General features: G+C 41.1%; 2 protein-coding genes across 3 annotated transcripts in view; one reads left to right on the plus strand and one right to left on the minus strand.

The window, feature by feature from the left end:
* Positions 1–10,651: 10,651 nt before the first annotated feature.
* On the plus strand, positions 10,652–173,750 carry LHFPL2 (LHFPL tetraspan subfamily member 2). 2 transcript variants are annotated; one of them, XM_063700672.1, is made up of 4 exons: positions 10,652–10,745; positions 94,023–94,081; positions 148,445–149,059; positions 169,751–173,750. In XM_063700672.1, exons 3-4 carry the CDS (start codon positions 148,630–148,632, stop codon positions 170,005–170,007), a joined length of 687 nt encoding a protein of 228 aa, XP_063556742.1. In that variant the 5' UTR covers positions 10,652–10,745; positions 94,023–94,081; positions 148,445–148,629; the 3' UTR covers positions 170,008–173,750. The 2 variants fall into 2 exon arrangements, with proteins under 2 accessions (XP_063556742.1, XP_030859066.1); XM_031003206.3 differs by lacking the exon at positions 10,652–10,745 and adding an exon at positions 26,874–26,978.
* Positions 173,751–180,702: 6,952 nt separating this feature from the next.
* Positions 180,703–288,358, minus strand: part of SCAMP1 (secretory carrier membrane protein 1) — a 121,042-nt gene continuing 13,386 nt past the window's right edge. The window contains exons 2-9 of the mRNA XM_004058654.4: positions 268,555–268,632; positions 243,339–243,437; positions 242,304–242,412; positions 240,055–240,183; positions 236,988–237,147; positions 208,917–209,018; positions 199,583–199,700; positions 180,703–183,479 (exon numbers count right to left, since the gene is read on the minus strand). Of these exons, the coding sequence (XP_004058702.1) occupies positions 183,315–183,479; positions 199,583–199,700; positions 208,917–209,018; positions 236,988–237,147; positions 240,055–240,183; positions 242,304–242,412; positions 243,339–243,437; positions 268,555–268,632 (960 nt within the window). The 3' untranslated portion in view covers positions 180,703–183,314. The remainder of the gene's footprint in view (positions 183,480–199,582; positions 199,701–208,916; positions 209,019–236,987; positions 237,148–240,054; positions 240,184–242,303; positions 242,413–243,338; positions 243,438–268,554; positions 268,633–288,358) is intronic.

Consider the following 288,358-nt stretch of genomic DNA (forward strand, 5'->3'; position numbering starts at 1 on the left):
TAGCTGATATTTTTCATTAAGCTAAGCTGAAAAGCATTCAGTAAGATTTATCGGCACAATTTAATGTTGGTGTAGTCTGAGTTTTTGAGACAGAAGTTGGCCAAGGAAAGTATAGCTGAACCCAATTACACAATCTGGTGGCAAAGGAAAGGATTTGACACTGGTGTTTAAAGTTCCAGGAGGGAAGCTCCAATTTTGCCTATTCCATTGCCTGTGGTCTTTTCCACTCATATGAAGAATATGTCCCATTTACCATGGCCCCCACCAGAATCCAGCCCCTTATCCATGTTTGCTGCTTCCATGGCCTGGACAACCTGCCATGCATCACTCAGCCTCAAAACCTGGACATCATCCTTGACGTCTTTTCCTCTCAATGACTGCCCAATCAGTACTGCAAGCTCACTGCCACCACTGCTCCTAATCCTATCCCCACTCTCCTGGAAGACCAGTCTTTCCATTCTTGGTCTTGCCCTCATTTAATGCATCTCTTCACAGAGCAGCCAGAGAGATCTTTCTAAAACAAGATCAGATCATTCCTGGGATTTAAAACCCTCAATGGCTCCTCAGGCCCTCAGTTTAAACTTTGTAATGTGACTCCTAGGACCCTTGGTGGCCCCACTAACATCAACCTTACCCCTGAGTTAATATCTTCTCATTTTCCCTCTATTTGTGTCTTCTGCCATTCTCTCTGATGCTTCAGGGCTTTTGTGTACTGCCTTCTACCTCTCACCTTGTTAACTCTTACTCCCTACAGAACCTTCTCTAATTCCATTCCCCACCCAGCATCTGTTTCTAGTGTGGATGGACCCCCCTGGCACCTGCTGTTATCTTTAGTGTAGAGCTTTTGCCTAGTTCCTTCTCTCTCACCCAAAAGCCTGGGTGACTCTAGTGGACCAGGACATGCAAACTCTACCCCTAGATGTAGCATAGTCCTTAAAGGCATTGAGTGTTAAGCAAATACTATGTATTACAGCTCTTTATTTAATTCTGGTCACACTGGCAATTAAAATATTCATTGACCTTCACTGAACCACATAAATACACTGGATTTTAAACTCCTCGAACATGGAGGCCTTGCTTAGTTGCCTTTGTATCCCTCTCACACACATAGTAAGTGTTCAGCAAATGTTCACTGAAGTTGCTCCTGGTTGTTGAGAACACAACTGTTTCTATCATTTTTACCTTGATTTCATTTTTTTTAAATTGAGATATATTTTACATATCATAAAATTCACCCACTTGAAGTCTACAGTTCAGTGGATTTTAGCATACTCACAGAGTTCTGCAACCATCACTACAATCTGATTTCAGAACATTTTTATCACCCTAGAAAGAAATGGGTACCCATCAGCAATCACTCCACACTGCCCTCTACCTCCCACCCCCACCCTAGCCCTAGGCAAACACTAATCTGTTTTTTGTCTCTTTAGATTTGCTTTTTCGGGACATTTCATATAAACAAAATTGTACCATAGGTAGACTTTTGTGACTGGCTTCTTTCACTTGGCATAATGTTTTCAAAGTCCATCCATGTTGTAACATGTTTAAATACTTCGTTTTTTTATGGCTGAATAATATTCCATTCTATGTATTTACCACATTTTGTTTGTCCACTCATCAGCTGATGAACATTTGGGTTGTTTCTACTTTTTGGCTATTATGAATAATGCTGCTGTGAATATCTGTGTTTAAGTTTTTGTATGGACATATTTTTCTTTCTCTTGGATATTTACCTAGGAGAGGAATTTCTGAGTCATATAGTACAATAATCCTAAGTTTCATCTTTTGAGACATTATCAAAATGTTTCTCAGACTGGTTGCACCATTCACAGTCCCACCAGCAAACAAAGTTTGACAATTTCAATTTCTCTACATCCTCACCAACACTTGTTATCATATGTCTTTTCTGTTTTAGCCATCCTAGTGTGTATCACGTGGTACCTCATTGTGGTTTTGGTTTGCATTTCCCTGATGATGAATGATGCTGAGTATCTTTTCATGTGCATATTGGCCATTTGAATATCTTTTTTGGAGAAATATTTATTTATGTGCTTTGCCATTTTAAAAATTGGTTTGTCTTTTTATTGTTGCTTTGTAAGAGTTCTTTATATATTGTAGAAACAAGTCCCTTATGAGATACAGATACACATTTTGCAAATATTTTCACCCATTCTGTGGGTTGCCTTTTCACTTTCTTGATGATGTCCCCTTGTCACACACAAGTTTTTAGTTTTAATGAAGTCCAGTTTATATATATATTTTCTTTTGGCATTTATCCTTCTGGTGTCATAGCCAAGAAATTATTGCCTAACCCAACATCATGAAGATTTACTCCTATGTATTCTTCATACTTTCATAGTTTTAGCTCTTATGTTTAGGTCTATGATCATTTTGAGCTAATTTTTTTAATTGTACAAAGTAGGAGTTTATATTCATTCTTTTGCATATGTTATCCTGTTGTGTCAGCACCACTTATTGAAAAGACTCTTCTTTTCCCATAGAAATGTTTTGGCATCCTTGTTGAAAATCATTGACCATAAATGTGAGGGTTTGTTTCTGGGCTCTCTATTCCATTGATCTCTATATCTATCCTTATGCCAGTACCACATTGTTTAGACTCTTGTATCATTTTTGAAAAGCAGTATAAGAAAGCTATGTAACTGGCTGGGAAGGATAGTGTCCTTGACTAGTAGAAAATTCTGTTTGCAAGAGTATGGGTGTCAGTGGGAGGGAACAAACATCTATTGAGCACCTATTTTTATGTTAGGCATTGTAGTAGATACTTTTACATACATTGTAATAATAATAATAATAATAGTCAGAACAACCCCATGCAGTAGGTAATATTATCCCAATTTAAAGGTGAAGAAACTAAGATTTGTAGAGGTTAAGTAACTTGCCTAAAATCATGTAGTAACTGGTGGAGGAAATGCAATTTGTACACAGTCCTAGGATTCTAAGGCCCATAATCTTTTCCTATCAAGAAGATTTTCTCACTACATACACATCTAGAAAACATAAACATCTGTGAAGCATATCTGAATGTAGTGGAGAGAGCTGAATTAATAGCAAATATTTTTCTCATGACACTGGAAAAACGCATTTATAACTATTTTGAGACAGTTGTCTTAGAGCAAAATTTCATGGGATATTTAAAGAAATCACTTCTGAACTATAAAACTAGTTTTATGGTTCATTTTAATTTCACAGCTTATGTTGTTCTCATTTATATGACCTCAAAAGTGATTGAACATTATTTTGTATAATTAGCATAGCACATGCTATTCTGTTGGAAGAGAACTAGAACTAATCTCAGCTGTGTGGATTGGCCTTGTCCCTAATTCTTGTTTTCATTGAAAACCTTCCCAAAGTTGTTCTGAAATGAACACAGGTCATAGTTGTCAAATGGGTTCTATGTGGAATAGTAGAAGATTTAAAATTGGGAAGGATTTGTGAAGTTAATGAAGAAGTGGAATTATCTTTGCATAATTCTCTTAACACAAGGCTCATTTATTTTTCTTATTTATTTATTTTACTTATTTATTTATTTTTTGAGACAGAGTCTCACTCTGTCACCAAGGCTGGAGTGCAGTGGCATGATCTCAGCTCACTGAAACCTCCACCTTCCGGGTTCAAGTGATTCTCGTGCCTCAGCCTCCCAAGTAGCTGGGATTATAAGCGTGCACCACCACACCTCGCTGATTTTTGTATTTTTAGTAGAGACAGCGTTTCACCATGTTGGCCAGGCTCATCTCAAACTCCTGCCCTCAGGTGATCTACCTGCCTTGGCCTCCCAAAGTGTTGGGATTATAGGCATGAGCCATGGCTCCCAGCTCTATGTTTCTTTTTTAAATTGAGGGCACAGAGGGTACACTATGCATTCTAGAGTTTGGGTAGAAGTTAAGTTTAGATAATGCAATTTCAGCCACAGCAGAAACATAGTCTAGAGCAGTCTCTCTTCTCTTGTTAATTTCCACATTCACTGTTTCTCTGAGGCAAAGTCTATTGCTTCCTCTGAGTGAAGTTTCTGCACCTACATGTTTAGATTGTCCAGTGTCTCTTATGTGAGGCCCATGATTCAATTCCTTTTGGAAGTTTGTGCCAGGAAAATGTTTGCCTGACTTGAAGAACAACTATGATTCCTTTACCAGACCATGAGAACTATATCATTAATTGTATGTCATTCTTGTCTTGGCTCTGGGAAGCCCAGAGCTAAATTTAATGCTTGACTGTGGTAAACCAGAACCCTGGCAAGAGAGTCTCTTACCACCTTCTGTTATTTCTAATAAGAAGTTCCTCAGATCCATTTTGAAGTATGCAGAATACATACTATAATCAGTGATATCCAATATTTTTATTATCAATAGAAAATAATATATCTTCTAACTCTAGCATTAAGTGAAAATAGAATGCCCAAACCAGCAATTGCTAGTATTACAGATATACATTTTTGTGCTTCTTGTTTCCAGGAAAGGGACTGGAAGAGTTTTAAAAAAAAAAGTTCCTTGCAGGCAGGTTTTTAGATTGGAAATTAGTTTTTCAGTCTGGGCTAGATTAAGGACAAGCATCCTCTTCATGATGCAAAAAAATAGCAATGGTTTCTTCAAGTTCTCATTTTAAGCATTGCTACTGAATCATGCTGAGTGGGTATTTTCTGAATTTCATTATAGGTACCAGTGGGGAGGGTAACAGTAAAACCTTACCTCTTAGAGGTTTTGAGAGCTGCACATAATTCATAATAGAAAAGATGAAGCTCTTGAAAGCCCAAGTCACAGACCAGATGCACAGCATTATTGTTAAAAAGGGCCAAAGCATGCTTTCCCTGGGTGGTTTTATGCCTGTCATGAACACCGTAAGACAGCTAATCCCCCTAGATTCTTTGTACTTTATACCTCTTCTGAGAAAGGTTTGTAATCCAGGAAAATGCCTGCAGGTGAAGATTCCGAATGAATAAGATTCATTTAATTGAATTTGTCAGTTACATGTTATTGAGCATTTAAGAATGTTGCAGAATTTGCATGCAACTTATAAAGTAATATTGCAGTAAAAAATTCTCACCATATGGAAATTTCCACCTCACTTCAAGGATAAGCTCAACTGGATGAGGGCCAAATGGATTTGTTTATGGTAGTGGTGACATAATAGGAGGAAATGAACGGAGTACCTTCTTAGGTTGAAATTTGCCAAAATCACGTGGAGTCTAGTTTTGGAACTAGAGGTAGGAAAACAGACTATTTTTTAAGGAAAAGTCAGTGGGCAAGTTAAAGCTACTGCTTCACATATAGAAGAAAGGAAGGCCAGGAGGTAGAAACTGTAAGTGGAAGATAAAAGTTGCCAAGAGTCTTTAGTTTTTCCAGGAAGAGCACAAGTGCCCAAAGTTCTGTGTGTTTATTTCTTTTATGACTTAGCCACAGTGAGTATTTTGAGGTTCATGTTTTTCTTTGGCTGGACTGGAACGTGGACTGTTCAGATCCTTTAACAGATCTGTGAGGGAAAAAGGAGTCTTTTCTACAGATCATAGAGATTTTCCTTATTTTCCTTATTGGGATCCTATGCCCCTCGTGTCTGATTTAGTGCTATTGCTCTCTCTGTTATGTGGTACTAGAATATCCTACATCTCTATTTGCACCTGTAATCCTTGTTCTTAGTTGGAGATATTTTGTTACCTTCATTCAAGAGACAGCCGAGCACCTTGATATAATGAGATTTCAATAAAAATAGAGAAATTTCGTTTATATTTACAGGCTTCATTTTGTCACCAACTTAAAAACTGCCAACTGGAAGCAGAAATAAATATATGACATTTCTAAGTCCATTGGAGACTTTGGCCAGACCTTTTCTGTGGCCAAAAAGTGGCTTCTGTCTCATGCAGGTCAGACTTCTGCTTTTCATCAGTAAAGCCCTGCAAGTGTTTGTGCTCAAAATTACCTTTTCTCAACCCTTATTTGTAGAGAAAAATGGATTCTTAGAATTTCAGATGGTTTCTTTGTATAATTACATCCACGGAACAAAAAAAGCTGAATAACCATGTTTAAGTTAGTGACTTTTCACAAGACCTTGTGGGTGGGAACTGCAATCTGCTAGTTTCCTTGAAGAGACTCTCAGCTTAAATTGTCTAGTATTTTATGTGATCTTCAAAAGGCATTGAATTCTAAGTTTGCACCTAGCACTGATATTCTATGATCATTTGCAGTTTTAGGAAATATAGGGCTGGGCGTGGTGGCTCACGCCTGTAATCCCAGCACTTTGGGTGGCTGAGATGGGTGGATCACTTGAGGTCAGGAGTTCGAGACCAGCCTACTGAAACCTCATCTCTACTAAAAATACAAAAATTAGCAGGACATGGTGGTGTGCGCCTGTAATCCCAGCTACTAGGGAGGCTGAGGCAGGAGAATCACTTGAATCCGGGAGGTGGAGATTGCGCCACTGCACTCCAGCCTGGCAGCAGAGCAAGACTCTGTCTCCAAAAAAAAAAAAAAAAAAAAAGAGAGAGAGAAAGAAAGAAAAAGGAAATATCAATTAATCTCTTAAAGTGGGTGGTGGTGGATTTGGGAAGTAGGTTTTAATGAAGATGAATAGGCAAACTTAAAGTTAATCAATAGTCAGTATGCTGACAATCATGAAAATATATCAGTGCTTTCCTGTCTGTTATAAATGCATATTTTATTTAACTCCAAGCAGATTCTTACTCAGAAAAAAATAGGATGCAAAGTGTTCACATATGAAAAATTGCTAGCCGTGTTGAAACAAGGTACTCTAGGTGGAGTACAGTGTTCAGACATTCAAAGAATAGAGTGATTTGCACAGGCAAGTAAGTTCAGTACCATACATTTTAGCCAGACATCACTGTAATTTCACCGCATGACCTATCCAACTGGCTCAATAATCGTCTTCCAAGGCCTCCTTGTCATTTGACCAAAATGTGCAGACACCCTTTAATTTCTCCTAATTTCCTCTTCGTTTATGCCTTGTAGTGAGTGCTTCTTGAAAATGTGGCTGAAGCACATGATAAAAGCAGGATTCACGATATCCCAAAGTTCCTGCTGTTCTCTTTCTTTCCACAGAACTTAGAATGTACTTTCTTCATGAACTACACTTTTTAGCATCTGTCTCCTTCTCTATTCTTCCCTACTTTGCCATCCCTAACTTCTTGCTTCATATTAAGTGTAATTTATCTGCTCTTTGGACCCAAGTTATCCCATCTGGGGATACATGTCTTGATTTTTGCCCAAAAAGCTGCAAACATAGTTTTGAGAAAAATTAGTTTTATATTTTACAGGTAGTTCTCCTGTGAATTCCATAACACAGAGTATTAAATGGCTATAATTGCCCTAATTTACATGTCCCAATAGTAATTTACTGTGTCAGACACTGGGGAAGATACAAAGACATAAGTAAGGCTCGACCCTAGTCTTCAAAGAGATTAAAATATACATGCATCAATTCAAGCTACACACATATGAAACATATATCCTGAATAATACAAACCATCTGGTGATGTGTGTTCAAGTCTCCACAACCCATGAGGGCAGACATTTTTAAATTTCTTTTTGTTCACTGATGTATCCCCAGTACCTAGAACAGCCAGTCCCTGGCACATAGTAAGTGCTCAGTAAATGTGTGGGATGAAGTATAGTCTACTTTTTTTTTTTTTTTTTTTTGCCGGACTCTCTCTCTGTTACCCAGGCTGGAATACAGTAGTATGATCTCAGCTCACTGCAACCTCCACCTCCTGGGTTCAAGCAATTCTCCTGCCTCAGCCTCCCAAGTAGCTGGGATTGCAGGTGCCCACCACCATGCCCAGCTAATTTTTGTATTTTTTTTTTTTGAGGTCGTGTCTTGCTCTGTCGCCAGGCTGGAGTGCAGTGGCGCGATCTCTGCTCACTGCAACTTTTACCTCCTGAGTTCAAGCGATTCTCCTGCCTCAGCCTCCCGAATAGCTGGAACTACAGGTGTGCGTCACTATGCCCAGCTAATTTTTGTATTTTTAGTAGAGATGGGATTTTACCATGTTGGCCAGGATGGTCTTGATCTCTTGACCTCATGACCCACCTGCCTCGGCCTCCCAAAGTGCTGGGATTACAGGCGTGAGCCACTGTGCCTGGCCTAATTTTTGTATTTTTAGTAGAGACAGGGTTTTACCATGTTGGCCAGGCTGGTCTTGAACTCCTGACCTCAGGTGATCCGCCTGTCTCGGCCTCCCAAAGTGCTGGGATTACAGGCGTGAGCCACCATGTCCAGCCTTAGTCTACTTTTTAAACATAGAATTCAGTACAGTGTACTCTGTTACCAAGGGTGTTTCTGTAATGAGAGCATGGATAACACAAACTAACTCATTAGTTATTAGATATTAGTAAAATGGGTGGAGTTGTGTTGGTTCATATTCAAGGGTTCCCAGCACTTTAATGTTTCTGCACCACCAAGTAACTACAGCTGCAAAACACAGCAGGGTGCATCTAGTTACAGAGAACACAGGGTGCTGTAGGCCCATTCACCCTACATTCTTTCTCTTGGATTGATTTGGCCTTGACCTGTCAACCTTGGAAGGGTTTGTGGGATGTGGGTTGGGGGACAGGACAGAGAGTTCTCCTCTTATTTGTACATTTTGTGTTTATCTCAAGTCAGCAGCCTCAAACAACTCCCCTTCAACAGTTATCTTCATCTTTTTATAAAAGTAAAGTCGTATATTTATATGTACTATAGTATTTATTAGGAATTTAACACAGTTCATTAGCTCTACTGGTATGTTTTTTTGGAATGGTTAGTTTTTGTTAGTGCTCTGGTTACAATGTTACATAGTTTCTGAGTCATTTTCTAACCCTACTTTCCCCACAAGCCCTGTTATTTCTAGTGTGTGATTTCACAAAATGGAAAGAGCACATATATCCTTTTAGAGCAAAAATGTGGTACTGCAAACTTCATTTTCAATGAAGATAAGTGGAATTTGGCTGCGGGAGAAGATGAAAGAGAGCATTCCAGCTCTGGGAAGAGCATCAGCAACTCTCGTGTAGATACAGGCATGGATCTTTCTCGGGGGGAGGGGAGGATCCCCATCTAAAGAGAGTGCCAGGTTCTGAGAAGTGCGTATGGAGGTGCAGTTGTTGTATGGTTTTGAACTGATGATTTTTAAGGAATTCAGAATGTTCTCTGGCAAAGTGCCTCAGAAAGCTTCTAGAACAGGAAGTGGCCTGCCTGAGGGGTATTCTAGAGCCATTCACCTGTAGGCCTGCGCATATGGATGCAAGTGTAGAGAGGACCCCAGCAGAGAACCGGTAGGAGGCCGCTCACGCCATCCAGTGCCAGATAGCGAGAACCAGAAAGGCGGCAGTGGGCTTGAAAGGACATGGCAACTGGAAAGGCATTAAAAATGAAGAACTAATGGGACTGGCTACCGGGAGTGGAGGAGCGAGGCCCAAAATTGACTGCTAATCTGAATCTGGGCGACTGGTGGATAGAGGTGTCCCAGACAAGGGGCTGAGAAACTGGGAATGGGAGCATTTGACTGGGCGGGGAGCGGGGGGAGGGGCGAGGGGTGGAATACAAGATGGTTTGCCTAGAGAGGTGCCACGTCCTAACAGTTCAGTCACAAACAATACTGGCACCTGAATTCATGGCCATTTAACTCTGTTCTTTGCTCCCAGCCCTGGGGGCGGGGGTGGGGAGTTAAAGCATCCCTCTCTGGACAAGAATGCCTTTTCAGGCTGTTCCTAAAGCGCCTCCGAAAATCATCCTGAAACCGTAATTTTGAGGGCAGGGAAGCTGAGGACACCAAGCATTCTATTTAGGAATAATCTTTGTGACTGTTGGAATTGAGTTTCCACACCTAGATATTCAGAGGGCACGGGAACTTATGTCCGGAGCCTCCTCTCCGGAAGAGGGCGGCGAGGATGGGGGTCCAGGCGCCCCTTGGCCCCTTTCCCGTTTCGGACTCTCCGGGGCCACTAGACGGCCGTTCTTTCCGCTTGGGCCCGGGTCTGGGGAACTGCTCCTAGCGCCCCGGGGCCCGCTCTCCGCCGGAGCAGCCTGGCCTCTCTCCCCCGGCTCCGTCAGCGCCGCTCTCCGCCTCCGGCCCTCCCGGCAGGGCTGCTCGAAGCTGCTCCGGGAGCTTCCCCGGTGCGGCCCGGAGGAACCTCGCAGGACCCCGGGAGACGCCGCCGCCGCCGCTGCCCGGCGGGCTCAGGGACCGGCTCCCAGGCCCCCACACTCCCTCTCGGGGATCCCCTGTCGCCGACTCCCTCCCGGACCCGCAGGACACTCCCCTCCGGAGGCCGGGCCTGGTCCGCCCGCCCGCCGCCCCCGTCCCGCCCCGCGCGCCGCGCCGGGAGCCCCGAGCCCGACCCCTCCCCCGGACGCCCGGCCCGCTCGCGGGACGGAGGCGGCGATGGTGAGTGGGCAGCGGCGCGGGGCCGGGGCCTGGGCAGGGCGGCTCGGCCGCCTCTTTCTCTCGCTGCCCCCGCCCCTCCTCCTCCTCCTCCCTCTCCCCGAGTGCTAGCCCGGGCGGCCGCCGAGCTTGGCGCTCTCTCGCCTCGCCGCCTCCTCCCCCGCGCCGCGGACCCTCTCCCCTCCCTTGCGTCGCCCCCCGCTCCCGCCGCCTCCTCCCGCTCTCCTCCCGCTCTCCTCCCGCCTCCTTCTTCCAGGCGCGGCCAGCGGGGGCAAGAGCGAGGTGGCTGCGAGGAGGCGTCACTGAAAGCCCTGACTTGGGGAAGGCTGCGGGCTCGGAGCCGGAGACGCCGAGCTGGGGCCGGGTGAGTGGCAGGCGTCGGGCCCGCGCGCGCTGCGGGAGGGGAGAGCCGGTGGGCCCGGCCAGGTGGGCGCCCCGCGCGGGCGCATGCGGAGCCGTTGCGGCCGGCCGAGCCCGGGCTGCTTGAGCCGCGGCTGGCGCGGGAACTTCGCTTCGGCGCCCTGGGAGACCGCGCGGAGCGGTCGGAGGTGCTGCGGGATGGGCGTTGGGTGCTGGGAATGGGAAGGGAACAGCTGCTTCTCAGCGCCGCCGGCGGCCGCAGAAGTGGAAAAAAGTTGTGCCGGGAACAGCGTCTCCTCGGGAAGCCGGCGCGAGCCCTGCTCTCTGGGCGTCGCTGGCGGGCTTCGGACGGCGGCGCGTGGGTCCCAGGCGCAGCTGGGCGCCGGGTTCCAGCGCGCCTGGCACCGCTCCCTGGGGGCCGCCCAGTGGTCGCCTCTGCTGTCCCTGGTCCGTGGCGTGTGGGTCACTCTGGCCACAGACGTCAGCTGCTTCTTAAATCTGGACTGCATTTTTGTGGGCGGCTCAGTGATTTGGGGTGCGGGCTGGAAGAAGTGGGCGTGGAGTGGGGAAGACCGCATCTGGGATGGGCGGCTTGAGCCCACGGGATGGGCAAAGGACTGGGGAGACTCTGCGTGTGTTTCTGGATGTTTTTAGGCACACAGTTTTTTTTTTTTTTTCTTTTCCCTTCCATTCAGCGGCCCAGTGTTCTTCGAACTTAGAAAAGCAAAGGATTTTCTTCAATCCCGTTCGACTTTTCTGTTATTTCAGGATGGTCATGAGTTCCATGAAAGTCCATGTGCTTGTTTCAATGGGAGCAACACCAGAGTAAAGACAAAAGTCCTATCCCCACCCCCTGTCCTCGCCTCCACCCGGGCCATTTCCTGTATGTCCCATTTTCTCTGCTGTGATTGTGCGAGTGTGTTTGTGCATGTAGGTTACCATCGGTGGGTGACCTACGTGGAAAGGAGAACTCTTTGAAATAGCAACGCGGCCGCTATGGAAAGTGTGTGCTGGAGCCGAGGGAGGAAAGATTCGGGCGAGCCAGAACTGTTAGAGGCTCACCCCAGAGAGGTAAACCGGGGTAACTGAGCTTGAAGGGACATTTATAACCTGCACATTGCTTTTGCCTTACCTCTTGGCCAGAGAGCTCCACTCCTGCCAGGTTTAAGAGAGGATCAGATACTAACTTCTTTGATGTTGACTTTTGCTGGTATTCCTGATTCTTTCCTACTGGTTCTCTTTTAGAAACTACTCCTTTTTAAATTTCAGAGATAGAGAACACATGTTCGCGGGAAGAGGAAATGTTTTTTAAGATAGGAAAGAGAAATAAAATCCAAGAGTCTCATTTCTTTTTGCTGTCATACTGTGATAAGCTTATTGATCTGTTAGAAATCTGATTCTGATTTTGAAGTAATATCAGATAAAACACTATCTTATAATAGTATTTTTCTCTAAGTGGTCACATGGAGAGCAGACTGTGGCTTCTTGTGGTTTGCAAAGGGTGCAGCAAACATTTTATATCAGGAAAAAGACATTGTGTGTTGTAGGAGAGGGGGATGGGGAGGGGCAGTCATTTGTCTTCAGAGCAGCCTAATTAGGAAGAATAATTACACTGCAAATGAACATTGTTGAATATAAATTGAGTCATGATATGTGAACCAGTCATTTGTCTATAGGAAGGAAGAAGGATTTTTGTAGATGAGAACAAAGCAGTGCCTTCTGGAAGAAGTAATGTATGCTGTTCACCGTATGCATGGGCTCGGTGTTGATGGCACCCAGTGTTTGGGCAGGGAGGAAAAGTCCATAGTAGGAGATGATAGAAAAACAATATATAAAAAACTACATATTTATTTTTAATGAACACTATATACAGCTTCTCAACTTCTTTACTGCAAAGAATTGATGAAGTGGTAAACCCAAATATAGGAGACCCAAATTTGGGCTGTTGGGCTCCCAGATGTACCTAAACCTTGGGCATGTTATTTAATTTCTCTGTTTCTGTGTCTATAAAATGGTGATAATAATTCAGCTCTGATAATCCCCTTGAAGATTAACTGATTGCTTTTGTGCAGGACTTAGGATGGTTCCTCACGCTAAGTGCTCAGAAAGTGTTACTGATGATTATCAGGTATTCCAAATCCCTAGGAAAAAGTGGTGCCTGTTAAACAGCTATAATGCAGAGATACCTGGTTTTAGAGTGAGTGGCTCTGAGTTGAGTCTGGACCCATGCCCTGCCAGCCTACACTCAAAAACGCTGATCTTTCTGGAACTTGCAAGCTGCATCCTTTTGGCTCATTCTGATTAGCCTTTTCTGGGCCTCCATTTCCAGGGAGTTTGTAGTGCAGGCACTATTTGGGTCTAGAGGTGGAACCCAGATGTGGCTTGCAATTCCAAGCTACATGTCCCATTGCAATGGCAGCTTCAGGTATTAGGTCCCACCAAAGTGAATATCCAAATTTTATTTTAGGTAGAAAGAAAACTATACTAATGAACATGATAAGTGCCTCTCTTGGGACTCTTAAAAGCAACATTTTACCCAATGCTTACTGCTCTTAGATACAAACAAGAAGCAAATAGCTGATCTCTAGAATTTACTCCAAAAAGCTTTAATATATGCCTTGGGGGCTGGGCCTACAGTGGCTCACACCTGTAATCCCAGCACTTTGGGAGGCTGAGGTGGGTGGATCACGAGGTCAGGGGTTCGAGACCAGCCTGGCCAACATAGCGAAAGCCTGTCTCTACTAAAAAGATAAAAATTAGCCGGGTGTGGTGACATGCATCTGTAGTCCCAGCTACTCGGGAGGCTGAGGCAGGAGAGTCGCTTGAATCCGGGTGGCGGAGGTTACAGTGAGCTAAGACGGCACCATTGCACTCCAGCCTGGGTGACAGAGCAAGACGCTATCTCAAAAAAAATATGTGTGTGTGTGTGTGTGTGTGTGTGTGTGTATGTGTATGTGTATGCATCTGTCTGTCTATCTTGGGGTTAATGATGCAGTTCCCAGTTTTTGCTAAGATTGTGCCCAAGAGAAAAGTGAACCAAAGACATTCTTAGCACAATAGTACTTCTTGAGAAGAGGAACTCTGCTAATTTAGGGAGAGTGCCTGTTTGTTCCTTCATTTATCCAGTCATTCAGCAAATACCTAGGGAGCCACTCCCTTGGGCCAGGCTCTGTTCTGGGCTCTGGTAACACAGCAAGTACCAAGAGCAGGCCTCTCCTCTTACAGAGTACACATTAGAAGAAAAAAAAAAAAACGCATACACCTCTGTTTTCAAAGGACTTCCATAGACCCTGGAAGCTCCCTTTTTGACTCAGAAGAGCTGTACTGGAACGCAGCATGTTGGGTGTCCTTGCCTTCCACTCTCCAGCCTGGTCAGAGGGAAGTGATCTGGCTGGGGCTGGAGGTGGTAGCAGGGTATGGCTAGTCCTGTGGGTCTTCCAAAGGGAGAAGGGGAGGCCTATTTGTTTCTGTACTTTAGAAAGTATTCAGTTTTAGTGGCTGAGCACAACTACTGGCCAGTGAATCAAATTGTTTCGCATGCAATGAAAACAAACAGCTTGCAGTGTACCGAGCACCATAGAGACAGCGCTGGGGCAAGTGAGAGCCAGACGGGCACTGGGCGACTCTGTGGCTCACTGAGGAAAAAAAGAACTAAACATGGGCAAAGGAGATCCAAGGAAGCTGAGAGGTAAAATGTGATATGCATTCTTTGTCCACACTTGTTGGGAGGAGCACAAGAAGAAGCACCCAGATGCTCAGTCAACTCCTCAGAGTTTTCTAAGAAATGCTCAGAGAGGTGCAAGACCATGTCTGCTAAAGAGAAAGGGAGATTTGAAGACATGTCAAAGATGGACAAGACCCATTATGAAAGAGAAATGAAAACCTATATCCCTCCTAAATGGGAGACAAAAAAGAAGTTCGAGGATCCCAATGTACCCAAGAGGCCTCCTCTGGCCTTTTTCTTGTTCTATTCTGAGTGTCACCCAAAAATCAAAGGAGAACATCCCGGCCTACCATTGGTGAGTTGTAAAGAAATTGGAAGAGATGTGGAAGGGCACTGCCGCAGATGATAAGCAGCCTTATGAAAAGGCTGTGAAGCTGAAGGAAAAATATGAAAAGGATATTGCTGCATAGTGAGCTAACGGAAAGCCTGATGCAGCAAAAAAGCGAGTTGTCAAGGCTGAAAAAAGCAAGAAAAAGAAGGAAGAGGAGGAAGATGAAGATGATGATGAATAAGTTGGTTCTAGCACAGTTTTTTTTTTCTTATCTATAAAGCATTTCAACTCACTGTATACATTTCACTTCTTTTAAAGAAATTGAAATGGAAGACTATGTAACAATTGTTTTGAAATTGTACATTGTCTTTTTTGTATAGTTAACACACTACCAAATGTTATCTTTAGATACCCTGTGCTGGTGGTATTTTATTTTATTTTCCTTTTGAGATGAAGTCTCTCTCTGTCACCCAGGCTGGAGTACAATGGCACAATCTCAGCTCACTGCAACCTTGTCCTCCCGGGTTCAAGCGATTCTCCCATCTCAGCCTCCTGAGTAGCTGGGACAACAGGTGCACGCCACCACACCTGGCCAATTTTTTGTATTTTTAGTAGAGATGGGGTTTCACCATGTTGGCCAGGCTGGTCTCAAACTCCTGACCTCAAGGGATCTGCCTGCCTTGGCCTCCCAAAGTGCTGACATTACAGGCGTGAGCCACCATGCCCGACCCTGATATTTTCGATAGCCACTAACCTCTCCTGATACAGTATGGGGCTTGTAAACTGGCATGTAAATTTAAAGCAGGCTCTCGTTGGTGCACAGCACAAATTAGTCAATATATGGGGTTAGTAGTGTTTTCATCTTCAGTTGTCTCTGATGCAGCTTATATGAATGTTCTGCTAACTGAACACTTCTGTAATTGCAAAAAAAAAAAAAGTTGTGGCTGTTTTGTTGACATAATGAATGCTTCGAAGTAAATACAATCTTTTTTATTAAAAAAAAAACAGCAATTTTTCCTGCATGTGAGACATGTCAGCCTTAGAAAGGCAAAGAAGGAGTCAAAGGTAGGATCTGACCATCGACTTATAAAAACCAGATTGTGTCCAGAGAAGAGTCTTAGCTGGCATTTGAAATACTTGATTCTCTTTTGGTGTAGAAGATGTGGCTGAAAGAGGAAAGAAAAGAGTGAATACTTGGTTCATCATGCACCTTCAAGGTTTTGTTTTTTCTTTTTTTTCATTACTTTAAAAATTGCAATAATACATGATAAGATAACACGTAAGTTTGGAGTCTAGAAGGCTTGGAAAGGTATAGTGCAGCCAGGGCGCTGACAGTAGTTGTTGGACTAGAGTCAAGGTTGTGCTGGGAAGTACCTGAGGGTTTGGGGTCTTGAGCACTGAGCTAAGGGAGTCTGTATTTCGTCTCGAAAGCTGTGTGAAGGTTGGAGCATTTGTAGCAGGTGAATGCTGTGATCATATTGCACTTTAGAAAGAGCTCCATGGCCATAAGGTGGGCTAGGTAACAAGGAGGGTGGGGAACAAGGTGAGCTGGGAGGCTAGTACCAGAGTGCAGAAATCCTGGCAGGACTGGGTGGTGGAGAGAGGAGAGGCCTGCAGATATTGACCCTATTTCCTGTTCATCTAGGAGAGAGAGTGCACTTTGACTGTTATGGGTCATGGCACCTTTCATTGAGGTAAGCAGTTGTGGGAACCTCAGTTTGGAGAGAGATGGCAAGGAGTAATGAGTTCAGTTGAATCCAAAACTGAACTACAAGGCTTCCAAGAAGAGATGTCCAGCAAAAAGTTGGATTTAGAGGCAGGAGGCGAGGTCTGGAGCTAGAGATGATAGAGGGAGTTCTTTTTGCGGTAGTGGCAAGTGTTTGTAGGGAGGCCTCCCTCTCTTGCTTGGCGTGTCGAGGTTTACTAACTGATTAACTGATGCTAGGTGCAAGAGTAATTTGTGTCCCTGTAAGTGAAATTTTCTCTTTCATCCCTTTACCAGGCCTGACTGGCTTGATTGTCCATCAAGCCCTTGACTTTAGCCTCAAATGACCAGGCTTGTACTGATGTTATTTTGCAGACTTGGTGAGTTCTGCTTGTTGTTATTTTAAACTGAGCTAGTTAAGAGGGATGTACCTGGAATGGTTGTGAATGTGTTTGATAGCTAGGATGTGTAACTGATAAAATTGATACCATACACGTGTCTGTTGAGGACTGAATATTTGTGTCCCCCAGATTCATGTATATGTTGAAGCCCCAACCCCCTATGTGATGGTATTTGGAGGCAGGACCTTTGGGAGGTAATTAGGCTTAGATGAGATACTGAGGGTGGGACCTCCATAATAAGATCAGTGTCATTATGAGAAAAGGAAGAGAGACCAGAGCTCACTCTTCAGTGTGTGAGGATGCAGCAAAAAGGCGACTGTCTGTCTGCAAGCCAGGAAGAGGGCCCTCATCAGGAACCAAATCTCCTGGCACCTTAATCTTGGACTTCCCAGCCTTCAGAACTGTGAGAAATAAATGTTTGTCATTTAAGCTACCCAATCTATGGTATTTTATTATAGCAGCTTGAGTATATGTGTGTGTGTGTGTGTATACTGTACATTTTCTTAAGTACAATAAATATATTTAAGAAAATGTAAGATGAACTTCACTTGCTGAGAATGTAAACTAGTTTTGTGTATGTCTACAAAATATTGAATACGGTTAAAAAGATGTGTTATCTGCACATTTTCCTAAACTTTAATCAGCTAGATCAGGAGAAACACCCAACTTTGATTTTGACAGTTGGCAGGTCCAGAAAGGAGAATCTCAGTGTATTTGGATTTTTCTTCTGGGTTTGTTCTGACTTTGATTTAATAACACGTTCCAATGATTAAGTGGTTTTATGGAGACTATTTTACAAATATTTTTGTCAAACTTTATTTAAGACTTCCAAGGTATTTACTTGGGGGTGAACTTTGGAAGTTCAGTCAAACTAACTTTCACAACTCTTCACCTTAAAAAAAAATAAGCGAGGAAACCTGCACCCAGTTATAGTATTTGAAAGAAGAATATTTCAGCTGGTTAATAATGAACAATGTTTAACGCTGAGGTGACATCAGCAGTAGAAACAATTCTTTCCTTGTGCCTTAAGCACAGAGCATGGTTCAACTAGACGTAACCAGGTTGTCTGGCCTTTGACTGCACAAGGGAAATAGGTGGATGATTAGTAGCCCGGGTTGATGTATGGAAACTAGGGTGTTCTGACAGTTTTAAAGCTCTCCCTGTTTGTGGGACTAAGAACATTTCCCTTGTGGGCTGAATCTCTCTGGTCCTAAAAGCACACAGATTCCCAGGAACCCATGCATTGCTAATGGGCAGCTGCACATGTGTGCGGTTCCCAGGTCTTCATCTCCAACTGCTTTGCACACCCTTCCTCTTAAACATTTCCTTCTCTGCCTTAGAGAGGGTGGCCAGGCTCTCCTACTCTCTGTACTAGGATAACTAACTCTTGTTTTCATGTCCACCAGGGATGAGGTTTATCTGCCTTCTTTTTTGAGGTTACCAAATGGCCCTCAAGGGCTACTGGTGTTAATTTGCATTTCATTCATTTGTGGCATAAATGAGAGTGTGCCAAGCAGGCCCCAGTGAATGCTTGTTGAATTGCAGGCACAACCATTACTCCTCTTACTGCTGTGGATTTAGGGTAAGTCCAGTGGGGATGATTAATCATTGTTAGTCTGTGTAACCAGCAATAACACCTCACCTCATCCTTGCCTGCTTAACAGGGTTGGAAGGACAGAGACTAAAATTTTAACTGGTTATCTTAATGGGGCTATGAGTGACTAATTTTTTTTCTTTATTTTTCTGTTTCTCAGATTTTCTACAAGTAGTATGTTACTTTTTGAAATGAGAACTAAAGAGCTGGGGAAGTATTTTGGTTTTTGTACAAAACTGGATCAGTGGATTTGGTCACAACATCATACATCGCTTTACGTCCATGGTGCATCCTTTGTAAGGCAGTTCCTGTCTTTAAACAGAACTGACATTCCTACTCATTGTTGATATAGTTATAAATACTGGAAGGCTGCAGGAATGTAACTAGGACTGGGGGTTGCGACCCAAATCCAGAATGGGGCAGTTTCCTCTGAATGATAGGGAAGACCCCACCCCTTATAATGGGTATGTTTGGTATGTTTTCATAAACATTTTAAGTGTGATTTGAGAGGTGTTTCTGTTGTATTGATAAGAAGTACTGAAATAAACCTGATTGATAAGAAATACTGAATTAAATAAGTGCTGTACTGGCATGTTTGATTTTTTTTTTTAATTTCACTGTTCAGTTGAACCTTAACCAGCAGTGAGATCTTAAATATTTCTTTAGCAACAAGAAATATTGTTGCTAAATAATATTGCCTGGAAAATTAAGAGGGACTCTTTTTCCTCTCCTGATTCTATTGTTCAGCATTTTCTTTCTTTCCACACTGTGCTGTGTTGTCGGGGCACCTGGAGTTCAAGCTTCCTTTCTCCTGGGGCAGGCTGCAATTGGACTGAATTTCACATGTTTTCTAGTTTTAAGGCATTTAGCCAGTTGTTTAAGGAAGGCTGTAATTGCATTCACAGGAGCCTCATTCAATCTTCAGATAAGTGGTGCATGGCACACACTTATTAAGGGCAAAATAACTTCTTAAAAAATTAACTTTCTCTTGCTCATAGAGAACACATTTTCTGAATTAAAAATAACAGACTGGATAGTCTGGGAATTACAAACTTACCAGTAAGCAGTGTTTTTGTATTTGTAAATGACTAACACTTGTATATTAAATAGACACGTAAGAAAAACATGGCTCACAACTTTAAAAACAATCTAAAATCACATTTGTTTTTTTTTAAATGGCCAACTGTCCGTTCTTAGAAGATGATTCTACATTCTAGAGAGGTATGTCTAAACAGATACTCTTTCATTTGCTCCTTCTTACAGTGGGCCTTTCAGGGTTCTTCTGCAGTGAAAACTCATAATTACTGACTTAATTACTGACTCTGCATGGATTCATGCTGTAATTCGTAGCATAGTGTGCCGGCTTAAACTGGTGACTGTAAGTCCTTTTTGATCTGAATCTTTTTGGTAAGTGGGTGTGCTTAGGTTGTCTTGACTATTTATGCATTTTGTTTGTTTGTTTGTTTGTTTGTTTTTCCCAGCTTGTGCTTAAGTGTATTGTAAAGAAAGGGCAGCATGAGAGGGAACTAAGCTGATGTGTGAAATGTTTACACTATGTTACCAAGCCAAAAAGAGCTGTAGTCAGGGACAGTATGGGTGAAGAGGCCACACTGAATAATAAGAACCCAAATGGTGGTGGTGGTGGGAAGGTGTGAGAGTTTGTGTATACACCTGTGTGGACAGGTGGCTGGGGGGCCTTTTAGGATAGTCTGACCAGCCATGTTAGGCAAGAACCACTGCTCCTTTTGGTCTGGAAACTAGACTTCTGGTCCTAAGAGGCTTCTGGCTTTCTTAATATCCATATTGGTCAACAAAACTTGAATGTTTTAAAAAATTTTAAAAACTTAATAACTGCCATCCAATTAGATTTCCTCTAGTTTGGGATGTGTATATTTGATTTTTGAAACCTTGATCATGAGACTTTCATTTCTTCTTGTGAAATTTCAGCTTTCTCAGTTCTGGCATGTTTGGCCTGTCCAGATAGTTTTGAATTCTGACCCGGTCATCTGTCTTGTCAGCCTTCCCTCTGGGCCACAAGTCGTTCTTTGATACATGCAGCCCGTCAGCCACTCAGGTTCTTTGAGTCATTAACTGGTGCTGCTCTGTTAGCCCCCCCTTGTCATTCTCCTCCAGTCCTCTTAGTAACCAAGGGTGCGTCAGCCTTTGCAGGCGGCCGGAGGGCAGAGGGTTGGAGTCTGTGCCAAGATACAGAGGAAGCTAATCATACCCGTGACCTCGACCTCATTAACATTGTGCTGGAACCAAAGAGCCAGCATTCCATGGTATTGTTTGACTTTGGATTGTCTCTGCTGATTTACGATCACGAGGTCTGTAGTCCTGCCCTCGAAGGGAGGCAGATGTTAGAGCCAGATGAGAATGTGAGACACAATCAGAACTTACTGCCTCCTTTTTTATGTTTTTTAATTTATTATTTATTATTATTATTATTATTTGAGACGGTGTCTCGCTCTGTCACCCAGGCTGGAGTGCAGTGGTGCCATCTCGGCTCACTGCAAGCTCTGCCTCCCTGGTTACACCATTCTCCTGCCTCAGCCTCCCGAATAGCTGGGACTACAGGCGCCTGCCACCATGCCTGGCTAATTTTTTTGTATTTTTAGTAGAGATGGGGTTTCACCATGTTAGCCAGGATGGTCTCGATCTCCTGACCTCGTGATCCACCTGCCTGGGCCTCCCAAAATGCTGGGATTACAGGTGTAAGCCACCACGCCCGGCCCTTATTGCCTCCTTTTAACTTCCTAAAAACTGGGCTTTGGGTTGTCAGCTATTCATTGGGTCCTGCTGATGGTGATCTGGCCCCAAGACAAACCAGCACTGACAAGACTTGAGTGAACAGTGTGAGGGAGGAAGGCCTCTGAGAGGCTGGTGCCCGAGTGGGGAGGCTGATGTTCCAGAGTTGTGGGTAGAAGTCCCTACCCCATCAGGAGGGCTTCTCAAGCTTGACTGTGCCCAAGAATTGGCTGGAATCCTGTTAAAATACAGACTGATACAGCAGGGCTGGGTAGGGCCTAGGATTCTGCATCTCTAACAAGCTCTCTCCATGATGCTTCCCCTGCTACTCCCGTGGAGCTCACTTTGAATAGCAAGGCCTCACATTAAACTGGAGCATGAAAGAGACTATGGAATAGGCAGCTGGCGGCTGAGACCTGTCAGGGCTGAACCGTGCATGCCAGGAGGGCCTGTGAGGTCTGACTTGAAGTTGGTCACCTGCTACTTAGGGCTGGCCTCTATCAGGATGAGACTGCGAGCCCTCAGCCCTGGCACTTCCATTTGGGCCTTTAATAGCTGTTGGGAGCCACTGTGCAGGGATGCCCTTAATCCTTTAGGGCAGGGAGGTTATGAGCTCTTCCAGTTGAGATATGGTAAAGGTATAGGGGAAGGCTTCCCCCCCTCCCCCCAAGTAAGTTAAAATGATTTCCTCATTACATCTTGGTTATATTCCATAAGTTTAACTAGATTAGGAAGGCTCTAACTTCCTTCCATTAAACCTGCATTTTCCCACATACCCTATAACTTCAAGGTTATGTAATTACAAAGCTTTTAAAAGGTTGCCTGTTGTTTCATTTGGAGCATTATTTCTGAAACTTGCCTGACACTCTGCTAAGGTGCTAGCTAGACATATGTGACCAGACCCTACCTGGGGTTTTGGCTTCATAGGTCTGGAGTGGGTCCTGGGAATCTGTATCTTTTAAACAAAGCTTCTAGGTGGTTCTTATGATCAGGAAGGCTCTAGAAAAACCAATTTAGAGAAGTATCAGTTTAGAAACCTGTCTGTCTGAGCTTGTGATATTGGCCATGTCTGAGGGACACCCTTGCCTGTTTATTTCTTGGCCTCTTAGATACTTGCTTGTGAAGGGCTGTCTTCTGTCCCATTGGATCCACTTCACTTTTTGTCTTAACACATGCTTTTGCTTTTACAGAGAGGCTCTTATCTTGGATGGAGCCAAATCAGAGAGGCCTTTGTTAATGGTGTAAGAAGTCAGTTCTGTGAAGCCTTTATTTTTAGGAAGGTTTTACAGACACTGATTATTAAGTGCTCAAAGATACTGGACTATATAAGCTTTGGGCCTCTGTAGAGAAGTCTTTAAGAATGTCTTGATAGTGATTTTCCCACTCTTTCCTACTTTGGTTCAGACACTGGAGATAATGAGCGTTGTTAAGTAATGGATGACCAGAAATGGATGAAGAAGGGGCCCCATCCTCCACAGACCAGCTTGGTTCTGATCCAGGTGAATTGGAAGGTTAAGGAGTTTGCCCTTCCACAATTGTATGAAAATTAACCTCTATTCCTAAAGATGCAGGATCCATCTCAGCCTTACCTTAGGGGCAAAGTCAGCTTGTGAAACCAATGAAGTAGGAAATGGTCAGTGTGGGGGGATCAGCTGGATATAGAAGGAGCTCCTTAACCCAAAAGGTGGAATTCACTTACTGTTGTACTTATAATTCTACCATTAGAGAAATTGGGTGAAGTGTTTCCCTTTAAGCCTCTTGTTAGACGTGTAAGCACACAGAGGACAGGCAATGCATTTGTGATTTATACGTTAACAGGAATAACTTAATAGAATGCTTCTCAGGATCAGAGTATGCAGGAGTGGACTCTGATAGGGTGGAGTGTGGGGCACTCTTCAAGGAGGGCAGAGCAGGATGCAGGGCCACAGACGGCAGCCTCAGGCACCAGGTGTCCAGGCAGCTCAAGAAGAGCACAGGATGCCTGGGAGGGCACTAGGCAGAACTTGTTCCCATTCATTTAATTGGTGTTTGTGTGTGTGCGTGTGTGTGTGTGTGTGATGGGAACTTTAATATAATTTACGATGCATTTGGCACACTTCTAATGTGGCCATTTCACATACTAGTTGTAATGAAAAGCCAGGTGATCTATATATGAAAACTAAGACTAATCACCATAATTGTACCTAGGATTGTTTTGGTTGGTTGGTTGCTTTTTGTTGTTGTTTGTTTGTTTGTTTGTTTTTGAGACGGAGTCTCGCTCTGTCACCCAGGCTGGAGTGCAGTGGCGCGATCTTGGCTCACCGCAAGCTCTGCCTCCTGGGTTCATGCCATTCTCCTGCCTCAGCCTCCCAAGTAGCTGGGACTACAGGCGTCCACCACCACGCCTGGCTAATTTTTTGTATTTTTTAGTAGAGACGGGGTTTCACCGTGTTAGCCAGGATGGTCTCGATCTCCTGAACTCGTGGTCCGCCCGCCTGGGCCTCCCAAAGTGCTGGGATTACAGGCGTGAGCCACTGTGCCTGGCCAGTTTTGTTTTTTAAAGTCAGTTTGGTTGTGAGAGAGAAGCTAAATCCAAGACTCGGAAAATGATCCGTTTTCTGTACCTGCTTAGCAGGTGAGCTTGGCCAGCAGCAGAAACCGTCCCTTTTTCCTGGGGGAAGAGGGGGCGGTGGGAGTGTTGGGGGCGTCTTTCCCAGAGGACTTGAAGAGAAGGGCTTGACTCTCCTGAGATTGCATGCCACCTAGGTAATGTGCATTAGTGCATGCTTTCTCTGTCGTATCTGCAAAGAGTCATTACATTTGCAGAGTTCTCAGCCTCTGGCTGGCAAAAAGAAACTGAACTTGGGCATTCTGCTGCCAAAGCCAAAGCTTGCGTAAGTGGTGGAGTATGTTTTGAGAACAGAGTGGGGATGGGTTGGGAGATTCTCTTGTCTCTGCTGCCGGAGTAAACCAGAACCGACAGAGGACTTACACAGAAGCACTCCCGAGGGACCAGAACTCTGGGAATGTCTGTGAAGAACTGACCCACTCCACGGCTCACAGCCATTTCCCGACTCTTCTTCCCCTGGCGTCCCTGCTGTGTCCCTAGATTGGGCTTAGTGCCCCACATTCTAAGATTCATAAGATGTTCCTCCATGTTCTTGAAATGAAACACACAAAAAATGACTCCATTCTTATCACAAATAAAATGTCTTTGTCCTCAAGGGGGCATGGTACTCAGGAAAGATGGGAACACAGCCTGTGAAAGGCAGAAATTGATAAGAACTGTCTGTTCTGCCTCGCTGACCTTCCTGTGCCATTAGCTTGCTGTGCGGCCTTGGGCAAATCATTTTGCCTCTTTGGATTGGAAAGGGTGAGGGGATGGAATGCAGGCCTGAAACTCTTATTCCAGGTGAGTCCATATGGCTATGTATTCAGTCATTTATTCAACACATGCTTATTACACCCCTTGGAAAGCTCACAGTCTAGTGGGGAGAGACAGGTGGAAGAGCCATGATCGTTGAGGGCTAGCAGGTGTGGCAGTGTGTTTGGCCATGGAAGGCCTTTGGAGGCGTGGGACCATAGGCACAGGGGCAGGTGGGGAGGCCAGAGGGCTGCAGCATGCAAACACAGTGTGCTGCCCGAACCTGGGGAGGCAGTTGGGTTTTCTGCAGCACTACTTGAGGTGCACTGAGAATACAGCGTCCTCACTGCCCCCATACCACGCATGACTTCCTGTGAGTTCCTGCAGCACAGCCACCCTCACGGTGGCATTGGTGTTGGGGGCAGGCCCTGGGAGCTGAGTGGAGCATCATCTCCCTTCATGACCTGAGTGCTATTTTGATGCTTTGGCCTCCCCACCGCCCCCTAACCCCTTTTGTAAAGAAAGCAAGAGCTATAAAAACACAAACAAGAATGTGAGAACTTGTCTGCTGTTTACAGAAATATGCTTTTTTTGTGTGTGGGGGGTAATCTTTTTTCTTTTTGTAAGGAGAAGATAGATATTCAAAGAAAGAGGCAGATAAACTGGGCTCTTCTGAATCCTGAATTACTTTATGGCTCCTGGGCCTTGGTGTCTTTGTAACCACAGAGTTCATTTCACTCTCCAGGAAGAAACTTGACTCTCTAATAAAACCACATGGAGCCTTCCAGGGCGACCTCACTGTTTCATTTATGGAGTGGTCAGATTCTGTATCTAGGTGGGAGGAGAAATGTCTAAAAGGAGAAGCATGCATTCTCTTTCCTTGAAGCTCGAGTTCCCTTTGCCTGTCCTAAAACAGATGAGGGCCCAGGAGAAGAGGAAGGGCCTTGCCTGCACTCCCATCTCCACCTCCCTACCCTGAAGGTGGCTCAGTCCCCTACTCCATTGGTCCACAGGACTAGGAATGGTGCCATGCGTAAAAACCAGCTTTGTGTATTTTTTATAACAGAAATGGGCTTCAAAGCACTATGGAGTGTGAGGCCTTGAGCACAGAGTTGCTGCTGGGTTAGCAGGCTGGGCCATCTCTGTACTCTGTCCCCCAGGACTTGCCGTTAGCAAGCATCACCGTCACCCAGAGGACTTGTGAAAACACTGAATGTGGGTCCCACCCCAGAGATTCTGAGTCCCTAGGTCTGGGATGGTGGAGACTTTGTGTTTCTGACATGTTCCCAGGTGATGCTGCTGCACTACACGGTGCCACCCAGGCATTTGGTGGGGGTGTGTTGAGGCAGGCAGACTCTGCCCCTGAGGCAGTGGCACTGAGCTGGTGTCTGCCTGGCAGGAACCACCTCATGCTGGAGGAACCTGGGCTTCAGAAGCAGTGGTTCACTGGAGATGCTGGAGGGAGCTCAGCTTCACTTCTGACCATGAGGGTTGTCTTTCTGTCCTCTCACAACAGACCAGGATGTGGCATTTGGGGCAGCTCAGATGGGGTGTCGTTGCCTCCTTCCAGTTTATTCTCCTCTCTGGTGTTGCTGAAAGCTGTCTGAACCATCACAGTCTCCTCTCCTGTGTCAGAGCTTGCATTAGCCTTAAGGTAAAGTCCAAACTCTCCTAAAGCAGCTGCAAGAAGGCCTCTTGTGACCTGAAATGCTTCAGTGGGCACCAACTTCTTTCTTTTGTGAACTGTGTTCTTGCTTCCAGGACCCCCCCGTCTTGCTGTTCCTTTTGCCTGGCATGCTCTTTGCTTGCCCTCTAATTTGGCCACCTCCTCATTTTAGCCCTCACTTGCTCTGAGGAGCTTCCTTTGATGCCTCTGAAATCAGCTGGTGCCTCTGCAAAGGCTCATATATACCCTTGTATTTTCCTCCCTTCAGCTCCTATCAGCTGCATCAAAGTCGTGAATGCGACCTATTTATTTTTCTTTGTGGACTGTAAGCTCCCTGAGGGCAGGGAACCCATCACATGTTTATGCAGGCATTTCCAGGCATATAGAAGGTACCTGGCATATAGAAGACCTTCCTAATCATTCTGAGGTAGGTATTGCAGGGGAGGAAACTGAAGCACAGGTAGGTTAGCTACCTGGCTGCAGTTACCCTGTCACTGAGTTGTAAACTAGCATTGTCACCTAGGTCTGTTTGATCCAGCCCCTTGGCCAGGTAACACTAGCCTTCTTTTCTGCTCTGAGACCAAAGAGCTTAGCCATAGACTGCAGGTTTCTGTTGGAACCATCGAAAGACTGGCTACTCCTGTTAATAATAAAAATGACTTTTTCCAATTGTTTTTCAGGTGAGTTGGGAAGCAGACTCTTGAGTTGACAGCTGGCCTATGGTTTCTGCATTTTGTTAAGAAGCACCTCATGCAAGTGAGGGACCTGGGACTGCTCACAGCCAGGTGGGTTGTCCTTATACCTAGATATGACAATGCACTCTGATAACCACCCGATGTTCTCATTCAATAGAAAGAAAATCCTTAAATGTGGGGCAGCATCTTCTCTAAGAAAGGTGTAAATTGGTCCCTGTGGCTGTTGTGAGTGGCCTGATAAAGATGTTTACCTTGCTGGCTTGCTCCTGGGCATGGCTGGCTTTCTCATTACTCAGCCCTCTTTCCTTTGTTTCAACACCCTTTTCTCTTCTGTTTAGGTCGGTGCTTTAGAATTCCTTTTCCTCCTTTAAGATCCAGCCCAAATTTCTTTTTTTCTTTTTTCTTTTTTTTTTTTTTTTTGAGATGGAGTCTTGCTCTGTAGGCCAGGCTGGAGTGCAGTGGCATGATCTTGGCTCACTGCAACCTCCATCTCCCAGGATCAAGCCATTCTCCTGCCTCAGCCTCCTGAGTAGCTGGGACTGCAGGCACGTGCCACCACACACAGCTAATTTTTGTATTTTTAGTAGAGACAAGGTTTTGCCATATTGGCCAAGCTGGTCTTGAACTCCTGACCTCAAGTGATCTGCCTGCGTTGGCCTCCCAAAGTACTGGGATTACAGGCATAACCCACCACACCTGGCCCCAAATTTCACCTGTTTATCAACTGTCTGAATGAGAGGCTTTTCAGAGTGTAACCTTTTTTTGCTTCGCAGCAAAATGAATGGCCACTTCTCTGTGCTCACACAACACATTGGGCTTGTCATGGTGAGCTTTACGTACTTGTTTGTGCACATCTTTTTCCTCTTGTCTGTGAGTTCCTTTTGGTACCATCTCCCACCTAGCATGGTTTCTGGCGTGGAGCAGATTTTCAATAAGTGGAAGAATGTTCGTCCCAAGTAGCGTAAGTTGTGCTAGGTCACAGAGCAGTAATGCACTAAATGGCAACCTGTGGCCATGAGCAGCCAGACCCCTTGGCTTCCCTTGGAGAGACACAGAGTTGTCAACTAGACTCTGGAAGCCCCAGGCAACCCTGCCATTGGCATGCAGACCACCATAGGATTGAGCATTATCTAAACGTAAAGGCAATAGGGAACAAACAGTAGACTTTCCCAATGGGCAACCTGAAGGAGATTAAAATATGCCTCAGTGGCTTGAGCATTTGTTTTAAAGCACAGTTTAGGTTTAAATCATTTTGATACGACACTTTTAAATCAGTGCACTTGAGTTTTCCTTACTCTTCTTAGTAAGTTGGGTGCTTTGAGAGGTACCCGGATTGGCTTGAGTTGATCTCGCATTATCCCATGGGTTGGGAGTAGAAACCCTCAGGGCAGTGGATCACCTGAATGTTGGAGCCAAAATGAGAGTTGAGTCCTTTCAGGAGCTGCTGGGTGGCTGAATTCTCTGATGCCTGGGGTGGCACTTAAATCTAGCCAAAGACTACTGTCACTAGGAGAATGTGGTCTTGAGGTTTTGCCCCCGCCTTATTCTGCTTTTGCGTTAACACTACACATTGTTCAGCCTTCCAGTTGCCATCCTGGGTGTTTGCAGCACTAAAGCAAAAGAATTTGTCTTCTGGTTTCTGTGTGTGCTTTCCACAACCTAGTAGAGGTTCCCAGACAGTAAGTGCCATGTAAAAGTAGTCACTTCCCCATGGTTTCTTCTGCTTGGTGCTGAGTCCCAGCTGTACAGCTTCCTGAAGGAGAATTGAATGAAAGACAAGGCAGTAAAGGAACCTTGACTCCCAGCTGACCCTCTTCATGGTCTTCAAGTTTCCCAGGGGTTGGATAGAAGGAGGATTTCAGCTTTGCCCAAGAATGTCTAGTCTCCATGGAATCAGTTTGTCTATCATACTTGAAAAATAAGCTAAGAAAATACATTGAAATGAAAAAGCCCAGATGTTAAAATATGCATGGGTTTTAGCAGTCTTTGGAACTTGAGATGTTACTGAATGTTTGTGTCACACCATCCCTGAAGAAGCTGCTGCAGGGCATTTGTGGGGAGTCTGGTCTCCACACTGCCCCATGCAGGGAGAGTGCCGGCCACTTCATAGTGAGCTGCAGTTTACCGAGCTTCTAGGAGATATCTGATCCTCAGACCCCCTCTTGTTTTACAATGCAGTTCTGATCATGTTAGGAAAAGCAGCAACCATGATGAAGTAGGTCAAACCCTCAAGTTATTGAGCTGCCCAGCTCCATGTAGGGGCTCACGAGGTGTGTGTTCAGGCTCACTTCACAGAGGTCGCTAGTTGAATCTTGACTACCCCAAGTAGTCCAAGAAGTGGTTTAGTTCCTGAATCTCCTTAAAGCTTCTGAACTTGTCATACGTGTTTTGGACTTGTTAATAAGGTACTGCGTTTTCATTCAGTGAAATGTTTACTATTTCTGAAGATGGGACTGCTAGAGCCTTATCAGTTGAATTTGTATGTCAGGGTGTGCGTGTATTTTTAATACAGCTGCTTTTATAGATTGGCCTTGATCCAAAGACACTGTCCAACATGGGCCCCTTGTGTCCAGGGTTAACATTTGGGAGAAATCAGAGCAAAGGCAACTAGCAGACACAGCAGCTTGTCTCCTGATCTGGGACTCCAGTGCCATTAGCATACTGGGCTCTGCATCGCAGTTTCCTTTATTGCTGAAATGCCTGGGAACCAGGTATTAGTACAAAGATTAATACATGGCACATCCTCCCTCAGCCTTTGTGGATTTTTTTTTTCAGGTGAAGCCTTTATCTTTAGCTGTAGTTCCTTAAAGAGGAAGCAAAGTCTCTGAAACAGCCTTTCAAGTTTCATTGCAAAGCTGCATGCATATATTGACATCTCTGGGAAGAGTTTGCTCTATTCCATTTCCAGAGCACAATCAATGCATAATTTAGGAGCCATCATTTACTTGGACCAGGTAGCTTGTCAGCTGTGATTGGGTGACCAGTTTGTCTTACCTACTGTAGGGGTTTTGTTGTTGATTTCAGGAAAACGTACAGGTACTTGTTTCCAGGAAAAGTTGATTTTAAATTGAATATCTTAGACTTTTTCCCTTACAGAAAGATTGGAGGTATTGTTTTATCACTATCATGTCCCGTTTCAGTTAAGAAATGACTGTTTCCTGTTCCTTAGCATCTTTTTAACACTATGGGCCTTTTTAAGAAGGAAGTCCTTTGGATAAGTAGTTAATAGGAGTAATATTTCCAAATAGGCAAAAGACTGGAAAAAAGTCCTCATGCATCTTTTTTAATGTTAAAGAGTAAATATTCTGCGTTCTATGATTCCTTTTCCCCCTTTTCCCTATAAATCATTCTTATATTGAGCAATGTCTCAGGCTTCTGAAATCCTGTTTTCTCAGGTTTCTTCTTCAAATCTGGGGAAGACTTGGTTGGCTCCCTTCAGACCTCCTCCATTGATGCTTATCTTTCCTGACTTTATTTCCTAATGGCCAAGCTTCAGGGCTCACCTCGCCTGCATTTCATCTACTTGCTTGACATGACTGCAGAGAAGTCCTTCTTCCCTTTATGGCCACAATTTGAAAAAGAAAACAAACAGCTGAAGCTCTCCTTGCAGCCCAGCAGGCTGGGGAAAATAGTTCTCATTCTCCTTGTTCCTGGGTTCAAAGTGCACTTAACATTTTATGGGGGTGACCAGCCCTCCCAAGGTGCTGGTTTGAGTGGGCCTGTGTTTTAGGCTGGTGGACAATTAACCATGCTGACCTCCTCCTTTTTGCCATTGCCTTTCTGGCTGAGTTGACGCCAATACTCTGAGTGAGAAGGGGCTGCTGCTCCTTTGAGCGGAGCACCAGGGAGGGGTGGGGAAACATCTGATCTTGTTCAAAGGGGATGTCTCTGAAGCATGAAGATTGAACTGATTGTGACCCCACCCTGGGGGAAGGAGACATTCTCTCTGGAGAACAGGCCAGGAGGAAGAAGCCAGCAATTACTAATCCCATTGGCCTGTGGGTCTTCAGGGTCTCATATCCGTTTAAAAGAGAGAGAATTGGGGTAGAAGGTAATAAAGTAGGCCTTAAATTAGAGGAGCAGGGGGTCATTTTATCTAATTTTGTGGTTGTTACTGAGGAATGAAAGGCAGAGGAGATAATTTCATTAGCCCTTTTGAGATCTTTATCACAGCAAGATGGCATTTTGGGATCAGCAGAGCCACACAGGGCCTGTCCACGTCTCTCCTGGTAAAACGAGAGCTCAATTTCCAGTGTGCCAAGGGAGGGGCCGGGAGGCACAGTAACCCTTCAGGGCACTGTGGTCAGGAACAGGTGGTGTCTCCTGCCACAGTGAGAGGTTAGTTGCTATAAGTCCTGATGTAGGACTCGGCCAGCTACTCAGGAACATGGCATTCCATCTGAAAATGAAGAAATCCACCAGAGAAATGAGCTCCTGCAGAGTTGGGACTTTGTCTTTTGCTTCTGAGGAAGGCTTGTGGGTCCTCTGCTGTTGACTTGTTTTATTTGCAGCATAGTGGTCATCGGACAAATTCCTTTGAGTTGAGCATTATTCGGAGTGTCAAAGCACATGGTAGAGTTAGCAGAGAGTCAGTGAGAGCTGTGCCTTCTGTCAGGTGAATGCAGTTCTGTTCAGAGTGGAAGTAGCTATCCAGGGCTTCATAAATGCCCTGCTGAGTAGGCAGGTATTTCTGTTCATGTTTGCAGAGAGGGAGTGAGGCAAAGAGAGGTCCTGTGACTTGCCCGAGGTCTCCTTGTAGGGAAGTGGGGAATCTGGATTCTAACTTTGAAATTAAGCTTTCTGTGATCAAAATTAGTAGAAACAGAGGAAAAAGGATGAGGAGGAGAGCAATAAAGGTTTCTTTAAGAGAAAGGAGAGAGAAGTAGTGGTGAGAAACAGTTCTTTGTACTAGCCACCAGCTGGCACCATTTCCCAAAAGCAGCTTGGTTTCTTTCTGTGGGGAGGGAAGCAAAGTGACCAGGGGAGACAGGGAAAGTGAGGGAGGCTGGAGAGGGGAGGATAGGAAGGGCTTTTAGAGTGTCTGACACAGCCCTAGGCAGATGCTGGTTAACTTCGAGGGCCTGTGCATATCATCTGAAAGGACAAGGCATCCACTACCTCGTCAGGAGTCTTGCTGGGGCCCAGCCTTTCCCACGTCCGTCTTCATTCACACCCTTACTGTCTCATGTCTGATGGCTTTCTTGTCCTCATCTTCTCCCTCTCTACTGCATACATTTCTGCTTACTATATTTGTTTTTTGTTGTTGTTCTTTGTTTTTTTGAAATGGAGTTTCGCTCTCGTTGCCCAGGCTGGAGTGCAGTGGTGCGATCTCGGCTCACTGCAACCTCTGCCTCCCGGGTTCAAGCAGTTCTCCTGCCTCGGCCACCTGAGTCGCTGGGATTACAGGCGCATACCATCATGCCTGGCCAATTTTTGTATTTTTAGTAGAGATGGGGTTTCACCATGTTGGCCAGGCTGGTCTCGAACTCCTGACGTCGGGTGATCTTTCTGCCTCAGCCTCCCAAAGTGCTGGGATTACAGGCGTGAACCACTGCGCCAGGCCTGCTTACTGTATTTCAACCTAGCTCTGAAGAAAAAAAAACTTCTCTTGAGATGTGCTCATGAAGACCCTACCTACTGTTAAGTACATTTAATCATAGCTTAGGTTCGTATCGTGCTTATACAAATCTGTTCCCCTCATTGATTCAGGAGCTGGTATTTTCCCCTGCCAGTTGATGATGGAGACTGCAGACACCTCCCTTTCTGTTGGATGAGGTGCCCTCAGAAACTCCCAGAAGGCAAGACTCCAGCCAGGGGTTCTCCTGAAATGTCTAAAGGGAATTGCTGGGGGTGGGGCGTGGAGAGGGAAGAATGTGCACTTGATCCCTTAAGGCTTCTCCGTATCCTGTACGTGAATCTTCGCCCTTCTCTACGCGGATGCAAGAGTCCTCTTGCTTTGGCCACGTGCTGCTCCTTTCCTTCAGGACTGTGGCTAATCAGAAGTTGGCTGCACTTCAATGCCTCTTAAAAGCTTTTTTCCCTGGCTGTGTTCAGGATGTTGAAGTGCAGTGTCAGAAATGATGTGAGTTGATGAAGAAGAAATAAACAAACCCAGGCAGCATGTGAGGAAGGCTTGGCAGCCCTGCTCCTGTTTTTCTTTAGTTTGCATCTGAAGGAACCAGATTTCCTCATTGGAAGGAATGGGGCTATGAGGGTCCCTGTGCCATGGAGCCTGAGATGTGCATGCCAGTGGGCCTTCTGGACTAGGGCACCGATTAGTTTAATAACTCTGGGATGAAAATGTGTAGTTTATGGTTGGCAGAATGGAGAGAAGTCACATGGCCGCAACCCGACCTATATGTCTATATGTAAGTGGAGTTAAAATAGCATCTGTTCAGGGAGGCGGAACATTCCAGAATGCTTCAGTCCCCTCTTGGCGCCAATGCAGAGAGTGGAGAATAGGAAAGCTGGGAGAGACTTCACAGAGCTTCTTGTCTAAGCCCCTTAATTTCAGTTTAGGACACTGAATAACTTGGCTAAAGCCCCGTGAGGCCAGGGGCTCTTGTCTGTCTTGTTTGTTCACCTTCATACCTTGGGTGCCTGCATTGTATTAGGTACTTAACATGCATTTGTTTGGTGAATGAATGACATAAATGAAGATACGGCTTCCGACTCCTAATCCAGTGCTCTCTCTGAGATATTTGTAGGCAGAAAAGTCTGTAGAAGTGTTGCCAAATAACTTGTATGTAGTTGAGGCTATCTTGAGATTATATATAGGTTAGAAAATGGAGATGTAGCAAAATCAAACTGGCTCCTTAAAGTTGGTGGTGAAGACAGGCTTGTTCAGGTTTGGGGGTGGGTAGGAGGCAGGACTGCCACTTTGCTCAGCAGATGGGGCTCCTTTCACATTGGATTCTGTGTGAGTGGTGCCCTCTGAAGTTGGACGATGGCCCCAATAGCTCAGCTTCCCCAGAAGAATCAAGATGACTGTGGAAAAAATAGGCTTGAAGTTGCCCCTTTCCTTACCAGCAGCTAGGAGCCTACCCTCGTTTTGCAGCCCAGTCCCCGCCTTTTCAGAGGGATGTGTGACTTGGACCTCATCAGACTTACCCTCTGTTTGTAGAGGGGTGTGTGTGTGTGTGTGTACGTACGTATAGAATGCTGCAGGTGTGACTGGAAGGTCACGTTTGATCACTGTAGCAACAGGAGTAGGATGAAGTCCTGCACACAGGGTCTCTGCCACTGTCCAACTCCATTTGGAGAATTGCAACTCTGTTGCCATGGGCCCCAACCAAGGAAACCAGGTCTTACAGTGGGCTGCACTTAGAAAACCAGGGTAGTCCTGGCCAGCATGGTGAAACCCCATCTCTACTAAAAATACAATAATTAGCTGGGCGTGGTGGCAGGCACCTGTAATCCCAGCTACTTGGGAGGCTGAGGCAGGAGAATCGCTTGAACCCAGGAGACGAGGTTGCAGTGAGCCGAGACTGCGCCACTGTACTCCAGCCTGGGTGACGAGCGAAACTGTATCTCAAAAAGAAAAAAAAAAAAAGAAAAGAAAACCAGGATGGTAAGCCACACAGCCACTTCTAGGCTGGTAACTCAAAGCATTGCTGTTTGTTTATCTGTCTTATTTAACTTCTTGGTTAATTCACAAACAAGAAGAGATTTACAATTACAAGGGAGTTTTAAAATTTAGAATAGTTATAGGAGGTTAATTCAAGATTAAAAGTTGCCAAAGAGAATTTGCAAAATCAAGAAATGTTATTTAAATTCGCAAACTCTGATCTGCGGAGACTTTATTGCTTGCTGCTTGCTAGGTTTCATCCGCCCACTCTGGGCCCTCCTCCCAGCCTGGCTGAGGATGTGTCTCTTGAAATTGACCTTCAGGCTTTACCACTTGGCCTGCTATCTAGGGGAGAGTGTGCTTCCTCTGGAATCCTTGACAGCTGACCATTTTCGGGTGGAATTCGTGTGCCTCCTCTGGGACAGAGAACACAGTTCCTCCTGGAAATCCCTTTCACTGGTTTCCCTGACTTCTGCCGGTGCCTGCTTTATACAACCCTTCTCATTTCTCTCCAGGGGATGTGTGGCAGACAGCTCATCTCCCGGTGGGTCAAGAGATAAGCTGGAGTCAAACCCTGATTGATGACTACAGAAAGAATCAGTTGGGTTGTGGCTTCTGTTCTGTATTAAAGATCACAGGACTTATTGATCTAAAGCTGGCAGTCTCTCTGCAGGCCAGCAGTGAGTTGAGCCAGTTGCCAAAGCAGCAAGAAGAATGACTGTTGTCTAGGCTATTAGAGCTTGAATGAAAAGAGTGTATTTCATCTTGCACAGTGGCATTAATCGTTACTTTGTTATTCTGGGGAAAGCCAGGCCTTTAGGAAGTGATTTTGTGGTAGTGTCCTTATAGTCTGGTGTTTGAACTTCTCATGGGGGCTGTTTTTTGTCACTGATATAGTTATCTATGAGCTTGTCCTGTTGTGTGGTGCTAGCGTAGTGCTTTGGAGCAAATGGTAAATGTTTACTTGAACCCAAAATATACTGTGTGCAAAGCCATGCAAATTAGAAACAAATTAAGAATACATATGTGTTAATAAAAAATGGCTTATTTGGAAAATCTAGTTTCATTCATTCATTTACATGTGGGGACAACTTGATTATTCTCTTCAGGATTCTTGAAAGTATAAACAAAAGTGAGGTGGGAGTGCCCACCTTCCCCAGCTATGAGCCTTAAGCATTTATGGAGGGTATTTTAGAATGCACACTCTTTAGTGCAAAAGAGTTTCAGCATTGCCTCTGGATGAAGGCACACCTTTTGCTTATTTATATACTTATTGCATGTGACATAGTTTCAATGCAATAGTTCTCTCTCTCTTTCTTTCTCTTTTTAAAGCAGTCTATGGGGGTCTATAACCATAGTGGCAGAAAGAAAGTTAATGGAGACTAAACAATAGTGTTCATGTTTACAAAATTAAATGCTGAAACATGATGAAATTCTGTATTAATGGGGTTTCAACTTGCTATAAAATTAATGTTAATAATGTGATGGAGTTCTGTATTCATAAGATTCCAATCCGCTGTAAAAATTAATGTTAATAAGCAAGAAGATTGGTTCATATTCGTGGTTTTCTTCCTGCAAAGTCAAATAGTATACATACGTTTGTTAATGACTCCCTGAATAAGGTCTAAATCACTTAAGTACAGTTTTATATGGAGTGGAAGTATAAGAATCAAAGTTTGTGGTTATTTTGTAAGAATTTGCTTCCATTTTAACAACGCAAGTCAGAGAAATCTTGATGTGTTCCATCTTTTCTTCCATTTGTATCTTCTCTATTTTCCTCTAGATGATTTCCTCCCCATTACACATGCTGTTTTCCCACAGCCTGGATATGATCCCCAATCATCACCCCAGTTTCATCCCCCTTCTTTACAAGGCCTGACCCCGTAAGGGTCTCCAAGTTCTTCCTCCAGCTAGGCAGGCCTCAATGGTGTCTCAGTCTGTATCTTCTGGTCTTTTCTGGATCCCAGTTGTACCTCACAAGCAGCCCAGCTCACCCTGAATCTAAAGAGCATGCCTTTTCTGTAGCCTAAAAATGTTAATGATTAAATACACAAGGTTAGATTTTGTTTGGTGATAATGCAGCCCCTTTAAATATTTTACCAGTTAAGAAACATTAGAGAGACTTGTCAGGTTCCTTGGAGGAAGAGAATGCTTGGGAGACAGCCCCTCCCAGCCGCATTTTGCCACAGTAAGGAAGGACTGAATTCTGGGCAGAATGTGTGGTGTGTGATGGGAAGCCCCAGCCTTAAGAGTCAGGCAGGCTCAGGGTCCAGGCCCTGCTCCCCATTCCCAGGCTCTATGACCTCAGGCAAATTATTCTTCTCTCCAGGGCTTAGTCTTCTCATCTGCAAGATGGGGATAATCATGCCTACTTCATAAAATTGTTGGGAGGATTAAATGAGGGAACCTATGTAAGGCATACCTGGAATTTAGTAAGTAGTCATTGGCGCTGCTATTGTAATAGGAGGGAGTCTGCTTTGAGTAATCCAGTGCCTTCTGAAAGTTTCTCTCTAATTGTTGCCCCTCAGCTAAGGTGCTCAGAGCGTTTAGGTAGCTGATGTTGTTTTAGGCATGTAGTGCATGTAAGTGCTGGTGCCACCCTGTCGCTTTCGAAGCCTGCTCCTGAGTGTCCTGGAGCTCCTGTGTCATGTTTGCTCTTCTCCATAGCAGACAGGTGCTGGAAACTGGCATTTACCGGGGCTTCCTATGCTTTTAGAATCAAAGGACTTCTAGAGTGTGTATTTTGAGATGAGTTAAAATTAATAGTCATTTAAAGAATTAAATGAGCCCTGTGGTCAGATTTGTTAGAGAGTATGTGTTTCTCGGGAGGAACACTGATCAGTGAGGGCCATTCTTGGTGGCCAGCTGCTTTGTGGGGCAGTTAGATTCTACTTCCTGGACCAACAGCTTAGGGGGAAAGGGGAAGGCAAAACCAAAAAATTGTGTAAAACGTATTTATGTTTGTCCTGAGAGAATAGCAACGTATCACACACCATTAACAGGCCTGACCTGCTAACAGTTCTGCACTGCAGTTTGCACCAACCCAGCAATGCAGTAATTTATTTCACTGAGGGAATTGTGGTTTTACGTGCCATGTATTGGTGTCATTGAAACCACGTTTTAAGAGGAGAGTAGCAATTAATGTTTAGAAATGGGAAATAGCTTTACGAATTTGTGGTGGAAGAGACCCAATAAAAATGACTATCAGGAGTTTTCCAAAGGTGAACCCAACAGTTTCTAAATGGTGTTTTCTGTCTGGTAGCTTGACAGCTTTTGATTTGTAAGTGTTAACCAAAGCATGACTGCCACAAACAGAGCAGGGTGTGTGAGAGAGAGTATTACTGCAAGGAAGAAAGTAACTCCACCGAGATGCAGGCAGGCATCTGTGCTGACTTAGGAATGGGTGGAGAGATCTAGAGTGTGTTTGCTCAGATTACACCCTGTCTGTGTCATTGCTGCTGCTGTTCTCCCGCTGCCAGACGACAGCACTGAAAGAGTGGCTGCTACTCTCTAACTTGGGGTTTGCCTGCATCCATGCATAAACATTTCAGCTCATTATCTTAAGAAACGGAGGACCAGAGCATATGGGAACCACTGAATACTGAATCCTTTAAGGTTTGTTTTCTGTTTGTTTTTATTATGATTGATGAGATTGGGGATTCTAAATTAAAAGTGACTCCTAAGGATTCAGTTAAAGGATGGTGTCATAATGAGAATGATGGTTTTACCTGGGAGGCAGAGGTTGCAGTGAGCCGAGATCGAGCCACTACACTCCAGCCTGGGTGACAGAGCAAGACTCCATCTCCAAAAAAAAAAAAAAAAGAAAATGGAGTTTGAGAATGATGATTTTCTTTTAGTAGGAGAACTCTTTTTAAAAATGAGATATTTCATTGGAGCCACGGCATATGTGCATTTAACTCATAAAAATTAAACTGTACACACATGGTCCAAAAATAGAGAGAAATCACGTTGAGAATAATTTGGAGCTGCTTGGCAGTCGGCTCCATTAGAGCGGGCGCCCCAGCACAGGGTTTCTCAGCCTCGGTGCTCATAGCGTTCTGCGCTGATCATGTGGCATTGTGGGTGCTCTGCTGTCCTGTGCTTCCTATAGTGGATGCCTAGCGGTGTCCCTGGCCTCTGCTGACTAGATGCCAGTAGAACCTTGCTTCCCCATTCATGACCATGAAAAGTGTCTCTAGACCTTACCAAATAAATGTGCTCTGGAGGTGTGGAAGAGGGCAGAATTGTCTGGGTTGAGAACCACTGCCTTGGCGTGAGACTGATGGGAGGTGCTTTTCAATCTGTTGCTCCCTTAGATGATCTCTGTTTGAGGTCCTTGTTGATCATTGTAGATCATCATTCGTAGATCATCGTTGCCTTTCTATGATTGAATAAATTTAAAAAAATAAAAAGAACTCAAACAAATTTACGAGAAAAAAACAAACAACCCCACCAAAAAGTGGGCGAAGGACATGAACAGACACTTCTCAAAAGAAGACAGTTATGCAGCCAAAAAACACATGAAAAAATGCTCACCATCACTGGCCATCAGAGAAATGCAAATCAAAACCACAATGAGATACCATCTCACACCAGTTAGAATGGCAATCATTAAAAAGTCAGGAAACAACAGGTGCTGGAGAGGATGTGGAGAAATAGGAACACTTTTACACTGTTGGTGGGACTGTAAAGTAGTTCAACCATTGTGGAAGTCAGTGTGGCGATTCCTCAGGGATCTAGAACTAGAAATACCATTTGACCCAGCCATCCCATTACTGGGTATATACCCAAAGGACTATAAATCATGCTGCTATAAAGACACATGCACACGTATGTTTACTGCGGCACTATTCACAATAGCAAAGACGTGGAACCAACCCAAATGTCCACCAATGATAGACTGGATTAAGAAAATGTGGCCCATATACACCATGGAATACTATGCAGCCATAAAAAATGATGAGTTCATGTCCTTTGTAGGGACATGGATGAAATTGGAAATCATCATTCTCAGTAAACTATTGCAAGGACAAAAAACCAAACACCGCATGTTCTCACTCATAGGTGGGAATTGAACAATGAGAACACATGGACAGACACAGGAAGGGGATCATCACACTCTGGGGCCTGTTGTGGGGTGGGGGGAGGGGGGAGGGATAGCATTAGGAGATATACCTAATGCTAAATGACGAGTTAATGGGTGCAGCACACCAGCATGGCACATGTATACGTATGTAACAAACCTGCACATTGTGCACATGTACCCTAAAACTTAAAGTATGATAATAAAATAAAAAATATATATATATAAATAAAAACTCTGAGGCATAGCGAGTGTAAACTGTAAACTCTAAAGGATGAGTTGGAGATGATGAAAGCATTAGATTTGCTCCTCAAGGGAGAGCAGCCTCATTGAAATATCTTCTAGAAATTTCTAAAGGCCAAAGCCCTATAAAGAAAAGTGACTGGGGCCAGCACCATGGCTCACTCCTGTAATCCCAGCACTTTGGGAGGCCAAGGTGAGTGAATTCCTTGAGGCCTGGAGTTTTAGACCAGCCTGGGCAACATGGAGAAACCCCATTAATAACAAAAAAATACAAAAATTAGCCAGGTGTGGTGGCACACACTTCTAGTCCCAGCTACTTGGGAGACTGAGGTGGGAGGGTCTTTTGAGCCCAGGAGGCAGAGGTTGCAGTAAGCTGAGATTGCACCACTGCACTCCAACCTGGGTGACAGAGCCAGACCTTGCCTCAAAAAAAAAGAAAAGTGATTGGTCTATTGACACAAATCTTGGCCTTGTCAGTTCAGATATTTTTTTGGTGATAGTGGGGCTCATGGCCTATTTCTAAACTCCAAGTCTGTATAATACCATTCTGCTGTGTCCCGTCTGGTTTTGACCGATTTTCCGAAAGGCAGGCATTCTGGTTCTTTCTTCTCAGGCTCCGAGTCCCGAAGCAGGCCTTTTTCAATGTGTATGTTCAAGTCTCAGTGCATGTTACCTTTAGAGTGTTTGAATTTATATACGGTATGGCTGGAAAAGTTTTGGATTTTAAAACAGGGTCCCTCTCCTTGAATCTGGGTGGACTTGTCAATGCCCTGACCAATAGAGATGACGAAAGTACGTGTCACCGGACTGACTTCTAGGACCAGTCACAGAAAGCCATGCAGTTCCTGTCTTGTTGGAAGGAACACTGCTCTTCAAGCCCTGAGCTCCGCTTCGTAAGTCCAACTCCCCTAAGGCCATCATGGCAGGAGAGGCCATATCTGGGCGCTCCAGTGGATGGTCTTATCTGGACCCAGCCTTCCAGCTATCCCCACTGACATGCAAACCAAGCCTCTAGACCAGCCCGTCCACCGGCCGAGTGCTGCCTGTGACCGACCTCTGCCATTGCCACATGGAACAGAAGCACCTCCCAGCTGCTCCTTGCCCAAATTCTTCACCTACAAAATGTGAGACACCATTAAAACTTGTTTCAGATGACCCCTAAAAAATAAAATCAACCTCTTCATCTGGTGCTCTTATAAAAACTTACTACGGAAGCTTCTTGAGAGACAGTTCGTTGGTCTTCCTGAATAATTTTTTTTTTCTTTTTTGAGACAATGTCTTGCTCTGACACCCAGGCTGGAGTGCAGTGGTGCGATCTTGGCTCACTGCAACCTCTGCCTCCCGGGTTCAATCGATTCTCCTTCAGCCTCCCAAGTAGCTGGAATTACAGGCGCCTGCCACCACGCCTGGCTAATTTTTGTATTTTTTAGTAGAGATGGGGTCTCACCATGTTGGCCAGGCTGGTCTCAAACTTCCGAACTCAAATGATCCACCTGTCTCGGCCTCCCAAAGTGCTGGGATTACAGGTGTGAGCCACCGCGCCCGGCCCCTGAATTTTTTAAGGGTCATCATGCCTGGGAATAAGTTTTGCCCCACTCTGCAGATGTTAATGCCTCTTCGGCATAGTCTATCAAACTATTAACAAATATTTTAATTTTGATAAATATTGCTTATGACAACTATTTTTTAAAAAGTGGAGTTGTTCTCTGTAATCTGGAGAGTAGGGTCAGAGTCCTGCCTTCATCTGGCGCCCTCTCCTAAATTACTGCTCTCATACTCCAGGGCAACTCTGTGGATCCTCCCTGAAGTTCACAGCTTGAAAGAGCTTTGCAGTTATTCTTTCAAGATGAGATCGGCTTGTCCTAAATCCAGCCCTGGGGTTGGAAGCACCTTTTAGGGAAGCACCCTAAAAAGTGTGTCTCCTGGAGGTGAACAGTGTTAAAGTATAGGTTGAAAAATTGCACCCATGGGTGCACAGATGGATGTCTGTGTGCCTACAAGCAGGTAGAACAAACTATCCATTAGGCTGAGCTGGTGAGAGTGGAAAAATAAATAATTATTCAAACTTACCTCTTTCTTAGAGAAAACGAATAGCTTTCACATGAGTGTGGAGTTCCTGTTCCTTTTAAGGAACTCTAGGCTGGGCATGGTGGCTCATGCCTGTAATCCCTGCACTTTGGGAGTCCCAGGTGGGTGGATCACCTAAGGTCAGGAGTTTGAGACCAGCCTGGCCAACATGATGAAACCTGTCTCTACTAAAAATACAAAAAATTATCTGGGCGTGGTGACACACACCTGTAATCCCAGCTACTCAGGAGGCTGAGGCAGGAGAATCGCCTGAACCTGGGAGGCGGAGGTTGTAGTGAGCGGAGATTGAGCCACTGCACTCCAGCCTGGGCAACAAGAGTAAAACTCCATCTCAAAAAAAAGGAAAAAAAAAAAAAAGAGAAACTCTAGAAGTGTCATAATTACTGTCATTAAAAGGGACCTGTGACACTTCAGATTTTGAGGCCTACCTAATGAGTTCTTCCAGAAGCTAGGGTTTGCTTCAAGAAAGTCAGAATTAACAAACCATATGCAGGGATCTTTCTCCTTAATTAGGGCAGGTGGGCTGGATAAGCTGTCTTTTTGCAGATCTCTGCCGAAACGCAAACCTGTCCAGGTTGTCAGGGCTATGGACATCAGGCATGTCACTATTAGTGCTGGGGTCATTGAGAAGAGTCAGACTCATATCGGGAACTGTTGACTGAGGTGTTGCAAGGAGAGCGCAATAGTTCTCTCCTAGCAAAGGCTCTGAAGGGCTGCCAGTGACAATCGCATGTCCTTAGACTTCCTAAATCCCTTCTAGCATCCTTTTCCTTCTCCTCTGGGACACATCAGCACACTGAGCAAGGATTAGGGGAGATGAGCATTTATTGACATAGTGTTCTGAAATCTGGATATGACTGCCTTGGAATTCTTACTGTAACCTCTTTCGTGACTTTTATGAAAAATGTCTTCCAAAGCAATCCATAGTCGGGGTGGTCAAAAAGAAAACCTGGGAAGAGGCTGGACGCGGTGGTTCATGCCTGTAATCCCAGCACTTTGGGAGGGCGAGGCGGGTGGATCACGAGGTCAGCAGATCGAGATCATCCTGGCTAACACGGTGAAACCCCGTCTCTACTAAAAATACATAAAAATTAGCCAGGTGAGGTGGCGGGCACCTGTAGTCCCAGCTACTCAGGAGGTTGAGGCAGAAGAATGGCGTGAACCCGAAGGCAGAGCTTGCAGTGAGCCGAGATTGCGCCACTGCACTTCAGCCTGGGTGACAGAGTGAGACTTCATCTCAAAAAAAAAACCCAAAACAACAACAACAACAACAAAAACCTGGGAAAAGAGGTTGGATTGCCAAGAGAATGGGAGGATGGGGAGGAGAACAGAGGGCAGAAGGAAGGAGGACAAGAGGGAGGAGTGTGGGTGAGCAAGTTGCAGAAGAGAGTGCAACTGTTAGGTAAGCATTCCTGGTCCTGAGAACCTACCTAGCACCAGCTTTGCAAAGGTAACCTCTCTTCTGTGGAGTCATCTGGGTGAGTCACCTGTGACTGCTTTCCAGAACATTGCCCTATCAGATGGTCGAAAAGAGAGGACAGGCTGAGGAAGGAGTGTGGGTGTTGTATTTTTTGTGTATCCCTCAGTTTGACCTTCTTAGTCATTTATACTTATGGAGCCAAATGAGTGGCTCCCTTATGATAGTATAGGTTCTTACTAGTCCCAGCATGAGGTTTTTAATCAAATTTTGTTTTGCATTTTGGGACAATCTGAGTTCTTTTAGATTAGGCTGAATAAGGGAAAGGGCTTCTCACGATGCTTCTATCAAGAGGCTAGGTTTGTAGATGTCTGGCAGGTCATAAGTTAATTTGAAATCTTGTGCTTAGAGTTTATGAAAGAGCAGATGAAGAATGCCTACCATATATGGATTTGTTTTTAGAAAACAGTTTTCTGTTAGCTATTGAGCCCTGATGACTTTTTAAAAATTTGGATTGTTTTTAGTCTAATTACCAGTTTAAGATTATGTGGTTTGATGTAGGAAGAGGGAAGAAATATGTTATGCTGTTATGTATCTTCCCTGTGTTTCTCCTTCCTTTTTTTCATCTTCCTTTGCTTGATAAACAGGTACTTCTTGCATAAATTTTCTTGCTGCCTTTTGATTTCGTCTTCTGTTTACCATGATGGTTCTCAACTGGGACAGGAGTCTCGCTTCTCCCGTCTCCTCTCTCCCTTCCCCCCACTCCACACACCAGAGGCTTTTGGCTATGGGAGGGGGATTGGTTTGCCCAAAGGCTGTCAGGGAATAGAGACCACGGATCCTAAATGCTTGTACAGGCATCACTCCTGAAATGTTGATACTGCCCCCATTGTAGGTGGAAGTCAAAGTCTCTTCTGCAGTTTATGGTGGAGAGAGTCTTGAACTTTGATTTTAAAATGTGGCTAAGATAAAACAAGCTGGTAGAGTAGTAAAAAGCCCAGGCTTTGGAGCCAGACTGCCTGGGTTTGGAATCAGCCCTAACGATTACCAGCTAGGTGATCTTTGGGAAGTTACTTGAAGTTTCTTTGCTTCAGTTCCTCATCTGTAAATTGGAGCCAGTGATACCTCATGGGTTTTTGTGAAGATCAACTGGGTTATAACAGAACCTGCCATGTTTGAAGTGTTCAGTAGTTACTTCTTTTTGGTAAAATATAATTTGAAAGGGTCCGAAGTCACTTTCTATTTCTAAATTTTTTAGTCCTTTTTTCTTTTTCTAAACATGAGCTATATTGATGCTCATATTTTTATATTTGCAGAGTCAATATGGGTTCCACCATAAGTTTAAGTTCAAATGTAACAAAATGATTTTAGAATGTTTCCTAAAGACTTAACAATCAAATGGGTAGAGTCTGGCATGTAGTAATAGAAACAGTAGGTTTATGTGCCAGATAACTGTGAGAACCACTTGTATCAGTTTGATTTAACACTGCTTTTCTAATTCCAGAGGTGGAGCTTAGAAGTAGATTATTTTTTCTTAAAATGAGTGAGCTTTACCCAGAGGCTCATTGTACAGGTAAAGAACAAGCTTTCTTGCCATCTCCCACCCTTTGGGGACCTAGTGGAAATAAAAGGAGACTCCCAAGCCAGAGAAGGTGGATAGAGTTGTTCCAGTAGCATTTGTCTGTTGGACCTTGCTTGCTAAGGGGCCAGCTATAAATGCCCAGGCAGATCAGGCCAGGCTGCCCCTGGACGCTGAGGGTGACCACATCAGATTCAGGGCAAAGACTGTCTAGCCATATTTCACCCATGAAGCTTTTTAAAACTTGGAGCTAAACCCTTTCGTTAACTCATGTTTCTCATAGCATTGGCGCCAAATTTAACATCAGTGAGCAGGCATTATTTCTAGGGGCCTGTTCATCAGCTGCTGTAGGGTACTCTGGTGACCAAGACAAGACAGTATTGTGATGAAGTGGTATTTGCTTAGGGTGTCCTAAGCCCCAGGGAGTATGTTGACCAGGGCTCTCTTACAGAGATAGCTATTTATTCCTCCCCATTATCCTTCATATAATCAGTCCTTTGTTGGAGATATTAACCCCCTTCTGCCTTTTTGTACCTGATGAATCTGAGTCAGAAGTTCAACAACTTTACTAAGATCATACAACCAAGTAAGTGGTAGAGCTGGATTTTGGACTGCAGCTCTGCTTGATTGAAAGCCTGTTTTAAATCATCATCCTGGCTGGCTTTTCTTTTAGTATGAAATAGACATGGATAGTCCATTTCAAATGGATTTAAAAATTTGAACCTGAGAGTAATAAACAGTGAAAGTTACAGATAATAGGAGGAGGTTGACCTCATGCAAACAGGAGAGAGTGATAATTAGCATCTATTTTATTCCAGACACTGCCCATTCATTAATACATTTAATCTTCACAACCACCTTATGGGGTATTAGACCTGTTTTACAGATGAGGCAATAGAAGCTCAGTGTAAGTGACTTGTGTAAATGATGCAAAGTGACTTGTGTTAATAATGCACTCTACTAGTCGGTGGCAAAGCAGGGATGTGAATCCTTTTCTCACCATACAATGCTGTGAAAAGGCTGGGACGGTCTCCTTGCCTGGTCACTTCCGGTTGCCTCTAAGGTATGTGGGATAAGTCTGGATTTATGAACCAAGAAAAATGAGTGCATGTTCCAAGTTTGCCATGCTCTTATAGAACCAGCTGCATTTGTTTCTCATCCAAGAAACTTACCTATGTCTTGAGAGAAGCAAGCCCACAACAGAGGTAGAAAGCTGATAAGGGAAGTTGACCTCTAAGCAGTATATTCTGTGGCCTTGGCCTCATTCCTTGGCCTTGCCCCTGCCCCTCAGGAGGCACCTGGAAAAGGGCTTATTGGCATTCTTTGCACTAGCTTCTGTGTACAGCTGCCTGCTCCATGGAACCACCCATCTTCTTGGTGCTTTGTCTACCAGGAGAACTTCAAGATCACCAGCTGTGCACGTGGAAGAGCTGGGTGGGGAGGTGAGGCTGGATGAATCTCTGCCTTCAAACTATTAGGGGACCATCATTAATGCATTATGAAGCTTGGCTCAGCCTTAATTCATTAGGAAATCACTATCTCCCCAGTTCATTTGGTGCCAGCCTTAAGGGCACTTTAAATGCAGGATTAAGTGCTGCTGTAAAAGGGAGTCCAGCTCTTTGAAGACTGCGCCTGGCACCAGGCCTCTGGGTTGTCGCTGTTTACTGGAGCCGGTTTCATAGAAGTGATTCTGGGGATTGGGGCAAGGAAAAGCAGCCTTTATGTAGAGGAAGTGTGCCATGGGTAGGTAGTTGACTGCTTATTAGTTTACTCTTTCAGCCAAATTATTTTTGTTGCTGTTAAAAATTAGTTTTAATAATTGCTTTTGGATCAAGCTGTTGAATAACTGAGCCAAGTTTTCATGCCCAATGAACTTTTATAGCAAACTCTCCTCTCTTTATGGGGTTATTATGAGGATGATATTTGTAAAGCACTTTAAGTGCCTAGGGAAGGCTGTGGATAAATAGTAGTCATATTTTCAGAGTTCTGGAGGAATGACTATACAATGGCATTCCAGTTCTGAAAGATGCAAATCCTACTCTGCTACTACTGATTTGTTTTAATGGCTATTTTCCTATTTTTAATTTTTAAAGGGAAATTTATGCAAAGATCAGGATGATTTTTATATTTTCACTAAAATTTTCAACTAGATTAAAAAACCCTCTTTAATCGGATGGGAGAAGTCTTCACAAAGTCAGAGTTTGAATAGTAAGTAGGAGATAGTAGGAAAAATGCTCCATTGTCAGCCAACAGCTAACCAAATTAATGTGTAATGGAATGTCATAGTCCTTTTCTATAAAGTAATATATTGTTTCTCTCTTCCTATTCTCTTTTGTTTTGTCTTTTGGGAGAAGAAACACAAATAAATAAAAATAGTTGTTTCGTTGTTTCGGAGAGAAATACACTGTCTAGAAAGGACTGTCTTAAAATGCACTGTGGGTTTTTAACTCATGAAGCTCCTACCATGTGTGCATGCGTTCTCAGAACTCGTCTGTATCACATGTGGGAAAATGGAATTAGAAAGACTTCTCCCTTTGTGGCCTCAGTATATTCTGAGTTTTAACGATAGATTTTCTGTAAAAAAAGTTTGTGCTCCTACATGATCCGCGATACACACAGCAGCTTTCAGAATTCTTAAAAATGTAAATTAGGTGGCAAATTAGACCACTTTCACTCCCTTGCTTAAAATCTTCAGTCTTCTCCTGTCACAGGTACGATAAAATCCACATTCCTCCCAGACTCCCTAGGCTGGTGTCATCTGGTCCTGCCTGCTTCACCATCCCCCTTAGTAATTGCCTCTGGGCTCCTTCTGCCCCAGCCCTGAAGCCTTTCTGATCCTCAGCCCTCAGGCTTCTCCGGCGGGACTTCCCAGTCTTTTTCCCCAGGATTCTGGTGGGACTTCCTGGGGCCGGGGGCTGAGCTCAGCATCCTCTCCTTAAGCTCTGGAATGTGAATTACTGAGCAGGGAGCCCAGAAACCTCATAGGCCAGGGTCAGAAGGTGACACTGAGCCCTGCTGGAGTGCAGAAGCTGACAATGGACAGAGTTCAAAGCCCAGGCGGAGTTCTCCTTTGAGAGCCTTTCTCCTGTCCAGTCTCAGCCCACACTGGTCTTGCCCTGCCCTGGACTGGCCCTGCAGTTGGGCCACAGTTCACAGTGGCCTGTGCTCTGCCTGGGGACGCGTGCTGCACTGAGCTCAGCCTGCTGTCAGCTCTCCCACAGCAGGGCAAGAACTCTTAGCCCTTGCTTAGTGGACACTTATATCATGTTTTGTTTGGTTTTAAAGACTATTGTCCTAGAAGAAGAATTTATACCTCCTTCATCTGTCTGCTTATAGCAGTTAATGAACTTTTTTTTTCCCTTCTCAGTAACAAAGCAGTGAAAGCCTAACTGAATCAGAGCTGCACCACTCCCTGTGCCTGTGGCTCCTTGAGGAGGCACTTAAGTGTTGTGTTAACGCCCGTGCAATGCTTTTTTTTTTTTGCTTATGGTCTAATGACATCTCCTCTTTGCCACATGATATGTGTCAGAATATTGGTTCAGTCCATGCATGTGGCCATTTTTCAAATGGATCAGCAATGATTCAGTAATGCACAGGAGAGGAAGGTGGAGGGTGTGGGAGGGAGGGAGCAAGTGTGGGAGGGAGAGGGGACAGCAACAGCTAGTGTAACTCTTCTTAGCTGCTTTCATTGTTAGAGGCTGGATTTTGAGGAGAGTCTGTACCAGCGGGACTACTGATGGCACACTTTTCCCTGGAGTTTGTTTGGATTCATAGGCTTTTTGCTTCATATCGTATGTGCTGGTGTCCTGGGTTTTTGAAGCCCATGAAGAGGGCCTTCTGGCCTCTCCTGCTCACCAGGCCATCCTCCCATGCATACCACAGTTCTGGGTCCCCAGCAGGCCCTTGGCTTCCGAGTGGAATCTTGCCAGTATTTGGCTTACTCATTTCCATGGACTGAGTCTCTCCTGGGGGCCCAGTGGCTCCATCTATGGAAAAGTGGAACAAGCCCAAGGCATCCGGATCTTTTCTCTTCTCCCAGACCTTTTCGTGAAGACGTTTCCGTTTAGTAGCCCTTTCCTTCTCAGACAGGAACATGTGCTGAATGCAGAAGGTCCAGCTGGCAGTTCCTGAACGAGGACCCTGCATTCCTGCCTGCCCTTGGTGGGGCCCAGAGTCCACCCAAGGGCTCTTTTCCTACAGTGTGGCGTGGGTGTCAGCATTGCTGACTGGGAGGCTGGTGGTCTGCCTGGGGTGGGGTGACTTGAGTGGGGTCTGACTGGAGCTAGCTATGCCCAGCTTATCTCCTGGCAGGCTAGGTAAGTGACTCTGGTCCCCTGGCAGGCTAGGTAGGTGACTCTGATCCCCCGGCAGGTTTAGGTAGGTGACTCTGATCCCCCGGCAGGTTTAGGTAGGTGATTCCCATTAATGCTGGGAGCTGCTGCCCAGGGCAGGAGTTTCAGCAGCCTGAAGGTCAGGCTGTTTCCATTGGGAGCTTCTGATGTATGACAGAGAATTTTCATCCTATAAATAAAGGATGGCTATTATTCTGTCCACAAAAAGAATTTTTTTTTTTTTTTAGGTACACCAATGACTTTTTTTCTTTCAAAATAAAAGGAGCTTAATTTTCTAATTTCTTTTCTGTCCAAAAGAGAAAGTGCTTATTGTAGAAAATTCAAAGAATAGGTAAAAGTACAAGTAAATTGCAAACCATGTCAAATACCCATTTTCTAGAAATTGTTGTTGCCCATATTTTGATGATCATCATGCACATATATACCCTCAGAACCTCAGATATGAGATCATATCAGAAAACACTGTTTTCTTCACAATGGATTGTGGTAATCTTTATGTGGCATGAGTTTAGAGACACCTCATTTTTAATATCTGAAGAATATTCCATTGTATAGATGTGCTGTAATTTACTTAAGCAAGCTCTCTCTCTTTTTTTTTTGAGACTGAGTCTCGCTCTGTTTCCCAGGCTAAAGTGCAGTGGCTCGATCTCGGCTCACCTTAACCTCTGCCTCCCGGGTTCCAGTGATTCTCCTGCCTCAGCCTCCCAAATAGCTGGGATTACAGGCCTATGCCACCACACCCAGCTAATTTTTGTATTTTTAGTAGGGACAGGGTTTCACCATATTGAGCAGGCTGGTCTAGAACTCCTGACCTCAGGTGATCTGCCCACCTTGGCCTCCCAAAGTGTTGGGATTATAGGCATGAACCACTGTACCTGGCCACAATCTCTTATAGATGGATTTTTCTCCAGTTGTGAATAATGCTCCATTAAACATCTTTGTACCACACTTGTCTAATTATAGGAAGTGGATTAAAACTCCTGAGTCAGAGTATAAACATTTTGGATATTCATGCAGGTTGACAAATGCTTGCAGAAAGGTCATGCCATTTTTTATTATCCCATAAAGACGGAAAGTCTCTTGCTGACTTTAATGTTATTCTCTAATGTATTTTTTTTTTTTTTTTTTTTTTTTTTGAGACGGAGTCTTGCTCTGTCGCCTAGGCTGGAGTGCAGTGGCTCAGTCTCGGCTCACTGCAAGCTCCACCTCCCAGGTTCATGCCATTCTCCTGCTTCAGCCTCCCGAGTAGCTGGGACCACAGGCGCCCGCCACCACGCCCGGCTAATTTTTTGTATTTTTTGTAGAGATGGGATTTCACCATGTTAGCCAGGATGGTCTTGAACTCCTGACCTCATGATCCACCTGCCTCGGCCTCCCAAAGTGCTGGGATTACAGGCGTGAGCCACCGTGCCCAGCCTCTGTAATGTATTTTAAGTCACTAAATACCTGAGAGTTTTTAGGCACTTTTTTTTTTTTTGCAAATAGAATTTAGATCGCTAATTAGGGAGAAGTTTAATGATGAATGTTGTAGCTTCAGTAGTTAAAAACCAAAACTGTATAGCCTGATTGTATTTTCCCATATATTATTCTAGAATGCAGTTATGTCTTTGCTTGACTTGTATTTTAAATAATTGTCACATGGAGGTTGTGTAAGTAAAACAGTGCCCTTTATTAGTCTCCATTTTGGGCAATCTGTTATGTTCCATATTTTCATATTGCTCCTAAAACTTTGCTAAAGAGAGCTTTTGTCAGTGAAAGTAGCAAATACTGTTTTGTAATTTGATAAGCATTTTAAAAAATAATTCCTATTTGAAGGTATAATCTTCAGGTGAGTATTCTGGCATTCCTGCTAAGGAAGCACTGCTTTCATGACCATCTCTGGTTCCTTTTAGAGTGTTTCCTCTGCTCCTTTCAGTCTGTGAGAGTTTTCCCAGATCCATGTGATTAATGACCTGTTGTTCCACCTCTTTGAACTTTATCTCCTTGATCTCATTTGTCCATCCCCTGGTGTCACCTGAAACTTTTTACCAGTTCATTGTTTAATTGCTTATCTTTCTTTTACACTTTCTTGAGTTCATCTAATGGTAAGGATATCACATATCTTCTTAAAAAGCTTTTTAGTGTGTGTTCTTTTACTGCCTAGAGTGATTTCATATTTAACATTCACTTTGTGCTCCCTTTGGGCATTACATAGATCTACCAAAGATAGACTTTGCCTGTTCAGACTATTGCAACAACAAGCAAGATGCATAGGTACCTTCGGCTTAGGGAAAAAAAACCTACCACTTTTCTTTGTAAACTTACTTGGAAATTGAAGCCATATTTGAAAGATTTTTCAGTGTCTTGTCTTATCAGGTAAAGCCTTCTAGAGGAGATGGACTTTTCATGCTGACTTTTGATTGGAAAGATTGGGGTCAGTAACTACAGGGAAGAGCCAGCTAGTGAAGAGGCTAGTCTAGGATAAAACAGGAACGAGAGGTGGAACCAACTGGATGGGGGTAACTAAGATGCACAAAAAAGACATTTAGGAGGAGGTTCTCAGAGGAAATATGGCAAATTTTATTTGTAATTAGATCATAACTTATTTTTAAATGTCTTTTATTCATGTCAGAATGGCGAAATACAAACCTATGGTAGAAGATACACTACATTGGCTGGGCGCGGTGGCTCATGCCTGTAATCCCAGCACTTTGGGAGGCCGAGGGGGGTGGATCACTTGAGGTCAGGAGTTCAAGACCAGCCTGGCCAACATGGTGAAACCCCGTCTCTACTAAGAATACAAAAATTAGCCGGAGGTGGTGGCGGATGCCTGTAATCCCAGCTACTTGGGAGGCTGAGGCAGGAGAATTGCTTGAACCTGGGAGGCAGAGAGGTTGCAGTGAGCTGAGATCACGCCATTACACTCCAGCCTGGGCAACAGGAGGGAAACTCCATCTGAAAAATAAAAAAAGAAGATACACTACATCTTGGGATGTGATTAGTAAAAGAGACAGACTGTGATGGACCATGTTGGGGATGTTGTCTTGTTACACCCAGCACTTAGGCTGCAAGGCAAATCAGAATGCCAGGGACTTGCAATGGGGGATGGTGAATAAAATGCTTGCTCAGGCCGAGTGTATGGCTCATGCCTGTAATCCTAGTACTTTGGGAGGCCAAGGCGGGTGGATCACTTGAGGTCAGGAGTTCAAGACCAGCCTGGCCAACATGGTGAAACCCCGTCTCTACTAAAAATATTTAAAAAGTAGCTGAGCGTGGTGGTTGGCACATGTAATCCCAGCTACTTGGGAGGCTGAGGCAGGAGAATTGCTTGAACCTGGGAGGTGGAGGTTGCAGTGAACCAAGATCACACACCATTGCACTCCAGCCTGGGCGACAGAGCAAGACTCTGTTAAAAAAATAAAACAAATACATTCTTGCTCAGCTGTCCAGCCAAATGCCAGGGTTTCTGGCTGGAGTTGGCTACTATGTGATAATTCACATTTCCCCCCCACCCACCCTCGGCAAACAGCTGGATTTCCCCAGAGACTGTTTGATCATGGAGAGTTGTATGGAAATGACCCTTTGAGGACACTAAGGTACTGTTTAATGAACTGTTCCATTAGTGCCTTTTAATAACTCTCAGTCTTAAGTGGTATTTAATTACCGACTTTTTGAGCCACTAGGGAACCGTTTAGTAATTACTACTTCGTTGCCATTTAATAAATTTCTGTCTTGTACATTAAATAGCACTGAGCACAGTAACTCACTGCCTAATCCCTGGTGGCATAAAAAAGTGAAGGCTGCTTCTAGAGATGCTCATCTGAAACCGGATGGTCGCTTAGGCATTGGGAAAGTAAAGGTGCAATACAAAATTTCAAATATGGAGGCCCTAGACTTTTGGATTTCATGGACCAGTTTTTAAAAAACAAATGTTTAGGGACTGGCATAAGGTTATTTTGTTAAGTTTTGTTCCCCTCAAGAAACCTGACCCAGGAGCATGTTGCCTAAGGCAGAGTGGGCACTTGGTGAATATCAGTTGAATCAAATTGAGCTCTGCATAGGAGCACAGAATTTTTGTAGGTGACACCTGTTTAATTTTGTTATTGTTTCATCAGTCCTCATATTAGAGAAGTTAATTTTGTAAAATGTGTTATTGAGTGTGGCTGACGAAAGCAATTTCACTTTATATGGGGATCGTGAGGGTTAAATAGCATGTGTGTGAAAGCTTTGGAAGAACCTCACACCAGATTGTAAATGTAAGATGATTAATATTGTCTGCTGACAGTACTATGAAGAGATGATTCATCTTTGGATTATATTAAATTCTGGGGAATTTTAAGATGGAGAGATGATTAATCCAAAAATAATCTGCAGGTTGTTGTGTCTTCATGCTTGAGTGAAATTTTGTGATAGACCAAAGGAGAAAGTGGCTCAGTAAGAATTATTTAATTAAAATTGACGCTTTAAGGTAGAAGCGTACAGGTACTGCCTTATCTTTGATTTCACTTATCTTAGAAGCCTATGTTGTAAGGTGACCTGTGTACATTCTATCCAGTTCAAGGTGGTAACATGGTCATGGGGTCGGTAATAATGGCATAAAAGACCCTAAAAATCCTGATGTGTATTTTGAAAGAGGCTGGAAGGGGTGATTGTCAGCCTGTGGTGGCACAGAGGAGTCGCCAATGAAACAGATCCCCTGATGCCCCTGTCAGGGCCATGTATTTCCCAGACACAAGTCACCCTGCTCAGAGTCCAGGCAGTGCATCAGTGCTGGTCTTGATCCTGATGCCCACCAGCTTTTGAAGTTGTGCTGATTGCCTGGGTGTCCTATAGAATGTCTGATTTTAGCCACTCAAAGGAGGTAACAATTAATTGTAACACTTTTCATTAAAATGGCCTCCTTAATAATGTTTGAAATATAACGAAAACCCAAGCCAAGCCATGGCTTCTGCACTTGGCTTTCGAAGCCCGGTAACACACACTCAGTCTGCAGTGGGGCTGGACAGCCTTTTCTTATGGGAAGTAATGGAAATCTCCTGTCATATTTTCTGATAAAACAATTTTGAAAGATGAGTTTTTCAGGCACATTATGTTGTACAGGTTCATTCAGCAAATCACTAAAGTGCGAAACTGTGCAAACACATTGCCCAGACATAAAGTTAAGTACATTCTGTTAGAAAATTCACCACGTCTTTAATCCTAGTGCTTTAGTGCTGCGGTTTAAGTAGAAGGGATTTAGAGAGTTCATAAATGCAGGGAATAGAATAAACAAAAGGATTAAAGGAATGTTTTCTGAGCAGCACTGATGTAGAACTTTGTACCTTGTTACTTTCCCCAGAGATACTGTCAACTTTATTTTAAAGCCAGCCGTCAAGAAGCTACAGTGCAGACAGGTACAGTAACAACAAAAATTAAGAAAATGAATTTCAGTTATCAGGGTTTGCATGTAGTGTTGTCATGAATACAAGTTTCTTGGATCACATAGCAATCTATTATTATTCTCTGTTTGAACTTTTCGTATGGTTTGGGCTTCTTTATTATTTTCACAACTAGAAAAAAGAGACTATAGCAGATTGAATTCTCATTTACATTTCTGATTTTGGTTCTTCTTTTTTTGTTTTTTGGGACGGGGTCTTGCTCTGTCGCCCAGGCTGGAGTGCAGTGGCGTGATCTCAGCTCACTGCAACCTCTGCCTCCCGGGTTCAAGCCATTCTCCTGCCTCAGCCTCCCGAGTAGCTGGGATTACAGGCGCCCACCACCACGCCCAGCCAATTTTTGTATTTTTAGTAGAGATGGGGTTTCGCCATGTTGGCCAGGCTGGTGTCGAACTTCCGACCTCAGGTGATCCGCCTGCCTCAGTCTCCCAAAGTGCTGGGATTACAGGCATGAGCCACCATGCCCAGCCTGACTTTGCTTCTGATATTATATCTATGTGGGACCATTTTATGGTTTTAAGTGGTGGGTATATAGTATTGCTTTAAAATATTTAGTGTTATTATAATTTTACATTCCATGTATCTGCACTAAACTGCATTCTACTCATTTTAAATTAATTAATTTTTTAGAGATAGGGTCTTGCTATGTTGCCCAGGCAGGTAGGGTCTTGCCATGTTGCCCAGGCTGGCCTCAAACTCCTGGCTTCAAGCAATCCTTCTGCCTCAGCCTCCCAGAATGTTGGGATTACAGATGTAAGCCACTGCACCTGGCCCACATTCTGCTTCATTTTGAATAGCTCATTTAGTATTTCATCATTGTATGTGTCATAGTGTACTTAGCTAACCCCAAATTAGGGTATTTGAGGTCTTTCCAGTTTGAAGCTGGCATAAATAATGCTGCAAACATCTGTGTGTTTTTTTAAAAATTTTTTTAACTGAAAAAAGTTTTTTAGTAGAATAGGGTCTTGCTTTGTTTCCCAAGCTGGTCTTGAACTCTTGGGCTCAAGCCATCCTCTCATCTCAGCCTCTCAAAGTGCTGGGAATATAGGCATGGGCCACCATGCCCAGCCAGCAAACATCTTTAAGTAGATTGCTTTTCCCCCTCTCTTGGGGTCCATTCCTGCGGATATATTTCTCCAAAGAGAAGTTTCTGGTAAAGGGTATGGACTCATTCGTACCTCTTATTCCATGTTGCTACTTCCCATTTGTTTCAAGAGCCCTCTGAGGACATATACTGAGAAAGAAGAAAACAACTGGAAGGAAAAAAGAATCGACTTGGAGGTTTAAACCCTTTTTACTGATAGGGGGTTAATAGTTTTCAGATATCTGAATTGAGACTTTGCTTGCTGTAGGCTAGTCAATAAATGAGAAAATTCAGTGTAGTGGTTAAGAGCACAGGTTGTGACATCCAAGTCAGTTACTTAACCCTGCCGAGCCTCAGTTTCCATCTTGCTAAAATGCATATAATACCTACCTCAGCTAGGTACGGTGGCTCATGCTTGTAATCCCAGCACTTTGGGAGGCCGAGGCAGGTGGATCACGAGGTCAGCAGATCGAGACCATCCTGGCCAACATGGTGAAACCCTGTTTCAGCTAAAAAAAAAAATACAAAAATTAGCTGGGTGTGGTGGCACGCGCCTGTAGTCCCAGCTACTCAGGAGGCTGAGGCAGGAGAATGGCTTGAACCCAGGAGGCGAAGGTTGCAGTGAGCTGAGATCGCACCACTGCACTCTAGCCTGGTGACAGAGCAAGACTCCGTCTCAAACAAAACAAAACAAAACGAAACAAAACCCTACCTCATTGTGGGTGGTAGTAAGGTTTAAATGAGATAATTGCTATGAAGTGATTAATTGCATGGGCCCGGCTCATAAGGCTCAATAAATGAGAGCTGCCATGATTGGTTCTGACCAGGGCAAGTGGTGAAGACCTCTGGGCTGGGTTGCAGGCAGCATTGGCAGGTTGTTTCCCCAAGGCCTTGGGCTCTAGGTGTCCTGTTGGGTGTATTCACTGAATTCCAGAACTTATCTGGCCCAGGATAAGTTCTCAGATTTCTATAAGAATTGATGTTGATGGTGAAGGGTCCCTGTGAGTCAGACTCACTCCCCTACGGGAGATGTTTGTTCTTAAAGAACAAACAAATGAAGACTAAGTCTAAATCAATCATGTCTATGTGGCAACCTTATACCGTTCTTTTCTGGTGCCATACTTTTTTGTTTGGGTGAAAGAATGGAGAATTTGAGAAGGATATGTTTCTTTCAATCCTGTATTCCTTAGCTTAATAAAATGCCTTTAGTGAAGCAGGTGGATAAGAATTTTAAGTTGTTTTGGTTTTGCAAATACTGCATCTTTCACGTTTCTGTGACATTAACGGAAATCTTTCTACTTTACAAACAGCTAATTTCAAAAAGTCAAGGAAGTTGTCAACATCATTGGGCCTTAATTTTTTTCTTTTTTCCTTTCTTCATTGCCATCATCATCTCCTTTAACCTTGTGTACACTTTCAGGTTAATGATTTGTCATTCTCTCTCCAGAGTATACATCAGATAAGTATACTCTGCCTTTTCTGGAAATTTCAGTGGAACTTCTTTTCAAAGTAGTACCATATTTCATGAGTTTTTTTGAGAGGAGTAGGGGGAAGTCTAAAGTTGTGTCTGCGTATTTTTTCCACATTAATACAGTTTTTTAAAAGTCTTTAATTTTTTTATTTTAAGGGAAACTTCCCCACACCCATTGACTCCTTCCTACTGACAGCAGCAGTATTTATGATTGTGGAGCAGTGTTTAACTAGGGATGTGGTGACCACAGCTGTGTTTCCAGTGCAGGATGAACACAGGCTCTGAGGGAAATGACTTTCCCATGAAGAGACTGAAAGTTAGAGCAGGAGCATTCCCCCCAGCCTCTCCACCCTCCAAGTCCTCTGGCTTCTCTTCTTTCTGCAGCACGTTTGCAGATGGCCTAATGAGAATGCAGCCAAGGTAGAGGATTTTATCCTGTGTTCAGCCCACCCTAGAGACTGTGCGTGAGAAGCTGGAATGATTTCTTTCCCTTCTAGTGCTGTTGAATTCACTGGTGGTATAAATTTGCTACACAGACATGGTTTATAGTCTTATTAGATTTACTCGTTATTAGTTTGTTCTTAAAGAATAAAAATGGCTTCTTTTGGGGGAGGCTGCCTAACTTACAGGGACCCTTCACCATCAATATTAATTACATACAAACATGAGAATAATTCACATTGCTAGTGAGAACTTCCCCTGGACAGAGGAATTCAGTGAGTGGGCCATGTCTGTACATTCTTGGTACTGTCTGCTCTGGGACCTGCCTTCTCAACTGTGAACATGGCTGAATCATCTCAGCTTAGTAAATCTCAAGGCACACCAAATCATCCCTTCGAGAAAAGACGTTTGTTCTGTTACTTTATCCTCACAGAGAAGTCAAGGGTCCAAATATTTATCATCCTCAGTGACACCTCATTTCTCCTTTCATCACTAGGCCAAATGGTAGGAATTGTTCTACTTGATTGTGTTTTCACAGTTTTTCCTCTGAGGCTTCCCTGCCTGTTGTTACTTGATCTTTTGGACTTGAGTACCCCCAGGGCCTGCAGGGTCACTCTGATGTGGGGTTGGAGCAAATGGCACACATGCTGGTCAAGTGTTGGGCAGATTTAAATCTGATTTTCTTTTACTTTCTAGTGTTTTTGGAGTTTCAGTTAACTTTTTTTTAAACAGCTAATTTGAGTTCAGACACAGGCCAAAATAAAACATTGTCCTGGTCATCTGCTATTTATGTTCCATTGTGGAAAGTGTTTTCTCAGCCAGAACCTTTGACTTTAGTTACCAACTTCCTTCATACTATTTTGTTAGTAGTATCTCTCTGAGGACGTTAAGTATATTGTCTGCTTGTCATTTATTTCTCTGAAAGCTTTATTTATTTATTTTGAGACGGAGTTTCGCTCTTGTTGCCCAGGCTGCAATGCAATGGCATGATCTTGGCTCACCGCAGCCTCCACCTCCCGGGTTCAAGCGATTCTCCTGTCTCAACCTCCTGAGTAGCTGGGATTACAGGGATGTGCCACCATGCCTGGCTAATTTTGTATTTTTGGTAGAGACAGGGTTTCTCCATGTTGGTCAGGCTGGTCTTGAACTCCTGACCTCAGGTGATCCACCCGCCTCAGCCTCCCAAAGTGCTGGGATTACAGGTGTGAGCCACTGCACCTGGCCTCTCGCTGAAAGTTTTATGATTTGATATTTGAAACTCAGAAAGTGGAGGAATTGTCTTTTGACCCAGGCTGTAATTTTAATTTTTTTTTTTAATCACCTGTAACCCCAAACTGAAGAGCTTACTGATAAACTCTTACTTTGAAACTTTGGTGTGGCCATCTATGGGGAGAATAACATGAAATAACAGAGCTTTTGTTAGAATTGGTATCTAGTTTGCTTGCTTGACAACAATATATTTGTAAATTTTTTACTTGAAAGGCTTATCTTGAAGAACCTCATCCTGAAATTTTTAGAACTATTCAGGAACTTAGTAGGTGGAATGCTATCAACTTTAGTCTTTCAAAATAATTTTCACCATGAATAAGCTGTTGTTTGATCTCCCTGGCTTTCTTGGGAAGTAGCTCTTTCTGAAGGGTATATTGCATGTTCATTATTAATCTGAGTGAGAGGTTAGTTGCTATAAAGTTACAAGATTTTCCTGATCACTTAAAATTTTCTTGTAGTCAGAGATTTGACTCTGAATCGTCACTTCAAAAATTTGTCTTTTCAGGTACTATGTAAAGAGAACTCCAGAAACTACCAATGATTTGGGGAATAGTTTGAAAAATCTCAGATTTTAAGGGATGGGAAGCATTCAGAATGGTTGAAGCAGTTGTACATGCTGAAGGCTGTCTCCCATTGTCTGCCATTATCTCTACTAAGTCACAACTAGACAAGATCTCATGGGCTAGGCAGCAAGCCTTTATGTTTTTTATTCACTTAATTGTTGAACTGGCAAGCAGGATCTGTGTGTAGGCATGATAGTCTCTCCATTAATAACGCTCTACCTGGTAGAAGTAGGGGCTGGGTGTAGTGGCTCATGCCTGTAATCCCAGCACTTTGGGAGGCCGAGGTGGGTGGATCACCTGAGGTCAGGAGTTCGAGGCCAGCCTGGCCAACATGGTGAAACCCTGTCTCTACTAAAAAAAAAAAAATACAAAAAATTAGCCGGGCATGATGGCAGACACTTGTAATCCCAGCTACTTGAGAGGCTGAGGCAGGAGAACTGCTTGAACCTGGAAGGCAGAGGTTGCAGTGAGCCGAGATTGAGCCACTGCACTCCAGCCTGGGCAACAAGAGCAAAACTCTGTCCACAACCCCCTGTGCTCCCCGCCCAAAAAAAGGGTTTACTCTTCGCTTTCAATCCTGGGAAGTTTTTATATCTAGTAATCATGGTCGTCTCTAACAAAGTACAATTTACATTAATTGAGAAAATAAAACTTTATCCATAACACTTGGGAGGGTAGGGGAATGACGCAGTGTGATAAAACAGTACGGCTGAGCCAAGCAAGGGCTGGAGATGAGTAGGACTGGCTGGGGATTTAGGCAGACCAACAGGTGCAGTGAGCGCAGCACTTCCTGTGACCAGTGCTTGAATGCTAGGGATAACTAGACTTGGATTGTCTAAGAAGGCTGTTACTGAAATTACCGTATGTTCAAATTTTGTGAAGTAAATTTGAAGGCATTGTACAGGTATAATAATGCTTACTATGAAAACAAGATAATATATCTATACATTTTTACCTTGGAATGCTATTTGAAATATAACATGGAAGAAAATAATTCATGCAGTTATTGACCAATCAGTGGATAGACATATTCATGATTGTCATTGTTCTCATTTGAGAATACTTTGAAAAGCAGCATTCTGGAATGCCTCTAGAATGCTTTCTCTATCAGAAGGAAACATGAGATCTATTTTGTTGGAGTGAATTAAGTTTTTATGCTATAAAAAGAATCCCATTATAAGGTTGTCTTGACCCAGAAGATCCCAAACTTTCTCTGTTCTTGGTCCTCTAAGTGTCTAGTTAATTTTTTCAAAGTAAGTACTTAACAGTTTTGTTTAAGAGTTACATACAAACAACCTAATAGGTACTTCTGTTCTAACAACTTAATGGCCATTTGAAAAAGTAGTATGTATAAATTGAAAGAAAATATGCTTTTCTTTTTATAAGATTTTAGAACTTACTTTGTTCTTGAATAACCACCTTCATTTACTAGTGAGCTGTGTTTCTTTGTTGGATACCTCATGGCTTCGCAAGCCTAGGAGTCAGATTTGACATTCCCACCTTGGTTTCCTGTTCCACATTGATGTTCAAATGTGCTTGGCTTATTATCATAGTAATTGCAAAAACCAGTTTCACAAAGAGATGATGTCATCAAAAGGAATGTAATGCATTTTGTGAATTAACTTGAACTAGTAGTTTGTATAATTCCCACACTTCACCATGCTTTCCTTAAAAAACTGTAGTATCCCTTCATGCTCCTGTGAGTTTGCTGTGGCTCTCCAGATCATCTTGACGCATGGGGTGGGAACCCAGGCCTTAACCTGTATTTGCGATCTATAACTAAGTCAGGATTGCCTTAAGGGGTCTTTGTATTAACTGCATTATTCAAAAGTTGGATTCCATTGTTACTTAGTTTGTGGTTGTCAAGTTTTGGTGAGCAACAAAAACATTTCTAGCTCTGCATCCTGGAAATGGATTTATAATGTTTGGGAAGAGGGATGTGGAACCCAGGTGTCTGTATTTTCTAACAAGCTTGCCCAGTGATACCAATGCATATGAAGATACTAATTCAGTGCATATGATGCACTGAACTCCATCACAAATAGCTTGAGTTCAGGGACCATGTTGTTCTTCACTTAAATTCTTTCTTATTCCTGTAACATACCATCATGCACATTTGATAAATGTTCATTGAATACTACTGACTTATTTGTTACTTCATTTCTCTTTCCTCCCAACTTTTCTTTTGTTCTGTATCTTAAAAAGAAAAACAAAGAAGGAAGAATTGAAGAATTGGGTCTTAGAGTTTCCTGACTTTCCAAGCTGCTTGTTCACAGTCTTCCATAATCTGCTACGTCAGTTCACCACTCTCCCACACAAACTCTTACGTCATGTTGAATCATTCTACTCTGAGACACACTTTGGTATATTTGTCTTTATTTTTTCTTGCTTCTGTCCCACACAAAGAGAACTTTAAGTTTCCTAAGTGGAAAAAACACTAGGTTTGGGAAAAAATTAGAAAAACTTGTGTTAGTTTCCTCAGTGGAAAAAACTCTGGGGTTGGGAGAAAATTGAAAAAAACTGGAAGAGACTTAGATTATCTTTTCATACAATGCCCCCATTTTAGAGCTCCCTGTGAGGAAACACAGGGAAGAGATGTGATGTCCCAGAGGCCACACAGGAAGTGCAAAGTCTAGCTGGGATTAGACTGCTGCTCTCTTGGCGCCTCGCTCGTGGGCTGTTTCCACTGCACCCCAGCCCCACCAGACCTTACTCTCCTAGGGTGGTGCTGATCATCAGTGAGTTTCCTGAGTCCCACAGGTGACTGTGATATGGAAACAATGGCTGAGAACCAGGTTTAGCAATTTGCTTTGCTTACAAAATTATTGTTTGGTGTGTTAAATATTACTTTGCAGTTTAGTCAATAGTAATTGAATTTCTTTTTATGAGTTTAAATTTTTGTTTCATATGAATGTATAGACTGTGCAACATGGGCAACCTAGATCACTTAATTTTTGTGGTTTAATGGGAAAAAGGCAAAAATTTGGGAGCAGAAGAAACTGTCAATATTATTATCAAAGGAAGAATTTGTATTTTCTGGGTTTTTGCTTATGACTGACAACCTACCAGCATCAGAATGTGGCTTGCTGGGCTTTGGGCAGCATTTCCTTGGTAGATTGCTTTTCTGGGTTCCTAGCTGGGTTCTGGGACCATGGCGGGGAGGTGTCCTGACTTTTGGATAATTCAGACATGGCTATAGGAGACAATTTCAGACAGGCACGTGACACTTTTATCCCTAAGCAGAGTTGGAATGAGTAGGTAAGAGTCACAAAGATTGCCAAGGAAGGTCAATCATTTTTACTAGGTTTCTCTTTATCACATTAGGTATGTCTTAGAAAAGGTACGACAGACTTATGTTAAAGGAAAACTGGGCACTGTGAGACTCACGAAAAATATTCTTGGAACTTTGTGATCCCAGGGCTATTTCATTCAAATGTTCATTGGTTCGTTCATGCCTGCATGCTTTACTCTTTTATCAGAAAGGTCGTCCTCTAGGCAGCTGCTTACCTTCTGTAGGATGATGTGAGCTTGTGTTGCCTGCAAGTCCAGTCTTTTGGGATGAGGACCCTTTCTCCTTGCATCTTTCTTGAGAAGTTCTTGTAACTGTATATCTTTTCAATTCAGTTTCCAAAATTTGTCTGGCTTTAATTGTAGACATTATAATGATATTGTGAAGGAGGAAAATAAATATATAATTTAGATGTCATGAGGGTTGCTTATAATTTATTATAAACTTTGTCATCTTCAGTCTAGAACAGCTGCAGAGAGGGCTGCTTTTTTTAACTGATGAAAGAATGTTTTGACTTTCATATTTCATAGAATCAAGAACAAATTTAACTTAAATCCACAAATAATATTTGTAATGCTACTTAATACCATTATTGTTCATTTAAACCTCCTTTCTCTTGGACTCCCCTTTACCAGAATGCTTATAGGAAAAAATGCTGTAAGTTTTTGAGTTTCTTTTTTGTTTTTTCCTCATCAGGAATCCCCTCCAAAGAGAGGCAATTTAAGAAAGAAGGAACAGCTGGGTGCTGCAGTGGCTCACACCTATAATTTCAGCACTTTGGGAGGCAAAGGCAGGAGGATTGCTTGAGGCCAGGAGTTCAAGACCAGCCTGGTCAACATAGTGAGACCCTGTCTTTACAAAAAAAAATTTTAAAAAATTAGCCACGTGTAGTGGCTTAAGCCTGTAGTCCCAGCTGTTCCGGAGGCTGAGGCGGGAGAATTGCTTGACCCCAGGAGTTCAAGGCTGCAGTAAGCAGTGGTCACGCTGCTGCACTTACCTTGGGTGACAGAGTGAGACCCTGTCTAAAAAAAAGAAAGGAAGAAAGAAGATTCTCCTAGCATGGTCCTGAACAGCTAGAAACACTTGTCTTGCCTCCCACACTGAGACATTGTTCACCTAGGTGAAAAGGGCTTATAGATTTCTGGTGGCAGAAATCTGTCCACTCACCACATGAGGGTTGCCTTTAAGCACTGACGTGGCTTAAACTGCATTTGACCTGGTGCTTCGGATTCAAGCCAGTAGGTGACTCATTATTTCAGATGTTTGGTTTGTGCTGTTATAGTTGAAGCAATCTGTAAGGAAAATAGAAAAGCCTGTTGTAAAAATATAGTCTGTCTCCAGGAAGGAGAATCCCCACGTCCTGACTGGAGGCGGGATGTCTGCACATGGCTTGTCTAACTTGTTATTTTACCTTAGTTCCTGTTTTGAAGCAGTCCTGAAAACTGTTCATCAGTGCATGTTGAGATGGCATTGCTGATTATTTTCACATTCTTGAGTGTGAGTTCGAAACACACAAGGTACAAAGTTTGCTATCTGGTTCCTGAGAGATAGCTAGGCCAGCCAGGCTGGTCCCCAGACTCTATTCTAAGAGCAAGGAAAGAACACAGTGCTAGCACCCACTCAGAAGCCTAGCCACATCAGATGGTTTCTCTCTGAAGTTGAGATGTGACATGCAATTTATATTCTTTCTTTGGTCGTTGGCGGCTATGTCCATTCTATATGTGATTTAGTAATTAGGGACTGTTTGGCTTTCTAGAATCAAACAAAGACTATTATAAAATGTCAAGTTTTTTTATCTTCAACTTTTGCACTGTGTTTTCAAGTAAAACATTCTGCTAACTTGTAAGTTTGTCCCTTTTCTCTTTCTTGTGTCTTGGTTCTTATCCCAGGGGAACACTTAGGAAAAATTATAGAATCCCTACCCAAACAGTGTAGTGAAGGAACTGTTCATGATTTGTAGGGCTCTGGCTATGAACTGACTGCTGTGTGCCAGTTTAAGCTTATAGCCACTATTACTTTATTACAGGATTTTGATTAATTTGTTAGATGGTGGCTGTATGTCAGCTGCTTGTTTTTAGAGCTTTCACCTGGGTGAATAATAGCTTCTATCTATTATGTATGTACTAGAAACTTGATTTAACCCTTACAGATACATTAGACAGCATATATTACAGATACAGTGAATAGCTAATAGTTAATTAATGTGTCCAAGGCCACACAGTTAGCTGACATCCTGCCTAAGTTGAGTCGGAGGATGTCTATACAAAGCTATGCTGCCTCTCCCCCTAAAAATAGGGGAACAGAGTTAACATGCTACACAGGGCCGAATGTCTTTAAGCCTCTCTTCTTGTCTAGTGTTACAGAAATAGCCATTGTTTTAGAGAAGCAGGATTGCGTAAAGGCTAAGAGCCAGGATAACTGTCTGGCCCCCATACTTAACTAGCTCTGAAACCTTGGGCAAGCTCCTTAACCTTTTTCTATCTTGCTTTCTCTGTCAGTGGATAAAATAGTACCTGGGCTGGTGAGGCTTAAATGAGTTCCTATCTACGAGTTATTGGAAGAGTGTTCATAACAAGCAGTATGCAAGAGTTTGCTATTTTTGTGTGTGTTACCTTGAAGACGAATAGGAATGAGATATCCTCTCCATCCCCCCTCCTTCTTGCCTCATCAAGCAGGGTGCCCTGGGTCAGCATGTGGATAGGTTTCAGAGTAGGGAAGGACTGGGGACAATCATGCCGTCTGGTTTGTGAGTGAGGCTTTCATAGACAATTGGTCCAGCCTTGCTCCTCTAGGCTGTGTATGGAGCTCTCAGGTTCTTCCACACACACTTGGTCCTTCCAGTCTCTGGTCTGGTTACTTCTCAGGTTGCCTCTTCTCCCAAAGAGTGTGTCCTTGACCACTACCAGATGTACTATAAATACATCATTGCTTGTTCAAATATTGATTTAATACGCTCACCTGTTACCCATATGTTTCAACTAGCATGGTCACAATGGTATATCATAAACCGTGACCTTCTGGAGACAGGGACCAGGTCTGTGAGGACCTTAAGGAGCATTTTTTAAGAGAGCTTTTTGTCATGAAAATGATACTGTTTTTGGAGTGTGAAGGGAGAGGTGCTTGGGAGAGACAGCTGGGGCCCTTAAGTCCCCAGGCTGTCTTCCTCAATCGAAAACAAGAGGTGGAAAGATGTCACCAGGGATCTCAGGACCTTGCACTCTTGACTTTAGCTCTTCTTTTCCTTAATTCCAGGAACCTAGATGTCTTACTTGAGGACTGTGAAATCTTTCTCCTGATTCCCATGGGGATGAGAAGTGAATCAGGCGTGTCTGATGCAGATACTGTGTCTGCTCCCCGGGAAAAGCACTCACTGTGAGCAGCAGCTGGCATCTCCTTTCGCCCCCCGTGAATGTCAGCACCCAGTAGTGTCCTGGAACTGCTGTGTAGTGACTGCTTCCAACCAGACACCGGGGACAGAGATTATGCGCGAGTTGCCAAAACCAGGCATGGGAACACCTGTTGGCTTTTGTTTTTAATTGTGATAAAATACACATAACAAAATATACATTTCAAGCATACAGTTAATAGTATTGAATGTTTTCACACTGTTGTGCAACCATCACCACCAGCTCCAGAATTCTTTTATCTTGCAAAACTGAAACTCTGTACCCAAGAAACAATAACTCCTCATTCTGAATAATTTTTAAAATTCAGAAAGAGCAATCTGGATGGCCAGGAGTAATTCAGCTGAATGTGTGTGTGTGTGTGTGTGTGTGTGTGTGTGAATTTTTCACTAAGTTGAAGAGTAATCAGGCAGAACTTAATGTAGATGAAAGTGAGTGAAGAAAGCAAAAGATGCTCAAGAAGGGCCAGTCTCGTACATAATTGTGAAACTTTGGTGGAGAGAGAAGGAAAAAGCACCCTGCTTCCCGCACTGGGCAGAGAATTTATGCAGTTTACACTGAGAACTAGAAACCACACAGGAGACAAACCCAAATTAGCTCTTACTTTTTGTTACTCTTAGAGTGTCTTCTAGAGGAAAGAATTCCCTCAGTAGAATTTGCTGTGGATCTGCAGAGGCTACCTCTGAAATCTGAGGCATCCATCCTGCACTCCTTCGAGAGAGGTGCTCTCTGTCCTTCCTGAGCGTTTGGGAGAGAATGCCTTGCCATGTCTGAGTACTTCTGAAGTCTTCCAGAATTTCCTGGCTGGAATTCTGTTGCCATACATTTGACTTCTCTTTGACCCCTCATTGTAGGTCCATGTTGCTTGTTAAAAGACTATTGTACTGCCTGTTAATTGAAGACTGTGCTCTTGAGCACTGTGAAAAGACCATCAAATGAAAATGAGTTGAAGGGAACCACGTCTTTCAGACACTCTCCAGATGGAGCAGATAGTGCCCACTTCCCAGCCCTTCTGCGCCAGCTCTGTCTCTAGGAATCAGTTCTCAGACCTGTCAACCACATGTTCATGTCAGTTGTGTGTGCCCAGAAAGAACTATAAGAAAATCTGGTGATTATATGTGCTGCCCTTTATTTTTTTCCTATCCATGTTCTAAATGTGCCTTGTGTTTGCTCTTGCTGCCTCAACTAGTAAGCTTCCTTTCTGTTTCTGCAGCCCCCATGGCACAAGGTCTCCTGGCTTCTCCTCCCCTCCTTTCCCTTGTACCAGAGTTGGTTTTAACAAAGCTAAGTGTTCCACAAGAATGTCTTATTTAATAATTGTCAGAAAGAAAGTGTTCCATAAAGGCAGGAGGGTAGAGGCGACAATGTCAAGGATTACAGGACACAAAGGAACACAAACATTTTCTCAGAGTTGGCCTCGGGATTTGCTTTGAATTTTATGTTGTCATCCTCTCTTCCTACCCCCACTTTCTGCCTTGCTTTTCCCAGATGATTTCATTGAAAAGCAATGGCAAATTATGACTCGTCTTTTCTCCTAGAGTCTTACCAGATAGTTTATTCTCAGAGGTAAACATTTTAGTAAGCCTTTTGTTTAGTGACTCATTAATTTGATGAGGAAAATGTCCTAATAAAGATAAAGAAACTAAACGGTTTCAAAAGCTGCAAAGGGAAAAATGTTGCAGGGCACTTGAGGTCAACTGCTTCCCCCGTTCTTTGAATTTCATTTGTTGTTTGGTCATGGGAACAAACATTGGTCATTAGGGGGTTAGGCCCTCTTCTTCATTTTTTTCTGTAAACTTACATGTACACACCAAGTCATTAGCGTTTTACTTCCTGGGAGTTTCTTTCTGTATAGATAGGGACTAAGCCTGAGGAGATTTTACAAAAGTAGGAAGTCAGATTTCCCTCTTCCACCACAAATTAGTGCATTCATTTTGTCACTAGGTTAAATATTTGGCTAACTTTTTATGGCAAAAAAATAGAAATATTTGGCTGAGAAATATTTGTCTAATTTTTACTGGTAAACAGTTTGATTTTCTCAGAAATGTCACAAACCCCCAGGTATAAAGGGTCAAAGATCCCTAAATAGAATCGGAGGCCTTTGAGAGACTAGGAAACATTCTTAGCTATAAACCAGTGGTAACAAAAACATGATCTGCATTATCCATTTAGAGAACATCTTCTAGAGAGGTATTATGACTTTACGCTGTTCTACATTATTTTGGTAAGACTAAATGTTCCAGCGTGGATGATACAACTATTTCTAGGTTCCGTATGACTATTTAGTGAAATATAAATGTATTCTGGGTAAAAGGCCCTTTGTAGCAAGAGTACATTGACTTTTATTAAATCCAAGAGTAACATCATAGATGTTTCAAAAAATAAATTGTCCAACAATTTTACACTTAAATTTTAAGAGAGAATTGTATGCCTCTGTGATTCTTCTCAGGAGGAAGACCCAGTTCTAAACTGGAAAAAAAAAAATTGAATAACATCCCACCACACTATCTTTGATACAAACTTTACTTATAGTATTTATTAGTTGTTAAAAAAATATGTGAAATCAGAAGGAAAAATGATTTCAATATAGTTAGAAAAAATGAAGAGGCAAGGTAAAGTGACTTTAAAGTTCTAGGTACAGTATAAAGACCTTGATTTCATTTTGCTTATGTTTGTATCTGCTCTCTTGCCAGATACTTGTCAAGGCGGAAAGATAATGACCTGAAAGTAGCTTTTCATTACAACATACCTCTAACACTGTTGCCCGTTTTTTTTTTTGTTTTTTTTTTTTTTTTTTTGTTGTTGTTGTTCCTGGCTAGGTCTTCCTGGACCAAAAGGGATGAAAAAGAGCTATCATAAGGAACTAGCTCTAGTAGAGCCATGTGTGTGAAAGTGTGGGTGTTTGTATAATGATGCAAGAGCATTTCGTAGCAGGCAAGTTTCATAATGATATAAATATATTTTAGTTATATGGATATCTGATTACATAGACTAATGAAATGCCATTTACAAGAGGTGGTCTTACATGTGACACAGGTCATATTCTGAGATGACAACCTGCAGGGGCTAGGTTTAATTTTGGGCCCCTTTTAACTTATAATAATTGTCAAATGAACCAATCCTTGGTGCATCAGGGACTATCTGGATGGCCACCATTCATGCATTTATTCAGTTAACTGTGTTGTGTCCTGCTCTGGGCTGGGCATCAGGCGAGGCCTTGAGCATATGAGGTGAACCAGACATAGTGGCCGTCCTCAAGGAGCCAACCCATGGTCTGCTGGAGGAGGCAGACATTAACCAGCACGTATGCTGCTGGGTGGTGAGTGCTGTAGAGAAGTGCACAAGGCTGGCCCTGTAGCAGACATCTCTGCTCACCTATTCATGCGGGTGCAGGTTGAGGAATGACAGGGAAAGGCGGGCAAGAGTAGACACCATTTGAACTGTCCTCACAGCTTAAGTCCAAATCTAATGCTGTTTTTTTGCAATGACTTTGAATCACACTTCCTATATAAATTAGATGACTTCTAATTTTTTTTTTTTTTTTTGAGATGGAGTTAACCCTGTTGCCAGACTGAAGTGCAGTGGTGCGATCTCGGCTCATTGCAGCCTCTGCCTCCTGGGTTCAAGCGATTCTCCTCCTTAGCCTCCCGAGTAGCTGGGATTACAGGCGCGTGCCACCATGCCCAGCTAATTTGTTTTTATTTTGAGTAGAAATGGGGTTTCACTGTGTTAGCCAGGATGGTCTCGATCTCCTGACCTCGTGATCCACCTGCCTCAGCCTCCCAAAGTGCTGGGATTACAGGTGTGAGCCACTGCGCCTGGCCAACTTCTAATTTTTTTTAGAAATGCCTTTATTATTCTCCCACTTTGTATCTCAATGGCAACTGGATGCAATGGAAAGCACAGTCTGGGTCATCCAGGCCTGACTTTGAATCCTGGCTGCCACCTGACAGCCACTTGACCTTTCTGAACTTCATGGAAAAAGGGGATAATAAAACCTGCCACACATTATGGTTGGCGGGATTAAATGAGATATGTAACAATACATATTAGTCCCTCCCCTTTTCTTAGCACATTGAAACAGAATGGCTTGAAAAAGGTAAGTTATTTTGAAAGGGGCTGATGAAACAAGAACATAGGATTCACTATGAATAAGGAGAGCAACTAACATTAGGTACAATTTATTGAGTCAGGCACTGTTTTAAGTGCTCTCTTTGCAGTTACTTATTCCTTCCTCACACTAACAGTGTCAGGGACTGTTATTTTATCTCCACTTTGCAGATGAGAAAATTGAGGCTAGAGAGGTTAAGTAACTTTTATCAACCCTGCCTGGCTGGCCCCAGAGCTCTTAAACATCAGCATGGAGCTTTTGAAGAGGATAACAGCAGTAATGATATCTTAGATTATTTACAGAGCTTCATCCTTTGAAGAACACTTCTGTGTACATTGTTATCTTTGTTTCTCATTAAAAAAAAATAGGAGATGGCTAGACATTAGATTAGAAAACTAAGGTACCCAGATGGAGGTGTTATTTACCCAAGGTTACTAAATCAATATGTGGCCTTGTTGGTACAAGAACTTTTTCCACTTGACTCTTGTGAGTGTTTATAGAATGAAAGATAGAAGAGTTCAGAAATTTTTTTTAAAGAAATGTTTGCTGTTAAATTTTTAAAAATACAGGCTGGGTGCTGTGTCATGCACCTGTATTCCTAATCACTCGGGAGGCTGAGGCAGGAAGATCACTTGATCCCAGGAGTTCCAGGCAGCAGTGAGTTATGACTGCACCACTGCACTCCAGCCTAGGCCACAAAGCAAGATGCTGTCTCTTAAACAAATTAAAAAACAATATGGAACAGACACAGGAAGTTAGTTTTGTTGCTTAAGGTCTCATGTCAGGCTATTGGCCAGCTAGAATTAGACAAGATAGATCCAGCTTCTGAGTGACTCAAGTGAAAGAATTGGAAAAGTACCAATGCATCTATTTTCTCGGCCACTTGGAACCAGGGTACATCCTCATGTCTCCTGCGATTCTGGAACCACTGGAGGGAGGGGCAGAGAACATGAACTGGCCCTGGGACCTCACTTGCCCTTAGTTCAGATTGCTTCCTCCAGAGCCATAAGGCTTCTTTCTGAAGTTGGGCCAGGGAGGCCACAGCCAGAAGGGAGATGATAAGGATTTGCACTGGCTGTGTGGTAGGGACGATAAAGAGGGCTTGGGCCACCTTCAGACCAATGCTAATCGGCGCTTTCTGTAAATTGAAGGCTTAGTGCAATTTTAAAGACAGCAAAAGACATAAGAAACCAAGTAAGATTTGACTGAAACCCTCTTAGGATTATGTGGTGTTTTGTCCTGTAGCTGGGGATCCAGTTACAGATGCCTGTGATTATGGCCTTTGCAAACAATTCTCAGAGAAATTCATAAGATTTCCAAAGGCTGCAGAAGAGCAGATGTGGAATTAAATTTCAAGCACAGTTATCCATAATGGCTTACATGTGGGCATAGAGTATTTAGGATTCAAGCCTAAGTCTCCCACTTTGTCCAGGAGGTGTGGGACGCAGAGTCAAAAAGCAGGGATCAGAGATGTCAGCATTTTCTGGTGGTCTTTTTCTGCTGTATCATTTCTTCTTGGCCTGCAGACCCTTTAAAGTGGTGAAATTCTTCCATAATGGTTAGCTTGCAGTGTCTACCATTGTCATCATTTGTCCTATTTAGTAAGAAGACTCTATTCGGCATCTTTGCCAACAAGCATCAACCATGCCAGCAGACTGTGGAAAATGTGTCTTTGGGACCAACTTTAATTGGCTTTGCAACAGACATTTTAACTTAATATTGCTAGCAAAGTTCAAGGTATTTAGACTTGCCTTGTTTGGTTTCTGTTTTTTTTACGATTCATATGGCAAGGACTTTAGATGACTGACTATAAGAAATACTTTCATTTTATTATTAATAATGAAGGAAAAAAATGGAAGGGATAGAAGTAGTTGTAATAATTTAACAGTTGTATGCTACTGAAGCAGCAGCTACTGAGTTTCTCCACACCTCAAATAAAGAAGTAGCTTACTGAGTTTAAAAATCCAATAAGTATTCATTAGGCAGCAAAAATAATTAAAAAGACTATTCCAAGTGTTGGTATATATAAAAAGAATATTCTGGTTTTTGTTGTGTGGAAATGCTCCTTTCTAGAACTTTTCAAATAATAATTGCTAGAAAATATAACTTATACTATATTAAAAAACAAAGGAGCCAAAGTTGAATAGTGGGGCATAATTTAGGGATTGGCTTTTTTTTTCCCCCTATAAAAACCGGGAAGTTTTTGCTGTTGTTTTATTTGAATGTGGAATCTCCTACCCGAGTGGGTGGAGCAGGAGTGTGTGTCAGCCTTGCGTAGAATCACTGTTAGGACACTGAAACCATGCCAAGTGGTGGTCTTCGTTACAGACTCTGTTGCCTGAGAGTGTTGAGGTTTTGTGTGCCTGAGACAAAGGGCAGAGGAAGCAGAGGATAAGAAGCCTGTGGTATACCAGCTGTGTGATGACTCAGTGTGCCTGGGCTTCACTTACTGCAGTTATGAAATGAGGACATGACTGTTCCTATATTCTACCCAGTCTTCTGGAAAGCCAGATGGGATAGCATTCCTCCGCAAATGAGACAACATGAAAATCAAATGGGGTAGCATAAAAGAATGGCAACAGGCAGTACGTGTGTCCTGTTTGATCACTGTGAAATCATCTCACGTAATCCTCACAGCTGCCTGGTGAGGTGCATTTTGTTGACTCCCGTGTTTCAGATGAGAAAAAAGTTCTTTGAGGTTTGAGTAACTTGCCCGAGGGAAGAGAGAGGAAAGTGGACAGTTACCACCCATGGGAGCGGGGCTCTGCTAAGCAGTGTCTCGTGATTAGTTCATTACATTTCCAAATGGCACATGATGAAGCTGCTACTTAAACCCAAGAATTTGAACTTCAGGGTTGGTGCTGTTCCTCATCCTCAAGCCCTTTAGAGACGTGAACCATGTATTTAAAAAATGACCTTATTACTCCTTCCACATTAAGCTCTGATGTTCCATGACCTTTTAGGCCACTGGGAGGTAGTACATGAACAGCTTGTGTTGCTTGTTAGTGGCAGGACTTTGGGCAGGCTCCTTTATGCATCCCATCCCCAACCCCAACCCCAACCCAGTCTCCCCATCTATAAAATGAGGTTAATAGCCTATCTCATAAAATTGTTGTGAGTTTTCCATGAAGACAAATGCTATTAAGTGCCTAGCACAGTGCCCGGCATATAGCCAGGGCTCAGTCAATACGTGATGATGGTGATGATGATGATGAGGAGGAGGAGGAGGAAGAGGAGGAGGAGGAGGTTGTTTTAGTGCTCTCAACTAAAACCTTGAGAGCGGGAGGAGGAGCCAAGATGGCTGAATAGGAACAACTCCAGTATACAGCTCCCAGCGTGAGCGACGCAGAAGACGGGTGATTTCTGCATTTCCATCTGAGGTACCAGGTTCATCTCACTAGGGAGTGCCAGACAGTGGGCACAGGTCAGTGGGTGCGCGCACCATGCACGAGCCGAAGCAGGGCGAGGCATTGCCTCACTCGGGAAGCGCAAGGGGTCAGGGAGTTCCCTTTCCTAGTCAAAGAAAGGGGTGACAGACGGCACCTGGAAAATCGGGTCACTCCCACCTGAATACTGCGCTTTTCCGACGGGCTTAAAAAACAGCGCACCAGGAGATTATATCCCGCACTTGGCTTGGAGGGTCCTACACCCACGGAGTCTCGCTGATTGCTAGCACAGCAGTCTGAGATCAAACTGCAAGGTGGCAGTGAGGCTGGGGGAGGGGCGCCCGCCATTGCCCAGGCTTGCTTAGGTAAACAAAGCAGCCAGGAAGCTCGAACTGGGTGAAGCCCACCACAGCTCAAGGAGGCCTGCCTGCCTCTATAGGCTCCACCTCTGGGGGCAGGGCACAGACAAACAAAAAGACAGCAGTAACCTCTGCAGACTTAAATGTCCCTGTCTGACAGCTTTGAAGAGAGCAGTGGTTTTCCCAGCACGCAGCTGGAGATCTGAGAATGGGCAGACTGCCTCCTCAAGTGGGTCCCTGACCCCTGACCCTCGAGCATCCTAACTGGGAGGCACCCCCCAGCAGGAGCAGACTGACACCTCACACGGCCCGGTACTCCAACAGACCTGCAGCTGAGGGTCCTGTCTGTTAGAAGGAAAACTAACAAACACAAAGGACATCCACACCAAAAACCCATCTGTACATCACCATCATCAAAGACCAAAAGTAGATAAAACCACAAAGATGGGGAAAAAACAGAGCAGAAAAACTGGAAACTCTAAAAAGCAGAGTGCCTCTCCTCCTCCAAAGGAACGCAGTTCCTCACCAGCAACGGAACAAAGCTAGATGGAGAATGACTTTGACAAGCTGAGAGAAGAAGACTTCAGACGATCAAATTACTCTGAGCTACGGGAGGACATTCAAACCAAAGGCAAAGAAGTTGAAAACTTTGAAAAAAATTTAGACGAATGTATAACTAGAATAACCAATACAGAGAAGTGCTTAAAGGAGCTGATGGAGCTGAAAACCAAGGCTCGAGAACTACATGAAGAATGCAGAAGCCTCAGGAGCTGATGCGATCAACTGGAAGAAAGGGTATCAAGCGATGGAAGATGAAATGAATGAAATGAAGTGAGAAGGGAAGTTTAGAGAAAAAAGAATAAAAAGAAATGAACAAAGCCTCCAAGAAATATGGGACTATGTGAAAAGACCAAATCTACGTCTGATTGGTGTACTTGAAAGTGACGGGGAGAATGGAACCAAGTTGGAAAACACTCTGCAGGTATCATCCAGGAGAACTTCCTCAATCTAGCAAGGCAGGCCAACATTCAGATTCAGGAAATACAGAGAACGCCACAAAGATACTCCTCGAGAAGAGCAACTCCAAGACACATAATTGTCAGATTCACCAAAGTTGAAATGAAGGAAAAAATGTTAAGGGCAGCCAGAGAGAAAGGTCGGGTTACCCTCAAAGGGAAGCCCATCAGACTAACAGCAGATCTCTCAGCAGAAACTCTACAAGCCAGAAGAGAGTGGGGGCCAATATTCAACATTCTTAAAGAAAAGAATTTTCAACCCAGAATTTCATATCCAGCCAAATTAAGCTTCATAAGTGAAGGAGAAATAAAATACTTTACAGACAAGCAAATGCGGAGAGATTTTGTCACCACCAGGCCTGCCCTAAAAGAGCTCCTGAAGGAAGCACTAAACATGGAAAGGAACAACCGGTACCAGCCGCTGCAAAATCATGCCAAAATGTAAAGACCATCGAGACTAGGAAGAAACTGCATCAACTAACGAGCAAAATAACCGGCTAACATCATAATGACAGGATCACATTCACACATAACAATATTAACTTTAAATGTAAATGGACTAAATGTTCCAATTAAAAGACACAGACTGGCAAATTGGATAAAGAGTCAAGACCCATCAGTGTGCTGTATTCAGGAAACCCATCTCACGTGCAGAGACACACATAGGCTCAGAATAAAAGGATGGAGGAAGATCTACCAAGCAAATGGAAAACAAAAAAAGGCAGGGGTTGGAATCCTAGTCTCTGATAAAACAGACTTTAAACCAACAAAGATCAAAAGAGACAAAGAAGGCCATTACATAATGCTAAAGGGATCAATTCAACAAGAAGAGCTAACTATCCTAAATATATATGCACCCAATACAGGAGCACCCAGATTCATAAAGCAAGTCCTGAGTGACCTACAAAGAGACTTAGACTCCCACGCATTAATAATGGGAGACTTCAACAGCCCACTATCAACATTAGACAGATCAACGAGACAGAAAGTCAACAAGGATACCCAGGAATTGAACTCAGCTCTGCACCAAGCAGACCTAATAGACATCTACAGAACTCTCCACCCCAAATCAACAGAATATACATTTTTTTCAGCACCACACCACACCTATTCCAAAACTGACCACATACTTGGAAGTAAAGCTCTCCTCAGCAACTGTAAAAGAGCAGAAATTATAACAAACTGTCTCTCAGACCACAGTGCAATCAAACTAGAACTCAGGATTAAGAATCTCACTCAAAACCGCTCAACTACGTGGAAACTGAACAACCTGCTCCTGAATGACTACTGGATACATAACGAAATGAAGGCAGAAATAAAGATGTTCTTTGAAACCAACGAGAACAAAGACACAACATACCAGAATCTCTGGGACACATTCAAAGCAGTGTGTAGAGGGAAATTTATAGCACTAAATGCCCACAAGAGAAAGCAGGAAAGATCCAAAATTGACACCCTAACATCACAATTAAAAGAACTAGAAAAGCAAGAGCAAACACATTCAAAAGCTAGCAGAAGGCAAGAAATAACTAAAATCAGAGCAGAACTGAAGGAAATAGAGACACAAAATACCCTTCAAACAATTAATGAATCCAGGAGCTGGTTTTTTGAAAGGATCAACAAAATTGATAAACTGCTAGCAAGACTAATAAAAAAAGAGAGAAGAATCAAATAGATGCAATAAAAAATGATAAAGGGGATATCACCACCGATCCCACAGAAATACAAACTACCATCAGAGAATACTACAAACACCTCTACGCAAATAAACTAGAAAATCTAGAAGTAATGGATAAATTCCTTGAGACATACACTCTCCCAAGACTAAACCAGGAAGAAGTTGAATCTCTGAATAGACCAATAACAGGATCTGAAATTGTGGCAATAATCAATAGCTTACCAACCAAAAAGAGTACAGGACCAGATGGATTCACAGCCGAATTCTACCAGAGGTACAAGGAGGAACTGGTACCACTGCTTCTGAAACTATTCCAATCAATAGAAAAAGAGGGAATCCTCCCTAACTCATTTTATGAGGCCAGCATCATCCTGATACCAAAGCCTGGCAGAGACACAACCAAAAAAGAGAATTTTAGACCAAAATCCTTGATGAACATTGATGCAAAAATCCTCAATAAAATACTGGCAAACCAAATCCAGCAGCACATCAAAAAGCTTATCCACCATGATCAAGTGGGCTTCATCCCTGGGATGCAAGGCTGGTTCAACATATGCAAATCAATAAATGTAATCCAGCATATAAACAGAACCAAAGACAAAAACCACATGATTATCTCAATAGATGCAGAAAAGGCCTTTGACAAAATTCAACAACTTCATGCTAAAAACTCTCAATAAATTAGGTATTGATGGGACATATCTCAAAATAATAAGAGCTATCTATGACAAACCCACAGCCAATATCATACTGAATGGGTAAGAACTGGAAGCATTCCCTTTGAAAACTGGCACAAGACAGGGATGCCCTCTCTTGCCACTCCTATTCAACATAGTGTTGGAAGTTCTGGCCACAGCAATTAGGCAGGAGAAGGAAATAAAGGGTATTCAATTAGGAAAAGAGGAAGTGAAATTGTCCCTGTTTGCAGACGACCTGATTGTATATCTAGAAAACCCCATTGTCTCAGCCCAAAATCTCCTTAAGCTGATAAGCAACTTCAGCAAAGTCTCAGGATACAAAATCAATGTACAAAAATCACAAGGATTCTTATACACCAACAACAGACAGAGAGCCAAATCATGAGTGAACTCCCATTCACAATTGCTTCAAAGAGAATAAAATACCTAGGAATCCAACTTACAAGAGATGTGAAGGACCTCTTCAAGGAGAACTACAAACCACTGCTCAAGGAAATAAAAGAGGATACAAACAAATGGAAGAACATTCTATGCTCACGGGTAGGAAGAATCAATATCGTGAAAATGGCCATACTCCCCAAGGTAATTTGTAGATTCAATGCCATCCCCATCAAGCTACCAATGACTTTCTTCACAGAATTGGAAAAAACTACTTTAAAGTTCATATGGAACCAAAAAAGAGCCCGCATCGCCAAGTCAATCCTAAGCCAAAAGAACAAAGCTGGAGGCATCACACTACCTGACTTCAAACTATACTACAAGGCTACAGTAACCAAAACAGCATGGTACTGGTACCAAAACAGAGATATAGACCAATGGAACAGAACAGAGCCCTCAGAAAGAACGCCGCATATCTCCAACTATCTGATCTTTGACAAACCTGAGAAAAACAAGACATGGGGAAAGGATTCCCTGTTTAATAAATGGTGCTGGGAAAACTGGCTAACCATATGTAGAAAGCTGAAACTGGATCCCTTCCTTACACCTTATACAAAAATCAATTCAAGATGGATTAAAGACTTAAATGTTAGACCTAAAACCATAAAAACCTGAGAAGAAAACCTAGGCATTACCATTCAGGACATAGGCATGGGCAAGGACTTCATGTCTAAAACACCAAAAGCAATGGCAACCAAAGCCAAAATTGACAAATGGGATCTAATTAAACTAAAGAGCTTCTGCACAGCAAAAGAAACTTCCATCAGAGTGAACAGGCAACCTATAAAATGGGAGAAAATTTTCACAACCTACTCATCTGACAAAGGGCTAATATCCAAAATCTACAATGAACTCAAACAAATTTACTAGAAAAAAACAAACAACCCCATCAGAAAGTGGGCGAAGGACATGAACAGACACTTCTCAAAAGAAGACATTTATGCAGCCACAAAACACATGAGAAAATGCTCACCATCACTGGCCATCAGAGAAATGCAAATCAAAACCACAATGAGATACCATCTCACACCAGTTAGAATGGCAGTCATTAAAAAGTCAGGAAACAACAGGTGCTGGAGAGGATGTGGAGAAATAGAAACACTTTTACACTGTTGGTGGGACTGTAAACTAGTTCAACCATTGTGGAAGTCAGTGTGGCAATTCCTCAGGGATCTAGAACTAGACGAGAAATACCATTTGACCCAGCCATCCCATTACTGGGTATATACCCAAAGGACTATAAATCATGCTGCTATAAAGACACATGCACACGTATGTTTATTGCGGCATTATTCACAATAGCAAGGACTTGGAACCAACCCAGATGTCCAACAATGATAGACTGGATTAAGAAAATGTGGCCCATATACACCATGGAATACTATGCAGCCATAAAAAATGATGAGTTCATGTCCTTTGTAGGGACATGGATGAAATTGGAAATCATCATTCTCAGTAAACTATCGCAAGAAGAAAAAACCAAACACCGCATATTCTCACTCATAGGTGGGAATGGAACAATGAGAACACATGCACACAGGAAGGGGAACATCACACTCTGGGGCCTGTTGTGGGGTGGGGGGAGGGGGGAGGGTTAGCATTGGGAGATGTACCTAATGCTAGATGACGAGTTAGTGGGTGCAGTGCACCAGCATGGCACATGTATACATATGTAACTAACCTGCACATTGTGCACATGTACCCTAAAACTTAAAGTATAATAATAATAAATAAATGAAAAACAACAACAACAACAAAAAAAAACCTTGAGAGCACTAAGAATCTTAGCAGTAACAGAAAATCCTCTTCCTCCTCCACCCTCTCCTGCTCCCCCTCCCTCTCCACTCCCAGTATAGAGAAATGGCCAGACTTTAACAATAGCAAAATCACTAAACTTGGGTCACCTTATTGTAGGTCATGTGAGGGTTTTTTGCTTTGCTTAAGGACAATTTTTATCTGTTTCTTTTGCAGAGTCAGATTCTAAATGGTGGAGGAAATAACCTACCCCTTCGTACTGGGTTCAAGTTAATAATCCCTGTTAGACCGAATGTACCTCCCCCGAAGGGCCTACCTCAGCCACAGCTCTTGGTGAATAGATGCTCTCTCTGCCACTGGATTGTAACTTCTAGGAGCAGGGAGCAAGACTTGGTTGGCGTCTCTGAGCCCCCACATTGCTCACCTACGTTGCTGATAGATCATGTGGCCATTGTACTTTGTTACAAGACAGGTAGCTGGGAACAAGCATTCTACTGAGAACCTAGAGTTAGAGATGGAGTAGAGTGGAATGTTGTCAAAAACCTTGTACATAGATGATTCCTGGAAGACATTTCCCAGAGAAAAATGACAGCAAAGTAAAGTCATTCATTTCACCCATTGATTTCTTGGTAAAGTACATGTCTCTAGGCAGAGGCTCTCTTGAGATAAGAAGCCCTTGAAATACATATGACCTGGCTCTGTGTGTGTGTGTGCGTGCATGCGTGTGTGCACATATGCAAGAAAAACAGCCTAAGCCCTTCCTAAACGGGTAAATGTGGCTATTTGAAATGGAATTGCCAAAACCTCTGTACCAGAACCTTCCGTCTTGCAAGAGAAGGAAATTAACTAAACCCTGATTGTAGTTTCACAATTCCAAAACTCCCCAAAACCCCCCTGCGAGAGAGAGCCTGGACCCAGCCTCATTTAGATTCTTTAACTGGCAAAAAATGGTTCTCACTCCTCCTGTTCCCAGCCCCTGAGGTTATAGGCCTTTCAGCTCCCTCATTGCTTTTGAAAATCCCATAATACTCCTTTTATTCTTCCTGTGATGAGCATCTTGTTTTTGTCAAAAAGATAATGTGCTGGCATTTCCTATCTTTACATTGATCCTCTAAGCAAGTGAAGTACAGAGGACCATGCCAGAAGAGGGAGCATAATTAATACCTTTGTGATTCTGTCCAAGTTCCTAAGAAATGATTAGAACTCAGTTATCCTGGTGTTTGCCAGTTGAGATCAAGCCAACATCTGTACTTGTCTTTCTTTCCCAGAGGGCATGACAAGGAAAGAGAAAGAGAAGAGTTCAAAGAATTAAAAACAGAGTTTTCATTAGGATAACATTTGGGGTCAGGTAAACATCTCTTTCGAGTTTCATTGAAAAATTCCAGGAGGCCAAGGGCAAAAATCTCTGGAAGACTTGTTTCAAGGAGTGTAGCTCAGTGGAAAGTTCACTTTTAAAAAAATCTAAGAAAACTGAATATGATATTGCTTAGGGGAGTCTAAAAAAAAAAAAGAAAGCTCAAACGACATCAGAAAAACAAAATTGTCTTTTTCTCGTTTAGAAAGTGTGGAAGGCCTGGGAAAGATTTTCCCCAGTGACTAGGAAATGTTTCTTCATTGTATGTAAGCTACTCTCCTTTTAGGAGCTGTGGAGTCATTTCTTAAGGCTGTGAGCTTGAGTCTTGAATGGACTCAGCTTGGGGAGAGTGCAGTATGACTGTCCGTAGTGAGCCAGGCAAATGGACCCGTGTACGGCAGATAGCCTAGTTCTTGGTCGTTCACTTTTGTGTTGTTCCAGTTGCCAGTTTCAGCGTTTAAATGACACCTTTTATATGAGTTGATCTCTTATTTAACCTAAAAAAAATGTTGAGAGAAACAGCCCCCTTTGACTCTGAAGGAAATAAAATCACAAGTCAAGATACCAATGGGAGATTGTGGAATTTCTGTCCTGGAGATCCTCAGAAGTAGAACATAAAAATTAGGTCACTTAAGTAAGTCTGCTTGGAGGCTGACCAAGATGGCCTTTTGCAGTGTTCCAAGTTTATGAAACAACTCATGTTGATATTCATATACAGTTAGGGCATCAGGACGATCAGTCCTTTGTTACCTTATCCTGTGACTTCTTAAAATGTTTTGACTTCCCTGTGCCTGGAAGGCCTGCGTCTCTCAGTTGCATTGTATGATATTGTTGCTTGTGGAAATTTAGGAATGAGTGGGAGGGAGGAAGTAAGAGGGGTTATCCTTTTAGAAAACATTTGATCTTTTCAGAGGATGGCACTGAGAGGACACTTGGCATAGACAGAGCTGACTGGACTGAACCTATTAACAAAATCTCTAAAGAACTGCACTTAGTTTGTGGGTACTTCCTGTAAAGAACTATTGCATTGCCAATGATCAAGTTTGCTGGCTTTAAATGATCTATAAAATGCTAAAAGATTGCTTGGTTCAATGTCACTGGAAGCTATTTCACTTTAAAAAGTTAAGAAGACTGTTGGTATCTATATAACAAATCTGCCTATGTACCCCTTAACCTAAAGTAAAAGTTAAGAAACAAACAAACAAAAAAAGATTGTCAGAAGATTTTAAATTCATCTGGCTCCAGTGGGAGCCTAGAATGACAAAGAATTGAAAAGTCAAAGAAAAGGTTATTTGTGGAATGTCAAACCACAGTGAACATAGTTCTTGGTGACTTGTTGAATTTCCAGTGTCCCTGGGGCCCTCTCTTCTCCTGCAAATTGTATCCAGTTCAGACGCCTACAGCATAGTGGCAAACCAGTTTCCCTCCCTCCACTGCCCTTAAAGAGACACAGCTCATGGTTCATGAGCACCTGTGGGGAGGACTTGTTTTTTTAGGAATGGGAGAAATTTAAGGCTGATAAAGGTGCTCAGCGGACAGGAGAGCAAAAGGTAAAATTGGGAGACTTACCTTTACTTATTTATTTACTTTTTCGTGGGTAATTTATGAAGACTCTTAATTTCTTTCATTCTTTTTTGAGTAAAAATTTATCTTTTTTTTTTTTTTTTGAGACGGAGTCTCGCTCTGTTGCCCAGGCTGGAGTGCAGTGGCGCGATCTCGGCTCACTGCAAGCTCCGCCTCCCGGGCTCACGCCATTCTCCTGCCTCAGCCTCCAGAGTAGCTGGGGCTACAGGCACCCGTCACCACGCCCGGAGAATTTTTTGTTTTTTTAGTGGAGACGGGGTTTCACTGTGTTAGCCAGGATGGTCTCGATCTCCTGACCTCATGATCCACCCGCCTCGGCCTCCCAAAGTGCTGGGATTACAGGCGTGAGCCACTGCGCCCGGCCAGATTTATCTTACATATTTTGGCTGGGCACAGTGGCTCATCCCTGTAAGACTGCACCAGGCCACTGCGCTCCAGCGTAGGTGACAGAGCAAGACCCTGTCTCCAAAAAGAAAGTTTTACAAATTTAAATTAGAAGATTAAATGACCTCTGCGACTCTACTTCTTGAAATTGTCCAGTCTGTGCAGGATGAAGACTTTTCCAGAGACCTAGAAACTAAATTACACTATCTTCCCTTTGTTTTTCTTCTCTTTGTCTTTTGTAGTGTGTGTGTTATTTTCCTGGTCAGGGAAAAATAAAGGAGAGAACTCTTAAGCTATAACATTTTGTTTTAGTGCTGTTTTCTTTGCTTGTTCCATTTTAAAAAGACACATTCATTAAAATAGAACCTATGTTTTTCGTTATTTCTCTCTTTTGACATTTTGTGGAGTTAGTTTTGCCATGTGGGTTTTTCTTTTTTTCTTTTTTTGAGATGGAGTCTCGCTCTGTCACCAGGCTGGAGTGCAGTGGCACAATCTTGGCTCACTGCAACCTCCGCCTCCCAGGTTCAAGTGATTCTCCTGCCTCAGCCTCCCGAGTAGCTGGGACTACAGGTGCGTGCCACCACGCCCGGCTAATTTTTTTGTATTTTTAGTAGAGACGGGGTTTCACCATATTAGCCAGGATGGTCTCGATCTCCTGACCTTGTGATCCACCCACCTCGGCCTCCCGAAGTGCTGGGATTACATGGGAGGGCCACTGTGCCTGGCCCTCCATGTGGTGGTTTTCAAGGTGTTTGTTTATTTACAGCAAAACCCTTTCTTTCAAATGAAATCTTGTGTTTAACCCTAATACAGGAAACAGATCAAGAGCTGCTGCCCTGGGGGGGTTGCCTGCAGCCTCCTTCTTGCCACGTGGTCCCTGAGGCACAGCTGAGCAGCCTGTTTTATAATCCACTGGCAAGAACACAGGATTAGGAAGCAGTGTCTGTTTAGCGGTCCCTAGCTCTGCCACCAAGATCTTTGGTCACTTTACGTCTCTCGATTCTTTTATGAAATGATGACTTTGGGCCAGAGTCTCTCTGAGGTCATTCCTGCTCTGACAGCCAGCAGTTCTGAGTCACACAGAGAGACTGAGGTGGTGAGGTGTTTGGTGACGCACAGCAAGAACAGGTCTGGAGAGAGGAAGAATCACCCTGCTTTAGCATGAATAGCCTTCACTTCATGTAAGCGAAAGCTCAGGAACCAAAACATGCATCAGCAGAATTGCCTCTGAGGACAGTGTTTTCTGAAGGTTTCAGCGAGGCATCTGCAACCCGTTAGCACAGAAGAATCTTGTGGGGAAAAGGACTTCAATCAATTGTAGGTGGTTGTTTACCACTGATTGTTGAATTTGCTGATCAGCAGTGGTTTGGTTAAAACCGTTTTCCCTTACTAGACAAAATTATGTCCCATCACTTTTTTGTTGTTGTTAGTTGGGAAATGCATCTGAGACATAGTTCAAGAATCTGCAGCCAATTAACACATTTGGTTAGAGAATGGAGATGGTGAGGCCAGGGTCAGGGTTCAGCTGGTATGTGGGCCAGTTAGCTGGGCTGGGCCGTCTGGCCAGACTGTACTTTTAACCCCAACCAACTGGCTCTCACATGTGTGCCATGGGTCACAGGGAAGGGTTAGAGGGCATGGAAGGATATCCCAGCTCAGCCTCTCCCCCTGGGGCCAAGCTGGGCCTTTGCCCTGCTGCCGGAGGGCTGGGCCTGGTGTACAGAGGGCACCCTCCCCACGTCTTTAACAGCTAAAGGGAAATGTGAAATACTCCCCACGGACCAGTATCTTCACACCCACTGTTAGTGGGCCTCTTCAGTCTGAAGACAAAACTTCCTCCTCTAAGTTAGAACAGACATTATGTAAATAATGCTTCATAGTTCTCATCGTGAGCGTACTCTCCTCCTCTTTGGGAATTGGGAGAAGAGCTGGCATTAAAAGAGAAATTTTCTTCTGTTTTGGGTATTTGCTTCTATTGGATTTAGTTACAATTTGTTTCCTATAAAATATAGGAAAGACAAGTAGTTTGAAGTAAACGATCTTAGTTAGGCACTTTTGATGAGAAAAGTGTTCATTCCTATTATACAAAATTCAAACATTACAGAATTCTAAAACTTACACACTTCTTAATCTATGCACAAACCTACCCCCATGGTAGCCATCAAGATAATCTTGAATCAATTTAAAAATGGACATAAAAATTAGAATTTTAAAACTTGTGATTTATTTTTACCCCAGAATTATTTGGGTCCAGGGCAATGGCTTCCAAAGTGTTTGTTTCAACAGTGAGTGCTTTCTTCAAAATTTTAAGTCAAATTCTAACATGGGGGGAAAAAAGATGAAAGCAAAGACAGGCTGTGCAGGAGCTCTGCTCACTTCCTCCTCTGCCTAACCAGTGAAACTTACAGGTCCCTCTGTTGAGAGACCCCCTCTGCAGAGATACCTCCAACATGCCCTTCCCTGCTGTTTCAGCGGTTGAGTGTGTTGGCCTCAACTTCCCTGACCAACTCTTCTAAGTGGGGCAGCTGTAGTGACGCTTGTTTCCCTGCCATTCACTTGGGGTGGTTATTTTTAGCTAAGCTATAGTTAGTTGCAAACTTAAAAGCTAACCATCTAAGCCAACCAGTATTTTTTCCTATCTTAAAATTGGACCTTTACATTTAAGTCATCCTTTCAGTTTAGCTCAAATGCCACATTTGTCACTACTTTTTAGTCTGTGCCAAGAAGTTTTTCTCCTCATGGATTGGGTTTAAGGCTGTCACGATAGTGCTTGCACCCACCATGGTAGACAGTTCTGTCCATGGATCTTGTAGAAATGAGTTTTTTCCTTGTACACCCCGTTCCAGGAAATTGAGTTCCTGCCTGTTTTCTCTTCCCCACTAGATAATAAGAAGCAATGCAGTGTTATTTCACACTGTAGGTCTTGGGTGCCCAAGCCTTTTTGGGACCCAAGCTGCACAGCAGGACCAGGCGAGCGAGCATTACGGCCTGAGCTCCACCTTCTGTCAGCTCAGCAGCAGCATTAGATTCTCATAGGAGCACAAACCCTATTGTGAACTGTGCGTGCGAGGAATCTAAGTCGCATGCTCCTTATGAGAATCTAATGCCTGATGATCTAAGGTGGAACAGTTTCATCCCGAAACCATGTCTCCCTTACTCACTGCCCACAGAAAAATTGTATTCCAGGAAACAGGTCCCTGGTGGCAAAAAGGTTGGGGACTGCTGCTGTAGATAATGCAGGATTATCTATTAAACTCCGTATCTGTTAAATAGTATATCTGTTAAACTCTGAACAGCTCTTGAGTAACTCCTAGCCCTAAAAAAGAAAAACACAGCCTGGTGTAAATGTTCAATTTTTAGGTCCATGCTGTACCCAAATACTTGTCATTTGGCACTGAAAGTGGTCTTTCACAGTCTTACAATGTCCTCATATATTTAGTTAGTATATATATATGTATGTGTGTATATATATATGTGTGTGTGTATATATATGTGTGTGTGTATACACACACATATATACACATATATATACACACATACATATATATATATACACATACATACATATATATATAATGTACTTTGTAGAATTATTTGGCTAAGCTTTGAAGAGATAGCTCAGATATTTCACATGCACTAACTCTTTTAATACATATGTCCCTCTGAGGTAGATGCTATTTTTTCTTTTTACTGTATAGTAGCCAGCTCTTTTCTTACTTATTCACATGCTTTTCTGGGGGTAATCTCACTCTTTCCTATTACTTCAGTCATAGGAAACTTCATAGGTGACTTCAGTCACCTCCTATATGTTTGCAGTTTTCCAAACTATATTGCCTGTGCTACTGGAATCCCCCCTACCTGGTTGCCCAGCTAGGTACTTCAAACCTTAAAAGCTTCAACAGAGCGAAATGTCCTCCCTATCTCGTCTGATCTCCTTTCCCCCCAGCATTCGGTCAAGACATTATCATCTGCCCATGCATGTATTCATCAACTGATATTTACTGAGAGAGTGCGTTATTTCTCAGGCACTATTACTGGTGTTAGGGATCTATATATCACAGACCAAAACTGATAAAAAGCCTTGTCTTCAGGGAGCTTACATCCTAGTGGATAGACAACTAACTTAAAAATTCAGATCTATTTCTGTACTTACCTAGCTAGACATTTCTGTCTCTGTGTATCCACCTTATCCATCCATATGATGGGCGCCAGGCAGTGGTGAGAGCTGTGGACAGGCAGTGCTGGAAGCACAGAGGGGTGTGTTGCACTTTTAGCGAGGGTGGTCAGGGAAGGAGGTAACATTTGCATGGAGATTTGAATGAAGCAAGGGATGAGTATGAATATCTGTGATTTTGGGGGGCCTGCCTCACCCTCTGTTAGTCCTTCCCAGTCAAGGACTGTTTTGGTCATTTTTGGATGTCACCCCAAGCCACAGTTTGTAAATGTGAGCCATGAGATGAGTGGATGGCCTTGAAACAGGGAGTTAGACAAGCGAATAATTATTAGTATGGTGGATGTGACCCCTACCACTCTCTGAGCTGCGTGAGCTCAGAGAAAGGTGGCATGGAGAGGGCAGAGGCGAGGGTGGGTTCAGAGAAGGCTGCGTGGAAGATGACACTGAAGTTGGGTCTTGAGCAGAGTTTCATGCATGGAGTTGGGAAGGATATAGAGGAAAATAGTTACAGAGGCAGATGCCCTGGGCCTCAAATCTGAGGTTTGCAGAATGCAGCATCGAGTTCAGGGTCCACACAGGCCAAAAAAAGGAGAGGAGCACAGCACCATGACCTGTGATGGGCAGTGTGCAGCAAACTCCAGGACAGATGAGCTGGGGGGTGGGTGTGTTTTAAGAGGACAATTTCCATTTACCTGATTTTGAGTGCTGCCTTTGGAAAAGGAAAGATGCGAGAAGGAACCGGAGGCTTTTCCACCTTCTCTTTCCAGATGCCTCCATGAGAGTGTTCCTTCCCTACATCTCCCTTACTCTGTGTCTTGTCTTCTAGTTTTAATCTTGGGATCTGCTTTTCAGAAACATTGATCTGTTATTACTTAAAGCTTATGCCTAGATTTGGAATGCAGACCACTAAGAACTGTCAGGCACAGAAAGCGCTTGTCAGCACTTACAGCCCAAGTTATTCACTGCGGCCACCTGTTTGCCTGGCCTATTCCCCAAGTGTGCTGCACTCACCTGTCTGCCTGTAATGCCCTGTGTCTGTGGATCTTAAATAACCTATTCTGGAACAAGTAGGATATTTGATGAGGTTTGCACATTGCTCGTGCTCAACACTATTCACAGTAGTTTCTGTCTTGCAAAACGATCATATGTATATATATATATAGTATATATATATACGTATATATATATTCAAGGTTAAAAGCAAGACAATTGAGTAATTGTCATCTGGAGGAGGGTTTCTCAGAATTGCCTATACACATTTGCTCCCCTGTCACTCTCCTTCATCACTCATAGTCTAGGGCTACCCTACAATAGAAGGAGTTCACAGAGGTGGGTCCAGACACTGGTGTTTTGGAAACACACCCACTGGAGGATCCCCCCTGCCTTGGACAGCGTCACTGCTACTCTGTGCTCCATTGCTGCCTGCGATTCCTCCTTGCCTCCTGCGCTTTCTTCTCATGCTGGAATTCCTGCTGTCATGTTTGCCTGATGATTTTCTCCACTCTCGTTAACCCAGTATTTCTGTCTTCTACATAGCCTGACTTTTCTAACTACTATCTGTAGGGAATGTTCATAGGGCAATGATCCTTTTGTTTATTCAGTAAACATTTATGAATTGTCTACTCTATGTCATGCCGTATGTTGAGTGCAAGAGATATTGAGAGGAGTAAGCTAGAATTAGTTTTGTTCTCAAGGACCTTGTTGTCCCATAGATTTATAACTAAATATTGGGGAAGAGGTAAGAATTATGTGAATGAACATGGTCCCAGCAGTGTGGGAATAACAATAGCAGTGTTTTGATGTGCACACCTGGCATGTTAAAAAGCAGTATAATTGAATATGACTTGTGGCTGGCACATTATAGGCTATTCTGTTGTACCTAGATATTTAAAAACATACTCTCTAACAGCTTTACGTTGACGAGATAATGTTTGAATCAAGGAGTTTCTCCTTCCTTAAGAGAAGGAAGTTTTCCTGATTAGCAACGTTTGGCTTAGAGTACGTGAGGTCTTTGGAAACTTGAACTTCAGTCTTTCACCACTGTGGTTGAGTGGCAGGGCCGGCATTGTTGGGGTTCAGGTTCCCAGCGTCTCACATGCATTTAACACAGTCCAGCCTTTGGCAAGCTGCCACTTTCTGTGCTTGGTAGACAGTTCATGAAACTCGACACTCTCATGTCTTTCCTTGAAAATCTTGCAAGGTTCAGCAATCCTTCAGTGGCTGACCCAGTTCTGTTAAACTCCTGTTGTCAGACACAATTGTGAGGTTGTCCTGGACCTGTTGTCAGAGAATGCATTCCAGACTTTAAAAAAAAAGTTACACCAGCCTAGTTCTGGAGCAACGATTAATGCTTTGGCTGCAGAAATGGGGAGTGCTCTTTGTGCATAGTATGTGGCCACAGACTCCCCTTAAAATGTGGACAGGCTTCCCCGAGCATTTGTTGTATCAGTAGAGCACAGTAAAGTAGGATTTGGACAATTATTCCTTTAGTTGACTCATGTAAATAAAGCTTTAGAGAATGTGTCTACTGAAAATATAATGAGCTCCTCCTAGTCAGGTAGAAGGGATGGTTTTGTGAAAGTAGCAGAGCTCTTACTGTATTTTTGTTTTAGCTAATCTTGCTTTGGTATTTGCCTCGGTGCTTCAAGTCTTTGGGGCCCATCCTTGGCCCCTGTTCTTAATATGGGGAGATAATACTTAATAAGAATGATGGTTGCAGGCATCTTACGTTGGTTGTTGCAGTATTGCCTAGCTGGAAATACACTGGCCTGCCTAGGGGGTCAGAAGTCCTAGATTGAAGGCCATATTCTGTCATTTACTAATGGTGTGATTTAGCTTAAGTGGCTCAAATTCTTGGTTTATAAAATGGGGATAGTAAAGATGTCTCTCCCCACCCACACTCCGGCCCCCTTTTAGTAATAGTGCCTATAAAATGAGAAAATGAATTGCAGAGTGTCCTGTGATACACAGTGCTCTGCCATGAAGCTCCCATTCTTGCCGTGGATGGGCATAGACCTCAGGTCTCAGGGAAGGATTGTGAGAGGACAGTTGCTGAGACTTTCCCCCTCTGTGGCCTCTGTGATCCTGACTTACTGTTTCTTAACCCACCCCAGAGGCAACCTGGACCACCTCGGGGCAACTCTGTTTATTACAGAGTTCTTTCTTCATTCAGCTGAAATTCACCCCTGTCATTTCCAAGGTAATTTTCACTCCTTGGTTCTAGTTTTACAGAGTAACATGAAACAATTCAAATCAGTGCACTTCAAGTCTTAGCAATCTGTAACTGACAAAAGGGGTCTTACAACTCTGCTTCCTGTTTTTGGCAATTCAATTCAATAAATAAGTGCTGGTGCCCATCACGTGGGGGCCGTGTTCTCTGTGTGGCACTAAAGGCAGCTATTGTTTCTCCTGACATCCGGAAGTGTAACAGAAGGGCATGCAGCCCAAATGGAGATGAATGGGAAGTGAGGACTTTTTAACTCCTTAATGTGCAAAAACACGGTAGTTTTAATTTTATTTAGAATGTTTGTTGGAATAAACAGTGCCTACTTTGATTGGACTGTAAGTGGCCAAGCAGACTAATAATATACATATATACAGATAAAGACCAATATTTACATGAACCCATGTGTTTAACAACCAGTAAGTGAATAAAAACCCATATTTGCATTTAGGAAAATGGAAAAAAGGTGACCTGGCAGCGTGAGAATACCTTTGTATGTGCTCTAATTGATGTTCTTGTCATCAGCAAATCCCATGAGAGGATCCTGAAGTGTCTTCTCAGTGATTAGAGGAACCGCACTCTTTACACTGAGTTTTACACGTTGATTATAGTATCCAAGACAAAAATGAACAAATGAAAAAGCAGTACAGCCTTAGCAGTAGGTGCCCCTAGCAGTTCTTGACCCCTGTTACTGACTAGCTGTGTGCCTTTGAGGAAGCCAGCCCTTATTCCTCAGGAATTTGTTTCCCTCATAGTTAAAATGCGGCCAAAATTTTCTCTCCTGCTTGCATTATATAGTTGTTAGGATAAAATGTGATTATGTATACGGATTTGAATATTAACACCACTTCTTGCAAGCCATGTAACTTTTGGTAAGGTTAAGTTTCTTTTTGCCTGCTTCCTCATCCTTAAAATGGGATAATACTGGTAGCTACTTCAGGGGTTTTGTGAAAGCAAATGAGTTAATTCACAAAAATTGTTTTTCAGAAACATTAGTCTCTTATTACTTCATAAACTTTAAGTAATAACAGACCAATGTTTCTAAAAAACAGATGCCAAGATGAAAACTAGAAATAAAGACACTGTTCTAATACATAGAACAATGCCTGACAGTCCTGATATATTAACTTTTTAGGTGAATGTTTGAAGGTTCTGTGACTTAGTATATTTTTAGTATACTGTATCTTCAAAATAGCATATTTAAAAAAAAAATGAAAATCACACCCTGTAAACTAACCAAACCCAGAACATAACTGGCATGTTTTTATCTTCCTGACTACTTTGGTGGTTTCACAAGATATTACTTCTTTGTCAGAAAAGCTTAATCATGATACTAAGAACCTATTCCTAAATGCCTGTTATCTTCAAAGCTTTGGGTCAAATTAATTGATTCTAGAAAATGCTTTTTACTGTCAGTGTGAATTTGGAAAGCTTTAGGTGGGAACTGGGATAGAATTCTGCCTTTTCCGTTACTGTTGGGGTCTTGACTGTCTTAACTGTCCAGAGCTTTGCTTGGTTTATATGTAAAAAAAGGAGATTTTAAAAAATGTTATCTTTGAATTTTGAACAGTACCAAGGTTGAAGTGACTCATTTTGTTGTGACTCATTTAGCTTTTAGAAATAAGGAGATGTTGATCAAGAACTCCATTTATAACAGACCCATTCATAATAATCCTAGTGGCATATTTCACAGAAGCCATTTCCAGATAAAAATACTGATCATGACTTCCCCTAAAGGGCAAAATAAAATTGTGGGAAATGTTTAGAATTTAGCAAGTAATTAAGTTAACAAAGAACCATTTTTAAAAAGTCATCGTTTCGCCGGGCGCAGTGGCTCACGCCTGTAATCCCAGCACTTTGGGAGGCCGGGGCGGGTGGATCACTTGAGGTCAGGAGTTCAAGACCAGCCTGGCCAACATGCTGAAACCCTGTCTCTACTAAAAATACAAAAATTAGCTGGAGGTGGTGGCACATGCCTGTAATCCCAGCTACTCAGGAGGCTGAGGCAAGAGAATCGCCCAGGAGGTGGAGGTTGCAGTGAGCTGAGATCGCGCCATTGTACTTCAGCCTGGGTGACAGAGGGAGACTCTGTCTCAAAAAAAAAAAAAAGTCTTAGTTTCCTTAACTATTATAACAAAGGACTTTATGAATTCAGAATTCTTTTGTATATTTTTATTAAAGTGAAACCCAGTGACTGTTGTCCAGTATCTTCAAGTTTATTACTAAACTAAAATGACGTTTTTAGATAGTGGCCTTTGTGCCACTGTTGGCTTTTCAACCTCAGGTACACTTTGGATTAACACTGGTGCTGCTGATACTAAGCTCCTTACCTGCATGTAAGTGTGGACATTCATAGCTTGATATTACAGATTTTGATTGTTAGCCCATGGCTGTATTTGAAAATTTGATTATAGAAAATAAGCATGTGGACTTCTTGTTTTCTTGCTTATCAGTGGAATTGAGGCTGTTGAATGTTTTCTGTTTAATTTACCTTATGTGGAATTATACATATTTATACACCCCAATTACATTTTTAATATCTCATGAACTCAAAATGCTTTTTTTCTAAATATTTACTCATATACAGTGTTACCTTGTAGTCCTGAATAACATAAGCCTAATCATTTTTAAATGAAGAAATTACTTTTAAATGTGCAAAAAGAAAAAGCTAACTGGCTAGTCATCTGCTAGCCAATTTCTTTTAGAGTTTGCATTAAGGAATATGTGGTTTCTATTGGGGGAGGTGATGAATAGGCTTTGTAGAGTGGAAGAGATTCTTTTAAGGGCAAGATTATCTGATAGGAGGAAAAAGGCGTGTTTGGAAACCCTGGATCCTGTGATATTGAGGAAGGTTCTCTACTTCTTTTAACATCAGTTTCCCCATCTGTTAATGGGTATCTTTGTCTAGAAAGGTTGTAATATATTCCTATAACAGTCCCAGGTGCATGATAGATTTTCAACAAATGGTAATTGTGACATTTTATGTTAGAAATTTGTTCCATTTATGTTTAATATTTCAAAGCAATGCTGAAGAGATATTTGAGGATTCTCTGTTTTGTGAATGTATTAGTAGGCTTATAATTTTCTAAAGGTTCCCTAAAGACTTTGAGACCACCAAAAGGAATCCTTGATTTCTAAATAAACTGATCATTAAATAAGTTCTTACTTTTCAACTTTTCTTTTTACTATGTTAGGGTTTTTCTAAAAATGGCCCTTTTTCCACTTTCCCAGTCTTGACATCTTTATGAATTTAGCTTTAGAACATTAACCAGCGTAACTGAAAAGGATATAAAGTGCTGCTAGGATAGTTTTTTCAGTCACAATTTTGTATTTTATTTCTTAATTTGTTTCTGGATTTTTGAGCCTTTTTATGGTCATTCATAAAGTGTCCTCCCGGACACAAGTTGTATTTTTAAGTTGGTCCCCTTGTGAGGGGAAAGGAAGGGATGTAATTAGGTACATGTTCACAAGCTGGACATTCCCCCCTGGCCTTTTACTTTTTCTGGTTCATCAGTGGTTTGGACCCTGTGTTCGTGTGTCGGTGTTCCTGGGGGGAGTGGCCGTGTTCTAATGCAAGTTGAGCTGTGTGCTGTCTGGGGACCAATATTTGAATCGTCACATATTTTAATGAGATATAAAATTGCATGCTAAGTCTTCTTTGTGTGTATGTGTTTTTAAAATCTAACTCTTTGTTCAATTTGTTTTTCCAGGTGGCATTTTTCTGAAGTTGTTCATTAAGACTTCCCAGCATTCCTACAGATATAAATAGGTAAGTAAATGAAATCACATGACCTTATTGTTGGTGATTGTTTGGAAACAATTTTCCAGCGAATGGCAACTTCTTGAAAAAGATGCAGTGTTTCAAACTTTTGAACCCTGTGTGGTCAGCACTAATTTTTTTAAGGCTAGAAACATCACTTGGATCAGCATACATAAATGTTATAAACAACCCTGTGAAGTTTCATAAATGATATTGAATTTAATGCTATAATTGCCACACTTCAATTCTGACATGCTTTGTTTGTCACCATTCATACCCAAGTTTCAGAGCTCTTTATAATAGGCATAGCTGAATTTGTCTTTCCTTTCGAGCTTCTCTGTGGACCATTTCATCATTTTTATCATTTCTCTCAGAGAAAGTAGAGATAGCCGATTAAAAATACCCAATTTTATTACTCAGTGGTAGCTCATATGGAAGGCTTGTGGGAATAAAAGTTAAAAACAGTTGACTAATAGGTGATTTATGATTAATTCTACAGGTTCTAATTTATAAAGGTCACTTTTTGAAAATATTAATGACGATAATAGAGGTTGAGTAATCTTGTACAATACACATTTAAGAAAATCAAGGCAGTACATAGTCAAATAATTGTCCCAAAAGACTTTGATCCAGCCCTGCTTCTCCCAAGGGAGAAGCCTATTCAGCCAGGTCCTCTCAGGTCTTATTATAAACTGGAGGTTCGGCTCAGCCCAAAGAAGCCAGCTCAAGGTATGGATTTGGGACTGACTGACACCCTTTTCAGGAGGGTCTGCCATGTTGAGGGGATTTGCACACGGCATTTTCACAGATACCGTCTCATTTGTAGAAAAGTCTTTTAGCTTGCAGATTCTAGGGAAGGAAAAATTGCTCTTATGTTATGAAATGAACTGGTGACTCCTCAAATGTTAAGTTGTTCTAACAACTTCTATTGCTTAGGTTAGGAAGCTTGAGGTTTTTGTTGTTGTTGTTAAACGGGAATTGTAAATACTTGTGTGTTACGAAATTATTTGAGCAGAATTCCTTCTCATAGGAATGCCAGGGCTGACCTGAGACAGGTGGTGTCCTGAGCAGGCTAATCATTGGCACCTTATCAAACTGATAATCTTTTTTTTTTTTGAAGTGGAGTCTGGCTGTATCACCCAGGCTGGAGTGCAGTGGTGTGATCTCGGCTCACTGCAACCTCCACCTCCTGGGTTCAAGCGATTCTCCTGGCTCAGCCTCCTGAGTAGAGTAACTGGGACTACAGGCGTGCACAACTACACCTGGCTAATTTTTGTATTTTTAGTAGAGACGGGGTTTCACCATGTTGGCCAGGCTGGTCTTGAACTCCTGACCTCAAGTGCTCTGCCCACCTCAGCCTCCCAAAGTGCTAGGATTACAGGCGTGAGCCACCATGGTCGGCCCAAACTGATAATCTTTATCTACTCCATATTTATTTAGTGGAGGTGGGAGAAATTAATTTTCTATTAATAAAGATTATTAATAAAAATACATACCTTTGCCTGTATGTTGAAATTAAAGAACTTATTACATGTGATTTTCTGAACCAGTTGCTCATAAACCTGTTTAAAGTTTGGCTAATAGTACTGCCATGTGCTGTTCAGATGCAAAATTTCAGATGCTTGTCAGCTAGATGACACTGGGGTTGGTAGTGAGGTCTGGTTTATGCTCATAGAGTTCTACAACTGTAGATATTCTCATTGGAGGCAGGCCTGTGCCGGGGAGGGGCATTTATTTCTACTCCCAGGCACTGTCTGCCTGAGTGGAAACAGGAGCGATTTTCATTTTACCTGTTATTTAAGGAGCTGCATGTGAAAACCCGAGTGAAGAGGCCCTACACTTCTCATGTGTTTCCCAGTAATGGCTTAGTCCCCCCTTTGTGGGTTGTCACCCTGGTCACTGCCAGACTGGCCTGTTTAATCCTGCTCTGGGGAAAAGCCAATTTCATTCTGCCAATGCCTTCAGGATCCAGGTGGTGCGTTCCCTTGAAATGCCCCCCTCTGAATACTTAACCTAATAAAACCAGCCTTCTCTGTCTTTTTTTTAAAGTTGTGAATTCATCCCATAGAAATACAATAACACTTTATCAAGTCAAACACAAGAACAGACATTCTGAGTTAATTGTGTCTGAATTGCAGAGCAATCTGATCCTGCTTTCTTTCTTTCTTTCTTTCTTTTTTTTTTGAGGTGGAATCTCACTCTGTCACTCAGGCTGGAGTGCAGTGACATGATCTTGGCTCACTGCAGCCTCTGCCTCCCCAGTTCAAGTAGTTCTTCTGCCTCAGCCTCCCAAGTAGCTGGGATTACAGGCATCTGCCACCATGCCCAGCTAATTTTTGTATTTTTAGCAGAGACTGGGTTTCGCCATGTTGGTGATCTTGCTTTCTGTTATGTAGTCAGTCGCATTATATGAACTTGGTGGAAGGTTTGTTTTGAGCAAAGAGCGCAGTTGCAGTCTGGGGCGAGCCTTGATGTCAGGTGGTCCTTGGCAGAGGTTCCGTCTCTGTGGACACAGACCTGGATTGGGACCCCGGCTGTGGTACCAGCAGGCTCTGTGACCTAGGGCACTTTTCATTACCATGTGGAATTCTCCTCTCTACTCATGGATAATCTTTTCTTCCCAAAGTGGTGGGAAGATTGACCAACAAAAAGATGGGAATGCGTGTGATACGTAGTAAACAGCAGGTGTTCCTCTGCCTGTTCCCTGGCACTGGGTATCATGGAAAGAGCACAGGATGTGGAGTCTGAGGGGTTGCTCTGCCAGGCTCTTTCTGTGCCTCTTTGGGGGAATCTCTTACCACCTGTGCCTCACTGGCAAAGTGGCAAGGGTAATACCTGCTCAGTTTTGCCTGTCTATTCCATGAGAATTGTGAGAAGGCTTTGAAAAGTGTGAATTTAGGGTGGGTGATTAGCATAAGGGGCCTCTACTAGGCATGCTTTTTAATAATCCAGACTCTCTGGGATTAAATCCCTGCTCTAACCACTTATAAGTAGGTGAATGTCCTCGAGCAAATGACTGTCACCTTGTCTGGTTCTCACCTATCTCACCTGATTGCTCTGAGAATAAATGATGTACTGTTTGAAGACTGGGGCATACAGAACTAGCACCTAATGAATCTCAGTAAACATGCTCGTAAATTCACTAGGACATAAGAAGGGAGGCCGAGAATCAGACATGAAAAAATATCCACAGTTTTAAAACCCCTCATGTTTGAACCGTGTCTTGTTGAGCTGCCTTTTATCATGTTGTGCAAGTTTGGACCAGGGAAGATGATCTGAATAAACTGAGGATGACCCCACAAGGTGGGACTCCCTCATGGGCGAACACAGCACTGGGAGTTGGTCTTCCTGGGTTCTCTTCACAAGTGAACTGGGGACAGGTCTCTTCCCATCTAGGGGAATTCTAGCCGAAGGGGCAAAGTGAAAGCACTATACCTGCACCATCCGATACGGTAGTCTCCCTGTTAGCATCTCCCCGTGTGGCTGCTGAGCACTTGACATATGGCTAGTGCGACTGAGGTACTGAAGTTTTCTTTCTACTTACTTTAAAATTTAGAACTGAGAGTCAATTCAGTTTTTGGAAAATGTTTAAGTATGTTTGGAACAACTTTCATATGTGATTCTACTTTTTCTACTGTAAATTTTATAAATTTTAAAGCAGATCAATTATTCCTGATGGAAATTTTGTGCCTTAATTGAAATGTGCAATGAGTGCAAAATAGACAAAATTTTGAAGTGTTAAGTATTAGAAAGAAGAATGTACAAATTCCATTAATAATTTTTATGCTGATCACATGTCAAAATAATGTTTTAGATATTTTGAGTTATATGAAATTTATTAAAATTAGTTTATGCTTTTTAATGTTGCTACCAAAAATTTTAATTAATACACATGGCTTACAGTAATATTTTTATTGCACAGTGCTGTTCTAGAGTATCATAAAATTGGATAGTTTCTAATTTATCAAGTAAAATACTATTTTCCCTATTAGTTTTTGAAGATTATGAAAATGGGTTTTTTCTTTTTTTAAGGTTTTGTTCATAGTCTGACAACAAGTTTGAGAAATGTTTTAAATATTCAGAATTGGGGGGAAAAAAAAGAAAAAATGCATAGCAAACAAGTTATGTAAGCCTTGTGTAATATAGCTTAAGGTCTGTTTTTACTTTCCTTGCAGTCCTTTGGCCTCCATTGCCTCATGAAGCTGTCAAGGGGAGCCCTCAGAGCCTTCCCCTCAAAACCACTCCCTTGGATATGAAACCAGTGTTTTCAGCTAAATGATCCCCCTCCTTCATGATTGTTGACTTTGACGTTTGTTGCAGGCGCCATGTTCCTGGTGTCACATACTGCTATGCCCCGGGAGATCAGTTTAGGAACAGTCATCTAGGACAAAATGACTTTTAATTACCCATAGTGATTCAGCACTGTCTTCTTACCATGGTACCAGAAATATGGAGATATGTTGCCAAGGGCATGATTGCTGGCTAGATGCTTAGTTTTCAGCAGCAGGTGTAGGAAACATGAGAAGGTAATATAAGTAAGGTTATCAGTATGTTTGTTTCACATTGATGCCCTAGTGGCACTTATGTGCATTCTGAGAGGCAGTGGGTAGAGTGCTTGATTCAGAATCATACTTGTCTGGGTTTGAGGATAGGCCACATCCCTTATGAGGTGATGGTGGTGAGGATAGCTATCCTCTGTCATTCTGTTCCTCTGTAGTTGGTGCCAATAGACACTGGCCGCTTTTCTTGTTAAAATTCTTTGATTGTGTGTACTCAGTCTGTGATGCCTGTATTCTTTCGTGTAATAACCACAGTAAATACATCGCCATTGTTGTATTTTTCCAGACTGAGCAGATGGGTGGTACAGTTAAAAGCTCTATCTAGGAATTAAGCAGGATTGATACTTCTATATTAAATAGAAACCATTATCAAATTTTTTGAAGAGTCTTTAGCTGAAGAAAGGTGGCTTTTCCTTGCACAGTTTAATTGTTATGATACTGATCTTCTTAAATTCCAATATTAGAGTATAGGATACATTTATACCATCGATTTGGAAGCAGTCAATAGGTATAGGAAGCATTTATTAAGAGAAAGTGTAACAACCTTCTCCCTTTACTCGATGGTAAATTGGACCGAATATAGGGTCCCGGGAGGGGAAAAATGGTAAAGTAGAAATCGACAGTGATATTCAAGATTTAACAAAACAAATCAGAGTAATTAAATGCATTGAAGACAAAATGGATGTAGTTCTTTTTGTCATTTTCTAATTTTGTTACTTGCATGTTGACAATGTATCGTTTTTCTGATGAGACTTCTAGCTAGTCGTATCCTACAGAAGACTTCTGGGGCTTCTCTCCAGCAGGGGTATTCTCTTTCTATGAAAAGTTGCTTCCCTTGATGGACTATAAACTTCACAAAGGCAGGTGTGAGTTTTGTAGTATATCCTTGATACCCAGTGCAATGTCTGACATTATAGACTATCCAGCACAGTGCCTGATACATATATTTGCTCAGTAAATGTTGATCAAATTGAAGAGTGAATGGGGGCTTAACTATAACATCCACTTTGTAAGTATTTGGGAGTATGGCCACAAAATAATGTAATTTGGGAAGCCACAAGATTTCTTTTAAGCCAAAAAGTAAAGTTGAACATTAAGAAGGCACCACTGGAGCAGCTGACCAGAGGCCAGGAAAGCAGATAGGAAGGCATCACTGGCAAGAAATGATGAGGACTAAAAGGGAAGTTTGGGAGAGTAGGGTGGGCAGGGCTGCAGCTGACTGATGAAACATAGCCTCATGGAGGCAGGTACCCAGGGAGTTAGCTTTGGACAGGAACAGGGCAGCTCTCTGTGGCACAGGAGGTGCACTGCCATAGGTAAGCTGAAAATACAGGGAATAGGCCTTAAGAGAATTCTTATGTTGTGGCTCAGTTCTTTTGAGCAGTGGGAAAAAAAGTCATCTGCTCTGGGGAGAGGAGGTGAAGCCTGGAGGTTTAAGAAGAATGCATGTTTTCCCTAGGTGGAAAAGATCTCTTCTCAGTGTTGATGTGACCGGAGTGCCCATGTTCCGGTAGATTCTGGCCTTCTGTCTGATGGATTATTGCACAAAGAATTCTGGTCCTCTATCCAATCAGATTAGTCCACAGGCATGTTTTGGATCTCACATAATAAATGTATAAGCCTGGCACAGACATGCACCTGTAATCCCAGTATTCAGGAGGCTGAGGTGGGAGGATTGCTTGAGCCCAGGAGTTTGAGACCAGCCTGGGCCACATAGCAAGACCCTGTCTCTGAAAAGAAAAATGTATAGTTTTGTTGTGATCAGTGGAAGTCCATGAAAAAGGCTATATGCAAATCTCCCAGCAGGTAGATTTGGTTCCAGTTGGTACTCCTGTTGTCATTCCATCTGCATGAAGAATCCTCCTGATCCTTCCCGAGAAAGCTTTTTTATTTTAACAATCCAGTTTTAAAAATTGCTCCCAGAAAAGAAGGTGGTCTAATTGAACTCAGATGAATGAGCGTACACTGGGATGGTGTAGGGGTGTCCCCTTATCATCCCTGTATAACGAATGTATGCTTTTATATGAAGCTTGTTAACATAGGTAAGTAATAGCTGTATACATTTTTATTTAGTATTCTTATTTAAAATAATTTCCCATGCCAAACCACAGCAAACCCTGCTTGCCACTAAAGAAGGCAATAGCGTATCCCTGAAGTCCTGAGATGCTGCCCCCGTAAATACCGTGTCTGCTCATTGAAACGTCATCATGACTCCCTAACTGAAACTGACCTCTATTGAATTAAATATTGATTTAATCTCTATTCTCTTGGATTAATTCAATTCAAATTGCAATAAAGTTTTTGTAATCTTTGCTTTCTTTCATGCTCTGATGCTGAGTGGAACCGTTAGTCATACAATGGTCCTGTCCTTCTAGACACCCCTCGCACCGGCATCCCCAGAGCCACAGGCCAGCCACTTGGCACATGTTACAGAGCCAAGGTAGCAGGCAGCCTCTGAAAATGGGGTTGGCCTCATCTCTGTACCTTATGTTACCATCCCAGAACAATCTGTGAAAAGCTTTTAAGGCTATTTGGCAAGTCCGAATGAACTTGGAAACGTACCTGATTTTGATCCAAATTGTTCTATAACTGTGGCCAAGTGGTGTTAGGAGGTGGACACTTCCTGTTGTTAATTTACATCTCTTTCACGTAATGAAGGCAACTTTGACTCAGGGTCATGTTAGGAATCTAATGTGACTGGTCTGAAAGAGCTGGTCTCCTCTGGCTGCCTTGCCACCACATTCTGCCTCCTTCCTTCATTCTCAGACTACATCTGTGATTCAGTTGAAGTCCAATGCATTTTTCTCCTAGCATTCATGGAGTGACTGTGGATTGGAAAGATACAGTGCAGGGTGGTGGTCAAGTGCTTTCATGGACTTCTCATTCAAGGTCAGGGTCACCAGTTTTGGGCCATTATGTCCCACATCAGGTACATTTAAGTCTATTCATCTGGAAACTGGCAGGCATTTTGGTAAAAGAATGGTTGCAGAGAAAGTCGTTGGGGCAAACCCCTAGAAGCTATACCTTTCTTTCAGTGCTGTGGTATTCTGTGTTGTATGCTTGCATATTTACATCATCTGCACATCTTAAAGCAAAGGTGGTTTTTCACCTGCCCAAAGGTCACATTCAGTCTTCTCTGGTGACCTTGAACACTGGTATACTCTTGAAGCCAAGCAACAGCCCTTACATATATATTATTATGGCTGGATTAGGATTGCCAGACACATGTCTACCTATGTAACAAACCTGCACGTTGTGCACATGTACCCTAGAACTTAAAGTATAAAAAACAAAGAAGGATTGCCAGAAGCTGTTTATGTGTGACCTGTCCCCCCAGTTATCAAAATCACCCAAGTTCATACAGAAATGTATAAGCATGCAGGGAAAAAATCAGTTCCCTTAGGGGTCACCACTGGTAATCTACTGTCCAAGTTCCTAAGAGTATCCCTTTTTGTACATTCTTTTCTTTACATAACTGAGTTCTTACTCTGTATATAACTTTATATTGTTACTTTTTTGTTTAATATTATAAATATTTCCTCATGTCATAAGTTCCGTTTTTAAAGAAATCTTCAGTATTCTGTCTTATGATGTATATCTTAAACCATTTTAACCTGCTTTCTAATTTTGACATTTGAATTCTGATTTTTTAAACCATTAAATATCAACCTTGAATATCCTTTTATGGATATTATTATTTAGTTATAAAAAATATTTCCAGGAAAGTTGGGCCCTCATTGGCAGTATAAGAGAGCACCCATTGTATGTCCCCCTAATCAGGAATGAGTTATCAGTTCTTAAGTCTTTGCTAGTTTGTGAGGTGAGAATGGCATCTCATTTTGTTACTGTTTTTATTATTGACCACATCTAATGTTTTCCTAAATAGAATAGTTGTTTGAAGTTTGTCTTTTCTGAATTGTTTGTTCATGTTTTTCCTTTAGGTGAAACTCTCATTTATGATAATAGTGACATTTATGACCTTGGCCCATTTTCCTAGAAAAGTTTATTGGAATGCATAATTTTACATGTATTGTATGCTCTGTAATTGTTAACTCACACAAAAGTGTCCAATGTTTGAGGGGAAGTCAGGTGTGGAAGTATCAAAGGGAACACAGCTCAAAGTTCTCATGCGGCTTCTTGGTTGTGACTGCCCCCATCTGGAAAGTTAGCCCTGCCCAGTGGGTGCCCCTGTCCCACCTCACCCACACCTCATGAGCCCCTCATTGTCACCCTCATCCTGCCCTGGTACTTTTGATTCCACTCTGCCTATTCAGGGCAGACAGGGTATAACTTCTATTGTCAGAAGAAGAGGAAGAAACAGAACATGTCGGCTCATGGACCCCATGAAGTGCTTCTCACCTGCTTCTCCTCTCCTGATGTTTCTTCTCAGTCTACCTGGCTGACTTCTTTTGCCTGCCCCTTCATCAAGGTCTCTGGGTCATCTTTGGTCCCCTTTTCTCCCTTACCTTTTCGCATCCTCTGGCTTTTCCAGCCCATTCTGTGGCTTCAGCTGCTACTTGCAGGCCAGACCCTCTCCTCCAGGTGCAGACCCATCCAGCCAGCCGCCTGTTGGGGTCTTCCCCTGGTGTCCCACTGACATTTTTAATTTAGCATGCCCCCAAGTGAAACTCTCCTTCTCTCTTGACTGGCCCTGTGGCCTGGGTCCCCACTTCCAGTAGAAAGACCTTTTACCCCATCTACCAGAAATCCCTCTTTCCCCCTCTGCCCACATCCCATTGGTTTTATGAATTCCTGTCTGTCCTCCTTCCTCTTTCCATGTTCCTCCTTTCTTAGTCCAGGCTTCACTTCCAGAATGAGTGAATGTCTGTTTTCCCAATTAGAAATAGTCTTACACAATGGATAAACTAGATTTCTCTAAAACAAATGAAAGTTGATATTTTGCAGAGTATGCTACTTTAATGAAAACTATTTTAAATTCTCTGTATGGAGTGAATTCTCACCTATTAATTTACCATTTATAGAAATTAAGTTTTTACCTCCTTGCTTGGTTTAAAGCAAAACATGCCTAGAATACTGTCTAATGTATAGTATTCATGTGAGTCCCTGGACAATACTTTCTAGTTAAAGGGCTTTTGATTTGAAGACTTGATGTTTTCTTGGGACCTTAATTATTTCCATATTTCAATATGTATTTTTTTGGTTACATTGGAATTATCCTTTATTAGCTAGTTTTTCAGCTTACCTCCCAGGGAACTCAGGCAAGAAATACAAATATTTTCATAAGATTCTTTAAGGGAGTAAAATTAATATTTTTGAGATGAAAATATGATGATTTGTCTCCTAAGGATTGGAAGACTTTATTAAGATAGCAAAATATCCTTCCCCAGGGGTAAGTTTTTTTAGGGCTTATTGGAAATATGGTGCTGGGAAGAATAAAAGGAAATTTAATACCATGGAAGTTGGAAATGGCCCCTGAAATCCAATCCATTTTTAGAACACATATGACACACAATTCCCCAAGATCTGAGACAGCTCAGTTCACTTCCTGAGGCTGTCAGGCTCCTTATGGCTGTGACACGGAAAGTTTCCTCAGCACGAATAAGCCATGGCAGTGTTTTATTTGCTGGAAATCTTTCCTATACCTGATGATGGGGCTGCCCTTGGGTCTGCCTTCCCTTATCTGTATCAAGTGGCTTTAGTCTGGTACTTTTCTTAGGTTGGGTTCCCCAACAGCCGATTCTGCAGCAGGGATTCAAGTGCAAGTAGGTGACTTGGGAGGTAAACCTGGAAAACGTTGTTAAGGGAATAGGGGTGTGAAATAGGAGAAGAGAGCCAATAAAGAGATGGCATTGCTGCTTTGGGCACCTGAGGCTCCATCTCTAGTGAATTCTATGAGACATCCATCAGAATTATCCCAGCTGGGCCAGCAAGATCTGGGATATGTCCTCTCCAACTCGTCTCTGTCGTTAACTAACCACTTCTTCTGAGACCAGCACTTAAGGGCCAACTCCTTGTGGGGCCAAAAGAGAGCCCTCAGGTGGAAGTCCTGGGTGCTCGCTGTAAGCGTGTGCAGGAACGGGGGCTTGAGGTGCAGCAGGCGCGCACAGTGTCTGCCCCTTGCACTGTCATTAAGTTTTCAACGCTGATAGACAAGTCTGTCTAAGGGAGAAACTTCAGTGGTCAGGAAGGAAGCACATGCAGAGATTTCCAGTGGAATGTACTTAAAATAGATCAGCGCCTGATCAATGCTGGAGTGAATGTAAAAGAGGTAAGAATTTGATACCACTGATCCTGAAATGGGGAACGCAGGGAGAATCTTGGAGAGGTGTCTAAATGTTGCTCCCCAAATGACGTATTGTGCCTCAACAACAAACACTGACAAACCATTATAATCACAAATGGGACAATTGAATTGTCAGGGCTCCTTGTAGGGTTGAAATTTCCTCAGAGCTAATCAGCCTACAGAATTATAACTAGGTCCACAAGGAAATTACGGTATTTTTTCCATGTAGTCAGATCTGGAAGAAAACAAAAATCTGACGGAAGTCTGTGGCCAGCCAAGTCTGAGCAGAGCTACCTTCATTACTTGGGGAAATTCCTGGGGAAGGAAAGAAGGTGGAATCAGTGCTGTCAGTGGACCTTAAGAATCCTTCTGTGCTGTGTGTTTTCTATTCCTATTTTATTAATGCAGAATCCTTGTTGATACAACATGGAAAATATATCCTAATACCCTATCAGCTCTTCCATTCTTGTCATGTAGGGGGTGAGGGGGTATGATCTGGACACTACAGATATTTAATCACTTAGAGCTATTGTGTGATGCTAGAGCAACAGTACCAAAGTGTCCTTGTCCTTAAAGGCTCCCAACCCAGCCATGAGAGGACAAGCAGAGAAGTCACTGCTGCTGTGGTCAACTAATTATATTGGGACAGAGGAGGGAACAATTCTGCCAGTTGGAGAAGGCATGCTGGAGCCATGACTTCTCAATTGGGCCTTGAAAATGACTAGCTTTTGCCAAGGGATGAAAGAGGGGAATGGCAGTCCTGGCAGAGACGAGTGTGGGCAAAGGCAAGGAGATGCGGAAGTGCAGAGTGTGGTCAGGAAGTAGTGAGTGGTTTGGGGTGACAGATATATGAGGTGGCAAAGTTGCGAAGGTAGGCAGGAGAGGTCACCTTGTGAAAGTCCTGAAAGCTTTGTCCCTGCTTTTACCATTTCTTCCACACGAATGTCCAAAGGCATGCACCATTTGTGGCGAACCCATTTCTGTTGACTCACGTCCAGATTTCCACCAAACATCCTGCCATCGTAGGAACAACTTAGGTGCAGGATGATTAATGGAGCCTGCAGAACTTCTGTGGGGTTCCAAGTCCCAAAGGTGTGGCGTTTGGATAGCGAAACCAACAATTTGTGCTACATGGCTGGTTGGCGATTCTGTATAGCCCGTGACACGTTGTTGAAGGAGAAATTGACACGCTTTATGCACTTGGACAATATTATACCTGAAATATTTATTGTTTATTTGCCATATATTTTCTATCATTCCAACAAGTCCCAAATGTGCTACATCCCCTGCATCTAGCTAGATTTAATAGTACACAGAATTGATCGTGCTTATTTTTCCCTAATTCTTTCCCCCCTGCAGTAGTTCTCTCATAGCATTAGTGTGCTGGTGCCTTTGGCCGTGCCAGAGGAGCATACCTGCTCTTAGAATCCTTCAGTACGTGGATTGAGAAAGGAAACAAAGGAATAAGTTGGCATCAGGTTTCCCCCTTATTACATTAAGCAGCTAAATCCCTTTAGTTGTCTTTGTCTTGTAGAGGCCAGGGCCCTTGGCCCCCAAAGGTTAGCTAAAAAAATCACTGACATGGCCGGGCACGGTGGCTCACGCCTGCAATCCCAACACTTTGGAAGGCCGAGGCAGGTGGATCACGAGGTCAGGAGATCGAGGCCATCCTGGTTAACACGGTGAAACCCTGTCTCTACTAAAAATACACAAAATTAGCCGGGCATGGTGGCGGGCACCTGTAGTCCCAGCTACTCGGGAGGCTGAGGCAGGAGAATGGCGTGAACCTGGGAGGCGGAGCTTGCAGTGAACCAAGATCGCACCACTGCACTCCAGCCTGGGCAACAGAGCGAGACTCTGTCTCAAAAAAAAAAAAAAAAAAAAAATCACTGACATGAGGCAGATTGATTAATAGGAGGAAAGGCATACAAATTTATTAAACATGTATACACGAGTGCCTTCAGAATGAAGACCCAAAGATACAGGGGAAATTGCCCATTTTTGTGCATAGGTTCAACAGAGTATGAACAGGCATGTAGATATATAATTTGACAAGAGGGTATGATCTAATGCTAATAGCTTGAGTGGGGAAACCTAGCCTGTCTAGATTCCTCTTGGCCTCTCTGGGCATTCATTCCTTTCTTCTGGGTGTGGGGCAGGACCCTCTCTGCAATGAGGGTCTTAGGACCTACAGTCAAAAAAGGTAGATCAGAAAATTTCTTTAAGGCCAGTTTTTACATAGAAGACTTTTAGGTTTCATGGCTGGCTTTTGGGAAAGGGGGTTCTGGCTTCTATAATCCACCTTGGGGAAGTGGGATTCTAGTTTTTGTGGCCTGCCTCAGGAGAATGGGACTGAGACATAGGAGGACAGGAGAAAGAGAATAACTTCATGTTTCTAAGGCTGCTGCTAGGGCTTCGTTTTGGGGTGTTGTTTTCCGAGCCCCAACAGTCTTTTATTTCTGATTGAATAGCTACCTTGTTAGAGGGAAAGAGAGCTCAAGGTGGTGTCCAGGGCCTGGAGCCATTTCTCAGGGTGAATTAGGACCAGGAGCTGAAGTGGCCCCCAGATACAAACCTAGGAACCCCCAGGACAGTAGGTCCAATTACCAACTCACCAAGTCTTGGACTGACTGATCTCTTGGCTCTTTAAATTCAAAATTGCCCATAAGATTTGACGTTCAGCCATTCTCAAAAAGGCTCCCCAAATGACTTTGCTATGGAACTCTTCCAAGAAGTTACCTTGTTTATTTCTTAGACCAATGCACTCACAATTCCTTAGAAATTTCTACTTCCTCTTTTATCATTTATGAGGTGTTTTTTCCCACGGAATTCCCCATTCCTCTAGATTCACTTTTATTCCATCCTTTGAAATTGCAGTTAGGCTTCCAGGAGATGTTTCCCTGATGATTTTACAATGTAAGAAAAAGGTTTAAAAATATTTGACACCCAAGAAGGAATGGTAGGATGTTTTGAGTCCAAGTTAGTAAATTGGCCACTGACTGCTCTGTGTCTTTTGGTGAATCACCATTGTTTAGTGAATGAGGTAAGAATCACTAATTCTAAGAAGCTGTTTCAGCAGCAAGATAAAAATAAATTCTCTCTATTCCCTTTGTCAGTCATTCTCTCCAATATGAGAATAAATACAGAAGTATGGCTGGGCACGGTGACTGACACCTGTAATCCCAGCACTTTGGGAGGCTGAGATGGGCAGATCACTTGAGATGAGGAGTTCCAGACCAGCCTGGCCAACATGGCAAAACCTCGTGTCTACCAAAAATACAAAAATTAGCTGAGCCTGGTGGTGGGAACCTGTAATCCCAGCCATTCAGGGGGCTGAGGCAAGATAATTTCTTGAACCCGGGAGGCGGAGATTGCAGTGAGCCGAGATCATGCCACTGCACTCCAGCCTGGGCAACAGAGTGAGAATCCATCTCAAAATAAATAAATAAATAAATAAATAAATAAATAAATAAAAATAAAACAGAAGTAAAGAGGATCCTTTTTCAGTCTCGTGTTCAGCAGCCAGTGTCTCCCTGTGCCTTCACTGCATTCCGGCGCTCTCCCTCTCCACGCATAGGGACTATTTTGGAGTTTGGGCCCTGAATTGAGACTGCTCTTGACTGTTCTTGGTCTTGTGAGAGCTCTCTTCATAACGGCCTGAATCCTTGGTTTGAGTTTGCCCTCCTCTCATGAATCTTCACCCACTATTGGGATCATCATGTTCTCATGACTAGAGTATTAGTTCAATGTCTTCCGTGCCATGGCTGTTGAAAGTGGAGAACCTGGTTGTGAAGATGGATGAGACTTTTCAAAGGAGTAGAAAATTGTATGGGAGGCTCCAGATTGGTGGCCAACAGGCAGGTAAGAAGTAGCGTAGTTTGCTAGTGGTCCAGTAGCCTGTGTGCAAGCTTGGCCTCCTGATCCACTATGGGTTATGTTATTTATTGTTATTGAATTTCAAACGTGGAATTTATTCAGAGTGAATTGTAACATTTGTTCTGTAGGAATCAAGACTTCTGTCAATGCTCAGAAATACTGTACCTGAAGAAAACAACCCCCAGTTTTTTGCATATAACTTCTAGGAAAGTTTTTCAAGGATCAAGATGATTTTGAGTGGAAGTTTCTTAATGTTTAATTACTGGAGAGCTGCACTGTAGTGACCTGTAGAGGCATAACCCCCACTCAGGAATTGCCATATTGTGTGCTACTTCCACATATTGGAAGGTATTTTAGACATGGATGCAACATTTATGGGACATGTATTAAGGCAGCAAGACAAAATATATTCAACTGGAACTGTTCTAAAAACCCAGAGCTCATGACCAGACTTTCCAAAATCGTGTTACAGGAAAGTGGTCTTCCTCCGCCTCTATAAACTTACTCCTGATGAAAGAAAATCGAGCAGAATTTATTGTTATTTGAGGACTACTCAGAGTCTTCAGCATGCCAATGTGTGTTGTGGCTCTTCAAGGGGATACAGGTCTCAGTGTCTGTCCTGGGATCACTTTGATCTCAGAGTACCTATGGCCCTGCCCCAGAACTCATATAACTCTGACCCAGTTGGGGAGATGCTGACATGTGGTAGGTTAAAAATGGTTGCACATTCTTTTTCACTCTGCCATTAATAACTGGAGTCTTATTTCCCTGCCCTTTGGGTCTGGGCTGGCCTTCTGACTTCCCTTCATGGCTGAAATGTGGCAGAAGTGTTGTGTAAGTTCTAGAGTCTCAGCCTCAAAGGGTCTGACTACTTCCACTTTCACCTTCTTGGAACTCTGCTCTGAGACCTCTGTGTAAGTAAGCCAGTCTCACCCCAGAAGGATAAGGAGCCTGCAAAGGAGAGCCAAGGTTCCCCTGTTGGCAGGCAGCATTCGTGGCCAGACACGTGAAGGAAGCCTTTGTGGGCCTTCCTGCACAGCTGACCTAGCTGAAAGCCATCGTGAGCCAGCCCAGGAGAAACCAGCAGAGGAACAGCCAGCCGAACCCTGGGATTGTGAGAAATAATCAGGTATTTTAAGCTATGAAATGTTAAGGCACTTTGTTACTCAACAATAGTTAACAGATACAACCAACATAAGCAGTATCACCCAATAGAAATGCTGATACAAGACAGAAAAATACGATTTTCTTATCTAATCGGATACTTTCTAGGAGGCTTTTCTGGTTTAAAACTAAATTTCCGGATAGGAGTTTTCCAGAAACCTGAATCAAGTGAATAGTTAACAAGCACATAATATGTTTGGCACATGAGGAACAGCACAGAAAATGGCATTTAATCCCAGGGTGCGTGATCCAGCATAAGTCTGCCAGTGCTGCCTAGGAAAGGTGAGGGCTGCTGAGGGAGAAGTTCTAGCCTTCATAGCTGCCCCCAGCAACAGCTTTCCAAGGGCTGACAGCTACCTGTGAGGGTGACCAGTGTCACTTAGGGCTCATTCTGACAGCTGAATAATTAGATTTACACGACATGGCTGTGGATACGGCCCTTCTGCTCTGTTTGCTGACCAGCTGTGGGATGGGAGACCTTTCCAGTGTTCCTTTCATAGACCAAGTTTAATTATTACTGGCTCCAGGGGCAAATCTGATTAGCAGATGTCACAGGGGGCCTGTTTTCAGCAGGCCCTTGGTGAGATGCAGAAATGTGAGAGGGCTGCTGGTGGGCGCTCCCCACGGAGGCTGGACAGGCAAGTGCTTGGGACTGGGCCTGGGCCAGCACCAGCTCCTTGGATACAACATCCACTACCTTCTCCATGCCCCAAGGCCGGGTGGAGCTCTTAACGTGGAAGTGCGGACTGTAGCTTATGTAGGACTGTAGCTTATGTACCGTAGCTGGGAGGCCTCTGCCAGAGCCACTGCATCGCCACATCCAGGCCTTAAAACACTCAGAGCCAAGGATCGTGACAGTCATGCTACAGCCGTGCTGGCCAGAGTGAGTTGGGAAGAACCAGAAGGACCTTGCAGTCATGGGAGCTGGAGCTGGAAAAGACCCACTTGGTCATGAAGGCTCTTCCTCCGTCGCGGCCTGATCATTCCCTCGGGATCCTCCCGAGTGCTTTGTAAATCTGTTTCCGAATGACTCAGGCTGGGAGTCTTCCAGCCATTCCCTGGGGAGATGTAGCGGCCTTTCCTGAGGAGGAAATATTTTCTTCACGAGGGGTTGGGATATTTTGTTGGTTGGCTCCAGCCCCAACCCTCCTGGCCAGTCTCCCTCAGACCACCCTGAACAGGCCTCCTGTACCTCTGGGTTCCCACAGTGAGACCTACGTCATGCTTCCGCTGAGCGGCAGTTAAGCCGAGGAGGCGGGGCCTGCTTCCTAGTCCTGGTGCTTTCTGAAGCAGTGACTTTCTCCAGCTGCTTTGTTATCCTGATCTCCTCTGAATTTCTCAATTTTTTTTTTGTCCTTGTTAATATTTCATATGTGTGGAAACTGTGCTGGTACTTCACAGACATTGAAAGGACTGTGTATTCCACCATGAGAAAGGCATTTTCATTGCAAATTATTTTAAAATTTTGGTGAGGTTTTGATAGATTGGATTGACCTTGGTTTCCATGCCACTGCTCAGTGAGTATAAAGAAGTGTAAATGCACTATGGCTCCTCCAGAAGCCCAGAGTAATGATATCAGACGTCATGTGTGCTGGCTGGCACAGCCATGTAAACACTGTGGTCCTAGGACATTGCTTTTGGGGAGTTGATGTAACTCAATGTGTAGTCAGTAAAACAAAGAAAGGAAGGGTTTGTGTGTCTGCCTAGCCCACAGCCATGTTGGGAACATTTAGGAAGCACAAGATTGTGGGCTCTGCCTCTGTTGGTACTGATGCAGCCGTGAGATGAGGAGCAGGAGTGCCCCGGTGAGCCTCTTAGGGTTCAGGCTGAGTGGCATTTCTAGGCCATAAGATGGAAATTGGAAGGGTGGTTTAGATCAGCGCCCTTCTGAGCCTGTTCCACAGAGTGTGCCACTTTCTAGGGACATTTTAGGAGCTACCTGGAGGTGATGGGGGCCAAGGGGACCCTCCTCAACCCCCTACTTTTTTTTTTTTTTTTTTTTTTACCAGTACAGCTCTGCTTTCATCTGTTTCCTATGCAGAACTGGGGTTGTTTGTCAGATTCTGTAAACAGTGTTTCATGCTCAAAAAGAAAGTTTGCAAACCACAGGTTCAGAGGACTGACTTCTAATAAAAACAAACAGAGAGAAACCTCTTTAGCCAGGCAACTAATGATTACATTTCTGGGATCTGCATCGATCAATCCACAGACATTTGGAAGCAGCCAAAAGCAAAGCACTAAACAAATAGATGTTTCTGTGTGACCACTATGTCATCAAGAAACTCGTAGTCAATATAAACAGAAGATGCAGACTGTGACCTCTAAGTAGCAAGGAGACAGGAGGCCAATTCTAGTCATATGTGCAGGTGATTCTGCCAGATTGTGGTGTTCTAAGTAAGCACCAGCAAGTCCTGGAGTCGAGGTTACTGAGAATCATGTGATAAAAAATATCATTTATGGAGAGCTTTCCGTTTGTTGATCACTGTTTCTAGGATGCATTGCTCATCCTACAAAATGTAGGTTCTATTATTATCCCTATTTCATGCATGGGGAAGCTGAGGCTTGAGGTTGAGTGGTTTGCCCAAGGATAAAGTAGTGGGGGTGGGGATAGGCCCTCTTGGCTAGAGCCGATGCCCTTGCATACACTGCTGCCGTGTCCCTCTCATGGTTTTGGTGAGTGGAGTGCCTCAGAACGGCTACTTTGAAAAGTGTCTTTCCTGCCAGAGATGCGGCTTTATGATCAATCCACTCAAAAATTGCCCCATATAAAGTTGAAATTTAATGTTGCATGTAAATGATCTTTATCGTAGAAAAGAGAATATAGAGAAAATAAGCCAGCAGTATAATCTTAACAATGTGTGCAAAAACTACGCAGACATGTACAGCCCTGAAAGTGTGTGTTTGTGCTTGGGTTTAATGGCTCACAGACGGTCACTCCAGAGTTTTTAGTGGTACCGTAGAAATTAGAACTCAGCAAGTAACATGACCAAGGTATAGGAGAGCAACCTTTGCACAGGTTTTAAGTTTTAAAGTTTGGGTATTTTTCTCAGATTGTATCTTAGTTTCTTCATTTCAGCCTCTGTATCATGGCCTTAGCTAAAGGCTGAGAAGTAAGGATGAGTCTTTTTGAGGGTCTGCCCTTGACTGACTTCATGCCCTTCCAAATGTATATGAACCAATGTCTTATTCTTTATTCTGGCCAATAAGATTGTTCAGGCGAGTGTCTTAGATTCTGCAGAAAGTTATCTTCGGTGAGTTGACTCTGTTGGAACAAAGTAGGTCTCCTAAAGAGTGAATTTAACAGGCATTTAGGTTTGTTTTGATAGGTGCATTTGGAAAAGCTGGGACTGCTTGAGAAACTATTTCACAGCACATCCAGGTGGCTCGAATGATCAGCCTCCACACATCACACCAAGTCTTTTTAAACAAGATGAACGCTGTAGTGAGTTCATCTCATGGAGCAAGTGAGGCCCTCAGGGAGAAACATGAACTTATGTGGGTGCTTGGGAAGTATTGAATAATAGCTCTTCAAGCCATGAGGTCCCCCATTTGCCTAGCAGACATTTATGAACAGTACCCTGGTGGCTTAAAAATGTTCATTTTCTTTCCCAAGTGCCTAACTCTCTTCCTGAAAGTAGTGTTTTCATTGAAGGCTTGGACCATGCTAGATCTTCACAGAGAAATCCTACTCTTGATTCTATAGCAGACAATGGCGACTTTGCTGAGATAGAGCCTTCGGTGTTGCCTCCTGATGGGGAATGTGTTGGGTAAGGGGGACGTGAAGAAGTGGCTAAGTATCAGCCATCTAATACCCTGCAGATCGTATTGGAGCTGGACATGAAGAAGCGCTCTCTGCATGGTTTTGGACCAAATGGCTGTGAAAGTGTATGATCCGCCTCACAGTGACAAGCAGCTTGTCAGTGGTTTCCAAAACATCTGTCTCAAAGTGGCGGTTGAAATTCCTACAAGGGAGTGTTTCCATTCATTGTCCATGAGAAATGAGAGAGAGTGGGAGTGAATGATGCACGATCCAGAGGAAATGCGTGCACTCTCCACTTGGGATTACAATGCAGATGAATTCCATATTTTGGTTAGGGAATTTTTTCTTTTAAAAAAAGAAAAGACAAGAAAGAAAAGCTTAGTTGCTGTCCCAGTTACTGAAAAGCAGACTAAAATGCAGTTAAATGCAGGCTGGAACGTTCATTTCAGCTGGATTTTTTTTTTCTGTTTTGGGGTGTGTGTGTGTGTGTATACGTGTGTTTGTGTGTGTGTGTGTGTGTAAGAAGATGTCCTGGGACTTCCTGGCACACTTTTCTGCCTTTGGCCCCAGTTTCCCACCAAGGTGGCCTGACCTTGCTGATGAGTCACTTTAAAACTGCTGCGGTCAGCAAGCTGTGGCTCCGTCACTGCATCTGCACAGATCGGCTACTTGAAGATTCAGACAACTGCTACATATACATCCTATTAACAAAAATCACAACAGAGGTTTTCCCAGCTAAAGTTTTACTGTAAAAATGGTAGCCCTATAAGAAAGCCACTATTAGTTTTCATTTAGAGATTTTTTTTTTGTGTCTACCCCTGTCCCCTACTATGTCAATTCAGGAGTGCTGAAGCCGATTTGCTTTTGTATATTGTGTTCAAAATGTGCTACCTGTAATGATGCAAAACCAAAGACCTGAGCTCTGCTTTACCCTCTGAGGTGTCGCGCAATAGATATTTATTGCAGACCTGCTCTGTATGCCAGATGCCTGTGCAAGGATGCAGTGTTGCATGTGGGAGAGACACATGATCCCCTCTTGGAGTTTACTGCCTACAGCAGCTGGGGTGTTGAGTTCTCACAGGTTGGGGGCTTCAAGTAAGAGGACAAACTATATCTGGAAGACAGCCACGTGGGAAGCTGCCATAACAAGGGACTCTGAATGGGCAGGTCAAGCCATTGCTGCCCTGGCACTGGTGGTTGGTCAGTGATTGTCCTCAGCACTCCCTCAGTGCCCTTCACTAGAGCCAGGGAAGAGTGCTTGCCAGCCTGCCCCTCTCACCTGGGCATATCTGCCACTGGAGGTAGATTGACTTCCACCATTCTGAGTCTCTCCTATCTCCACCTGGAATTGCAAGAGACAATCAAAGGCAAAGTCAGACTCTCCCCTCCACCTCCCGTCCCAAGTCATCTTCTCTGCCTTTAGTTCACGTGCAGCAATGGCATGATGTCTTGCTCTAATCTTCCTATTTTGTCCTTGTCACTATACACACATCTCACCTGTCTCCCTTAGTCCTCCAGCTGTGTGTTCCTGAAGGTGACTTGACTTGCTGAGGAAAGGGTCGCTCTTCAGCCTCACCTTGGTCCCCTGTATCCTGGGGATTTCTGGGACCTGCAGCCCTAGTGGGGCTGCCCTGGGCTTTGCTGGCTCCTCACCTCATCCCTGCAGCCAGGAGGCCAGGCCTGGGGTCTGAAGATTCTCTCAGGGACAAGGCTGAGGGCTTGGCTCTCCTACTGTGCCGCACTTTCTCAGAGGGGCAGTGAGGGAGAATGGCCAGGTGGAGGCCCACCTGGAGCCCAGAGAGCTCTGTGGATGCATGCTGTGCCCCTGCTTGTAGGGACAGAGCCCCAGGGAGATTCCCACTGAAGCAGCCTCGTTGTCTGGGGTGATACCTGAAGGTCGTTGTCTCACTGAGGAAATCAAGGACGTGGACACACAAGGAATGAGGTTAGGAGCAGAAATTTGAAAGGCAAAAGAAAGAGAATGGCTGTCTCTGCTGCAGAGAGAGGGGTCCCAAACAGGTTGCCGATCTGCGGTGAAATGCAGAGGGTTTTATAGATGCCGGGTGAGGAGGTGGTGTCTGGTTTACATAGGGCACAAAAGATTGGTTGGACCAGGTGTGCCATTTGCATAGGGTGCAAATTTCTCGTAGCCCCCCACCATCTTTTATTATGCAGGTAGGTTCTCTGCCTGGCCTGCACCATGCTGCCTATTCCTTCAACACAGCTGCTGGCATTCCCCCATGCAAGCTTCCAGCTTGCCTATCTTTGTTTGCGGCTGATTTTTCAGGCTGCTCTTTGTTAGGAAAAAATAATTTCTTGGGCTGCGTTTTGTTAAAAGAGGACTCTTTTACCCTCACTATCTGCCTAAATAATTTCTTTCTACCTTACTTATCACCATTGGCACTTAAGGAGCATTTACTGAGTGTGAGGCCCTGTAGGGGATGTGAAGGTGAGTCGTGAGGATTTGGACCTCAGGGTGCATGTGCACTGTCTAGTAAGGGAGCAAAGGTGTCCTCTGAAGTCCACCATGCTGTAGAGAGTACCTATACCATCAAAGTGGCCCAGATAGAGACCAGACCCCTTTCAGTGGGAGAAGCAGTCTAAAAGGCAAGGCTTCCCTGGAAGAGGTGGCCTTGAGCTGTCTTTTGAAGGGCAGGCGGGAGGTGTGCATGTGGAGATGAGGGTGGAAGAGGTGGCATGAGCACGGCGTGGAGGTGGGCTTCAGCAGGAAATCCATTTGGCTGGAGCTGCCCAGATCAGGGGGAGGGCTCAGCTCTGTCAGAGCCTCCCAGCCCCCGGGATGCAAGCAGAGCAGCAGAGCTGGAGAAGCCCACTAGGGTGATTCCTGGAAGTCCCAGGAAGCCATTTACAAGCAGCCTTTGCTTGTGGATTCGACAAAGGGGACAAAGGGACAAGGGCGCTTGGATGTGGCAGCTCTGTGAGAGTGGGCTTCTTTGATCGGCCTACTGATGTGGTGGTCACAGCAGCATTTCCCGTTCAGAAACTGGAGCCTCTCAAGGGACCCCACTGGGGAAAGCCAGCCCTGGGGTGATGTGAGGCCTGCTGGAGATCAGAGCTGGCACATAGTGCTGGAGAATTTATTTTTGAAGGATGTGGAAGGAGTTGGACAAAAGCTTAATGACGTTAAAAAAAAAAAAAAAGCTTAATGACAGTGGTCTTTTAAAACAAATCCAAAGGGTCACAGAGCTATTAAATTCCTGTAATTTAAGGATTCTACAATTGCAAATGGCTTCCCTTTTGAAATGGACCGTTGTCGTAATTCAAACTCTAGGTATTCTAACATTATTTCCACCATAGAAAGATATTTTTAAAAGTGAGATGCTTTTTATAAAAAAAGTGTAACTTAACCACTGTGGTTCTGGCTTCTACCATCTTCAGGCTAGGTGGGCACAAGCTAGCGGCTGCCCTCCTCCTAAGCAGGTCACAGGCACTCCAAGGCTGCTTTACTTATGACCATTTTCCTGCCATGCAAGTCTGAACTGAAAGTTCTCTTTTGTGTGGCTTTTTCAGCACAGTATTTTATGGATTTATGTTTTATGTTCTTCCCCCTCTTGAGTGTTATTGGATCCCCAGTCACCGGAAGGCTGAGATCTGTTTTAGTAACTGATTTATCAGGTGGCAGGCTGGTCACACACCTCACTGCAAGAGTTTATGAAAGGGACCCCCACCTCCTTCCCCAAAAACTTTGTGACCAGCTCAGTCATGAGCTCCTGACAGAGTGAACTGGGCCGGGGACTTACTTTGCGTTTTCCACACCAGAGTAAATGTGAAACGGCTTTAGCAAGTGGGCTGTGCGGTTTGAAATATGAACTCTGTAACCTCTTCAGTGGCTCCCACATCCCAGGGCTGCACTTTGGGTAATTCAGGAGTGGGCAGGAAACTTCAGAGGAAACACTCGTAAGACCATGGGGCCTTGGTCAGTGAGTTCCTATTTTGCTATCAGTGACTACTTAGAAGATGCTCTCCCCACCTTCGCCCCCTCCCTCTAGTTGCCCAAATGTCTTACCTCCCCCAGCTTCACTCGGGCTAGTGGAGGTCTTCTTAGACTTCTTTCAAGGCGGAGGATTTAGAGTCTGGGGTGAAGTGGCGGTGATGGATGGCTGGGGACATGGGGCTGCTGACTCAATGGTGATACATCAAGCAGCTAATTAAGGGACAAGTTATCTTCTAAGTGGGAGGTAAAGGATTTTCTGTTCCTTTGTTCTTAATGCTCATATTAATGCCATTTTCCCTCATGGAGACCTCAGGCTGTGCTTAAAACGCTTCCATAATTCCCTTTGGCACTGCTAGAGGTCAGCATTGTCCGCTCACGAAGGACACAGGTAAGTCACAGACATTGGGGCTTCCTGGTTGTTAAAGGCCAAGAATGTGGGATGAAAACCCCCTGTGTCCCCATAGCAAGTTAGGGGTTGCTCAGCAGGGCTGTTTTCATTCAGACAAGCAGCTCATTCCAAACCAGCCTCAGAGAGCTGCTTCAATAAGCCATTGTCTGCCCCATGGAGGAGGAGCTGTTGTCCAGGGCTGTGGTTAATGCAGTGACATTGGTAGTTGTTCCAACAAGTCAAAGCTGGTTACAGAGAGGCAGCAGTGACAGGATGCTTGAATAAATGCCTTGGACCACAGGTGCCAGGAATTCTCCCACGCATCTCTCCGGCCTCCCATCTCAGAGACCTACCATCACCAGTGTGGGGCCCCTCTCTGCCAGTTCCTGCTGGTGGCCCTATGTGTTCTGAAGGCCATGAATGGGAGTCTATGATGGTTCCTAAAAAGGATGGCTGAGGCCAGGATCTGAGGCCTGTTGCAATCAGTGACTGATATTTTGGAACTGAAAGGAGGAACTTGCATGAAACCATTGTTTTTGGAAAGATACATCATGTTTTTTCCATCAGTTTTGCAGCATTGGCAGATAAAATGCTGCAGCCCAGACAGACATCATCTCCAGTCCCTTTTTAAGGAAACAAACAAACAAGACAGTGACCCAATTCAGTCCTTTTTCATTTATTATACCAAAGAAAACTGGAAGAGTTCCATTTCATAGTTCAGTTAACATAAAACATGTCTCTTAGCGTACAGGCAGTGGGTATTGATGGGCATAGTATGTATTTTGTTGATTACATTGCTTAGCACTTTGCTAGTGCAAAAAATGTCTGTTTTGCCTGAAAGAAAAACTGTGTACGTGTGTGCACTTCTAAAAACTTCCATTGGTAACACACTCTGCCCGTCACCTCTGGAGGCCATTTAGAATTCTTGTAGAGACTCATACAGCCTATATGAAATATTGAGAGAACACTAAATGCTCGACTGTGTGGTCCTAACCAAGCACAGTGGGAGATCAGAGAAGGGAGAGATTTGTGTGGCCAGAATGGAATTTAAAAATATATCTTAATAACTTTGAAGGGAAGCAAATGAAAATGCTAACTTAAAAAAAAAAAGCAAAAATCTTGCCTGGTTCATGTAGAAGTTGTTAGTGGGGCAAGAAAAATGCCCAGTGTGGCTTAGCAGGCTATGTGGTTTTAGGACTGCATCCCAGCAACTCAGATGCTGATGTGGGCAGCCTGTCAGGAGACCCCACAGACTGCAGAGCCTCATTCCCATCCCTGGGTGATGGTGTGGGGGGTTTGGAAGTCCTCAGTTGCAGTACAAGGTGGGATAGTCTAAGATGATGGAAAAGTCAGTTAACAAACACCTGTTGAGCACCATTTGTAATAATAGCAGTAACCACCTTAACTGAGTGCATACGATATACTGTATGCTAAGCACTTTACCATCTTGTATTTCTCAGAGTAACTCAGTGAAGTAGTAAGCTAAGTGCCACCTCCAACTTCACAGATAAGGAAACAGGCTTCAAGGGTTGTCTTGAGGGGTTCACTTAGTTCACTTAATTCACTTAGTTCCTGCTATAACAAAATATCTCAGTCTGGGTAATTTTAAAGAACAGACATTTATTTCTCACAGTTCTGGAGTCTGGGAGGTCCAAGACCAAGGTGCCAGCAGTGGTGTCGGGTGAGGGCTGCTATCCGCTTCCAAGATGGCACCTTGCTGTTGTGTCTTCACATGGCCGAGGGCAGAAGGGTACGCAGGCACTCCCTTCAACCCCAAGCCCTTTTGGAAGGATGCTGATCCCATCCGTGAGGGTGGGACTCTCATGACTTAATTACCTCCCAAAGGCCACACCTCTTAATACCATTTCGTGGGGGATTTCAGCATGAATTTTGGTGGGAATCATCATTCAAACCATAGCAGGGGTCAAGTGCCTTGCCTAGGGTCATTATGTCGCCATTGGAGAGCAGAGCTAGGAATTTGAAGTAGGTTGCAGACTATGGCTCATGCTCTTAAGGATTATGCTTTCTGGTGTGTGGTTGGTGCTAGGTCACTGGACAGTACAAAGGATATGTGGTGTGTGGCTGCAGACCTGAGGCAACCTGTGCTTCTCAAAGACAACGGGACTATATGAAGGGGCAGCTTATACTGTGGGTGCTCCTGTCCCCACACAGGGATCATGTGGAGAAAGTGAAACTGTGCCCATGCAGGTGTGGCTGCTCACCTTCAGAGTCAGTGGAAAGAATAAGCAGATGCAGGTGATGGTGTCATGGGCAGGTGTTCTTGTTGTTGATTTTGGACACAACTGTAGTCTCTCCTGTGGTATAGTCACACATTCAGGTAGATAGCAGGAATGAGTAAGACAGGATGGTGTGAGGCAATATGAAGTATTGGAGACTGGGACAAACTAGACATACTATGTTGTGTCTAACAGAGCAGCCACTTCTTACCTCTAATCACCTGTTGTCACGTTGACATGTGGGCCCAGTACTGATAGATGCACTGAGATTTTTCCCCCTAGAAAAGCAAAGAACCTGGCAATTTTACATTTATTCTCCAATCTTTGAATGTTTGCTATTAATTTAAAAAAATGTTTAATGAGCCACCTGTTATATATAAGGCTTCAGTTTGAAATCTTTGGAGAAGTAGGAGTAGAAATTGAGACATGAACGTTGGAACCCCCAGAATAACAGACTAGGAGCAGCAAGTGTATCTCACTTTGTCAATCTACATCAGGTGACTGCAGCCCACATCAGCCTTTCATAAACTTTCGTGTGCCTGTGAATCACCTGGGGATCTTGTTAAAATATAGATCCTGATTCAGGAGTTGCAGATGGCTGAGATGCCGCAGGACTAGGGGCTCTATTGAGAAGATTCTAAGGCAGCCTCTAGGCTGAGTGGGGGAAAGTACTGTGATGAAGTAGTGCCATCTACTGTGAGCAAAGAAAAGGGAAATGGCCTCACACATTCCCCATCCCTGTAGCGCCCCAAGATAGGTAAATCATGCGTTTATGGCCATTTCCAGGTTTCCCCTAAAAGTCAGAATTTGAGCTAGATGAGAAGCTTTCGCATTTTATATCCTTTTAATGCACACTCTTCCACTTAAGATAAACTTGGATGTATCCCTCTATCATCTGGGAAGTTGGGATTAGAATATCAAGCTTTCAACTTGGGTGGGATAAAGGGAGAGTTAACTGATTAGCTCTCCCTTCTTTCTGTTAAATTTTGAGGGTGAAAAATATGTCTTGCACATGTTAGTGTTCTGTTACTTCCATGTGGCCTTGGCGCCTCTTCAACATGGGGTCCGTGTGGGAGGAAAGGGTGGGTGCTGAGGAAATTGCTTTGAGCAGAAATCATCTTGTTTCCATTCACTAAGAGCTGTTCTTGGATCTCTTCTCCAGGTCCCTTGCCTGTGTCCAATGCCCTTGGAATTGTATGCCAGGAAACAATATAATCTTTCTAATTGGGCAAGTGGGAGGAGAGAGACTGGGTGAGCCAGGATGGGCTGGCAATTGACACCTAAAAATAGATCTTTTTTTTTTTTCCACGAATAACCATTTTTGGGGGGCAAGAAGCCTTGCACATTTCTAACCATCTGGGACAAACATCGCCTTGGCAGGTCAAGGGAGGCAGCTGATGGGGCCAGGGTGCAGCCAGGTGGGTGGAATGCCAGCCAGAGTGATGTTGCTATGGCACCTGGGCCCCTCGGAGAAAGCTTCAGTGGCCTCCAGGGAGCAGAGGTGGATCTCAGATCTGGGGCCAGAGCATGTGTGTAGGGAATGAGTGGGAAGAGGACAGTCGTAGAGCAGCGCTTCTTAAACTTTAACGTGCCTGTGAATGTGAAATGCAGATTCCGATTCAGTGGGTCTGGGTTGGGGTCTGAACTTCCGCAGTTCTCACAAGCTCCTAGGTGCCACCAACGCTGCTGGTCCAGGGAGCACACTTAGAGGAGCAAGGGGCTGGAGCGCTTCTGTGATCTTCAGGGCTTTGAGGAAGACTGAAGGCGGACACACAAGGGAGTTACCCTGCTCAATTTTTATTGAATTTGGCTGAAGCTGGAAAAAAGCCAGTGTTTGACAGCTGTTTCTTGTCATATTGTCATCCTATGACGTTTTTGCTGCATGGTGGTGGTGGTACTTATATAAGGACAAGATTACAAGTGTTGTATATTATGATTTTACTGGTAAAAATGCATATGGCTGGGTAGAATCTGAACATTGTATAATAGACATAATGACTTAATTCAGAAAAACACAGCCCTGAGCTAGCTGATGAATAACCGAGACTGTCCTAAAATAATGGAATAGGCTTTACCAGAATTCTAAGGGCAGAAGAATGGCCCAGATGTGGAAACTGTGAGGTAAAAATCATTTTGGTCATTTAAAATTTTCATGAGGATATAGGTAGTTTTTCCCTTTGGGGAAGAATAAAACCATTCCCTGAGAGGCCAGAGTTCTTACTGGGCTCTGTGGTCTCTTGGAGAACAAATTAGACAAGGCCACGTTTGGGAGAGAAAAAGGCCAGAACTTGTGTTGGTTCTATGAGTTGTTGAGATTTATCCCAGAGGCAAAGAGTAAGTGACACTCGCCTATTTTCTTGGAGGGCTTTCCTCTGGATGGGTCTTTTTTCTGGGCGCCCGGCCGACTGCTTGCATCTGGACAGTAGAGGCAACAGCCATTTACAGTGCCACGGCCAAGCCCCACTTGGATACGGCATCCTCCACTCCCCAGCCCCGAAATGAGTTCTGCATCCCATTAGCTGTTCCTGATCCCCCCACTCTCCATGGGATCACGTTCAGCCACTGGGGCCTTTTTGAGACTCTCTTGCATTGGTCTGTTCTTGGTATGGGCTCCTGATAAGCGTTAGTTAGGTTTGGTATGGAAGCTGTGACTGGTGGTCTTCATAGAAGAAAGGCCAGGAATACCTCTGCACGGGTGTCCCACACGCCATGTGACTCCCATGTCCCCATGGAGAATGCCTAGGTCCCCGTAGGGCATAAACAGTTATTCTGATGCTCAGAACTCTGAGACTGGGGGGCTCCCACTTGTGATTTTGATACTAACCTATAGATTGTTATGAGTTCGTGTCAGAGTCCGGCACCTGTTGTCATGTGAAATGTTGAGGTCAGGTCTGGGAGGAGCCACAGCCTGCACTTCCCCAAGGTGTTCCCCCTGCCGTAAGGAAGCTGCAGCCATGCGGCAGTGTCGGGGCTAGATAGGAGCTCCAGAGGCGTCCCCAGCCACAGGCGTGGTAGGGAGTGGGTCTCAGCCTCACCCACCTACTGCAGCATCAGCATTGGGGTGGGAGCTGAGCTAGCAGGTGGAGGAGGCTTGGGAGGAGACAGCGCTGGGGGCTGACGGTGAGGGAGGGGCCTTCTCTCTCTTGGCCCCTTTAGTGTCCCCTGGCTGCTCTGGCTTTGTGTGGCTCTGGTGGGAGAGGGGATCCTAGGTCGTCTTTGCTCTCCTTTATTCCTCCCCTCACACTAGCCATCGTGGACAATCCCCTCTTCCCTTTGGGAGGCACTGAGAGATGAGGCAGGCAGCAGGGGGTGAGATGGGAAGGGAGGCAGCTCCAGATCTGGGGAATCTGAGGGGGGTCTGTCTGTCAGTGTCTGTGTCTGTCCTCCCTGATTTGCTCAGGGAGGAGGTGGGTGGAAGGCCAGGCCCCTGCCTACTTGGGCGCTCGGCGTAGTGCCAGTTCAGGACTGTCCGTGCAGCCCCTCGGCAAATGGCCTGCTCTGGCGACACCACTCCTTGATGTCTGACCCTGTGGCGTGGCTTGGGGTTCAGATGAAGCCTCATTTCCTCTTGTGGGATTCAGAGGAAGAAAATGTAATGGAACCAGTTCTAGAACACTAGAAAATGGGCTTTCTCTCCTCCTAAGAAGTCGTTGGGTTTTTTCCGTACATTCCAACAAACTTGTTCAGCTTATGACAAAAGCTTTTAAGTTTTTGCCATCAACTTACAGTAGAGGGCAAAAAATAATATTCTAAGATCTGCAAAGCTGAAGTTGAGGCGGCCATGTGACTTTGGCAGTGTTTCTCCCCAGGCCTTGCCCCTGCCTCTACCCGCTCCTACACATGTTGGCAGGTCCGGGGAGTTTTGCCAGGACGGCAACGTGGCTGGAAGTGGAGGAGCTTGCTGTGATTTCATGGCACCATTTGCTGTTGATGGGGCCTCCTGACAAAACACTGCCTGTTTGGGCTGAGAAGGCCCTGGGCCTTCGGCGACGGACTGGAAGCCAAAGCTAAAGCCATTGCTTCCCTCAAGGACCTGGAGCCGCTTCAGTGACATGGGAAGGAGGGAAGATGGGCCCTACGTCTGGAGTTCCACTGTTCTGTTCCTATTTTGCTTTGAGTCAGGAAAAGAAAACCCAGCAGTCACAAGGCACCAGAGTGAGTCAGCGCTGGGGAGGGCGGTGGAGGCCGCGGAATGGGGGAGTCACAGACACGGGAGCTGTGAGGGTCCTGCAGCCGCTCCCTTGCTCACAGCCCTGTCCTTTGTCGGGGAGCCTGCTAAGGCCCTGGAAGAGCAGTGCAGCCTGCTCGAGGACACACGGCTGGAGGCAGAGGAGCTCCCTGGACTCCCAGGCCATTTCTCCCTCTCGGCGTCATGGTGATTCCCAGGAGGCCTGTGCTTCCTGTCCTCTCTGTGGAGCACACTGCGGGGCCCAGGCCCAGGGGCCGCCTCTCCTGTTCTCTCGACCTATGGCTCCTGAGAGCCCCCTCTGCTGTCCCTCCAGGAGGGACTCCAGGGGACTGTACAGCCAGGTCTCTGGACCCCTGAGAGCCTCCGACATGTACCCTCCTGGGGCAGTGGGTCCAGCCTTGTTGTTGTCATATCCCTCCTCTCCCTGCCCCAGCATCAGTGATTGGATGTGTCTCCTTGCTGGGCCTTCCTGTGGAGCCCTGCTCTCCTGAGTGGTCCGGGAAGGTCGTACAAAGCTCCTCCCTGGAGCATTTGGCATCTCTGCTGGGCTGCAGGAGGGCTCAGGCCTCCACTCCTCTGTTGTACTAATAGCATCTCTGGCATCTTTTTTCTTTCTTAGAGCAATGGTTTAAAACCCGAGGCAGGGCCTGTAGATTTGGAGGGGAGTGGTGAACCTCAGGTTTAAAAAATTCGATAAAACAGCTTCAGTTCTGGGAATGAAAAGCAACAATTTCAGGTGTTGATAAATGCTTGGCAGAGTTCTTTTTCTCTTTTCAGAGCTGATCCTGCAGATGAGGGTTTTGGCACATGACTTATGACTTAGCCCCTACAAGCAGGCAGAAATGTAAATGATGCTTGCTTTTCTTCTGCTTAAAAGGGGGCTCTGACCAGATTATAAACCTTTAGTTCAAGCACTGACATTATTCTAGCCATAGGGGGCGTTTTTCCCTCTGTCTTTCATTCAAGGAGATAGAAGAGCTGTGCTTATACTTACCTTTTCCATAGCATCCTACACCGCCCATTCCCTACTCTCACAGCGTGAACAGGACTTTTACAAACTAACACTTGTTTATTACCATTTCTTCTCATATGCATTTGTCATAAGTCTTCTAAGGAATTTCACCAGGCAGCACTTTGTTCATATGGTTGGCATTACTCTCATACCTAATAGAGAGAACAAAGCTTCATTTCTTTAAAAACATCTTACGGTGAAGGCTCAATGTTCAGTGCTCCTCAGCCTCTATCTTCATATAGTGATGTTTCTCTTTTATTGGGAGCAGTATCAGGAATGGGGGAGATGTCTTCTGGAATCTTGGTTTGTGAAAAGCTGACGGCACTGACCTGGACCTAAGGAGTTAGTTTTCACCCCCGTAGAGCAGTAAATCCTTAGCATCCTGAGGAGGCAGAGGGTTTGGTCTACTCAACCACATCGGTAAGGCTGTGAGTGGACTCAGAGAGGGAGAGGAGGGAGGACAAGAGATGGTCCCTGAAGTCAGAGGCCACCGCCCAGTCTGCAGCACGACAGGGTTGTTGGCACCACAGGCCTCACTCGGTGTGTCCCCTTGTCCACGTGCAGCAGGCTCACGTGCTGTCAGCCTGGCTCACCATTGGGGAAAACATTTCTAATCCCTGCCCCTCCCTGATTTTTGCCTCTGACATTACTTGAAAGGCCAGTGAAACGAACATGGTAATAGTAAAATGACCCTAGAATTGTCAGGGTGAAAAGGCTGGTGTTTTGGTTAATAAGATGGGAAAAGTGGCATCTCGGTGGCATTTCTCTAGAACAGCCCCATTTAAATGACGGTGATGGTTTTATTATTCAGTTTTTTAAAAAAGGATTCATAGTATCTCAGTGAAGAACTGCATGTATCAGTTATTAACTGAAACCTAATGATGGTGCTTTAAACAAATTAAAAGTTTTGTTGTTTCCAGGTAACAGAAGAGATCCCGAAGCAGGTGGACTACAGTGTTAGCTTCGTGATGTCATCAGGGCCCCAGGCTCTTTCTGTCTTTCTGCTCCATCATCAATAGCACAGGACTTTCATTCCCTAAGTCCCCCATGGCTGTAAGATGACCACGGGAGCCTTTATGGCCACATCTCTTAGCAGGAGAAAAGCCAAAGTCAAAGCTGAGTCAGGGTTAGGTGCAATGGCTCATGTCTGTAGTCCCAGGACTTTAGGAGGCCAAGGCAGGTGGATCGCTTGAGCCCAGGAGTTCGAGACGAGCTTGGGCAACATGGCAAAACCCCATCTCTACTAAAAATAGAAAAATTAGGCTGGGTGCAGTGGCTCACACCTGTAATCCCAGCACTTTGGGAGGCTGAGCCGGGTGGATCATTTGAGGTCAGGGGTTCGAGACCAGCCTGGCCAACATGGTGAAACCCCATTTCTACTAAAAATACAAAATTAGCTGGGTGTGGTGGCACGTGCCTGTAATTCCAGTTACTCAGAAGGCTGAGGCAGGAGAATCACTTGAACCTGAGAGGTGGAGGTTGCAGTGAGCCAAGATTGTGACACTGTACTCCAGCCTGGGTGACAGAGTGAGACTGTCTCAAAAAAAAAAGAAAGAAAATTAGCCGGGCATTGTGGTGCTGCTTGTACTCCCAGCTACACAGGAGGCTGAGGTAGGAGGATCGCTTGAGCCCAGGAGGCAGAGGTTGCAGTGAGCCAAGATCATACCACTTGTACTCCAGCTTGAGAGACAGATCGAGACCCTGTCTCAAGAAAGAAGCTGAATCAGATCCCTTTTAAGAGCTTTCACAGAAGCCCATCCCCATCTCATTGGCCACTGTATCTGCAGAGGAGGTTGAGAAATGTAGGCTTTTGAGCCGGGCCCTTGCTACCCCATCAAGTAGGGTTTTATTCAGGGCCAGGACTGAGGTGGGGTGAGTAAGACATTCACCTTTGGTGCATAATTTAACAGGGCACCGAGAACTCAATCGTCAAGGTAAAGAATGTTTTATTTCAGTATAGTAGTGCCATACTGGAACCTGAGGCAAAAAGAAAAATTAGGAATGCTGATGCTATCTTTATTTTAAAAATTGATATTTTGTTCATTGTGAATTTTTTTTTTTTTTGAGATGGAGTTTTGCTCTTGTTGCCCAGCCTGGAGTGAGTGCAGTGGCACGATCTGTGCTCACCACAACCTCTGCCTCGTGGATTCAAGCGATTCTCCTGCCTCAGCCTCCCCAGTAGCTGGGATTACAGGCATGCACCACCATGCCCAGCTAATTTTGTATTTTAAGTAGAGACGGAGTTTCTCCATGTTGATCAGGCTGGTCTCGAACTCCCGACCTCAGGTGATCCGCCTGCCTCAGCCTCCCAAAGTGCTGGGATTATAGGCGTGAGCCACCATGCCCGGCTCATTGTGAATTTTTAAATTTTTGATTTTAAGAATATTGTATAATAAAATATTATTTATCATAATTAAACCATTTTGCACCCCCTTAAATTTTGTGCCTCTGCTGAGTCCTACTCTATGCCAGGCCTGGCCATAGGTTCTGTTAATGAAGAAGGGGAGAATGGGTATTGGGTAGGAACCTAGCAGTCTCTGCCAAGGAAATGTTACCCTCTGCTTACTCAAATCCTTGCATTGCTGGTGGTGAAATGAGTAAACTTGTAGTTGAAGGGACACCGTTGTCAAGGCAGGGGCTATGGGGCATTCTTTCTGCCACCCAATACCTGATAAGAAACAATCCTAATCCTTTTAGAATAAATGGGCAGTCATATCTTCATATTTGCATATGGAATTCTCTGGCAGGTACAGGTGTTGTTGGTGACCAAGGATGAGTCTGTGTGGCCAGAGTCTTATGATCAGTTTGGGTTCCATGTTATACAAGTGATTAATAAGGCCTGACCCAATAGGTACAGAGTCAGCAGCCATGGAGCGTGGAACTTCTGGGAAGAACCACTGACTCACAAGGCCTTATCAGTTGCTGTAGAACTCAGGGCAAATGACCTCACTCCATGATGGACGCTTTGGGGAAGGGAATAAATGAATAAATACATCATATCTAGGGAGAACTCACTCCCCAGCACCCTGTTCCGTGTGTAGACAAATCTCTTGGGATGACTGTTTATGGTTCAGCCTGATTTCATGTGAACCTTCTTAGTGGTTATGCTTCTACAAGAAGTATTAGAGAAACAATAGACTAAAGCCACATGTATATGTGAAACCAAAAATGGTTAATTTGCTGTTTTTAAATACTAATGGTATAATTTGATTATTAGAGACATGGGGTAGAATGTTTTCATTATTTTTAACAGTCACTTGGTATTTCAGAGAAACTCATTTTTTAAATTAAAAAATTAAAAATTTAAAAAAATTATTTGCAATTTTGAAAAAATTTTACTGATGATGTTTAGCTATGAATTGGAGTGTCCTTGAGTAATTTACTAAAAGTAATGTGCCTGATGGATCTTATGGCTTAACTTGGCATGGGCAAAATGGCATTTGCCCAATCTTCTGTTCTGGGAACTAGTTTATTTTCTCCCCGTTTCTTCTTCCAGTTTCCACAAATTTGGTCTTGCAGGTAGATTTTATTGTAATTTTTTAAATAAGTTGTAAATCAGTTAATACCCGAAATAAAAAGACAAGTGCTGTTGGAAGAGTTGGTACATTCATGAGCCTGATTTTTGCAAAGATATTAAAAAACATTTTGTGGGTATGATTCACACCCTGATGCTTTTATAAATTCTTGCATTGCACAAATTTATGATTCAGTCTGTCAGATGATTTCCTTCCTTGAGACTCTCTAATATTGCAAAAATTCAGTGATTTGTTTCACAAATTCTTTCATCTGTCTCGTCATGTAATGCTTTCTTTTCTTAAAGCTGTGAGCATTTTCTTATGCAGCTACATGCCAGCCTCGCTGCGTGTCCTGGCTCCATCCTGCACCAACCCCCTGTTACTGCTAGACTGCAAAATGCTTTCCAGGGGCAATGTGTGGCTTCATGCTTCAGGGAAAAGTGTTATACTTTCTCTCTGCTTTTCAACCTTTCACAGGAATACTGTGACAGTAAAGCGAGGTCACCAGTAAGAGTCCTTTTCAGTTCTTATGAAGGCATTTGCTACAGGATTCCAGGTGTTGGTCTGCGCAAACTTTTAATTCTTATTATTTATTTAGAAATAGGTCCTCACTCTGTTGCTCAGGCTGGAGTGTAGTGGCACAATCATCGCTCACTGCAGCCTTGAACCCCTGGGCTTAAGTGATCCTCCCACCTCAGCCTCCTGTGTAGCTGGGACTACAGGCGCATGCCACCATGTCTGGCTAATTAAATTTTTTTTTTTTTTTTTCAGAGACGTGGTCTTGTTATGTTGCCCAGGCTGTTGAACGCCTGGCCTCAAGCAATCCTCCCGTCTCAGCCTCTCAAAGTGGTGGGATTACAGGCATGAGCTACCATACCTGGGAAAACTTTTAAAGTATGAAAATACTTGCCTTTGACAGGGCTCTGCCAATTAACATTTGGCTTTCAAAAAACAAGCTGTTTTTATCTGTTAGCATTAGGCTGGTTAAAATAGACGTATCTTGGTTGTTGGTATTTATTAACATCTTTTGAATGTGGATGCTTGTGACTATCTTGGGTGTTGAAGGGAATGTTCTATATTTATTGATACACTTAAATGGCCATTGCCTCAGTTTCCTATTTGTGAAACATAATAGCACCTACCTGACAGCTGTGAGGGAGTTAAGGGGTGGTGCATTTAGTGGGTACACATACATAACTGTGCCTGCTGCTTTGGTAGGGCCTCTAAATGGCACCATCATTGTTAGTTATTGCTGCAGAAACACATTCTATAACCAGTGTACAAACATGGCAATGAGTTAACATGAATACATTAAAGCAGTGGTCCCCAACCTTTTTGGCACCAGGGACCTGTTTCGTGGAAGACAATTTTTCTACGTATGGTGGGGTGGGATGGTTTCAGGATGAAACTATCTCAGATCATCAGGTATTAGATTCTCACAAGGAGCATGCAACCTAGATCCTTTGCACACGCAGTTCACGATAGGGTTTGTGCTCCTATGAGAATCTAATGCCACTGTTGATCTGACAGGAGGCAGAGCTCTGGTGGTAATTCTGGCTTGCCACCACTCACCTCCTGCTGTGCAGCCCAGTTCCTAACAGGCCACAGACCGGTACTGGTTTGTGGCCTGGGGGTTGGGGACCGCTGCAATAAAGGAGTCTTAGAGCATAAAATGGAGAGTGTGTCAGCAGAGTTGAGTTAGAACAATAGAACTTGGAAGCCCATAGCAGGTACAGTTCTATGACTAAGTGCCCACAAGAAATGCATTGGTTTAAGCATTTCAATATTGTTTTATGTTACTGGGAGCACAGTTAAGCCAAAGAGAAATCCAATTTTAGACAGATAGTGGTGGTTCAGAGACGGAAAATAGCTGGCAGCTCCAGGTTCAGAAAATCAAGGAGGGTTATCAGAACTGAGAAACGAGAAATAAACAGTAGAGATCAATGACCACTGGATGTTACTGTTAATCACTTACACTCCTCAGGATTCAGAACGAGAGGTGTTGCTGACTTCATGTTCTTATCCAGGCAGTTCAGTAAATGCCATGTATCTGAATAAATAAAGCTTGGGGTAGGGTGGGGACCAAGATGGGTAGCTAATTTTCCCAGCTGAATGATGTTGTTTAGTCTGTCTTTTGCTGGGACTAGAAACTGTTGTAATATTAAAAGTTGAAAATTTCACAATCTTCTTTTTTTCTTTGTGAAGTAAAATCTGAAATCCTTCATCCCTTGACTTCATTAGAAGTGCAGTGAAACTGGCCTTCTAGATCTGTTTCCAGTCAGAGGACTTTATATACAAAGTTCGCGAACACAAAAGGGTCTGGTGAAATAACGAGATGGGAGGCTGGTCCAAATTTCTGATCCTTTTGAGTTAAAAGTCATTCTGAGCAGTGGCTGTTGACTCTACCACCCAGGGGGCAATCTGCAAGTCCGGTTGTCATTTATTAGCCTTCTTTACTTCTAGGCTCTCAGTGACTTCTCATTTGAACTTTTGGAAAAAAAAAAAAAAAAAAAAAAAAAACTCCTCATCAGCATTAAGAGCTTTCCCGCAGCTTCATCTTCAGAGTCTTGCTTCCTGATTTCCAGACAGAACTGAGTTAAAAACATAGTAACTGGGTTCGTTTGTTTTCCTGTCTCCAAGGCGTTTGGCCCCATGTTAATCTTCCCAGCCGAGGCGGGAGAGGAACACTTAGTCACTCACACTGCTCACTGACATGAGCCAGCGATGGAAAGGGTGACTTGACAAAATGCTGGCCGGGGAACTGGAGTTCTCCTTCAAGCAGAACCAAATATTTCCCAAATTAATTCTGACAAAGCGAATTTAACATTCAACCTTCTGGAGTTTCTCAGAATAGTTTAGGGTATTTTAAGTCAACTCTGTATTTGTTGCCTGTTATTCAAATTTCTAACCTCAACTACCTATTGGGTCCTTCCACATTGGCATCAAATAGTTTTCTTTTCCAAGCTGGGCTATGGATGTTTTTATCTTGTGAAAATTCCCTGGGAAAGTGACACCACGGTGATGTCTTTGATTGGATGTTGGGGTCACATGGAGGGTGCTGTGTAGCCTTCAGGAAAGAATGGAGGGCTGTCTTGTCTTCTTCATTTGGTTTTTGAAGTGCATTCAATTGACAATAACATAATAATAGCATATTATGGTTAAAAAATCACTCGCCTCCACTGGGTTTTTGTGTGGACCCAACTTGGGCTCAGAAGATTACAGATGGTTGGGGCGCATTGTTGAATGTTAAAGTGTGCAGCCTTAAGCGCTAGGCACAAGCCCACTACTATTCTGGGTTATTCAATTTACTTTGATGAGGAAGGAACGATCTGGTGCATTTGAATGACAGAATAGATAACTGCATATCACTGGGATGTAAGTATAACATGGGTTCAGAAGAAGACTGCAAAGACAGTATTTCAGTAAATATTGCCAGGCTTTGTCTCACAAAGACTTGGTTGTATTTCTGAGTGGCTAATTAGGAGGTGTTTTCAATTTAATGTTGCATTCGCTATGAGTCAGATAGAAAGTCAAGATGATTGTTTTTAACAGCTTATTTCAGACTTTAGCTACCGGAAAAAGTCACTGACTGTTTCTAAACCCAAGGAGATTTGAGTGCTGATTGACTCACAGTATTTGTGTTCCAGTGAGTCCGTCCACACCCAGCCTGTATGTGACACACAAACTTGGAGTGTGGGGAGGAGTGGGGAGGCAAGAAAATGGAGTGCTCTGGAGAGTGGTGGGGTGGGCCAGGGCTACAGAGGCCAGCAGAAGAGGCAGAGAGGGGGGCTTTGTTCAGTTTCCTACTGAGGGGCCGGGGAACAGCTAGTGGGAGAGACCCAGGTTTGAAGCCCCTGGCACTGGACTTGGGGAGGCTGGGGTGGCTCTGCTGCCTTCTTCAGCAGCCTCAGATAGGAAGAAGCTGGAAGGCAGCTCTTGACCAGAGAGGAGGCTCTATCTACCGTGCTCACACTTTCCTACTTCCTTGGTGTTGAGCCATATTACTTTTCTTCTTAGCTCCATCACAACTGTCCTCTGCACCTTGCAGTGGCCATTTTCAGCTATTTAGATACTCACCAGCTCTCACTGTGGTATCCTATTCCCACACGCAGCATGTTTATTTTAACTTGTGTCTTCAAGCAGTTTTTAGAAGGTGCACACTTTTACCTTTTCCTCTTTGTGTCAGGATATTTCTCCTTAGTCTGTATCCGTTTTCGCATTTCATCTCTTTTCTCTTTATTCTCTTTACTCCCCACTTTATCCTCCAAGGGATGAAAACAACTTGATTTTTATCAAGGTGAGTGTTAATAAGTGGCCGTGTGTTTCTAACACACTAGCCTGTGTGCCCTGTACAGACTGCTTAGATGTGAGCTGTGTGGGCATTCGTTCTTATTAATGACCCCATGAATGACCTGCTCAATTCATTTTTCCAAGGTTATGGATCTGTGACTTTTCTTTAACCATTATCGTTGCTACCATTTACTGAATGCTTACTCTGTGCATTACAGTGCTTTATGCAAAGCGCTTTACGTGTATTCTCTCATTTAGTCTTCATCTCTACCCTATAAGATATCCTCATTTTATAGCTGGGGAAATTGAGGCATAGGGAGATTAGTGATTGCCCTGCTTTATTCTGCCAGTGGGTCCTATAGTCAGCATTTGACGCTCATCTCAGTCCCTGGGTCTAAACCACAAGCAGTACCTTCTGGAGCAGGATTGTCCCCTGGGAACATTCAGCAATGTCTAAAGACATTGTTTTTGGCCACGACTGAGAGAGCGCTACTGGCATATAGTGGGAAGAAGCTAGGAATGCTGCTAACCATCCTCCAATTTATAGGACCAGCCCCTGCAACAAAGGATTATCCAGCCCCAAGTGTTAGAAGTACTGAAGTTGAGAAACCCTGTTATATCTAGAAACATTTACCTTTAATACTCAAGGAGTACCAAGTATTAAATATCCACACAATGTTCTGAAGTTTTGATTATTTCAAGAAATATTTATTGTTTGCATAGTTTCAAACATTTAAAAAATACTCAACAGGGAGAAAAATATGTAATTGTTTCCAAAGAGAAAACATTTCATGAGATTCCTAACTTTTGAGATTCTGAGGATGTCTAACAATTTTTTTTTTTTTTTTTTTTTTGAGAACAGGGTCACATTCTGTCCCCCAGACTGGAGTGCAGTGGTGCAATCTTGGCTCACTGCAAACTCTGCCTTCTGGGTTCAAGCGATTCTTGTGCCTCAGCCTCCTGAGCAGCTGGGGCTACAGGCGCCCGCCACCACACCTGCCTATTTTTGTATTTTTAGTGGAGATGGGGTTTCACCATTTTGTCCAGGCTGATCTTGAACTCCTGGGCTCAAGTGATCCGCCTGCCCTGGATTCCCAAAGTGCTAGGTTTACAGGCATGAGCCACTGCGCCTGGCCGGATTTCGAACAATTCTTATACCTCCGTTGTGATATTATTGTTGGAACAGAGCATGACATTTGAATAATTACGCCAGACATTTTTTCTTTGGTTCCCACTTAGAAGCTGTATACACATAAATTCTCTGCTAGATGTCAGTAGGAAATTCTAAAATTGTGAAACCTGGTGTCTTGGGCTTATTGGGTCCCATGAGTGAGTGTGCCCCAAAACCTCACTGAGCAGCCCAAGGGAAAAGGCTGTGAGGCCGAGGAGCATAACCTGGGCGCAAGGTGAGCAAGGCCCGGGTTTTCCTGAGAAGGAGGCTGGGTGTGGGTTCTGTGTGGAGCGAGTCTTGTAGCCTTAATGACAACCTTCTGTTTCTGTGTTCTAGTCATGTGCTCAGCCCCTCTGCTCATCAGGCAAAACCGAGTGTTCCCAGTTGGAGAAGTTTAAGGTCTTCCTGTTTGTCTGAACTCCTGGCAGCGAAAACATAGACATCTGTGCATTGTCCGGCTCGTTTCCTTCCCCCAGCCCCCTGCCCAGCCCCTCCACAGCATCTACACCATTGTATTGTTCACATTCTTCCTTATCTTGACCTTGTACTAACTGCCTGTTTATTGTAATGACTCCTCAGATAAAGTACTGCTTGGGACTTTTTTCTTTTAATTAAATGTTCGGGGTTGAGAAATTGAGAATCTAGCGAAACTGCAGCGCACAACATTTTGAAGTGTATCTCAGGCCACGGCAAGACTGACTTCAGTTCCTGCTGGACTCATTACTTCTTTTTAGGGGGAAATGTTTGTTTCTCAGGCTGTGACTGTCAATGACGGCCACTGGCCCCTGTGGGCCATTGCCACCCTCATTCTGTCCTCGCCCTTGCCTTCTAGGACCATCCCCCCTCATTCTTCGCCCTTGGCAGGTTATCTCTGTGGCAGGTTGTCTCTTGTCCTCTGTCTCTTTGGCAGATTTCCCCCCTTTGCCTGTCTCAGGCAGATAGCATCCCCAGGGTACATTCTGGTCCTCCCGCCTTCTTCTACCCACTCACTGTGGGGGAGCTCCATCCTACCCCAGGCTTTCCGTACACTGAGAGCTCCCAAGTCTCCTGAGTGCCTAACATACTTAAAGTAGTTAAGGGTCATTCTAGTTCCTCGTAAACCATTATAAAAAGTTCACAAATAATCCTGTGAGTTAAAAAGTGAATTTGAATGGGTACGAGGGGCTGTGAGAACATAAGGTGAGTTTTAATTCTTCTGTTTGAAATTCGTCATACTATATAGCTAGCAGATATGCCTGGGTTAAAAAATCACTCGCCCCTTCATTTTCCATTTTTACTTGCAGAAATACACACACACACACACACACACCACAGACACACACACGTGCACACGGCAGAAAAGGGTTATCAGCCACTTCTATCTGGCTGAGAACATGAGCAGTGTCAGCATGGTCCAACCTTTTTGACTTCTATTAAGAAGTGTTTTTATGCGACTATCTGGGGTTATACAACAGATGCAGAAAAACTTCAACCTTTTTTTCCCCCCAACTACAACTCTCCCATTTGAATTAACCATCTGTTTACTTCCCAGATATTATATCCCTGATAAAACCTTATCTTGGTTTTCTCAAGATTCTCACCCCTCAGTCCTGCCCTACCCACATCAGGGCACTGAGTTCTCAATGACCTAGTTATGGTCTTCAGTGGCTCAGGTCTTTATTATATCTGTGTATTTCCTGATTGAGTGTTAATAACAGTTTCCGGAGGGCAGTAAGAGTATCTTCAGGTCTCCTTCCCTGCCTTCCCTCTCCACCCCCATTGTCCAGTACTTCAACCTTGGACAATCGGTTGTGAACAAGGGTTGGTTCTAGAGGTGTCTGAATTGCCTTACCACTTTAGAACTTCAGTGCTTGGTTCAATAAAAGTTGGCTGTTAGTAATCACAGTGATAAACAAGTGTCAGCAAACATATATTAACGTGAATTCTTTGGTTTGGGAGGTCAGCAATGTGAGAGACTCCTTTTTAAAATTTTTTTTTTATTTTGAGACAAGAGTCTCACTCTGTCACCCAGGATGAAGCGCAATGCGTGATCTCGGCTCACTGCAACCTTAGCCTCCTGGGTTTAAGCGATTCTCATGCCTCAGCCTCCTGAGTAGCTGAGACTACAGGTGCCCGCCACCATGCCTGGCTAAATTTTTGTTTTTTTTGGTAGAGACAGGGTTTTGCCATGTTGATCAGGCTGGTCTCGAACTCCTGAGCTCAGGTGATCCACCCGCCTGGGCTTCCCTAGATTACAGCTGTGAGCCAACATGCCTGGCCAATGTGACTCCTTTTTAAGTGCTTTAGTTTTAGCTGATGTTTAATGAGTATTATTTTCAAGAAGCATGAGTTTTGGTGAGAAGAGAGGAAAAAGCAAATATTCTGGGTTCTGGGAAAAATTATTTTTGCAGAATTGATGCAGCTTCACCTATTACCTCAGAAATCCATCAGGTCTGTTAAGAGCCTGGGCCTTTGGTTTCCTGGGGTGGGAGAACGGGTCGTATCTGCACACAGCATAGGGTTATTGCTCTCCTCCGCATGGCCAGCCTTAGAAGGTCTGCATTTTCATTCCTGCCCATATCACAAAGGCCTGAGATGGTTCAGCACTTCCTTTTATGAATGGCCATCTCTGCTAAATGGCAGATTGGAGCAAAAGTCAGGAAATTAGGAGGAGTGAAAGTGGACGTGTTTGGGTCATTCTTGTTGTTGACATAGCTTTATTCTCACAACCCAAGCTTTCAGCCCACCTGTCAATTTAGGATGTGCGTGGCTGACTGCCAAGTGATTTATCTTATCAGAACCTCTCACCCCTGACCTTTGCTATTGGTGATTATCATGGTAATCAGCTCAGTTTTACTGAACCTTATAAAATATTGCCTTTGACAGCATGGGAGCCAAAATTTTTTTTAAAAAATTTAAATCTATCCATGGTGTTGTTGATAATGCCAAATAAAATTGCAAATCACTTTAAATTAATGTCATCTCAGTAGCTTCATCACCAGACTATTGGGTTGGAGTATTAGATTTTAAAACATCATTTGAATCATTTAGTTGATAACAAAACAAGACATTTTATTAGATCATTAATAAAAATACTCATCAGAAATTGCCCCTGGATAGATGTAAATCTGTCTTCTAGGGCCATTTATAACTGATGAGAGAATTGTACTGCTTGATGTTAATAATTTACTGAGGAATGGAGGATAAATAGCACACGTTAATTTTATAGGACTGTTTCATACAGTTTATGTTTTGAAATGAAAGGGATATGACTTCTGACTCTTGCCTGAAGCTAAGTCACTTAAAAAGGAGTCTCCCATAGTGCTGGCTTTTCAGCTTTAGAATTCCACTTGATATGTATGTGTTAATCAGTTGGCACCTTTCTTGACATATATAAGAAAGCAAAATAGAAATCCTTTAAAAACGGTTAAGACTTTGTATTCTGCCATGTCCTTCGGCATACAGCTATCAAATTGTTCGTGATTCCAAGCATTTTAGTTGTCTGAAAGAGGAAACAAAAGTATATAAGAAAGGAACGCACGGTGATTTTTCAGAACTGAGTAAGGGTCCTTTAATGGCAGGGTCCATCTCTGCGGCCTGGGGCAGGGGGGGCCTCATTTGTAGCAGTTAGCCGAAAGACCGTAGTGGGAAATGCTCTACTGTTTTCCCAAGAATAGAAGTCAGAGTTAGGTTCTCCCACCCCAGGAAAAAAAACATATGAGCAGAAGAGGGAGCCAGGCCAGCTCCCACCCTTGGCCAGGGCCATTGTGTAGTGCCCACGGGTGTGCCCTGGCCATGGCTGCTCAGCTCTCCATCAGCCACGGCTGTCCATTGCCATTCCTGGTAACCTGTGGGGTCTTCCCGTCTCCCTTCCAACCAGAGACCTCCCTCTCCAGAGGAGCAGGTCCTATGGAGCTATCTGCTCTAGAAGGAGCCTCTAGTCTGGGAGAAGGTAGAAGAGGTGGTCATGTGCTTGAAGTGACTGACTTTTGGAGCTGAAAGTGACAGTGGTGATCTGCAAGTCCAGCGCCTTCACTTTGGGCCTGAGACATTGAAGCCAGAGTAGGCAGTGGAGCTGTGCGAGGTCACGCATCCATTAGCCGAGAGCCTGGGTCGGGACCCGTGTTTTCCTGCCTGCCTGCCTAGTGGGTCTTTTTCCCCTGCCTATGACTTTGCCATTGGACAAATTTCCTTCTACAGAGAGTGAGGATGATAATAGGAGGTGCTTTTGTGGCCTTGGGGAGATAAGCAGCAGAAACATAAATGTTGACCTATATGATGGTAATAGTAATGATTCCTACTATGTCTTGGTACCTACGATTATACCTGGCTCTCCGTGCACAGTTTTTATGTTCCACCCAAAAAGCATGGCAGCGACTTTCCTTACCCCCACTTTAGAGATGAGGAAACTGTCCTTAGAGAGGTGACGTTTATTGCCCAAAGACACAGAGCTAGTTAATGCTAGAGCGTGGTTTATAGCATTGAAGCAGTTCCAGCTCTGTGTTACATCCTTTCCACCACACAACTCCTTTTACATGGGGAAATTAGTATTTGAAGGAAAGGCTAATTACCTACATGCCAGATGGGCTCCACAACCGGAAGATCTAAGTGGCAAAAGGAGTGCCTGAGACGCAAAGCCAGAAGTGGTCGCGTTTATGCCGGGTCAAGGGACGGGGAGGCTGGATCCTGTTGCAGGGGCGTAGTCCACATGGATGGAGTGCTGGCCATGTGCTAAGTGCTGTTCTAAGCTTGATACTTATTTTAACTTAATTGATCCTCACAACATGCCTATGCGGTAGGCTGTTACTCCATTTTACGGACACAGGAACTGAGGAACACGGGCCCAATTTCACCTAAGGTCACTACTGAGGACCAGGGTTCAGATTAAGTGTCTGCCTCCAGACTGAATCATTCTTACATGGTGCCTTTCTGGATGAGCTCATTGCCCTGGAGGGGTGGAGGTGAGGGGTTTTCTCCTGTGTACCCTTCCTGAAGCCTGACAGATCCCGCCCCAGAGGCAGATTCTGGCTGTTGCCATGTTATACTGGAACCCAGAATTATCAGCCACCCACTTGTAGGGTACAAAGAAAAGGAACTGCTCTGCAGTGATCAGGGCTGTGAGAAATGGTTTACTGTGATGAGGTCTGTCCTAACCACCTCAAAGAAGTATCTGTCAGCACCCCAGGGACATGCTCCTTTTTATCACCTAACCAAAATCCAGTCTAGTTTTTCTTCTGTGGATTCCCCCAGGCTCTCTTGCCTCGCGTCTCTCTCTTACGGAGGGCTGTGTGGGTTCTCAGTGGTCATCTTCTCCAGCCTGGCTCATGTTGGGGAGCAAGGTAGCTGGAGCTCCTGGGAGTCCATAGCACTGGGCGTGGAATGGGACAGACTTCCCCTGTCCACGTTGCTTAGCAGCCCATACAGGTGAGCACCTGGGGAACAGGGAGTTGGGAAGCGTCTCTTATAGAAATGAACCTAAAGCCATTTCTGCCTCAGCCTTTTGCTTTGTTTTTAAGTGGCCTGGTTTCCTCACTGCTTCTGGGACATCCAGCTGAACTTTATCTCTGTTTACTATGCCTCACTATTGTTAGAAGCTACAATAATAAGTCCCTCTTCCCAGAAAGAGGACACTGGATCATATGAACAAGTACAAGAGTTCAGACTTTTTAAAAGGGGTTTTTCTGTGACCATCTTGAACTTTGAGCGTGCAGTGACTTCATCTAGGCTGCAGTGAGGAACACTCACTGGGCCACCTCCTCCCAGCTGGCACATTCCTGAGTCATTACACCGGCTCAGTCCTGCAGGCCAGGCTGCTGCCCAGAGTTGAAGGATCGTTCTGTATTCAAAAGTACCTGTGGCTACTGGCAGCTGCGCGTGGAGCTCACGTTCCCCTGAGGAGTGTGCATCCCTTTGGAAGCTGCACTGAAGCCCATCTGTTTTCAAAGCGTAATATGAATCCTAAATATTTGGGGATTTCCTCTAGTTAATAAATGGAGAAAGTATAAACCTTTCTACAGTTTTGAATGTGGCATTTTCATTAGGGAAAGTTGGAAAACGCTGCTTACCTTGATCCCTGACCGCAGGTGATCCGCCCGCCTCGGCCTCCCAAAGTGTTGGGATTATAGGTGTGAGCCACTGTACCCAGCCTGTTACTTTTCTTAATTAAAACTCTCTTATTATCCTGAGAAGACACAAGAGGTTCACTTTAAGACTTATATTTTGCCCAGTATCACAGAATTCATTATAAACTTGAGAAACACCTTTCATTTAAAATTCCTATAAAGCAGTGGCATTAAAAGGCAACTCCTGAAATTCAAGTTTTAATTTCATGTAAAACTGAAAATGCTTTTGACCCTATGGTCTGTACAGGCATAGGCATATGGCCCCTGCTTATGGCATCTGGGCTACATCAGATTTTAGTGTCTACCTTAGAGGTTGGTTTGTTCAGCCCCTCCTGCCTGTCGGACAGACACACAAAGAAAGACTTGCCCCCTAAAGAGCTTTTAGATGAGGACATTTGTAGAAATAGAGGGAAAACAAACATAAAATACGCAAGTGGGCTTTAGAAGAGAAGGAATCATTTAGAAAATAGGACCAGACAAGTGGACCTTCCGTCTCTGGCTATAGATGCTGGTATGGTTTGGCTGTGTCCCCACCCAAATCTCATTTGAATTGTAGTTCCCATAATCCCCACATGTCATGGGAGGGACCCAATGGGAGGTAATTAAATCATGGGGGCGAGTTTTTCCCATGCTGTTCTCATGATAGTCAATAGTCTCACGAGATCTGATGGTTTTATAAAGGGCAGTTCCCCTGCACATGCTTCCTTGCCTGCTGCCATGTAAGATGTACCTTTGCTCCTCATTCACCTTCTGCCATGATTGTGAGGTCTCCCCAGCCATGTGGAACTGTGAGTCCATTAAACCTCTTTCCTTTATAAATTACCCAGTTTCGGGTGTGTCTTTATTAGCAGCATGAGAACAGACTAATACAGATGCCTCAGGATGGGAGGGTGAAAATGGCCTCTAGAAATGAGTGGCCAGAGGTAGATTAATTGGATACAGGAGGAGTTGGAGTTGGCATCAAGAAAGAAACCTATGACTGGCCAGGATGGGTGCATTAAACAACAAACTTGACAGTGAGCATGGGGGTCAAAAGAGCTCAGTGGAGGGTCCCATGCCCAGGAAAAAAGAGACTTGTTCAGGTGTGTTTGGAGGGAGGGGCTGTGAGGCAGCTGAGAATGTCAACGGTTTCAAGGGGAAAAGAAGCATGTTTAAGAGGGGTCAGGTAAGAATCTGAATGCCTGAAAATCTTATAGGTCTACCTTGTAGGGTCCTTGAGATTCCCTGAGATTTGGGGTGGCCAAGGCCACCTGAGTACCTCCTGAGTGACCAGCCCAACTCTGGAGGAGAGGAGTTTGAGAGAAGCAGAAGCCTGTGTGGCCAACCATGCAGTTTTCTGAACCTGTGTCCAGGCCCCTCAGGTGTAGGTGAAGAAAGGTAACAGTAATGAATGGGGAGCCCCATTTTGCCATTCGCAGAATAGAGATTTATGAAAACAGAAGTTAACTTTAGCGTGTGATGCAGAGACCACCCAGGACCCCAGGAAAGACAGGCTCAAGGGCACAAGGTTCTGAGTCAGTCTGCCCTGGCTTCGGGGGCCCCAGTCCCTATCATCCTGTCATCTTGGACATCCAAACTAGCATGGCCTTTTTTAAAAATGGAGAAAAACAACTAAAAATATATTTAATTTAGTAAATATCGTGAATGCGCAGATTATAGACATACGCATCAGAATAGACCTTTTAAAAATAGATCTTAAAAATCATCTCAAGTTGTTCCTATACATTCAAAATTGCCCTCTGTGAGAAACCCCCAGAGCAGGGTTTCTCAACATTGACGATACTGACATTTGGGGCCAGGTAATTTTTGTTTGGCAGCGCCCCTGTCCACCAGATACCAGTAGCACACACCCCTACCGCCACAGCTGTGACAGCCCCAAATGCCTTCAGACATTGCCAAATGTCCCCTGCAAAGTTGGTGTGGGGACAGAATTGCCCCTAATTGGGAACCATAGCTTCAGAGTTTTCCCAGAAGTCAGAGATGGGATGGAGAAGAGGAGTTGATCAGAAGTTGAGCCAAGGAAATTGGCAAAAGCAGGAGGTCTTGAGCATGTTTAGACTGTACCCTAAAGAATAATAGAATTGTTAGTGCATTTGGGTCCTCTTAAATATAATCAGATGTCTGTATTTCTGTAGTGAATGTGTTTTACGGGGTGGCCAGAGTGAGAGTTTCAAAACCTCCTTTGGTACATTTTTTTTTAAGTCATGCAAAGTCCTGTACTTTTTGTGCCAACACTATCCTTCCAGTTCTGAAGGCTCCTTTTGTCTTCTGAAGAGAAGGACCTGAATGTTTGGGCAGATCTTTTCATGCTGTACGAGGATTATCAGACAACAGATGAGTTGGGAGAACAGCTGGTTTCCCTACAGTCACCGGGCCCTGTGACCTGGGAGGCATCATGAGCTGTGCAGGGAACAGGTGGTCTGGCTGCTGGGTCTGTCCTGACTGAGCCAGGCCACATTCCTCCTGCCTCTGCCCTTCAGCCTCCCCTCCGCAATACCAAGGAACTGACCTTTTCCACGCTGCCTTACAGTGGCCTTTCTGTGAAAGGCTCTCCTGGGAACTTGTTAGAAATGCAGATTCTGGCACCATCCAAAAAGTTTGATTCAGTGGTTGGTTGGGGACCAGGAACGTACTTTTTAAAACAGATAGCTGTCATTCTCCTCTGGGAGATGGTCCAGGAACCCACACTTTAAGAAGCAACACTCTGGAGGGTCTTTCCAACTCTTGGAAGGCAAAAGCACATACATTCTAATTCTCTTAATCCTTCCATCCTTGCAGAAGAAACGGGGATGGAGGCCATATTGCTGACACTTGTGGGATTCATGTGTCTGAGGGAGATTGCAAGAGTGAAAACAGAGATCGGCCAAGCATCTACCAGTCTAGCCTTTAGATGTAACTTCCAGTTTCTCTGAAATAGAGAATAGAGAACAAGTTGAAATGAAATCATGAGGAAATGGACAAATCCAGATTGTCAAGTATTTTGTAGGACAACTAGCCCAGTATCTTCAAATAGTCAATGTCGGGGAAAATAATTGGGATGTGGTGGAATAGGTTGGGGTGGGAAGACTATTCTTGACTAAAAGAACCTAATCAAATGCAATGCATGAGCTGTGATTGAGTCATGGTTTTAAGAAAACAGCTATTAAAAACAGGGCAGGGGTAGGGAAATTTGAGTAGGAACTAGGCTTTGGATATAAGGGGATTATTGTCCATTCTCTTGGGTGTGCTAATCTTGTTGTGGTTATATAGGAAAATGTTCTTATTTTTAGGAGGTGTATGCTAAAGTATTTAGGGGTGAAGTGTCAGAACATCTGCAACTCATTTTCAGATAGTTCAGAAAATGTGTGAGTGTGTACGCTATAAATTGGTGGAACAAATATGGGAAAATGTTAACAAATGTTGAATCTGGGTGTTGGGTATGTGGGTGATCATTGTCTGTTCTTGCCAACTTTATGTTTGAAAACGTTCATAAAAAAGTTGAAAAACAGAACCAGGGTGAGTAAGCAAGGTAGTGTTCTTCAAAACATTGTTTGTCCTGGCCTCATTCTTTGGGTGTGCTGTTCCCATCAGGGTGAGGAGTGAGAGCTTTTTGATTCAACCTTGATTGACATCCTTCAGGTTTCCCTCATTCTTTCCAGGTAGATGTGAACTTTGCTCCTGAGTTTCTGTCCGGGTGATCCAGCCGGCGGGCACTGGGTGGTTCTGGCTTCACATACACTTTCTTCCCTGCTGACAGCAGGAAGCTGCCAAAGACAGATCCGGGATCTAAGTGACAAACCCCGGCTCAGCTCTACTGAGGACCTTCACTCTACCTTTTCAAATTAGGGCTCTGGGAAGAATCTGTACATAGGACTGACTCCCACAGACCAGCCATTTTGAAACTCCTCTTTGCTCCCTATTCTCTGGTATTAATGTAGGTTTCTGCAGGATTCTCATTTTTTTTTTTTTTAAGTGAAGAGGCTTTACTTTGCACACCGTTGTGCCAGTCATCATTTTCTGAACATCAGAGGGCTGTCTAGATTATCCACAATCACCTGGGATGTGATAGTAAGGTCAGGTGTTGTCGAGGGGAAACGTATTTAGTGGCCCGTAGAGGAGAAGTGTTTTAGGTAGAATGGCAGCGAGGGCCTAGTTTATGAAGTGGGCTTTGTGGAAGCAGGCATTATGGTTAATAGCAACGGATGCCAGGCCGAGGAGGGCTGTGCCTCGTATCCCTGTGGTTAACAAGGTTCTGTCATGAGGATCTCTTACCCCTTTGATACAGATGTCTCAGCAGGTACCTGCCTTTCAGTGCACCTAGCCAAACTGGGACAGAGCACAAACCACTGCAGAAGCCCCCTGCTGCACTTCCAGATGGTCCCTTGTCCTGCCACCCTGAGAACTTTGCTTGCAGCCTCTGTTAGTCCGTTTTTACACTGCTGATAAAGACATACGTGAGACTGGGTAATTCATAAAGAAAAAGAGGTTTAATGAACTCACAGTTCTGCATGACTGGGGGGGACCTCACAAACATGGCTGAAGGCAAAAGGCATGTCTTACATGGTGGCAGACAAGAGAGAATGAGAACTAAGTGAAAGAGGTTCCCCTTATAAAACCACCAGATCTTGTGAGACTTACTCACTACCATGAGAACAGTATGGGGGATCCGCCCCCATGATTCAATTATCTTCCACCGGGCCCTTCCCATAACACGTGGGAATTATGGGAGCTATAATTCAAGATGAGATTTGGGTGGGGACACAGCTAAACCATATCACCACCCCCAGGAAGCCTCGATTTTAGTCAGCCTTGCGTATCACCACTGTTCCTCTGATAGTAGCAGTTAGCAAACTTACTAGGGAGAACAGAGCATCTTATCCCCCTATTGAAAACAGAAGAATGAAGCCCTTATCCCAGCCAATCTTGTATGGGTGTGAGAATTTGGTGCAGTGAATGAGGAAATGTTTTAGCATAAAGGAGAGGGAACTATATTATTTTTACTTAAGCATGTGGGTCCTTAAGTAATCCTGCCTTCAAATTGTTCTCAGGCATTTTGCTAAGCCCAGATGTCCCATCTTCTCCTGTCCTGAACTTTTACAGCCTTTTTCTTCAGAAGCTGCAAACTAATTGCATTTCTTACTCTGAGTAGAGCTTGCTGGCCAGGGCAGTGGACACTCGAGCAGTCATTAAGATACAAGTCACCTGAGAGGTTGTAGGAGCCCTGCAGTTCTGCAAGGGGACAAATATGAATGTTCTCATTGAAAAATTACATTCAGGCAGGGGCGGTTGCACACGCCTGTAATCCTAGCACTTTGGGAGGCCAAGGTGGGTGGATCACCTGAGGTCATGAGTTTGAGACCAGCCTGGCCAACATGCTGAAACCCCATCTCTACTAAAAATACAAAAATTTAGCCAGGCATGGTCGTGTGTGCTTGTAACCCCAGCTGCTCTGGATGCTGAGGCAGGAGAGGGGAGGCAGAGAGGTTGCAGTGAGCCGAGATCATGCCACTGCACTCCAGCCTGGGTGACACAGTGAGACCCCATCTAAAAAAAAAAAAAAAAAAAAAAAAAAAGAAAAATTACATTTAACAGAGAAAAGGGATGGGAAAGAGATTGTGCATAACAGTAAAATGGTTTTCTAATCAAATGCGAAGGCTTTATAGCTCTCAACAGGCTGGGCTTGCCACCTGGGGGCCCAAAGTATTTGTGAGCCTGATGGGTACGTGCAGCCTCTCAGGGCCTCCTGGGAGTCCTTGTGGCTCATTTTCTTGTTCTCTTTTAGAATGATCATTTTCATTACAAACAATCTCCTCTAAAGCCCTTAGTAACTTTTTTCTCAAAAGGCTTTCTGTTTGGTACTATCTGGAGGAGGAAGCTGAGAATGAGTGAGTCGGAGTAGGATATACCTTCTGGCTGAATGCTAATTTATCTCCACCAGCTGGATAACTTATATCCAACTGGTGGAGATAAATTAGCATTCAGCCAGAAGGTATATCCAATATAAAAACACCAGCTGAGTTAGGTAGTGGGGAAACAGGAAGACCAGGACTCTGCCTTGAAGGCTGCAAGGTAAGTTTAGACATGAATGACTTCGTCCATCTCTAAGTAGCCTGTGCTTAATGTTTTCTGTGTGCAGTGGCCAGGTTTCTGTAATCTACTGGGCACCTCAGTTGGATCAATAGTTGTCTGAACGGTGTCATCTATGTTACAGGAAAAGCTTCGGAGGGCAGGGAGTTGATATTTGTTGAGCACTTACTCTGCCAGGCACTGTGCTGGGTGCTTCAGTAGGTTCTCATTCCTTGCAACAATCTGGTGAGGTAGGCTACCCTTACCGGCTCAGACGAGGGAGCTCTGAGAAGTTAGGCATCCATATGGTCAGTGCTGGAGCTGGCTTTGGAACCCATACCTGATGGATTCCCTTCCCTTACCCAGTGCTTGGCACAGCGCTGTGACACACACACACACACCCTGACAATTAAGTGCGTATGTTCCTAGTAGTGCACTAGCTGTGTCCCCAAAATAGCATCTTGTATAGCAACTACCATGATATGAGGATTTTAAAATACATCATGTTTCAAGGGATGGGTAGAGTCACATGCTCACTAGGAAGTCAGCCAGCAGGCAGACAGCTGGTGCAGGGTGTAGAAATGGGCATTTTAAGCTTTGACACTGGGCTTCCTTATTTCTCTGCTTCTCTTCCTCTTCGATAACTCCCTGCCTCACCCCACTCCCAACGTGCCAGGGGGCTCTTTGCAGTTCTCATGGAGTTGATTTGACCTCGGTTAATGAGATCTAATCATTCAGAGCAGGGCCATGTGCCCAGATGTGAGCTATGTGATTGTTCCTGGCCTTGGAATGGGGCAGAAAATGGGGCTGCAAACCAGCCCTGCTGGCCCCCATTTCAGGGTCCAGACTCCTCTGAAGAAGGCTTGAGCCACTGGAGCAATGTCTTCTGGTAATGAAGTCATTCCTCCGTGGAGACAGAATGAGGCCTCTGTGAAATGAGAAACAATGGGCATGTTGAGTTCCCGACCTGGGGTGAATCGAAGCTTGGGCAGAGGCACATGGGATGAATTGGGACAATTCAAGGGATGCATTCTTCATAGACAAGGTTTTGTTGTCAACGAGTCCACTCAGTTGTAATGATGCTTAGTTAACGGTCATTAATGTCTTTTAAAAATAATTTCCCCAAGTAAGTCATGAACTCTTAAGGTTTTTTTTTCCCCCTCTTTGAGTTTTAATTAGTGTAAATTATTTTGTCTAAAAATCACCCTGTGAAAAATGGATAAAATATAGGTATGGGAGCAATGTTTTGTTTATTCTTTTACATGGGATTGTTTCTTATTTACCTATGAAGAAAACACACTTATGTCTCTGCTAGTAATTTAATTTCGAGGAAATAAAAGCGGGGTGTTGCTACTCTCTACTGTTAAGCAAAAGCGCTTGGTCCAAGTTTCTCAAAACTTAGCTCACCTAGTACCAAAACAGCAGGCAAAAAGTCTTGCAAACTTAAAAACAAAACAAAACATCCACTAATAGAGTTGATTGCCAGTCTTGCCTCCTCCTCTCTGGATCCCTGTGCTGTTTGACTTTTTCCAGTAAAAGATGAGGGAGCGGGAGCCCTGTCCTAAAAGTGCAGCAGCAACCAGGACAGTGCCCCCTGGGTTGGGAGCAGGACCTGGCACTGGCCGCCTCCTTCCATGGTGCTCCCTAGAGATAAGGTTAACTGCCACATAGAGTTCTAAGTGCAGTGAGGTCAGGAAGAACTTGAAACGAACGCAGCCAGTGCAACAACCTCCTGGCATGCTGGCCAGGCCCGGGGCTTGCTGGCAGGGTTCTGCGGGCACGGGCCGGACTTGGACGGTGTCGCTGCGCGGCGGGAAGGCGGGGCGGGGCCTGGCGGCGCTGCTAACCGCCCTCCCTCTCCCCTAGGTGAGGCCGCAGGCGGTGCTCTGGGTCCGGGAGCGCTGTCTCCAGCATGAACGCGGCCGGCGGCGGGAGTGAATGACTGCAGCTGCGACTTCCTTCCCGGGCCGCCCGAGCCTCCTTCCCCACCGACTTTCTTGTTTTGATTAACTCCGTGGATTCCTGACTCTTTCTTCGCCCGGAACATCAATATGTGTCATGTCATTGTCACCTGTCGCTCGATGCTCTGGACCTTGCTGAGTATTGTGGTGGCTTTTGCCGAGCTCATTGCCTTCATGAGTGCAGACTGGCTGATCGGGAAAGCGAGGAGCCGCGGCGGCGTGGAGCCGGCGGGCCCGGGCGGGGGCTCCCCGGAGCCCTACCACCCCACCCTGGGCATCTACGCCCGCTGCATCCGGAACCCAGGGGTGCAGCACTTCCAGCGGGACACGCTGTGCGGGCCCTACGCCGAGAGCTTCGGCGAGATCGCCAGCGGCTTCTGGCAGGCCACAGCTATTTTCCTGGCTGTGGGAATCTTTATTCTCTGCATGGTGGCCTTGGTGTCCGTCTTCACCATGTGTGTACAGAGCATCATGAAGAAAAGCATCTTCAATGTCTGTGGGCTGTTGCAAGGAATTGCAGGTAAGAAGGCAGGACCCCGGGCACGGTGGGATGGAGGGATGGAGAGCTGCCGGTGCAGCGCACTCTGGTACTGGGCATTCGCTTCCTGCCAGTTTTGGAGAAGACCACTTTCTGTCTATTCAGGTTTCCTTTGCCCCTTCCGTTCTAGGCGTTTGTGTGCTGCTCGCATGGGTCCCTTTCCCCTGTCTTATCCCACAGGAAGACAGGCTTGTTCTCTGGTCTTACATGGTCCTCATTGCTTATTTCCTCGGGGTCTAAGCTGTTGGTTTTAGTTTGAGTAACTACTCCTGCTTTTTGTTTTTCCCATTAAATTAAAAGCATGCTCTCCACTTCAGTGCAACTCCCTGAGGAATTATGGAGCGCGTGAGTCCCACCTGCAGCAAGCACTTTATGCTAAGAGGAATGTAAGCGGGGGCGCTCATTAAGAAGCAGCAAGCCTGCTTTCCGCATCCACTCTCAGCTCCAGCCCCCAGATGATTTCAGCTTGGGTGGGAAAGACACGGGCTGGGAAGGAATTAGTATCAGCTGCTCTGTGTTTAGTGATGTTCTGGTTTAAATTGTCTGTCTCCTAGAGCCTGACAGAATGTTCTGTGCATTCAGATCAGAAAATGCAAGCGAACTCTTCCATTTTCTGGGAATTTCTCACTAACGAGCTTATTAGAAATGGGTGGAAAGAAAAGCATGAGCTCTTTACAGTGGTCCCAGGGAGAGGTTGTGAGCTGCAGGAAAGCATCCACTGCTACCAGTATTTTCGTAGGCTTCCCCGCATGGGTTTGAAAGGTGGGTCCTGAACCAATGGGGTAACAATCTGTCTAGGTTTGATTCAAGGTTCTTGTTCTGGGTGACAGAAATTCACACACACAAACACACGGCTGAGTTTGAATACATCCCCAAAGAAGTAGAGGAGTAGACTCTTGCTTTGATATTCAGAAAACAAATGCTTACTTTTTAACCAAGACATTAATCTAGACTCTAACAGGACAAAGTTACCCACCTACAACCCTAAATGAAGGGCACAGGTGATTCATCCCTCAGCAAATTCTAGAGCTGTGTGCACAGGATTCTTCAAAATAAAGCTATGCACTGAGCCATATGTCCAGGGCTGTGAAGCAGCAGCCCCCAAATGAATTCACTCTAGCTGGCCTCATAGCAAACTCTTGAGCTCAGCAGGGCTGGCTTCCAAATAAACAGATCAAATGACAGTTTTTTCCCAAACAGCCGATAAGATAAAGTTTACTGTTCCTCAAATCTTAGGAGGCCCCTGTGTAGGGTGGAGGTGGGGGATGGGGAGTAATGGGCCAAGAGAAATGACAGAGGGCCTGCTCCTTAGTTCTGATTTGCTTTCATGGGGGAATACACCATCCAGACACCAGGCCCTTTAAACTTTCTGGCCCAAAGGGACAAGTCTCAGGTCCCTCATCTCTACATCTGCCGGGATCAGCCACACCACAAGTGACTCAGGCACTCATGGAATTTGGGAGACCAGGATTCTGTATTTCAGCATTGCTCCTCATTAGCAGTTTCACTTGAGATAAATGTACCACCCCGGGTCTCAGTGTTCTCCTTCTGAAAAATAGGGAGATTGGAAAATATGAGCTTCCTTTAGACTTTTTAGGCTTAGAGTTTGATTCTGTGAAGCTCCTTGTCCCCTTTTGACCCACTTCTGAAGACGACTCTCGCCTTCAGCTTGGCATCTCACCACCCAGAAATATTAAAGGTGGGTTTCAAGATTGATTCATCATTTTCTTGTCAGAGAAATATCCCTGCTTTATTCTCCTTGGACACACGGTGCCTCAGGGGCGTGTGTGTGTGTGTGTGTGTGTGTGTGTGTGTGTGTGTGTGTGTGTGTGTGTGCATGTGTATATCTTAAAACTTTTGCAGGGAAGTATTACTGAAGGCTTTTGAAGAGTCAAACATGTAGCTCAAGGGAAGCCAGCACACACAAATTATTAATCCTGTTGAAGAGCCCTGGTTGACCAGAGAGTAGGATTTCTGTTTAGTTTTCCCTCGCTCTGTTGTATTTGCACATCCTTGATGATTTCATGCCTTTATTATGGGCTTTACTGATTTGCTGGTATGTAGATGAGACTACTGGTTTGTCATGTAGGAGTGCTTCTTATCCTGAGGAACTTGATGGTGATCTAACTACCTTCGAGCAAACCAGTGGCCATTTACTGGAAGGGGTGGGACATCTTGGGCCATAACACTAAACCTATCTTTGGCAGTCATTCAGAAGCAAAGCATAGGTATCCTTCAAGACTGTTTACATGCAGTTTATAATAAGGTGTTAGTTGAGTGAATTCCATGTCTGAGTGTGGATTAGTCCAACATATTTTGGTACTCTGGTGTGCATCACATTAATGGCAAGGTGTTCATTATTGCACAAAGATTAGTATGGCTCTCAGGTATTATTTGAACACTCCAGTGAGTTTTTTTTTTCTTTTTCTTTTCTTTTTTTTTTTTTTTTTTTTAAGACAGATTCTCATTCTGTTGCCCAGGTTGGAATGCAGTGGCACGAACTTGGCTCACTGCAACCTGCACCTCCCAGTTTCAAGCGATTCTCCTGCCTCAGCCTCCCAAGTACCTGGGATGACAGGCGCCTGTCACCATGCCTGGCTAATTTTTGTATTTTTAGTATTGACAGGATTTCATCATGTTGGCCAGGCTGGTCTCAAACTCCTGACCTCAAGTGATCCACCTGCCTCTGCCTCCCAAAGTGCTGGGATTACAGGTGTGAGCCACTGATCCTGGCCTCCAGTGAGTTTTTTCTGACTTTTCTCTCTGCACAAGGTCTCTTGGAGGAAGGTTGAGGAGAAAGAAGTGGGAGCACTGCTGAGGGCTGGTGCTGATCTTCTGCCTCTTTCCAGTCTGGAAGCTTTAACTTCCTCCCTACCCCTGTTACTTATGCAGCATCTCAAAAATACTGAAATTACTCAGAATTTTAAATTGGCAGGAGGCAGAGATTCCTGCATAGTTTGATTGCTGTCTAGGAGCCACTGATCGAAGACTAAGTGCTGAAATACAGGAAAGAACTGGTTTCTTTTCTCCTTCCAGCCTAGCATCACCCCTCAGAGAAAAAATCATAAAAAAGAGGGACTGAGCTATCCTTCTCATGATTCAGTGGGCACTTTCTCCCCTATTGGAGGTCTCATCATGCACATCAAGCCAATGTAAAGGGCAGCTGTGGTTCTTGAATCTGTGGCTGAGGGCATTGCCACACTGGCATCTGAAAGGGCTGGCTTGCTTTCTCCCATTGGCCAGTCTGTGATAGCCTCTGGTCAGCCCCAGCCTCAGCAAGGACTTGCTGCAGCTGGGAGCATCTGCCTTTTCTCTCCCTATGCCCCCTCTCCCTCAGCCCTGGATCTCTTCAACACTGAAACAAATGGTGAGAAAGGAGGCTGTTGCCAGAGCAACAAAAGGATTCTTTAGAAATACACTCAGGCTGTGTTTGTTCTTACAACTTACATTTTGGCAAAAATGTGACTGGATGAAAAATGATCGTAAGCATATTCTTTTGCTACACCTAATTTTAAGATATAAATAGGCCACAGGCTTGTGTAGCCTTCACTGTCTATAAAAAAACACAGCATAAATAACCAAAATCTTGATATTCTGAGTTTAGAAACTGGGTGTGAAAGAATCTGCTACTTCAATGGAAATCCCAAACTCTGGGCTAACTTAAGCAGTAATGAAATATAATCATTGCCTGTTATGTGAATCCAGATAGCAGGATCTGCCTTCAGGGCACCATTAGGTGGACGCCCGGCTGATACTTTCTAAATACTGTGCACATGTCCTTGACACTCAGCACTCACTCAGTAATGAGGGTTCAGGCCTCACCTGAATGTGCCTGTGAAACACGGACCAATTTGCCTCACTTTTCTGAACCATAGTTTTCTCACTTGTAAAATGGGCATGACAATAGGTTTATACCTCAGGACTGTTTTGAGGATTAAGTTAGATAATATATGAGAAAGGCTTAAGCATAGTGCTTAACACATAGTAAATAATAAATGGTAGCTATAGAATCATTATCAAAGTATTTCTGCTTTCTTGGCAAGTTTTAGTATATTATTTGTTTCCCGGATTTGTTGCATTCTACGGAACAGGGATATCTTGTAGCTTTTAGAATTGACCTTACTCTGTTCCAATCAAACACAAATACAGTGTGTAGGGGCCTTTCCTGTCCTTAAGAGCCTGCCTGTGTTGGAGCTCAGGGTGCACAGCAGTCCTGTGGCTTTGGTGTAACCAGGGGTGTCCTCAGATCATTTTTTTAAAAGGCAGGAGAGAGCAGTCAAATTGACAACAGAGCTCCTTCCTCCCACTCCCCTTCCCCTGACACGCACATTTTCCATTCCTTCTCTTTCTGGAGGCAGCTTCTAGCCATTGAGTGTTGGTTGCAGGTGGCTTCTGAGATTCTCCTGGCGGAGTAAATCACAGGTTGATTAGTCTTCATGAGGTGAGAACTTTTCCAAGGACTTGGCAGAGGCAGCAACACACATCGGTTTGCATCCCTCTGGGATTCATTACAAAAGCCGGGTGATCAGCCAGCAGGGTTGGCTTTTTGCCAGCTGTCTTCCTTAGGTTGTGACCTGGATGTAATCCATCGTGAAACCATAGAATGCAAAGATCCAGGTTTTCCATGACAACATCAAGCAGTTTGTTTTTGGAAATGCGTGTAGGGCTCTCTTAGAAGTCCATGGAATCCCCAGTGACTCAGATTTGGGACCGAAGCCATTAAACTGAGCTCAGGATTTGGCTCACTTGTGCTGGCTGGGCCTATTCCACAGGGACTGCCATAAGCATGAGCCACCGGCCAGCTGCCTGCTATCTTCCAGTCTTCCCTTTATGCTGGGCTGGCTCTCACACTCTACTCCCTCCAGCCCTCTGTCTGCATGGGTCTCAGTCCAGCAGGACAGCCTTAGCAAGCTGCCCCACGAGTCTGACCAGATAGATTGCCCTGGGGCTGAACCCTGCCTCTGCAGGGCTGGGGTGAAGGGTGTGGTCGTGGGAATGGCGCTGGCAGTGGTGGTGAAGGGCCTGGTGTATGCAGGCTCAGCCTTCTTGGAAGTGAGCAATGATTGAGGGTGAAAGAGGACAACATGAAAAAAAGCAATAAAAGGAAAAGCAGAGACAGACACGTGGGGGTTTTGCCTTTGCTGCTTATAGAATTGCTTTTGTCATAAATCTGATGCATGGAAGTATGGGTGGGCATATGAAATGCAGCTGATCACTCTCCAGGACTTGGTATTCTTACTGCTTTTTACACAGGGTAAAAAATCACCTTAAGCATCAAGGTTATGACCATAGCCCAACCCCATGACTGATCTCATGCCCTACTCATTCACTCTCAGGCCCAAAAGACAAGGTCAGCCACTGAGAGGAGAGAAATCAGAACAGGGGCTTGGGAAGCATAGGGAGGTGGACGGAGATGCCTGGCACACATGGAGCCCTGCCTCAGAATTTTACTCCTGAAAAAGTCACCGGGCTTTCTCTGGGGTGGTGTGACCTTGGTTGCCCACCTTCTTGCCCACCTTCAGAACACCCTCAAAGAGGCATGGGAAGAGTAGAGGGAACAGCCCTTCCTTTTCTTCCTGGTGAGCACAAGGCCCTGAGGACTTCTGGCTGCCAAAGGGAGGCTCTTGGTTTCTGGCTCTCCAGACAGATGATGCTCCACCAGAAGTCAGGTCCAACAGTTCCGTGTCTGAATCAGTTTTAAAATACCACTGATAGGACACATTTCCTAATTCATCAGCCTTTAGTAGTCCCTTGGTAAAAAGTAAAAAAAATGCAGACATGTTGTGAGAAGGTAGGTCAGAATTCAGTTTCAGTCCTAGGCACTTGTATTGGATGCCTACTATGTGCAGAGACCTGTAGACGCAGGTCTACAACTTGCTGAGTTCTGCTTCCAGGCTGTATTAGAGAGTCATCATTTCACAAACTGTACCATAGAGAAGCAAAAGAAATATAAAATAAATAATATATAAAGGGAATGAAGAATTCAGTCATATCATTAAATAAAAAAATGACTGCTGAAAAGCAAGTGGACCAAGCAGGTATTAATTTAGTAACTCTAGAGATGGGGACCTGTGTTTGTTTGTTTGTTTGTTTTTGAGATGGAGTTTCGCTCTTACTGCCCAGGCTGGAGTGCAATGGCTCGATTTTGGCTCACTGCAACCTCTGCCTCCCGGGTTCAAGCGATTCTCTTGTCTCAGCCTCCTGAGTAGCTGGGATTACAGGCACCTGCCACTATGCCTGGCTAATTTTTGGTATTTTTAGTAGAGATGGGGTTTCACCATGTTGGCCAGGCTGGTCTCGTACTCCTGACCTCAGGTGATCCACCTGCCTCGGCCTCCCAAAGTGCTGGGATTACAGGCAGAGCCACCACACCCGGCCAAGATGGGGACCTGTTTTTAAAGAATGAGTTGGAAAGTCTGGAAGAAAATTGCAAACTCTCTTAAAATTCTGATATAGCAATTGATATGCAAATAAAATGCAAAAGTGGTTTGCCATGGCAACTACTTAATTGTCGACATAAATTATCACAGAGCCATGGATGATCTATGTTCAAATTACATTAACAAATAATCATTTAAGCATGGCCCTGAATATTTACATGAGCAGTTCTGGCACTCTGTTGTAGGGGCTTAATGCAGAGGTGGTATTCTTTTAAGCTATAAAGCCACTTCAAAAATAATCTGCATCTTCTATGAAGAACTGTCCTACAGCGCGGTCAGCCACATTTATGAGCTCATTTATTGTAGATGGTCTTCCCAGTAGCTTTATTAAATGGCCAGCAACTTTTTTCTTTTAAAGACAGCCACCAGTACATATTAAATCTAAAACTACACATGCGGAGAAAATGAAGCCAATATTAAAATGCTTTAAGAATCAGTACAAATACGTGTCCACAACTCTTAAGTAATTTCAACTCAAAATGCAGAGTGGCTGTGTGTTCAGAGTGACAGAGGCCACGTTCAGGGACGTAGTGTTGAAAAGACAGCACCTGGTTTGCTGTAGTAGGAATTATTTAACATTATGTGCACCCAAAGACCTCAGCAGGCAAGAAATTTACTTGTCCTAGAAATTCCATAGCTTAGTAACTATGTTTTTTAAAAGTGCCTTTTACCTTGTTACACATTACATTTTGCAGTTTATTTATTTTGGTAACTTACTTTGAATTATCAATGTATTTTGGTTATAGTCAAGCAGGAGCTCTGTCTTTCGTGATCCTGCCTGTCTGATGAATAACTTATGGAGAACGTATTTCATAAAGTTCTTTCAGTTGCATGTAAGCCAGTTAACAAACAGCTTCTCACCCCGAATGTGAAGTAAGGCTTCATCACTAACTGATGGGCAGGAATCATCTGGCTAGGTTAGTTTGTTGAGATGTATTTCAACGTTCTAGAGTTAAGGCTTTAAAAACTGCTAGCAGAAGTAATTTGCTTTTAAACAGGAATTACTGCTGAGAAAGAGGGAGGCTTCAACAATGGAGAACCTGCATCTTTCTTCTAGATTGTTTCTCCACATATCCTAAGGGCATCAGACAATTTTTAACTGATGGCCATTAATTTCAAGTAATTATAACAGAAACTTCCTTTGGGGACCTTGGTTGTAAGATCTTTTTATGACAACTATGCTCTGATTGTCTTCTAAAGAATGCTATTTATGTTCATCTGTCATCTTGTCTCCACCCTGGAGAGTGTTTTTCTTGCCAACTATAATATCATGGGAGTATTTTTAGTAGAAAATGGATATCTTACTAGATTTCTCTGGGGAAACAGCAAAAGCATTAATGCAAGCTTCTTTTTTTTTAATTGACACTTGAAAATAACCAGTTCCTTCCCTTTTTCTCTTGCTTGTCTCTGAAATCTTACTGGTTAAAGCTTCTAAAATTATTGATCATGTACTAAAATAACATGTAGATACCTGCTCTCAAAGATGCTGTAGTCATTCACAAAAACTCTTTTATTGCCAGGAAACCCTTTGACTTCTAGTTCCTGATCTGGCCCCTGGAGCTAAATGAGTTACTAAATGTCGACGTTAAGCCTGGTTTAGCTGTCCACGAACTCTTGAAACTTTAAAATGAGATGGAGTAAGCCATGTAGGCTCATGCCTGTGGTCCCAGCTACACGGGCAGGAGGATCACTTGAGTTTGGGACTGTAGTGCAATATGATCATGTCTGTGAATAGCAACTGCATGCTAGCCTCGACAACATAGTGAGACCTCATCTCTTCTAACTTAAATTAAGTTTGGACCTAGACTCCAAAGAGACTCAGAGCCTCCTTACCATGTATCTTGATACTTGCACAGTAAATAAATAGGCTTCTTAGAAAGGGGTCCGCATCTTAACGCAGGTACCCTCTACACTCCCCCATCTCTTACCCCGCAGAAGGGCCCTCAGCCAGAAGTTGCTTCCTTTGAACGAGTGCTGGTCCAGTCTGTGCTAAGGCTTCTCCCATTTCACGGCAAAATCAAGGAAGTTTAGTAAGTGTAGTAACATTTCATCAAGCCGATGTATTCACTTCAAAGAAATGTCATTTATTTTCCAATTACATCCTTCACCCTTCTTGTATTAAAATATTCTTTTATGAAATGATGAGAGGAGATAATAAAGGCTATTTTCAGTGTCTTTATTAGCAAAATAAAAAATGTTGCCCTCCCAACAATCTTTCTGGACTGTAAAGTCCAGAAAGTGTAGGAACCACTGTTTTAGAATATAAGGAAGTCCCACAAGGGTGTGACGTGTCTTTTCAGTTATACCTCTAGTGTTCAGAATGGAACCCACTACGTACATAGTAGATGCTCAGTAAATGTATGTTCGCTGACAGGCACATATCTGTGGAACCACTAAGTAGTCTCTTCTAGCCCCAGCTGTAAATTTATAGGTTTTGGAATTTAACGAATGCCATTAAGTCTCAATTCTGACATAGACCCGGCCCTCCTAGACAGTTATGGCATAAGTAACTGATGAGCCATCATCTGTAGAATCACTTCAGAACTGGTCATCACTGAAACCAAATTCTGCTTGGACTTTGAAAAAGTTTTCATTGGAGAACCTTAATGGGCAAAGGTATAGATTAACCAAAAGTGATCATTATTGGGCAAAAATTCTTGATTCATGTTATAACTCCTACTTTGTTATATTACTTTTATTTATTCAGACTGAGTGGCTAACTGAAGTTTTGGTACTGAAGATAGCAGCCCATCTGGCATCTGAGGAAGACAAGCAGGATTGAATACCTTTGCTAATTTCATCTGGGCTTGTAGGGTACAGAACCAGAACTCTTCCTGGGTGGAAGGAAGAGATCTTGCCTCCCCCCAACCCTCTGGTGTTTACAGTTGTTCTAAGCAAGATTTCACCAGAGCCAGATGCCTGAGATTATGAGCAGCTTCCCCTGCATGCAGACATAGGAATAAGCAGATCCCTCAATGACATGGGTTTAACTAACACCCACTGGATCACGGATAGTGGTGCAAGGATTCAGGGGTAGGAGGCAATGAGGAAAGACAAAGATCATCAGCTCTATGAATTGAGAAAGGCTGCTTGGGAGGTGAGATGGCTGAACAGTGGCCTGACCTATTGGAGGAGAGATTTGGGACTGAGATGCTCATTGCCCAATTTTGTCTAATTGGCTACAGATGGCTTTCTTGGATGTGTTTTTTTATGGGTGATTTGGTGGATGGCATTATTTTTCTGGATGGATCTGTAATTTCAAATGGTTCCGAAGCATAGAAGATCTGAGCAAAAACTAAGTCGTCAGTTGATTATACTGCTCTTTTTTTTTTTTTCCTTCTGGTCCAGTGGGTTTGGTGCTGTTTGCAGTTTTTTGCTCACACAGGTGTTCCACATTCTGTACAAGGTTCACATCATAGTGAGCCTTAAATTGTTCTGACCTGTTCATTAGGCTTCTTTCTAGAAGTTGGTTGGACCAAGGGCAGCCATTCCAAAGTGGCATCTAATGCTTCAGTAAGGTTGGTGACACTCAGATCAAATGGAAGAGAGTGGAGATGGAATTTCTTTATCTTGCTGTTGTTTTGCAATAGGATTAGCAAGTCAACGTGCTTGACAATAGGCTACCTTTATTTTGGTGCAGTCTTCCACTCTCCATAACCCCTCACGGCACTCCTGTGGTTTCTCACTTGATAACGGTTCCTTATCACCTGCTCTCTAATCCTTGTGGATACAACTAAGCAAGCTTTTGAATGCATATCAGTCTCCCCTCTTCAGCTGGACAAATGTTTTTGTCTTGGAAGTTAGTCTCTGGTCTGCAGTAAAACAGCAGTCTAGGATAAGGCTCAGGAAGTGGACTCTGGAGCCAGATTCTCTAATTTGAGTCCCTGTCCTGCCGTTGATTGTGTCACCCTACTTACCCCTTCCGTGCCTCAGTTTCCTCATATGTCAAATGATCTTAATAGTATCAACCTCATAGGATTGCCATCAGGACTGCATGAGTTATATTTAAAGTGCTTAACCAGTGCCTAGCACGGAGTGCTCAACAAGCATGAAATGCTCCCATTGTTAGTGTAAGTTATCTTCATGATTATTAAAGGGTTCTAATCATCTTTACAAACTTCCAACTAAAGTATCCATTGTGAATGTATATTATAAATTTGGGGGAGGGTGTTTATAGTTTCATCTCCGTTTCATCTTTAGAGTCTATCATTTTTACTATAGAAGACCTTTCCAGAAGGTTCTTCCAAAGAAGTGATGCTTGGAAAGGAAATGGGCATCAGAAATGGCATGTGAAGCTGGTCAACGCTGCCATATGTGTAGAGGACTGCATAAGAGGCACTGAGGGTAGATGGGGATAGGGCTGGAGACATAGAAACTGAGGAATAGGAACACTCTTTACCACTATCAACACGTTTCCAGTGGAATCGCAGTTCAGGCCTCCAGTCTGTCTTGGAACCAGTGCTGTTTTATAATGGGACAAGTGCATCTATGTCACAGTAAGACTTCTGTTTTTTACGGGATAGTTTTCCAGACAGATGGTTATCCACTTTTTATTATTTTTACCCAAGACATTCATTCTAAATTGTATCATGTATGTCTCTTTCTTCTGAAGTAGGGTGTCTCTTGTCTTGGTGAGTAAGGATCAGTACTGCAGAGTATCTCCAGAGTCCCTGCACATGGGAAGTCTGCAGGTTCACACTGTGGTCTTTGGGAAGAGAATATCTTAATGGCAAATTCAATGGCGAGGGAACTGGATGTGGTCTGATACATGTGCCCTCCTCAAAGCACAGTCTTCAGACTGTCTGACAGTTTGCCTTAGTATATTATAAAAGAGAAAATATCTCCACCTAGCAATAGTTGGTAGCCTACAAATAGCTGCTAGGGGCTGCCAGAATGACTTCTGACTATCAGCATGGAAGATGACTTGGGGAAAGATTAAAAACTTAGAAAACAGAGGGAAGCACACAGATGAGCATTAACCACACACAGAGATGCTGCTTATTACTCAGTCACCAGTTGTTGTACACTTGACTGAGACAGATGGCCTGACTTCTAAACATCTACTGGAAACAGAAAAACACACCCCCACCCTGAGAGGTTGATCTGTGATGCTGCCAAGAGGAGTGGGCGTTTTCCTGGGCTGCAGAACAGTTCTGCATCCTCTGCCCATAGTGCTGGTACCTTCGCAGTGGTGTTTTCCGTTCTCCAGGCTCACACTGCTAATATTTACCACCCTGCCTCTTTCACAAGTGGCCGTGGCTCACCTCATTCCCCCCCGTATCCTTTATCTTCTCTCACCTGTCCTTTCCCGTCCTTCTCCCGCGTGCTGCTCCTCTCCTGGCCAGTGCCTGGCCAGCTCTCACAGGTCAGCCGTGGCCTGTCTTGGCAGCTGTCCTTGCTGCAGCCAGGCCAAGCTGGAAACAATTTCAGAGATCTGAGCCTAGACTCAGGCTGGTCTCTAGATACCTGAAAGTGTATTACATTTAATCAACTGACTACTTTTTTCTATGTGATTTCCTAACAACCAGCTATTTTCTGTAGCCAGGAAGGTTTTCGGTGCAGGCAGTTATGCAAAAGACCAGTCCTGTGGTTTGGTCTGCACATGTGTTTCAGTAGTAACTGTGTAGCTGGCGTTCTGTTGGCCAGAATTGCAAACTGAAGCTTTTCCTCCAACCATTTCAAAAACTTGTCAAGAACTTTCTACAATGGCTTTGTTTAAAAATGTAATATAATCACATCACCTTATCTTTTCATTCATCCATTCAAATCAGTGAATATTTACTAAGCACCTGTTACATGTCAGACCTTGTTCTAGGCAGTTGGGACACAAAGAACAAACTGCACAAAGTTCCCTGTCCTCATGGAGTTTACATTCAAGCTGGCGGGGGTAGACAATAAATAAGATAAGTAAACTATATAGTATGTTAAAAGGTAGTGTGCAGTAGGGTGGAGGAGCCAGGAGAAGGTGTAGCCCGGGTAAGAGAGGCCAGGGTATGCTGGAATAGTGAGAGGGAATGTTGAAGATAGTTAGGGTAGGATTTATTGAAAAGAAGAGATTTAACCACAGCCTTAAAGGAGATAGAGGAGTTAGCCATGTGGGTATCAGGAGAAAACATTCCAGGCAAAGGGAACAGCTAGAATGAAGGCCCACAGGCTTTGCCGATAGAGTAATGTGGGATTTCTGAGAAAGGAGTCAAAGATGATAGCAAGGTCTCTGACCTGCACATGTCTAAGAATTGAACTCTCATTTGTTGAGATCAGGTGGACAAGGTGAAGAACAGGTTTTGAGTGGGGAATGGACATCAAGAGTCCTGGTTTGGACATAATTTTCAAGTGCCTTGCTAGAGGCCAAGTAGGCAGCTGGATATGCACATCTGGAGTTCAAAACTGGAAATGAAAACTCAGCTTGGGGTAGTACTTAAAGCCATGGGGCCAACTGTGATCAGGAGGGGAATATAGATAGGGAGGAGGACCAAGGAGTGAGTCCTGGGCACCCTTGTGTTTAGACTGGAAAGGTAAAGGGGGAGCAGCAAAGAACACCAAGAAGGAAAAGCCAGTGAGGCTTCCCATCTGGAGGCAGAGCACTGGCTGATGATCTTAAATTCATATGAGAATAACTGTCCTGTCAGAGTTTTCCTTTATTCTAGTACCATCAGTACTTTGTGAAGCTGTCCCCCTGAAAAGCCTGGAATGCTGTCTAAGCTGTGTCAGATGGACTACAGGAAGCAACTTAGTGGCAGGGCAGCCCTTGGGCATTATGCTGTAGTGAGCTGTGCTGGGTCAACAAGGGCTGGGGCTCAGACTTAGCTAGATCCACAGCCCTCTGAGTCACAGGGCAGACCAACACGAAACACTAGAGGGATTTGTTTTTTATTTTTTCAGAAAAATGTTATAAGAGAAATTGATGTTTAATAGTTAGATGGGCTATGTTCCTAAATGGGCCAATGTCCGGCTATTTCAAAGACAGACAGAATATGAACTCTTGACCTAGTTGTGTGACACACCTAGCAGGTTTATCAATGAATGTTAAGGCAAAGTTGTAATGTCTCATTAGAATTCGTATCGATTCTAATTAACCTATAACCAAGTTCCCAAAAAGTGTCACGAAGTGTGCTGGGTGTGGGAGATACCAAAGCTTTTCTGCTTCAAGAGGCTGAGTCCCACTAGGATACTGTTGTATCATCAGGGTTGAGAGTAATGCCCTCAGTAAACAGCTATTGAATAAATTTTTAAAAGTGAGAAAGAGCTCAAGAGGGATGTACGTCGGAGGTGGGAACACAACGAGAATAACCCTGTGGCAGGAAGTGGTGACAAACATTTCCCGGGGAGGCAACATTTGCATTGGAATGAGGGAGAGAATGCCCAGATGCGTGAGCGTCCAAGGGGTCACTGTGAATAACAGGCCCCTGTTCGAGGAATGGTGATGTGTGTAGTGTGAACAGATTGTTGACTATCACCAGCCTCTGAAACCCTACAGCATCCCACTCCTATAACCCAGCCGTGGCCATCCATAAATGGTCTGTGAAGGCAAGCATATGGCATGCACTCCGTGGACACGCTTGGGAACTTCCTAAGTGGGGCCCACGTTGATCAGAGGTGCTTTACATCTGCTGTCAATTGTCTGCTGTGAACTCTCTCCAGAGACGTTCCGATATTTCATAGCTGTGGAATAAGCTGTTTGATTTCGACTTAGTAAAGGTGCTGAGTGTTGGCCCTCTCAGTGGTGGCTTCTCCACAGATTGCTGGTAGTGGTTAACAGGTGACCTTTTGTTTCTGTTCTTAGAATTTCCTTTGCAAGCTGAGGTCTAGTCTTTAATACTTAGTCTGGAAGCCTGTGTGACGGGGAAGTGGGAGTATGGTGTCTAAAGACTCACTTCTTCAGACAGTTACTCTGTGGAACAAGAGCCAGCCTGTAGTGCTCACTTTTCAGGCAGGAACAAAGGCCTTTTTCTGTACAAATGGTTGGTGACCCACAAAGACAAGAAACCTTGAGTCCCATCCATTGGCCAGCAGGTGGTGAAGGAGGGTAGTAATCATGACTGATGTGGAGGGGGTGGGGTGGTCAGAGAAAGGCTGTGAAATAACCATGGAGCCTTATCCCACTTCTTCACAAACTGAAAAGCTGTGGTTCAGAGTTGGCTCCTCCATTCCTAGCATCCCTCACTGTGAAAGACTGACATGGTCACCTTCAGACCCAGTGAAATACCCACTGTATGCAGCAACATCTAGCCTTCCCCAAACTGGGGGACTGGCAGGACTATGGAAATGCTTTTCTTCCCACCTAAGGGATTTGATTAGAAGTATTTGATATCCCATTATTTGATTCCAGGGCAGTATTTTAAAAATTTACCTAAGACATAAATTTGTGACTGGTCTGATCACAGTCAGTGCAAAACGTTGCTAGGAAATCAGGACTGTGACTTGGCTTTTCCTGGTGTGTTTCCTACGTTTGCATTGGGAACACAGTGATAAAACTGTTTCCTCTGTGTAGCCTCTGCCCTCACAGAGCCCAGTCCGATTATTTCTGTTAAATGCAAACCACGTATTTAGATTCCCCAAAGAAACTCTGAAGATTCTTGCACGAGTAGATAAAACTTCTGTGAGGAAAATATGAAAATGGCAGTGGGGTGTGGCAGGTGCTGCGCTGGGATGGCTGGTGCCCAGCTGATTGGGAGGGCGAGCACCAGCTATCCCAATGCAATACCATGACCATCGGTGAGGTTGTCAAGGCTCTGTCTCCAGCTGGAGGTGGCACCTGTTGGGCAGTCCAAGTGACTGACCATCAGCTTTTCATTTGTTTTTTTCCTCTACAGATAAGGTTGAATCATGTGATCCCCCCATTGCCAGCAGATGCTAATGTCTTCTAACCCCCTTGGTACAATGAGACTGTTAGAACACGGGGATGAGGATGTCGGATGTCTTTTAAGGTTATGAAAATTGTTACCTTCTAGGGCACCATTCTGTCAAGTTGAGCCATCGCAGAGGTGACCAGCCCTCCAGGTGACTTATGGCTTCTTTCCATGGTGGCTGCGTTGTCTTTGGTGGCTGGCCAGTGTCATTCTCCCCCCCATTTCTTCTTCCTCCCAGCTGGGCTTGCTGCGACCCAGTCATGAATCAGGTAGAGATGCCAGGCAGAAGAAAATAAATGCCCACAGCCCTAGTCCCTTCCTTTTTCCGTTGCCCTTCACAACACACAAACAGACCCCCAAAACAACAGTGCAGTGAGGCAAGGTGATGGCAGGGCCCCAGAGACTACCAGAGAGGGTGGCCTCACTTCAGGAACTGCTTTCTTAATAGCTGCAAAGGGAGAGCAGACAGACCATTTTCTGGCTCAGCTGTCATGTGAAACCCAGTCCAAAGCATCCTTTACCTTCCATTTGGCCTCTGGACGTAACCTATGACCAAGTTGATAGTCCCTGAGTATACTCCAAATTGAGTACCAGAAAAACCATTCCAAGTCTCCAGCAAACTTCGTATCTGTTACTGTATTCTCTTGCCTTTGTCTCATATGCCCATTGAAGAAGTTATTGATTTTAATTGTTTTATTAGTATCAAGCCCATTTGGAACTCAGGGCACAAGATTGCTTTTAAACCCCAAGGCTCACCGGCCTAGAACAGGATACATCGATCACCCAAGGGTCTCTATTTTCTTTCTTGCTGACACATTTCATTCTTATTGACTGGTATCTCAGTTATTTTACTGATTTCCTCCATGGGCACTATGGTTTAGAAATATTTTATTACAAAGCAAATTGCACTGTCAGTAAATTTTTATTAAGGTCCTACTGTGTGCCCAGCATCATTCTAAGCACAGGCATTAGAGCAGTAAACTAAATAAAAAATCCCTGCCCTCACGGAGCATAAAGTCTAGGATGGAGATGGATAATCATCAAATAGTAGGTTGAGTCGTGTGAAATGACAATTCTTGCAGGTAAACATTATCAACTACTGACAGTTTCTTGTGACTGCTAGGATGAAGTCTGTGCCTGAGGGATGCTTGTCAGGGCCCAGGAACTCCTGCCCAGGCTGCTCTGAAGCTGCTTCAGCCTGAGAGCAGTGGAGAACCAGGGCCAGGCTGGGCTCAGACAGGTAGCTTTGCTTCCCACTGTGGACCTCATGAGGGGAGGACTACGTGTGGCATTCACCACAGAGGGACACCCAAGTCACTGATCTTGCTGGGATTCCTTTGGTAGAAGAGGCTTTATCTACATACCCAAAGAACTGATAAATATGATTTTTAAAAAAAATTTATTTTTGCTTACCTGAAGGCCCAGTTTTCTCTTAGACATTAGTCCATTTTACAGGTGAGGGATCATAGAGGGCAGAGCCTGGATTCAAACCCTATTCCATGGCCTTGGCTATGTTAATGATAACTGTGATGGGCACTGGGAGCAGAGGCCCGCCAGTCAGGGCAGAGTGGACAGTGGTGACTTCCTCCACTGCCCCACGGAGCCCTGGGTTAAGGCGCTCTCGTGCTTGTCGGGGCTGGCTGCCCAGGTTGCAGCGTGTGGTTGGCACACTTCACACCCACAGGGCAGATATACCTCACCCGCTTTGTATCACACCCACAGGGCAGATATACCTCACCCGCTTTGTATTACTCTGTCACATGGACTTTCCTGTGGGCTTATAAATATTCAAGCTGAAGCTTTCCATAGGCTCACAAGCATGGCACCCTTATGTGATTTAAACAACAGCAAGAGTCTCCCTGCTTTACTTATTCACAAACTGAGCCAGGAGCAGCCACAAGATTTGAAGATGGCCTGAAGCCCCTCAGCAGTCACACCTGAGCCATTAGAAAAGGGAGCGCCTCAGGGCAATTAATGCTCCTGGCTGGGCTCAGCACGCTGTGGAAAGGATCCTGATGCTATCAAAAATAAGGATTGTATTAAGTGATGTAAAACCTGCCTGCTTCCCCAGAGAACCCAAGACAGCCAAATTAAGGTATTTCTTGCGCCTTACAACTAGCCAGAGCCTGGCACAAGGTGGCAGAGCTGGTATGTGACAGCAAACTCCCTGCTTTGTCTTCTGTCCCTAATATATTAAAGTGCACATATAATACAAGTGCAATGTGCAGTTAATGTTGAATTGGAACAAAAACTATGAACACTTTGGTCTTTTAAAGGGAAGAGCAGCTAATGCTGCCTCACCTCAGGCCTACACTCAGAGCTTTAGGGCAGAGGCTACAGCACACCCAGAAGTGCCTTTGCGTGCCGGGCTGGAGGAGATTGTACAGAAGGCCCATGGAGGGTACACCAGAGTGGCACCTTAGGACCTGGAGGGGAGAAGACTATTAACATCCCCATCATACCTTGTGGGGAGGCTTCATAGGGAACAAAGTGGGATGCAGACAAGATTAATTGGGGTTTATCATAGGCCTTAGAAATATTTAAGAATTGGTTAAATCATTTAAGATCTCAGCTGAACAAACCTCTGTTCAGATGGAGGATATTTTTTCAAGAGTACTGAATGTAGCCTGGGGATCTCCTCTCTCCCCAAATTATTATACTTCTCAAAATATGCCCTTAACAATGAGCTGATCTGCTTGTGTGGGAGGGGCCTGCTGAGGGCTTTTGACCTGTGTTCAGGCTCATCATCTGTTTCCAGTTTTTGTTACGATGGTAGAACAGACTTCACGATTCACAGCCACCTATGAGTGATGAATTAGTCCATTTTACAGGTGAGGAATCGTATGTCGGTCACTCAGCTCATACAGGGCAGAGCCTGGATTCAAACTCTAAAGTCAGAGCTCTTAACTATTAACAGAATCACCTCTTAATTTGGTGAGTCTCTGCTGTGGTCCACCATATTTCTGGTTTGTGTTCTAGCCTCCTGTCCTCACACTAGACTATGGGGTCTTTTCTGCTACTTGATTTCTACCCTTTCATTGCTGTGGTTCAGGACCTTCCATATTCTAGACGACCAAGAGTCTGCACTGGCTGCCTTAGCCTTGGGAGAACTGGCTGCTGGTCATTTCTAACAGCCTCTCTCCAGCTTCACTTGCTCTTCCCAGCACCAATCACATTTCCTTGCTACAACTCATTGCCTCCCAGGTTCCCACCATTCAGATCTATAGAGAGGGCCGTGGGGTTAGAAAGACTTCCTTGTGAATCACCCCTCTTCAGACAATGAGCATCTGAATTGATTCCCTCTACTCCACCCCTGCTACAAAGTCCCTTGAGGCCATCTGAGAAGAACAATGGGATGGGGTGGAGACACTGAAATCCCAAAATGCCCTGGTAGTGACATGCCAAGCTGGACACCATCACAGGATGAAGACCACTGTGAAAGTTGTGATGTGTAAGTTGAAACACTGTCCCCAGTCTTCCTTCACGCCTCATACTGCCATAAAGTCAGTCATGTTTTCTTTGCGGGGAAGTTGCTGTAAATGACTTAGAAGCTTTGGTGGGGTAAACCCAGAGAATTTCAGTTAAGGTAGGTAAAGAAACAGAACTCAGAGCCAAGATGCCAAGATTAATTCACAAGGATAGAATTGATATTCCCAGGTATCTAAAAAGTGGGAACTTTGATTATGATACAGCATTCTTGATTACATGGGTTGAATTTTTCAGAGAAAAGGTTTTTGCCCTCCTCCTCCTCTTGCAGTATCTTGCTTTTTTTTTTTTTTTTTGAGAGGGAGTCTCACTCTTTTGCCAGGCTGGAGTGCAGTGGCCCAATCTCGGCTCACTGCAACCTCCACCTCCCGGGTTCACGCGATTCTTCTGCCTCAGCCTTCCCAGTAGCCGGGACTACAGGTGTGCCACCACGCCCAGCTAATTTTTGTATTTTTAGTTAGACGGGGTTTCACCATGTTAGCCAGGATGGTCTCACTCTCTTGACCTCGTGATCCACCCGCCTCAGCCTCCCAAAGTGCTGGGATTACAGGTGTGAGCCACTGCAACTGGCCTAAAGAAGATCTGTTACCAAGAAAGTTTTAAAGTTTTGCTGGCTAAAATCTGGGGTGGGGGGGGGGGGGGGGCGGCCTAGGTTGCCTTTGTCATTTCAGGCCTCTGGCTTTTTTGGGAGGAGCCGCTGTCATGTGACTGGCAGCCAGGGTGAGGCACCCACTGCAGGCACAGGGCTGATACCTGAAGGTCAGCAAGCGACTCCTTTTGTGGCTCACCCTAGTCCTAGCTCTGGTGGGACTAGGCAGGAAAAATAACTCAAGTGATGCATTCTGGTTATACAGTGAGCAGTAATGCTGTGAAGAACAGGAAAATAGGTGTTTAAAATGACAAGGTAGTAGGGTCAGCAAAATGGAAGTAAAGCTTATTAGTGTCCACTCTCTTAAAAGTACGCAGACAGAAAGTCCTTACAAAGTTTGCAATTTGTTTGTAAATGTGTATATAAATACAGAAATATCTGGCTTACTTAAAGCACTAACAATCAGGTAAAGACCTGGTCTCCCTCGTGGCCCTTGCTCTTGCATTTAATCAGGTTGACATCAGATGATTCTGTGTGAATTTCCTTAGGAGTTGGCAAACTCTGCAGAAAGCCAGACAGTAAACATTTTAGATTTTGCAGACCACAGCAAAGCAGTCATAGGCATCCAAAAATGAATGGCCACAGCTGTGTTCCAATAAAACTTTACTTATAAAGTTACATTTGGCTTGAGGGCCTTAGTTTACCAACATCTGCCTTAGACCAAAAGAGAAATGCTCAGTGCACCAAAAGCCCTGTGGGAATACATAGTAACAAGTTGGCCACTCATGGTGGAGGCCGAGGTGGGAGGATCACTTGAGCTTAGGAGTTTGAGACCAGCCTGGGCAACATAGCAAGACCTCATCTCTACTTAAAAATTTAGCCGGGTGTGGTGGTGTGTGCCTGTAATCCGAGCTACTTGGGAGGCTGAGACAGGAGGATAGCTTGAGCCCAGGAGTTCACTTGAGCCCAGGAGTTCAAGTGCAGTGAGCTACAACTGCACTCCTGCCTGGGCAACAGATTGAGACTCTGTCTTAAGAAGAAGAAAAGTACCAATTTGCTTTTCTAGAAGAGAAATTTTTAGTGGATTCAGATTCACATTCCAACATGTAAAAAAGTGGCTGAAAATATTTCTAATAATGTGATACTTCTTGATCAGGTCAGATTAGCTTGCATGAAACAGTCCCAACACTTTCTATTGCAGAATAGATGCCCTTGCCCAAAGCAAGCAAATCAAGTAACAATTACAACAGATCTGGACAGTTGTAGCACCATGGGGATTTTCTAATCTGTTTTCTCTTTTGTTCTGCAGGTCTATTCCTTATCCTCGGTTTGATACTCTACCCTGCTGGCTGGGGTTGCCAGAAGGCCGTAGACTACTGTGGACATTATGCATCTGCCTACAAACCTGGAGACTGCTCCTTGGGCTGGGCCTTTTATACTGCCATTGGGGGCACAGTCCTCACTTTCATCTGTGCTGTCTTCTCTGCACAAGCAGAAATTGCAACCTCTAGTGACAAAGTACAGGAAGAAATTGAAGAGGGGAAAAACCTGATCTGCCTCCTTTAGTTTGGAAGAGACAATGCCATTTTCTCTCTTGAGTAATCTTGTGAAACAGTCCACAGTTTCATCATCTGAGTCAAGTGGAGAACTAACCTTTACCTACCAAAGCCACGTTCCACGGCCCGAGGCTTAAACAGGACCAATGAGAGGCCACATCCAGCTACGCAAAGTTACTGGACACGTGGTCTGCAGTGCACATTATAAGGAATGGAACATGAAAATAGTATATAATCCTAGACCTGGAGTTGCCAAGTTCTGTCAGACTCCATCTCCCCCAGGTTCAATGAAGGATGATAATCTAAATCATTAGGGCAGCAGTTTCTCTGGTAACGGAAGAGACCGTCCACCAGATCTGCAGGCTGTTTCTGCTCCAACACTGCTTGTTTGTGAGCATCTGTGCCTCAGAATGGGGTTTTGGGTTGGAGTTTTTGTTTTCCTCTGTTCTTTCAAGTTGTCTCCAACGAACAGAAAACTATAAACTTACTGGGGACAGGATGTGTGCTAAAGGGCACAGCAAGACACTGTCTTTTGCTTAGCTGACCAAAGGGGTCAGCAGGGATGGCGTGGAGTCATGCTGTGGAACTTATTCTAGGCTGAATCCTAGGGTAAGGTGGATCAACTGAACTGTCACTCCAGAGATTTTAGAAATTTGAGTAAAGAAACAATAAGGACCTATACAATCATATGAGAACAAAAATATGAAATCTTCCTAGTGAAGACGTATTTTTTCTTCTTCCCAGCAGCCAGGCTAGCACCAGTTCTGGCCCAGTCTCCTCTTCTTCTGGAGATCACATGTTTTTCTTCTAAGGTTTGTTAGGATTGTGCTTTGACTGCGAAAGGAAACCTCACTCTGTTTCCTCCTTCCAGGGACTGAGGTCTCCAAGCTAGCTGTGGCTTATGCAGATGTTCACTGGGAGGACCTGCCAGAATCTCGGCACTTGGGGGGAGACCTTTCCTCCCAGTTTGGTGACCATGCTGTAGTCAGCTCTATTTCCAATCCCGACAGTAGCAGAATGGCATTCTACAACCAAAAGAAGCTAGTTATGGGAGTTAAGTTTTTGTAGTTACTGGTGTTGATCCTGAAAGCAGACTGAGATAACATTAAATTGCTGCAACTGAAGAACTGCAGCCAAGACCTTAATTCCAGGAAAGCACAGAGGACAAAGTTAATTCAAAAAGAGGAGCTAGATCAAGGTCACAGCACTGCCTACACCTGTTTACAAAAAGAATCAAATACCACTATGAATAAGGATTCAGGGGTTTTTAATCTACTTTCCATAAATTACCAGTATCACTGATTCTTACCAGTGTCACTGATTCAGGAAGACAGTATCTCAGAATGACCAGAGCAGCACAGAAACAAGCTACTCTGACATTATGGGAGCTTCAAAATTGTATCATGATACAGAAACACTCCTTAGCACTTTAAGAAAGTGAGATGGAACTGCCAGATTTCTGGAAGGAGAAAAAGTGTAGGTATTTGGGTTCATTAATCTGCTCACTTGAGGACTTTGTTTTGAAAAAGTACCTTCTGTGGACAAGGTATTGTGTGTTGTGCTACCAGCTATACAACCCTGATTTCAGAGTTTGCAACCTTGCCCCGAGTGAATCATGTTAAAGCTGTCTGAGTCTAAAGCACCGTATCTTGGTGCAGAACAGATAATTATACAGAGATGGAATGGGACAACCGCAGTTTTACTACATTCTGGTGTTTGGCCTATATGAGAAACCATCTTCTCTCACAGATTAAGGGCTAAGGGCAAAAGGGGTGGGAGGTGTGGAACTAGCCTTAATGAGTTTCCCATTCCTGAACCAAAATTCAAAGTGAGTGAGATGTAAATCCTGTGATTTTGGTGAAGAAAAAAACGGGTATCTTCATAGCAGCCTAGGAAACCTTAACCATATCTCTAACACCACACAGAAAGAGGCTGGAGGAGCCACTGGACAAAGCTCCTGTCTCTGTGTGTACATTTATAATGTTCTAACCAAGTCTCAAACCTTGACAATAATTTTCATTAAAAGCAATCCCAATCATCAGACAAATCTTGATGAAAAACACAAAATTTTTCCATAAACGTATCAGAAGACTCACTCACTTTTTTTTCTTTCTTTCTTGGATAGAGAAACCGTTTTCTGACACTAGGTTTACAATCTCAGTGTCCTTACAAGTTAAGTCCTAAGCTCACAGGATCCTCCGAGCATGTCCATCATCTGCTCTTTGGCTAAGGTGGCAGTGTACCTCTAGATCAACCTGGGAACAGTCACAAGGGAGTGTGACTTCTTGGCCATAATAAACTCACTTGATAGTGTTTATGTTATTAATCTGAATGCAACAGAAGACAAAAGCACAGGCATGCACACACACAAAACCCCAAACCACTAAAAACTACCTAAACACTGACTTAGTAAAAAGGTATAATGTTGGGACTTTTAAACCTTGAATCCATTAGCCAGGCTTGGGATGAAAGGACCATCTAAAATCATGCTAGTCTAAACCATGCTCTTCCACACAGCTGTTTAAAAACCACTGGGTATGAGGAATATGCTAGAAAGAAATGTTAAAAATAGATTGTTGGCTCACACTTATTTTTCTAATAAATAGGACCATTATTACTACCAGGAAAGTCTTATTTATTTTGCCTGAAATTGGCTTAAAGAAAGTCTCATGACGGGATGGGATGGGCTGCGCTTCTCAATGAACTCTGAGGCAGAAATATTTGCCTTGGATTCTGTGGATTCTTTAAACCTGTGTGCTAATAATTCAAACAATGTTGCATTAATTGTATAAGGGTTTTTGTATAGTTTTGAAACATCTGTGGTGTAATGATCTTTGTTAAACATATATTCTGTAAAGTGCCATAGTCTTTTTTTATGTGTAGCATATTTAAAAATATATATGTATATTATACATACACAAGTTTGTGTGAAAGATGTGCAATAACAAAGGTGTATGTATGTTTTGTTGTTTTGGAAACTGGACAGGAGTCAAAACAGGGATGTTTCTGTTTTGGCAAAGGAGAGTTCCACATTTTTGCCTTCATGGCTTATTCAGTAACCCATAATTTTAATGCTACACAAATCTTATGTGAAGAAAAGACTGGTATGAAATCATTTTTTCCTGGGTCTAAAATAATCACTAGTGTTATGTCAAAGTTAAGCCCGCACGCCAGGCCCAGTTAATGCTAGTCTTTCATGTGAAATGTGAAGCTGCCATGTTGCCTTTTCTCTTAGTAGGATAACTAGTAGCTGGTACATAATCACTGAGGAGCTATTTCTTAACATGCTTTTATAGACCATGCTAATGCTAGACCAGTATTTAAGGGCTAATCTCACACCTCCTTAGCGGTAAGAGTCTGGCTTAGAACAGACCTCTCTGTGCAATAACTTGTGGCCACTGGAAATCCCTGGGCCGGCATTTGTATTGGGGTTGCAATGACTCCCAAGGGCCAAAAGAGTTAAAGGCACGACTGGGATTTCTTCTGAGACTGTGGTGAAACTCCTTCCAAGGCTGAGGGGGTCATTAGGTGCTCTGGAGGGACTCGGCACCACTTGATATTCAACAGCCACTTGAGCCAAATATAAAATTGTATTTACAGCTGATGGACTCAATTTGAGCCTTCAAACTTGTAGTTATCCTATTATATTGTAAACTAATACATTGTCTAGCATTGATTTGGTTCCTGTGCATATGTATTTTCACAATGTGCTCCCCTCCCCAGATCTTAATTAAACCAGATTTTGCAAATTCATTCTTATTCTTTCAAGTCTGAGTATACTGGCTTCAATATGATGTGTATAATCTGATCAAGAAAATACCTATCAATCAGTCAACATTTATTTTAAACACTAACTTACATGTAATATTGATGAATGGAAAAAAGATATTCAGGTATTTTAAACTATCCCATTCACTAGTAACATATATGTCCCTACCCTGGGTTATCTTTCTTTAACGTCAAGTATATTTCTTCCTTGAAGAAGCATCAACACAATTGTAAATAGGAAAAAACATCTCAAGTATTATAAACATATATTAATTTTAAAGTAAAGCTATGAAATATGAAAATGCTCCAAAGTATTAAAAAGGGATTTTCAAACATAAATATGTAACAATGACAAGGGGAAAAGTTAACTGAAAGACACATCCTCCTCTTCCAACAACATCCCTAAAAATAAAAGCCAATGATACAGTGCCATTCCACATCCATGTTTCCTGAAGGTAATCCTGGCCATATAAACCCTCATCCAGAAGAGGTGGAATTCTAATTTATAAACTCAAGAATGACACTAAATGCCCTTCTCAACTCTTTCAACTCTCTGTATCCCATGAAGCATTTATTATTTCATACAAAAAAAAGGCAATTTCTTCCCCTGATCTAGGGCCTATGACAGTTGAAATTACATTTATGTTTTGGTTTCTAATAAAAGCTGACAAAGTTACCCACATCAGTTTAAAAAAACCACACACAGTTTTCCAAATAATCATGATTTGAATAACCCAAGAAAAATGAGAAAATTTCCATTGCTTTTTCAGCTGTTATTATATTCCCCAAAAGTTAATCCACACAGAGAATGGACCCTGGTTGAATTTTAGCAGAAGCTGGGGAACCCTCCCGTGTGCTTCCCCCACTTCCCATCCTTAGTTGTTATCTAGCTACTAGGTCCACTTTCCACACTGATCTTTCTGGAACATGCTGCATTCAAATTACACCTACACCCCCTTAAAGTTTCTGCTTAACCAAACAACCACTTACAACGGTCCTTACTAATGTGGACATTTTATGTGGATATTATTTCAGTAGTTTCAAACAATCTTTTTCAACTCTCAAACAATGAAGGGTAGGGTATCAAAGCAAACTTTACTCTTCGAAGCAGTAAGAACCAATAACTTTATTTCAGAGGCCCTCACTAGCAGCTGAGTCATTTGGCAGAGCCATCCCACTGCTCCCCCTACTACTATCTTCTTTCCTTGCAACTTCCTCTCCTTACCCTGAACAGTTGTGCAAGATAAGTCTTGCAGACAAGAACTGCCAATTTTACTAAGGTACACAGGACACAGATAAAAGCACACAAAAAGAGGAAGTAGTGAAACCAAAACCACATGGGAAAGAAAAGTCAATCAAGTAACACATTGCTATTAGCAGCTTTTTAGCTTTTTCTAGCCAAACATCCTGAAAAATTGAACACCTACAGGTAGGCAGTCCAGAAAATGCCTATGTTTAGGGGAAACCACTATGATTTTATTCACAAGAGACGAAAGCCTGAATTAAGGCAGTGATGGTAAAAGACAGTCAATGGGATGAATTCTATGTTAGGGAAAAAGAATGGGCAGGTGACTGATCAGAAGTGGAGAGGAAGGAGAGGAAAGAGTCTAGGATGACAGCCAGGTATTTAGCGTAGACACTGGGTGGAAGGTGATGTGATCACCAAGATGAAGACTCCAGAAGAAGCAGGGACAGTGAAGGTGAGGAGGTTCAGCTTAGGCTGCCAATGTAGAAGTCCTGTGTGCAGCTAGGACTATACTAGGGAGAGAGAGAGATTTGGGAGTCATCAATACACCTGAGAGATGGTAAGTGTCCTTAGTTATTGTGCAACTTCTATGGGCAGATACTATGCTAAATACTTCATAAAATTCATTTATTCATCAAAATCCTATGAGATAGAAACTATTACTATCGTTTTACAGATAACTGTCACTTAAATAACTGAGGTTAAATAATGTATCCCAGGTTAGAAAGCTAATAACTGGAAAAGCCAAAGCTCAGATATATGTTTGACACCAAAGGCAACTCACTCAAACTGCTATGTTGTTTCCTTCTGCCTGGAATGCACAAGGTGGGAAGGCAGCCAATGCAAACTCCTGGGCAATATCTCTGCATTGTAAACACTTAGAATAACTTCCAAATAAAACTCCAAAAGGGCCTCACCATCACAACTGATGAAAACACTGCTTCTTCCTCCCTTTCAGAGAAAACACCTAGTGATTTTTCATAATTTTGAAGATGACACCATATGTCTCAATTTATCAATCATGATTTAGCTCAATCCTGAAAACAGACACAAGAAATTCATTAAGTATGTGACAGTGGGAAAATAAATGATAGGCTTTGACAGTTTTTATTGTTTTCTTGGTATAAATAATCTCTCATTCAGGGTAAGCAACTATTATAATCACTCAAGACGCATATTTACCCTAATAATAAGGATTTGTCCTCCACTAAAGTTTCTCCAAACACACAAACGCCAAAGACCCTTTAGTAAATTTACACTGCTGAAGAATGGGCAGCAGGTACTCACCTTTAGGTGGCAGGTGTTAGCATTTGGTCTGGAGACTTCAAAAATACATGTAAAAATTTTTTTTGTTGATTTTTTTTCTGGTATCTGTTGTCCCTAAAGGATGGACATGAATGACTGGAAATGTGGAAGGATGAAAGGGAAGACAACTGGAACGAGGCGGCATGGTGGGGCAGCCACGCTTGGCAGGAGTCAGGGGACCTGCCTGTTCTCATCATCCCTCTCTCCAGCCCTTCACCACTACCACTCACTGAGTGACCTTGGGGTAATTTCCTAGAACTCTACAAAAACAGAGCCAACAACAGAAATTATATCACAAGTTTGGTATGAAAATTAAGTGATGTATATAAAGCATTTAGTACAGAACACTGGTATATAATTAAGCCCACAATAAGCTACTATTAGAAAAAAACTAAGAAAATACTACCCACCCAGACTAATATCATTTTAAAATTACATTCTATGAAAGGTAACATAGCTTGTCGAAACCAATGTAATTTTACCTGGAGAGACTCAGTGGATTGGCTACCTGAGGCCACCATTTCTTTTTCCATCCTGTTATAACAGAGCATTCAGCTAATTATCTTTACCTTAGAGCTTTCAGGAAGCGGAAGATTTCTCAGTGGATGCAGGGTACTCAGTTACTCCTATTTAGCAAAAACAAAAACAAACAAACAAACCGGTAGCATTGGGTGAGCACATAAGCCATGTGAAACCAGAATGCTCAGAAAAGAAACCTCCTGATTTGTCAAAATCTATTGGGATAAAAGACTTTTTAGAAAAGGAACATCCAATGCTGGCCAAGGATGTGAAGAAAGAGGCCTTTCCGTACATTGCTGATGGAGTTACATATGGATAAAATTTTTCTGGAGAGCAACTTGGCAAAGCACATGAAAGGTGCTTTAAAAACTATGCATAATACCCTTTAACTCAGCAATCTGTCCTAAAGAAAAAACAAAAGCCCGAGTCCCCAAATTCAGCAACAATATATTCCTTGATAAATTATTTATAACTTTAAAACCCTGAAAATCAGAACCTAAAGGAATAACAAGACTTTATGATACATACATATGATGTTAGCTATATAGCTATACTAAATGTTACAGAAATATATTCGGATATTAAAATCTTCAATACATATTTATATCATAACTGAAATAAGATAAACTGTTGTGTTAAGATCCTCCAGTTAAAAGTAATAAGAAACCAATTCAAGATAGTTGAGGGAGAAAAAGCGGTAAGATTATGAGGATAATGGGATAAGGGTGAGAAGTAGGGCTCCATAAAGGAAAAGGAAAGCCACTAAGATCTTTTCTATGTCATTCATTTTACATCTCCTGTTATGTCTGTTTCATTCTTCATTTTCATTGCAGACCAGCTTTCTTGGTGATTCCTTCCTCATGGCAGAAAATGGCTACCTCTTATGTTCCAATTCTGGAACAGTAGAGTTCTAGACATATCTACATTCAGAATAAAAAACTGATAAGCCAGGAATGAGTCCACTATGGCCAGATGACATCCAGTACCAATGTGGACTTTAAGGACCCAAAGAAATGGGGCTTTTGAGGAGTAGGTAGACATCCCTAAAGGATGTACAAGGATGTACGGGGTTCATCTCATTTTTAATATTAGGAAGTTGTCTTCCTAGAAAAATAGAAAGATATAAACCAGATTTTAATAGAAGTTATTCATGGATGTAAAATTATGAGAATTTTGGTTATTTCTTTTGCTTATATTTTCTATAATTTATACTGAAATATACATTAATTTTATAAATTAGAAAAGTTAATTTAAAAAACTAAACTTTTGGGCCATTATGACATAAAGCTAAGTGAGGGGAAAATAAGGTTTTTAAAAATCCATATTGCTTATATCTCTTAACTAAACAAAACACATATGCATAGAAAAAGAATGGAAGACAATAAAATATTAGCAGAGGTACCCCAAGATGACAGAATTAAGGATTTATTTTTATTTTCTCATGTATCACTTTCTGAATTTTTAATTGTTCTACAACACATATGTATTGCTTTTATACTAGAAAAAAAGTGTGAGGGATGCATAGGCCCAGTGGGTTCAGTTTTTGTGCAGGAGACTAGAATACTGTAGATACCACAGTGATCACCAGATAAAAGACACTGATTTTTGGTGTTTTCCCCCATCCCCAAAATACCTGAATACTACTACAAACTGCCAACAGTAACAACTACTACAACCATGATTTATCTTGAGAATCACTGGCATACAAAATATTAAAAGTTGTGGAGGAATTCTAGAATTACATTTAAGTAAGCACTGAAAATAACTAGAATTTAAAAATAATACTTGTATTATTCTACAAACTAGAACTGTTTTAATGTATACAAGATAATATTCAGAGTAATCTTATATTACTAGGTGGATGATTAACTATTTTCTGCTCCTATTACAGAAAAGATTAAATGGCTTTTAGTGTTAGGAGGGTTTCAGCTACACCATCAGCCATGTCAAGCCCAGAAAGATATGAACTGAAAAATAAATCAGGATTTGGACAAACACAAAGTTTAACACTCACTACACTGCCACATGATAGTTCCCATGTTCCCTTGCCATTTGAAACACAGCCAGCACTAATGAAAATTCTTTTTTTTTTTTTTCTTGAGATGGAGTCTCGCTCTGTCGCCCAGGCTGGAGTGCAGTGGAGAGATCTCGGCTCACTGCAAGCTCCGCCGCCCGGGTTCACGTCATTCTCCTGCCTCAGCCTCCCAAGTAGCTGGGACTACAGGCACCCGCCACCATGCTCAGCTAATTTTTTTTTTTTTTGTATTTTTAGTAGAGATGGGGTTTCACCATGTTAGCCAGGATGGTTTCGATCTCCTGACCTCGTGATCCGCCCACCTTGGCCTCCCAAAGTGCTGGGATTACAGGCGTGAGCCACCACACCTGGCCAAAATTCTATACATTAAATGTTTGTCTTACCCAAACCCCAAAGTTAAATTGTAAATATAAAACCCACAGCGGGGGTGAGAAAACTGGAGAACAGTCTTTCTCTATTTTCCTACAATCTTCAAATAAGAGGTATCTGCTTATATAAGACAGGTTAGTGGCAATACCTGGCTTAGAAAGTTTCTAGATTTATTTCTAGCTCTCTACATACTGTGATAAAGTCCTAAAGTTTAAAAATACCCACCAATATTACAGGCATGCTGCTTTATAAAATATGCCCTAAAATTCTAGCCAAAATACTTCACTTTCTGTAATACTTAATATGTGAGATAAAATTTTTTAGCTCAATAAAAAAGTATTTAAAACAACTCATGTTTTAAACACATTAGTCTACTCTAAATAAATGTATACTATTGTACTTTAAAATGTATCAAAGTAAGGTGTTTTCTATTTTTTAACCATCCTCAATTTTTTTTAAATTAACCAATCTTATTTCACCTCTAAAGGGCTTAATCACATGAAATGAACGAATTCCTCTAAACATTTTCCTTAAGGAAAAACTGAAAGGAGATATAGTGAAATGGTATATGACAGCCATGGTAACTCTAAGGTATACGTAAGCAGGGGAAAAAATGCTCAAAATGTAACAAATTCTGTATATAAACAGTCATGCCAAACACAGATTTGTACCAATAAGGATACTGAATTAGATGTTAACAACAGTGTTTTCAGAAAAAGATACAGCAATGAGTAAAAAGCACTATGCTATTACAAATGATTTACAGAAACAACTAATTAACCTAACATAAATCCCCTTAAAATGCAAACCATATATAATCTTAACATGAATTACAGAATAAAATATTTTCCTAGTAAATTAGGTGTAAAAATCCAAACTTGCTTTTTTAAATATAACACCCAGAAAATAAAGAATACTGTTCCTTTTTTAACATGTATTTCTCAAAATAAGATTCACCATGAACATTATTTTAGATATTTTTACATCTTCTTTAGCTAACCAAGTGAAAAATCCAATATACACAAATAGGTACTTTCATCAGTACATAAAACAGCAATAGGTAGCAAGGTTAGAAATCAGAATACAAGTTCAATTGAATAAATACAATACTAGTACACAGACACCCATTTTTAATCCACAATGAAAAATCTGAGCCATGAATAGGTTTTCCATTTTGAATCTAACTTCTAGATGACCTGTATTTTGACCTTAAAGGGGCCAAAATATTTAATATGGGTGAAGCTCATGTTCCATTATCTGTAAAGGTCTAATGCAACAGAAAAATGGTCATTTTATGTTGGTTAGAATTTTTAACTAGGTCTTTCATATTATTTTGTTTAGCACATGACAGACTTGTACACATATTTTAAAAAATCAAACATGGAATTTCTATATACATCAAACCTTTAACAATGTCTGTCTCTGAATTGCTATTATAGTGTTCAAAATTATACAAACAAACATCCAGTAAACAGCATTTTATTTTATGACACTCTGTGTTAATACAATAAATATACAAAACTTCCAACCCACTGAAACATGCAACATTAGAGGGACACATGGAGGGCATTTCTGTAGAACCATGACAGTCACCATGATGGCAGCGCAGTATTAGTTACTGACAAAATATACAAACATCTCTAGATAAATAATCCAAGTCCCAAATTACAAATCACTGAGTAATGACTTTCCGGTGTTCAAACTTTAGTTTGAAATAAAATTGCCATAATTTAATATTACAAACTGATAAATGACACGGATGACTGCTATGTGAAGACCATTTTATGACTATGATTTCATGACTGTGATTTTAGTACTAAATATAGAATACTAACAAATGCCAATCTTTTGCTGAGTGAAAATTTAACAATTTACTGAGAGAAAAGTAAATATAAGAATTTAAAGCTCCTTTCATACTTGATCATACTATAAGCATTGCCATCATTTCAATGCACATATATTTTTAAAAAACAATTTTCTCTCTCAAACTCATATTAAATAACTGGATTTTAAAACATTTTCCCCATCCACACAAAAAAAGATATGTGGGTTCTAATTATTCTTTGCTATTTAATAATGCTACCTTTGAGGATTTCTACATAATATAAACATTCCAATTCTGAAGCAAAGTATTTCAGCATTTTTCAAAAGTCTCTAATATATCTTTTGTTTGCAGTGTATAGAAAAAAATGGACTTGGGATATAAGTTAATGGTGAATATAGGTGCACTTGCTGTATTTTGTGGTTAATGTTTTGAATGTATGCAAAATCTACGCTCAATAAAGCACACTGATAAAATAGATTTCCAATAAGACTACAGGCTCTGAAAAACAAACTGGCTAAGTTGGTTGAGAACGTAGGTAGAAATTATCGCTGATTAGAAATATTTACAAAAAACAGCTTTAAATTCATAGGCTGAAGAATAAAAGAAATGTCTTCCAAGTATACCTGATGTCAATAAGATCCCAAATAAATCAAATGTAAACACCGTCTGGATGGATCTGTGTTACCTAGTGACATGCAGCACTGCTTCATGGATAGTGAAAACTTGGCATCCCACCTCTAGTATAAAACTTTTTCTGTAACTACAGGTTTGGGGAGAATGAAAGTGATTTAACTATTTATGCCTATCTGATTTTTTAAAAAATAAGGATTTCCAGCCTCTAATATCACAATCCTTACTTAAAATCTAATTGAATAATCACTATCATTCTGCAATTTTAAATTATTTAAAGACTTTCAAAACACAGCAGCATGACTTACAGATGTCTTTGAGTCATTTATTTCATCAGTGGTAAAATTGATTCAAAGTTTGAACCCAAGAATACTATAAGAATGAAGTTCTGTGCTGCATAGTAACAATTTTAACGTGATTATCTTAATGCAGTTAACTGTATTTATATTTTCTTGCTTGGTGCAAGTTAAATGCTTTTTTTTTATTGCTGGAAATTTTAGATATATTCAGTCTGTCTCAAAAAGTGAAAGACAGGTGCATTTAGGGATTCAAGTATGTGAAAAAATGCCAGGGTCTTTTTATGTTTAATGCCACTGGAGATGAAAAGCTAAAAGGAAAATCCCTTAAATACTGTACATTCTTTTTAGACAACAGTTAGGCTAGCCTTTAATACCTCTGTTAAAAATCACACACACACATCCCCAAAAAAGAGCTGCCAGATACAATCTTAGTTGTAACCACAGAATATACCAAAGTTTTCATATAGCAAAATGTTACTATATGACTACCGAAATTTTTTTAAAAAGGAATTATTACCACTACTTTCTACTGCATTAACTACCTTCTCTTTTGGATAATGTACTGCATATTATATAAACTTCTTATATTGCACCCCCAAACTTTTTATTTAAAAGAAATTCTTGCAGAATATCATTTCTGTGATTCCATTAACCCCTGAATCCTACAACCATAAGCAGTACAGAAGCCAAAACACTAATTCTTTTAATATAAGAAATGTGGTGCCCATGCAAATTAGAGATTGTTATCAAAATATCAGCTATTCTAAAAAAAAGAAGAGAAAAAGATGACAAATTTTACATTATCTACTACAAAATGCACATAGGCTCTTCACTGGTGACTGAAACAGCTAAAAAGCAAGCCAATTTAAAATCCCTAAGTCTCTGCTGGCCTATTTCTTTCAATATAAATAGGGAAAAATGAATGAAACATGGTTTACTTTTCCAATGTGCAATCCTTATCTCTAAAGATTCCTGAAAGAACTACTGCAGTTAGTATTAAATGCGTTTTTAATCATAAGTACCATTATTAATTTTCAGTGGGTCACCACTGAAATAATTCACTGAATGTCATCCCCCAAAAAATATGGAGAATATTTATTTAGCATGTAATATTTTTTCTGCAAGGGGCACTGAAATATTAAGAAACTATTAGGTAAAGTAATAAGACAAGGAAGTTTTCCTGGTTTTAGCCCATGCACAAGTGAACAGGAAATATCCATGCTGTCTGTACTGTGTGTTTTGAACATAAAAATATTTGTAGAATACAGTAACTGGAGAAAAAGGTACAGTCAAAAGGTAACAGTGTATTGTTTGAAGATTCTTAAATTTGGTTACCCTTGAAAGCATTCTGAGCTGCACTAGATGCTGCAGTTGAAGCTGCATTTGCAGCTGCGGTCTGGACAGTTTTGTTGGACATCACACCTGTTGCAAACTCTTGTTGGGCCTTCTCAAAACTAGCACCTGTTGTGCGATATAGTCCATGTACCTACAGAGGCACAAAAAAGTGGGAGAAGGTAAGTAGCAACCTACACATTCATTTCCAGCAGCTCTTAATCTCAACATTAATCAAACATAAAAATACTAGATTGTAGTCATGATTCCTAAGATCAAGAATATTAGCCACCAAACTGACACACAATAATTGTATTTAAACATTTCTTAATATAGGTTTTCCTTTTCTTCTCCAAGCAGTAGAGATAATTATGCTAATTTAAACCAAAAATAAAGAACTTCTTACCCAACTTCAAAAAGTTGTATTTTCCTCTGCACCCAATTAGTCAAGTGAAATTATTACAGCATTACAATGAAATGGTTTAAACATAATAACAAGAAACAATACATTAATTTATTACCCCAGACTATTCAGAGAGAACAGTACCTTATCTATTTCCATTTTATCTACATATACACCACAGGCCCTGTTATAATCAAATGAGATCATTTTATCATTTAATGTACCAAGCACTACTTATGTCCTTCAACATACTGCCGCTATGCACTCTGTATACAATTTAACTTTTTGGTATGGTCAAGTCCTAAAGAATGCACAAAGAAACACTTCTGGGAATTGTTTCTCCATACTGATTAATCACTCAAATCTTGGAATTTATTTTCAGGAGTAGGGTTCAAAATTTTCTATCAGTATATGTCTTAAAACCTGCATAATTAAACTATGAGTCCATCAATACATAACATCAGCCACTTATTTTAACACAAATTTGAAGAAGGAAATAACAAACATTTATTAATTATATGCCCACAAACTTCGCAGAGTGGGGACAGAAAGATACTGGTAATTACACTGCACTGTGACTGGATCTAAATTAGAAGCTTGACTGGAATGCAATCAAAGCAGGCTTAGGAAAGGGCCAATGCATCCAAGTCAGTATTTTTTCCAAACCTGGATAGGAACTGGTAACTGTGAGGTAAGAAGAAGAATGAGTCAAAGATTCTCAAAGCAAGCTTGCATTTGGGAAAGTAGTTTCAAGAAGACAGAGAAAAGAGAGGATAGGCTGGTTTGGGGAGAAGGCAGATGATAAGTTCTAAACATTTGTTCATTCATTCCAAGTCTACTGACAACCTACTCTAGGCCTGCCACAGCAGGCAGGTAAAGGTTTGGTTCAAAGCTTGGGAGAGGAATGGGCTAAAGACATGGACTTGGAAACCAACGGCATATGTTATGGACTGAATGTTTGTGTTCCCCCCAAAATTCTTATGTTAAAATCCCAACCACCAATATGATGGTATTAGCAGGCAGGCCTTTTCGGGGGTGATTTTGCCATGAAGGTGAAGCTTGCATTAATGGAATAAATGCCCTTATAAAAGAGACCCCCAAGGCCCAGTGTGGTGGCACACACCTATGGTCCCAGCCTTCCACTCCAACCTGGGCAATATACGTCTCCAAAAAGAACTTTTTTTTTTTTTAAAGAGACTCCAGAGAGCTCTCTGACAACCTTCCATCACATAAGGACACAGAAACTGTCTATGAACCAGGAAGTTGGCCCCCCTGAGATACTGAATTTGTCAGTGTCTTTCTTATCTTGGACTTCTCAGCCTCTAGAACTGTGAGAAATCATTATTTGTTGTTTAAGCTACCCAATCTATGGTATTTTTGTTATAGCAGCCCAGAGGGACTAAAACAACATATAAATGATAGCTGAAGCCTTGGCATTTATGAAACTGTCTATGGAGAACCCAGAGTAGAAAGAGAATAAAATCAAGTATATAACCTAATTAATGCAGAAACAGAAAACCAAATATCACATGTTCTCACTTTTAAGTGGGAGCTAAACATTGGGTATACATGGACATAAAGATGGCAACGATAGACATTGGGGACTTAAAAGATAGGGGAAGGTGGGAGGGGGAGAAGAGCTGAAAAACTACCAACTGGGTACTATGCTCACTACCTGGATGACAGGCTCAACTGTCCCCCTAACCTCAGTATCACATAATATACCCTTGTAACAAACCTGCACATGTATCCCCTGAATCTAAAATAAAAACTGAAGTTGTTTTAAAAAGACACTATTTAAGAGGCATCCACAAGAAGAAAGAATGACTGGGAGAGGAAAGGGAAGAACCAGATACAGATACTTCTCACTGGTGCCAAGAGAAGAAAGCATGTTAACACATGAAAAGCTATCAGAAAAACTATCAAGACAGCAAGTTAATGCATGAAAATCTATCACGGTACAAGACAAAAATAACCAGACAGCCCTGAGTGCTTCTGATACAGTGGTAAAAGCAAACGCCATATTACTACAGATCAAAGTGTCAAATGGTCAGGAAGAAAAAGAGCACTGACAAATACATATACTGGTAAATCCAAAGATTCCTTTCCCCTAGTACCTTAGCACTATCGTTAAGTATAAAAGTAATTATTTTTATTCCCTTTTAAAACCAAGTTTTCTATGGAAAATTAAAGATATAGATAAATCACTACTCCTATGTTCCAGACACTTATCTCAAAGTGAGTACAAATGATTGGATCCTAGAAAATGAAGTGTATTATAGAAATCTTATCAACCTTCTTTACTTACTAGACCCAACCAGAGCAATGCAATTGGATTCACTTGTCTGTCTCTTCCCCTCTTCCCCCAAGTTTGTGAGCATGTAATAAATAAATGTTAATTCTTATTTGCTTTATTATTTCCTTTTTCAAACTTGCACTAAATTGAGCAGCTGATACTGTGTGTTCATGGGCTTCACAGTTTACTAAAATGTAATTCACAGTCCCACAGAACACAGAAGCAAAATAAAGGTAGGAATAGCCACATTTCTCAATAGTTTGCATCTATATAGACCCAGAGAGCCACCTAGAGGGAAAAGACCACATATATATACAGTGCATAATGCTAAATACTGTATTAAATCCATTATATCCATGTGAAAAAGGGTGGATTCTTGATTTCAGGGCCCCATGAAAGATGACAGGCTAATCATCAGGATCAACATCTTTAAAAGCTTATTACTTCCCTCCAGGGTTTCAGATGGTATCTATTGATAATTCATACTGCTGATATCAGGGACAAGGTTTTGACACCAAGTACTATAATTTTTTTAAAAAAATTACACAACTTGGGGGTGGGGGGCAAGGGGAGGCATGGCATTAGGAGAAATACCAAATGTAGATAATGGGTTGATGGGTGCAGCAAACCACCATGGCACATGTATACCCATAACAAACCTGCATGTTCTGCACATGTATCCCAGAACTTAAAGTATCAAAAAGAAAAAATATTTCAATTTTGATAAAATCTAATTTATCTTTAAAAAAATGCACCAGTTGATGGTTGCTTAAATGGAGCACAATTATCACCAAGTTGCACAGCCTTTTTATCTGTACTGTCACTTTAGAAAATCTCACTGTGTATGTGACCTGAATGCATATTACCTAGTGGAAAATTCCATAAATGCAGAATAGCCTAGAGAATTCAAAAAAAAATTAAACAACTTAAATACTATCTTTTCTACTTATGAGAACTGCATTACTCCTAAAATAATATTTAGTTCTAGGAAAATCACAGAAAAGGCACTAAATTTGGTATATACTAATTCCACTACTTTCTAGCTGGCTGGCCACCACTCAAAACTTCAAGTCTGCTTCCCATAAAACAAGAATATTTGTTACACTATCTGCTCCTCCGAGTTTTCCTAAAGATCAAATCAGAATGTATATAAATGAGTTACACTAACATAAGTTAAATTAATTTTTAAGTATCTGCCGAAGTGTCACAGCCGAAATGTAGATGCGGCTCCATAAAGGAGTCCTGCCTCCTTAATGCAGCTTCAGAGACAATACATGCTGTGGTGGTATATGACACAGAAAAACTGAATCGTGTGGGAAGTAAAGAATAATGGCACTTTATTTAAATAACCCAAACGTATGTCTTCATTAAAACATATAGAATACCATTTCAAGAAACTGTGCTTTTATTAAGATCCCTGTCATGCCAAAATTATTTCAACTTTTATAAAAGCTGGGAAAATAAAAACAAATGAGTTTTTTAAATATATTTTTTAAATTCTTCTTTTGAGTTTTTAAAAAAGTATGGATGTCTAAGCCTAATATTTTCAGTTTGAAATTTCTGGAAACCCTCTATGAACCCTACTGCCCACAGATGGGTCAGATATCCCTTTTGTAACCCCTTGAATTGCCAGTCTAGTTTCACCATGTCAAAATCTCACGCACCCTTTAAGCACTATCTCAAATAATGCTCTGTCTGCCATTTTGTGCCTGAACTAGCTATGGCTTTCCCTATTGAGAGTACCGCCAATCCTTTGTACATTTTGGGGAGCATGTATGTACTTTTTCTTTTACAGGGTTTCTGTCCATTTCGTATTATATCCTACATGCTTTTACTTGCCTAAGGGCAAGAACTAATTCTACTCATTGTTACACCCCCTAAAAGACACAGCTTAGTAATCTACAGTAGAAGCCACTGAATAATTATTATTACTACCTGCTGGGGATTAAATGTTCCAAAATTGTCCTCATTAATAATAATTTTTAGAAGGTACCAAATAAGTGCAATACGGCTTAAGGAGACTATACCTGTGTTACAAAGTAAAATGCTTAGTTTGCAGTCACCTCAGAGGTTAAATGTTTTTAAAGTAGACAACTACTTCACACCTGCTAGGATGGCTGGAATGAGAAAAATGGAAAATCACAAGTGTTGGCAAGGATGTAGAGAAAGTGCTGGTGGGAATGTAAAATGATACAGTCCTTCCAGAAAAGAGTTTGGAGGTGCCTCAAAAACCTAAACATAGAATTACTATAAGACTACATAGGAATTCCACACTTGGGTATATATGTACACAAGAGAGGTAAAAGCAAAGACTCAAACAGATAACTGTACACCAATGTTCACGGCAGCACTATTCACAATAGCCAAAAGGTGGGAAAATCTCAAGTGCCCATCAACAGATAAACAATGTAGTATACAGATACAATGGAATATTATTCCGCCTTAAAAATGAATGCATTTCTGATACATGCTGCAACACGGATGAACCTTGAAAACATTATGGTAATGAAATAAGCCAAGTAAAAAAGGAAAATATTGTATAACTCCATTTATATGAAATATCTAAAATAGGCAATTCATAGCAAATTAGAGGCTGCCAGAGGCTGAGAATAGGGAGGAATAAAATTATTGCTTAATGATTAGAGTTTCTGTTTGGGGTGATGCAAAGTTCTGGAAATAGACATTAGTAATGGTTGTACAACACTGTGAATGTAATTGATGCCACTGAATTGTACACCTAAATGTAATTAAAATGTCAAAGTTTATGTTATACATATTTTGCCACAATTAAAACAAATACAATACACCAAAAGCCATTAAACTGTATACTTTAGGTTTTTTAAAATTATTTTGTATTTTTCAGAGACAAGGTCTCACTCAGTAGCCCAGGCTGGAGTGTAGTGGTATGCAATCATAGCTCACTGCAGCCTCAAACTCCTGGGTTTAAGTGATCCTCCCACCTCAGTCTCTCCAACGGCTAGGACGATAAACTCACACCACCATGCCTGGGCTGTGTTTTTTTTTTTTTTTAATGTCTTGTAAGGGGTTGGAGGGTAGTCTCATTATGTTGCCCAGGCTGATCTCGAACTCCTCGCCTCAAGTCATCTTCTTGCCTCGGCCCCCCAAACCCTCCCAAAGTGCTAGAATTACAGGTGTGAACCACCATGCACAGTCTAAACCGCATATTTTAAATGGGTGAATTGTATGTTAATTATATTTCAATAAAGCTGATAAAAATATGCATATAAAGATGACTTAGATGAAAGTGCCATATGTACAGCATTATAAATACTCACCAATCTACGAAATCTACCAAATTTGAAGATGCCTAAGATAATAATAATTTAGTTATAGTAACCTAGATTTGGGATCTATTAAGTAGCTAGCTTAGTACTTATTGAAAAAGGTAACAAAATTAAAATTGGGGGTAAAGTTTTTTTTTTTTTGGTGAATATACTAACAGTATCAGCCGAGGACAGAATATAAACAATCTGCTCAAGAGTGCCATTTTTTTCTAGGAATTCAAAAGTATTACTCTATCTGCGTACCTTAGAAGAAGGTGACAAGTAACTGGATGAGTATTTTAATAGACAATGTGAACCATCCAGAATTGATTCCTAGTCAGCAAAGACGACAGTGCTGAATGGTTCTGAGAGAGAAGTAGCATGCCTATTTGTGACTATAGAAAAATAGTACAGTGGAATTATCAGCTTTCTATCCTAGGTCATAAATAAAGTTACGAAGTGGAAGAGACAAGGGGGAGAGGTGAATGATAACAATACTTTCAAAGAAAGTATAGATGATAATCCTTGAACTGGGCAGGTCCACTTATAATATGTGATTTTTTTCCAACCAAACTCAGATAGAAAATACAGTATTCATGGGATGTAAAACCCAAGTACACAAAGGCTTTTTGTATACATGGGTTCTGCAGGGCTGACTCCAAGACTTGAGTATGCATAGATTTGGTATATGGATGTGTGGGTTCTGAAACCAATCCCCTGCATATAGAGGGATAACTATAAGAGTCACTTTTCACCTAAGAAAACTATCACTTTATATATAATAGGATATCTTCACAAAGCATTTACCATAAAACACCAACTAATGAGACTTAATCACAGTGTTCTGTATCATAGACCCAATTCAGCGCTCCCACAAAAATGAGTATCTGCAGCATATATACTGTAGTAAATAAACAAGATTTGAAACACTTCAGAAAACTTGTTTTTTAAAGAGGTAAAATAACTTTTTTCTAAAATTCTTTCAAAATGCAAAAAATTCACTATTAAAAACTACTTAATGTGAACATGACAGTCTATGAACAAATTTCATGGAAGTGATAATCATTCAAAATCAGGTCCCAAAAGGAATACAAATGATATATCATCTATTAATTACTTCCATATTAAGTTATTCTAGCCATACCAATTAACAGAAGGGAAAAGTTTTGGATTCCCCGATCCATAGTCTCCTGTGATGCATTCATTTACTGTTATTTGACACATTTATAACAACTCCCTGCTTGGCCCAAAACCATTACTCAATTCTTTCTAATAGTTCTAATAGAAAGAGAACCTTTTGAAAAAACACCATTTGGAAATAATCTGAAAGAAAACAAGAAATCTATTTGTGAAAGATAAGGACTAAACTAGACCCTTCTCCATGTAGATGTATAGGAGACATATATTCTTTCAATATTTGAAATGTGGAGTATAAAACGACACTGTGGGGGAAACAAACAGCACAATCTCATACTGGGCCCTGCAGCACCAATGATGACCCACTTCAGTTATGCAAGACAACAGAAAGCCAACGAAATTACCAAAATCCTATTCACTTCAGTTAGGATAAATATACAGGACAGAGCACATTTACCTTAAGAGAAGAACAGCTTAACAAAACCCAACAATTCTAGAGTCAAAACCGTGCACAGATTACGGTTAGAGGGCATTAACTGTTCTTGAAAAGCCTGACCCCTAGTGGTTATAAATACTGCTACATACCTGCAAAGGATTTTTTGTCATTAAACTGCCAGTTTTGATCAAGTGTGAAACAGAAAATTAAAAAAGAAAAATTAGGTTTTTAAAATTGGATCTTAATTTCTATTACAGCAAGAGAAATGCCTGCTATTAAAATATGAAAGCTGGTGCAAATTATATTTTAGCTTATAGTATCCCTATCGTACTTCATAAACTCATACAGAAAATCATCTCATCTAAACTCCTTATTTCACAGATAAAGAATCTGAGACCCAGAGAAGTTTAGGAACTTGTGAACACATATAAACAGAAGTTCTGGTAACTTCTTTAACTATGAGGTAAAAACAACAACAACAACAAAATATCAGAGTATGCTGCATGATATCCATATCAATACTTTTATTTTATTCGAGAAAGTCATATTTATTTTGAATGCCTGGCATATGAGCACCATTCTATAACTTTTCCTTTGTGTGGTGGATCCTGAAAAACTGTATACCTGGAAAATGGAAAGGAAAAAAACTGCTGGTCAAAGTATTCAGAGTGTGCACAGAGTAGTTCATTATAGAACAGCTACAGAATAAACACTTCCTCCACACCCTGGCTCTATTGATCATCTGTGCCACAGATTCCTCAACCACTGCCAGTGATGGTTAAAGTTCCCTTTATACTTCACCCACAGCAGAGTCTTAATTGTTGTGAGTATTCTCCCCAAAGCCCTCTTCTGACTCCATACACTTTCTAGGCTTCATTTACTTCAACAAGTCAATACTTTCCAGTCTAGAAATCCAGCCTAAAGTTCTTCCCTTGCTCCTGACTCGTATATACAAAAGCCTACTCAATATTTATATTTTAATGCCCCACCAGTTAATTTAAACTCCCCAAATTCAAGGTCAACGTGGAAAACATCTTGATCCCCAAACCATTTTTCTTGTACTCTCTTCTTGAATGGTCCATCATCTAAAAACCTGGGTGTCATCCTTGAGTCTTATCTTGTCCCCTACTTCCAGGCCCAAGTTGGATTAATCCTTACCTGCTCATTTTCTCTTGACTACATTTTCTTCACATTTCCTCAGTTCAGGCCACCATCATTACTAATCAGCTTCCTAGCCTGTCTCCTAAGTGTTTCCAAGTACCACTGCTTGGCCCCGCAAATCCCAAATGTATTTCAGAATAAATGCTTCTAAAATTCAAATCTAGTCAATTCAATTACTCTCCTCCTTAAAACTCTTCTATGGCTCACTAACACTTTTTGGAGAAGATTTAAACTTCTTAACAAGACCCTGTAGGATAAAACTATACTTACGTGTTCAATTTCATCTTCCAATACCAACAACCTACAATTCTCCTAGCCCCAGCTCACACACCATGTTTTATCTCCCATCCATTCTGAGCTACATTTAATTCCCTGAATTTGCCATGTTATTTCCTACAACTAGATGTGAACGTGGTATCCCCACTCTCTGGTACCTCCTTACCCCTCTTATCCTCTTCCCTGTCCCTTATTCTTTTGCTTAGATAACTATAATGATGAGCAGCCATCATTATATCTCAGCTGAGGCAATACTTAAAAAGACCTCCAAAACCTGATAGGTATCCCTCTCCTCCCTATACTTACCTCTATCATGGCCATTAAATAACTGAATTGGGGGGCCCACCAATTTATTTCTCTTCCTCACCAACAGGTGATCTCTCTGAGCTCATGCACAGCCCAGTGCCTGGCACATAATATATGCTCAATAACAGCTGTTTAACAAACGAGTGAAAACTGCCACACACCACAAAACCCTCTACTATACTCTAAATGTATTACATTTCTACTTCTATAAAACACCCTCAATAATACATGTGAAATAATAAAGGAATTCTCCAAAGAATGGTGCTGTGATGGTCAGTGTTATGTGTTAATTTGGCTAGGCTGCAGTCTCCAATTATTCAATCAAACACTAACCCAAGTGCCGCTGTGAAGGTATTTTTTAGATGTAATCGGCATCTGCCTTTAGTTGACTTTAAGAAGAGTGTTCTAGATTATCTGGGTATGCCCCATCCAATCTGTTGAAAGGCCTTAAGAACACAACTGGAGTTCCTCTGAGGAAGAAGAAATCCCACTTGTGGACCAGAGTTTCAACTTCTGCCTGAGAGTTCCGGCCTGCCCTCTTGATATCAGACTGACCTCACCAGCCAATTCCCCGCAATTAACCTTTTCATTCTTTCTGTTTCTGATAGCATGCTGACTGATAAAGGCATCTACTAAACAAAAGTAGACACTAAACCAGACCCTGAATATAAAATGATAAAAAGGTCAAGATCAGAAAGGAAAACTATTAACTGAGAAGGCCCTATTCTATGCAGTTTACATTCACTGTTTCATTTAATCCTCACACCAACCCTATGAAAGTGGTTACTCTTCCTATTCCTTCTTTTATTCAACAAATATCTGAGTGCCTATCACATGCCAATCACTGCATGTCACTGTTCCAGATGTGAGAATTACAACCTGAAAGCATACAGAACAGGTCTCCACTCTCACGCAGCTTGGAGTACAGTTGAGGACACTAAACCTGAGTGGTTACAGAAGTCTGTCTCAGGTCACAGAGCTGTAAGTGAAGCTGTCAAAATTTCAACCTGAGTTGTATGGTTCCAAAGCAAAACTCTTGCTCTTCTCATCTAAATCCAATGCTAAAAGACTTGTTCACACGGGGGGTGCTTAACAGCTGCGTACCCAGAATACATGCACCATAAGGCATAAAAACTGGCTTATGCCCAGGTGCCACAGTGAGCAATATAGACAGTTAAGTTTCCCCAAGAAAACAGAGAATGACATGGTCCCTAAGATACAAGGCAACAAAAAACATTCTGGGAGACACAGCAAGATCGGAGCTGGGTCTTGAAAGAATACTAGTAGGTCTTCAACTAGCAGAGAAGATGAATTAATGCACGGATTAAAAAACATCATATAAACAAAATCTGGAACAAAGGAATGTACATGATGTATTTGAAGAAACCGAGCAGTACAGTCTGACTAGAATAGAAAGTGTGAATCATGGAGCTGTGAGATGTCACCATTAGCCCTTCTTCCCACCACCACTACAATCCCAATCTGTGATTCTCTGAGAGGACAAAATGGCATAATACTGGTGAAGTGTTCTGCATAGGGCCCAGAGTATGGCTGAGCAAAATAAAAGTGATTTCATCATTAGGTTATTAAGGCCCATTTGATGGCTTTATGGCATGTAGTGTGTTTTTACAACCTTAGCAATGCTGGTGTTTCTGAATGTAGCCCTTCTTCGCACTGCCACCAAAATGCCGTTCCCAATCCCAGATCCACGTCAAAAATCTGCAGAGTGCCAATTTGTTGGGGGTTTTTTTAAGGTTAATATAGGAATTATATATTAAATGGACTGCGAGAAGGATGAGGGAATATAAGTAACCTGTAAAAAGAATTTCTGGATTAGCTGAGGTTGGAAATGGAAAAGAAGAGAAAGATGGAAAAGATACTAAAAAGGTATCTAAGAAAGTGAATTAAAAAGTAATGGAAGTGGCTGCGCGTGGTGGCTCATGCCTGTAATCCCAGTAGGCAGATCATGAGGTCAGGAGATCAAGAGCATCCTGGCCAACATGGTGAAACCCTGTCTCTACTAAAAATACAAAAATTAGCCGGGCATGGTGGTGCATGCCTGTAATCCCAGCTACTCAGGAGGCTGAGGCAGGAGAATTGCTTGAACCAGGGAGTTGGAGGTTGCAGTGAGCAGAGATCGCGCCATCACACTCCAGCCTGGTGACAGAGCAAGACTCTATCTCAAAAAAAGAAAAAAAAAATAGCTGAGTGTGGTGGCACATGCCTGTAGTCCCAGCTACTTGGGAGGCTGAGTCAGGAGAATCGCTTGAACCCGGGAGGCGGAGGCTGCAGTGAGCCAAGATCGCGCCACTGCACTCCAGCCTGGCGACAGAGCAAGATTCTGTCTCAAAAAAGAAGTAATGGAAGCACTGACAGAAGCAATCACAGCACTGACAAAAATGTTCAATGGAATTACATAAAGTGCTTAGTGCCATCTCATTAGTAGGTATTCAATAAGTGTTTCTTAAAAAAAAAAAAGCTTCATTAAGATAAAATCTGTATACTATGCATTTTACCCTTTAAAGTGTACAATTCAATGATTTTTAGTATATTCATAGAGTTGTGACTATAATATCTACACAACCTAATTTCAGAATACTTTCATTACCCTCACTCCCCACCCCACCCATAAGCCACAGGCAAGCTGTAATACATTTTCTGTCTCTATATATTTGCCCATTTTAGACATTTCACAATAACGGAATCTATACAATATGTGGTCTTAATAAATGCTTCTTGAATATTACTCAGAACGTTCAAAAGGAACATCACTAAGAAACTGAAGAGTTTATGAGGCATTACTGCGAGAAGATGACATCAATCAACAACTGGAGATGAAAATGACCAATTGAAGATGCAACTAAAGGTTTATGCAATGCATTATCTTTTCCAATTCCAAGATTCTAGGTCATCTAGGTAGAGAAGAAACTGAAATAATAAGGGAAGATGAAATTCCCAAAGAAAATGACTGCATAGCACAAAGAGCCGATTACATTTAAGACCTTAATTTACGAACTGGATAAAGAAATGGAGGAGAAAGAATAGCCAGAGAGGCAAGAGAATTAGAACATCATTGCAAAGTCTTAGCAGAGGAGCCATCTGTGGTGTAGAAAGCTACAGAGGTTAAGGAGGAGGAAAACTGGAAAAGGGATTTAGTAACATTAGAGAGCTGAGTGTCAATGGTATGTGTGTTTGGTGCAGAAGAGAAGTTAAAAATTTCAAATAGAGAAAATATGGAAGAACGGACATAGTCTAACCTTCGTAGGGTTTTGAGAAGGATAAAAGGCAAATGTCTGAGTAAAGTACTGAAAGAGTACAAAGTGGTTTTAAATATAAGGTAAAATTATTTCTATGCATTCCTCATACATAGTCTCAAGTAATGAAATAGTAAAAAAAATTATAAGGACTTATTTTCTTTAAAGTGAGACCTATCAAAAAGTCTTTATCATTTAAAACATAGGTGTTATTCCCAAGGTCTCAATATCATGTTTGAATACATATAAAATATATCAAAATTACACATATCCAAGACAAAATAAAACTTTAAATAAACAAATAAAAACACTAATTTACCTTCCTCTATGTAATGATTTTTTTTTTTAAAGCTGTGAAAACAGACATGGGAATTCTACAGGAAGAAGTGTAGCTAAAACAACTGGGCAGTTACAAATCCTAAATGACTCCTAAACCTGATAACTAACTTGAGTAAAGTTTCAAGATACAGACTGGGTGTGGTGGCTCACGCCTGTAATCCCGAACTTTGGGAGGCCAAGGCAAGTGGATCACTTGAGGTCAGGAGTTAGAGACCAGACTGGCCAACATGGCGAAATCATCTCTACTAAAAATACAAAAAAAATTAGCCAGGTGCCACATCTGTAATCCCGGCTACTCAGGAGGCTAAAACATGAGAATTGCTTGAACCCAGGAGGTAGAGGCTGCCGTGAGCCAAGATCACACCACTGCACTCCAGCCTGGGCAACAGAGTGAGATTCTGTCTCAAAAAACCAACAAAAAGTTTCAAGATACAAAATCAACATACAAAAATCAGTAGCATTTCTAAACACCAACAACGTTCAAGCTGAGAACCAAATAAAGAACCCAATCCCATTTACAATAGACACACACACACACACACACTCCTACACACATCCAGAATACATTTAACTAAGAAGGTGAAAGAACTCCATAAGAAGAATTGCAAATCACTGATGAAAGAAATCACACATGACACAAAGAAATGGAAAAACATCCACAATCATGGATTAGAAGAATCAATATTGTTACAATGACCATACTGCCCAAAGCAATATATAGATTCAATACAATCCTATCAAATTACCAACATCATTTTTCACAGAAGTAGAAAATACAATTCTAAAATTCATATGGAACCAAAAAGAGCCTGAATAGCTAAAGCAATCCTAAGCAAAAAGAACAAAGCCAGAGGCATCATATTGCCTGACTTCAAACTATAGTGCACAGTGGCTCACACCTGTAATCCCAGCACTTTGGGAGGCGGAGGCGGGCGGATCACTTGAGGCCAGGAGTTAGAGACCAACCTGGCCAACATGGTGAAATCCCGTCTCTGCTAAAAATACAAAAATCAGCCAGGCGTGGTGGCTCACGCTTGTTAGTCCCAACTACTTGGCTGTCTGAGGCATGAGAATCACTTGAACCTGGGGAGGCTGAGGGTGCAGTGAGCCGAGATTGTGCCACTGCACTCCAGCCTGGGCGTCAGAGCAAGATTCTGTCTCAAAAAAGAAAAAAGACTATGGTAAGCAAACAGCATGGTAACCAGTACAAAAACAGACCAATGGAACAGAGAACCCAGAAATAATGCCACACACCTACAACCAACTGATCTTTAACAAAGCTGACAATAATGAACAATGGGGAAAGGACACCCTATTCAATAAATGGTGCTGGGTAAACTGGCTAGCCACATGCAGAAGAATAAAATTGACCCCTACTTCTCACCATATACAAAAATTAACTCAAGATGGATTGAAGACTTAAATGTAAAACCTCAAACTACAAAAATCCTAGAAGAAAATCTAGGAAATACTCTTCTAGACATTGGCCTAGACAAAGAATTTACTACTAAGACCTCAATAGCAAATGGAACACAAACAAAAATTGACAAATGGGACTTAAAGAGCTTCTGCATAGCAAAAGAAACACTAAACAGGCTGGGCGTGGTGGCTCATGCCTGTAATCCCAGTACTTTGTGAGGGCTGATCATTTGAGGTCTGGAGTTCAAGGCCAGGCTGGCCAACATGGTCAAACTCCATCTCTACTAAAAATACAAAAATTAGCCAGGCATGCTGGTGCACGCCTGTAATCCTAGCTACTCAAGAGGCTGAGACAGGAAAATTGTGTGAACACGGGAGGCAGAGATTGCAATGAGCTGAGATTGAGCCACTGCACTCCAGCCTGGGTGACAGAGTGAGACTCTCTTTCACAAAAGAAAGACAGGAAGACAGAAAGACAGACAGACAGAGGAAAGACAGGCAGACAGACAGACAGACAGAAAGAAAGAAAGAAAGAAAGAAAGAAAGAAAGAAAGAAAGAAAGAAAGAAAGAAAGGAAAAAGAAAAGAAAGAGAGAATAAACAGAGTAAAGAGACAATCTACAGGATGGGAGAAAATATGTGCAAACTATGCATCTGACAAAGGACTAATATCCAGAATGTATAAAGGACTTAAACAAATCAACAAGAAAAAAAAACAACCCCATTAAAAAGTAGGCAAAGGATATCAACAGACACTTCTTGAATGAAGACATACAAGCAGCCAACAAATGGAAGAAAACTCAACATCACCAATCAGAGAAATGCAAATCAAAACCACAATAATTCCCATCTCACACCAGTCAAAATGGCTATTATTAAAAACTCAAAAAACAACAGATGTTGGCAAGGATGCAGAGAAAATGGAATGCTTATATACCGTTGATGGGAATGTAAATTTGTTCCACTTCTGTGGAAAACAGTATGGAGATTTCTCAAAGAAGTAAAAATAGACCTTCCATTCAACCCAGCAATCCCCCTATACTGGGTATCTAACCAAAGCAAAAGAAATCATTTTATCAAAAAGACACCTGCACTCATATGCTTATTGCAGCACTAGTCACAATAGCAAAGTCACAGAATCAACCTAAGTGTCCATCAATAGTAGACTGAATAAAGAAAATGTGATACATATACACCACGAAATACTACATCACCTAAAAAATGAAATTATGTCCTTCGTAGCAACATAGATGCAGCTGCACGCCATTATCCTAAGTGAATTAACACACAAACAGAAAATCAAATACTGCATGTTCTCACTTAGAAGTGGGAGCTAAACAAAGGGTTCACACAGACATAAAGATGGAAACAGACACCAGGGACCCAAAAGGGAGGGAGGGAGAAGAGCAAAGCTTGAAAAACTATTGGGTACTATGTTCACTATTTGGGTGATGGGTTCAATACAAGCCCAAACCCCAGCATTATGCAACATAACCATGTAACAAACCTGCACATGTTCCCTCTGAATTTATAATAAAAAATTAAAAAACAAAACAAAAACCTAAGAGATATATATGAATAAAATGTACATACCACATAATAATTTTACTTCTATTTATTAACAGGCTAATATCCTTCATATCAAAAAAAAAATTTAGAGTATATTTAAAAATCCAAATTTTAAAAATGAGGCTGACTCTTTAACTCATGAAAGCCTTCAGTTAAAATGATTTTAAAATATTCCCTTTTTACTGAAGTTTAAAATGTGATGCAATTTTCTAAAATGTACCTATGCATAACTTTTAATTGTAAAAAGTAATCCTCAGAGAGCAAACTCATACAATAACGATAAAATGGCTTCAGGTTACACCAAATTATAGCAAAATAGGAAAATGAGAACTTTACATCACGTTCACTATAAAAATTTAGACATAAAATTTCACTTACTTTTTTGAACATAACTAGTGAGATGACTGCTGATGCTGTGAAAAGTGCTGCTATGATTATCATCATGATTCCAACAGGAATATTTTGGTTGAGACCAGTAAGGGATGAAATCCAACCACTAAAAAGTAATAAAAAGTGTAATTAGGCAAAAGTTGATGTAAACTTTTTAAAAATAGCATAATATCTAACACATATTCAACACTTACCAGCCAGGCAATATTCAAGTTCTTTATGTGTATTAGTGCATTTAATTCTCACAACCCACCCAATAGGATAAATGCTGTTTTAAATCCCCATTTGACAAATGAGGAACTGAGACATTCAGTAATCTGCCTGAGGTCACACAGCTTATAAATGGCATAGTCTAAATTCAAAAGCAAACCAAACTCCAGAGTTTCAAGTGTTTAATTCCAGACTGTACATTTTTTAAGCTGTATATTTTTTTAGCTTATGAGTTTTGAATTTATTATTACTCTTTTTTTTGAGACAGAAGCTCGCTCTGTTGCCCAGGCTGGAGTATAGTGGCGTGATCTCGGCTCATTGTAATCTCCGCCTCCTGGGTTCAAGCGATTCTCCTACCTCAGCCTCCTGAGTAGCTGGGATTACAGGTGCGTGCCACCACGCCTGGCTACTTTTTGTATTTTTAGTAGAGATGGGGTTTCACCATGTTGGTCAGAAGGGTCTCGAACTCCTGACCTCGTGATCCACCTGACTCAGCCTCCCAAAGTGCTGGGATTATAGCGTGAGCCACTGCACCTGGCCTATTACATTTTTCTAAATGTTTATTTTCAATTCTGCTGAATTATGAAAGAAAATATTTATAAACCATATATCCAACAAAGGATTCACATCTAGAATATACATAACTTTCAAAGCTCAACAGAATACAAAAATTAAGAAAATGGATAAAAGACATGAAGAGACACTTTACTAAGAGGATATAAAGACGACAAATAAGCAAATGAAAAGATGTTCAAAACCACAATGAGATATCACTACACACCTATTAGGATGGCTAAAATAAAAAGTAATAACCACTAAATGCTGGTGAGGAAGTGGAGACTAAATTGCTCATAATTGTTGGTGGGAGTGTAAAATAGTACAAGCATTCTAGAAAACAGTTTGTCTGTTTCTTTAGAAAACTAAACATGCAGAGAGGAGCCAAGATGGCCGAATACGAACAGTTCCGGTCTACAGCTCCCAGCGAGAGCAATGCAGAAGACGGGTGATTTCTGCATTTCCATCTGAGGTACCAGGTTCATCTCACTAGGGAGTGCCAGACAGTGGGCGCAGGCCAGTGGGTGCCCGCACCGTGCACGAGCTGAAGCAGGGCGAGGCATTGCCTCACTTGGGAAGCGCAAGGGGTCAGGGAATTCCCTTTCCGAGTCAAAGAAAGGGGTGACAGACGCACCTGGAAAATCGGGTCACTCCCACCCGAATATTGCGCCTTTCGGACCAGCTTAAAAAACGGCCCACCACGAGATTATATCCTGCACCTGGCTCGGAGGGTCCTACGCCCATGGAGTCTTGCTGATTGCTAGCACAGCAGTCTGAGATCAAACTGCAAGGCGGCAGCGAGGCTGGGGGAGGGGCACCCGCCATTGCCCAGGCTTGCTTAGGTAAACAAAACACCGGGAAGCTCGAACTTGGTGGAGCCCACCACAGCTCAAGGAGGCCTGCCTGCCTCTGTAGGCTCCACCTCTGGGGGCAGGGCACAGACAAACAAAAAAGTCAGCAGTAACCTCTGCAGACTTAAATGTCCCTGTCTGACAGCTTTGAAGAGAGCAGTGGTTCTCCCAGCACGCAGCTGGAGATCTGAGAACGGGCAGACTGCCTCCTCAAGTGGGTCCCTGACCCCTGACCCCCGAGCAGCCTAACTGGGAGGCACCCCCCAGCAGGGGCACACTGACACCTCACACGGCAGGGTATTCCAACAGACCTGCAGCTGAGGGTCCTGTCAGAAGGAAAACTAACAAAAAGAAAGGACATCCACACCAAAAACCCATCTGTACATCACCATCATCAAAGACCAAAAGTAGATAAAACCACAAAGATGGGGAAAAAACAGAACAGAAAAACTGGAAACTCTAAAATGCAGAGCGCCTCTCCTCCACCAAAGGAACGCACTTCCTCACCAGCAACGGAACAAAGCTGGATGGAGAATGACTTTGACGAGTTGAGAAAAGAAGGCTTCAGACGATCAAATTACTCTGAGCTACGGGAAGACATTCAAACCAAAGGCAAAGAAGTTGAAAACCTTGAAAAAAATTTAGAAGAATGTATAACTAGAATAACCAATACAGAGAAGTGCTTAAAGGAGCTGATGGAGCTGAAAACCAAGGCTCGAGAACTACAGGCAGAATGCAGAAGCCTCAGGAGCCGATGCGATCAACTGGAAGAAAGGGTATCAGCAATGGAAGATGAAATGAATGAAATGAAGCGAGAAGGGAAGTTTAGAGAAAAAAGAAAAAAAAGAAATGAGCAAAGCCTCCAAGAAATATGGGACTATGTGAAAAGACCAAATCTACGTCTGATTGGTGTACCTGAAAGTGATGCGGAGAATGGAACCAAGTTGGAAAACACTCTGCAGGATATTATCCAGGAGAACTTCCCCAATCTAGAAAGGCAGGCCAACATTCAGATTCAGGAAATACAGAGAATGCCACAAAGATACTCCTCGAGAAGAGCAACTCCAAGACACATAATTGTCAGATTCACCAAAGTTGAAATGAAGGAAAAAATGTAAAGGGCAGCCAGAGAGAAAGGTCAGGTAACCCACAAAGGGAAGCCCATCAGACTAACAGCAAATCTCTCAGCAGAAACTCTACAAGCCAGAAGAGAGTGGGGGCCAATATTCAACATTCTTAAAGAAAAGAATTTTCAACCCAGACTTTCATATCCAGCCAAACTAAGCTTCATAAGTGAAGGAGAAATAAAATACTATACAGACAAGCAAATGCTGAGAGATTTTGTCACCACCAGGCCTGTCCTAAAAGAGCTCCTGAAGGAAGCACTAAACATGGAAAGGAACAACCGGTACCAGCCGCTGCAAAATCATGCCAAATTGTAAAGACCATCGAGGCTAGGAAGAAACTGCATCAACTAACGAGCAAAATAACCAGCTAATATCATAATGACAGGATCAAATTCACACATAACAATATTAACTTTAAATGTAAATGGACTAAATGCTCCAATTAAAAGACACAGACTGGCAAATTGGATAAGGAGTCAAGACCCATCAGTGTGCTGTATTCAGGAAACCCATCTCATGTGCAGAGACACACATAGGCTCAAAATAAAAGGATGGAGGAAGATCTACCAAGCAAATGGAAAACGAAAAAATGCAGGGGTTGCAATCCTAGTCTCGGATAAAACAGACTTTAAACCAACAAAGATCAAAAGAGACAAAGAAGGCCATTACATAATGGTAAAGGGATCAATTCAACAAGAAGAGCTAACTATCCTAAATATATATGCACCCAATACAGGAGCACCCAGATTCATAAAGCAAGTCCTGAGTGACCTACAAAGACACTTAGACTCCCACACAATAATAATGGGAGACTTTAACACCCCACTGTCAACATTAGACAGATCAATGAGACAGAAAGTTAACAAGGATACCCAGGAGTTGAACTCAGCTCTGCACCAAGCAGACCTAATAGACATCTACAGACCTCTCCACCCCAAATCAACAGAATATACATTTTTTTCAGCACCACACCACACCTGTTCCAAAATTGACCACATACTTGGAAGTAAAGCACTCCTCAGCAAATGTAAAAGAACAGAAATTATAACAAACTGTCTCTTAGACCACAGTGCAATCAAACTAGAACTCAGGATTAAGAAACACACTCAAAACTGCTCAACTACATGGAAACTGAACAACCTGCTCCTGAATGGCTACTGGGTACATAACGAAATGAAGGCAGAAATAAAGATGTTCTTTGAAACCAACGAGAACAAAGACACAACATACCAGAATCTCTGGGATACATTCAAAGCAGTGTGTAGAGGGAAATTTATAGCACTGAATGCCCACAAGAGAAAGCAGGAAAGATCCAAAATTGACACCCTAACATCACAATTAAAAGAACTAGAAAAGCAAGAGCAAACACATTCAAAAGCTAGCAGAAGGCAAGAAATAACTAAGATCAGAGCAGAACTGAAGGAGATAGAGACACAAAAAACCCTTCAAAAAATTAATGAATCCAGGAGCTGGTTTTTTGAAAGGATCAACAAAATTGATAGACCGCTAGCAAGACTCACAAAGAAGAAAAGAGAGAAGAATCAAATAGACACAATAAAAAATGATAAAGGGGATATCACCACTGATCCCACAGAAATACAAACTACCATCAGAGAATACTACAAACACCTCTACGCAAATAAACTAGAAAATCTAGAAGAAACGGATAAATTACTGGATACATACACCCTCCCAAGACTAAACCAGGAAGAAGTTGAATCTCTGAATAGACCAATAACAGGCTCTGAAATTGTAACAATAATCAATAGCTTACCAACCAAAAAGAGTCCAGGACCAGATGGATTCACAACCTAATTCTACCAGAGGTACAAGGAGGAACTGGTACCATTCCTTCTGAAACTATTCCAATCAATAGAAAAAGAGGGAATCCTCCCTAACTCATTTTATGAGGCCAGCATCATCCTGATACCAAAACCAGGCAGAGACACAACCAAAAAAGAGAATTTTAGACCAATATCCTGATGAACATTGATGCAAAAATCCTCAATAAAATACTGGCAAACCAAATCCAGCAGCCCATCAAAAAGCTTATCCACCATGATCAAGTTGGCTTCATCCCTGGGATGCAAGGCTGGTTCAATATACGCAAATCAATAAATGTAATCCAGCATATAAACAGAACCAAACACAAAAACCGTATGATTATCTCAATAGATGCAGAAAAGGCCTTGGACAAAATTCAACAACTCTTCATGCTAAAAACTCTCAATAAATTAGGCATTGATGGGACGTATTTCAAAATAATAAGAGCTATCTATGACAGACCCACAGCCAATATACTGAATGGGCGAAAACTGGAAGCATTCCCTTTGAAAACTGGCACAAGACAGGGATGCCCTCTCTCACCACTCCTATTCAACATAGGGTTGGAAGTTCTGGCCAGGGCAGTTAGGCAGGAGAAGGAAATAAAGGGCATTCAATTAGGAAAAGAGTAAGTCAAATTGTCCCTGTTTGCACATGACATGATTGTATACCTAGAAAACCCCACTGTCTCAGCCCCAAATCTCCTTAAGCTGATAAGCAACTTCAGCAAAGTCTCAGGATACAAAATCAATGTACAAAAATCACAAGCATTCTTATACACCAGTAACAGACAAACAGAGAACCAAATCATGAGTGAACTCCCATTCATAATTGCTTCGAAGAGAATAAAATACCTAGGAATCCAACTTACAAGGGACGTGAAGGACCTCTTCAAGGAGAACTACAAACCACTACTCAAGGAAATAAAAGAGGATACAAACAAATGGAAGAACATTCCATGCTCATGGGTAGGAAGAATCAATGTTGTGAAAATGGCCATACAGCCCAAGGTAATTTACAGATTCAATGCCACCTCCACAAAGCTACCAATGACTTTCTTCACAGAATTGGAAAAAACTACTTTAAACTTCATATGGAACCAAAAAAGAGCCCGCATTGCCAAGTCAATCCTAAGCCAAAAGAACAAAGCTGGAGGCATCACACTACCTGACTTCAAACTATACTACAAGGCTACAGTAACCGAAACAGCATGGTACTGGTACCAAAACAGAGATACAGATCAATGGAACAGAACAGAGCCCTCAGAAATAATGCCGCATATCTACAACTATCTAATCTTTGACAAACCTGAGAAAAACAAGCAATGGGGAAAGGATTCCCTATTTAATAAATGGTGCTGGGAAAACTGGCTAGCCATATGTAGAAAGCTGAAACTGGATCCCTTCCTTACACCTTATACAAAAATCAATTCAAGATGGATTAAAGACTTAAACGTTAGACCTAAAACCATAAAAACCCTAGAAGAAAACCTAGGCATTACCATTCAGGACATAGGCATGGGCAAGGACTTCATGTCCAAAACACCAAAAGCAATGGCAACAAAAGACAAAATTGACAAATGGGATCTAATTAAACTAAAGAGCTTCTGTACAGCAAAAGAAACTACCATCAGAGTGAACAGGCAACCTACAAAATGGGAGAAAATTTTCGCAACCTACTCATCTGACAAAGGGCTAATATCCAGAATCTACAATGAACTCAAACAAATTTACAAGAAAAAAACAAACAACCCCATCAGAAAGTGGGCGAAGGACATGAACAGACACTTCTCAAAATAAGACATTTATGCAGCCACAAAACACATGAAAAAATGCTCACCATCACTGGCCATCAGAGAAATGCAAATCAAAACCACAATGAGATACCATCTCACACCAGTTAGAACGGCAATCATTAAAAAGTCAGGAAACAACAGGTGCTGGAGAGGATGTGGAGAAACAGGAACACTTTTACACTGTTGGTGGGACTGTAAACTAGTTCAACCATTGTGGAAGTCAGTGTGGCGATTCCTCAGGGATCTAGAACTAGAAATACCATTTGACCCAGCCATCCCATTACTGGGTATATACCCAAAGGACTATACATCATGCTGCTATAAAGACACATGCACACGTATGTTTATTGTGGCATTATTCACAATAGCAAAGACTTGGAACCAACCCAAATGTCCAACAATGATAGACTGGATTAAGAAAATGTGGCCCATATACACCATGGAATACTATGCAGCCATAAAAAAGGATGAGTTCATGTCCTTTGTAGGGACATGGATGAAATTAGAAATCATCATTCTCAGTAAACTATCACAAGAACAAAAAACCAAACACCGCATATTCTCACTCATAGGTGGGAATTGAACAATGAGATCACATGGACACAGGAAGGGGAACATCACACTCTGGGGACTGTTGTGGGGTGGGGAGAGGGGGGAGGGATAGCATTGGGAGATATACCTAATGCTAGATGACGAGTTAGTGGGTGCAGTGCACCAGCATGGCACATGTATACATATGTAACTAACCTGCACAATGTGCACATATACCCTAAAACTTAAAGTATAATAAAAAAAAAAACAAAAAAAAAACTAAACATGCAACATCCATATAACCCAATAATTACACTCTTGGGCATTTATCCCAGAGAAATGAAAATTATGTTCACACAAAAATCTATTCACAAATTTCATGGCAGCTTTATTTGTAATAGTCCAAAACTGGACACAATACTGATGCCCTTCAAGTGGTGAACAGTTAAATAACCTGTGATACATCCATATCATAGAATACTACTCAAAAATAAAAAGGAGGGCAGACATGGTAGCTCACGCTTGTAATCCCAGTATTTTGGAAGGCTGAGGCGGGCGGATCACACGAGGCCAGGACTTCAAGACCTGCCTGGGCAACATGGCGAAACCATGTCTCTACTAAAAATAGAAAAATTAGCTGGGCTGGGTGGCAGGCGCCTGTAATCCCAGCTACTCGGGAGGCTGAGGCATGAGAATCACTTGAACCGAGGAGGTGGAGGCAGTGAGCTGAGATCAAGCCACGGCACTCCAGCCTGGGTGATAGGGCGAGACTCTGTCTCAATCAATCAATCAATCAATTAGAATAAACTACAGATAAACATAACAACCTGGATAAATCTCCAGAAAATAACACTGAGGGGAAAAAAGCCAAAGGTTGTAGACTATGATTCCACATCTATAACCTTCTTGAAACGACAAAACAGCAGAAATGAAGAACACATTAGTGATTGCCAGGGGTTAAGGAGTGGGAAAAGGGGAGTTTTGAGTGTGGCTATGAAAAAGCAACATGAGGAATCCTCTGGTGATGAAAATGTGCTGTATCTTTACTATCAATGCCAAGATCTTGGTATTTATATTTTACTATAGTTCTACAAGATTATTACCATTGGGTGAAACTGGATAAAGGGTACCTGAGATCTCTGTGTTATTTATTATGATTGTATGTGAATCTATGATTACCTAAAAGTAAAAAGTTTAACCTAAAAAATCTGAACTACATGAGGGTCTATCTTAAAACAGGTCAATTCTGTATGCACCCTCATTAGCAGACTCTTTGTACGCTATTTAGTCACATACATGCTGTTATGCTCAATTTTAGCATTTTCCCTATGTCTGTGCTAAAAAGCGAAAGAAATTACCTCAATTTCACGAGAATTAAAAAAACCTCGTGCTGTTAAAGTAAGCAGTATATTTTTAATTAAACATTTAAAACATTTCCTTTCCCTAAAATACCAAAAACTAGACACTATTTAAAATAATAATAAAAACTACTTTATCTGAGAACTGATTTTAAATATCTATATAAATTTTCTGCATGTATTTATGCCCATTAGGAGCTCTGCAGAACTGCCAGGAGTTGTCTAACTGCCAATCACTTCTCCACTTCAGTAGCAGAATACTAAATGTAAGTCCTCAACGCATTCTAATTAAATGCTAATTTCAATTTTGGTTTAATGTACACAGTGGAACAAAGTTGCATCACACATGCTTCTGACATGTAAGAATACAGCCGAATGCAAGTCAGTATAAAAGAAAGAAGAGAGGAACAGATAATTTTAGAGATGTGTACTCTTCCACCCACCATTTCACTCAAGGAATGTTTGCATCAGAATGTAAAGAGAGACCTAAATCTGCTATTACCTCCTAGCCTGGGTCCAGACAGTCTCCATTTCTGAGGTCCCCCACTGAATGAGCCATGAGAATGATTCGATTGTTTAAAGATATACGTATATACGTATGTGCAGTGATTCTACCTTTCAAAGACAAGTGTCCATGTATATTCGTATATAAAAATATATCTGTTTGTATACCTAAAATAGGGCTTTATACATAATAGGTATCCCTTTTCCTTAAAATCCCTGAAGCTCTTTCCTGTCCCTTCCACATTCCTTGGTCCCTCTATCTCTCTGACCACCTCAGTCTCTTTTGCAGTCTTCCTCTTAGCGCCCTTACATACATGTTTTATTTAAACTAGATAAAATGTGCTGTTTTTAAAGATGGGAACATAATCTTGAAAGACACAGATTTGTCCAAAGTTTATGCCTTATGATATTTTAAAATTGTATTTTTAAAACAATTTTTGCTTTTATTTAATTTTTCTAATCGGTTTATCTGTGTTAGCTAGATTAGGAAGCCAAAAATTATATTACAATATTAGATTAAAGCTGAAAACTAGTAAAAAAAAAAAAAAAAAAAAAAAAAAAACTTACCAATTGCCCCAGTTATGAAATCCTGCAGCTTGGAGTACATGTACAGCAAACTGACAAATATAGACGAAGAAGAATACAAAGAATCTAAATGAACTGTCACTCCTTTGGAAAAAAAAAGAAAGAAAGAAAAAAGCGGGTTAGGAAGAGAGAAAGAAGGGGGAAAACGTCATTTTTCTCATTATCTTTACATTTACCTGCAGAATGACATTCAAACCTTAAAAGCACAAACAAAAAAAAGTGGCAACCACCTGAGGCCTCAAGTTAACAACATTGTAATAACTTATGTGAACTCGTCATGCTAACACTAGATATCGTTATTCTAACCTCACTTTGTCCTTTCAATTTACAACTGCACCACAATCCCTCTTGACAAAAAAACTTACTCATTTTCTTCTTTTATTAAACAGCATCACAGAATTACAATCAACACACAATGAATTGCAAATATTTAAAATATCGCTTTAATAATTTTTGACATATTTATATACTTGATTCCCCAATCACTATGATGAGCATATCCCCAAAGTTTCCTTGAGCCCCTTGGTAGCCCCACCCTACCCACTGTTTTTCTGTTACCATAGTTTGACTATTTTATAGAATTTTATATAAATGGGATCATATATTATGTAGTCTTTTTTCCTTGTCTGGCTTATTTTACTCAGCACAACTATTCTGAGATTCACCCAGTTTTGTGGCATGTATCAAAAGTTCATTCCTTTTCATTGCTGAGTAGTATTCCACTGTGTAAATATACCACAGTTTATTCATTCAGTGTTGGGACATTTAGGTTGTTTCTAGTTTTTTATTACTATAAATAAAGTTATTATTGTTATTATTCATAATAAAGCTATTATTAATAGTCATGTACAAGTCTTCCCATGAACATATATTTCCTTTTTCTCTTAGGTAAATACCTACAAGTGGGAAGGCTGGAAGATATCATAGGTATACGTTTAACTTTTTAAGAAACTGCCAAACTGTTTTACAAACAGGTTGTTCTATTTTTATTTACATTTTCTTTTTTTTTTTTTTTTTTTTTTGAGATGGAGTTTTGCTCTATCTTGCCCAAGTTGGAGTGCAATGGCGCAATCTCGGCTCACCACAACCTCTGCCTCCCAGGTTCAAGCGATTCTCCTGTCTCAGCCTCCCGAGTAGTTGGGATTACAGGCATGGGCCACCATGCCCAGCTAATTTTGCATTTTTAGTAGAGACGGGGTTTCTCCACGTTGGTCAGGTTGGTCTCGAACTCCCGACCTCAGGTGATCCGCCCGCCTCGGCCTCCCAAAGTGCTGGGATTACAGGCATGAGCCACTGTGCCCAGCCTGGTTGTTCTACTTTTCATCCCCACTGGCAGTACATGAGTATTCCAGCTCCTCCACATCTCATTAACACTTGTTACGGTCTTTTTAATTCTAGCTATTGTAATAGCTGTATAGTGATATCTTACATGGTTTTAATTTGCATCTTCCTAATAAGTAATGTTGTTGAGCATCTTTTTATGTGCTTTTTGTCATATATAGATCTTCTTTCATGTACTAATTAAAATATTTTTCTGATGTTGTAATTAGATTGCTTTTTCCTTTATCATTGAGTTGTGAGAGTTTTTAAAACTATATTCTAGAAATACAAGTCCTCTTTCAGATATATCCTTGACAAAGATTTTCTCTCCGTCTGTTGCTTGTCTTTTCATTCTCTTAAGAGTGTCTTTTGGGAGCTGGTGTAATGGCTCACACCTGTAATCTCAGCTATTTAGACACTGAGGCAAGAGGACTGCTTGAGGCTAGGAGTTTGACATGAGCCTGAGCAACATGGTGAGACACCCATCTTTATTTAAAAAAAAAACAAACAAAAAAAAAAACAAAAGGAAAGAGGAAGAGGAGGAGGAGAAGAAGGAAGAAGAAGAAGAGGAGGAAGAAGAGGAAGAAGTAGTAGTAGCAGTAGTGGAGGAGGAGGGGGAGGAAAGGGGAGGAAGGAGGAGGAAGGAGGAGGAGGGGAGAGGAGGGGGGAGGAGGGAGGAGTGGAAGAGGGGAAGGGGGAGGGGGAGAGGAGGGGGAAGGGGGAGGGGGAAAGGAGGAGGAAGGGGAGGAGGAGAGGAGGGGGAAGGGGGAGAAGGGGAGGAGGGGGGAAGGAGAGGGGGAAAGGAGAGGGGAGAAGAAGAGGGGAGGAGGAGAGGAGGGAGGAGTAGAGGACGGGGGAGGAGGGGAGGAGAGGGAGGACAGGGAAGGAGGGGGAAGGAGGAAGGAGGGAAGAAGGGGGAAGGGGGCAGGAGGGAGAAGGGGGAGGAGGGAGAAGGGGGAGGAAGGGGTAGGGGAAGGGGGGCAGGGGAGGAGGGGAGGGGAGGAGGGAGGGGAAAGAAGGGAGGGGAGGGAGAGGGGGAGGAGGGAGGAGGAAGAAGAAGAAGAAAGTTTCTTTTGAAAAGGAGTTTTGCCTTTTTACAAACCCCAGTGTATTCACGCTTGTTCTTTTATATATCTTGATTTTACTGTTGTTTCTGAGAAATCTGCCAAAGCCAAGGATGCAAAGATTTTTTTTTTCCTGTTTTTTTCTAGGAGTTTTCTATTTTCAGTTTTACATTCAAGTCTATGTTCTTTTTTGAGTTAATTTTTTAAAATATCATATCAAGTATGAAGTTCTTTTTTGCATATGGTTATCCAATTGTTCCAGCAGCATTTCTTAAAAAGACTGTCCTTTCTGCATTACATTCCCTTTGTACCTTTCTCAAAATTAGTAGTCTGTCTATGGCTGGGTTTATTTCTGGGCTTGCCATTCTCTCCCACTCTTCTATTTGTCTACCTTTTTGTCAATATTATACTATTTTGAAGTTTTCTAGTAAGTCTTCAAATTAGGTGGTGTTAGTCCATCAACTTTATCGTTCTTTTTCAAAGTTGTCTTGACTATTTTAAGGTTTTTACATTTCTATAACCAGTATAAAACATGGCAATGAGTTAACATGAATACATTAAAGCAGTGGTCCCCAACCTTTTTGGCACCAGGGACCTGTTTCGTGGAAGACAATTTTTCTACGTATGGTGGGGTGGGATGGTTTCAGGATGAAACTATCTCAGATCATCAGGTATTAGATTCTCACAAGGAGCATGCAACCTAGATCCTTTGCACACGCAGTTCACAATAGGGTTTGTGCTCCTATGAGAATCTAATGCCACTGTTGATCTGACAGGAGGCAGAGCTCAGGTGGTAATGCTCGCTAGCTGGTGCTCACTTCCTGCTGTGTGGCCCAGTTCCTAACAGGTCACTGGCCAGTACAAGCCCACAGCCCAGGGGTTGGAGACCCCTACTCTAGAATCAGCCATTTCCCCTGAGTCACAAAAGAGCAAATTTTAATGGTTCATTAATAATGTTTTCTATGTCAGTCAGATTTAAACTAAATGGTTCCACATCTTATTGCATCAGTACTATATTACACCAAAGCTGGTATTAACGACCATACAGCTGAGAAAAAATTATTAATGAAAAATAACCAATATCAAAATCTACAATATAAAATGCTATTTTTATAATACTGAATAGAAATCCTATGTATGACTCATATCTCCAGGGATACTATAGAACATATCACTTTTAATACTAATTTTTCTTTTACTATTTTGAAACAGACACTTCTAAAGTATATTTCTATTTCCCTGTCCCTCGCAAAGAATGAAGAATATAACTTAATATTATATTTTTTTCACTTAGAGTTTTTACTTCTATTTTGTGTGCCAAGAAACCAGACTATTAAAATATTTTACATTATAAATATATAAAATATGTGCTCTAAAAAGGGGCTGAATAATGTCTACAGCCTTCACAACAGCTATGTCCATTACCTTGTTCCACATTCTTAGACACATTCTAGAAGCTGAAACTGCCTAACTGTAATTTCTAGTTAAGAAATCTATTAGAAGATACTGAATATGTTTTAAAAATTAAGAAGTCCTACTCAAAAACTATTTCTAAAATATTGCTTTCAAATACAAATGGAGGTATGTTAAAACTAGTCCACCTTCCTCTTTCTGTATGTACAGTTAGTACACACAAATGCACAGTTAGTGTACAAAACTGATCCAATGAAAACCTCAAAGTTTACTTTTGTCTAGTTTTATTTTAAATAAAGCTAAATAAAACATATTAAGCAGGTTAAATATCATTCTCAATAGATTGTATTTATTTCATTTTACCAACTTTTCTATTTCTGAATAAGGAGACAATAAAATTCATTTGATTGCACACTGACCATTAATACTAATAATTATTTTAAAACACTTCAAAGTTCTCTAAGATATAAACTCCATATCCCAGCACTTACTTAACTACCTAGACTCTTATCTCCAAGAGAGCACAAATCTTCCTTTACCTGAGCTGTCCAAATTACTGCAAATGCAAAATCAGTCAAATTCAAAACAAACTGAAGCAATACAATCATCACGTGAATATCAAGTTCCTTTCAGATGCTTGAGGGAAGGGCAAGGAAAAGCTGAGGAGCTCTGGAATAGCCAGAAGACCCCCAGGAGAGCTGTACCCTAGCCAGAATCAGAAAAGGTCCAGGAAAAAAAAAAAATACATCGTCAGGGGAAGAAGAACTTCTATTGGCATTCAGAAGGTGGGTCTTGTGTGCAGGAAGAGACCAGAAAGCAGACTGTTTAAATCAGCTTGAACACAGCCATTTTAAACCAAACAAAGAACAGAAATACAGATTTAAAAATAAAAACACTATACATTGATTTAACCTATGTGAATTAAATTTTAATCTGCCTCAGTTTATGATAAAGTATTTATGGTATCATGGATATTTATTCATAATAAATCCACCTAAGTAATGTATTTTCTCATCAGAATACATAAATAAAAGCTCTCTACTACTTGCCATCCTGCTCTTTCAGATCAAAGCCTACTGGAAAACTGAATTTCAAATAAGCAAGTAGTTTTTGGTTTAATGTCTTCTACAGTCAAGCTGCAGCACAATTTTAATAGAAAAGTTCTTCCCTGAAGTATGATAATAAATCTCAGAAAATAAGCTTATTTGATCTTGTAAAGTTTATTTCACATGCCAAATTAATACCAGAGATATTAATTACAACTACCATTTGCTGGGATGGGAAAAGACAAAGTATTTCATTATTTCAAAGGGCTAAGATGGGGGGACACAAGTTAACTAAAGCACACCACTAAATGTATTTAACTCTGGCAACTCAACATAGCAGATAAGAGAACATGAATTTACAGATTTGGGTTTGAATCCAGACTCTCCCACTTAAAGTTGTGTAACTTTGGGCAAAGTATTAAGCCTGAGATTTTCCATTTGCAAAATGGGGGTAACAGTGGAACATGCTTTTATATAAATAAAATACTGCAGGTAAAGTGCTTAGCTGGGAATGCATAGGCACACAGAAAGCAACTGATAAACATTACTTGTTGATACCTGTATTACACTCATGTAATACTGTATCAAAATAAACTGTTTTGCTCACAGAAGTAATATCCTGCTCACAGAAGTGGCATTAGGCTGTTGATAAGATACTGAAAATTTCATGGAACTTGGTTGCTAACAATCACGACTACTAGAATCAAGTAATACAAGAAATTATTGATGGTGTACAGGCATTAGAATAAAAAGAAACTGATAGAATTTGGCTGTGTCCCCACTCAAATCTCATCTTGAATTGTAGCTTCCAGAATCCTCACATGTCATGGGAGGGACCTGGTGGCAAGTTACTGAATCATGGGGGCAGATTTTCCTGTGCTGTTCTCATGAAAGTGAGTAAGTCTCACAAGATTGCATGGTTTTATAAAGGGCAGTTCCCCTGCACACACTCTCTTGCCTGCCACCATGTAAGACATACCTTTGCTCCTCCTTCCCCTTCTGCCATGATTGTGAGGCCTCCCCAGCCATGTGGAACTGTGAGTCCATTAAACATCTTTTTCTTTATAAATTACCCAGTCTTGAGCACTTCTTCATAGCAATATGAAAATGGACTAACACAGAAACCTAAGAAGTACAGGTGCTTTTCTTGTCTTATTTGGGGGCTCCAAAACTGTCTAAACCAGCCCCATATTCCCTCTTTAGTAACTTTATGCTGAAATGAATTCTTTCTCCAGAATAGGGAGTCTATTAGTAGGCTTGAAAGGCAGCACTATGAACTGCCCCTTACCACAACAGTGCAAAAAAAATTTGCATATGTGTTTTTTTGGAAGAAGATTCGAAAATTCTAAATTTATAATAGAGTCTATCTCTTAAAATCTATTAAGAGCTGGGCACAATGGTTGATGCTTGTAATCCTAGAACTTTAGGAGCCAAGGTGGGAGGATCGCTTGAGCTCAGGAGTTCAAGACCAGCATGGGGCAATATAGTAAGACCTCATCTCTATTAAAAATAAGAAAAATTAGGTGTAGTGGCACATGCCTGCAGTCCTGCCTATTTGGGAGGCTGAGGCAGGAGGATCATTTGAGCCTGGAAAATAAAGCAGCAATGAACAATGGTTGTGCTACTGTATTCCAGCCTGGGTGACAGAATGAGACCCTATCTCAAAAAAAAAAAAAAAAAAAAAAAAAGCAAAACCACTCACTAGTCTGGCTAAAAAAGCACAGGACTGGAATGAAAGAGACTCTGAACTCTCTTCTTCCCACCTATGCTTTGTCAAAAGCACAGGGGACAATGAAAAAGCTCACATTACATGAAGTTTTAAACCTGAACAATATCAAACCTAGACCACAACCTTGGTGCAAACTCTGAATCCTCTATACTTAACAGACTTAATAATAGCTAACATTTTTTGAACATTATTTGCCAAGCACTATGTCAAACACATGTATTGCCCATTCAAACCTTACAACACCCACGTGAGGCACACTAATATTGACTCTATTCTACGGATGAGCAAACAGATTTAGAGAGGTCAAATAATCCAAATACATAGCTGGTAACAGAAATGCTGCGACTTATCTGTGCATCTATTAAGCTAAAATTCTTTTTTTTTTTTTTTTTTTTTTTTGAGACAGAGTCTAGCTCTGTTGCCCAGGCTGGAGTGCAGTGGTACGATCTCAGCTCACTGCAAGCTCTGTCTCCAGGGTTCATGCCATTCTCCTGCCTCAGCCTCATGCATAGCTGGGACTACAGGCACCCACCACCACACCCAGCTAATATTTTTGTTTTTGTATTTTTAGTAAAGACAGGGATTCACCGTGTTAGCCAAGATGGTCTCGAACTCCTGACCTCATGATCCAGCTGCCTTGGCCTCCCAAAGTGCTGGCATTACAGGCATGAGCCATGGCACCCAGCCTTAAGCTAAAATTCTTAACCAAGTGATAAAACTACCTCTAAGATAATATTTCAATTCCATCATCACCAAGAAATTTAATTATCAAGGAATAGAACACCACTAGCTAAAGTAAATTAACCCCAAATGCTCAATGCAGTGTTTCTTATATATAGGAGAATATAACAACTAAAATCTCACATTTGAATTGACACTCAATGTAGAAAGCTTAAACAGACAAACTCAGCCATTAGATAACCATTTTCAAATTACCTTTGAACAAAAAACTTAAATAAAAGGAAAACGGAAATCAACATTGATTAGATCCTAGGTCACAAATGGACTGTTTCCAAGCTATTACATAGGCTATGCTCTTATAAAACAAAACTCAGCCGGACGCGGTGGCTCACACCGGTAATCCCAGCACTTTGTGAGGCAGAGGGAGGCAGATCACCTGAGGTCAGGAGTTCGAGACCAGCCTGGCCAACATGGTGAAACTCTGTCTCTACTAAAAATATAAAAATTAACCAGGCATGGTTGTGGACACCTACTCGGGAGGCTGAGACAGGAGAACTGCTTGAACCCAGGAGGCTGAGGTTGCAGTGAGCAGAGATCGAGCCACGGCACCCTAGCCTGGGCAACAGAGAAAGACTCTGTCTCAAAACAAACAAACAAACAAAAAACTCAAACATTTTTCTGCAAATAAGCCTCCATGACACCTATCTGAACAGAGAATACTAAACAGTACAAGTTTGAGTTTTCAAACATCTAGAATACCACATCATGAAACTATTTATCATGCTTTTTTCCTTTTTTCTTTTTTTGAGACAAGGTCTTACTATGTCACCCAGTCTAGAGTGCAGTAGCATGATCACAGCTCACTGCAGCCTCAACCTTTTGGGCTCAATCAATCCTCCCACCTCAGCCTCCCGAGTAGCTGGGACTACAGGCACATGCCATGACAACCGACTAATATTTGTACTTTTTGTAGAGATGAGGTTTCACCATGTTGCCCAGCCAGGTCTCAAGCACCAAGCTCAAGCAATCCTCTCCTCTTGGCCTCCCAAAATGCTGGGATTATACACATGAGCCACCACACCCAGTCACCTTTTTTCTTTGAGACAGAGCCTCACTCTGTTGCCCAGGCTGGAGTGCAGTGGCTCAATCTTGGCTCACTGATCTCGGCTCACTCCACCTCCCAGGTTCAGGCAATTCTCTTGCCTCAGCCTCCCAAACAGCTGGCATTATAGGCATGTGCCACCATGCCTGGCTAATTTTTGTTTTGTTTTGTTTGTAATTTTAGTAGAGACGGGGTTTTGCCACATTGGTCAGGCTGGATTCAAACTCCTGACATCAGGTAATCCGCCTGCCTCGGCCTCCCAAAGTGCTGGGATTACCGGCATGGGCCAGCATGCCCTGACCCAGCCACCTTTTTACTAATACCACTTGAAAAGTTTAATATTAATTCTCTTGATGGTCCTATCACTCTTACACTTGAAATTTCCTAACGATTTTAATCATATACTTTGAAACATCATTTTCCCCCCTAAACTCTTCACTAAAGTGTTAACATAACTTCAAACCCTAAATCAACCATCAAAACTTTATAGTGATCCGTTCGAAGACGGCCAAATAGGAACAGCTCTGGTCTGCAGCTCCCAGCATGATTGACACAAAAGACAGATGATTTCTGCATTTCCAACTGATGTACCTGATTCATCTCACTGGGACTGGTTGGACAGTGGGTGCCACCCACCGAGGGTGAGCCGAAGCAGGGCAGGGTGTCACCTCACCTGGGAAGTGAAAGGGGTCAGGGAATTCCCTTTCCTAGCCAAGGGAAGCCATGACAGATGGTACCTGGAAAATCGGGACACTTCCACCCTAACACTGTGCTTTTCCAATGGTCTTAGCAAACGGCACACCAGGAGATTACATCCTGTGCATGGCTCAGAGGGTCCCACGCCCACGGAGCCTTGCTCACTACTAGCACAGCAGTCTGAGATCAAACTGCAAGGTGGCAGCAAGGCTCGGAGAGGGGCGTCCACCATTGCTGAGGCTTGAGTAGGTAAAGAAAGCTGCTGGGAAGCTCGAACTGGGTGGAGCCCACCACAACTCAAGGAGGCCTGCCTGCCTCTGTAGACTCCACCTCTGGGGGCAGGGCATAGCTGAACAAAAGGCAGCAGAAACTTCTGCAGACTTCAATGTCCCTGTCTGACAGCTTTGAAGAGAGTAGTGGTTGTCCTAGCATGGAGTTTGAGATCTGAGGATGGACAGACTGCCTCCTCAAGTGGGTCCCTCACCCCTGAGTAGCCTAACTGGGAGGCACCTCCCAGTAGGGGCCAACAGACACCTCATACAGCCAGGTGCACCTCTGAGACGAAGCTTCCAGAGGAAGGATCAGGCAGCAACATTAGCCGTTCTGCAATATTTGATGTTCTGCAGCCTCCGCTGGTGATACCGAGGCAAACAGTCTGGAGTGGACCTCCAGCAAACTCCAACAGACCTGCAGCTGACAGTCCTGACTGTTAAAAGGAAAACTAACAGAAAGGACATCCACACCAAAATCCCATCTATACATCACCATCATCAAAGACCAAAGGTAGATAAAACCACAAAGATGGGGGAGAAACCAAAGCAGAAAAGCTGAGAATTCTAAAAATCAGAGCGCCCCTTCTCCTGAAAAGGAACACAGCTCCTCACCAGCAAGGGAACAAAGCTGAACGGAGAATGACTTTGACGAGTTGAGAGAAGAAGGCTTCAGACGATCCGTAATAACAAACTTCTCCGAGCTAAAGGAGGATGTTCAAACCCATCACAAAGAAGCTAAAAACCTTGAAAAAAGATTAGACGAATGGCTAACTAGAATAAACAGCATAGAGAAGGCCTTAAAAGGACCTGATGGAGCTGAAAACCACGGCACGAGAACTATGTGATTCATGCAAAAGCTTCAGTAGCCAATTCGATCAAGTGGAAGAAAGGGTATCAGTGACTGAAGATCAAATGAATGAAATGAAGTGTTGGAGAAAAAAAGAGTAAAAAGAAATCAACAAAGCCTCCAAGAAACATGGGACTATGTGAAAAGACCAAATCTATGTCTGATTGGTGTACCTGAAAGTGACGGAGAAAATGGAACCAAGTTGTATAACACACTAAAGGATATTATCCAGGAAAACTTCCCCAACCTACCAAGGCAGGTCAACATTCAAATTCACGAAATACAGAGAACGCCACACAGATACTACCCGAGAAGAGCAACTCCAAGACACATTATTGTCAGATTCACCAAGGCTGAAATGAAGGAAAAAATGTTAAGGGCAGCCAGAGAGAAAGGTCAGGTTACTCACAAAGGTAACCCCATCAGACTAACAGCGGATCTCTCGGCAAAAACCCTACAAGCCAGAAGAGAGTAGGGGCCAATATTCAATATTCTTAAAGAAAACAATTTTCAACCCAGAATTTCATATCCAGCCAAACTAAGCTTCATAAGTGAAGGAGAAATAAAATACTTTACAGACAAGCAAATGCTGAGAGATTCTGTCATCACTAGGCCTGCCTTACAAGAGCTCCTGAAGGAAGCACTAAACATGGAAAAAAACAACCAGTACCAGCCACTGCAAAAACATGCCAAATTGTAAAGGCCATCGATGCTAGGAAGAAACTGCATCAATTAACAGGCAAAATAACCAGCGAACATCATAATGACAGGATCAAATTCACACATAACAATATTAACCCTAAATGTAAATGGGCTAAATGCCCCAGTTGAAAGACACAGACTGGCAAATTGGATAAAGATTCAAAACCCATCAGGGTGCTGTATTCAGGAGACCCATCTCACCTGCAGAGACACACATAGGCTCAAAATAAAGGGATGGAGGAAGATCTACCAAGCAAATGGAAAGCAAAAAGAAGCAGGGGTTGCAATCCTAGTCTCTGATAAAATAGACTTCAGATCAACAAAGATCAAAAGAGAGAAAGAAGGCCATTACATAATGGTAAACAGATCAATTCAACAAGAAGAGCTAACTATCCTAAATATATATGCACCCAATACAGGAGCACCCAGATTCATAAAGCAAGTCCTTAGAGACCTACAAAGAGACATAGACTCCCACACAATAATAATGGGAGACTTTAACACCACACTGTCAACATTGGACAGATCAACAAGACAGAAGGTTAACAAGGATATCCAGGACTTGAACTCAGCTCTGGACCAAGCGGACCTGATAGACACCTACAGAACTGTCCACCCAAAATCAACAGAATATACATTCTTCTCAGCACTACATTGCACATATTCTAAAATTGACCACAGAATTGGAAGTAAAGCACTCCTCAGCAAATGTAAAAGAACAGAAATCACAACAAACTGTCTCTCAGACCACAATGCAATCAAACTAGAACTAAGGATTAAGAAACTCATTCAAAACCACACAACTACATGGAAACTGAACAACCTGCTCCTGAATGACTATGGGGTAAAAAACGAAATGAAGGCAGAAATAAAGATGTTCTTTGAAACCAATGAGAACAAAGACACAACGTACCAGAATCCCTAGGACACATTTAAAGCAGTGTGTAGAGGGAAATTTATAGCGCTAAATGCTCACAAGAGAAAGCAGGAAAGATCTAAAATAGACACCCTATCACCACAATTAAAAGAACTAGAGAAGCAAGAGCAAACACATTCAAAAGCTAGCAGAAAGCAAGAAATAACTAAGATCAGAGCAGAACTGAAGGAGATAGAGACACAAAAAACCCTTCAAAAAATCAATGAATCCAGGAGCTGTTTTTTGGAAAAGATCTACAAAATTGACAGACTGCTAGCAAGACTGATAAAGAAGAAAAGAGAGAAGAATCAAATAGATGCAATAAAAAATGATAAAGGGGTATCACCACCGATCCTACAGACATACAAACTACCATTAGAGAATACTATGAACACCTCTACACAAATAAACTGGAAAATCTAGAAGAGACAGATAAATTACTGGATACATACACCCTCCCAAGACTAAACCAGGAAGAAGTTGAATCTCTGAATAGACCAATAACAGGCTCTGAAATTGAGGCAATAATTAATAGCCTACCAACCAAATAAAGTCCAGGACCAGATGGATTCACAGCCGAATTCTATCAGAGGTACAAAGAGGAGCTGGTACCATTCCTTCTGAAACTATTCCAATCAATAGAAAAACAGGAAATCCTCCCTAACTCATTTTATGAGGCCAGCATCATCCTGATACCAAAGCCTGGCAGAGATACACAAAAAAAATAGAATTTTAGACCAATATCCCTGATGAACATCGATGCAAAAATCCTCAATAACATACTGGCAAACTGCATCCAGCAGCACATCAAAAAAGCTTATCCACCATGATCAAGTCGGTTTCATCCCTGGGATGCAACACTGGTTCAACATGTGCAAATCAATAAACATAATCCATTACATAAACAGAACCAAAGACAAAAACCACATGATTATCTCAATAGATGCAGAAAAGGCCTTTGACAAAATTCAACAGTGCTTCACGCTAAAAACTCTCAATAAACTAGGTACTGATGGGACGTATCTCAAAATAATAAAAGCTATTTATGACAAACCCACAGCCAATATCATACTGAATGGACAAAAACTGGAAGCATTCCCTTTGAAAACCGGCACAAGACAAGGATGCCCTCTCTCACCACTCCTATTCAACACAGTGTTGGAAGTTCTGGCCAGGGCAATCAGGCAAGAGAAAGAAATAAAGGGTATTCAATTAGGAAAAGAGGAAGTCAAATTTTGCAGATGACATGATTGTATATTTAGAAAACCCCATCATCTCAGCCCAAAATCTCCTTAAGCTGATAAGCAACTTCAGCAAAGTCTCAGGATACAAAATCAATGCGCAAAAATCACAAGCATTCCTATACACCAATAACAAACAGAGAGCCAAACTGTGAGTGAACTCCCATTCACAACCGCTACAAAGAGAATAAAATACCTACGAATCCAACTTACAAGGGACGTGAAGGACCTCTTCAAGGAGAACTACAAACCACTGCTCAACGAAATAAAAGAGGGCACAAACAAATGGAAGAACATTCCATGCCCATGTATAGGAAGAATCAATATCATGAAAATGGCCATACTGCCCAAGGTAATTTATACATTCAATGCCATCCCCATCAAGCTACCAGTGACTTTCTACGCAGAATTGGAAAAAACTACGGTAAAGTTCATATGGAACCAAAAAAGAGCCTGCATTGCCAAGACAATCCTAAGCAAAAAGAACAAAGCTGGAGGCATCACACTACCTGAGTTCAAACTATACTACAAGGCTACAGTAACCAAACAGCATGGTACTGATACCAAAACAGATATTTAGACCAATGGAACAGAACAGAGGCCTCAGAAATAACACCACACATATCCAACCATCTGATCTTTGACAAACCTGACAAAAACAAGAAATGGGGAAAGGATTCCCTATTTAATAAATGGTGCTGGGAAAACCGGCTAGCCATATGTAGAAAGCTGAAACCGGATCCCTTCCTTACACCTTATACAAAAATTAATTCAAGATGGATTAAAGACTTAAATGTTAGACCTAAAATTATAAAAACCCTAGAAGAAAACCTAGGCAATACCATTCAGGACATAGGCATGGGCAAGGATTTCATGACTAAAACACCAAAAGCAGTAGCAACAAAAGCCAAAATAGACAAATGGGATCTAATTAAACTAAACAGCTTCTGCACGGCAAAAGAAACTACCATCGGAGTCACCAGGCAACTTACAGAATGGGAGAAAATTTTTGCAATTTACGCATCTGACAAAGGGCTAATATCCAGAATCTACAAAAGTCTCCAAACAAATTTACAAGAAAAAAACAAACCCATCAAAAAGTGGGCAAAGGATATGAACAGACACTTTTCAAAAGAAGACATTTATGCAGCCAAAAGATACATGAAAAAATGCTCATCATCACTGGTCATCAGAGAAATGCAAATCAAAACCACAATGAGATACCATCTCACGCCAGTTAGAATGGCAATCATTCAAAAGTCAGGAAACAACAGATGCTGGAGAGGATGTGGAGAAATAAGAAAGCTTTTACACTGTTGAAGGGAATGTAAATTAGTTCAACCATTGTGGAAGTCAGTGTAGCAATTCCTCAAGGATCTAGAAGTAGAAATACCATTTGACCCAGCCATCCCATTACTGGCTATATACCCAAAGGATTATAAATCATGCTACTATAAAGACACATGGACACGTATGTTTATTGTGGCATTATTCACAATAGCAAAGACTTGGAACCAACCCAAATGTCCATCAATGATAGACTAGATTAAGAAAATGTGGCCCATATACACCATGGAATACTATGCAGCCATAAAAGAGGATGAGTTCATGTCCTTTGCGGGGACATGGATGAAGCTGGAAACTATCATTCTGAGCAAACTATCGCAAGGACAGAAAACCAAACACTGCATGTTCTCACTCATAGGTGGGAACAGAACAATGAGAACCCTTGGACGCAGGGTGGGGAACATCACACAATGAGGGGTTGGGGGCTGGAGGAGGGATAGCATTAGGAGAAATACCTAATGTAAATGATGAGTTGATGGGTGCAGCAAACCAACATGGCACATGTATACTTAAGTATCAAACCTGCACGTTGTGCACTTGTACCCTAGAACTTAAAGTATAATAAAAAATAAAAAAAAACCTTCATACTGTAGGTCATGTTAATAAGCCTGCAGGCTGTAATCCTCTGTAAGAAATAAAGCTCCCCTTTTCTATATTTATAGATCTCATGATTTAAGTCAACACTATATATAACTTATATTTACATATGTATAAAATAAGTAAACATGTTTCATCCTGCTCTGTTCTACCTCTAAACTACTCTTAGATACACCATACATGTTTCTGACATATCTACTGTTGCTGTTCTAGAATAATGCTACCATTTATCCACATTTCCTTTTAAAAATCAGATGTGTACAAAATATCCAGCTAATAGAATACACACAGAATCCAGAATCCAGAACTGATTCATCAAAAAGTATTTTTAAAAAGGTAATCTCATTCCTCTTATGTTATTTTTATACTTATTATAAACCTCAAATATTGTAACAGTAACAGGGATTTTCAAACTGGAAGCTAACACTTCCTTCTGCATCACAGTTTTTCAGAAGGAGATATTTGACAGTAGTGATTTACTCTGAAGTGCAAATGATGCCATATAGCACAAGAGGATTATCTTCACAAACAGGTTTACCTTTAAAAAGAAAACTCATAGATGTAAAAACAAAATGTTAAAAAATTTTTCAAAAACCTTATAGATTGTAAAAAGAAAAACTAAAGTGCTTTTAAAACTTCTGAAGGAGGAGGAGGAGGAAAAGGAAGGAAGAAAGAAGGAAGGAAGGGAGGAGGAGGGGGAGGAAGAGGAGGACCACCAAGTAAATGTATCTGTGTCTAAGAAGGAACTTTCCTATATCTCTCAGATGTAGTAGGGGAAGGCTTCAGCTTAGGACGTAGAAAAGTGGAAAAGACCACTGTTTCTAACTCTCATAACAAACATTCATTTGCAAAATCACAGCTTAACACCCATCAAAGGGCAAACAACCCCAAAAATAACTCAAAGAGAGATAGAAGGCTAGCACTTGTTTACCTGGAACAGACAAGCAAAAAGGAATTCAGCTAAAGCTTGTGATGCATTGCTCTAAGATTAAAGGTTGGTTAGAGAGTACAGAACCCCCAGGAGCCAAAGCTACATGGGTATCATCACTCACTCACAGGCTCTTCTCCACAGATCTCACCAGGTGCTCAGAAGAAAGACGGGAGGCTGGCCTCATTCAGGGTACAGGTCTGGGGGAGGCAAAGAGCAGCCACCAAAACTCCCCTTTAACTCTTCCAAACAAAAGCTTTAAGTGGGAGGTAAAATGGGATAGCAAAGGCCATTTTCCTCAGGGCACAGCTAAAGACCCACTGCAGCTGGGGAAAGGGCACAGGAGAAAAAATCCTCTAACCCTGGAGGTGGGACAGGAATATATCTATTACAGAGACCTTAGAGATGGTGGTGGGGCAGGATCACTGAGAAGGGCAGATCTCTCCACTCCAGAGACACAGGCTGCCTAAGGCTGAGGCTGAACCAGAACAAGAATATCCTCCTTCCCTAACTCCCCAACATGCCCACCATGCTCCAAGTATAAAGTAACAAGTAACAGCACTCTACTCCTGGGGGAAGAGTGTGCGAAGAGAAGCCCTCTCTGAGGGGCAGGCACAAAGGAGAAACCTGAAGCTAATGGAGCAAACACCAAGAAAAAGCTTCTGGAAAAGCAGGCCTCACTCTAAACATAAGGTAACACCAAAGTAATTTGAAGTCTCTGAGGTACTGAGGGCAGTCATGGCGAGCAAAAACCCAAACCCAGATCAATTTCTGACTGAATTACCTGACACCTGCCCCCACCACAGCAGTACACCATGCATACACTAAAAGCCTAGCACAACAGAAAAGCCATGTCCAGTGGGTCTTCAGCTGTGCCCTGAGGAGGATGGGCTTTGCTATCCCATCTTACCTCCCACTTAAGGCACAAAACCTATTTATTTCAGTCTCTACCGTCTTCAAAAAATGTCTAGTTTTTAACAAGAAATTATGAGGCATAAAAAGAAACAAGAAAAAAAGACACACTGTCAAGTATGTAGAGACAAAGCAATCAAGAAAACCATATTCACATATAACTCAGGTGTTGGCATTATCAGACAAAAAATTTAAAATAATTGACTAATATGTTCTTAGACTCTAGTCAAAAAGGTGGCCAACATGCATGAGGAGATGGGGCATCTTAGCATATATATAAGATATAGGAAATTACCAAATGGATATGGTAGAAATGAAAAATATCATAACACAGATGAAGAGTACCTTTAAGAAGCTCACCAATATACTCAGCAAAACTGAGGGTGGGAGAGAATCAGTGAAACTGAAAATAGAAATTATATATACTGAAATGCAAAAGTAAAAAAGAATGGCAATAAAGAATAGAACATCTAAGACACGTGGGGCAATATCAAAAATTCTAACACATATGTAATAAAAATTACAGAAAGCGACGATAAAGAAGTTACAAAAGAAATATGTAAAGAGACAGCGAATGACTGAGAATTTTCCAAAATTAATGAAGACTCAAAACCAGACATCCAAGAACATTAGACAACACTAAGGATAAACAGAAACACACATATATACATAACACACATTGCACACACGTACTTTAACACATCATATTCAAACACCCCAAAACAAGAAATACAGAAAAAATATTAAAGACAGCCAGAGAAAACAAGACACACTAAATACAGAAAAATAAGGATAAGAATTATAGTGGACTTCTAGCCAGAATCTTTGCAAGCCAGAACGGATGAAAATGATGTGTTTAAAGTACGAAAGAAAGTAAAAACAATAAAAATACCTGTGAACCCATATTATACTTATTGATAATCTCTTTCAAAGATGAACAAAAAATGAAGTCTTTTTCAGACAAAAATCAGAGAACTGATTATTAGCAGACCTGTTCTACCAAAAATATTAAAGAAAAATTTTCTGGCAAAAAGATTACGATATGATACAAAAACATGGATCTCCACATATACACCCACACACACAAATGAAAAGTGCTGAAATGGTATTAATCAAGGCCAATGTAAAATTCATTTTTCCTTATATTTAATTCTTTTAAAATTAAAAGCAAATTAAAATTAAAATCTAAAGCAAAAGTAGTGACACATAGAGATAGAAGAAGGATGGTGACCAGAGGCCAGGAAGGGTAGTAGGCAGAAGCCAGGGCACCGGAGAGGTAGAGATGGTTAATGAATACAAAAAAATTATTAGAAAGAATGAGTAACTTAGTATTTGATAGCACAACAGGGTGACTAATGTCAAAATAACTGTAGATTTTAAAATAACTAAAAGAGTATAACTAAATTGTTTGTAACACAAAGGATAAATGCTTGAGGGGATGACTACCCCTTTTTCCATAGTGTAATTATTACACAATGCATGCCTGTATCAAAATATCTCATATATCCTATAAATATATACACCTCCTATGTACCCATTCAAATTAAAAAAATTCTTTAAAGGTAATGTACTGTGTGTTTCTAGCATATATAAAAATAAAATACATTTTAAAACTGTATAAAGGTTGGGAAGGGGGAACTGAGAGTACTCTGCTGGGAGATCCTTACAGTACATATGAAGCAGAATATTATTTGAATACAGACTATGATTAGAGACATATATTGTAAAAATTAGGGCATCACTAAAAAACAGTTTTAAGAGATATATATAATGAAGAAATAGGGGAGAAGACAGTCATTAACAGATACTCAACTTATCCAAAACAAAAAAAAGGCAAAAAGAAAGGAAAAGAAACAAAGAATAGTTGGAATAAACAGAAAATGGATGGTAAAATGACAGATTTTAATCCAAGCAGATAAGTAATTATATTAAATATAAATGGCATAAGCACATTAATTAAAAGAGACTGTCAATATATAGACTTGTCAACTTCATATATAAAGTAGCTTTTTTGGTTGGCAACCTATAGTTGTGTCTGCAAAAGCATTTTGAACATTTTACAAAATGCTAAAAAAAAAAAAAGTACAAAAGCATTTTGAATATTTTGAAGCATTTTAGAACATTTTACCCAACAAGAGCAGGCTATATATTCTTTCAAGTGCATGCAGGAGTGTTAATTTTAGAGTTTTAAAATTCCTAGCAATGCTATATCTATATGGTTTCTTATATGTGTATCTGCACTCAATCTGTTATACAATACGTTGTTTTGGTTGAAAATGAAGAAATCTGCTTCACATATGTATACGGTTAGAAAAGGGAGGAACCTAAGCTCTCTGAAAGGAAGGCCCCAAGAGTCCTTACATCATACTCAGAAAAGCTATTAGGAAATAAGCTGCATACAAAGTTAACAAGCTATTTATCTTCTCCACATTCTCAACACTCAGTGGGCAGAGAACTTTGTAACAAATACTAACTACACTGGTTAAAGAGCTAGTCAAGAAATAAACATTGTTAGTAAATATTCCAAAGTCAGTTAACCTACTGTGTGGAAATCACTGATGTACCTGGATTCACTGCAAACTAAATGATAATGTAAATATAATAAAGTAGAAAAGAACATAACATCCTAAGCTTCTAGTCTGAAGATCTGGGTTAAAACCTCAGTTCCTAATAATTTGCCCAAAAGACCATAAAGACTAAATAATACAAAGTACTGAACATGATTTGTAGACCCTAAAACAGTATATATTTATATATAAACATAAGAGAATCTGATAAGCACTAGGTTCTTCTTGTAGTTATATAAAGAATATTACCTTTCCTCATGAAGAGTTTGAGACTTCGCTTTGGGGAAAAAAATCTCTTTTTCTGGTTATATAAACAGACAGGATGAACCATAGTTTTTCAATTTTGCCAGAAAATATGGAAAGAATCAGAAGGGAAGGAAGGAGTGTGTGTGTGTGTAAAATAAAGCAACAGATCAAAATAAGGCATTTACTGTAGCAATACAGCTGTACAAAAAACAAAATATAATCATGATATACTAGAAAGTGCAGCTGTAAATACTATTTACATAGTAATAAATACAGTATTTATTTATAAATAAATACTGTATTTATTAATAAATACTATTTATTTATAAATAAATACTGTATTTATAAATAAATAAATAAATACTGTAAATACTATTTACATAGTAATAAATAAAGGACTCCAAATACTAGTCTAACCTAAAATCATTGTTACATGTAACAGAAGGACTGTGGAGAGAAAAGATGCACGTGTGTTGGGGAAAAGGGGCAACATAAGCTTTAGAAAAGCTGAAACTTTATTCTCCATAGCAGCAAATGAGTACAAGACAACTAAAACTTAAAAATCAAGAAATGGAAATTCACTTCCAGCATGACAGAATGAGGAAGTCAATAAATCCGCTTCTCAAAATACAATAAATATGGATCAAACTCAAAAATAACCATTTCAGTATTCTGTCCAAAGGCACACAACATAACAAACTGAGAACATCTATTCATGGAAACTACTGAACTCTGGTAAGAACAGCATGAGTCTGTGGCATTCTTGCCTAGAACTGCTCTCATTCCCCGCAACCCTCTCGGCAACGTATTTCAACCAAGGTAGGGCAAATCATAAAAATCAGCACCCTCACTGCAACTCCCAGAAGGAACTCAAAATGACCAAATGGAAAGTATGCCAGAAATGCAGGGTTGGTTTACAAAAGTCAATCAATGTAACTCACCATATTAACAGAGTAAGTGGACAAAGATCACATGATTATCTCCACAGATCATGGCAACAGAAAAGCATCTGGAAAAATCCAACACCATTTATGATAAAAAAAAATTAAAAAAAAAAAAAAAAACAACTCAACAAACTGGAAACACAAGAGAGGTTCCTCAGACCAACAAAGGGCATCTACAAAAAAAAAAATCTACAGTCAATATCATCCTTAATGGTGAATGCTTTCTCTTAAAATTGGGAATAAGGCATGGATGTTACTCCTCCTACTTCTATTCTCACTATCCTAGAAGCTGTAGCCAGTTTAATAAAGCAAAAGGAGGAAAAAAGGAAGGTGGATTGATTAAAGATAACTACTTTGGAAGGAATAAGCGAACATTTTTATTTGCAGAAGACATTATCATAATATATATGGAATCCCAAGGAATCTTGAGCATGCATGTGCACCAGCACATGCACACACACAAACTACTAGAATTAGTGAAGGAGGTTAGCAAGGTAGAATGATACAAGATCAATATATGAAAGACAACTTTATTTCTAACTACTAGCAACAAACAATCCAAAGACGAAATTAAAATAATTCCACCTAAAATAACGTAAAAAGGATAAAATACTTAGTAACAAATTTAACAACAGAAGTATAAGATTTGTGCAATTAAAACTGAAGAACATGGCTGAGAGAAATTATAAAAATATAAATAAATGGAGAAAAATCCATATTCACAAAATCAATGCTGTCAGGGTATTAATTCTCCCCAAACTGGCTTACAGTGTTAACTCAATCCCTATCAAAATTACAGCAGGGTTTTTATTTTTATTTTTTATTTTTTGTAGAAACAGGCTGAGTCCAAAATTTAAATGAAATGCAAAGGACTCTGAATAGCCAAAACAATTCTGAAAAAGAAGAAAGTCGAAAGACTGACTAACTATAAAGCAACATTAACATTAGTCAAGAAAGGCATGTTGGTATAAAGATAGGCACATAGTTCAATAGATCAGAATTGAGTCCAAAAATAAATCCTACATCACTGGTCAATGGATTTGCAAGAAAAGTGTCCAAACAATTCAACGGGAAAAGTCCAAAAATAGACCTCTCCATATATGGACAAGTGATTTTTCAACAGAAGTACAAAAAGATAATTTACAAAATATAGTCCTTCTAACAAATAGTGGAGGAATATTTGGATATCCACAGCAAAAAGATGCATTTAGACCCTTACACAAATAAAGACCAATAACCCTCATACACAATAAACAAAAATTAACTCAAAATGTATTATACACCTAAACACAAGAGATAAACCACAAACTTCTAGAAGAAAATATAAGAGAAAATCTTTATGGCCATGGGTTATGCAAAACGATCTTAGACATGATACTAACCAGACAAGACCAAAAAAACAGTTAAATCAGACTCTTAAAATTGAATGTTCTTGTGCTTCTTAAGGCACCACTAAGAAGCCACACACTGGGATAAAATATCTACAAACTGTTAAACAACAAAACAAAACAACTTATATCTCCAATACAGAACTCTTACAACAAAATATATTTTAAAAATAAACTTAATAGTAAGAAGTCAACAACCAAATTTTTAAAATAGACAATAAACTTGAACAAACATTTCACCAAAAAAGACACACGTCTAATAAGCAAATAAAAAGGTGCTCAAACTTCATCAGTAACTAGGGAAATGCAAATTAAAGCCACAAGATACTACTACATACCCACTAAAATGGCAATAATCAAAAGACAAAAGATGAGTGTTAGTGAGGATGCAGAGAAACTAGAACCCTCAGACGTTGCCGATGGGAATGTGAAATGGCACACCCACTTTAGAAAACAGTTTGGCAGTTTCTTAAAAATTTAGACACGTTTTTAAAAAAAAGTTTCATCCCAGTAAGGCCACTCCTAGGAATATTGTTACGGTAACTCTTAAAAATATAATCAAGAGAAATGAATATATGGCCATAGACAGACTTGTACACGCTGTTACAGTTTGGATTTTTGATCCCCCCAACCTCACACTGAAATCTGATTCCCAATGTTGGAGGTGGGGCCTAGCAGGAGGTGTTTGTGTTATGAGGGCATCCCTCATGAATGATCCCTCATGATCCCTCATGAATGGCCTGGTGTAGTACTCATGATAAGGAATAAGTTCTCCATTAGTTTCCAAAAGAGCTGGCTATTAAAAAGAGCATGGCACCTCTCCTCCAACTGGCTTCTTCATTCTCACCACATGATCTCTACTCACATCTGCTCCCGTTTGCTTTCCACCATAAGGAGAAGCAATCTGAGGTCCTCACTAGAAGCAAATGCTGGCACCATTGTTCTTGTACACTCTGCCGAACCACGAGCCAAATAAACCTCTTTTCTTTATAAATTACCCAGCCTCAGGTGTTCCTTTAGAGCAACAAATATGAACTAAGACACATGCATATTCATGGTATTATCCAAAAAGTCAAAAGTTGAAAAGATCCAAATATCCATTAACTGGTGAATGCATAAATAAAATGTGATGTAACAATACAATGGAATACCATTTAACAATTAAAGAGAAATGAATTACTAACACATTCTGCAGCCCGAATAAAACCTCAAAAACGTTATTCTAAGTAAAAGAAAACAGCAAAAGACTAGATGTTCTATGATTCCATTTACATGAAATGCTCAGAAAAGAGAAATTTTTAGACACAGCCAACAGATCAGTGGTTTCCTGGAGCTAGGGGAAAGGAATGAGAATTGTGTGCAAATGAATCCAGGGAAATTTTGGGAAGGATGGAAAAGTTCTAAAACTGACTGTGGTAATGATTGCACAACTCTATTAATTTACTTAAAAATCACTGAATTGGGCAAAAGATATGAAAAGACACTTTTCAAAAGACATTTATGCAGCCAACATGAAAAAGAGCTCATCATCACTGGTCATTAGAGAAATGCAAATTAAAACCACAATGAGATACAATCTCATGCCAGTTAAAATGGTGATTATTAAAAAATCAGGAAACAACAGATGCTGGCAAGGCCATGGAGAAATAGGAACGCTTTTACACTGTTGGGAGTGTAAATTAGTTCAACCATTGTGGAAGACAGTGTGGCAATTCCTCAAGGATCTAGAACCAGAAATACCATTTGACCAGCAATCTCATTACTGGGTATGTACCCAAAGGAATATAAATCATTCTGCCATAAAGACACATGCAAACATATGTTTATTGCAGCACTATTCACAACAGCAAAGACTTGGAACCAACCCAAATGCCCATCAGTGATAGACTGGATAAAGAAAATGTGGCACATATACACCATGGAATACTACACAGCCATAAAAAAGAAATGAGTTCATGTCCTTTGCAGGGACATGGAGGAATCTGGAAGCCATCATTCTCAGCAGACTAACACAGGAACAGAAAACCAAACACCTCATGTTCTCACTCTAAGTGGGAGTTGAACAATGAGAAGACATGGACACAGGAAGGGGAACATCACAAACCAGGGCCTGTCAGGGGGTGAGGGGCAAGGGGAGGGAGGGCATTAGGACAAATACCTAATGCACGCGGGGCTTAAAACCTGGATGATGGGTTGATAGGTGCAGCAAACCACCATGGCACATGTACACCTATGTAATAGACCTGCACGTTCTGCACATGTATCCCAAAACTTAAAGTAAAATAAAATAAAATAAATCATTGAATTTTCCCATAAGAGTGGGTGAATTTTATAGTATATACAATATATCCTAATAAAGCTACTTAAACAAAATCAAGGAATGGCAGTATATGATCATTATTTAAAATACAAAGGTAAATGCCCACATAAGTCAGCGGCAAGAACTGTTGGTAGAAAAGGATTAAAACAGGTCTTTATTTTACCAAAAAAGTATTTGCACAGTTACTTAAAACTGCATATAAAATAACCTGTATACAAAGATGTATCACTTTTATAAATATTAAAATACTTTAAAAAATATTCTGTACAAGCTAAAAAAAGGTTTGGGAGTACAAATATATATGAAAAACTAAAATTATGCTAGAGAATGAGCAAAAATTATCAAAATTCAACCTAATGGTTACCTATGGAGCAGGGAAATGGAAACATACCAGTGCTTCAGCGGTATTGATAATGTTCCATTTCTTAAATTGACCAGTGGGCTCACAGTTCATAGATGACTCATTATTATGCCTTTTAACTTATGTTTCAGGTATTCTTTGGTATGCATTAAATACATCATAATTAAAAAGTGGGAGAAAGTACTATTTTGAAAATTGTCTTCAAAGCTACAAATAATGGCTCTGTAAAATATAATCTATAACAAATCACAGTTCACTTATAGATCATAAAATGTAAATGATAAAATCTAAGAGGGTCCAAAAATTAATTACAGCTACCATTTATTCACCATCTATAATGCAAAACTTGCATACATTATCTCTAATCCTCCTTTCAACTCTACAAATATCCCTCATTTAAACCTAACAAACTGAGGCTCTGAGTTTTACTGCATGTGCTCAGAACTGCACAGCTTTTTAAGTGGGGAAGCCAAGATCACTAAGCATTATGCAAATACTCTTTCTCAGTCTGTTTCTAATAGTTACTCAACAACATTCAACAATAATGCTGCCTTGTTAATAATTACCTAATATTTTGATGTATTTGCATAATGCCTAGTGATTTGTGGAAGTACAAAATTCAGGACCAAGTTGGGGTTTTTTTTGTTGTTTTTCTTCTTTTTTTTTGAGGCAGGATCTCACTCTGTCGCCCAGGCTGGAGTGCAGTAGCACAATCTCGGCTCACTGCAACCTCTGCCTCCCGGGTTCAGGCGATTCTCCTGCCTCGAGCTGGGATTACAGAAACATGCCACGATACTCAGCTAATTTTTTGTATTTTTAGTAGAGATGGAGTTTCACCATGTTGGCCAGGCTGTTCTCAAACGCCTGACCTCATGTGATCCGCCAGCCTCTGCCTCCCAAAGTGCTGGGATTACAGGCATGAGCCACCATGCCCAGCCCCAAGTTACAATCTTTGTAAACTACATAAATAACAAAATGACAACTTCATGTTTAATCCTGATACCTAATAAACTTAACTTTTAAAAACACAGACATTTGAAACTTCACTATATAATTTTCCTTGAGATTTTTACAATGAGTTTACCTTATGAAGAACAAAGTCCTGTAAATATATCAATATAAGGAAATGCCAAAGATACATAACAGGAAGGTATAGTAATGATTATAAATACTTTAATTCAACTTTCCCCATAAAAAGTATTCCTCTCGAGGCTGGGCGCAGTGGCTCATGTCTGTAATCCCAGCACTTTGGGAGGCTGCAGTGGGCAGAGGCCAAGGTGGGCGGATCACCTGAGGTCAGCAGTTCGAGACCAGCCTGACCAAAATGGTTAAACCCTGTCTCTACTAAAAATACAAAATTAGCCAGGCATGGTGGTGCATGCCTGTAATCCCAGCTACCTGAGAGGCTGAGGCAGGAGAACTGCTTGAACCCAGGAGGCAGAGGTTGCAGTGAACCGAGATTAAGCCATTGCACTCCAGCCTGGGCAACAAGAGCAAAACTCCATCTCAAAAAAAAAAAAAGTATTCCTCTCATTTCTACTCTGCACAGTGAAAACCAGATTATTAATATATTTGTATATACTCTAAAAGACTGAGATGCAGCTAAGAACTCAGCCTAGGGATCAATAATGCCAGAAGTAAAAATGTTCCACCAAGCATTTTTATTTCAACTACCAAAATGGGGGAAAAAAAAAAGATACCAAGTGACTTCAGGAAATAAAAGGCACAAAGCTGGCTTTTAGTCATTTATTTTGGCTACATAAGTAACAGAAGGTTTAAAATCCAAATTCCCTAGTCTCAGGTCACTTTTTTGAAAAGTTTCATAAAGATATCCTCACTCCTACCAGCCAGCATCATCACAGATCGATAACATATTGGTAATGTGATGGAGGTCATTAGGCAGAGGTTAGATGTCAAAAAAAAAAAACAAAACAAAAACAAAACAAACAAACAAAAAACAGAAAAAGCCTTGTGAGCCACGCTTATATAACGAAGAAAATAACAGCAATAACTCAGATCATGCAAGGAGTAACTATGTTCCTTTCATTCCTCTCCAACCCATCTCTACAGGAGAAGCTCTCCCCGTCCCTTGTCAACCAATCTCCCATATTTCAATGTATCCAAAGGTTCTTTTCTCCTTTCCCTTCTCCCATCATTTCTTCCCTTCACTCCTCCTCTCATCATTTCTTCTCTTTATGCCATTTCTAAGTAACAATTTACTTCTTCATTGTCTGATACATTTTCTCTCCAAATTCTCTAATGTTCTCCCATCTCCTGTTCTCTTCTGTTTTTCCCTCATCTGTTTACAGATCTGGGTTTCTAACTCTGTGGGTGTGTGTGTGTGTGTGTGTGTGTGTGTGTGCGTGCGTGTGTTACACATTCTGGTTAACTAAAGAGATTTTAGGTTGCAATGGCAAAACATACTGAACACTTAAATGTGGGCCTCTAATTTCCCTAATATATCCTTTAAACAACACACGCATATATCCTAGTAATGTTACCCCTTATTCACGAGAGTTGAAATGGTTTGTTATTCACAAGAATTTACTCAAATAAAAATGAGTTAAAAAACTATTAAATATATGAACCCATATAGGACTATCATTTCAATCAGTATTTCCCAATACTTCTTAAAGCAATAGTTCAACAAAGTACTCCACAGAAAAATAATGGTTGCATGGTCAAGTCATAAGGCACAAATCATACTAGGTACTTAAAGAGTGTAAGAAATCCTGAAATGAAGAAACTTGCTTAACCTTATTATCCAGCTGTTCCCAAATTTACTAAGCTTATGAGCTCTTTTTTTTTCCCCCAGCACCTATTAATATCCCACAGAACATGCACTAAGGAAATGTTAACCCTAACCACTGATTAAAATATACTATGTAAAGCATTATACTTAACCTAGTAGCATAAATCGTTTTTAAAATGGTGCTGCCTTTGAAAAAACCTAAAATGGATTTATAAAGAAAATAATCCAAGTTGCTAGGTGCAAATGGCTCATTTTAAATATTGCATGTATATTTACCTTACTTAGGTTAATTTAAAAATTAAAACCGTAAGCACCAATTGGGATTTTGATTTGGGAGGTAGGGTGGGCAAAGAGCAAAATTTTCCTTAAAGTATAACATATGGAAGAGAATATTTTATAAATATTAACTTCTAAGACTGTTCTTATTTTTCCATCAATTTTCATGTTTGGTCTTTTATCAAATGGGAGAAAAAAATGGAATTTTATGACTTACAAAATCCAATGAATACACAGGCATGCTATATTGAACTTTCCTGAAGGTATGTTACACAACAATACAAGAATTTTTTAATGAAAATGCATCAATTTTCCCTTTAATGTATACTACGAATTATTTACTTCACAGGTTTTAAAGAGTGTATTTTAAAGTACACACATTTTACCTGAAAGCTCCATAAAGTGGTCTGTACCAACAGACAAATGAACAAGGAGTAAAAAGCAAGAACCACAGGATACTCAATCCAAAATCAACCGCTCTTGCAGAATCAACACAAAACCAAGCCAAGCATCCGAAGATATTTAGAAACAGTGTTACTGCATGGACTGTGGAATCAGAAAACAAAATAGAAAAAGAAAGATTTACATTCAATTTATGAATTCATCCAACAAAAAATTGTAAATAAAAAAATACTTCCTAAGAGCAAATGTATTCTACTCCATGTTTCCATTTATATTTTTCAAAACACTGTTGTATCTTACATATTTGATTTGAAAACAGAGTATACACAGGAAAGCGAGTCTTAATACATGTACTGTTTGGCAAAAATTCTGTTGGCCCTCTCCTCCTCACAGGCAATGATGTAGCTAAACCAGAGGCGCACTACCTTAAGGGCTTCTTCCCGAAAAGGAAACGTGATGTCTCTTGATCTGAAGCCCAAGAAGAAAAGCAGTGCCCGCCAGGAAAAGACCCAGGACTTAGGAGGAAAAACCATATCTTTACAGAATGGGGCTGCAGACTAAAAACTGGACTAAAAATACTAATACAGTAGCAATTTCTAGTGACTATATAGTCAATGTATAAGGATTGTTCATTCAACTTCATAGAGCTGTCCATTTGTAAAATCCTGAAAAAAACTTGCATTTTGGTAGAGGATTAAATTTATTAAGTCCCCTCCTCACTCCCCCACACAACATGATACATTTTAGCTACTGTGGCAGGCTTTTCTTTTGGTTAACACAAATAGATGTTGACAAATTCATCATATGCTGTTAATAACTGCTTTCCCTGACAGACCAAAGACAAAAAATCTGAGTAACACCTAACTATACCATGATCCTAAAGAACTACTTTGACCCATTGTAATTAATAACTGTTTCAAAGGATTTTTTAAAAATTTATTCACAGGCTGAATTTATTATAGTAAGTACATTCTTATATAAGCTAAAATGATGTTTAATGTAAATTATCAAATCAATAAAAATATGCCAACAAATTACTTGAATTAAAATTAACAAGTGGGAAAACCTATTGGATCTAGTTTTTTAAATCTCAAACTTTAAGATTTCTTTACAAATCAAATAAGTTAATAATTAATGAAACAGGATATACACACACATTCTGGGATGCCTAAATTTGCTCTTACCTAACCCACCAGATAAGTAAACAAGCTCTAGAGTTTTGTTTTTTGTTTTTTTTTAAAAAAGAGCTCCAGATAAAGTCACTTAGGTTGTAGTCATCTAATATTAAGCCAATCACTTAACCTCTGTAAGCTTCAATTTTTCAGCCATAGAAATGCAGGAGCTTTTCCCACTTTAAAATCCCATTCAATTCTATCACAAAAGAGACACTCTCACTCATTACTCTAGTCCCATTAGGATTTTTAACTCTCAGGAATGCTTGCTCATAATAAATTTACTCAAAACCCTTGGCCTCAAAATAAGGGTGGTTAAGATCTTAAAAAGAGAATTGAAAATATTGTGAAATAGAAAATTATTACTCTGCAGCATTAAATAGCATCCAGCTGCCTTAAAAAGTTTTAGACCTTAAGAACATTCTAACTTAAATTTCAATTTTCAAATTAGGTTATTTCCTAATCCACTGAAAGAAAGATAAAATATATGTATAATTACGCTTTAAAGTTCATGAAAATTATTCCAAGTATAGATGAAAATACAAAAATTAGCCAGGCGTGATGGCAGGTGCCTATAGTCCCAGCTACTCAGGAGGCTGAGGCACGAGAATCACTTGAACCCGGGAGGCGGAGGTTGCAGTGAACCAAGATCGTGCCATTGCACTCCAGCCTAGGCAACAAAGCAAGACTCTGTCTCAAAATAAACACATAAATAAAATAAAATGCTAGGACAATTTCTGCCCATTTAAAAAAATAAACATATATAAAATATAAATGCATATATTATATTGATTAAATAAGAGTTGGTTAGCATGTACATATATGGAATCAGACATTTAATATTAAAAATATATACTACTGACACTGAGGATTCAGCAAAAGATATTAGATCAAGAATATCTCGAAAAATACTAATGAAGAGTTAAAAATAGACTATCCATTAGGAAACACTTCTCACATTCCAAAACAACTTGACATACATGAAGAATGCTCCTAAAAGATTTTAAGGAAAATTATCTCATCCATTAAGGGAAGGGTGGTAGTCTCATTAATCATAAAGTAAAAACAAGTAAATTTCCTCCATCAAGAATGTACCCTACAAATTATCCATTAACCCAGATGTTGTGCATGTGAGAACCCTCAATAGCTACCTCCCCTTCTGACAGGATATCAAAATGAGGCTGAGACTACTGTTTGGAATAAAAATGAAACAGAGAGTAAGTGGGAGGTCTGTGCACACAGAGTAAAACTGTTAACGGCTTGACATTTTGTTTCAGTATTCCATGAGTTATTATACTCAAAGTGATGTAAGCATCAGAGCCCCAAACGTATATTCTAATGTTCCGTTCAACAAAATGTCCTGTATTAATTAAGCACTTTCAATAATAAAAGTATCGCAATTGAAAACAAAAAGTAAACTGTACTCAAAGCTACAAAAAGAACACTTAGTTTATGTAATAATTTTATGCCTTTTTAAAAATAGCTAAAACGCCTACATTTAACAGAATTCTTTTAAATGGCCTTCCTCTGCATAAAATTAGTATGCACTATTTTTTCCAAGCAAATCATGTCTAGATAACATCTTTCAAGGAAAAAGAATCTTACAAAATTTTACCCACATGACAGAGAAGTTGTCTTTTCCTCAAAAGAATGCCAGTTCTCAATATACAGGTTTTTCTCAGCCAAGGACTTACATCGTCACATATAGTACAATTCTGAAGTACCTAAATATGATATGTTTCACTCTGAAATCATGATTATTAAGCTTTATCTATAGAAAAAGAAGACTGGTTTGCTATACTATCCTTGAAATAAAAATGCAGATTTTGACAACAAAAATACAAATTCTAAGCAAAGATGTAAATTGTTGCATACTCACACATCCACAAGTAGTACATAAGCTTTACTGTCTTTTGGAATTCTACAGGAATGTCTACAGAAAAATCCTGATAGAAACAAGGTCCGACAGGAAAATTGCTAGGAAGAGGTGGCCAATTATTTTTTCTACCTGTAAATTTTTTTTAGAAAAAGAAAAGGTTATTTATAACAAACGTGATATTATTTTTTGTTTCATAATAAAGAAAAACTCTATTATTTTAACAAAAGTTCAGAAAAACTGTAGTACTATATCTCTGTATTCCTAGAACTTTGAAAGACAAGCTTTAGATTTTTAAAAAATTTTCTCAGAATATCATCACCTTAGAGCACATTAGATAGTAAAATAATTTTCCAGTGTCATATCATACCATGTTTAGCAGGAACCATTTATGTACAGAAAAAACAAGAAACAAAAAGAAAGCACATATCCAGTGCTTCTACCCTAAAACAGATTTATTTCACAGTCCAAAGAGTCTGGCTGGCATGAAAGGGCCATCCAGTTTTTAAACTTCAATTTTCTCCTCAGCATCTTAAATTTTCAAATATAATTCTGTTATAATTCCTATCTCAAGTGGAGAAAGACTAGAGTCTAATTTTTTCAAGTTTTCTGTTAAGTCCAAGATTAAACCAATACCAAAGAATCAAATTTAGAATACTCAAAATCTGGGAAAAAATAATATCCAAAAGATACATGTACGAAAACCCTACAACAAAGAAAACATGAAACAGTCATGATAAGGAAGCTGAAGAATTATAGAACCTTTAAAAATGCAGAGAAAAACAAATTCAAACTGTAAAGGGAAAAAAATGTGTCTACATAAAGAAACCAGATTAAAAATAAGACTTGAGAAATGGCGGGGGAAATAAAAAATTAAAATAAAGAAGTCAAAACATGAAAACAGAGGGTAAAAACAGCACCTAAGGCCATTTCCCGATTTTAGATGTTATATCCCACAGTTTTTAAAAATTCAATTTTACCTACTTTCCCCAGACCAGGGTAATTTTTATAGAAAGAACAATAACCTATTTCTGATTCTCCCCAATGAGTCTCCTGTGTTCCATTTATCATACTATTCAAATTTCATATAGTTCATTTCTCATACCAATCTCATACTATTTGAGAAGCGGCAGTGAATACTCGTAAAGAAGAGAGGCTCTGGAACCAGAAGTGGCTAGCCACTTACTGGCAAGGTCGCCTTGGGCAACTTACTCTCTCCTCCGAGCCTTAGTTTCCATATCTGTAAAATGAGAATAAAAACTCTATCACCCCTCACAGGATTGTATTGATGATTTAAGTATGAGTTAAGAGGGGAAAAGTACTAAAATGTGCTAACATACTGCAGTCTAATTGTTAATTTCCTACTCTTTGTTACTGTCTTTACTAACATAACTCTCATAGAAATAGTTTGTATTTGCCAGTGCTAAAGAAATAGGATGGATTTTAGTTACAGGTACTTCAGAAACATTGGTCCCAGTTCAACTTGTAGTTTCTCCTTCTATAGATGCACCTCTGATGCTGCAAGCAAGAAAATGACCCAGGATAAATGTGTTCTCATGAGGTCCTAGACTTACACATTCTAAGATAAAAAGAAATAGTTCTGTATATTGTTATTGTTCTAGCTTTGCATTGCATCACTATCCCAGACATCCTAACAATGACTTATCTAGCTCTTTTATCTCTTCTTACTCAGAGACTGCTAGCTTTCCCTAAGAGACTCCTTTGAAGTGCTTTGGCAGGCACAAACTTAATAGAATTCACTGCAAACAATTCACCACTTATTTCGTTGGCATCATATGAATACCTTAGGCTTCCAATTTTTCTAACACGATTTGACAAAATACTTGCGAGGACTGGGGCAGATAATCTGAAATTGACCTGAATAAATCAGGTAAAAGTCAAATGTAGGGTACACGCAAATGTACTCATAAAGAGTCCACAGAACCAAGGAGGGCCTAACTGCAGAATCAAAGGCTCCTGGCCTCAGAGTAAGCAAAAATTATCATATTCACATTCATTTTCTGTGTGATGAGGCTAACACTGTTCTAAGCTATCAACAAAAGACTACGCAAATCAGCCAAGATTAGAAGGCTACAGAGTATCAAACAGGCAATCTGCTGTGTCTGATCTCCTTGTTAGAACAGGAAAACAGGGTAGGGTTTTATCCACAGGCCAAATGACCTAGGAGCTAGTATAGACATAATGTAAAGTATTTAAAAGTTATTTTTATTTCAAATTTCTTTGGATACTACCATGTTGACTGAGGTTTTGCATTTCTCGTTCCCGACGATCTAATTCTGCGGCTTTTCTTTCTAGTTCTTCCTGGCGCTTAAGAAGTTCAGCTTGGGCCAATGCATGTTCCTAAATAAAAAATATCAATATGTGAATAGACTGTCAGAAGTATAAAATACTTTAACATTTATATGCTAACTCCTACTTCTCTACTATGAGAGAAACCTAATTCAAACACACTTCCAAAGTACAGGAATTTACTGAAGATCACAGTTACAGAAAATATTATGAGGATATTTGGTCCATTTGGTCTTTGGGTTCTGAAAACTCTCAGTGGGAATGTTGGGTCCATTAGGAGAGGAAAACTTCTCTTAGTAAAAGTAGTCACAATCTTTAGGTAATCTGGAAAATGAAATTAAGATGACCTCTATGCCTAAATGAGTGAAGAACAGAGGCAATGGGAACAGTTGAGGAAAATGAACAATAGAAAAAAGGGCAACTGAATTGGCTCCTATTAATCAGATTAAATGATATATAAGGCCACCAATGCAAGAATATTTTCTAATATCTTAAATGTTACAGGAGAATGAGGTCAAAAGATGTGATGAAGAAATTCTTTATAACTCAATTTGCCCTTACATGCTATCAGGCATCTTATTAATCTCCTTTCTTCTCAGATTTTTGCCATCTTCTACCTCCTAACACTGTCTGTTACTTTACCATTGCAACGCTCTCCCAATAATATCTATTATTCCATCATTTTTACCTTAATGGTAGTGTGCATTAAAAAGTGGGACCAAAGGCAATAAAAATTTATCCACCGAGATGATACATAAATTCAATAATTCCTAATAATGGAATAAAGCAAATGGTACAAGCTGACAAAAAGAGGAATGAGTATTTGAAGGGTGACAAGACAGCAAATCCAGACTTGAAAGTGAGTTAAAAATTAAGCAACAGAAATGTAACCATAAAAAGATTTATTTTGCTCTAAAAGCAAATGTTATTGATATTATAATGGCCAATATGAATTTATACAACTAACATGAACTAACCTTTGCAATCTGTGTATAAGCTGGATGTTCCTCTGTTGGTTTCATTATTGCTGGTTGTGTATTGGGTACATTAGGCATCTTCACACTGCCTGGTGGAGGCTAGGAGGATTAAGAGAAGGAAAATTATGTAACACAGAGATCCAACTTTAACTTCTTTCAAAAAGTATAACACCTATAAAATGAAAAATCCCAAAATCTGCATCTCTTCATTCCCTGCTCTCTCATAATCAAGTGTGTGGCAAAGAGCTGCTTAAATTCTCCATCTCCATTTTCTCCAACTCATTCATTTTTCAACTCTACAATCGGACTGCTACTTATAACACTATATGACAAACACTCTCCTCCAGGATACCGTATGTTAATAGAGGCCAGGCATGGTGGCTCATGCCTGTAATCCCAGCACTTTGGGAGGCCAAGGCGTGTAGATCACCTAAGTCAGGAGTTCAAGACCAGCCTGGCCAATATGGTGAAATCCCATCTCTACTAAAAATACAAAAATTAGCCGGGTGTGGTGGCAAGCACCTGTAATCCCAGCTACTCGGGAGGCTGAGGCAGGAGAATCGCTTGAACCAGGGAGGTGGAGGCTGCAGTGAGCCAAGACTGTACCACTGCACTCCAGCCTGGGCAACAGAGTGAGACTCCATCTCAAAAAAAAAAAAAAGAACTTTTGAGTTTAATAGTAAAATACAGATAGAACCAGACAAAAGAACTACACCAAGGTTTACTGCCAACTCTTCCCTCTTGAGAAAGCTACATGCCAGTGCTCTGAAGAGTATACAGGAAAGTTCTTGGTAGAACCCCACTAAATTTAAAAGAGTAAAAGGGAAGGCGTAAGGAGAGAGAAAATAAATTACCCAACTTCCACTTTGCCAGTGAGGATCAGTAGTGTCTGAAAGCTGCAAGATCAGGAAGTAGATATCTACAAGTCCATCAATGGGGGATTGGTTAAATTACTGTATATACGTACAATGCAGCCATGAGAATAAATTAGCGATAGAAGAATGTCTTTTAAAATACTAAATAAAATAAAGCAAGCTGGCCGGGCACAGTGTCCTATGCTTGTGATCCCAGTACTTTGGGAGGCTGAGGCAAGTGGATCACAAAGTCAGGAGTTCGAGACCAGCCTGGCCAATATGGTGAAACTCCATCTCTCCTAAAAATACAAAAATTAGCCAGGTGTGGCGGCGGGCGCCTGCAGTCCCAGCTACTCGGGAGGCTGAGGCAGAAGAATCGTTTGAACCCAGGAGGCGGGGGTTGCAGTGAGCTAAGATCGCACCACTGCACTCCAGTCTGGGAGACAGAGCAAGACTCCATCTCAAAAAATAATAATAATAATAATAAAATAAAAATTAAATTAAAAAATAAAGCAAGCTACAGAACAGTCTGCATATGACCTTTTTTTCAACAGACACAGATTTATACATGCCCCCATAAAATATCTGGGAAGTCTCAGCCAACTGATATCAGACGGACTTGCACCTGTTGTTTTATATGCCTCTGTATTATTTGCTTCCCTCGACACATGCACCATATACTACTTTAATAAAAATATATTTTTAAAGTACTCTTTAGAATGACCATAAGAAAAAAAGAAAAAACAAGGATGGGAACATGAAAAGAACAACAGAAGCAAAAACAGTAACAGAAAAGAAAAGAAGAAAGGAAAGAAAGAGAAGAGGGAGGGAAGGGGGAGGTCATGAATAAGAAAAATATAAAAAAGAAAGAAGCTGCACAAGGAAGTTCAAGGATCTTAAGAACTATTAAAACCAGAAGACACCACCAATATATAGCAGGATTTTACTCTGACACAGCTAACAGCAGCCCTGAAAAGGAAGCCATGCATAACCAAAGATATAACTGTAGTTCAGCTGATTCTAAAATGCATATACAAAAGGCAAGAACTGGCTGGGTGCAGAGGCTCACACTTGTAATCCCAGCACTTTGGGAGGCCAAGGTGGGCAGATCGCCTGAGCTCAGGAGTTCGAGACCACCCTGGGCAACATGGTGAAACCTCGTCTCTACTAAAATACAAAAAATTAGACAGGCATGGTGGTGTGCACCTGTAGTCCCAGCTACTGGAGAGGCTGAGGCATGAGAATCGCTTGAGCCTGGGAGGCTGAGGTTGCAGTGAGCCCAGATTATGCCACTGCACTCCAACTTGGGCTACAGAGTGAGAGTCTATCTCAAAAAAAAAAAAAAAAAAAAGGCAGGAACTAAAAACGGGTCAAACCATTTTGAAGAAAAACAAAGTAGGAAGACCTATGATATCAAGGCTTATTATAGAACCATAGTAATTAAGAGTGTAATACAGATGCAAGGACAGAGAAATGTACCAATAAACAAAACAGACACAGAAACAAACCCACACAAATGCAGAAACTTGATATCTAACAGAGGTGTCACTACAAAACAGTGAAGAAACAATGTGTTAATCAATAAACGGTGCCTGGATAACTGGTTACTCATAAAGGAAAAAAAAACATTTCTTACTTCACATCATATACAAAGATGAATTCGAGGTAAATTCATGATCTAAAACTGAAAAAGCAAAACTTAAACACTTTCAGGGAAAAATACATGTGAATATTTTTACGAATATTTCTTGAGCTTCTAGAATATGAACTCTAGAAATACTGTGTATTTTGTTTATGACCTATCCCAAGTACCCAAAATAGTCCCTGAAACAGTAGATGCTCAGTAAGTATCTGTCAAATTAAGAATGGAAAACACACACCACACAAAATTGACGAATTTAATTACACTGAAATTTACAAAGAGTAAAAAGTCAAATCATGGACTAGGAAAAGATAGTTGTAATGCATATAACAGAAAATTGCTACCCAGAATATATAAAGAATTGTTACAAATCCATGAAAATACAAACTAATCGAAAAACTAGCAAAAGATCTGAACAAGCAATAGAAAGGTCAATAAACATGTGAAAAGAGGTGTAACAGCACTAGTAATCAAGAAGTGCAAAAACAATCATATATCATTTCAAAACCATGAGACAGAAAAACAAACTCTGACAATACCAAAATTGGAATTTACACAATATACACAATGGTGGTGCATATGAAAATTAAAGCACTGATCAAGATAGCATTTCAAGTCAATGGAAATACAAAAGGTTGTCAGTAAATGCTGTTGGGAGAATTATTTAAATTGGGGGAGGAAAAACAAAATCCCTGTATCTCAAAAGAATTCCAAATGGATTAAAAATTGAATGTTAAAAAAAAACAAAACAAGACAAAAAACAACTATAAAGACACTAAAATACACTCTATAGACTATAGGGCATTATCTGCTCTTGACGTGAAGAAAAGTCATTCTAAACATTCAGAAAAGATGAGGGGAAAGAAATCATAATGAAAAGGTAATATATTTGACCACATAAAAATTTAGAAATTTGATGATATAAAGCATTCATAATCAAGATTAGATGGCAAAATCTAAATAACAAGCAACATATACAACAATTAGTTAATACATTTCACTAGGTACAAATCAATACAAAATTATCAGATAAACATGTTACTGAAAAAAACTGCATTTTAAAAAACTCTGAACAGGTAGCTTACCAAATACAAAAGAAAAATAAACATACAAAAAATTTCAACCTCATTAGTAATCAAAGAAATGCACATTTTACATAATTATTTTTAAAATGATTATCATAGGATTACCACACTTTGAGAAAGATGTGGTAAAATAGATATTCTCACACACTGAAAAGTGGGATTATACACTAGTACATGTAGCAATCCTGGAGCACAATTTGGCATTACGTTTCAAGAGCCATAGAAGTATTTATACCCTATGTACTATGAATATCTGGTCTTTAAAAATATCCTATGGAAATAATCCAAGATATTTGCAAATGTATGTATGCCAAGAATGCTCACTGCAGCTTTATTTACAAAAGCAAAACCCCAAATGTCCAACACAACAGAAGAAATGGTTAAACTGATACAGCTATAGGAAAGTATACAATACAGCTATTTAAAAGTTCTAAGAGTATGTAATAAGATGAGGAAGCTTGGAAAAATAAGTGATTTAAAAAAGTTATGAAACAAAGCTGTATATACAATATGACACGAACTTCCTATTTTAAAATAAGATGAAAATATATCAAAATGTTAATAGGGATTATTTCTGGGCAGTGGGATTAAGAGCATTTTCTTGTATTTTTAAAATCTCCATTATAATTTTTTGTCACTAAAATAATCACAAATTCTCTTTTCCAAATGCTTGTTCCCCCATACCCAGTATCTCTTATTAATGGGCAGAAAAACTAAGGCTAATCAATGCTAACTTCAATTAGAAAAGTATGGTCCTTTAAATGTAAAACCCAAAACTATAAAAACTGTAGAAGAAAACCTAGGCAATACCACTCAGGGTGTAGGCACGGGCAAAGATTTCATGACAAAAACTACAAAAGCAATTGCAACAAAAGCAAAAATTGACAAATGAGATCTAATTAAACTAAAGAGCTTCTGCACAGCAAAACAAACCTATCAGCAGAGTGAAAGACAACCTACAAAACGGGAGAAAATTTTTGCAATCTATCCATCTGACAAAAGTCTAATAACCAGAGTCTATAAGGAACTTAAATTTATTTACAAGAAAAAAATGCCATTAAAAAGCAGGCAAAGGACATGAACAGACACTTGTCAAAAGAAGACATTCATGGGGCCAACATATGAAAAAAAAGCTCAACATCACTGATCATTAGAAAAATGCAAATCAAAACCACAATGAGATACCGTCTCACACCAGTCAGAATGGTAACTATTAAAAAGTCAGAAAACAACAGATGCTGGCGAGGTTATGGAGAAAAAGTAATGCTTTTATACTGTTGGTGGGAGTGTCAATTAGTTCAACCACTGTGGAAGACAGTGTGGTGGTTCCTCAAAGATCTAGAGGCAGAAATACGATTTGACCCAGCAATCCCATTACTGCGTATATACCCAAAGGAATATAAATCATTCTACTACAAAGACACATGCACACCTATGTTTACTGCAGCACTATTCACAATAGCAAAGACATGGAATCAATCTAAATGCCCATCAATCATAGACTGGATAAAGAAAATGTGGTACATATACACCATGGAATACCATGCAGCCATAAAAAGGAATGCGATCATGTCCTTAGCAGGGATATGGATGAAGCTGGAAGCCAGCATCCTCAGCAAACTAATGCAGGAACAGAAAACCAAACAGCATGTTCCCACTCATAAGTGGGAACTGAACATTGAGAACACATGGACACATGGTGGGGAAAAACACACACTGGGGCCTGTCGGGAGATGGGGATGGGGATTAGGGGTGGGCAAAGGGAGAGCATCAGGAAGAATAGTTAGTGAATGCTGGGTTTAATACTTAGGTGATGGGTTGATCTGTGCAACAAACCACCATGGCACACGTTTGCCTATGTAATAAACCTGCACATCCTGCACATGTACCCCAGAACTTAAAAAGTCGAAGAAAAAAAAAAAAAGAAAAAGAGTTCCCGGCACCTTAAGTGAGATATAATTCTCACATATATTGTCCCAAGTTCACATGGCATTTAGAATTGCTATCTTGATCAGTAATAAAGATCTTCCCCCAGCAAAAAACCAAAAGCATCGCCCCAAAGCCCTGTCTTCTTGGTGTAATAAGCAGCAACAATAAAACAATGACCAAATACTAATAAAATGTCTGGCAAAGTTAGCCTGGCAGCAGCATATTTCAGGAAAAACACAGAAGAAATTACCCAAGAATGCACCCAGCTGAAACCTTGCTATAAATGCTGTATTACTTTAAATAACCAAGGAAGTATTAAGTATAATAAACTAGTAGATAAGGATGAAGGTAGGGTTAGAGCTGGTAATGCGATATATTTAAGGCCATAGTTGCTTGCAGTATAGCAATGATAAGAAATGTTGGAGAGCCACAAATCTCTAATAGCACTGATATAAATCTAATAGCTATTATCCTGATAATTTCTTCACATCTGTAGATGTTAAAGACCCAGTATTTTCTTCAGCCACAACATACTGGATTAGCCAACTCAAGCCAAGTAGAATTCTGGAGGACGACCTCTTTTCATCACTACTAAATACCTATTGTGATGATGGTTCCCAGTTCATTTCCAACTTTTCACTCTGGCACAGATGAGCGTGTATGCGTGTGTGTGTGTGTGTGTGTGTGTATCTATATGTGTCTCTGTCTCTATCTATATATATATAAATATAAAACAAGCCACTCAAGACTTTCACTTCTTAAAACATAGCAGATCACCTATATGTAGAGATCCCCTTCTAGTACATAATACCTAAAATACTAGACCAAATTTTATTTAAATAATATTGTAAATACACAACTAACGCAACAAGAAATCCTGGGAGGCAAGAAAGCAGGAACTACTAAATCCAAAGAAAGAACAACCCTGATACCAAACCATTCACCAAATTACTAGTGATCCATCTGCACTAGTAAACTAGAGACAAAGCTTTGGAGCTGGTACAAGGATGGTAAGGGATTGACAAGATCCCTGCATAAAGCCAGGAGTCTCTAAAAAACGACTGTTTCAGTGGATGAGTAAGAAAAAAGCAGTTTCACAGAAGAAAAATAAATGATGGGAATACCTCCATGTCTTGTCCTTAATTCTGGATGTAGAAGGGAGGAAAAAAGGGAAATCTTCCCTGAGAATTCCCAGTCATAAACCTACCAATGGCCAGGCATGGTGGCTCACACCTGTAATCTCAGCACTTTGGGAGGCTGAGGTGGAAGGATCACTCAAGGCCAGGAGATTGAGACCAGCCTGGGCAATATAGTGAGACCTCAGCTCTATACCAAAATTTAAAAATTTACCAAGTGTGGTGGCACATGCCTGGAGTCCCAGTTACTTAGGAGGCTGAGGCAGAAGGATAGCTTGAGCCCAGGAGGCAGGTTGTAACGAGCCAAGATCATGCCACTACACTCCAGCCTAGGCAACAGAGCAAGATCCTGTCTCCAAAAAAAAAACAAAACAAAACAAAAACCAAAAACCTACCAACTTGCAGATCTCAGGTCAGAATTCCACTACCCACACAGACAAGATAATCCAACCTCCAATTTTCATTGAAAAGGATCTCAGGCTGGTAGTGGCCTCAGGCATTTGGCAAAAGTAGAGGAACAAACATTAAAACCAGGTGACATGGGTTTGGCTGTGTCCCCACCCAATCTCATCTTGAATTGCAGCTCCCATAATTCCCACGTGTCATGGGAGGGGCCTGGTGGGAGGTAACTGAATCACGGGGGTGGGTCTTTCCTATGCTGTTCTCATGACAGTGAATAAATCTCATGATATCTGATGGTTTTATAAAGGGGAGTTCCCCTACACATGCTCTATTGCCTGCCACCAGGTAACACGTGCCTTTGCTTGTCCTTCACCTCCCACCATGATTGTGAGGCCTCCTCAGCCATGTGGAACTGCAAGTCCATTAAACCTCTTTTTCTTTATAAATTACCTGGTCTCGGGTATGTCTTTATTAGCAGCATGAGAACTGACTAATACACCAGGCTTCAAGAAATTAACACAGATAAAGTTCCAAGTAACTTTGGCTTATGATTTAAATCTATGAGGAAACAAGCCACAAGGGTCCACAGAAATAGCAAATTACAAAATAAGACCTGAATATATTTGAATTATCAGATACAAAACAGGTGTGTTTAATAAAGAAATAAGAGGGTAATACAAGTTTGACTAACAAGAGACTATCAGAATTGGCCAGCTTCTTAAATGAAATTCTAGAAATGAAAACTATAATAATGACTTTTAAATTATAAATTTAATAGACAAGTTGAACAGCAAACTACACAAAGATGAAATAATGAAGGAATGGAAGTGAATCTAATGACACAGCACAGAGATCCAAAAAATGTAAATATGAGAAATTATAAGACATGATGATTGAGAAGGTCTAACATACAATTAAGAAGTCCAGAGGGGAAAAAAAAAACAGGATAAGGGAGAGTCAATGTTTAAACAGAATATGAAGACACTAATTCTCAGATTCAAAACCCTAAAACACAAGCCAAATTTTAAAAATAGTAACACTCAGATACATCACAATGAAAGAGCAAACCTTAAAAACTGCAAGAAAAAAAAAAGGATAATTCCCACACAAAGGAAGGTCACCTATAAACCACTGTGTATCCTTTCACCTAAGATCCTAAGACTGAGCTAGCTTCTCAACAGCAACAATGCAAGCTCAAGTATAATGTGCTAAATGGCTGAGAGAAAATAACTGATAATGCAGAACTCTAAATCCAGTCAGATCAGCTGTTTGAGAATCAAGATGAAATAATAACAATAAATACTGAAAAAAGTACCACCAATAGACCCTCACTAACAGAACTTCTACTTTAGGGATAACAACAACAACAAAATGACAGGAGAAGAAAAATTTGAGATGCAAAAAGGAAGACCTCTCTCTCTCACTGGGCACTCCATAGTATATCATCTTCATTTTACATGGACCAAAACTCCAAATACAGAAGGAAAGCCAACCTATTGGCAGGGAAAAAGAAAACACTCTACTGCAACCAAATGTACTACAGTAAGCTCCTCTCCTGACAAACCTAGAACTGTGTCTGCCACTACTTTGGCTGTACCTGGGAAAAACTTGAAGTACTGAGAAAAGCAGAGTGTGCAGAGTTGGAGACAAAGAACAAAACTGGAACAGACCTGGAAGAGAATGAGAGAACTGACCCCGGAGGCAGAATCAAAAACAAAGTGTGGCAGAGCAAGGCTGTATATCCTCATCCCATGGATGGATGAAATTTAACAAACTGGGAATAGACTACATGCTTAAATATCTCTTAGAAAAATAAGGGTTATAATTATTTTATATTTTAACACCAATTACCTTACTACATTTGCCTCTTCGGTTTGGCTAGGACAAACAGATAAAAATTATAGAAAAATATATTAGCTCAAGAGAATTAAGAACATTATAATAATCATGATTATACAATAGTGGATGGACTGCTCTATAATATAGTAAGCTCTCTGCACTGGAAATTCCAAGGGTGATTCATTTTAAATAAATGACTACCCAAGGTCTCTTCAAGGCACAGGAAGTTCATGAGTTGTCTTTGTCATGCATAAGCAAATATATTTTCTCCTTCCAGGTTTTCTTCCATATTCTAAACACCTATTCCAGAAATTTCTTCTTGCTTTCTCCAGCTCTTTCTCTTCCATCTCTAAACCAAAAAACAGCCTAAGTGTATGTAGGGTCTAAAAGAATGTTACTTAATTTATATTCACAGACATCCCGTATCAGAAACCCCAGGTACTTACTGAAAATGCAAACTCTGGGCCCTTCTATGAACCTATTGATTCAGAACCTCAGGGGTTAGAAGAGAGAATTTGTACTTTTAACAAACTACCATTTTTAACAAACTCCCCATGGTGATTCTTAGACACCTTAAAATTTGAGAACTCCCCTCTAAGGCAACAAAGTTTACAGCTTCTATAAAACACTGTTTTATTTCTTTCACTTAAACTGCCAAAAGGATCCTGAAACTTCCTGCAGCTTTCACTCACTTTAACAGCCTCTGATTCAGCAGAGAAGAAATGACTGTGGCTATGCTTAACACAGATTCCCTTGTTATTAAGAGTGCTGAAAGTTTACACATACTAATCTCAGAATCAGGACAAACAGACATAATTTTATTAGACTAATCACTTTAAAATAAGGTTTTTGAAGATTAGGATAATTGTCTGGGGAAGGACGTGTGTAATAGGAAAGAAGAAATATACCAGTATGGGAGTTTTCAAATAGATAAAGGAACATAAAAGAACAAATGTGACCATACCCATTCATTCATACATTCATCAAACATTCATTGGTCAACTACAATGGGCCACAAACATATACAGGAATTGGGATACATTAATGAACAAAATAGGCAAACACCCCTACTCCCATAAAGCTACATTCCAGCAACAGAAGATAAACAATACACATATTGAACAAATACATTCTAGAGCATCTTAAAAGGCAATCATTTTACGGGACAACAACAAAAAGACCAGAGTGAAGAGGTCATGAGTACAGGCTGACAGAATAAGTTTACAAAGGTGATTGGGGAAGTCAATATTTGAACAAAGACTTCAAGGAGGTGAGAAAGTAAGTCTTGCAGATTATCCATCTGGGGGGAAGACCATTTTAAGCAGAGGTGACAACCAATGCAAAGTCAGGAGAATGCACGGAATATGTGAGGAATCAGTGTGCTAGACAGGAATACACAGGGAGAGGGTGCGACAAGATGAAGAACAAAGAATATTAGGGATCAGATTAAAGGCTATTTTAAAGACTCATGGTTTCTACTCTGAAAAAAATTAAAGCAAGTAAAGGGGACTTTCAGTTTCCCATTTCATGTATAAGGAGTTTAGAATTTACCACTCCACCCTAACAACAAGTGAAAATATGAACAAACTAAAAAATCAGTAATTCATTCTGGATTGTTAAGAGATGTGAGGACACAGGGCAAATTGCTGCCCCATGACTGCAGAAATAGGTCAATACAAGGAGTAACAATTTGCCAGAGCAAAAGCTCTCTAGCAGAAACCACTGCGAGAACCATTACTGGGGTAGAAAAACGTTAACCGTAATTAAGAAATTGTTGGAGGCTCAGCACAGACAACACTGAGAGTTAAAGTCTACAGGGGAACCCATTCATGTGGTGAGTCCCCTCGCACTTTTGTTTTATCTCCAGGAACTCAACTCATAGTACATGGAGAAAAAAATCCCCTCCTTCTTCTAACAAGTGGAGTGGGGAAGAACCATTTTTGAAAAACACCAGAGCACTCTGTTCTTAACAAGGCCTCCCCTCAGGAGAAACTATTTAACCAATGCCTAACCTGTTGGGGCTTATCAGAGCCTAACTCACCTGGGGGAAAGGAAATACCCAACTGCAGCCAACTCTAGCCATTCTGTCCCACCTAAGAAAGAAGAAAACAACTTCGAAACATTAGTGAAGTCCATAGACTCAATAAGAGACTGAGACCTAATCACAGGACTATAGAGTGCTTCTGAACACCTTACCACCACACAGCTAAAGACCTAATTACAGCAATTCCTTTTACCCAGTACATCATTTCAGCCTAGCAAAAAAAAAAAAAAAAAAAAAAAAAAAACCTGTAAGGCTGGGCACAGTGGCTCACACCTATAATCCCGACACTTTGGGAGGCTGAGGCAAGAGGACTGTTTGAGCCCAGGCGTTTGAGACCAGGCTGGGCAATATAGTGAGACCCCGTCTCTAAAAAAATAAAAAAATTAGCCTTGGTGGCACATGCCTGTAGTCCCATCCACCTGGGAGGTCAAGGCTGCAGTGAAATATTAAATATTTTTAAATATATGTAAGTTGTATAGAGAGAATGAGAATAATATAGGTCAGAAACTTGGATCCACATAAAGAAAGCATGAGCATACAAGAAATAGATGAAGTTTAAAACCCTTTTTTTTTTTTTTTTGAGACAGGGTCTCACTTTGTCACTCAGGTTGGAGTGCAGTAGCATGATCACAGCAAATTGTAGCCTCAAACTCCTGAGCTCAAGCAATCCTTCTGCCTCCTGAGTAGCTACGACAACAGGAATGCCCACCATGCCTCTTTTTATTTTTTTTTTTGAGAGAGAGTCTCACTCTGTCCCCTAGGCACGATCTTGGCTCACTGCAGCCTCCGCCTCCTGGGTTCAAACAATTCTCCTGCCTCAGCCTCCCAAGTAGCTGGGACTACAGGCACATGCCACCACACCCAGCTAATTTTGTATTTTTGGTAGAGACAGGGTTTCACCATGTTGGCCAGGCTGGTATCAAACTCCTGACCTCAAGTGATTCGCCCGCCTCAGCCTCCCAAAACGCTGGGATGAAAGGCATGAGCCACTGCACCAGGCCGATGCCTGGCTAATTTTTGTTTTTTGTTTTGTTTTGTTTTGTAGAGACAGGATCTCAATGGGATCTCACTACATTGCCTAGGCTGGTTTTGAATCCCTGGCCTCAGGCAATCCTCCCACCTTGGCCTCCCAAAGCTGATTACATGCATGAGACACCACGTCTTATTTTCCTTATTCTCAAATGGTCTAAGAGAAAACAGTTGGTTCAAAATAATAACAGCAACAATGTATTCAATTATGGGTTCTTCTGCAAATATCTTGTGTGTGCATATATATACATATATATGTTTATATATGCTTATATATCAGCGAAATGAATGACAGCAATGATACAAAGATGGGAGGGAGGAATCATATTCTTATTATAAGGTACTCACACTATCTGTGAAACAGTATAGTTATTTGTATGTAGGTTTGGATTTGTTATAAATGTATATTGCAAACTCTAGGGCAACCAGGAAGGAGATAAATTATAATCATATAAAATGTTCTATTAAACTCACCAAGAGGGCTGGGCACAATGGCTCATGCCTGTAATCCCAGCACTTTGGGAGGCCGAAGCAGGCAGATCACTTGAGGTCAGGAGTTTGAGACCAGCATGGCCAACATGGTGAAACCCTGCCTCTACGAAAAATACAAAAATTAGCCAGGTGTGATGGCAGGTGCCTGTAATCGCAGCTACTCAGAAGGCTGAAACAGGAGAATTGCTTGAACCTGGAAGGCGGAGGTTGCAGTGAGCTGAGATCGGGAGATTGAGCCACTGCACTCCAGCCTGGGTGACAGAGTGAAACAGTCTCAAAATAAAACAAAACAAACCACCAAGAGTAGAAGACAAAAAGAACAAGGGCAACAAACAGAAAACAGCAATCAATATGATATATATTAACCCAACTAAATCAATAATCACTTTGAACATCAACGGTCTCAAGGCACTAATTAAAAGATTATGAGATAATCAAAAAACAAGACCCAACTATACGTTGTCTATAAGAAACCCACTTTAAATATAAATAAACATATGGATTAGAAGTAAACAGAAAAATATACCATGCTAACACTAATAAAAAATTTCAGAAAAAGCAGACTCAAAGCAAAGAAAGTTATTAGAGATAAAGAAGGGCATTAAATAATGACACATGGGTCAATTCTCCAAGACATAGCATTCCTTAATGTATATGCACCTAATGACAGAGCATCAAACTACAAGAGGCAAAAACTAATGGAACTGCAAGGAGAAACAGAAGAAACTACTATTATAGTTGTAGACTCAAACACCCCTCAAATCAGAAATGGACCGATCTAGCAGGCAAGAAATCATTAAGAACATAGCTGAATTGAACAATACCATCTGTTGATTGGATATAATTAACACCTATCAACCACTTCATCCAACAGCAGAAACACATTCTTCTCAAGTTCACATGGAACACTCACCAAGACAGAAGACATTCTGTAACATAAAACACACCTTAACAAATTAAAAAAAAAAAATACAGTATTTACTCTCAAACAAGGGAATTAAATGAGAAATCAATAACAAGAAAACTGAAACATCCCAAAATATGTGAAGATTAAAAAAGATACTTCTAAATAACACAAGTCAGAGAAGAAATCTCAAGAGAAATTTTAAAGTATTTTGAACTAAGTGGAAAAAAAATGTACATCTTATCAAAATTTGTGGGATGCTGTGAAAGCAGGGCTTAGAGGAAAATGTATAGCATTGAGTGCATATATTTGATAAGAAAGATCTAAAATCCATACTCCAAGTTTCCATGTTAGGAAATTAGAAAAAGAAGAGCAAATTAAATCCAAAATAAGCAGAAGGAAAGAAATAAGAGCACAAATCAACGAAATTAAAAACAGAAAATCAATAGAAAAAAATCAACAAAATGAAAACCTGGCTTTTTCAAAAGATTGATAAACTCAATAAGCCTCTAGCCAGGCTCCCTAAAGAGGAACAAAAGGGAGGACACAAATTACTAATATCAGAAATGAAGGAAGAGACATCCACTAAGTTCCCATAGACATTAAAATGATAACCAAGACATACTATAAATAACTCTATGCCCACAAATCTGATAACCTACAAGAAATGGACCAATGCCCGGGAAAATGCAATTTGTGAAAACTCACAGAAGAAGAAACAGGCTATCTAAATAGGCCTCTATTTATTAAAGATATTGCCTCAATAAGTAATAACCTTCCAAAACAGAAAGTAACAGGCCCAGATGGATCCACTGGTGAATTCTACCAATCATTTAAGGTAGAAATTTTACTAATTCCATACAGTCTCAATCGGAGGAAAGAAGCAAAAGAAAGACTTTCTAACTCATCCTATGAGGCTAGAAATACCCTCATATCAAACCAAAGACACTACAAAAAAACTATAGATCAATATTCTCTGATGAACATGGATGCAAAAATCTCCAACAAAATATCAGCAGATTGAATCCAACCATATATGAAATGAATCACATACAAAACCAAGTGGGATTTTCTCCAGGTATCCTAGGCTGGTTCAACATTCGAAATTCAATTAATGTAATTCATTACATCAACAGGCTAAAAAAGAAAAATCATATGACCATATCAGTAGATACAGAAAAAGCATTTCACAAAATCCAACACACATGCATAATAAAACCATTCAGCAAACTAGGAATAGAGGGGAACTTCCTCAATTTGATAAAGAACACCTACAAAAAGTCCAATGCTAACATCAACTTATTGGTGAGAAACTAGAAGCTTTCCAGCTAAGATCAGGAAAAAGGCAAGGATGTCCCCTCTCACCACTCCTTTTCAACATTGTACTAGAAGTCCTAACTAATGTAATAAGACCCAAAAAAAGTATGAAGATTAAGAAGAAACAAATAAGACTGTCTTTGTTCACAGATAACAAGATCATCAACATGGAAAATTCAATGGTACTGACAAAAACCTCCTAGAACTAATAAATGATTATACTAAGGTTGCACAACACAAAGTTAATATACAAAAGTCAATCACTTTCATATGTAACAGCAATGAACAAGTCGAATTTCAAATTAAACCCATACCATTTATATAAACATCTCCCAAAGTAAAACAGACATAAATCTAATGAAATATGTATACATTCTATAGGTGAAAAACTACAAAACTGATGAAAGAAATCAAAGAAGAATAAAAGATATTCCATGATCATGGATAGGAAGACTCAACACTGTTAAGATGTCAGGTTTTCCCAACTTGATCTACAGATTCAACGCAATCCCAATCAAAATCCCAGCAAGTTATTTTGTGGACACTGACAAACTAATGTTGAAGTTTATATGGAAAGGCAAAAAACCCAAAACAGTCAACACAATATGGAAAGAGAAGAATAAAGTTGGAAGATTGACACTACTAGAGTTCACTTACTATAAAGTAACAGTAATCCAGACAGTATAGCATTGACAAAAGATTAGAAAAACAGACCAACAGGACAGAATGGAGAGCCCAAAAATAGACCCACATAACTACAGTCAACTGATCTTTGACAACTGAGCAAAGGCAGTACAATGGAACAGTCTTTTCAACAAATGGTGCTAGAGCAAAATTAATTCAAAATGGATCACAGAAGCCAAGCATATGCCTATAGTCCCAGCTACTAGGGAGGCCAAGGCAGAAGAATTCCTTGAGCTTAAGAGTTCAAGACCAGCCTGAGCAACACAGCAAAACCCTGTCACTAAAATAAACAAACAAATAAATATTTAAAAATGGATCATAGGCCTAAATATAAAATGCAAAACAATAAAACTCCTCGAAGATAACACAGGAGAAAACTTAATTGACCTTGGGTATGGTGATGACTTTTTAGATAGAACAACAATGGCATGACCCCTAAAAGAAATAATTGAAAAGCTGGACTTCCTTAAAATTAACACTCTGCAAAAGACAATGTCAAGAGAATGAGAACAGAAACCACAGACTGGGAGAAAATATTTTCATCTGATAAAGAACTGTTATCCAAAAGATACAAGAACCCTTAAAATTCAACAACAAACCAATTAAGAAATGGACAGAAGACCTTAACAGAAACTTCATAAAAGAAGATACAAAGATGGCAAGTGAGCACATAAAAAGGTGCTCCACATCATATGTCATCAGGGAAATGCAAACTAAAACAATGACACCACTACACACCAGTTAAGATGGCCAAAATCCAAAACACTGATAACACCAAATGTTGGAGAGGATGTAGAGCAACAAAAACTCTCATTCATTGCTGGTTGGAGTGCAAAATAGTACAGACTTTGAAAGATAGTTTGGCAGTTTCTTACAAAACTAAACATACTGTTACCATATGGTCCAGTCAGTCTATTCCTTGGTATTTATCCAAAGGAACTGAAAACTTACATCCATACAAAAAACCCACATACAGTTATTTATAGCAGCTTTATTCATCACTGCCAAAATTTGGTAGTAATTAAGATGCCCTTGAGTTTGTGGATGGCTAAATAAGCTGTGGTACATCCAGACAATAGTATGTTATTCAGCATTAAAATGAAATGAGCTAATAAGCCATGAAAAGACATAGAGGAACCTTATTATGCATACTACTAAGTGAAAAAAGCCAATCTGAAAGGCTACATTATGTATGATTCCAACTATATGACACTGTGGAAAGGGCAAAACTATGGAGACAGTAAAAAGATCAGTGGTTGCCAAGGTCTGGGAAGGGGCAAAGAGATGAATAAGTACAGCACGGAGGATTTTCAAGGCAATGAAACTATTCGGTATGATGTTATAATAATGGATATAGGTCATTACACATTTGTCCAAACCCACAGAATGTACAACATCAAGAATGAACGCTGGGGCCATGCGCGGTGGCTCACGCCTGTAATCCCAACACTTTGGGAGGTTGAGGCAGGGGGATCACCTGAAGCTAGGAGTTTGAGACCAGCCTGGCCAACATGGTGAAACCCCGTCTCTACTAAAAATACAAAAAAGTAGGTGGGTGTGGTGGTGCAAACCTGTAATCCCAGCTACTCAGGAGGCTGAGGCAGGAGAATCACTTGAACCCAGGAGGTGGAGGTTGCAGTGAGCCAAGATCGCACTCCAGCCTGGGCGACAGAGCAAGACTCTGTCTCAAAAAAAAAAAAAAATAGTGAACCTTGGGCCAGAAACAGTGACTTATGCCTGTAATCCTAGCATTTTGGGAGGCCAAGGTGGGAAGATTGCTTGAGCCCAGGAGTTTGAGGTCACAGTAAGCTACATTCATGCCACTGCACTGAAGCCTGGGCAACAAAGTGAGACCCTGTCTCAAAAAAAAAAAAAAGAGGTGAACCCTAGGATAAACTATAGACTTTGGGTGATTATGGTGTGTCAATATAGATTCACCAATTATTTGATAATGGTGAAGGCATAATGTTTTCAAGGTTCAACTATGTTGTAGTAACTACTTCATTTATTTTTATGCTAGGTTTTATTTATCCATTCATCAGTTGATAGGAACATAGGCTATTTCCAATTTTTGGTTGCATTTGTGTACTGGTTTTGATGTGGACATATGTTTTCACTTCTTTTGGGTATGTACCCAAGAGTGGAATTACAGGGTCATATGGTAACTCCACGTTTAACAAATGCCTAGAGCTAGCAAACTGTTTTCCAAAGCAGCTGCACCATTTTACATTCCCATCAGCAGTGTGTGAAGGTTCCAATTCTCCACATCCTTGCCAATACTCGCTATTGCCTGACTCTTTGATTACAGACATCCTAATGGATGTGAAGTGGTATCCTCCTTGTGGTTTTCATTTGCATCTTGACAGCTAACAATGTTGAACATTTTTTCACCTGCTTATTGGCCATTTATCTTCTTAGGAGAAACATCTGAGTCCATGTGGACTCACCGCTCCTGGTCAATTTGTGTATTTTTGGTAGAGATGGGGTTTTGCCATGTTGGTCAGGCTGGTCTTGAACTCCTGACCTCAAATGATCCATCCACCTCAGCTTCCCAAGGTGCTGGGATTACAAACATGAGCCACCACACCCAGCCTGGTTGTCTTTTTAATATTGAACTGTAATAATTTAATATATATTCTGGATACAAGTCTTTTATCAAATATGTGATCTGCAAACATTTTCCCATTCTGTGAGCTGTCTTTTCACTCTCTTGATAGTGCTCTTGGACAAAAAGTTTTAAATTTTGATGTCCAAATTGCCTGTTTTCTCTTTTGTTGTTTGTATTTTTAGTGTCACATCTAAGAAACCATGGCCTAACTAAAGGTCATGAAGATTTACTCCTATGTCTTCTTCTAAGAGTTGTATAGCTTTAGTGCTTACCTTTAGGTCTATGATCGAGTTAATTTTTATGTATGGGATGAGGTAGGAGTCCAACTTCATTCTACTGTATGTGGACATCCAGTTATTCCAGCACCATTTACTGAAAAGATTATTCTTTCCCATTGGATTATCCTGACACTCTTGTCAAAAATCAGTTGATCATAAATGTAAGTGTTTATTTCTGGGCTGTCAGTTCTATTCCACTGATTTGCATGTCTTTGCCAGTACCATATTGTCTTGATTACTGTAACTGTAACAAAACTTTATCTTAACCTCCTTTCCCTTTCCAGCCCCCATTTCTCTCATCCTCTTCCCTAAAAAAAACTCTCTGCTCTCCACTGCTGCAAAAATCCTATAAAGAGTTGTCTATTTGCACTTTTCCCAGTTCTTTCTTCTTAAAGATACTTTAGTAAGGCATTTGCTCCCAACACTCAACCAAAACTACACTATTCAAGATAGCTAATGACTTCTACATTCTTAAATTCAATGATAAATTTTCTGTCTTAATTTTATTTGCTCTATCATCAGCATTGATAGTTTATCACTATCTCATTATTGAAACACTTTCTTCACTTGGCTTTCAGAACACTAAGTTGTTTCTTCTCAGTCTCCTTTATTTCTTTTCTCCTCCTGCCCTTCCACCTCCAATATTCGAGTGCACCAGGAGTTTAGGTCTTGCTTCTCTGCTATACATGTTCACTCAATTGATGATTAAATCCAGTCTTATACCTTTAAATACCATCTAAGGGCCAATGATTCCCACATGTATATCTTCCAGCCCAGACCTCTCTGATGAACACCAGATTCATACAATCAACTGCTTACTAAACATGTCTATCTGGATGTCTTGGAAATTGCAAATCCAACATGTCAAAAACTGAACTGAACCTGGTCAGTTTTTGGTTTCCTGCTTCACTAACTTTTTAACTTTATTTTTCTAATGCAGTTTTAGGTTCACAGCAAGATGGAAAGGAAGGTACAGAGATTTCCATATATCCCTGTCCCAACACATGCACAGTCTCCCCCATTATCAATATCTCCCACCAGAGTGGACATTTGTAACAACTTATGAACCTTCACTGACACATCATCATCACCCAAATCCACAGTTTACATTAGGGTTCACTCTTGGTGTTGTACATTCTATGGGTTTGGACAAATGTATAATGACATGTATCCATCATTATAGTATCATATAGAGTAGTTCTGTTACTCTAAAAATCCTCTATGTGTCAAGGATAGGGAGGGATAGGTATTCTGGGGGTTCTACTTTGACCCTTTTAAATGGGGATAAAGAGACAGATGGAAACACACTTAGTCCTAATATACCATATCTTATTCCCAGTGTGGCAGGTAGACTCTAAAGTTTACCCCAAGGATTCTTACCTCTTGATGTTCACATCTTTGTAATAATGCCCTTCCCTTGAGTGCATACAGGACTTGTGACATGCTTCTAACCAAGAGAATATGGTAAAAATGATGGAATGTCACTCCTTTGATTACGTTACATTATATAAACTCCCTCTTCGCAGAATGGAGTAAGATTCTCTGAAGGCTTGCCAAAATAGGCGGCCATGTTGGAGAGGCCCAGGGGGCAAGAAACTATATAGCCTCTGGAGGCTGTGGACAGCATCTACAATCAATGGTTGGCCTCCAGCTGATAGCCAGCAAAAAGCTAGGACCCTCAGTCATACGACCACCAGGATATAAATTCTGCCAGCAATCTATATAAGCCTGGAAGCAGATTCTTCCCCAATTAAACCTCTAGATGAGAATGCAGCCAAGACAACAGCTTGACCACAGCCTTGTAAGACCCTGAGCAAAGGACCCAGTAAGTAATGCTGTATCTGAACTCCTGAGCCACAGCTAAGTTTACGGTAATTTGTTACACAGCAACAGAAAATGAATATATCCAGTGTGAAGTATTCATCTGGATCCATTGAAGGGGATAAACATATCTAGAGAAGCCAAGCCTTATGATCACCCACAGTCTCTCTTGACTCTATACAATGGGGAGTCGGTCTCAATAGGGTTGGGGGTTCATGAGTTAACTAGACTTTGGCTAGAGCAAATGGCACACTAGAAGATAAGAGTAAAAAGACAGTCTGGAGAAAATAAACTGGTACTCTGTACTTTCTGCTCAATTGTTCTGAAAGCCTAAAAAAATGGTCTACGAAAAAAATTAAAATAAAAACAAAAAGTCTGAAGTCAAACCGTGGATGGTCTCACATGCCAAACTACTGAGTAGGTAATGCATAATCATTTCTAAGGAAGGTAGATGACCTAATCTGACCTCTGCTTTAGGAAAATAAGTCCAGTCACAGTATAAAAAGCGATTTGAAGAGGAAGGCTGGAAGTAGATAACTAGATAGGTCATTCTATTATTTCACATGAGTGCCTGACTTAGGACAGGTAAGAAAGAATGAAAAGAACAGACAGGTAATATCTCCGGCAGGTATAAGTGACAGGATGTGGCAACTGATTAGATGTAGGAAAAGAAGCTGTTAGCGCCAAAGACAACTCGGGTATTTCTAGCCAACGATACTAGGATATAAGTCAACAGTATCATTAAATGAGACTGGAAACAAAGAGGTTCCAGAAGGGACAGATAATGAGCTCCAAGAATACAAAACAGTGAGAAGCAGAAGGCAGAGAAAGAAAAAAGAAGTGCACAGCGAGAGAAAATAAAGACAGGTGTTAAACTATACAGAATGCTTTGGCAGTATTAAAGATGAGTAAACTACCATGTACAATTATATCCAGTCAGTCCCCGCAGCTAGATGCTTCAGTCCTAATTTTCAAGAGATACTAATACTAAATTATTTAACTCAGCTAGGCATGGTGGTTCATGCCTGTAATCCATTTTGGGAGGACAACACAGGAGGATCTCTTGAGTCCAGGAGTTTGAGACCAGCCTGGGCAACAAAGCAAGAACCTGTGTCTATAAAAAGATAAAATTATTTAACTCAACATTTTCCTCCCTGCCTTCACTGTAATATATAAAAAAAAAAAAAAAGATTTTCGAAGAGGTTATATGATTTGCCTAAAGTTACCAACTGCTTAGTGACAGGGCCTAGGTTAAAATGCAGGTCCTCTTTAGACTCAGTCTACTTCATGTCCTGAATTATGTTAGAGGCAGTACTTCCTTACATAAACCAATTATCCATGTCCCTTTATGGTCAGAGGTGACCATCTGGGCATACCCCCTCACACTGTCAGTACCTGGAATTTTCTCTTGTGGTTCTTCTCTCTGCTCTATGTGACAGAAATCATATATGGCATCAACTAGCGAAACAGAAAAAGAACCAGGCAGACAATCCCTAACGAAAAGAAACATGACAGTAAACTAGGCCCCAAGAAATGTCTCTAAGGATTTGTCAGCAGTGCTGCACTTCTACCACACACAGGTGTCCCTATCCCTTACCTTCAATACCCACCAAAAAAAATTCTGTCTAAAGCCACAAATGCCCTCACCAGTGGCCAAAACTAGTGAGAATCAAGCAGCAATAGGCATTTTCAACTGTTACTTAATTGAAAAGAAAAACATTCCCCATAAACATACATCAATTCTTAAGGATAATTTCTCTATTTATGCATTAGATTTTAGAGGGTAGGCCAGAAAACCTACCTACCATGCACAACATAATTTCAGTAGAAAAATGCATTTTGAATTCAAACAAAAAAAATTATTTCATAACTCAACACTATCTTCCATTTTTATAGTACATCTCAATTCAGACTAGCCACATTTAAGTGCTCAACAGGCTTTCATGACACTGTCAATAAAATGACTTAGTCTATATTATAAAGTGTCTTGTTACAACTCCTTTCTCTGAATGTGTAAAATGGTGAATATATAAGTTATAAAATTATTCAGGCCAAGCACTGTAGCTCACACCTAAAATCCCAGCACTTTGGGTGGCCAAGGCAGGAGGATCACTTGAGGCCAGGAGTTTGAGACCAGCCTGGGCAACTTACCAAGACCTCTTCTCTACAAAAAATAATTAGCCACATGTGGTAGAGTATACCTGTAGTCCTAGCTACTTGAAAAGCTGAGGCAGGAGGATCGCTTGAGCTCAGGAGTTTGGGGCTGCAATGAGCAACGACTGTGCCACTGCACTTCAGCCTGGGCAACAGAGTGAGACCCTATCTCTAAATATATATATATATATATATATATAATTACTCAAAATTTCCATACTGTAGCCTTCCTTAAATAACTTAAGGTCTCCATTCAAACAGAAAAATTAAGTACAAAAGAAAACAATTTTAATAAAAAGAAGAACAGGGCAGGAACTTTCTAAATCTTAGCAAGATTACACACTCAGGCATTCTGCTAGAAGATCTTCCTTCTTGACCTCAAGTAGCTCACCATATCCTGATACAAGAATCAAGAAGCTTCAGTTTCACAAACACTGTCCTATGATAAAAATACGAATACCACCAATTAACTAAAACAGGACCAAGGTGTAATGCTAATATACCACTTAAATCAATTATCTAACTACACCTAATCTCTTTGGAAAATAATCACAGCCACAAAAATGGACAAATTTCTGAAATCACATTATATAATAAACAAAGGAATATTTAATATTTAAACTGTGTTTTCCATCATGTTAACAGTGCAGAGGAAAATGCACCCAATTATCATAAGAATTTTCCTGGTTCTGACACCATATCACTGTTCATCAAATCTAAGGGAAGTGTTTCATTGTAAATTGGCTTCTCACTATTGCCTAGCTCCTTGCTCAAGACTATTCACTTTCAGAAAATCTTTTTGTAACTATAAAGTCTCAACATTTAGAATCATGATTTATATTTTATTTGTTCTGGATATATCTTCTTTGTGTCTGTGTAATTTTTAATTACACCAATTAGGTGAGAAATCTTTCAAAGACCAGGACTATTTTTTCTATTTCTTAAGCAACTATCTCCAAAGATAGCACTAGCAAAATGAAAAAGGCAAAAGCTTTACAGATAACACATGAGTTAATAAGCCAGTTCTGCCACTTACTTGCTAGCTGACCTGTGTCTCAGATCTTTATTAGTAAAACGGAAATTTAAAATATCAATTTTGAATATTATGAGAATTCAGTAAGATAATACAGGCAAAGCACATGGCACAAAGTAGACAGCTTGATGAAGAATACTACAACTGATAAGAGTAATCTAAAGCTGCTACTATATAAAAATGCTAAACATATTTCTTGCTAGTAAAGTTCTGCAAACATTTATATAAAAATCTCTTTTCATTCTTTATCGACAAAGTTTAAAAATGGTCTTGTTCCCATCTCCACCTCCTAGAAATCAAGTTAAAAGAACTACATACAGTAGAATATAATTTGCCAGCTCTTCTTTTTTTCCCTTCAACAACTACTACCAAATTGCACTCTCACATATTCACAGCACTAATTCATTATAAGGTTGAATCATATGAAACCACCATTTTTATATATCAAAACTGGTCAGCTTATTGGCCATTTCACATGTTTTAACCTGTAATTTACATGCTCAAAGAGCACTTTAGTGATCCCAACCTGGAATTAATTTGCTACATATAAGCAAAGGCTGTTAAATGAGGGCTTTGAAATAAAGAGAAATTTAAAAGTTCATTCTTATTTTAATGCTTTTACTTTTGGACTGTTTTTACCAACAATACTATTGATACCAAATGTGTGGGGTTTTTTCCCCCCACACCAACCAATTCCCCAACTCTTTGGACACCATCTAGATGTCCTACAATTCAGTTCAATTCTGATACTACCTACCTGGACTATCACAGATCCCACAGGTTAAGGGCTCATTTCAGACACCAGTCACAAGTCCCAAGTCACCAGTCACAAGTCACAGATTGCCGCCCATACTGACTAACTTTCTATAAACTGGGGGTTTCCATGACCCTCTCCTCGGATTTGATAATTTTCTAGAAGCGCTCTCAGAACTCATGGAAACAGTTTACTTACTATTAGCAGCTTATTAAAGGACACAACTCAGGAACAGCCAAATAGAAGAGATGCACAGGGCAAGGTAACAAAGTATTGGAGGCAGACCCAAATACAGGAGATGAAATTATTTGCCACAGAAATTCTGGAGATAGTCTCAACAGAATCTACCTCAACAGTTTTCAAATCTAGGTCACAATAAAATCATCAAAAGAACTTTAAAAAAAAAATTGCCCTAACTCTAAGAGATGAGGGCCATAAGGGGTAGTGTAATAAAGTCCCCTAGATGCTTCTAATATACATCTAGAGTAGCAAAACACTGTTTTATGAGGATTTTTTTCATATTTGTACATTTTATAAATCAAAACTAAATTTTGAGGCCAGGCGCCATGGCTCACATCGGTAGTTGCAGCACTTTGGGAGGCTGAGGTGGGAGGATGGATTGAGACCAGGAGTTCAAGACCAGCCTGGGGAACATAGAAGACACTGTCTCTACAATAAATAAATTTTTAAAAGAAAAAAATAACTAAATTTTGAGGGGAAAAATATGCTTTCCTAGTCTGGGTAAAGTTCCAGAGGTTCTACTCTGCCAGAACAGAAGGCTAGTACTATTCAGAATAATCTAATTCAAATGACAATCATACAAACATTCATGGTACAGTTCTACACAGTTTCCACGTAAAAAAAAAATCACCCCACATTATCAGGCAGACAACATGTATACCAAGAAATATTTCTCTAATTCCTAGTATTTCAAGTAATGTAGAAAAGTTTACATTTTAGCAAGATTATTGTGATTTAATCTGTAAAACATAAAAGAAAATTTGAAGTATTTCACTAGGATCATCATGGTAATCTTCAATTACTACTAATATTTCTACATATTAAAAAAAGCCAAGTTTGCTGAATACTAAATAAAACATTAACAATTTGTTTTCTTTAAGTGTAACCAATCCACTAAAAAAGAAATCATAGTTAAAATAGAATTCCTACTGAATTTCAATTTAAACATTTAAAAGCAAGAATAATCTTACTGTTCTAGAATCCGAGAATGGATTATATTCGTCAAGTCCTGGTGGAACATTTCTTGTCACTTGTGTAACTGATGGATCCTAGAATAAAATTCAAAGGAGAAAAAAAGATTATTTATCCTTTAAAAAATAATTTTGATATTTACATACCATTTGCTTTATCTATACTTGTGGTCATGCAGCAAGGCTAACAGAGGAAAATAAAAGAAGGCTCTCAGATTTACTGTCTCATTTCAACAATGGTGAAATTTAAACCCATACAACCTTCACATTCTCAAAGGAAAACAAAAACTGAGTTAGATTCAAATCAGCTGCAAGCTATTACATCAAGATAAAAAGTAGACCACCTCTTAATAGCTGTGTGGAACTGACTACACAAAAGCATCTCGGGTAGACCCACCATCATTTCCTTTGGTGTCGACAAAGAGTTCACGTTCCCCCTTTTTATAACAGCTTCAGTTTTTCCCACTGAAGATTTCATACTGCATTACAAATCAATGTCATACAGCCAACATCTAGAGCATTCAATATTAAATACCTCTTGTTTTATTCTACTCCAATATCTCTACTGTAGTTTATTTCACCACATGATCGTAGACTGTCTTCCCTTTTCCAAGTATAATACATGATCACACTATTCCAATTTTTCAAATCTTTTAATAGTAGGCTTTCATGAAAATAACCAAATCATACAGTGAAAGGGAAAATGGCAGATACGAGGCAATACTAACTTGCAGCTCCCACTTAATGGACAGAGCAGCACGTGGAGACCTACATCGTGAACCTCTTGCTCCAAAAACTATGCAGGAACATATCAGGAAATCCGAGAGAATCCACAGACCCTTTGAAGAAGGTGGATTGCTGCTGCAGGTTCCTGGGACAGCCGAGGAACGCCGAAGACAAAGGACATAATCTCTTGGGAACTCTATGGTCCTGCCACCGCCTGATCCTCCTCCTACTACTGCAGCTAATGTGCTCTTGAAAGTGCCACCTCCTGGCTGGAGGCCAACCAACACAAAACCAGCGTACTTAAAAATACCCACTTCACTCTGCTGCTACCTCCACGGGAACAGGTGTTGGTATCCATGGCTGACAGACCTGAAGATGGATCACATCACAGGACTCTTTGCAGACAGTCCCCAGTACCATCCCAGAGCCCAGTAGCTCCACTGGGTGGCTTGATCCAGAAGAGAAATAACAATCACTGTAGTTCAGCTCTCAGGAAGCCCCATCCCTAAAGGAAAGGGAGGAGCACCACATCAAGGGAGCACCCCGTGGGACAAAAGAAACTGAAGAGCAGCCCTTGAGTTCCAGATCTTGACTCTGATATAGTCTACCCAAATGAGAAGAAACAAAAAAAACAATTCCAGTAATATGACAAAACAAGGTTAACACCCCGAAAAGATCACACTAGCTCACCAGCAATGGATCCAAACCAAGACAAAACCTCTAAACTTCCAGAAAAAAAATTCAGAAGGTCAACTTTTAAGCCGATCAAGGAGGCACCAGAGAAAGGTAAAGGCCAACTTAAAGAAATTAAAAAAAAAAAAAGATACAGGATATGAATGGAAAAATTTTCAGTGAAATAGCATAAATAAAAAACAATCGCAACTTCTGGAAACCAAGGACACACTTAGAGAAATGAAAAATGTACTGGAAAGTCTCAGCAATAAAATCGAGCTAGTAGAAGAAAGAACTTCAGAGCTCAAAGACAAGGCTTTCGAATTAACCCAATCCAACAAAGACAAAGAAAAAAGAGTTTTAAAAAATGAAAAAAGTCTCCAACAAGTTTGGGATTATGTTTAACAACCAAACCTAAGAATAATTGTTCTTGAGGAAGAAGAGAAATCTAAAAGTTTGGAAAACATATTTGAAAGAATAATTGAGGAAAACTTCCCCGGCCTTGCTAGAGATCTAGACATCTAAACACAAGAATCTCAAAAAACACCTGGGAAATTCATCATAAAAAGATCATCACCTAGGCACATAGTCATCAGGTTATCTAAAGTCAAGACAAAGCAAAGAATCTAAAGAGCTGTGAGGCAAAAGCATCAGGTAACCTATAAAGAAAAATCTACCAGATTAACAGATTTCTCAGCAGAAATCCTACAGGCTAGAAGAGCTGAGGTCCTACCTTTAATCTCCTTAAACAAAACAATTATCAGCCAAGAATTCTGTATCCAGCAAAACTAAGCTTTATAAATGAAGGATACATACTTTTTTCAGACAAAGAAATGCTGAGAGAATTTGCCACTACAAAGCCAGCACTACAAAAACTATGAAAACGAGCTCTAAATATTGAAACAAATCCTCAAAACACACCAAAATGGAATCTCCTTAAAGCATAAATCTCACAGGCCCTATAAAACAACAATACAATGAAAAAAAAGAAAAAAGAAAAAGGTATTCAGGCAACAAATAGCACAATGAATAGAACAGTACCTTACATCTCAATAATAACGTTGATTGTAAATGGCTTAAATGCTCCACTTAAAGGATACAGAATGGCAGAATGCATAAGAATTTACCAACTATCTGCTGTCTTCAAGAGACTCACCTGACACATAAGTACTCACATAAACTTAAGGTAAAGGCCTAGAAAAAGATATTCTATGCAAATGGACACCAAAAGCAAGCAAGAGTAGTTATTTTTATATCAGACAAAACAAACTTTAAAGCAACAGCACTTAAAGAAGACAAAGAGGGACATCATATGATGATAAAAGGAATAGTCCAACAGGAATATATCAAAATCCTAAATACATATGCACCTAACACTGGAGGTCCCAAATTTATAAAACAAGTACTACTAGACCTAAGAAATGAGATAGACAGCAACACAATAATAGTGGGGGACTTCAATACTCTACTGACAGCACTAGACAGGTCATCAAGACAAAAAGTCAACAAAGAAACAACGGATTTAAACTATACCCTACGACAACCAGACTTAACAAATATTTACAGAATATTCTACCCAACAACTGCAGAACATACAAGCATACATTCTCTTCATCAGCAAATGGAACATTCCCCAAGATAGACCACATCATAGGGACAAAAAAAGTCTCAACAAATATAAGGAAATCAAAATTACATCAAGTACTCTTTCAGACCACAGTGGAATAAAATTGGAAATCAACTCCAAAAGGAACCCTTAAAACCATAAAAATACATGGAAATTAAATAACCTGCTCCTGAATGATGACTGGGTCGACATTAACATCAAGATGGAAATTAAAAAATTATTTGAACTGAACAATAATAGTGACACAACCTATCAAAACCACTGGGAAACGGCAAAAGTGGTGCTAAAAGGAAAGTTCATAGTATTAAATGCTTACATCAAAAAGTCTGAAACAGCACAAATAGACAATCCAAGGTCACACCTCAAGGAACTAGAGAAACAAGAACAAACCAAACCCAAACCCAGAAGAAGAAAAGAAGTAACCAAGATCAGAGCAGAACTAAATGAAATAGAAACAAACAAATACAAAAGATAGAAGAATCAAAAAGCTGGTTCTTTGAAATGAGAAATAAAACTGATAGACCATTAGCAATATTAACCAAGAAAAAAAGAGAAAAGATCCAAATAAGCATAATTAGAAATGAAACAAGAGACATTACAACCAATACCACAGAAATACAAAGATCATTCAAGGCTACTACAAACACCATTACACAAATAAACTAGAAAACCCAGAGGAGACAGATAAATTCCTGGAAATATACAACCCTTGTAGAATAAGCCAGGAAGAAACACAAACTCTGAACAGACCAGTAACAAGCAGTGAGACTGAAATGGTAATTAAAAAGTTACCAACAAAAAAAAGTCCATGGCCAGATGGATTCACAGCTGAATTCCATCAGACATTCAATGAAGAATTGGTATCAATCCTATTGACACTATTCCGAAAAACAGAGAGGGAATCCCCCCCAAATCATTCTATGAAGCCAGTATCACCCTAATACCAAAACCAGGAAAGGACATAACAAAAAAAGAAAACTACAGGCCAATATCCCTGATGAACAGAGATGCAAAAATCCTCAACCAAATACTAGTTAACCAAATTCAATAGCATATCAAAAAGATAATCCACCATAATCAAGTGGTTTCATAAGACGGATGCAGGCATAGCTTAACATCCACAAGTCAATAAGTGTGATACACCACATAAACAGAATTAAAAACAAGAATTACCTGATCATCTCAATAGACAAAAAAAAAGCATTTGACAAAATCCAGTATCCCTTTATGAAAAAGCCTCAGCAAAATCGGCATAAAAGGGACATACCTTAAGGTAATAAAAGCCATCTATGACAAACCTACAGCCAACATTACACTGAATGGGGAAAACTTGAAAGCATTCCCCTTAAGAACTGGAACAAGACAAGGATGCCCACTTTCACCACTTCTATTCTACACCATACTGGAAGTCCTAGCCAGAGGAATCAGACAAGAAAAAGAAACAAAGGGCATCCAAATTAGTAAAGAGGAAGTCAAACTATTGCTGTTTGCTGATGACATGATCATATACCTAGAAAACCCTCAAGATTCATCCAAAAAGCTCCTAGAACTGGTAAATGAATTCAGCAAAGTTTCAGGAAACTAAAACATTTGTGTACAACATTAATGTACACAAATCAGCAGCCATACTATATACCAAAAGCAACCAATCTAAGAATCAAATCAAGAACTCCACCCCTTTCAAAATAGCTGCAAAAAAAAAAAAAAAAAAAAAAAAAAAAAACTTGGGAATATACCTAACCAAGGAGGTGAAAGACCTCTACAAGGAAAAGTACAGAACACTGCTGAAAGAAATCATAGATGACACAAACAAATGAAAACACATCCCATGCTCATGGATGGGTAGAATCAATATTGTGAAAATGACCATACTGCCAAAAGCAATCTACAAATTCAATGCAATTAACATCAAAATACCATCATCATTCTTCACAGAACTAGAAAAACAATCCTGAAATTCATATGGAACCAAAAAGGAGCCCACATAGCCAAAGCAAGACTAAGTAAAAAGGACAAAACTGGAGGCATTACATTACCAGACTTCAAACTATACCATAAGGCCATAGTCACCAAAAGAGCATGGTACTGGTATAAAAACAGGCACACAGACCAATGGAATGGAATAGAGAACCCAGAAATAAACCCAAATACTTACTGTCAGCTGATCTTCCACAATGCAAACAAAAACATAATGTGGAGAAAGGACACCCTACTCAACAAATGGTGCTGGGATCATTGGCAAGCCACATGTAGAAGAATGAAACTGGATCCTCATCTCTCACCTTATACAAAAATCAACTCAAGATGGATCAAAGACCTAAATCTAAGACCTGAAACCATAAAAATTCTAGAACATAACATTGGAAAAATCTTTCTTGACATTGGCTTAAGGAAAGACTTTATGACCAAGAACCCAAAAGCAAACACAACAACAAAAAAGGACAATAGATGGGACTTAATTAAACTAAAAAGCTTGTGCACAGCAAAAGAAATAATCAGCAAACAGACAACACACAGAGTAGGAGAAAATCTTCACAATCTATACATTTGACAAAGGACTAATACCCAGAGTCTACGAGGAACTCAAACAAATCGCAAGAAAAAAACAATCCCATCAAAAAATGGGCTAAGGACATGAATAGACAATTATTAAAAGAAGATGTACAAATGGTCCATAAACATATGAAAAATGCTCAACATCACTCATTATCAGGGAAATGCAAAGCAAAACCACAATGTGATACCAACTTACTCCTGCAAAAACAGCCATAATCAAAAAATAATAGATATTGGTGTGGATGTGGTAAAAAGGGAACACTTTTACACTGTTGGTGAAAATGTAAACTAGTACAAACACTATGGAAAACAGGGTGGAAATTCCTTAAAGAACTAAAAGCAGATCTACCATTTGATCCAGCAATCCCACTCCTGGATATCAATCCAAAGGAAAAGAAGTCATTATACGAAAAAGATATTTGCACAGGCATGTTTATAGCAGCACAATTTGCAACTGCAAAAATATGGAACCAGCCTAAATTCACATCAATCAACGAGTGGATACAGAAAATGTGGCATACACACACACACACACACACACACACACACACACACACACACACACCCACCATGGAATACTACTCAGCCATGAAAAGGAATGAAATAGTGGCATTTGCAGCAACCTGGATGGAATTGGAGATATTATTCTAAGCGAAGTAACTGAGGACTGGAAAACCAAACATTGTATGTTCTCACAAGTGGGAGTTAAGTTATGAGGACACAAAGGCATAAGAATGATACAATGAACTTCAGGGACTCACGGGAAAGGGTGGGAGTTGGGTGACAGATAAAAGACTACACAATGGGTGCAGTGTACACTGCTCGGGTGACAGGTGCACCAAAATCTCAGAAATCACCAGTGAGAAACTTATTCATGTAACCAAACACCACCTGTTCCCCAAAAACCTACTGAAATTTTTTAAAAACCTGAATCACAAAATTGTAGTATATGTATGTGTGTGTATAAAGTGAATATCTCAACAAAATCAACTATGTAATTCATGTGAAAAGCATTTATAATGAACATCTCAGCATAATGAACATCAACAAAAGTCAACTACATAATTCACATGAAAAGCATTTTCCAAACTGTCATGTAGGCTAACCTTCGAATTTCTAGTCTCAAACTTTAGTATGCATCAAAATCAAATAAGACACAGAGTGTTGCACCCAACCCCCAGAATTTCTCATTCAGTAGGTCTGGGGTGGGGTCTGAAAACCTGTATTTCTAAAAGGTTCTCAGGTGATACTGCTTCTGCTGGTCTGGAGACCTCTGCTCTTTAGTCTATATGTACCTTCTCCAATTCACCTTCCTCAACACAGCCATTCTTTACCTCTCAAAAATGCAAAGCTATTCTTGCCATTCCCTTCCTCCAACCTCTTTCCTCTGTCCTTTATCCATTTCAGATTTTTAGAGGCTCTACACAAACTATAAAACAAAACACAAATTCCTTAAAATGAGATACAAGGCTTCTAACCATCTAGCCTGCCTATTTTTCCAGCCTTATAAATTCATATGAGAAAGATCTTTCTCCCTTAACCAAATGAAACAAGCTACTGAATAAGGAGCCTCAAATTTGGCATAAAGCAAGTAGTAAGGATAAATTAAAAGTATGACACAGACAAAACATAAAGGCTTTAGTCTTGCTCAACAGTAAAATGGGAAAGAGGGAATGAAATCACTCCACTTACTTCCCCAGGGTTCCCCTCCAAAGTTTACCCAAAAGTGTAAGCAGCAAAAAGATTATCAAGAGAGAAGGCATGTGTCAGTGAGAAAATTGAGAAAATAGAAACATGTCATTTTAATCAAAATTTTCAACTTAGCATTGCTAAAGTTAACCTAATTTAGAAGTGAGTTTAGGGTCACCAAGCACTTTCATCAAATCCAGATGGTCCAGCTGTAGTCTCAATGCCTACCCTCACCATCATCTACAAAACCAATAACCAGTGAGTCCTCAAGTATCAGTTATACTCTTCCTTTGCGTTGCTTCCTCTAGTTAGAATAGTTTTCCCAGCAGGGTCAGCCTAGCAATCTCATCCTCTTCCTTACAGGCTCAGTCTAAATATTACCTCATATGCTAAGCAATGATCTTTCTGATACCTTCCCTCTACCCAAGTCTCTCCACTCCATGCTCAGTGTTCCCACAGCATTTATGAGAGCTCCATCAACATCTATTTCCCTGAACGATGACAATCTTCATGCAAGCCTTTTCTTCCCCCAATTAGACTGTGAACTCTTTGAAACAAGAAACAGTTTTTTTTTTGAGACGGAGTCTTGCTGTTGCCCAGGCTGCTAAAGTGCCGTAGCACAATCTCAGCTCACCACAACCTCCACCTCCCCCATTCAAGTGATTCTCCTGCCTCAGTCTCCCAAGTAGCTGGGATTACAAGCATGTGCCACCATGCCTGGCTAATTTTAGTATTTTTAGTAGAGACAGGGTTTCACCATGTTGGCCAGGCTGGCCTTGAACTCCTGGCCTCAAGTGATCCACCTGCCTCGGCCTCCCAAAGTGCTGGGATTACAAGCATGAGCCACCGCTCCCGGCCTTCAAATGTTTTTACACTATATCTGTTGTGGTGATCTGTGATCAGTGATCTTTTTTTTTTCTTAATCATACATGCCTGGTGATATTCTGTTTCTTCAACGAGTATCATTACCACCTCTGTGGGGAAATACCCAAAGAGTAATTCTTCAAGATAATAGAAGCAGTAGTAACCAATAAATACTTCTTGAAAAAAAAATAAGCATAAAGATAGTTCAAAAAGTGTAAATAAAAAGATGTTTAATCTCATTCATAAAAGAAACACTCATTAAGACTACACTGATTTAATCATTTCTCACCTATGAAATTAGCAAAAAATCTAAAAGTCTGACATACTCTACTGACAAAGCTGTAAGGAAGCAGGCATTCTCATGCATTGCTAATGGGAATAAAGACTGTTACAACTTTTATGGAGGGCAAGTTGGCAATACCTAGCAAAATAACATCTGCATTTATCCTTTGACCCACAGTCTCACTTCTAGGAACCTACTCCAAAGAAACATCGGCAAAATTCTATTTGTAATCACATGGAAGCACCACACTAATTAATCGACTGGAAGCAACCTAAATATATATAAATAGGAGATGACTGAATAAACCATGACAATCTACATGATAAAGTACTATGCAGCTGAGTATCATTATGCAGTTGTAAAATGGTATAAGGAGATATAAAAGTGCTATGGGCTGAGTGAAAAAAGCAAGGTGCAGAGGAGTGTAAACAAATGTTAACCTTTGGTGCAAAAGGCAGATAAAAATGAATGTGTGTTTATGTTTTTTAAAAGGAAGAGTAATCCAAAAACTAATAAAAATGATAGACTTCGAAGCTAGACTTAATTTTACATTGTTTTATAGCCTTTACTTTGGAACCATGAAATGTTTTCGTAATTACAAAACAAAACTAACTCAAAAAGAAAAAAGGAGGGAGATAGAATGTAGGATCAGAAAGATGAATCCTGCTTAGCCAACATTCACGCTATCAACGTCATTCTCTCAGTGCCACAGAAGTACGAGTCCAAATCTCACTTTACAAATACACACATCTAATTATCTTGAGTGTGCTAAAATTAACCTTAAATACTTTTAAAAGCCAATAAATAAATAAGGTATAACTTAGTTCCAAAGAGACTAAAATCATTCTTCCAATTTTCTACTTTCAACTACAGTGACTAAAGTGCACTTGTTTCCTTCTAGATTCTAGAAATTTAATCCTGGCTAGAAGTTAACAGGCAATTTGATAAAATCATTTTCTCAAGTGAACTGAGTTCACTCTCCTAATGCAGTATTAGATGACAAAGCATTAAAGTATGTACACAATATACCAAGAATGACACTAGATTTAGGAAGGTAAAGAACTGATATCTCTGAATTATTACATAATTAATGTTTCAAATTAGCTTTAGCAACTGTAGTGTTGAGGAAGCCATAGTCTCCAAACTGGGAGAAGACAACAAAACTGAAAAAGAATTAAGTAATGATAAATGATATTGATGCCTATTAAGTATTCGGCATTTACTTTTCATTTACTTTTATTTCCAATCTTTGCTATGATCTTTCCTGGTAGACCGTATCGTTCTATTTTTCAGAGAAAGAAGCTGTGGCCTTAAACAAGGTCAGGAAACTTCCTTAAGATCAATTAGTGCATGTCTGAGACAAAAATTAAACTAGGACTTTCCAATTCCTAATTCCTCATTAATAATTCCAAAGCTGTGGCAGGAAAATGTTATTCTTCTTCTCCAACATAATCAAAATGAAATTATTTCAACTGATAATTTGGTTTCTTCTTTGGCTGTGGTTCTCAAACTTCAGCACGCATTGCAGTCACCTGTAGGGCTTGTAAAATCCAGATTGCTGAGCGTCACTCTGAACGTACCTTGTTTCTGATTCAGTAGGTCTGGGATGATGCCTGAGAATTTATATTTCTAATAAGGAAAAGATTCTCAGATAGTCTTATTTTGTTGACTCAGAGGATCATACTCGGCTTCTGTATTTTATTAACTTTTAAGTAGCAAGTAAAGATATTCTTCAGAGTTTAATTTAAATATCATGTGGATCTGACTATGCATAGACATTAGAGTTATATCTTTACATCATTAGTTAAGCCAAGGCTACTCTGTCAATACTCTAGTAATGCCACTTAACTTTACAGTGTTACTTCACAGTGTTTACTTCATATTTCACTAAAATATCAATATGGATATGAAAACAAATGTTTTTCCAAACAAGAGAATAAAAGTTTACATCTAACACAATTAGTTTATATCTTCAATACTAGGTTTCTCTACCAAATTCTCCAGAGGAATGAACCTTCACTGTATTCCAAATGCTCTCCTACACCATGCATTGAATTGGATATTTCTTAATCACTGCCACACATAACCTGAAAGATGCAACCTGGGAGACAGTGCTTTCACCTGCTGGAAATAAGGAGATTGACTCAATCAACTTATGTGACTAATCAAGCTCAGTCTCCTGTTTATTTCTCTCTGTACATATGTCATTTTTAAGCTAAATAGTAGTCTAATAACATAAAAATCTACATGGATGATTATTTTACAGCTATACATTATATATCCACTTACTATGATATCTGCTAACACAGGCTTGGGTTTCATGATTAGTATCCAAAACCTTCTATGTCCTGGGTACTTGTTCTGTAGTAGAAAAAAGCACTAGTCTAGGAATCAGAAACTGAGCACCTGGCAATGACCAATACTGTGACATCAGGCAAGTCACTCAAACTCTCTCGATTTTCTCATCTTTAAAATTAAGGGGAAATTTGATAATCACAATAGTCAACCATAGTTCAGAAATGTTATGCTACGGATTGCTGGCTGCCTGTATTCAAATTCCAGTTCCATTACTAAGAAGCTATAAACTTTGAACAAGTCACTTCGTATTTCACTGTACCTCAGTTTTTTTATCAGTAAAATGTATCATATAATTCATGAGTTACTACATGTAAAGTGCTTAATATAGTTTCCACACATGGGAAAGACTCAAATAAGTGACAGGTGAGGCTGCTACCGTCATTACCACCAACAGTAAGTTAAGGATCAAGCAAAAAAGCTCTCCACCTATGGCTAACTGAGAATTGTAAAAAGTATAGCAAATATTAGGTAATGAATAGGACAAAAAACACCCACCTGTGTTTCCTTAAAACACGTTCTAAGGAAAGCAACCAGAAGCAGTTCTTTGCCCAATCTTTGTGTCACCTGACCCTATTAACTTAGCTACATAACTAAGAATAAGAAACTGGCCTCTGTGCCAAAGGCAACTATCTTTAGAATTGGACACGAGGAAACCTGGCAGGCCCAACAGAAGCAACTCGGTACTGACTAACTGCTAATCAATCCAATCCTATTCCCATTTTTGAGGAGACTGAATATGAGACATAAAATTGGGAACTATAACAGCAGCAGTAGAAGCTGACAACAGCCATGGTAGAAAGAGTGACAAACAGAAGCTAAGTTATAGGAAGGTGGCCAGAAAAGGGAGCAGAGAGCAGCAGGTAAAGCATCTGAGGGGAACAGCAATTACTAGAGTTGCCAATGAGTCACCAAAGCAAAAACAGAGCCAATAAATATGGTTACTGTTATTTTAACTGGTGAGAAATGACTTTGTGTTACAGAAGTTTTCACAATGTCCTGCAGATCATCAGAAGGGCCTCAGCTTGTTTTTTCCTTACCTCCCACATTGTCTAGAGGTTAGGGGAAAAAAAGGAAAAGGGAAGCAAAAAAGAGGAGGGAAGGAAAAGCAAGGAGGAAGCCTTTCCCCCAAGGTAGGGGGGAAAATCTTCTTCATATCTAAGCTTAATCTCCTCCTAACTTTTCTTAGGATCACCCTGTCAATTATCCTTTTCTCTCATATGTTCAACTGCTTCTTCCCAGCAAGATAACTCACATTTCAAGTCTTGATCATCTTTAAAATGCACACAAGCAAAACAAAAAACAAACAAACAAAAAAATCCCTCCTCCACCCCAGAGATCAATCTGCCAGTATTTCTCATGTGTCAATGGCAATGAACTCCTTACTGGTCTTCCCTCCCTATCCTCCGACCCCATGCCAATCTATTCTTCATAATAAGCCAGAATCAGCTTTTCAAAATACAAACCTTTTCATGTCATTCCTACAGATATAATTAATGTGAAGTAGATATATTTGAGGCCTTTGAAATTTTTAAATACTTGGGAGTGGGCAATGAAAACTGGCGAAATCATTTATTGAACAGATTGCAATGACACGTAAATTCTCACCATTAAGTGACTGCTAAGAACTGGAGACAAACTTTAGACTGGCAATAATAAATGACATTCTTTTATCACACACATCCTACAGTGTGCAAAAGCCATCTACTGTTGTAGTAATGCATTTTATAGATGTGCTATACACCTGTGCTACCTGTAAATATGGTAGCCACCAGCCACATGTAGCTCTTAAAATGTAGTCCAATTGAGATGTGCTAAAAGTATAAAATACATTAGATTTTCAATTTCAAAGATTTAGCAAAACAATGTAAAATATCTCTAATTTTTATATATCGGGGGAACCCACCCCCAATATTTCAACGTAAGTTCTATTTTTCATAAGTGTCGGCTGGCTAGAAATAAAGAGAGACAGTATAAAGAGAGGAATTTTACAGCTGGGCCACCAGGGATGACATCACATATCAATAGGACCGTGATGCCCACCTGAGCCTCAAAACCAGCAAGTTTTTATTAAGGATTTCAAAAGGGGAGGGGGTGTATGAACAGGGAGTAGGTACAAAGATCACATGCTTCAAAGGGCAAAAAGCAGAACTACTAATAACAATCTAACGAAGATCACATGCTTCTGAGGAAACAGGACAAAAGGCAAAAGCAGAACTCCTGATACGGGTCCAACAAAGATCACAAGGCAAAAGGCAAAAGCAGAACTACTGATAAGGGTCCAACAAAGATCACGAGGCAAAGGGCAAAAGCAGAACTACTGATAAAGGTCTATGTTCAGCGGTGCACGTATTGTCTTGATAAACATCTTAAACAACAGACAACAGGGTTCGAGAGCAGAGAACCGGTCTGACCACAAATTTATCAGGGCGGAGTTTCTTCCCCACCCTAGTAAGCCTAAGGATACTGCAGGAGACCAGGGCATATCTCAGTCCTTATCTCAACTGCATAAGACAGACATTCCCAGAGCAGCTGTTTATAGACCTCCCCCTAAGAATGCATTCCTTTCCCAGGGTATTAATATTAATATTCCTTGCTAGGAAAAGAATTTAGCAATATCTTCCCTACTTGCACGTCCATTTATAGGCTCTCTGCAAGAAGAAAAATATGGCTCTTTTTGCCCAACCCTGCAGGCAGTCAGACCTTATGGTTGCCTTCCCTTGTTCCCTAAAAATCGCTGTTATTCTGTTCTTTTTCAAGGTGCACTGATTTCATTTTGTTCAAACACACATGTTTTGCAATCAATTTGTACAGTTAACACAATTATCACAGTGGTCCTGAGGTGACGTACATTCTCAGCTTATGAAGATAACAGGATTAAGAGATTAAAGACAGGCATAAGAAATTATAAAAGTATCATTTGGGAGCTGATAAGTGTCCATATTAAAATGAAATAACCTCTGCTGTGGCTCCAGCTGGTCCCTCCGTTCAGGGTCCCTGACTTCCTGCAACATTTATATTGATTAGGTGTTGAAATAAGATTCTTTATATGGAGTAAAATAAAATGTATTACAATTAAGTTCACTTGGTTTTTCCTTTTTTTCTAATATGGCTACTAGAAAATTTTAAATTGCATATGTGGCAGAAATTATATTTCTATTGGACAGTACTGATCCAGGCACTACAACTTATTCAACACTGGCTCATAGAATAATTTCACTTTTGTCCATTTGGACAAATTCAATTATGTTAGCAAAAAGAAATATGACAAACTAGACTTAAATTTCCTCTAAGTTTTTCAAAATTACAAAGGATGACAAGAGACATGATTAGAATCTTTCCAGTCCAGTATTTTTATATAACACAGTAGCAGACTTTCACCATTAGTTCCTTCACACTTTTTCATGAGATATAAGAAGGTATTATTTTGAATATATTAAACATTTATAAGAAAATGCACATTTATAGTTCTATCAAGGAAGCCAATGGGAAATTGAAGGCTACAGATTCAAAGAGAGAAAGAAAATTTATGTAGGTTAGCATGATACCAGACTCTTAATTATTTCATGTAATCCTCAGAAGAGCTTTATGACTTGGGTTCTGTATCTTTTCTTTCACTGCTGAGAATACTGACTCAGAGATGTTTTAGTAATTTGCCCAAAGTCATATAATAAGTGACATGGTCAGGATTCAAATCCAAATCTAAATCCAAAGACCAAGTTGTTGGAAGAAAATGCAATAAAGAAATTTATGTTCAAAACTATATTTCCTCAGAAGAAAAAGAATAAATATTGTGCTGCTCTATAAAATGTAATTAAAATACTCTTCAATAGCTCTGCTTGGTTCAGTCAAGATTATACACTTACACTAGACAACTTGATTAAACAAGAAACGCCCCAAGCTGAGAGGCCCTCCCGAGTTCAATTTTTCCCCTACTCCGTAATTCTCAGAGTTACTACAATCATATGAATTTAATAAATACTAACAAATTCACTCACCTGGAATAGTACTACAGTTTCTAAATGCCCCACTTTTTTTAAAAAGGAGCTAGGAAAGGCCATTAAAAATCTCTCAACAAGACTCTAAGACAAGTGTATTTAGCGAAACTTTTATAACTGTGATACGTGCTTAATAATCACTAGGAATTATTCAATAAATCATGATTTTGAAAAATTCATATCATGGCAAGGGTCATAACAGTCTTACTCAAATCTAAAAGAAACTCACTTATGTTTATAGACCCAAATCAGTCCTTAGTAAATTAGAAACTTAACTAAAGCAATCATGCCCAAGCCAACTTACCTCCTAAGTAGGCATCTGTTTGATTATCGAGTACACTCTATAGATTCTAGAGAAAGATTTCTTTGGAAACAAACATAATTTGTGAATATAATTTGGTAAAAATTTCCTGCAGATAATTAATAATAAATGTAATGAACCTAAATAATATAGAAAACAAGAAATTCTAGTTTCTTAGCTTACAGCCAAAATGACATTGAGAGGTCTGGTCCTTTTTTTGTTTCATTTTATATTGCCAGCAGCACTTTTAAGCAATTGCTATGAGAAATTATTTCTCACATTATCCTTACCCTTATTGAAGCAATTCCATGAAACAATTTTATTCCAAGTCCTGTCATTCCTGAGTAAACTTAGAAAAATTAACTTCTGTGTCCGAATTTCCCTACCTATAAAATGAGAGAAGTGAAGTATAACAACACATATGCCTTCTGCCTCAGATTCTGCATTTAGGGGAACTGAGGCAAGATAGTTCAGGCCTCATCTTCTCAGGAAGTTCTGTTTCTGCAATATGAAGAACATGTTATTCTTGTTTTGTTAGCATCAAAGCATTTATCACACATTATATCTCCCAACTAAAGTGTGGATTATTTGACATCAGAAAATTCTCTTTATCTTGTATCCCAAGTGACTATCACAGCATCTGATTTTGGGGAGTTTCATATACGTTACTAAATAACCTACTCTTACTCCATCTTCAATGATGATAATCTCTTGGAGACAATTGAGTTTGGTCCACTTTAATCTCCAACGCAGTCACAGTAATTATATAAAATTTTAAATAACCATAAAGACCTATTAAACTGGCAAGCTCTCCATTTTAAATATAATGGTTGATAAAGACTGAGAATATGTTTTGTTTGTTTTTCAAATTATACCATTAGGTCCACTCAAAGTCACTAACCAAAATAACAGAAATTAGATGGTCCACTGGCAAAAGAATTAGATACCAAATGCTATCAGATACCACGCAGGTAAAGGCAGTCCTGCTAGTCCAAATTTCACACTCTATTTTGTAGTACCATATCTGAGCTATAGGAACTACATGAAAACATGTTCTGACTGAACTATAGTCAAAAAAAGATAATATGCCTAAAGATAGAGCAGTGGCAAGAAACCAAATTACGTCTTAAAGCAATCAGTAGGGCAAAGAACTGAACATTTAGAGAATATAAACATGTCTTACATGGATAGTAAATCCTTAAGAAAGATTTAAAAAATAGAGGTGTAATTTTATCCCCATGTGGCAACTTTCCTACATAGCAACTTTCCTACAGCTAGGGATGCTTGTTTTAGGTTGAGTTAGTCAGTCTCTGTGGTTTTATATCGGATGTAGCAAGCCTAAGTAGCATATTGCAAAAATGCAAATTAATGTATTCCCAAAGCTTGAAAGTAGTAATACATGCTTTTTCTATTTAATATAAACATTTTTAATGGAAATGTTTATAGCTGAATCTCAGGGGAACTTCACCACCACTTAGAGTTCAGTTCATAAGATAAAGTTCTATAAACTATACATACTGCAGGCAAACATTTCTGCGTTCTTAGCCTGGTGTCAGGGAGATAAGAAGAAGGAGTAAGTGAAATTTGCAGAGGTTTGTATTCCACTAGCAGAGGGGAGAAGGTAAGAAGGTGGGCTCTGGAACCACACTGCTTAAGGTTTGCTTCTCTACCTCCTAGCTAGGTGACCACAGGCAAATTAATTTTTCTAACTTCAGTATTTAGTTATTGTTGTTGTTATGTTTCTTATATTAATAGTTACAGGAGTTTTCCTTTTGAATCAGAAAAAAGATGGGAATCTTTTTAAATAACAGATAAAGAAAATAAATAATAATGCAAGATTATCTTTTGTTGCAACATGTAATTATTATTTATTTTACCCCAAGTTGCCTGTATTTTCTAAAGCAGGCTCTAATTTTTTATTAACTTTCACACTTTTTGGTATTAACATAAATAGAAACAAAAACAAGACATGCAAATTACTAGTTGCCTTACCAAGCTCAGGGATTTTAGAAGCTATTATATATCATGACTTGAAGTGAGGATAACAGTAAGAAGAACTCCTTTTATTGTTATGACAAATCACCTTGTGATGTAGGTTTCATACAAATGTTGGAGAGTTGTGCACTTGCTTGGAGATTTTTGAAAAAGACATCTAATTTTTTTTTTTTATATCTGAGCTATTAGTTTTTAAGGTTATGATTACTTTTCAATGTCATGGGAGACTAGCAGGGGATGAATCCCTGATATCACAAATGAACCTTCCCCCTCTTTGGGTACATTACTGTAGAGAATGCTTGGGTTTGGTGCTACATACTACAATTCTAAGCACTGGCCTGGGAAGCTTAACCACCATTTAGAATTTGTTTATAAGAAAAAGTGCCAAATGGTGGTAAAATTACACCTAGTTTACCAACTCCTGGCCATGACTGGCCAATACTCCTGATGCTGTTTTCCCATTACCTACCACTTTCACTTGACAGTGCTCTCCATATATCCCAAATTATCATATAAGAATTCTAACCACCATTAGAGGATTTCCACGGATTAAATGGCTGCCATTAGCATGTATATAACACGGCCACAGCTTATTTCTCTTGAAGAAAGTGAGAACTTAAAGTATTTGGTTATGTACAGAATGCTTCTACACTATGCATTGTTTTCACTGTGTTTGAGAAGCAAACATCTTTAATAGCTATATATACTAAATTATTTGCATTCAAATGTTTTGTGTTTTCTTCTACTATCAATCAAGTTATAATTATCAATGTATAACTATCACAAATCCCTCCTTCCTAATTTGATTTCAGCAATACTCAAAATGCATAATGCTTTACACTATACACATATCCTTTGCTTTAAGAGTTTAAGGGGTTCCAGTGTTTCTGCTTAAATGCAAAAATGTATTATTTAATTCAACTGTATTCTGTAAAATAAATGGAAGTATTTCTTTTAAGGAAGCGTTTATTTTTTTAAAAAAGGAAACATATCAAGTTGGTAATACTGACAATGTGTTCATAATTACATTCTAAAACCAAGTGTAAAACCTGCTATTAAATTTGTTTTTAAGCATTAAAGTATGCAAAAACTTAGAAGCAGTTGCAAAAGTAGCTCTGGCAATTTTAGAAGCCGGACAAGTTAATATATACTCAGAAAACCTGGTGACTACCAGGTATTTGCAAGGCATTTTTGCATGAAATATGAGGGCTTTTTCAGATAAAATATTTCATCTTCTTTGCAAGAACACAGATTAAGAATACTGAGATTTTTGACAAGTGTGCCAAGATCATTCAGTGGGGACTGAACAGTCTTTTCAACAAATGGTGCTGGAACAACCATTATAACCACATGCAAAACAATAAAGTTGACCTTACGTCATACCAAATACAAAAATTAACTCAAAATGAATCATAGATCTAAATTCAAGAGCTAAAACTATAAAACTCTTTGAAGAAAACATAGGGATAAACCTTCTTTACCTCAGATTTGGCAAAGGATTCTTAGATGTGACACTAAAACACCAACAACAAAAAATAGGTAATTTGAACTTAACAAAATTAAAAGCTTTTGTGCTTCAAAAGATGTTATCAAGAAAGTAAAAAGACAACCCAGAAAATGGGAAAAAAAGTCACAAATCACATACCTGATAAAGGTATGTATCCAAGATATATAAAAACTCTTATAACCCACTAATAAAAAAGACAAATAACCCAATCTAAGAATAGCCAAAGGATCTGAACAGACATCAAAGAAAATATGCAAATGCCAATAAGTAAATGAGAGGATTCTCAACATCATTAGTTATCAGCAGACTGCAAATCAAAACCACAAGATACCACTTCACCCCCACTAGGATGACTAGAATAAAAAACAGGTAATAGCAAGTGTTAACAAAGATGTAGAGAAATCTACATACCCATACACTGCTAGCAGGAATATAAAATGGTACAGCCACTTTGGAAAAGGGTCTGGAAGCTCCTCCATGATTAAACAGAGTTACCATATGACTAGGCAATTCCACTTGTAGGTATATATCCCCAAAAGAATTTAAAACAGGTGATCAAACAAAACACTTGTACAGGAATGTTTAGACACATTATCTGTAATAGACAAAAAACAGAAACAACTTAGGTGTCCAGCAATGGATAAAGTAACATTACTAATTCTGAAAAGCACCCAAAGCCAAATGCCAAGGAGAAGGGGATTACTGGATTGCTCTCTGGGTATAGATCTGCAAGCCTTCTGCACAGAAAGGAGAACAGGGTTTTCAACACCAGTCTACACATATGAAGTCAAAAGCTGCAGGACATTACAGACTGCCTCAGTAGGAACAAGTCAGAGACTTGTTACAAGGTTAAATCTAACCAAACTCCATGTCACCTTTTATATCCCACACCCATTGAAAGTTTGAAAATTCTCCCTTGTGATTTAAAAACATCTTACAATATTTGCAAGTATATTACTCCACTACACCACCAAAAACTGTAGGTCTAAATACAGGCTTAACTCTATCACCCTTTTGGCAAGAAAATGTTACTTTACACTTATGGTTTAGCAATTCTGGTTGAAACAGACAGACTCACTCAGGTCACCCCAAATGCTGGGAGCAGGAGAATATTTTAAAGATATATACAGAAAGAAGAACGCCAGGTTTCACAGAGATTGAAATTCTTCATGACATGGCACATCCCTTCTAGTTAAAAAACACCTCTAATGAGGGACAGGAATTCTTGAAA

This window comes from Gorilla gorilla, chromosome 19 (genome assembly GCF_029281585.2).
Source record: "Gorilla gorilla gorilla isolate KB3781 chromosome 19, NHGRI_mGorGor1-v2.1_pri, whole genome shotgun sequence".
Classification (NCBI taxonomy): domain Eukaryota; kingdom Metazoa; phylum Chordata; class Mammalia; order Primates; family Hominidae; genus Gorilla; species Gorilla gorilla.

What these genes read in the sequence shown, in the direction of transcription:
- LHFPL2 (XM_063700672.1), top strand. Translation starts at nt 148,630, where the DNA reads ATGTGTCATGTCATTGTCACCTGTCGCTCGATGCTCTGGACCTTGCTG. An exon ending in GCTGTTGCAAGGAATTGCAG is followed by an intron (nt 149,060 to 169,750) that starts GTAAGAAGGCAG and finishes TTTGTTCTGCAG; the next exon opens with GTCTATTCCTTATCCTCGGT.